This window comes from Hyperolius riggenbachi, chromosome 6, assembly GCF_040937935.1.
Source record: "Hyperolius riggenbachi isolate aHypRig1 chromosome 6, aHypRig1.pri, whole genome shotgun sequence".
Taxonomy (NCBI): domain Eukaryota; kingdom Metazoa; phylum Chordata; class Amphibia; order Anura; family Hyperoliidae; genus Hyperolius; species Hyperolius riggenbachi.
In genome coordinates, this window is record NC_090651.1 from 78683816 (window position 1) to 78972173 (window position 288358).

A 288358-nucleotide genomic window follows, 5' to 3' on the forward strand; every position below is an offset into this window, starting at 1 on the left:
ACACAGATCAGGTTGTGACGGAGGCACTGACTTAGAAAGCATACACAGATCAGGCTGTGACTGAGGCACTGGCATATGCAGATCATGTTGTGACTGAGGTACTGACTTAGAAGGCCTACGCAGATCAGGTTGTGACTGAGACACTGACTTAGTGTCTCAGTCACAACCTGATCTGCGTAGGCCTTCTAAGTCAGTGTCTCAGTCACAACCTGATCTGTGTATGCCAGTGCTTCAATCAGAACCTGATCTATGTAGGCCTTCTAAGTCAGTGTCTCAGTCACATGATCTGCGTAGGCCTTCTGACTTAGAAGGCCTACGTAGATCAGGTTCTGATTGAAGCACTGGCATACACAGATCAGGTTGTGACTGAGGTACTGACTTATATCAGGTTGTGACTGAGGAACTGACTTAGAAAGCTTATGCAGAGCGAGTTGTGACTGAGGTACTGACTTAGGCCTACGCAGATCAGGTTGTGATGGAGGTACTGACTTAGAAGGCCTACGCAGATCAGGTTGTGATGGAGGTACGGACTTAGAAGGCCTACGCAGATCAGGTTGTGATGGAGGTACTGACTTAGAAGGCCTACGCAGATCAGGTTGTGACTGAGGCACTGGCATACACAGTCACAACCTGATACAATACAATAACATTTCTATAGCGCTTTTCTGTGTATGCCAGTGCCTCAGTCACAACCTGATCTGCGTAGGCCTTCTAAGTCAGTACCTCCATCACAACCTGATCTGCGTAGGCCTAAGTCAGTACCTCAGTCAAAACTCGCTCTGCATAAGCTTTCTAAGTCTGTTCCTCAGTCACAACCTGATATAAGTCAATACCTCAGTCACAACCTGATCTGTGTATGCCAGTGCTTCAATCAGAACCTGATCTACGTAGGCCTTCTAAGTCAGAAGGCCTACGCAGATCATGTGACTGAGACACTGACTTAGAAGGCCTACATAGATCAGGTTTTGATTGAAGCACTGGCATACACAGATCAGGTTGTGACTGAGACACTGACTTAGAAGGCCTACGCAGATCAGGTTGTGATGGAGGTACTGACTTAGAAGGCCTACGCAGATCAGGTTGTGACTGAGGCACTGGCATACACAGAAAAGCGCTATAGAAATGTTATTGTATTGTATCAGGTTGTGACTGAGGTACTGACTTAGAAGGCCTATGCAGATCAGGTTGTGATGGAGGGTACTTAGAAGGCCTACGTAGATCAGGTTCTGATTGAGGCACTGGCATACACCGATCAGGTTGTGATGGAGGTAGTGACTTAGAAGGCCTACGCAGATCAGGTTCTGACTGCATTAGCTTTGTCCAAGTGTGCCAGAAACTGTTTGAACTTTATTCCTTTCACTGTAGGTTTTCTCTATTTCTACCAAACAAAGTTGTGTTTTATTCTAGGCCTGAGTAATTTATGACACTCTCAGAACTACAAGTCTCAGCATGCTAAGGTATGGGAATCTTTTCCATGAAGATAATCTGGGCATAGTCATAAACAGAGAGATTTATTGATGAGTGATTCATTCAAATGATTTATTGGCTATAATTAGATTTGGAATGCAGAACATTTGATGATTTTGGTTAGCTGGGGTGTCTGGAAAGCTCTTATTTATGTCTGTTTACTTGACATATGATCCTTGCTGGCCATTTTCATTTTAGGACAGATTAGACTTTTCTTTAAGAATTAAAATTAAGGTTTTTTTTTTCATTTTGAAGTGTGCCTAGTTGCCAGGTAGTCCTGTTGATCTTTCATGCATCCGTAGAATCTGAATCACACTCCTGAAACTTGAATGCAGTCACACTTAAAGAGAACCTAAACTGAGAAGGATTTGGATTTTTCCTTTTAAAATAATACCATTTGCCTGACTCTCCTGCTGACCCTCTGTCTCTAATGCTTTTAGCCACAGCCCCTGAACCATCATGCAGATCAGGGGCTCTGACTGAAGTCAGACTGGATTATCTGCTTGCTTGTTTCAGGTGTGTGATTCAGCCACTACTGCAGCCAAAGAGATCAGCAGGACTGACAAGCAACTGGTATTGTTTTAAAAGGAAACATCCATATCCCTCTCAGTTTCGATTTCCTTTAAAGGAAACCTTAACCACTTCCCGACCGCCTAACGCACAGAGGCGGCCGGGAAGTGGAGCCCTGAAGGACCGGCTCACCCACAGAGGCGGCGGTCCTTCTAAGGGCATGGGCGGAGCGATCGCGTCATCCGTGACGCGATCCTCCGCCCGGGATCGTTACTCGGGCATTTTGTCTCCGCTCGCCGGCCACTTAGCAGAGCCGGCGAGCGGAGGAATCCGCACAATAGCCCAATCAGAGGAGTATAAGGCACTTTGTTAGGTAAACAAAGTGCCTTATACGTGCTTCCTCCTCGCCTCGTGGTCTCATTGTTGCAGAGACCACTAGCGAGGAGGAAGCACATTGTAAGTAGCCAGCACACGTGATTTTTTTTGCCCACAGAGTCCCTGATCTCCCACCCCAGGCCTCATACCCCCCCTGATCACCCCAGCAGACCCCTTGCCCAGCACCCTTGCACCCCTGCAAAACCCCCATCCCCCCCCCCCCACCCGCCACTAACTAGCGACGCTGCCCTTTAGTTTAGGTCCCTAACTGCCTCCTATCACCCCTGATCCCCCCCACCCTACCTTTAGATCACCCCCAGACCCCATCCCAGACTACCCCCCTGTATACTGTATACATCTGTATACAGCTACCTTATCCCCTGATCCCCCTCTGATCCCCTCTGATCACCTGTCCATCACCCCTTAGCACCCCCACCCATCAGAGCAGCCTCTAACTGCCCCGCGGGGGGTAACCGATCACCTGCCCAGGCCCCTTCGATTGCCCTCATACCCCCCTCCTGATTACATCCCCTGCTCTTTGTTTACATCTGTCCTCCCAGCGATCACTAACTGATCTGCGATCAGTAACCCCCTGTGTCTGCCTCTCATCAGATCAGGACTCAGTCTGCCCCGTGCAGGCTCCTGATCAACCCCCCACCCCCCTCAAATCGCCCTCAGACCCCCCCCCCTAATCACCGTCCAAGTGCATTGTATTTGACTGTGCTGCGCTTGTATTCGATTGTGCTGCGCTTGTATTCGATTGTGCTGTAATTGTATTTGATTGTCCCGTGATCGGCTTCGATTGCCCCGTGATTGTTTTATTGCCTGAGACCCCACTTCCCACCACACCCAACCCCACCCTCCCCCCCCCCCCCACCACACCCAACCCCACCCTCCCCCCCCCACCACCTTCCGAGTGCATCAGATTTGCTTGTGCTGTGATTGGAGTCGATTGTGCTGTAATTGTATTTGATTGTCCCGTGATCGACTTCGATTGCCCCGTGATTGTTTGATTGCCTGAGACCCCACTTCCCGCCACACCCAATCCCACCCTCCCCCCATCACCTTCCGAGTGCATCAGATTTGCTTGTGCTGTGATTGGAGTCGATTGTGCTGTAATTGTATTTGATTGTCCCGTGATCGACTTCGATTGCCCCGTGATTGTTTGATTGCCTGAGACCCCACTTCCCACCACACCCAACCCCACCCTCCCCCCCCCACCACACCCAACCCCACCCTCCCCCCCCCCCCCCCCCCCCCCCACCACCTTCCGAGTGCATCAGATTTGCTTGTGCTGTGATTGGAGTCGATTGTGCTGTAATTGTATTTGATTGTCCCGTGATCGACTTCGATTGCCCCGTGATTGTTTGATTGCCTGAGACCCCACTTCCCGCCACACCCAATCCCACCCTCCCCCCATCACCTTCCGAGTGCATCAGATTTGCTTGTGCTGTGATTGGAGTCGATTGTGCTGTAATTGTACTTGATTGTCCCGTGATCAACTTCGATTGCCCCGTGATTGTTTGATTGCCTGAGACCCCACTTCCCGCCACACCCAATCCCACCCTCCCCCCATCACCTTCCGAGTGCATCAGATTTGATTGTGCTGTAATTGTATTTGATTGTCCCGTGATTGTTTGATTGCCTCTGAGACCCCACTTCCCACCAACCCCAATACCTCTCAAATACTCCCTTTTTGCTAGGTAGGTGCTCTTTTTTTCTGGGTAGTCTCGGAGGAAAACCCCATAAATTTAGTAATCCACAATGGCAAGAAGGGGGCTTTCCGATGACGAGGTATACAGGTACATGGACCAGTCGGATGAGTTCTTTTGGGAAGAATCATCCGTCGAATCTTCCGGGTCCGAATTTGAACCTGTAGAAAGCAGTGGTTCCTTGACCGAAAGTGATGACGAGGCTATGGTCCCGGCTAGAGCCAGGCGTACCAGACCCCAAGTCGTTAGACCGCAGGTGGCGCAGGATCCGCCTCAAGGGCAGCAGGGTGGTGCTAGCGCTGATGATAGTTTTCTTGGTGAGGCAGGCACCAGCAGCGCAGCATCTCCTGGACTTAGTGCCAGTGCTTCCGTAGACCCTGGCGAAGTGGTGAGCGTCAGCATGGAAGTTGAAACTGGTACGGTGGCAAGTGCAGTAGTACCCCCATCGCAGCCACCAATAAGAAGACGGGCCCGTAGTACCCATAGACTCCCAGAGGTGCTGGCACAACCAGATTGGCAATCCCCTGATTCCGCCGCACCCATAGTGCCCCCTTTCACCACCCAGTCTGGAGTCCAGGTGGCGACAGCTCATCTAGGAACGGCCCTAGACTTTTTGCAGCTGTTCATCACCCAGGTTCTCCTGGACTTAATTGTGGTTGAGACCAACCGTAAAGCCACACAATTCATCACCGAGCACCCGGAGAGCATGTATGCCCAGCCTTTCGGGTGGAAACCAGTCCAAGTTTCCGACATTAAAATCTTTTTGGCCCTTATCCTTCACTTGGGACTAATGAAACAGAATGTACTGCGGTCGTATTGGTCTACGAACCCAGTAAATCATGTTCCCTTGTACCCTGCTGCCATGTCCAGGACACGATTTGAGTCCATCCTGCGCTTCCTGCACTTCAACGACGACAAAACCTGTCATGAAAAGGGCCACCCTGCTTATGACCGGCTCCACAAAATTCGGCCCCTCATAGACCACCTGTCATCAACATTTGCAGATGCTTATATCCCTGAACAGAACATCTGCGTAGACGAGTCCCTCTTACGCTTTACCGGGCGCCTTGGCATCAAACAGTACATCCCAAGCAAGCGCGCCCGGTATGGGGTGAAACTGTATAAGCTCTGTGAAAGGGCCACAGGCTATACATGTCGTTTTAGGGTCTATGAGGGAAAAGACTCAAAATTGGAGCCGGTCGGATGCCCTGACTACCTGGGGAGCAGTGGAAAGGTTGTGTGGGACTTGGTGTCACCCTTGTTCCAGAAGGGGTACCATCTTTTTGTGGACAATTATTACAATTATTACACAAGTGTGGCCCTCTTTCAGCACTTAAAGTTAGAAGGAATCCGATGCTGTGGCACTGCGCGGCCTAGTCGCCAGGGCTTCCCCCAACGGCTCGTTACCACCAGACTTCAACGGGGGCAGAGGGCCGCCTTGCGTACTGAAGACCTGCTCGCGGTGAAATGGAGGGACAAGAGGGACGTTTACTTTCTGTCCACCATTCACACAGACACGACAGTCCAAATTCAACGGGCAACTAAGGTCATTGAAAAGCCCCTTGTCGTCCACGAATATAATGTCAACATGGGAGGGGTGGACTTCAATGACCAGAGGTTAGCGCCCTATTTAATTTCCCGGAAAACAAGACGCTGGTATAAGAAAGTGTCTTTTTATCTGTTTCAATTGGCAGTTTACAACAGCTTTGTTCTCTACAGTAAGGCTGGGAGAACTGGATATTTCCTTCAATTTCAGGAACAGATCGTTCTGGACATCCTGTATCCAGGAGGTGCCAGGCCCCCCCCCCCCCCCCCAGATGCAACTAGCCGACTGCATGGAAGGCATTACGCCTATCAGCTTCCGTGTGCCCCAGGTCAACGCATCCGAAGAAAACGTTGCCGTGTCTGCAGCAGGGCTGGAACAAGGACTGACACCGTTTATTATTGTCCCCGCTGTCCTGACCAGCCTGGCCTATGTGTAGGGCCGTGTTTTGAGAGGTACCACGAGCAGGTACACTATTAGAACCTAGGGAACTCCAGACACAGGAGTAGGCACACACTCAGTGGTCTTTCGCACATTGTCGCAGGGAGAGGAGAGGTAAGCTTGAAAACCAAACGGGTAAGCATAAAAGTGGCAAGAAGGATCGGTTTCCATGCTTGATATTGCTGATCTGTCCTGGGTTGGCGATATAAGACGGCATGTTTGAATTTCCCTTGAGTGTGGAAACCCCCGGTTTATATGTGATTTGGGCCTATGATGATGCTTTAATGCCACACAGCGTCATCTCTATTGGCAGGCATATTGCTGTATCCTACAGGCATAATGCTGTATACTAAAGTTCTGAGGCCCAGTCACATAAGTTGGTGGCTCACCCTGAGTGCAGGGTGGCACGGGGTGTGTCTCTCTCCTGAGGTTATCACTGCCATTGATGTGGAGGAAGATCTGCCATTGATGTGGAGCAAGGTATGTTTGCCGTTCATTTTTCCTTTCAGCCCAGAGTGCATTACCCGTATACTCAATATAAGGAGTATAGCAGAAACTCCTAATACTGGCCATACATGTAATGATTGCAGAGACCCTAAAATGCCAGGACAGACTTCACAAATGACCCCATTTTGGAAAGAGGACACCCTAAAGTATTATGTGAGGTGCACGGTAAGTTTATAAAAGATTTTAGTTTTTGTCACAAGTTAGCAGAATTTTTTTTTAATTTTTTTTTCTAACAAAGTGTCATTTTCCGTTTACTTGTGACAAAAAATAAGATTTTCAATGACCTCACCATTACCCTCATGGAATACCTTGTTGTGTATTCTTTCCAAAATGGGGTCATTTGTGGGGTTTGTTAACTGTCCTGGCAAGTGGGCGGGGTGCTAAATTGTGAGGAACCCCACAAATGACCCCATTTTAGAAAGAAGACACCCCAAGGTATTCCGTTAGGAGTATGGTGAGTTCATAGCAGATTTTATTTTTTGTCACAAGTTAGTGGAAAATGACACTTTGTGAAAAAAACAATAAAAATCAATTTTCCGCTAACTTGTGACAAAAAATAAAATCTTCTATGAACTCACCATACTCCTAACGGAATACCTTGGGGTGTCTTCTTTCTAAAATGGGGTCATTTGTGGGGTTCCTATACTGCCCTGGCATTTTAGGGGCCCTAAACCGTGAGGAGTAGTCTGGAAATCAAATTCCGCAAAATGACCTGTGAAATCCTAAAGGTACTCATTGGACTTTGGGCCCTTTAGCGCAGTTAGGGTGCAAAAAAGTGCCACACATGTGGTATCGCTGTACTCGGGAGAAGTAGTACAATGTGTTTTGGGGTGTATTTTTACACATACCCATGCTGGGTGGGAGAAATACCTCTGTAAATGGACAATTATGTGTAAAAAAAATTAAAAAATTGTCATTTACAGAGATATTTCTCCCACCCAGCATGGGTATGTGTAAAAATGCACCCCAAAACACATTATACTACTTCTCCTGAGTACAGCAATACCACATGTGTGGCACTTTTTTGCAGCCTAACTGCGCTAAGGGGTCCAAAGTCCAATGAGCACCTTTAGGCTTTACAGGGGTGCTTACAATTTAGCACCCCCCAAAATGTCAGGACAGTAAACACACCCCACAAATGACCCCATTTTGGAAAGTAGACCCTTCAAGGTATTCAGAGAGGGGCATGGTGAGTCTGTGGCAGATTTCATTTTTTTTTGGTGCAAGTTAGAAGAAATGGAAACTTTTTTTTTTTTTTTCTCACAAAGTGTCATTTTCCGCTTACTTGTGACAAAAAATAATATCTTCTATGAACTCACTATGCCTCTCAGTGAATACTTTGGGATGTCTTCTTTCCAAAATGGGGTCATTTGGGGGGTATTTATACTATCCTGGAATTCTAGCCCCTCATGAAACATGACAGGGGGTCAGAAAAAGTCATAGATGCTTGAAAATGGGAAAATTCACTTTTTGCACCATAGTTTGTAAACGCCATAACTTTTACCCAAACCAATAAATATACGCTGAATGGGTTTTTTTTTATCCAAAACATGTTTGTCCACATTTTTCGCGCTGCATGTATACAGAAATTTTACTTTATTTGAAAACTGTCAGCACAGAAAGTTAAAAAAATCATTTTTTTGCCAAAATTCATGTCTTTTTTGCTGAATATAATAAAAAGTAAAAATCGCAGGAGCAATCAAATAGCACCAAAAGAAAGCTTTATTCGTGACAAGAAAAGGAGCCAAAATTCATTTAGGTGGTAGGTTGTATGAGCGAGCAATAAACCGTGAAAGCTGCAGTGGTCTGAATGGAAAAAAAGTGGCCGGTCCTTAAGGGGTAGAAAGCCCTAGGTCCTCAAGTGGTGAAGTCTGCAAAAAAAAAAAAGACTTTTACTCACCTGGGGCTCCCCTCAGCTCCCTGCAGCTCCCTGCAGCTGAACGCTGCCCTCGCCGTGTCCCTCCGATGCGCCTGGACTCGCCGGCGGCCACTTCCGGTTTGGCCGTCACCGGCCGACAGGCTGGGAACGCGGCTGATTATCCGCGTTCCCGGCCGCAATCGCATTATAGAGGGCGCTATTGCGGCCGGGAACGCGGTGACGACCAAACCAGAAGTGGCCGCCGGCGAGTCCTGGTGCATCGGAGGGACACGGCGAGGGCACCGTTCAGCTGCAGGGGGCTGAGGGGAGCCCCAGGTGAGTAAAAGCCATTTTTCTTAGCAGACTTAAGTATCCCTTTAAGTCAAACTTGATCTGCATATGCTTGTTCAGGGTCTATGCAAAGGTACTTGAGGCAGATGATCAGCAGTGTAGCCAGGCAATGTGCATTGCTGAAAAGGAAATGCATAAGGCAGCCTCCATATCCCTCTCAGGTCAGTTGTCCTTTAAATACCAGGAAGATCCACATGGACTTCTAGTACTTGCACTTTTTGATATGTAAAAAAAAAATATACATATATTTTTACTTTCTTGTTCAGAGTTCATTTTATTAGTGCTATTTATGAAGTTCATTCAGCATGTGGCACTTTTTGAATTGGTATTATACACTGGATATTACTATCACCATTTATGAAAGGTGTTTCTTCCTGTATTTAAGCCTCCACACATTATACCCGTACAGTATATATGCAGCAGTTGATTTTTCAGTATTTTTGTTACAGCATTCATTTGGAGCACTATTAATAACGTGTAATTATATATTTAATCAGTGATGCCTCCAGTGTCTCCGTCCATCACTCCAGTATTCCCTTCAGTCTCTAGTGCAGGGGTCCCCAAACGTTTTGGGTCGAGGGCCGGGTCAATATACTTCAGATTGCTGGGGGGCCATAATATATTTAAAATGATGTAGAAGTCTTTGCGGGCCAGACAGTAAAGCATACCTAGGTGACAATTTGCAGTCCAATTGGACAGCAGTATCACCTGATGTGGAATGTGATTGGAAACTAGCGAATTACTGCTTTCTGGCTTCCATGTGGATGGGTGGAGCCAGTACTGCTATTCTATGTACAGACCACCAATATTTATTAAAGATGTAGCTGACCGCATCTATAAGTAATACATGTTGTCTGTGGGGGGCTGGTAAAAAAGCCTCAGGGGGCCGGATTCGGCCCGCGGGCCTTAGTTTGAGGACCACTGCTCTAGTGCCTCTACTGTGGCATGGGTGACGCCAAAAGACTGCTTACCCTGCTTCTGCTGAATCTCCTGTCTGCGACAAATACTATTCCCCCTCAGAGTTCTAGCAACTCGGGAGGACAAGTAATTCAGGCACAGGCTATTGCCAGTGGACGAATTTTCTCATTTTTTGCTAATTTAACTCTGGCTAATGCCACTAAAGCCATAATTCTCATTACGGTCTATGGCGGCACCCAAATGATCGGCGCAGCGCTGCACAAAATTAGCTGATTCGCTACTGTGCCTCCTGTGCATCACCACTGTCCTGCTCTCTGCCTTCTCCTCCAACCCCAACTGACCACGCTCTGTGCTGCCACTGTTACCGGCCATAATAGGGGATGTAAAATATGTGGGCGGGTTGGAGCAGCTCTTTGGGTACAAGTGAACATTTCAGGTAGATGTAAACTCTTCTTACTCAAAGGTTTGCTTTAAAAGTTAGATCATTATTCAACTGTTAAAAAAAAAAAAAGTTAGATACTTAAAGGACAGGTGCAAGAAATAAAAAAAAAATCCTTTTACCTGGGGTTTCCTCCAGCCCTTGGCAACCTATCTGTCCCTCGGCGCAGCTCTGGTGTCCCGGGATCCCCTCCTTTGCAGATACCGACCTCACGAGGTAAGCATCTTCTGCGGCAATGCTCCAGGCTACGCCATTGCGAGCAGCATAGTGGCGCGCTCATGCAGGCACAGAAGTTGTCGACCTGGCGAGGTCGGTATCTGCAACGGAGGGGATCCCTGAGCTGCGGCGAGGGAGATAGTCTGCCGGGGGCTGGAGGAAGCACCAGGTAAGTATATCTCATTTTGTTTTTCTCCTCGCACCTGTCCTCTAAGTAGTGGGAAGCCTCTGGTTGGTCCAGAGGCATGTGAAATCCACCTCTAGCTCACCACTGCTGCCCAAGGCCCTCTTCTGTTGTTGGCTGCACTCCTGTCCAAGTATGAACTGCTTTGTATTGGGCATGACATGCCTCGTTGTACTGAGCGTGCGTAGACCAAGTTACTTATGCATGCCCAGTACGGAGAAGCTTGTACTGACAGGTGCGGTCATGAGAAGCACATTGTTAAATATGCTTAAAGAGACCCTGTGCTGGATTAGTGGGATCACATAGGATTAGGGAAGCTTCTGGACTATCTAGAGATTTCCTACTACTGAGGTAATTTTTATTTCAATATTTGCAGTAGCTGATAACTCCTTTCTCATGACAAAGCTTTACCTTTTCTCGAAGGTGTAGTGTATCAGGGACATCTGTGTGGCTGATATTCTACTGATACTCCTCCCAAAATCTATGACCTTCATTGCATTGTGGGAAATTACGGCTGTTGCCAATTGCCAAGCAAGCACCTGTTATTGTTAGTGGGTATTTCTATAGATAAGAGCAGTTGTTGGAAGTGTTTTCATACCTAGCAGCAGTAAAGATGCTGATCTGCAGGCTCAAGGTGGATCAAACAACATGAACAAATTACACAACGAATATCTTTATCTTCTATTTATTAACTTCTCACTTTGCAATTTTTTTTTTTTTTTTTACCTCTACTACTATGTTAAGAAACTCAGCAATAATGACCGTCTCTGCTGAGAGAATTGATGGTGTGTATGGCAGCCCCCCAACCCTCTAAACCAGTGTTTACCAACCTTTTCCAGCCCGGGGAACACTTTCTGACCAAATTTTTCTCCGGGGACCGGTGGCGGGGGGCTTTGTTTGTGCGACCTAGTGGACAGTGCCGTGCGCAGCTTGCTATGGGGGGGGGGGGGGGGGGGGGGGGGCTGGGGTGTGGCTGCATAGCTAGCATAGTTGCCCCAGTATAGGGAGTTTAGTTGCCCCAGTATAGCTAGTATAGTGCCCAGTATGGGTAGGTAGTGCCCAGTATGGGTAGGTAGTGCCCCAGTATAGCCAGTAAAGTGCCCAGTATAGCTAGTATAGTGCCCAGTATAGGTAGGTAGTGCCCAGTATAGGTAGGTAGTGCTCCAGTATAGCTAGTATAGTGCCCCGTATAGCTAGCATGGTGCCCAGTATAGGTAGGTAGTGCCCCAGTATAGCTAGGATAGTGCCCAGATAGCTAGTATAGTGCTCCGTATAGCTAGCATGGTGCCCAGTATAGGTAGGTAGTGCCCAGTATAGGTAGGTAGTGCCCCAGTATAGTGCCCAATATAGCTTACTAATATGGGTAGGTGTTCCCCTCCCCCCTCCGCGGCCACCGCTCCTGTTACCTTATCATAAGCGGGCGGCCGCTTCTCCGATTAGATTCCCCCGTAGCTGCTCTCCTCTGTGGCATCTCCTATTACAGCAGCGCGCTCGGCGGCTGCTGTAATGAGCAGGAAGCGGTACAGCGGTTTCATGTAGCGGCGATATGCATCGCCGTTACCATGGGAACCGCTGTACCGGTTAAGGTGACAGGAGCGGCGGCCGCGGGGAGGGGAGAAGCGCGAGGCCAGACCTGTACGGCACACCAGGCAACATCCCAAGCGGTTGAAAAACGCTGCTCTAAATCAGCAATCAGTCCTTGCAGATTACTTTGACCGAGAGCATTTTTCTCTCCACTTACCCTGCCCACTGTGTGACGTCACTCCTGCGCTGCTCCAGCCCCCTCATAGAACTACTCAATTGCAAATGAGCATTGTGTTCTGTGTCTGCACAGCCTAAGCCCTGCACTGTCGCCTAAAGGGGATCAGGTCTAGATCCACGTTGCATGAGACATTGATTGACCACTTATCTTTATGGGCCTTTTATGGCACTCCCAAATGACCGCAGGAGATTCTGGGAGTTAGATATTCTGGCTCATAATGGCAAGCAGAACATTCTGAGGCAGCTGTCTCTGGTCTGTATCAGTGATGGTCAGTGGCTGTAACTCTTCATATGACTGTCAATGTGTTAATGGTTTGGCTTGCCTGGTGCAGGAATGGAGGAGCCATTAGCCTTTGTTTAGCATTGCAAGTCTGGCTGTCCAGGTGTTTCTGGCTGCCACCTCTTGGCCGCTCTCCATCCTCCTCTTTCGTTGCTGACGGGATTGAAAAGCATCTGCAACAAAAGAGTGGAGACAGGAAACGCTGACACAGCACAACTGGTCTCCTGTGTGCAAGGCCAACTGCAGGGACAAATCACAAGCCATGCTGACTAATTCCATTGTCCCTTTCAGTTGCTCCAAACTCCCCTAACTCCAGGGTCACTTCTACTAAACACCTCCCCCTCATCAGCTCATCAGCTGGGAAGATTAGCCAAGTGCAATGGCAAAAACAGTCACACAAGTTTTATATGTAGAACTTTCTGCATTTAGCTTTTACCCAAAGTTTCATGTGAACTTTCATACAGAACTCCAGCTCAGCCCCGTTGCTAGGGGCATGCAGGCTGTGCGGCCACCCTGAGTGCTGAGGGAAAGGGGGGGGGGGGGGAGAGCCACAGCTGGGGGGAGGACACCCTAACTTCACCATCTCTCCATCTCTGTGGGGCCACCTTCCATGCACCTAAACCAACACCCCCCCCCCCCCCTTGCAGTTAGCACAGGGAAGCCTTGTATAGAGCAACTCGCCTCCTTGCCGTTCCAATCGCCGATTAATTGCCGCTGGCGCTGATACATGTCTACTTCCTGCTAATCAGGAAGTAGAGTGTGTATAAGCAGCTATGCAGAGACCAGCGAAAAGTGATTGGAACGGCAGGGAGGTGAGTTGCTCTATACAAGGCTTCCCTGTGCTAACTGCAACGCAGGGGGGAGCATGGAAGGTGGTCCCAGGGAGAAGTCAAGCTGTCTTCCCCACAGCTGACTCTGTCCACTATTATGGGGGGGAGGGGGCAGTAGCAGCACCTACCTATCTAACCTATATTGGCGGCACCCACCTAGCTAACTTATATTGGGGGCAATTATACTTGCTACCTATACTGGGGCACCTATGCCGTGCTACCTATACTGGGTGTAACTAGACCTGGCTAACTTATATCAAACCTCCCAACATTTTGAGATGAAAAAGAGGGACACTTAAGCCATGCCCCTGGCACACCCCTGATCACTCCCACAGCACACCCCTAGTCACACATACTATAAAGATTTCATAAGAAAGATATGTTTTTATAACTCAAACCACACTGGTCCTTTCTATCCTGGTTCATTTTCCTTCATAGTAACATTTTCACATTTGTATTATATCAATTTAACCTCCTTGCCGGTTAGCCCGAGCTCAGCAGCTTGGGGTAACCTGTGCAGGAGGATTTCTCAGGACCCGCTGGGCCGATTTGCATAATTTTTTTTATTGCACGCAGCTAGCACTTTGCTAGCTGCGTGCATAATACGATCGCCGCCTATTTGCCGCTACCTGCCGCGCTGCCCCCCCCCCCCCCTCCAGACCCCTTGCGCAGCCTGGCCAATCAGTGCATAGCAGTGCTGAGGGGTGGATCGGGATTCCCTCTGACGTCCATGACGTCATCCTGCCCCGTCGCTATGTCGACCGGTGAAGCCCAGCAGGAAATCCCGTTCTGAACGGGATTTCCTGCTTACTCTGATCACTGGAGGCGATTGGAGTGGGTGGGGGGATGCTGCTTGTCAGCGGCTATCATGTAGCGAGCCCTGGGCTCGCTACATGATTAAAAAAAAAAGTGCTGCCCTGCCCCCTTGCCACGGGAATTGGACCGGCAAGGGGGTTAAAGGATGGGAATAAAGTTTAGAGTCAAACACATTTTTAGAATAGAGAAATATATATATTTACATATAAAGAGGGACAAAGTCCTGAAAGAGGGACAAACGAGGAGGAAAGAGGGACAGGGCTCCCAAAGAGGGACTGTCCCTTCGAAAGAGGGACAGTTGGGAGCTTTGCTTATACTGTGGGCACCTATACCTGGCTCCATGGGGGAAGATGCAATTTTGACACCCTCGCCCTGTGTGCAATAGAATGGGCTCAAATATCTTGCTCCAGTGGAAATGAGGCCTAACTTTGTGATTTCAGCAATGCACAGTGATGCGATCCGCAGAGACACCAGAAAGTGCACAGACTGCATTTTCTGATGTTTCCATTCATGTGTTGTTCTGCAGATTCACTGCATAATATTAATGCATGGTTGCTTGCATTTCTGCGCATTCACAATGCAATTCCATTTATTATAAATGAATAGGATTACAATGGCATCAAGGAGAATCGCATAGCAATGCAGTGAGTGCTGCATGTTGTGACAGTCACTTACATTGAATGCAGCGTGATCATGGGATGCAGGTTTGGAAGGGCACCAGTTCAGTGCAGACTACATCCAGATGGTGGTAAAGTAGAAGATTTTGGGTGAGTTTAGAAAGCTAAGCAGTGTGTATAATGCAATCCTACTGCTGAGTGTACTGTTCTATGGGGAGGACAAGTGGGCAGAACCCTCTGCAGTAACTACTATAGTGGTCAGATGAGTGGGATCTAGCATAGCAGATAACTGAAGGGGACATGAACAACAGTGCCTTGCACTGAATTTTTTTTATTTTCCAGCCCCCTTGAGGCAGCTCTTGGGGCCATGCCAGTCCCCCTTCTGTGCGGGATGGTACACTGGCCAAGTTGTGCAGGTCGATTCAGCCATCCAGTGGAGGACTGGAACAGCCTGGGGAGATAGCTAAGGACTGAGCTGCCTCAAGAGGGGTGGCGATAACCTCAGGTAAGTATAAATTCTGAGACTTGTTTTGTCTCAGGTATACTTTAAAATGGCCATACACTTACCAAATGTTTGTAATCAATATCCAGCTGATTTGATCAAATCTGCTAGAAATCGATTGCTGCAAACAATTCCTGATCAATTGCATAAAATTTAGGTTGAAAAATAGTGTTGGTAGCAGTGGTCAATTCACAATGTGATAAAGACCCTCTCCTGTCAGCAATGTGGTTCTGGTCTCTTCTCTCCCTGCTCCTTCCTCTCTTTAGCATTTGTTCCATCACACAGGAGTAACAAAACACAAAGGCCTCGATTCATCATTCTCTTTGAGATAACTTTTTCCAGTTTGTTAAATTACCGAATTCGAAGTTTAGCGATTTCTAGTTGTATTCATCAAGGTTTTTCCTCATTCGGTGTGAATTCGATAACAATTCGGTAACGTGTCGATATTTCCATTTTACAGTGGTACTTTAACACAAGGCCATAAGATTCCCATGGAATTGTGGGTAAAAGGCAGTCCTTTGAGCACTACGTAGGAACATTCTGAATAGGGCTTTACACCTGGACCAGGATTCTGAAAGTGGTTGGGACAATCCCACAATTTGATAGGAGCCTTTTCTAAAAAATTATAGTGCAGCTAGCAAATTAGTTAACCCTGACACTGCCTGTGTTCTCTTACAAGATGATTCAAGAGAAATGCAGATGTTGTGTTATAGCAAATAAATCTATTCTCTTACAAATGTATATGGTTGCAGACCTTATTCTTGCCCTTCTGCGCCTTTGAATCACTCTCAGCTGATACATAACCACTTCAAATGGCTCCATCTTCTCTGTCAGCAATGATCTGACAGGAATAACGATAGAGCAGTGAAGGAGATAACTAATCCTAAATGTAACGCTAAACCACGCCCACTTTCTTTTTCATGAATTGCACTTTATTCCGTTTTAGCGAATCGTTACCGAATCGTTACCGAATGTTCGCTAACAGCTGTAGATAACTTTGATGAATCCTGAAATGAAGTTAACAAATTCGGTATTTTACCAAACTGTTGTTAACAAATTTGCTAAGTGTTGATGAATCGAGGCCACTGGCTCCTAGGGGTTATGTTATGCCACCCCTAGTCTTTGCCCTCTTCAGCATACATCGCACCAGTGCCCGGGACTCAGGAGTGAAGATAAAAAGAGCAGCCAGCTGGGAGATATGAGACTGAAATCTGTGCTGTAGCCAGGTGAGAGCAGGTTGCCCTTACACCGCATACGGATACATTTTCTTTGTTGCCACACATAGCAACAAATTGCTGACTAAAGGCTCATTCACACTTATATGCAGTGACGCACCACACATAGCCTGGTAACCTGAAAATCTACCATTCACACTAGTGTGCTTTTCCACGCGCTGGGTTGTAAGGTCAGGAACATCCTAGTGCACAACACACGCATTTTTTTTCCTCAATGGAAAGGAAGCTGCTAACGTATGCGATCATGTTGTGATGTGCACTTCCATGCATTGCAACTTATGCACAAAAATCACGTTTGTGCATGCATTGCCCGGGGTGAATGAGCCATAAGTTGCCTGTGGAAGTAGCAGGAGATGCAAAAGAAAAAAAAAGTGAGGCAGGGGACACACTTGTCTTTCCGTTTTCTGCACACCAAGTGTGTTTCTATGCAGGAAAACAAGCGCGGTTTTTCACGGCAGCTAATGTAATTAATACAAATAAACTGACAAAATGTGCAGAATGTCAGTTTTTTTTTTTTCTGCGCGTGAAAACCACAATAAGTGTGAACTAGCCCATTGATTAACATGTTCTGTGCAGAAACTGCATACGAAAGCAGTCAAGTATGTTCCCTGCCTGTATCTCGCATTTCATTCTGCTGTCACCTAACCACCACGGATGTGCATAGCTGCCTATGCCCTGTAAAGACCACACTCACCGCCCAACCTGTCCAGCAACCTCTCCATGATGACTTTTGGCAAGTGACGCTTCTTCCTGACTGCAGATATGCACTTCATGCAGTGCTACACGTCAGGAATGAACGAGACTTTAAGAGATTGCAGTACTAGTTAGTGTGGTGCGATGCTAAGCAACATTCACATGATTGTGCACCTGTACCCACCTCACGATATTGTGGAAACGACCACTCTGCGCTCAAAAAAAGGCAGTCGTTGGGAAAATCGCGACGTGGCTACATAGCTTAATGTTGCTCAAGGTATTGGGATCTGATGCCCACCAGATGATTTGCTTCCTAGGAATGTACAAGGCTTAAGTGCTGGTTCACACTACAAGAGCCTTTGTAAGTGCTTTGTGATTTTAAAAGCTCCTGCTAAATGTTATGCAATGTGTGATATTATAACAATTCCCTTTACAGCATTGCATTAGCAAGAAGTTTTCAAATCACTAGTGCTTAACCTCCCTGGCGGTAACCCCGTGTGTGACACGGGGTAAGCCGCCGGAGGGTGCCGCTCAGGCCCTGCTGGGCCGATTTTCATAATTTTTTTTTTGCTGGACGCAGCTAGCACTTTGCTAGCTGCGCCAGCACTCTGATCGCCGCCGGCCCCCGCCCGCCGCTATTTGCTGCGGCGCGCGCCCCCCCCCCCCCAGACCCCAGCGCTGCCTGGCCAATCAGTGCCAGGCAGCGCCGAGGGGTGGCCCGGGACTCCCAATGACGTCCCGACGTCAGTGACGTCATCCCGCCCCGTCGCCATGGCGACGGGGGAAGCCCTCCAGGAAATCCCGTTCTATGAACGGGATTTCCTGATCGGAGATCGCCGAAGGCGATCGAAGCGGGCGGGGGGATGCCGCTCAGCAGCGGCTATCATGTAGCGAGCCCTCGGCTCGCTACATGATTAAAAAATTTTTTTTTTTAAAAAAAACTGCTGCGCTCCCTCCTCGCGGTATTTTTCATACCGCCAAGGAGGTTAAAATGGAACTGAATACAAAAAATAAATATATGTTTAGCTTACCTGGGGCTTCTGCCAGCCCCTTGCAGCCTTCCCGTCCTGCACTGGTCCGCCATTCTCCCAAGGTCAGCTAGTTTTGTTACAGTCGACTTGTAAGTTGACTGCAACTGCGCCCAAGTAGCTTTTCTCTGCATTCCCGTCCGCAATAGAGTCCGGCGCTACTAGCAGAGGATGCTATTGCAGGCAGGAACGCGAAGAAAGATACACATGGCCCAGGGTGCGCAGGCACAGTTGTGATGTCAACGTAAACAAAACTAGCTGGTTGCAGGAGAACAGAGGATTGTGGAGGCCCGATGCAGGACAGGAAGGCTGCAAGGGGCTGGCAGAAGCCCCAGGTAAGCAAAACACTTTAGTATTCAGTTCTTCTTTAAAAAAAAAAAAAAAAACTCTTGTAGGCCCAATGCACACAAAAAAACCTCTAGCACGGTGATGGCTAACCTTGGCACGTCAGCTGTGGTGGAACTACAAGTCCCATGAGGCATTGCAATACTCTGACAGCTCTAAGCATAACTCGGGGAGGCAGAGGCATGATGGGATTTGTAGTTTTTTCACATCTGGAGTGCCGAGGTTAGCCATCACTAGCAGATCTGCAAAACGCTAGAGGTTTTTTGAAGCAGATTTCAGTGATTCTAGGCATGTTTAGAGATCTTTTCTAACCATGCCTAGCGGTTGCTGGTAAAGTACTGCACCAACTGGCCGAATTTCCAGGCTAGATTGCGGTGGATCTAGGCAAGGGACAGAGATCAGCTTAAAAGGTGTTATGCTGGATACACCCGATGCGTTTCCGCGTTCGATGCGTCCATCGATACGATTATTTCAGACTTGTCCGATTCACGTTTCGATGGAACGTTAAGTCGATTTGCCATACTTTACATGGCAATCGACCTAAAAAATCATCGAAATGCACTCGGAAATAATCAAATCGACGCGTATCAACGGACGCATTAGATGCGGAAACGCATGGTGTGTATTCAGCATTAGAGGAAGCCAAGTTTATACAAACCTTTTATCATCTCAGGTACACTTTAAAGATAATACATTGATGTTGCAGAGATCGGAGCAGTGCTTTTCAGCGCTGCTAGATTTGGGCGCTGCCGGCGCCACCATAGACTATAATGGGAATCGCATCTACAGCGGCGCTCAGTGAGTAACGTCGGCGCTGTAGTTGCTTAAAAAAAACAAATAATTCGGCCTCTAGCAATTGCTGAAAGCTGAATTATATCATTATTCCCCCCACTATCCATGGCGGCCTGGAGGGGGAATAGTAATTAACACGGCCCGGACTTGTGCAGAAGCAGGATCAGCCATATACCGGCTGTATCCTGCGCCCAAGTCTACCGGTGCCTATTTCAAATGTATGCTCAGAGATAGAACCCTCTAGCAGTTGTACAGGGCTTAAAATTCAGTGAGAGGCATAGCCCTTTCTTGTTAGTGTGAGTTATTTTCTTTTTTTTTTGGGGGGGGGGGGGTAGTTAGGGAAGAGCACAAGTAGGACAGTGCCTCATTATTATCATCTGGCCACATGATGGGTTTACGTGACTTAAAGGGATACTGTAGGGGGGTCAGGGGAAAAGGAGTTGAACCTACCCGGGGCTTCTAATGGTCCCTCCGGTTCACTTCTGGAATTTCAGACTTTAAAGTCTGAAAACCACTGCGCCTGCATTGCTGTGTCCTCGCTCCAGCTGATGTCACCAGGAGTGTACTACGCAGGCCCAGTATGGTCTGTGCCTGCGCAGTACGCTCCTGGTGACAACAGCGGGAGCAAGGACACGGCAACGCAGGCGCAGTGGTTTTCAGACTTTAAAGTCTGAAATTCCAGAAGTGAATCGGAGGCGGGGCCCGAGCATCGGTGACTGGCTGTGCAGGCACAGGACTTCTGCGGGGGACCATTAGAAGACCCGGGTAAGTTCAACTTATTTTCCCCCGACCCCCCTACAGTATCCCTTTAACCACTTGAGGACCCACCCTTTACCCCCCCTTAAGGACCAGCGCTGTTTTAGGTGATCTGTGCTGGGTGGGCTCTGCAGCCCCCAGCACAGATCAAAGGGCACTCAGAGCGATCAGATCGCCCCCCCCTTTTTTCCCCACTAGGGGGATGATGTGCAGGGGGGGGGTCTGATCGCTCCTCCTGGCTGGCATTTTGCGGGGGGGGCACCTCAAAGCCCCCCTCTGCGGCGAAATCCTCCCCCTCCCTCTCCTACCTGCCACCCCCGGGAGATCTGGGCTGCACAGGACGCTATCCGTCCTGTGCAGCCAGTGACAGGACGTCCCCTGTCACATGGAGGCGATCCCCGGCCGCTGATTGGCCGGGGATCGCCGATCTGCCTTACGGCGCTGCTGCGCAGCAGCGCCGTACAAATGTAAACAAAGCGGATTATTTCCGCTTGTGTTTACATTTAGCCTGCGAGCCGCCATCGGCGGCCCGCAGGCTATTCACGGAGCCCCCCGCCGTGAATTGACAGGAAGCGGCTGCTTCCTGATTAATTAGGCTGCAGCTGGCGACGCAATACTGCGTCGCTGGTCCTGCAGCTGCCACTTTGCCGACGCACGGTATAAGCGTGCGGTCGGCAAGTGGTTAACCTCCTTAGCGGTATGGACAAGCTAAGCTCGTCCATTACCGCCGGAGAGTGCCGCTCAGGCCCTGCTGGGCCGATTTTCTTCAAATAAAAAGCAGCACACGCAGCCGGCACTTTGCCAGCCGCGTGTGCTACCTGATCGCCGCAAGCAGCGGCGAAAGAGGGTCCCCCCAGCCGCCCAAGCCCTGCGCATCCGGACCAATCAGTTCCGGCCAGCGCTAAGGGCTGGATCGGAGGCGGCTGACGTCCATGACGTCACTCCGCTCGTCGCCATGGCGACGAGAAAAGCAAAACAAGGAGGGCCACTCATCGCGGCAGTAGTGCCCTCTAGTGGGCTTTCATGCAGCCAACTTTCAGTTGGCTGCATGAAATAGATTTTTTTTTTTTATAAAAAAAACAAAAACTCCAGCAGCCGCCCTGGCGATCTTAATAGAACGCCAGGTTGGTTAAAGCAAACCTGAAATGAGAAAACTTGCTTCAGGTTACTCACCAATAGGGATGAGCAATGATATGCAAATACTGAGTTTATGCAAATTTATACAGCTTGAAAATAGACCAATCAATTTAAACCTGGGTGGGACTCAAGTGGTCCATTTTCAAGCTGAATATATTTGCATAAAAATTTGGCATATCATTGATCATCCCCACTCACCAATCTAGAAAGAAAGCTCTGGATCACAAAAAGAACCTTCCCAGTCCTTTCTCCATGCCCTCATTCCACCTCTGTCCCAGCAGAGTAGATCCAGAACCTTCCCTTTTATTAGCTACCCATTTTTATTTTTATTTAATTTCCTGGCCCGCCTCATGTTTAACATTAAAAGGAAGGTCAATGAGATGCAAATAATTCTGCAAGCTTTGTATGGAAATGTATGCAGCTTAACGTTCCAAAGCAATCCTGCAAACAAGGAATTTCAATTGGTACCTTTTTAAACTACATAAATTTGCTTGATTGTACATCAACTCCCAATTATTTGCAACTCACTATCCCTACTGCAGATAAACCATCCACTAGGAGAGGGGGTGTTTGGCGGGTAGCAAAGTTCAATTATTTGCTGCACAGAAGAAAAAAAATGGATGTGTGCTCAGACCAGTCAACTCCTGACTAAATACTGGCTGCCTCAAGTCATCTGACTAATTAAAATGGCAAAGCGTATGCAAATTGCATTCACCCACCAGAATATGCAGGATCTACCTATCCACCTAACTTCCTGCAGGAGTTGGCCCACGCAAAATTCTGCATCTCAACAGGGGTGCCGCGTGTAGGCCTCCTTGTACCCCCAAGAAATGAAGGGCAGCGCAGACACCCCCACAAGGCATCCACTGCCCGGGAGCGCTGCAACTGCCCCCCATGGGAGGGGGGAGCGAGAGAGCATGGCCAGCACCCCCCAGACATGGCCTGTGTCCAGGTCCAAGTTCAATTATTAGGATTCACAGTACTTCTGAAGTTTCAGAATCCAGTAGTTATCCCTATAAATCACCAGCCTCTGCCAACATCAAAATATTAAGTGTGGATGGTGTCAACATGAACACATTCTTCCCTAGCGCAGTGCTAAGGCATTTGCATGTATTTTTTGCTCTGGTGTACTTTTATTAACCACTTAAGGACTGCAGTCTTAAAACCCCTTAAGGACCAGAGCCTTTTTCCCCATTCAGACCACTGCAGCTTTCACGGTTTATTGCTCGGTCATACAACCTACCACCTAAATGTATTTTACCTCCTTTTCTTGTCACTAACAGCTTTCTTTTGGTGCTATTTGATTGGTGCTGAGATTTTTAGTTTTTATTATACTCATCAAAAAAAAAAAGACATACATTTTTTTTTTAAAAAAATGATTGTTTTCTTTCTGTGCTGACATTTTTCAAATAAAGTAAATTTTCTATATACATTTTTGTCCACATTTATTGTGCTACATGTCTGATTAGGAAAAATCCAATAAGTATATATGTATTGGTTTGGGTAAAAGTTATAGCATTTACAAACTATGGTGCAAAAAATGAATTTTCCCATTTTGGAGCATCTCTGACTTTTCTGAGCACCGGTCATGCTTCATAAGGTGCTAGAATTCCAGGATAGTATAAAGATCCCCCAAATGACCCCATTTTGGAAAGAAGAGATCCCAAAGTATTCACTGAGAGGAGTTCATAGACTATTTTATTTTTTTTTCACAAGTTAGCGGAAAATGACACTGAAAAAAAAAAAAAAAAAAAAAAAAAGTGGTTTTCTGCTAACTTGACAAAGAAAAAAAAAAAAAAAAAAAAAAAAAAAAAAAAAATCTGCCACGGACTCACCATGCCCCTCTCTGAATACCTTGAAGTGTCTACTTTCCAAAATGGGGTCATTTGTGGGGTGTGTTTACTGTCCTGGCATTTTGAGGGTGCTAAATTGTAAGCACCCCTGTAAAGCCTAAAGGTACGCATTGGACTTTAGGCCCCTTAGCGCACCTGGGCTGCAAAAAAAGTGTCACATGTGGTATTGCTGTACTCCGTAGTATAATGTGTGTTTGGGTGTATTTTTACACACACCCATGCTGGGTGGGAGAAATCTCTGTAAATGAGAATTTTTTTTTCTTATACACACACACACACGGTATGTGTAAAAATACACCCCAAAACACATTATACTACTAAGTACAGCGATACCACGTGACACTTGTTTGCAGCCTAGGTGCGCTAGGGTGCCCAATGTCCAATGAATACCTTTAGTAGGATTTTACAGGTCATTTTGAGGCATTTGGTTTCTAGACTACTCCTCACGGTTTAGGGCCCCTAAAATGCCAGGGCACCCAAGGTATTCTGTTAGGAGTATGGCGAGTTAATAGAATTTATTTTTTGTCACAAGTTAGCGGAAATTGATTATTGTTTTTTCACAAAGTGTCATTTTCCACTAACTTGTGACAAAAAAAATAAAATCTATGAACTCATCAAACAACTAACGAAATACCTTGGGGTGTCTTCTTTCTAAAATGGGGTCAGTTTGTGGGGTTCCTATACTGCCCTAGCATTTTAGGGGCCCAAAACCGTGAGTAGTCTGGAAACCAAATGCCTCAAAATGACTGTTCAGGGGTATAAGCATCTGCAAATTTCGATGACAGCTAGTCTATGAGGGGCCGAATTGTGTGGAGCTGGTCATAAGCAGGGTGGCCTCTTAGATGAAATGTCGTGTTGGCACTGAAGTGCAGGATGTTCTCAAATCGTGACCTTGACATGGCAGCAGAAAACATGGGCATGTGATGTATTGGGTGCATAGACCAATAAGACCGCAATACATTCTTTTTGACTACACCCATGTTAAGGAGAAGGCCCTAAAAAAGTTACGTTCGGAAACGTAGAGTGGTTTCCACCGTGAAGGCTGGGCATGGTAGCTTCTTGGATTGGCGGTTGCGTATTGTGTGGCATAATGGTTGGTCTCAGCCATAATTAAGTCGTAGAGACCAGCAGTGATCAGAAGAAAAAAAATAAATAAATAAAATTCTGTAACTGCGGTGGAGCGGTCCGAGCGGGTGAGGGTTTGGCCGGGTGATCAGAAGCCTGCAGGGGGCAGATTAGGGCTTGATCTGATGGATAGGAGTGCTAGGGGGTGACAGGTGGTGATTGATGGGTGTCTCCGGGGGTGATTAGAGGGGAGAATAGATGCAATCAATGCACTGGGGAGGTGATCGGAATGGGGTTTGAGGGGGATCTGAGGGTTTGGCCGAGTGATCAGGAGCCCACATGGGGCAAATTAGGGCCTGATCTGATGGGTAGGTGTGCTAGGGGGTGACAGGAGGAGATTGATGGGTGTCTCAGGGTGTGATTAGAGAGGAAAACAGATTTAAATAATGCACTGGGGAGGTGATCTGAGGGTGTGGCGGGTGATTTGGTGCCCGCAAGGGGCAGATTAGGGTCTGATCGGATGGGTAGCAGTGACGGGGTGATTAGTCACACCTTGATCACCTATCAGAGGGGAGAATAGATACAAGCAATCCACTGGTGAGGTGATCGGCGGGGGGCTGAGGATGTGGGCAGGTGATTGAGTGCCCGCAAGGGGCAGATTAGGATCTAATGGGTAATCAGGGTGTGATTAGAGGGGAGAATGGATGCAAGCAATGCACTGGCGAGGTGATGGGGGGGGGGCGTGGGCGGGTAATTGGGTGCCCGCAAGGGGCAGATGAGGGTCTGATCTGATGGGTAGCGGTGACAGGGGGCGGTTGACGGGTGAGCAGAGGAGAAAACAGATGTAAACCATGCACTTGGGAGGTGATCTGAGGGTGTGGGCGGGTGATCAGGTGCCTGAAAGGGGCATGTTAGAATCTGATGAGTGGCAGTGACAGGTGGTGCGATTGATAAGTGATCAGTGGGCGATTACAGGGGAGAATAGATTTATACAGTACACGGGGGGGGGGTCTGGGGAAGATCTGTGTGTGTGTGTGTGTGGGTGGGTGTGGTATGTGTGTGTGTGTAGGCGATCAGGAGCCCCCAGGGGGCAGTTTAGAAACTAATCTACAATATAGCGTTGACAGATAGTGACAGGGGGTGATTAGGGGAGTGATTGGGTGTAAACAGTCGCCTGAGGGGGTGCTGTGGGCGATCAGAGGGGGGAGGCAGGATCAGTGTGCTTGTGTGTTTACTAGGGGAGCTGCCTCCTGCCCTGGTGGTCCCTCGATCACTGGGACCACCGGGGCAGGTGGCAGCCTGTATAATACACTTTGTATACATTAAAAAGTGTATTATACGCTTTGTATGCGGCGATCGCAAGGTTAACAACCCGTCGGCGCTTCTAAATATCCGGCGGGTGGGCGGAGCCTAATGCCGGCGGATGCGAACGCATCCCTGTGCGCAATCCTCAGCTAATTAGTCCCACAGGTGCCGCCGCTCGGCGTTACGTGGTCCTGGGGGTGCCACTTTGCCACCGCCAATTGGTAGTGGGTGGTTGTCAAGTGGTTAAAGGGAACCTAAACTAAGGATATGGATTTTTTCCTTTTAAAATAAGACAAGTTGGATGACTCTCCTGCTGATCCTGTGTCTAATACTTTTAGCCACAGCCCCTCAACAAGCATGCAGATCAGGTGCTCTGACTGAAGTCAGACTGGATTAGCTGCGTGCTTGTTTCAGGTGTGTTTTTCAGCCACTACCCCAACTAAAGAGATCAGGACATCCAGGCAACTGGTATTGTTTAAAAGGAAACATCCATATCCCTCTCAGTTAAGGTTCCCTTTAAAGTAGGAGATTTTGTCAATCTATTTGTGGTAAAAACCATCCATGTGTTAGCAGATCCGTGTCTAGCTGCAGGAAGGCATGTGTGCTTTGTGTCCTTTTAACAAAAAAAAAAAAAACTCTTTAGTGCTGGTCCACACTGCTCACAATCTTTAGGGCTGTTTCCATGGCCAGAGTCTATGTTAAGCAATAGGATATGTTCAGCCCGTTCCGCAAGTTGTCCCCCCCCCCCCCCCCGATTGACTTGTGTTGCCTTCACCGCCCACTAACGGAATGGATGCTCGCAGTTTCAAAATTTGGAGCCCAATAAAAAAAAAAAAAATCTGATCCATTTAATGGATCAGTTTTTGATCTGTGCAGTGTGAACCAGCCCTTAAGGCCCATTCACACTAGAAGCGCTTTTCTGAGCATTTTTGCTATTGATTAGTGGTTTTTAAAATCGCTCCCATTCACAGTAAAAAGCGCTGTGATTTTCGTGTACATGATATCGTGGCGATTTTTCTGCGATTTTAATGAAAGTGAATGGGAGCAATTTTAAAACTAATCGCAAAACACTTAGTGTGAATGGGCCCTTAGAACTCAAATCCCTTACAGAGTTTTTGAAAAGACACTCCCCATTCACTTGAATGAGAACTGCGGCAAAATTGGTACAAATTTTACAGCAATTTTACTAATTTTCTCATTTAAGTGAATGGGAGAGTTTTCAAAACACTGGCAAAAACTGCTGCTCGTGGGTTTTGTGCCCTTACTGTGATCATTTTCAGGTAAACTTCTCTTGGAATAAAAGATGCATATAATAAACCACAACAGGATCAGGAAAATATTTTCTTTTTAATTCTGCAAGACAGGTAAGTATCATGGAACCATGTAAATGCTGTACACAGATCTGCCCATACAGAGTATTGAACAATTAGATACAAGTTCACTTGTAACAACAGCTCACCATGGTACCGAACCAAAAGCAAATACTGAGGGAATGCCAGTCACCAGAGGCAGCAGACAGAGGAGGTGGGAGGCGGCAGAGATCAGGAGGTATGGGGCAGATAGTGTGACCCTCTCTCCCTAGAAGGGGGAGGGGCTTACCTGTAATCTAGAGTCAGTATAATGAACAGGTTATTGCGTGCGTTTACATATTGCGTTCAGCTGCTGTCTGATCTGAGTCACATCTGGTGACGGGCATCCGATGATGAGAAATCAGCCTACAGATGTGCGGAGTAACACGAAACATACAAGTTGCCTCTTATGAAGCCCATTGAATCTAGCTACGTGACGTCCTCATGACACCATAGAAAGACAGAACATGTTTTACACTAACAACAGTCAGAGAACAAAGTACCAGAGTAACATGCTGCAATTCCCCAAAACAGGAAGAAAAGTCATTGGAGACTCGAAGTGAGGTGGCGGCAGGCCGGAAACAAACCGGCAGAAATGTGGACGAAACGTGGCTGAACGTTTCCGTCACATCCGAGCTAAATCCCGTGCGCTCCTTCCACTCCAGGAAGGTGCACTTACTGCATCATAATAGCTTATTGGGTTCTCTTTAGTGAAACCTGTTTGCATAATCCTCCCAAGCTTAATATTAAACTGAATCGCTTTCTGTCCCGCAGAATACAAACAATGGTATAAAAAAAAAAATTAAACCCTATTCAGGTCAAACATAGCATTATCTTAATACATAAAATGAGTGCAGCTGAAATGTCATGGATTCTCCTCATTAACTGATGGGGAGTTCAGAAACAACACATAGAGCCGAGTTGAGCTGGGATAAAATTACATTTTAGTTTAGCATCTGGAAATTGTAAAAATAAAACAAAAAAGCCCTTTAAAATGTTCTTACTGCCTCTAAAGTGACTGCTGGGTGTTTACCTACACAAGACAGGGCCACTTCCTACAGGGAACATGAACCTGTTCACATCAAATAGCCCATCTTATCTGGAGGTACACACACACACACACACACACACACACACACACACACACACACACACACACACACACACACACGGTTCAGAGCTCTATTCCCATTTGTTGAAACACTAAAATGTGATGTTACTAAACAGAACTACACCACATAACCCCATGAGCTAAACCTCCAGCAGACAGTCTCTTTACATTCCTAGAGAGATACATACATCCAATCTTAATTACCCAATTTTACCATTTTCTTGAGGGTCAACTTGGCGAGTCAAGATTGGATGTGTGTACAAGCCTTCAAAAGCCTGTCAGTCACTACACCATAAACTTGTTAGCTGAAAGCATAAATCCCATTCCAGGACTACAGCAGGGGAGCACGTTCTATAATCTGGGGCTGCACACAAATCCACCTTGTGTCGTTCAGGTGCTTACCGCTGTCTATAGTAATGGTAGTTCCTGGGGCAGCAGGGAAGTCTTAATACGGCCGGTAGGTTTAATTTATTGCTATGTGTCCTTGAGGAGATCCTATTTTAGGTTTTTGCTCCAGACCATGAAGTGAGGGGAAATATTGCTAATCGGGACCATCAGCAATATTTCCCCTCACTTCATGGTCCGGAGCAAAAACATAAAATAGGATCTCCTCAAGGACACAGCAATAAATTAAACCTACCGGCCATATTAACACTTCCCTGCTGTCCCAGGAACTACCATTACGATAGTCCCATGTGTCATGCTGCTACAGCACAATATGGTCTCCCAGCTGCAATGCTTCCCATTAATGCAAACTAAGCTCCAGCATAAAAAATGCCAGTCCCTCAACAACTCCAACTATGTGAAAACTAGAGAAAGTAAAGTGAAGGCTACAGACAGCCAGGCAGTTTACATAGACAGGAAGGATCCTCCACACATTAACACAAAGTGTGTTATCCTATCCATGAGGCATCATCATTGCATCTCTGCTTCTTCTGAAAAGTTAGTAGTAGATTCATGAATAATAAAGGGTATTCCACCAACAAGTCAGGTAAATGTAACAGACTAGTTAAGATTAAGTAAGGCAAGTCTAGACAAATTCCAGAAGCCAAGGAACCAATTTAAGGTGCGTACACACGCACAACAGCAGCCAACGACGGGTCCATCTGCACCTCCCGCTGGTCGGGTTTTCAGCAGACTGTAGTCGGCGGACTGATGAGGCTGTTCCTGAACGATCCGCCGTGCCGACAGACCCATCGTTGGCTGCTGTCGTGCATGTGTACGCACCTTTACAGCTGGAGCCTATGATCAAAGTTTCTCCATTTATCATCAATTGAATTTGCTCCTGGACTGGACAGCGCAGCTCCTAAATGCCATATTAGAAATGCATCCACCCCACTATAAGGAATCTCATCTATTGTCATCACCAGTCAGTCAGGAAGAAGAAGTGTTTTTTTTATTATTACTTTAAACTGGGCAAGGTCAGTGGAGGTTCCCTTTATTGCATATAGCTGGACTGAAGATTGTTACCCACAATTGTTCTTTTAAAGGACAAGAAATGAGGGTCTATTAAAGTCAACTGACTACGGTAGTCTGACAACTTAATTCACAAGGAAAAAAAAAAAAAAAAAAAAAAAAAAAAAAAAAAGGTACAGATGCCCCATGGAGAGATACATGCCAGTTTCAGAGATGTTATCTGACGCAGCTGGCATCAGTAATTCAAAAAAGGAGAGACAGCGGGAAAACAAAAAAAAAAAAAAAACACCGAATCGCATTTCAAGACCATTACCTCCACTGTTCAATAAAAAGCTAAATTCCCCTGAAACAGTTCTGCCAATAAATGCAGAAATACAGCAAAATGTAGAAAAAGTCATTAAATTGCATGTCCCAACATCCTACAAAAAAAAAAAAAAAAATTTCACACAGAGTATTCAAGTACCAATTTTTTTCAGTCTTCATAAAGGAGACAACGCGTTTTCACCCTGCACCGTTATGTCTAACCAACCATCACATAACAGAACTTGTTCCCTTAACGTCTGCATTGTCAAAATAACTGGATACCTGGGTCACAAGGGCCAAAGCCACCCTCCAGTAACACCTGGCATAGCCCCTCCCACCGAGCTACATCAGTAGTTACATAAAAAGACATAGATTTCAGCTTGGGCTTAAAGTGAGCACAAGGCACGTGTAAAATAAAAATTTGAAACTTACCGTAACTGAGAAAAGGGAAGCCACTGAGTCTTCCCGCATCCTCCTCCAGGCTACCGCCACTGCCTGGGACTCTGTCAGCTCATGGCCACGCTCCTCTTTGCGCACAGCCATACTGAACAGTAGGTTGACCGTGCAGTAGCACAGAGCGGCTTTGGCTTACTGCGCAGGGGCAGCCGCATTTGCGCATGCTCTTGTAGGATATGTTCACGAGGTCTATGCATGGCAACAGTGGGGGCAAGGAGGGCATGGGAATCCTCTGGATTATCCAGATGCTTCCCTCCACTAAGGTAAGTTTGTTACTTTTTTTTATTTTAAAATTCGCCTCTGGTACACTTTAAGTTGTCGTCTTTTAATGAGAATAGGGCTGGTAATATGGGACAGCTGAGGACCCCGCCTCCTGTTATCTTACACAGTATCCATCATTTGGGTATTTCCAGGTGACTGCTCAGCCTTACAAGGACTTGAGTGTCTGCATATGGATGGACCAACTAGTGGGAGGCTCTGGGCCAGTATATGCCCATTCGATTGGTAGAAGGCTTGGCTCCAGAATTGCCACATGGTAACCTCTGTACATGCCCATTACAGGAGTTTGCTCTGGATACACATGGATACTGTGGAAGACAAACCCAAGTGTTTTTTTTTTTAGCATCAGAGGGGAGCTTTGTTGGACAAGCTAAGAGACAGAAAATAAGCCACCAATATAGGTAATACTGACTCAAATCTCCCCCACTGGAAGAATCTGTGCCCACCCTGCCTGGAGGAAACATCAGCAGCTGCCCATCTGGGAACAAAGAGAACCGCATTTATATTGCACAGTTACGCCCACTTTTATTCATAAACCTGGAATGAGAACAAATGCTCCCGCCATGGCAAGTGCACGGCCTGCGAGCTACAGTACATCTGGCTAAGTCACCCGCACACGGGAAGGACAACGCACAGGATTTCAAACTGATGGCGTCGCCCCCAAAGCCGTCGTCAGAATAACTTAGTGAGAATAGATTTTGTTCTTTCAAAATAAATGGAATTTTAATAAAGCCAAGTCTGTTACTAAAAATAAAAACCAGAAGCCCATGTTCCCCCATTCACACAGCTTTCGCCTGGCACCACTCTAGTGCATCACGCTTGGTTCAAGAACATATCACTCGCTGCAAACCCATTTTTCTATCAAGAGCCGAATGAGTGCAAAGAACTGGAAAGTCAATGTGCAACGGCCAGCATGAGTATAAAATGGGCGGAGACTCCAGAAAAGGTGGGGTCACCAAGACACTCGCGTGCAACGGCCAGCTCGACTATAAAATGGGTGGGGACCCAGAACGGCAGAGTCACCCAGACACTAGCACAGACAACACTGCAGGAGATGCACAATGCTTCTAGATGGCTTCCTTCAATGCACAAGTGGCCCAGATCATCATAAAAGGAGAATGTTATGGGCAAATCCCCACCGTTTTTATATATATGTCTCATTAACAAAGTAAAAATAAATATAACACACCCTACAATGTAGCTGCCATAATAAGATAAAAGATCTGGACCCCTTATGTGTAATTGTCATGGTTCCTGGCCAGCCAGTGCCTAAAGGAAAAGTCTCCGCCTGTCAGGAGTAGGTGAAGGCAATTTGGAAGATTTGTCACTTCATTATTACAAGCCCCTCATTGACCAAGCTTAAAAAAGACATTTTGTGTTACTTGTTCTCAGCCCAGTAAAGCCAGAGAAGCACTTTTAGTCAAGTAATAAAAGGCCACAGTGACCAAGGAGCTGCACGTTCTCTCTCGGGGTATAAAGAACAGCACTCAAGCTACAGCCAAATGATGCAACAAGAGAAGTCTTGTCCTTATGGAGAGCGTGCAAAAACAATCACACGGCACTGGACTGGTTCTGGTGGGATGGTGTAAAGCAGTTGTGGTACTTCACCCACACCTAGTATCTGCAAAAACCTAATTGCCATGGACATCCCAGCACATATCCACAGTCCGTTTTACAATCATAGGCCTGCTTTATCTGAATCCATCATCCCACTAACAGCTAGAACTAGTAAACTATGAGCTCACATACCAACTATATAACTGTTACACATTTAGTGCAGTGCCTCAGTTACACAAGCAGCACACAGCTTCAAGTGCAAGTTACTACTAGGAGAAGTATAGTACCACCCCATGCCATGGCCTTGAAATTTAAAAAAGAAAAAAAAAAAAGCCCCTTGCAATGGTGCTCAGAGTTCCAAAAACATACACCTCACAGGCATAAAACCTAACCAGTCTTGCACTGAGGCATTCTGGGTTTGCCTTTATAAAGGATGTCGCTTAATGTCGACATTAAGCTAAAAAGCAAAGCAGCGACTGCACCAGACCCTGGGGTATCTGGATGAGGGCTACAAATGTTACCCCAGATCTTCAGACAGGCCCACAACTTTTTTTTGGTACAATGAGCCATCTAGAAACACTGTCATCTGACACAATACAAAGGGACAACTGATTTTTTTTTTTTTAACCCTCCCCTGAACAGATTACACAATGGAGCACCAGCTCATTGTCAGATTACATTCCAAAGCAAAGAGTCCATTTGGATCAACTTTGGAAAAAAACAACTTCTTACCCCCTCTGGGTGGCAGGTGGTGATCACTACACTGCTATGTGATGTGCCAGGCGGCTGCCACCCACAGGATGAACAACATATATAGAAGCTTACATAATATCAAGAGAATAGTGTTTCAAACCACCTATTTTTTTTTCTTTTTCAAGTTTTGGCATGTATGTATGTGCAGATGCCAATGCAGTTCCACATTAAGTGCCTAGTCCAGCAACAAACAAAGTTTTGGTGGTTACATTTGGTTAGAACTAGACGGTTCCTCACATGAAAAGTTAGTGCTGTGGAAGCCAAAACTTTGTTTAATGTTGCATAATAAAGCAACTTTTAGTAGTAGTTCTTTTCCTTCCAGGAAATAAAAGTGAATTGAGAATCCTTTGGTCTTCTTTCCCAATTATTTTGCTACCTGTTGGCGGGAGCCAGCGCTGCAGTGGACCCTCAGTCGGACACGCCTCCCTTCCATTGGAATACCAGCAGCACCTCAAGCCAGTCTCAGGTCCACTGTCAGAGCCCAGCAAGCTCTCCTCTCCCAGCGGGAAGCACCAGAAGACAAGTCGTGACGTGGCCATCCTGCGCTGGCCACACCTTCACATTCACAAATTCACTTCTTGTGCAAAACAAGCAGTCTAAGTAGAAAGAATGCCCTCGTAGTACTAGTAAAAACTGTAGAAAAGATCCAAAATAGCCACCGTAGTCCTCCGCCACTGCAGGGGCTTATCTGCACAGGGAGGACGTGTGTGCGTAGACGGGGTAGGCCAGCCTAACGTTCAGAGAATCGTTGTGTTGGACAAGGGATGTATGCTGGTAATGGAGGACCAAATCCTTTAGTGTGCTGTACAGATTGTATGGCTCTGCAAACCCGTAACCTCGTGACGTGCTGTAGATGACGCAGTGTTTTACATCACCTTCCGTTCTAAAACCAGAGGAGAGAAGAAAAATACAGACATGAGTATATTGCACGCCTGAAAGTATCAAAGCTTTACTAGAAACAGAAATGCTAGTATTGTGCAACTTTGGTATTTAATCAGTCAAAGTTAGCCTTCCTGAGAGGATATCCTGAAGCGCCCCCTCCCCCCCATGCTCTTGGCAATAGCAAATAGGGGAATGAGAGAAAATGGAATGGGGAAGAGCCAGTGACACTCCCCGGGAAACAATTGTACGCTGGAATTACATAACTTGCTAGCTACAGGCACCTTTGGAGACTGGAGGAGATAGAACAACAACTATGGGCAGGCCCTGAAGCCAGAAACAGCAGAAAAGCCTAATGACAGTGTGCGAACAGACACTAGCACTGCAGAGATACACCACAGAACAGCCCAATACGACAGTATGCACACAGACACAAGCACTGCAGATACTCACACCACAGAACAGGCGTAGCAGCCCTTCTTGCTGCTTTCCCGGATCAGAAAAGCACCATCAGGTTTCCCCTGAAGCAACTCTTCTGCTTGGTCGCGGTTTAAATCCCCCACAAACCAGGTCTTCTCATCATAGTGTGGCAGGAGATCTTCATCCTCACTCAGGAAATAGAGGCTGTTGACAGCAAAATAATATTTGTTAATGAAACTCCAAACGTATTAAATTATAAACGAGTTAAAGATAACCCAAGGTGGGATTTACAAATCCTAATTGCATACAGAGGCCGGGTCTGCATATAATGCCCAGCCTCTGTTGCTATATTATATCCCCCCCAGGTTCCCCCCCTGCACTCTGCTGTGCCCCCCCCCCAGTATACCGCTGTGCTAGCGACACACAGCGTGTCGCCAACAGGCTGTTTACATGTACACCGTCACTCTCCGCCGCCTTGTCTGTTTCACCACTCCCCGCTCGCGTCCCTTCCCTCCAATCAGCGGAAAGGGAGGGGACGCGAGCGGGGAGCGGTGACAGAGGCGGTGGGGGAGCGGCAGAGTGTGACAGTGTACATGTAAACAGCCTGCTGGCGACACGCCGTGTTACTCTGGGGGGCACAGCAGAGAGCAAGGGGGTCCTGGGGGGGACATAATATAGCAACAGAGGCTGGGCATTATATGCAGACCCAAATTAGGATTTGTAAAACACACCTCGGGTTCTCTTTAAAAAAAAAACAACAAAAACCTAACAAAAAAAAAAAAAAAAAAAAAAACACTCAACTGAACATAGATACTCACTCATCTATACTTTCATTCTTGATTCCCAGCCACTCATTGATCCTCTTCTGCCGCACACCTTTTTGATTGAGCCATCTGTTGAGGAAAAGAAAATTATGGTAAAGAAAGAACTGCCACATCACTGTAACTGTACAGAGTCCTATTACTGGAGAAACAGTCTTGCTACAAGTGGGAAGGGTCCTCCAACACCTACATTCTTGCAGGAACATGCAATTTTTTTTTTTTTAACTGCCTTTATAAAAACGGACGTAGACGTTCTTTTACTAGAGAAACTATTGGCTGCCTAAATTCACGTTTGAACATGCCCCGTTTTGCCAGGCATGGTGTAGTTGCACCGGCAGAACATGAACCGTGCACATAAAATACCACTGCAATCATAACTGAAATACATACAAATGCATCTAATGTGCATAGGTGGGAATAGGCCAGAACACTTGCTAGGAGAGGAAACCGTACAAAAAGTATATAATACTGCAAAGACTCCATGCTACGTGATATTTGTAGCATTCATGTTTGCAAGTTCAAAAGCTTCGTAAGAAGCTTTTATATTGCAGACGGCCCATGCCAACTACTTATATTAATCCATTTCACAAAATAAAGCAGCTACACAATATACTCTGGAGCCACTCTAGTCTCCATTGTAGATGGAACCAAACAGATGAAAGCACAGCAAATGAGGAGACAAGCCTCTATACGCTTCATATGCACAGGTCAGCAATGTCTGCCTCAGCTGACTGACTTGTAATGCCAACCTCAGAGCCTAAATGCATAATGTACAAGAACTGGTAAAAGAGCAGAAAAAGTGCCTTTACATTTGTTGGACTGCCTGTTGACCGGGGAGACATCGCTGTGACTGCTTTGTAAGACTGTAGACCAGGCTTTAACTTCATAGATAAAGATACTCACACAAGGTACTGATCTCTGATTTTCCTCAGCTGGATGAGGTCTGGTTTGATGCTATTCATCTTCTTGTCTATTTCTCGGTTGTCCAAAGCCTGTTTCTTCAAGTCTTGCTCAAGACGCAATTTACTGTCATGAATTTCTCCCAAACGAGACTTCAGCTTTTCGTAATTGATCATTATTCTGCAGAAAGATGGACAGTCAGGATATAAAATGCATACAGGGGATGAGTTGGGCAAAAACAGCACTAGAAATTTGGTGACGCACCAGGTGCCGCCATGTGAATTACAACTAGTGGCAGTCAGTAGTTTGAATGCCATCAAGAGATGGAGCCCAAATTACGATAAAAAAACAAAAACAAAACAATTCGGCCACAATAGCTGGCAGGCGAAATAGGTTTTATCCCCGAGTCCGTGGAGGCCCAGAGGGGGAATAGTAATCAACGCAGAAGGGACGCTTGCAGGAGCAGGGTGAGCATTTTTCAGCTTTACCCTGCGCCCAAATTTTCCAACGCCTTTATGACATGTTCACACGGGGGGGGGGGGGGGGGGGGGGGGGGGGGGGGGGGGTTACGCACAATATACAGTGTTGACCACTCATGTTGAATTACCTCTCCATCTCCTTGTCACCACCCTCTCGCTGAGACCTCTCCAGATACTCTTTGCTAAATCTCTCCTGAGAATGACACTGCTCTTCAAATATTTTAATGGTTTCATTAAAAGCTTCGATGGCGGTCCTCTTCATCTGAATTTCCTGCAATCGAAGAGAACATTATAGCACACACGCACCACACTGAATTGGTCACATACAGGAGGTTTCATAGTCATCTTTATTGCAGGACAACATAAGAGGAATTGTGGGAGATGTTCTAACAGACCGGTTACGGAAAATTAAAAAACCAGCAATGAAGTCCATAACCAGTGAGAATATAAGGATCACACCAAACTCCGGCCTAGTTTTAGGATGGGTTGGAGAAGATAAACTCTTGCGGGGAGTTATTGTTAGTAGTTGATAGATTTGTGAGCGTGAAACACCTTTAATTTTACCACCTCCGTGTAGTATGAAGGCCAACAGATACTGAATACTGTGGGCTTACCTGTGTAGGTAAGATCTCATACTACATGGAGGTGGCGAGATTGGTAAATCAAAATTGGATATTTGTAACAGGTTTTTCCCAGCTTATCCAGAGAATATACTAATCTCTTGCAAAAACGCTGGCTCCTATGGCTACTTCTAGAGCTGAATACCTCATAATGCCAATTACTAAGTAAAATAAAAAAATAAAAAAAATAAAAATCAGTGAGATGCTAATTATTTCAAGTACATGCATACTGTATGTTAAGTGTATGCATAGCCTGAACTAGCTAATGTATGCAGCTAGGAACTGGTCCAATAAAAATCAACTCAAAATAGTTAGCATCTCAATAATTCCATGCACTTTTCCGTTTAGGGCCGTTTCCACTAGCCGCCGTGCATCCTGCAAAGCGCGCAACGACACGTCTTTCCTGTGGGAGTACACAACCTAATACCGGAAGCTGTGGATTCGCTGCCCCCTGCACGACAAAATGCTGCAATGTCGGCCAAATCACTAAGGCAAGCAATTCAGACAGCTGCAGCATTATCCCTATGGCAGAGTTTCCCACCGCGCCATTTGCTTGCGGGGAAACTGCGGATTCGGCCCAATTTCCACAGCAGTGGAAATGGGGCCTAACAGTTCTGCTGCTCCCCATTCTCCTGGCAGTTTCTATAGTAAGAGGAATAAAATATATTCTGTTATAGTAGTTGTATAAAGAAAATAAATAAAAAAAAAAAAAACACCCTCAGGTTCTAAACTAGTTGTGTTTAACTGCTGTGGTGACAATTTCTACTTAAAAAAGAGAGAGAGGAAAAAAAAACAAACAAACAAAAAAAAACAAAAACAGACAAATACAATCCTGAAAAAGGCTTAAACACTTCCCTAGGCTATTCTAAATAATAAAAAAAATAAAAAATAAAAAAAAAAATACAACACAACAACTCTGACGTTAGATGATAATTCTGAAATTGATGGGGAGTGTCTGGTTGCTATGCATACTGCACACTAAGGGCTCAGACCCACTATAAGCATTTTTCTGAGGGCTTTTTGGCCATCAGCTTTCTGAGAGCTAAAAAAAAAAAAAAAGTGCTCCTATTCAATTACATTAAAATCGTGATCGCAGTAAAATCCTGCGATTTTAATGCAAGTCAATGGAAGCGTTTTTTTTAACAAAAAAAAAAAAAAAAGCTCAGAAAGCTTTGATGCCCAAAAAGCACTCAGAAAAGTGCTTATAGTTTGTCTGAGCCCTTACTCAATTTACAAAGAAAACTGCCCCACGGCAACCAAATATCTGTCCATCACTAGTCACTGTGGGATGTTGTTACACCTCTGCACGGATATGAACTGCTGTCAGAGCTCACAAAGAAGTATGTAATCAGCTCAGATTTGTCAGGCTCGGATTTTTGATTAAGTCCATCAAATCTGACCCCAACAAATACCATCACCTGATCTAATGGACTACATGCTTCTCCAGGAGTTATGGTACAACAAACACACACACACACACTTGTTACTAATAGACTGCAGGTCCCCCTGAAGCCTGTGAGGACTTTATACCCTAGAGGCTTACCTGGGAGGTTTTGGTGTACTCCTCATACAAGCGGTCATACTCTCTGCTCTTGTCTTGAAACTGGCCATGATATTCCTGAAGCTTCTTCCCCACAGCATCAATGTTATCCTCTTTTACCAGCTGGTCCTGCACAGAGGAAGAGGAGAGACATTATTACAACCTGCACTCACCATCACCGCACATAGTGCTCTGCACATGGAGAGCCAGCTCACCTGCTGATACCGGGATACTGGATACAATAGCTTGACATCCAACTTAGGGTTATACTGGGCCAGAGATTCGTGCCGGTAGTGGTTAATCAACTCCACAACAGACTTGAAGGTCAGAGGGTCGGAGAAGCCGTATTTCCCATCTCGATGATAAATCTTTATTAGCTTGTTATTTCCGCCCTTTCTGGAATAGAGGGGAAAAAAAGCAACTGCAGTCAATCACTATCCAATTAGAATGTGTTCAGATTGTAATTGATGCACAATAGTAAAGATTGGCTATATACAAGTCAAATTTTCACTGGCCTATCACTGGACAGTTTCACCACTTCTGTGTAGAATGAGGGTTACCACAGTGCGAATACTTTGAACAGATATTAGGCAATCACTGGCTAACCAAAATTGGATGTGTGTACCAGGCTTAACGCAAGAGATAAGTGCCATCTGTAAGTTCTGACTGCCAAGGAACTGACCAGCCCTAGGTTATCCAGCTGTAACTTCAGGTAGCCATACACAGCTCGACTGTGTAACGATGAGACTATCCAGTCTATCGCTCTCTGATTAAAATATGATCAGATAGTAACTGCTTCCTTACACACAGCACATAGGTTAACAGATTCCAGCAGGAAATATCCCCCCCCCCCCCCCCCCAACTACAGCATGGCTCTGTTTGCTGCAGTGCTAGGCTTTGGGCCATCAATTGCCACTCCTGCCCTGCACCTAAACATACATTTTCCATCACCACCAATCGATTTACAGTCAAGCTGCTGGTAGTTGAGAGTAGGTGTGTAAATTCACCGGCAGCTGTAGCCAATTGTTCAACAGCACCTCCCACTTCCATGACTATGGTCACATGATCAAATCCTAGGAGATACTCACCTTAGAGTCAGTGTATAATCCCCTTGCATCTTTGTTGAGGCATCTCGGACCAGAAACGTCCCATCAGGCATATCCCGTAGTTTGTCATTTACCTCTTCCCTGCAAGAGTGAAGCAGAGTTAAACGAGCTGCCACCATACAAGACTCACAGAATAGGTGCATATAAGGTGTTCATAGCTGCTACCTTGAGATGTCCCCCCAGTACCACTCTGCGTCCTGGAGTGCGGTGCAGGAGCCATCTTTACTGTTGCTGTTACACAATGGACTCATCGGTTTTGCTGGCTTTGGTGGAAGTGCTGCCATAAAAAAAAAAAAAAATTACATTTAGATTTGCGATAAAAAATATAAAATAAAAATTCAGCAGTAAATATTAGAGATAAGAAACATAGCAAAAACATCCTACTTCTGGTTTAAATTAAGCAAACATGCAGCATATAACCATTGATTTGTACATTCAAAAGGAAAACCCACAGTACGACGGTTATGGCCTAAAGATGTATAAGCTGGTACCAAAAACTTGTTTCAGTCCATTTCAGACCTGCAAACTACAGCTATTTCCCACTAACCGGGTTAGGATGTGAGATATAGATATATATTCTTTACGTAACGAGTTTAATGGACACATTCTTGCACGTTTCGTAGAAGACTGCTTCCTCAGATGGGTAACGCTGGCTTTTATTTGTGGACAAGTATAACACACACACACACAGTCTCAATGCTTGCAAAATTTCAATTTAAGTTCAGTGCTCTCCCCAGGCTCTTTTAGCTGGGTGCTCAACCCGGCTAGTTTTGGTGAGCACCTGGCTGTCATCAGCTCACCTGCTCCTCTGCTGCCAGCCCTGCATTCTGTCATCTCGCCCCACCCGGCTACTTTTCCATGTCACCCGGCTGGAAAAAAATTCTGGGTAGAACACTGAAGTACGTTTAAATAAACGTAAAGCACAGCAGTCCGACAAAGTTCACAATAGGGCCGCCCTTATTAAAGGGTTCAGTACTGGACCTTTCTTCTGTAGTCTTTGGTTATTCCTTTATTTCTGGGTGACTCGCGTCTGTCCTGTAAAGGGAGTCTGTCCACAAAGCTGAAATCACCACCTACAGCTGATTTTTAAGAACACATCCCAACTCTTGTTAGTGGAGATTTGGCCCAGTTACGTGTCAACTAAGGATAAATACAGGTTTTTTTGTACCAGCTTTACGTCTAACACAATTTCCATGGACAGGGTTTTTTTTTTAAATTGCTGTCAGATTGAATGGACTAGATGTAGGTTCGTTTAAAACCTTTTTTTTTTTCTTTCCCTTCCCCCAGTAGCTCTATTGCCATATCATACCTTGTATCACTGACTATCTATAAAAGGTAGTCACTAATTTAGGTGACAGTCAAGTTTGCTGCACTGTGCATACATTGAAGAGTTGTATAATAAAGATATTTCATAGAATACTACTATAATTGCCTCACAGACTCGCAGTACTGAGGCCTGATTACAGTACTGGAGAAAAGTTATAGAAATCATCCACACAAAGCTTGAAAATTCTAACTAGTCAAATTGTGATCGTTCAAATATGGAAACATTTATCAAACTAGGTAGTAGCCAGAGCCATTATACAGCCACCCAGCTGGAAGCACTTTTAATGGCACATTTAAATCCTAAAAATAAAAGACGTGTACAACTGTTCAAACAAAGCTTCAGATTTATAGCAGATGCACAATACATAAAAAAAATAAATAAAATACCAACTGTAAATCTAGACCTGCTGGTCAGTACACACACAGCCTAAATCACAAATCCTTTACCAACTGTAAACCTAGAGACACTGGTGTACACCACAAAGCCTAGATATGGAGCCTTAAGGGGCCCATACACTCAGCCGATTTTTGGCCGATCGATCGCAAAGCGATTGATAATCGATTAATTTGCGGCCGATTTCATACTGACATCTATTGGAAATCTGTTCAGAGTAAAAAAATGTTTTAAACATCAGATAGATCAGAAAATCTGCTGATCTATCTGCTGCTAATCTAACAAGTGTATGGCCACCTTACTGTGCATCTAGATAAGCTGCTTTATTGAGAAGGCACAGCCATTTATCCATTCATACAGCTAAAACCACTGGATCGTATATAGAGCACATACACAAACTAAAATTATAGACATTAACTCCAACTAGCAGAGTGCGCCGAGTTCTCATCTGTGCTTGGGAGAAACGTAGTCACAAGTCTGCATAAGGAGTAGGCGAGTGGGAAAAAGAAACCAAAAGTCTTCCTCTAAGTAAAACGTTTAATTCGGAAGATCAGGGCTAAAATTATATAGATAGATTTTTATAATTTGACTAAGGGGCATTCAGGTTGCAATCCCACACAATTTGCATATATACCTGCACAATCACAATGCGGACATGTTTCAAATACATAAACCTGAACTACACACAGGCACATTCATTTATGGCATTATTCCATGGTCACACACTTATTATATGACTTTTCTTTTTCTCCCCTCACATGATTGTTATTAGGCTTTATATTGTTGCTCTGCATGTTTATATAAAAAAAAAAAAAAAAAAAAAAAAAAAAAAAAAAGGAGCTCTATATTTTTAGTATCTGTTCATATGATTTTATTTCTAAGGAGCTGGAAAGCTAAACTTTTGTCACCCTTTTCTCTTTGCAATCATGTTAAGATTCCCCATCTATGAATGTGCCAGCTAAATTAACATGTATTCCACATGGACCTAATGCATGCCATGTCAGACACTGCCCAGATGTACAGACCAACCATACACAGTACATTTCCTCCAACAGAAAGAAACACCCTTCTTAAACAACAATTCTGAAATCCATGAAGTAACTATATTCAACAATGGCATGAGGCGGAAGCCTCACCGACTACAGCCACAGTTTATAAAAAGGTAACATACTTACAAAGAGAACACAACGTCAGACACAAGCAGACATCTGCCAGGAGCTGCAGGCCAGACGCTCTCTCCTATACATGGTCAGTGAAGTGGTTATTCTATAGCTTGCTCGATAGTAACCCTAATCCTCCCCCCTCCTCTTCCTCCCTCCGCACAGCTCCCCAACCAACCTGATTTCTCTTCTAAATCCCAAATCAGACGCTGTTGGCAAAAACTAATCTCTGAATGGAGACAGAGCTCCAGCCAATCACAGCGCACTAAAGGCATCGTATGTTAGTGACGTTGAGCTGCAGAAAGAAGTGCGGGGAACAGCAGGTACTTTTAGTAAAGCTGCTCTGCATTTTTGTACTCAGTTCCTGGAGAGACTGGGACGTGCAGAACTGGACGTTTACGGTGGTGGATAAAGTGCAGAACAGGATGGGGAAGGGGGTTTAGAGGTGCAACTAGGACATTAGTAGAGTGTAAAACACACTCTGGGCACAGGAAGGGTTTAAGGTGCTGAGAAAACACACTGAGGATAAAGAACACTGTCCTATAGAACTTTTGTAACAGTGAGGTTGGGACATTTCGGCCCCATTTACATGAAATATGTGGTGGGTGACAAGGGACAACAAGAAAGCAGGATGTGTACAGGAGGGGGAAAAAAAAATAAAAAAAAATAAATTGCTTTTTCACATGCAGAATCGCAATTCAAACTTTAACCATTGATGAAGATTTAATGCAATTTTTCGGCTCATATTCACCAAATTCTCACAAACCTTGACCTCATTTCAGGAAAATCTATGCTGCTTTTCATAATAACTCTAAACACCTTTTAGAGTAAAACAAAACAAAAAAAAACCCACAGACCTGCAATAAAAACTTTGGCACACTGCACTTCACTGTCGCACGTCATTTATTAATCAGAGAATAGGCAAGCAATTTAGTAGGGTAGTTCAATTGGCCGACCATCTTTCTCCAAAAGCCCCCAAAGTAACCCAGTACTGCAACTGACTCCCCAGGTATGACAATGCTGTCAGCTCAAATGTTGTGTGATAGACCAGCTCAGACTACCGACAGCCATCCTTTTGTCAACTTTAACTGGTCTTCTGTATATGAGGGGGGGGGGGGGGGGAAACAACACTGTTTCAGAGGTACACACAAGGCACACCACAGCAAGTACACACAAGTAGCACTCAGGATTGCACAGGATTTTTTCTATAGAACACAGGTGTCGTGCTAGAATCCTTCCCTGACAAAATATGTGCCGCAACAGGTACATTCAAGTATTTAAACAGTATCCCCTAAACTGACACGGGGGCGAAAGCCCAAACTGATGCCACACAGATACTGCCTGGAGATCCTTATACTCCGACTGCACAGAGGCCAGTATCACACAGGAACCCTTCAACCCTGACATGGGCACGCGCACAGTGCACTCCTCCACCACGACATGGGCACGCGCACAGTGCACTCCTCTACCACGACATGGGCATAAGCACAAAGCCCACTATAGCTGGGATTCAAATCCCACACAGGAACCTTTCTATCTTGCCATGGTTGTGAGCATAGTACACTCTTGTATGACAGAAGACTATGGCACAGGCAATATCCTGATGTGGGTACCAGCTGTGGGGTGCGTTGTGCTTGTGCCAATTATACCACAGGAATCCTATCTCCACACTAGTAGAAGATAAATCAGCTGTCACTGCACAAATCTAATATCTGGCAGAACAAGTAAAAAAGACATCTATACTACCATACAGAGACTAAAAAAAAAAAAAAAAAAAAAAAAAAAAAAAAAGCCCTATATTTTAAGGATGTTAGGGTTAAATCACTTGGCACTTGAAAGGAATGTAATTGCAGTCTGACAGGAACAATGACTGCCCAGAATATACACCCTGGCGCACTATACATGAGAAGGGGGTGTGACCACCTAGCCAAATAGCGTGCAAACTCCAAAATGCCACAGAACACTGCTGCACACAACTCCGCCAGCATCAGGCGCTGCAATGCATCACATTACTTCAGCATAGGCAGGGTTAATTAGAGGAACAATGAACATATGCAACAAAAGATATGAACACCACAGTAATAACCTATCCCACAAGATATCAGACACGGCCACAATCGCCTATATAGAACAATTCCCAACTTGTAGAGACATGAAGAGAATGTCTGCTGACAGAACAAAGAAAGGAGTTGAAGCAGCAGCTTGTGCAAGTCCGATGCACTGTCAAACCCCCATCCTGCACAGGAAATGGTGGAAGGGGGATTATTTTGCATCCAGAGGGTTCGCAGCAACAAAGTTACACCATAAATGGCTAAATAATGCACAATGCTATGAAATAAAGAGGCAGCAAATAAAAGAAATCATAAAAAAGGACCCCAAACTGATAATTACATAAAAGATTACCTGCTCAAGCAAATCAATAAGTGATAATTTTTTTTTTTTGGGGGGGGGGGGTGTTTGCAAGGTACTGTGCCTGCACGACAATACCAATCCAGCGAGCGACGCACAATAGAGACGCTTTCCTGGCTCAGCAGAACCATTACGTAATGCATTGAGTGACCTTTCAGCCACCATCAGGTAAAGGAACTAGCTACATCTGCCAGACAGGAGGAGAATGTGGGGTGCAGCCATCAAGCAGTCAGCGATATGCAGATTTTGGGGACAGTTATATATTGCATAGACCGTTGCACACAATTCGGGGTACAAGGGAGAAAAGTCTTCCACAATCTGGGATTCTGGCTGCGAATGCAATTCTGCAACTACAGCAATACGAATTGTGGTGCATAAAATCATACGGAGGATTGAGGGGTTCTTAGCAAATATGCAGCAAGGGGAAAACAAAACATTATATACTGCAAGGTGAAGGGGGGAGTAGGTGATGGAAGCAAAAAATGTGTAGGGGGTGCAGGAAGAAACTTTGTGGGGTTCAAAGCCCGTCCATCACAGGCAGAGGGCAAATGATAAAAGAATGCACATACAATGCTGTGGAGGGATGGAACAGGGGCACATAAGTAAAGGGGTACAGCAGAGCACAGAGTAAGGCAGTAAAAAAGTAGGTTAACAAAAAGGGGGTGCCAAGTCTGAAATAAAGTAGTTGCAGGGATAAAAACTGGGGATGCAGTGTAGAAATAATAGGGCACACAAAAAGCTTTTATTTGGGAATTTTTACTGCACATAAGCTTGTATTTCACTCAGGTATGGGAGCACAGAGAAGGGCAGTTCTGCAGAGAAGGGTGCCAGGAACAGTAACTCTGCTCAGTCATGATTCACTACAAAGGGCACCTGCAAAGGATCTGTCCCTCTCCTGGGTCACTTCTGCATGGAAGAGTCTATCTGCCATCCAGGAGAGGCACCTGAGGGATTATCCCCCCCCCCCCCAAAGGACAGTAAGGTAGAAGGGTGCAGGTTCCTCCAGGAGGGGCACCTGTGTAGGGAGAGATTATGCCCCCCAGAGGGACAGTAAGGGAGAGGGGTGCAGGTTCCTGCTGTAGGGAGGGATTATGCCCGCCAGAGGGACAGTAAGGTAGAGGGGTGCAGGTTCCTGCTGTAGGGAGGGATTATGTCCCCCAGAGGGACAGTGAGGTAGAGGGGTGCAGGCTCCTCCAGGAAGGTCAGTAGTGCAGTAAGAGATTTAGTTGCCTCCCCCAGAGGGGCACTTCTGCAGGGAAGGGTAACATGCACCCAAGAGGGTCCTTTATGCATTAGGAGGTGCAGGTGGGTTAGTTGCCCCCTGAGGGGCAGTTATGCGGGGTGCATTGGCTGGTGAGTACCTGGCGGGGGCGGCGGGTCCATCTCGATGTAGAAGATGAGCTCGGCGCTGTACGGCTCGGTGTTGTACATGGCACTGCGCTCTGTGCACTCCTCACATTTCATTATAAGAGCCGCGTGCGCCAACCGGCAACCTGCTGGACGGTACCACCTGCATGGGCGGGGGGTTGAAGGGGGCGGGACCGGGCTCTTTCATTTCCTCACACAGTCTACAGCCCAGCAGTCTCGTCGGGAGCACAGTATACCAATTCTACCTCCTTCGTGTAAAGCAAACTGCTCTTTCACCGGTTTTTTTGCGGCCCCCTTGCTTCACCAGCACGGGCCGGTTCCCCCTCCAACAGACAGGGTGAAGAGCTCGGATGGTAGGTCCCGAAGCCTGGCTGCAAGCCAGATCCGTTACAGGCAGCCGGGGGCGGGGCCTGGCGCTGGACAACCCGGTGTTAAGAGGAGATTGGCTGAAGGGGTGGTGCGAGAAATGAGGGACAGCGAGTTTGTATTGGCTGGAGGCAGCCCAAGGGTGGGGCTTCGCCACGGCTCACTGTCTTTGTCTGGAGAAGGTAAGAGCTGAAGCCGTTCCGCCCCTATTCATTAGCAGCCAATCGTGGGGCTGTATGGTCGGGCACAGCTTGGGATTGGTGGATGCAGTTACTAAGAGGGACAAAGGGAGAGAAAAAGCTTTCAGATGAGGATTTCAAGTGACAGACACAGAGAATCTCCCCAGAACTGACTAATCACCCCCATAAACAGTATAATGTTCTGAACGAGCTGGATAGTCTACTTCATATACGTTACAAACCATCTATTTCAGAGATATAATAGCAAGCTTTGCACCCCCATCCAAAAGACTGGCAAAAGAACAGCAATTCTTGATCAATATCACATTGCTATAAAATCAATCAGGAGTGCCTTAGTTCTTAATAGACTTTCATTAGATTTTTAGTAGTTTCCATCAAACCTAAAGTATAATCTATTAAAAAGCAGTCCTCTATACCCTATTAAACATTCTTAACAGATAAGACCTAATTAGATATAAATATATATATAAAAAAAGGACAGATTGCTCATTTTATTGATCAATCATTGATTGGGAAAGGATGTTCTTATCTGTATCAAGCAATTGTGACCCTATGGGCAATGGCGTAGCTAAGGAGCTATGGGACCCGGTGCAAGCTTTACATGGGGCCACCCCCAAGCACTCTATACAAAACAATACGGCGCACCAAAACCTGCCAAGGACAACCAGTGTCAGAAGTGCAAGAAGGGGATGGGGAAGAGCTTGTTAATGATTATTATCATTCAGGGAAGGAACACACTAGGCAGAATCGCATGAGTTTTCCCATAGCACACAGTGGAAAGCACATATGTGATTCTGCCTAGTGTGTTCCTGCCCTCAAAGCAATTATAGAAGTGATCATTGCAAGCACAGGAGCAATAAAGAGCTAATACTGCAGTTGATCAAGGGCCCTGATGCAACCCCTATTGCTACGCCACTGATTATGGGGCGCTGGTCTGTGACTGACATCTGCATAGATTACTTCTGAGAGTGTTGCGATAAATATTGAATCTGTAATGTTAAATGGTGCACATTGAAGAGCATGTAAACAATCAGCATTAGGGAGATAATAGACTACCTATGACAGCATAAGACAAGTCATATTGCTGATAGGAAACTTTCTTTATGGGCATTTATGTAATAATCAGGGAAAGGAGAAGAAGGGCAGTACCGTAGTGGCACAGCACACAGTGTAGGAACAGTATCTGCCATGTGCTTCACCCCTGGTCAGAAAGACTATACTGTACAGATCTAGTTTTGGTCTTGTTATCCTGCTGATCCTACAGATCTCTGTCTGTAGAAGAGTGAAGCCATGTACACACCTTGGACAGGACTCAGCCAAGGCAGCCGGCTCGGAATGGACACCGGAGGTGATGCAGAGGGGGGGTTGGCCCTTATTATTTAGAGAAACCAGGATTTAATAGTAGTGTAAGAATGCATTGGAATTGCTACCTGGAGCACATTCCTAGAGAGAGCATTTATAAAAGCCTTCTGGCTGGAAGCACACTTGTCTGAGCTGAAAAGCATGCGGTTTAGGCAGGGAGCACTCTTGAGGAAGTCCCATGCGTTTTTGATTACCCATAGGAAAGCATTGCATGGAAATTGTATGTGACTTGCATACAGTATGTAGGAAGAAGCATTGGAAAATGCCAATGTGATTTTGCACAGCCCATTAATGTATGCAATTTCACATGCATTTTTCCACTATGCACTGAGACGCATTAAATAAGCATGCTCCCAGCCTCTATCTTCTAGCATCATAGTACTTTGGAATAGTTACTGTGTAGACTCCCTGGGTGAGGTTTGAACCCATAACTTAAAGGACAACTGAAGTGAGAAGAATATGGAGGCTGCCATATTACAAGGAAATAAATATGGCAGCCTCCATATCCCTCTCGCTTCACTTGTCCTTTAACCACTTGAGGACTGCAGGGCTAAACCCCCCTAGTGACCAGGCCATTTTTAGCAAAATTGGCCACTGCAGCTTTATGGCCAAGCTGCAGGGCCGCACAACTTAGCACAGAAGTGATTCCCCCCCCCCTTTTTCTCCCCACCAACAGAGCTCTCTGTTGGTGGGGTCTGATCGCTCCCCCCATGTTTATTTTTTTTAAAATAAATATTATTGTTTTTTTTTCTTTAAAAACCCGTTTATTTAAATGTCTTCCCTCCCTCCCCACAGCCAGCCAATTATGGCGATCGGCTGTCATAGGCTTCTGCCTATGAGAGCTGATCGCTCTCTTGTCCCCCATGGGGACAGCCGTGTCACACGGCTGTCCCCAGTGCAGCGCTGCTGCTCATCGCAGTGCTGCACCTAGTAAATAGACGGCGTGATCGCCGTCTAACAGTCTCCCAAGCGGCAATAGCCGCTCGGAGACTGAAGGCGGGGCGGAGCTCCGCCCTCCGAGAATGAGATGCGCGCGCACCATGCGCGCGATCTCATGAAAAACAGAGCCCGAGGACTTTACGCCAATTGGCGTTAGGCGGCAGAAGGTTAAAGAGAAACTCCAACCAAGAATTTAACTTTATCCCAATCAGTAGTTGATACCCCCTTTTACATGAGAAATATTTTGCTTTTCACAAACAGACCATCAGGTGGCGCTGTATGACTGATTTTGTGCTGAAACCCCTCCCACAAGAAGCTCTGGGACCGTGGTACTTTTGGCAGTTTGTTACAATGTAACAAGGTTCACAGACAGGAATTAGCTGTTTACAGCTGTCTCTAACAGCCAAAACAGCTAGCAGCAGCTACATAACCTGCCCACAGTAAAATGTCATCATGTAATAAATGTCAGAATGTAAATCGGGGAGAGGAAAGATTTTACAATGAGTAAACACTGACTAAATCATTTATACATAAAATATTACATTATTTTCACTGGAGTTCCTCTTTAAGCTCCACAAGGCAAGAATGCAGCTCGTGGTGCCCACAGAATTTACATAGTCTGGTACCATGAGAACCACAATAAAAATGAAGCAGTTATCCAGAGCAGGAAATTAGGTTGCAGACAGTGGTGTAGCAATAGAGGGTGCAGAGGATGTGATGGCACTGGGCCCTCCCTTAACTGCAGTTACTATACTGCTACAGTATTAGCTCTCTATTAGTCCTGTGCTGGTAATAATGACAGATGCCCAATGTAAAACTTTACCAGAGCTCATAGCTCCTTAGCTACGCCACTGGTTGCAGAAGTTAAATTAAACCAGGGTTCTAAATGGCTGCTTGGGGCAGTGGCATGCATATCCTTCTAGATTTCATTGCCCCTCTGCATGTAAAGGAAATGTTGTCTGGCTTTGTTCACATCTAAAATTGAAATCGCTGTCACCAGCGATTTTCGATTTTTTTCACGCTTTTCTTTTTCCTCCTGGCGCTTACCTGCAAGCTTTGATTTTATGTAAAGCACTTTTCAAAGCGCTTTCGCAGAGCGATTTGTTTTTTTCACTTCCTGACACAAGTTAGGAAGTGAACTATTTGACCCAGAAATAAACCGCTATACAAAGCGCTTTTTCAAGTGCTTTGCAATTTCTCTATACCTTCCATTGGGCAAACATGTTTAGAAAATGGTACAGGCAGCACTTTGCTGAGCGGATCGGAAACAAACTGCTCAGATGTGAACTCTCTCTTAGGGAATCACTGCACAAGCATTTAGGGCGATTTTCAAAATCGCCAGCACTTGAAATAAGGGCAAAAATGCCCTAGGTGTGAACGAGCCCTCAGAGGATTATGGAAGCGGTCACATTTCTCTCTTTTTGGAGAATGCAATCTGACGTATGATTCAAAGTTTTATTAGAGATAAAGGATCAGAAAACCCACAAGGCAAATAGTATTTTTAAGGGAATAAAGATGGTGGCTGTTATATCCATTGTACTACAGGTGTCCTTTAATTTCCATTAGATTTGCCTGAATACAACATACAGTAACTAGGTGAGTTTAGCACAAGTTAAACCCTGATGTGTGCTTACAACAGAGATCATCTCTTGTGACCCGCAGCGAGTGCACTGAGACACAGCACTGACTCGATGCTGGCACTGCTGTGGGCATCATCTACAACCCAACACAGGTGGCACATTATGCTGTACATTGCATACAGTAATCTGTAACCAGAAACTGGGAATATCTGTGTTGTATTCACATGGCAGGGAGCTGTAACAAGAAGTTTAAGTGGAAACAGCAGTTTTCCAACGATGGCTATTGAGTGATCTTCTTGCAGAGTATAGGTTACCTACAACATGGAAGCACAGCTTTCCAACAGATGCGTGGAAAACCATAGAATTGCTTGTTTTAGGAAAGCCATGACCACACTGCAACTCTAGCATGTGTTTGAACCAGCCCTAAAACATTGGCATTTTACTGTATCACAAAATGTCTATGAAACAAAAATAGTATTCATTTCTATGCACCTGAAGGGTTTTTTTTTTTGCAAACATTGTTTTTTGTTTTGTTTTTTACAAACATTGTTGGTACTTAGTATTTTTATAGCGGCTACATCTTCCACAGTGCTTTACAGATTAGTCTTGTCACTAACTGTCCCTCAAAGGAGTTCCTAATCTAATTCCTACCATAGTCATTTGTTAGTAATGTAGCTTATGAGATCTCGGCCCCGATGCGCGTTTTCCATCGGACCCCTCAACCTTGCCAAGGACAGCTGCAGCGTCAGAGAGGTATAAGCTGGGGAGGAGAATAGTCTATCAATGGTTACAACTAATCAAAGCACATATAGAGGTGTTCATTACTAGCTTAGCACTAAATAAAGAACTAATAAAGTGGTTGAAGGAGGGCCCCAACTGGGCCCCTCTATTCCAGGGGCCATGGTGCGGTCACTATCTCTGTTTCCCCTATTGCTACGCCACTGTCATTTATCAATTACAGTCTAGGGACAATTTAGGGGTAAACGAAAAAACTCATCTTTATGTTTTTTTGCGGTGTGGGAGGAAACCAGAGTGCCCGGAGAAAACCCACATAGACACAAGCTCTCTGCAGATAGTCCACTGCCCAACATTTGAGTGTAGTAACATAACCCAGGAATTAATAACATGCGTAAAAATAAGTGGTTTGTCTTTTTTTTTGTTGGTTTTTCTCTGGTCCAGTAGTTATTCCACGATTGTGAACATATATGTTGGGTATATAACCAGTTTCCCTTAAAATAAGGCCTGACCCGAAAATAAGCACTAGCATGATTTTTCAGGATGTTCAAACTGTAAGCTCTACTCGAAAAATAAGCACTAGTTACAGTTCATAAAATAGTCAATGTAAATTACGTCCAGGTAACTACAGAATACGTGTAAAAAAGTAAAATCAATTGGCAATAGACTGCAGCAGGACAGATCAACCTTTCATCAAGGAAAAGCAGAATAACTCCAAAAATTGCTATCGAAAGACCCCACAAGACCCAAAACAATAAGGGTGAGCAAGTCCTGGACCCTCAGGAAAATTGTAGTAATTGTAGTTACTACAATTACACGCGGTTTGATCCGGAGGCACAGCACTTAACCCCTGCTACCCCCTTGGGTCTGCCTACCAGGGCATTTAGTGCCACCCTACGTGTCTACCTTTTCCACCCTCAGGAAAATGTAGATTGTTGTACATGTTAGAAGGAAATATGAAAAATTAATGATGGAATTCAGGGTTTGGAGAGATAGGAGGACGTTCCAGAATGCGATGACATGACTTTATTTGAATAAATGTAGATTTTTGTTTTGTTTTTGTTCAGTTTTAAATGTAGATTGTCTATCATGGAAAAATAAGACATCTCCTGAACATAAGCCCTAACAAATCTTAAGAATTAATTTTAAACAAAAATGAATACAAGTCCCGGTCTTATTTTCAGGGAAACCCATTAGCACATAAAGATATGCATGAATGCACTTCTAAGGGAGGTATCACATTTGCACCTGTGGGAATCGCACATTATTCCCTGCGTGAATTCCCTGCGCTTCGTAATATGTTGGCGCTTTATAAATACAATAAATAAATAAGCGTTTTGCCGCTCAATTGTGCAATTTGCAGAATTTCCCTAGCTTTTTTTTTTCTTTTACACTAGCCATTGATTTCTATTAAAAACTGCATACACTGTGTGGGAAAAAAGAGAGGGGGGGGGGGGGGGGTGGAGGCTTCGAAATGTGAAAAATCTGTTAAAATCAAATAAAATATAGAAACAAAGGTGAGCTGGCTTACTTCAAATTCTTGTATTAAATGCATTTTTATTAATATGCACTGGCAGCGCATTTCGTGGGTACTAGGCGCCTAACTTGTGGCTAGTAGCATAGTTTTGCACTTTTATTTGGCCTGAGGAAGTGGGCACATACCCACAAAACGCATTGCGAGTGCATATTAATACAAATGCATCTAATACATGAATTTGTCTTCATTGAGGTAAGCCACTTCACCTTTTATCTATATTATTTGGATTTAACATATTTTATTCCATTTGGGCGCCTCTTCCCCCCCACCTTGTGCCTTTACCCTCCTTCTGGAGGGGTATCATCCCCTTTTTGATCCCTGGTGGTTTCAATCACCCTCCAGGTCAACCGGGCTGTGTCTTTGTTACAAAAGTGTGACCATCTCCAGCTGCCTACAGTGGTCGATTGCCCACCTTTGTGAGTATCGTTCACCTACCACCTCTTTTTTCCCAAACTAATGCGGCACACTGCACCATTTGGGCTCCTGTTGTCTCTGTGTTTTTGCCTTGCAGGATATTTTCTATCACCCCCGTCAGTCGTATATATGTGTGGGAAAGAAGTGCTGATTTTTCAAACACTATGCGGAATTGCATATGCCTCCAGAAAACTCAGCAGCTCCATAGACTATCATTATATGCAATTCCGCATGCATTTTTTGTCTATGGCAAAACGCTTTGGATTTGCTCACGTGACCCCTGCCTAAGAGGTGCATTTAACCCTTGTACACATGCTAGGAGAAACACCGCGAGTTGATTGTTCTGAGGTCTTGGGCAAGAATAAAGCATATGTACCGCTTTCCCATGATGTGCTTTAGTGACAGGCACCAGCGCTGTAGATTTAAGAGTTGCCAAAAAATTAGAGACACCCTCTAACAAGGAGTTGGTCCACCTTTAGCTCTGATCACAGCCAATATTCTTCTTGGCATGTACTCAACTCTGCATTGTTACATCACTGTATGTCACTGTTGAACTAGTTTACTTTAAATAAGGGGTGTGTCTAATTTTTGGCCACTTACTGTATATATCAGCCAATAAAGGTAGCTAGAGCTCAGTACCCCCCATTGTTTTTAGAATCAACTCATTTTCTCGAGTGCAGCTCACAGATTGGCTGGTGATGGCGAGTTTCCACCATTTGCGTGAACATTCCTCCTCAAGCCTAATGATCACGGCTGGATTTGACATTGGTCACACTAGCAGTCGTGTTATGCATTCCCCAAGTGCAGCAAAACTTGAGTAAATATAATATTCTAAAACTATAGGAGTGGAAAAACAAAATGCACTGATCCACCACACTGCTCTCCAATGTATTCCGCTTATTGGGTCACGTTTCAAAAGAATACAGAGCACCAATAAAAAAAAAAGTTACATTAACCTGCCCATAAGGGAGGTTCTAAACTAAAACTGCCATTGGGGGGAGCATCATTAGTATTTACTAATCACCCCCGTCACTATCTTCGCTTCACATCGGCTGCAGTTTGTACCTCCTGGTAGTGTTGTGAGCATGCATGCTCGCTGCAATGCAATCCAGGAGATGAGAGTACATTCTCATGCCCTTGGCTAAGACGATCCGCCAGGCTGATTGCTTCCCACCACATTGAGCCAAGTCGTGCGCCACTCTACACACACTAGATTCTCTGCAGAGAGCCATCTAATGTGTATGCAAGTGCATGTGTGGGACATAAATTGTAACACAAAAAAATGGGTGCAACAGTGCATAGCCACATTGCACCATGCACCATGCATTAGTGGGAATGTCAGACATTGCTTTCTATGCAATGTATAATGTTCCTGCATGTGGTGTACAAAGTGCATACAAACCTTAAATCATCAGACCTTAGCAGCCTTTGTTAGGGTCCAACATGACTTAATTGAGGGTTGGGGATGAGTTTTAATTTAAGTCGTACTCCTAGAACAATTGTTTTACTAGTTCCATACTGGTCGTTTTAGTCTATCTCTAAGCTCCCTGATAAGTTGTATTACCTGCTCAAGAGCCGAGACACTGGCCACTTCCTTTTCTACAGACTGCCACAGCTACAGGCTGCAGTGTCCTCAAAGAGACTCAGCCTGTGCCTTCCCCATGCAGTCTGAATAGTGGAGGTGATGTAATCTGAGCAGCAGCCACACCCACAGACACAAACTCAGCGCATGCACTATCTTGCTTCTGGTCATGTTATCAAAATGTGAAGGCATACATTTTTAGTTGCAGAAGCTTCATTTCACATGAAAAGCTAACATTTCAGAACTATCATTACTAAACTAATAGACAATAATTTTTAGATCTGTGCCTGAAGATGGGATTTTATACATCCAGGTCAGGCTTGTAGGATTACTTCTGTTCATCAATGGTCTCCAGCCTGGAATAACATTAGCAATTGAGGCCTTACTGTGCATAATGAGGAGTGATTCCTGCCCTTGGAAGCAATTACTATCACATTATAATGGCCTGATCTGCATGTCCAGCCACTATAGGGTGCACACAGTTCCTAAGCCAAGCATGTCAATGTGAGGAGGACATTAGATGATGCTAGTTTCATCTCACAGTCTGTAGGAACACAGGCCCAGTTTCTGGAGATGATCCAATGAAGAAATGATATCCTTACATGTAGGGATGAACCCACCAAACCCCCTGAACTTGACACAGTGACTCTCATAATATAATAAAAGCCATTCTCATGCATGCACCTCAACATGTACACGATGACTGTCCTCTGACCAGGTGATCGGTGCTCCGATGGCTACAAAACGGTTAAACTTAACATTGTGCTTCCTCCCCCTCACCCAGGAGAGGAAGTAGGAAACTTATACATGATTGGCAGATTGCTAGGTTAACCACTGTGATGCTGGAGGGAGACAGACATGAAGAAATATGCAGCAGACAAGCTGTAATGTGACACTGAGCTGAGAACACTGAAAGAAACCCTCAGACTGAAATATCAGCAGTTTTGCCTTCTCTACGCCGTAGATGCACCAGCAAAGTTCACGCATCCTCCATTTGTGACCTGTAGCCGTACTGCCTGCTAATACTTTTTCCCAAAATGCTCCTGTGATATGGATGATGTCATTCCTGAGAAACCTGCTCCCCCCCCCCCCTCCCCCTCCTTCTAAGCAGCACAGTCACACAGCGCATGGCTCGTTGCTGTGCCTAATGCCTATAGACAGGTGGACTTACTGCAGCTATTGTAGCAGATTATCATTCTGCAGGGCACAGGCAGCGCTGCACGGCAACCGATAGAGAAACAGAAGCAGTGATCAGTGACTGGACTCTCTCCATGTGCCACCAGCAGCACAGACACCCTAAATCTACAGCACAGGCACTCCAAATCTACTGCAATCTCTCCTCTCCAGAAAGGGATCCACTTTTCACTGCCCAGTCACAATACACATCCATTGCTTTCCACTTATTGCTAATCATAAATTAGGATTACCCAGCAGAGTAGCATCATTATTTCTGGGCCTGTACATGGGTGTTGTGAGTTGTTCGAGCTAAGTGGAGCTGTAGGAAACCACAGGAATAGAGGATACTTTAAAAAAGAAAAAGAAAAATAAGAGTTTTTTTTTCGGGGGGGGGGGGGGGGGGGTTGTAGCAAGGGTTAAAGTGTACTCAAGACGATATGTGACATGATGGGATAGACATGTGTATGTACAGTGCAAAACATTAATAACCAGGCTGTTTTACTTGTTTTATTTTGCTGCCTAAAATAGTTAAATTTTAGGCATAGAAGTGACAGCTTCTGTCTTGGAGGTACCATGTCAGGAATATAGTAAATATCACTGATGAGCAAATTACAGCCTTAAAAGTTTTTGTGGCAGAATGACTTAGGAGGGCAGGGAGAGATAATATACACAAACCACTGACCTTTTTCTAACTCTGGGACACTTAATAGGCTGCCACTGATTAGAGACAGTAAAACATTCATCCTACTTTGTAAATGTTTAAATATGATATAAAACCACGATATACTGTAGCTAAAAGAGTAATTTTTAGTAGTTGGAGGATAAATATAATTGTTTATCTCATCAGTTTATTTTCACCTCAGGTTCACGTTAACGATTCTAGATGTGTATAGATCCTTCTCAATTCACATGTACAGGGCTGTTGCTGAGCACTTTCGTGCCCCAGGCAAAGCACCTTGTGCCTCCCTAATATTGTGAATGGGATGATCGTAGCCTACATTAGTTTTGCAGGCACCAATAACAAATTCATACAGCAAAGTCCCCGTTATTCGGCACCCACGGGGATTGACTGATGCCGGATAAAAGTGCTTTCTGGTTGCTTGAGACTGAATGTTAAAAATAGTGCTAGTTAATATAGAACTCTGTATTAAATATTAAAATACAGTAATTGAAAGTATAGTAACCTTGTGAGGTCCATGGAATGTGGATCCAAAATAAACTTTCACTCATTGCATAATTGTGTTCCTTTCATATAGTTTATAGGGCATTCCTCAAGCCAAATACTTCTTTGTTTTTGTTTTAATACTCTAATTCCCTATAAACTAAACAAGCCTCGCCCACAGCTTTTCATAGTGCCTTGGCATTTTCAGACAGTAGCTAGGGCTTATGGGAGCTCAGTCTGGGCAGGAGGAGGGGGAGGTGTTACTAGACAGAGATTTCAGAGGCAGAGGGGAGGAGAGAGGAGGGAGAATTAGGTTTTCACAGGCTGAGGGATGGAGATGCAGATCAGCTTGCCTGTTTGTATGGCTGCTGTCATTGTATCACAGGAAGAAATAATCATATCCCATTGAAGCTGTTTGCAGCTAGATTTGCTGTGTAAACTATCTAAACTTTAGATAAGATATACAGGTAGTCCCCGACTTACGAACGACCCGCCAATACGAACGGCATGGATTCTCAGTTTCCATGGGAACAAGTCAGAATTTTCTTTTTTTAAATTAAACTTAATTTTTTTTTAAATCGATTTTCTCAAAAAATACAAGAAAAAATGGCTTTTAAATTTGTATAAGCAGGTACAGAGGGCAGAGGTGACACAGATGGGGACACTGGAGGCACAGGGGGGCACAGAGGAGGTACAGGGGACAAAGATGGCACAATGTTTCGATTAAGAACAGATGCAGGTTAAGAACGAACCTACAGTCCCTATCTCGTTCGTTAACCGGGGACTACCTGTATAGACAAGTTACTTGTTATAGTTAGTTTTTCATCTCGGATCCGCTTTAAGCACAGCAGAACCTTCAAAACAACAACAACAACAAATAACATTTGTAAAGCGCTTTTCTCCCGTGGGACTCAAAGCGCATAAGCATGGCTCCGACCATCATGGTACAGAGGAAGAATTTTATACATCTGGAAATGCCAGGCTAAACAGGTGGCTTTTCAGTCTGGATTTGAATAGCTCCAGGGATGGTGCTGTCTTTACTGGGTGTGGTAGGGAGTTCCAAAGAGTAGGGGCAGCATGACAGAAGGCTCTGTCTCCAGATTTTTTGAGGTGCACTCTGGGAGTGACCAAGTTTATAGAACTTGCTGATCTGAGGTTGTGAGAGGTGTGGTGCAGCTTCAGCAAGTCCTTCGTGTATCCAGGGCCCAGATTGTGCAGGGATTTGAATGTCAGCAGTCCAATCTTGAAGAGTATTCTCCATTCTACTGGTAGCCAGTGCAGTGAGCGAAGGATCGGTGTAATGTGACAGTGGCGAGGCTGGTTTGTTAGCAATCTGGCAGCAGCATTCTGCACTAATTGCAGGCGACGCAGGTCCTTTTTGGGGAGGCCAGCATAAAGGGCATTGCAGTAGTCCAGCCGTGATGTGATGAAGGCGTGGACTAGGGTTGAAAGATCCTCTGGGGGAATTAGATGATTAATCTTTGCAATGTTCTTCAGATGAAAGAAGGAAGATTTAACTACAGATGAAATTTGGTTTCTGAAACTCAATTCCCCATCGATTAGTACGCCAAGGCTGCGCACAAGGTTGGAGCTGTTTATGTCTGAATTCCCAATCCTGATTGGTGTTGCTTTAGGATAGAGCTGTTTTGATGGCGAGCACTGGCTTTGGACAAACAGGACCTCAGTTTTGTCAGCATTCAGTTTCAACCAGTTATCATTCATCCATGCCTGAAGCTCAGCTAAGCAAGAGTTTATTTTTGGGGTAGGGTCTGTTCCACCAGGTTTGAAGGACAGGTATAGCTGTGTGTCATCGGCGTAGCAGTGGTACGTCAGGCCATGTCGTTGGATAAGTGTACCGAGTGGCAACATGTAGATTGCAAACAGCAGAGAGGATAGGATTGATCCTTGTGGCACTCCGAATTGTAGAGGTGCAGGTTTGGACATTATAGGTCCTAGGGATACTCTCTGTGTTCTGTCAGTCAGGAATGATCTGAACCACTGGAGGACTGATCCACTGATGCCACAGTACTCCTGCAGTCTTAAGCAGGATTTCATGGTCAACTGTATCAAAAGCCGCTGACAGATCCAACAGGATTAGGATGGAGCATTCCCCTCTGTCCCTTGCCATGAGCAGATCGTTGCAGACTTGGATGAGGGCTGTTTCACAGCTGTGGTGTTTCTTAAAGCCAGATTGTAGAGGGTCCAGGATGTTGTTTACTGACAGCCTGGTTTTAAGTTGCAGATAGACAGCCTTTTCAATAACTTTACCTAAGAAGGGGAGGTTGGAGACAGGTCTGTAGCTGCTCATAGCATCTGGATCCATGGAAGGTTTTTTAAGAAGGGGCTTGATGATTCCTTCTTTTAGAGAGGTAGGAAACCTCCCTGCTTGCAGAGAGCAATTTACTATTTTGTGAAATGCTGGACCAAGCAGGTCAGGGCATTTCAGCATATGTTTAGTTGCTCCAGGGTCCAGGTCGCAGGTTGTCTGGCGGAGACGACAGAGGATGTCTGAGATCTCTTCCTCACTAATACTTTTGAAGTCAGTCCAGGGTGTTAGGTTGTTTTTGCAGCTATTTCCATTAGTTGCATGAGTCTTGGGTGCTGTGGACTGAATGAGAGACCGAATAGAAGATACTTTGTCAGCAAAGTAGCAAGCAAATTTCTCACATAGCTCCTTTGAGGGAGTTATAGTGGGTTTTAGACAGGATAGATTACATAGTCTATCAACTGTGCGGAATAGTTGGGCTGGTCTGTTGGCGGCCTTTGCGATCTCCTGTGATAGGTAGGAGGATAGGTCAAAAAGCCTAAGAAGCATGCCTTCACCACTGAGTACTGCCGAAAAATTTTTCTGGTTGGTTGAGATTTCTGGTTAGTTGAGTTCTGGATAACTGAGACTCTGCTGTAGCTTATATACAGAAATTATGTGATTTCTCAGATTAAAATTATAAAATATATAGACATTCAGATACAGAAAGTCAGATACACGCCACTGTCCCAGACTTATGGAAACCCCATAACAATCCCTTTCTAAAGTTATGAGGGGTGTGTAGCCACTTCATAAAAACATACTGTTTATTTATAACCAGGGGCTTTATTGAATTTTGTATTGTAAATCTAGAATAGTTACAACACGATCCTAATAGTGGTACAAGGGAATATAATTTAGAACACTGGGTCCAAAGGACTAGGCCCATAAATACCTAAATGCCTGTTATACAGACTAAAATATGTACAGTATACATAAAGGACTTTGCCAGAGGGTAATGGCTCAGGAACAGAGTTAGTGAAAAAGGGTTTCTTTGCTCATCCCCCACAACTACATTAGTCTATTAGCCAAGGTGAGGTGTAGCTCGCCCTCCACCTGGTCTGTGTATGTCAGAGTGCCTGTATAATAACAGCACCTGACCTCCGCACTTAGTAGATCCAACTGTAAGTAAGGGGGTTTGTGTGCAGATGTCTGAGAGACGCAAAGTTGGCTAAAAGTCAAAAGAGATGGGATGTACTAAGAGGCAACATGCATAAGGTGAATGCAAGTGCAGTGGTATATCTAATTCGCATCTCCTGGTGTGCAGACAGACACAAAACTGCTGTACATATAACACAGTGGAACAAACACAGGTGGTGCACGGTTTACAATAATGTGTTTAACTCAAAATGTTTCACCCAAGATAGGCTTTCGTCAGGAGTACAACAGCCAACAGTATTAACGTATCATCAGAGACATCAGAATAAGTAGTACTTAAGTACCCTCCCCCTCCAACCATCAAACCAATCTACAATCTCCTCTTTTGCGAGGGGTGTCATCCGGGTGTATGGAGTACAGGTAGGGCGTTATGGACAACCACATGGAGTTCTAACATGACTGCAGTGAGCACTACCACCTTTCACTACCCAATAGAAGATTTTTAAAAGTAGCTGTCCTGGTTTGCTGGACATCTATGGTATCTCCACTGAATATGTCTGGACATGCCTTACTGATTCAGGCCATTAGCCTTCTTAAACTAATTTGGCAATCAGGCTTCAGAGAATTTTCATGCAGAACTTCTGTAAAAACAAGTTTTTTCTTTCTTTAGGCAAAGGTCACAATTGCCAAAAATCTCACGCGTTTTCAGCAACGCAAAAATGCACATAATGCTCCCCAATGTACAATCCAATACAATTTTCCTGCAGCGTAAATAAAAGTACTGGCACTGCTGCTTTTTTCTGCACATCATGTGCAATTCCCTACAGTCAGCTGCTCTCAATGCAATAGTGCATATTCGTATAGCAGGGGACACACGTAAGCAGTGGCGAGCGCTACGAACCCGCAGGGGCTCAGGGCAGGACGAGTGCCATTGCTAATTAGCAGGCATAAGTTCGTAGCGCTCGCTATGCTACTCTGATAAGGTGTGATATATTTGATAAGGTGTCATATTTGAGTTATCACTGTTTAGTGAATCAAGCCCATAGTGTGAACAAGCCCTTAGTGGATCCGAGATAAACTTTTACTCATTGCATAATTGTGTTCCTTTCATATAGTTTATAGGGCATTTCTCAAGCCAAATACTTTTTTTGTTTTGTTTCAATACTCTAATTCCCTATATACTAAACAAGCCTCGCCCACAGCTCCTTTTGTGCCTTGGCACTGTAGCAAGAACTTATGGGAGCTCAGTCTGGGCAGGAGGAGGAGGAGGAGGTTACTAGCCATTGATTTCAGAGGCAGAGGGGAGGAGGGAGGAGGAGAGAGGACAATTTACACACAGGCAAGCTGATAACATCTCCAGCCCTCAGCCTGTGACAATGTGACAAACAGAACATGGCTGCCCTCATTGTATCACAGGAAGAAAAAAAATCAAACTTTTGAAGCTGTTTACAGCTATCGTCTCAGATCCGCTTTAACAGAAACCGCCATAGCTGTTGTGTCACCATCTGGCCTGATAAAACTCTTCAGAGATGAAGGAATAATTTTCACAAGAAGAAGATACTTGTGATATTAATGATGCTGTCAGGGGGTGCACAAGAAAAAATATAAGACAGAGGATGTGACAAAGTAAATTGTGGCCCAATAACTGAAGTGAGAACAAGAGGCTACTCACGGTAATCAGCTGAGAATGCTGGGAGTTGTAGTCTGCTCCAGTATACATTCATGGCTTCTACAGTTTTTGTAGTAAACTTGTCACCCAGGTGCAAGCCATAAAACGCTCAGCGATTTCCATCCTCTGCTTTATAATTAGCTGAGCTCTGGTATTTGCCCCCAGGGAAGAGGAGACTGGGCTGAGATATCACACATTAACATTTAACCCTGTAGGCACTGCTTTATACTGAAATATGCCTAACTTTGTACATGAAAGTGAGAATCCCCCATGTACAAACAACTGCTGTAAAGAGAGCCAAGTGTATACTGGCTACAAAACATTCCAAATTAATCCAGCGTGATATATAATGATAACACAAACACACACACAGAGTTTAACACTGAATGTGCCTTAACATTATCTACCATTGTTGAATTATGTTATTGCGATTTATTACTACAGTAATGAATAAATGCGATAAAACACTAAGAGTGGGTCCACACTAGACCCGGTTGCAGGACGGACACTGCAGTCCGGATCAGGGGAAGTACCCACCGTACTGCAAACTGATGAAAGTGCATCAGTTTTGCATCAGTTTTGCATCAGTTTCCGTTCAGGTTTTTCCCTGACAGAAAACGTCTCCATCATTAGGAAGGAGTGGGAGGATTTTTTTGGGCCAATCATAAAGCTCAGGCTATCCGTTTTAACATTAGTTTTTTGCCTGTGGAGCTGGAGATGCGTTTTCTCATTACTTTCACTACCCCTGCGTGTATCCGTGGTCCTGATCCGTTGCGTGAAAATGCAGCAGATCCGGACCTTCCGTTTAGGTTTTGAAAACGGATCCCCGCAAACGCAGACGGATCCGTTTTTTACTTGGGTGAGGCTGGCTGCTATTTTCAACATTAGTATCCGGGACTCCGTTTTTCATCAGGTTTGAAAAACGAGGCCACGGATACGTTTCCGGACCTAGTGTGAACTGGCTCTAACACAATGCAGGATTTTAATGGCTAGATTGACCAAGAGACAGATCTCCATCTGATCAGAGAGAAATCTGTTGGCTCCCCATACACCGCAGGCCGTTTCCTGATTAAGGTTTCAGCATGAAATCTCTCGGGAATGGGCCTGGTGATGCTGCCTCCGCCGCCTGGCCGCTGTCCCCCCAAATGTTAATATGCCCCACCAGTGCCTGTGCATTCAAATCCCACCTGTTCCAGGTACCGTGAGAGTACAGCCACCTCTGCTTCCACATTCACGCCCCACGTGGCTGCCACATATAGCATGTGGCATGTGTGATGTCACACCCCCACGGCAGCTGGAACTGCTGAGATTTCAATGCACAGGCAATGGTGGGGGCACGTTAACCTTTGGGGGGACAGCGGCCAGGGGTTCCGACATGGTCACCAGCTGTCGCGATATAGCACACCATTATCAACCATGTCAGCCCAAGATTTTCAAGCACGCTCGATCAATATATTTGATTTTAGCTCGAAATCATTTGAATTAATCAGACATGCTTATTGAATTGGATAGTTGATCGGACCGCAAAATCAATAGATGTATGGCCACCCTTTATAATGTTCCTGATATCTCAGTCTCAGCCCCGAGTACTCCTCCAAGTACATAGTACACACACACATACATATATATATATATATGTGTGTGGCTGTAGCCTGCAGGCTAGCAACGTGTACTGTTGCTCTGCGGAGGTGGGGAGAGGGCGGAAAGCCATGGAACCGGCGCGGGAGTGACATCATGTGAGAGCCAGGGAAAAAACCGTGCTCTCAGCCAAACTGATCCGCCAGAACGGATCGCTGTTAGCCGACAGGGTTTATCCCATATGCTGTTTGACAAACAAATAAGAGTAAAGCGCCCTTAAAGTGTACCAGAGCTGATGAAACACAAAAGTTTTATGCATACCTGGGGCTTCCTACAGCCCCATAAGCTCAGATCGCTCGCACGCCGCCGTACTGTGCTGCCCGCAGCTCCAGTACCGGCCCCTGTCACTTCAGCCAGTCGGGGCCAGTCTACCCAGGAGAAGTGCATCCTCTATGTATCTCTCCAGCGACTGCTGAAGAGGTATGCAAAGAGTGCACTTCTCTTACATCAGACTGGCCGCTACTAGCTTACAGAGAATCTGTATGGTTAAAATCGCACAAAAGTAAACATACCAGTGCGTTAGGGGACATCTCCTATTCCCCTCTGTCACAATTTCGCCGCTCCCCGCCGCATTAAAAGTGGTTAAAAACAGTTTTAAAAAGTTTGTTTATAAACAAACAAAATGGCCACCAAAACAGGAAGTAGGTTGATGTACAGTATGTCCACACATAGAAAATACATCCATACACAAGCAGGCTGTATACAGCCTTCCTTTTGAATCTCAAGAGATCATTTGTGTGTTTCTTTCCCCCCTGAGGGGGGAGTGCATAGCAGAACCACAACACTGAAGAACTTGGCAGCCTTCCAGACACAGGCTGACAAGTCTGACAAGGGAAAGATACATTGATTTATTACAGAGACTGTGATAGTACAAAGTGCTGCAGTAAGCCAGAACACATTAGAATAGCTTTTGGAACTTGTAGGATGATAAAAAACAGGATGCAATTTTTGTTACGGAGTCTCTTTAAAGAGACTCCGTAACAAAAATTGCATCCTGTTTTTTATCATCCTATAAATTCCAAAAGCTATTCTAATGTGTTCTGGCTAACTGCAGCACTTTATGCGATCACTGTCTCTGTAATAAATCAATGTATCTTTCCCCTGTCAGACTTGTCGGCCTGTGTCTGGAAGGCTGCCAAGTTCTTCAGTGTTGTGGTTCTGGTATGAACTCCCCCCTCTCTGCACACTGCCTGTGTATTATTTAGATTAGAGCAGCTTCTCTCTTCTCTCTTATCTTTTACAAGCTGGATAAATCGTCCTCTGAGCTGGCTGGGCTTTCACATACTGAAGAATTACAGACAAGGGAAAAGCTGTTTGCAGGAAGAAAAGAGCAGCCTGAAACTTCAGTGCATGAGAACAGGGGGAAGAAACACACAAATGATCTCTTGAGATTCAAAAGGAATGCTGTATACAGCCTGCTTGTGTATGGATGTATTTTTCTATGTGTGGACATACTGTACATCAACCTACTTCCTGTTTTGGTGGCCATTTTGTTTGTTTACAAACAAACTTTTTAAAACTGTTTTTAACCACTTTTAATGCGGTGAGGAGCGGCGAAATTGTGACAGAGTGTAATAGGAGATATCCCCTAACGCACTGGTATGTTTACTTTTGAGCGATTTTAACAATACAGATTCTCTTTAAGTGACGGGACCTGGTAACAGAGCTGCGGGCAGCACAGGACGGCGGCGTGGGAGCGATATGAGCTTATGGGGCTGGAGGAAACCCCAGGTATGTATAAAACTTTTGTGTTTCAACAGCTCTGGTTTCCTTTAAGCAGGGCAGTTGCCATTGAGGTTGGCCCTCGACTAAGTCCCAAGGTACAAATTCGACCCACTTTGTATTTGAGTCTGATACCCCTGCTCTAAAGGAAGTGGAGAGTCTCTTTACACTTAAAGGATACCCGAAGTGACATGTGACATGATGAGATAGACATGGGTATGTACAGTGCCTAGTACACAAATAACTAGGCTGTGTTCCTTTTTTTCTTTCTCTGCCTGAAAGAGTTAAATATCAGGTATGTAAGTGGCTGACTCAGTCCTGACTCAGACAGGAAGTGACTACAGTGTGACCCTCACTGATAAGCAATTCAAACTATAAAACACTTTCCTAGCAGAAAATGGCCTCTGAGAGCAAGAAAGAGGTAAAAAAAGGGGGATTTCTTATCAGTGAGGGTCACACTGTAGTCACTTGCTGTCTAAGTCAGGACTGAGTCGGCCACTTGCCTACCTGATATTTATCTCTTTCAAGCAGAGAAAGAAAAAAGTTACACAGCATCGTTATTTGTATGCTAGGCACTGTACATACACATGTCTATCTCATCATATCACATGTCAGTTCAGGTATCCTTTGATTAGTGCAGGTATACAACATGAATAGCAAAGTTTCCTGCTCTGTGCAGCGAGTTAATCATGCAACAAGATGGGATTTCAACTCCAGAGAAAATAATTCTAATCTTGCAAACATAAGCTTTCAGTCAGTTTTGGCAATTCACACAGCTGGCTAGGAACTGAAATAGAGCAATATATTTAATGTCATGCGATTACACCACTAATATATATTGACAGCAATTCCTTTTTTAAATGAAAGCTCTGCTAGCCACCGTGTATTATTTGGGGGAACTGTAAATGGATTTGGATGTTACAGTGTGCAGCCCCTGGTTGCCGAAAATTAGAACTGTATTCACTCTCAGGACACGAGGAGCTGGTGAGAGCTACTCACTGACCGAAAAGACTCACTCTTTACCACCACAGCACATCACAGTCAGATGCTAAGTACTCTGGTAAACCAGAAGGGACCGAACATCTGATGCAAGAAGAGACAAGTATAAAGTGTCTGTTCTCTCTGGATCAGCTGTTCTCAGCCACTCACGCACATCCTACACTCAGCGCACAGGGGAAGGGGGGGGTCGGCCAAAAGTCAGGATTTATGAAGGAATGAGGGGCTGAACTGGGCTATAAAACTGAGAATAGAGCAGAGCCAATCCAAGGGAGGACAGAATCCTCCTCAGTAGTCAACAGCAGCCAGCATAAGTAGTACCATCCTTATCCAGAGCAGTCAGCTTCTCCTGATGGCCAACACTGTATAATACTTTACTTCTGTCACACACCTCATCATTATTCTAAATTACAGCAGTTTCTTCCCAGTACAGAACAAATTAATCTCCATTATGGAGAAGCTCTTTTTTTTTGCACTCTTTTAAGGTCCAGTCCATGCAGTCCTGTGTCTGAATAGATAATGAGTGGGTGCCCCCTAGGGAAAAGTTTTGAGGCCCAGCAATACTCCTACCCCTTCCCTTGCCTACTCCTTGTGACCTTCACAGCCTGGGTGTCATCTTACACAGCTCATAAAACAAGTGTGGACATCATAATGTTCCCACTCATAACAATTGTGGCCACAAACACACCTGATCTGCAGGATGGACCCCAGTATCCCAGGGAAGGTTAGTAGTTGGGGCCCTCTTACAGCTCTGGACCCCCCTGTGGTTGCAGGGGCTGCTCCGCTGTAGTTACACCCCTGAGTAGAGGGTCTTCCTCCTGCCACTTGCGTTACTGCTGTACTGGTAGTATAGGCCATTACACTACCCTCACAGAGCTGCTGTCCTTGAAAAGCAGTGCAGATCACCTGACTGCTATATACAGTATATGGAGCTAGAGGAGGGCAGTGTAAAATTCACTATGGGGCTCATGGTTTTGGCAGTAATGCCACTAAGCACTAGGGATGATCAATGAGTTGCAAATTTTTCCAAAATTATGCAAATTTTTATGCAAATGTATGCAGTTTGAAAACGGACCAATCTTAATTTAAAACCCAGGTTTAAAATGATTGGTCCATTTTCAAGTTGCATATATTTGCTTAAGAATTTGCATAAAGCTGTTATCAAATAAATTACTTTGTCAGTATTCCTCTTTCCTGCAGCATAGCCCTTGAGAGCTGCAAGATGTGATCTTCCCACACAGCTCTGTACCCCAATCCTTTGCAGTCTGACTGCTGTGATGAGTGTGAGGCAAACAGTAGGAGCTGCACCTAAAGGGGATGTGTTACCTTCACTTTAACTGTCAATAGGAACACAATTTTAAAACAGGATTTTTAGCAACAGAAGTCTTATTTAACACTAAGTCAACATTTCGGTAATCTAATATAGACCAGTCATTAAACACATGACAGCATGTTTAACTCTTCCCTAGTCTACCCAAATCTACATTTCAAAAATATTTCGGGTGGCATTTCTAGGTTAATGCTGTGATCACTGTGACTGGATCACATGGTCAGGAGCCAATGAAATTGGTTCCTGACCGACACACAGAACTCAGCAGTCATTGGACAGCTGAGTGCAGTAGTGGCGATAGAAACGCAATCACGGAGCGATGGAAGGAATAGGTTCCAAGCAGGGTGTACATTTCAAAAGTGTGTATCCGCAAGAGGTTACCATGTGAGGAGCCAGGATCTGGAGAGCTGTACAGGATGTGCACAAATGTCTGCCCCTTCATATGACTGAACAATCTCGCCATGCTGCACATCCATTAAATTCCTGGACTTCACAAACATTAATTACACACTTTGACTGGTTCTCACCTGAAGGGATCAGAACTCCCCTGGGCGAGAGTTCGGGGACCGAGTCCTACAGAGGCAATGCTCTATTATAAAAGAGTGATACGTCTGTTGCTATGGGGGGCATGTGTGGAGCCTGACAAAGCAGATTCCAAAGGGAGTGGTAAAGAGGAGAATAAGGTCCTCGGGGATCTTTATAATTTAAAGATCCAGCATTCTGCATCTTTAAAGCTTGGGGAGGGGGGAAGGCACCTATAGCAGATATAGGATTTCAGATATATCCAACAATATATCAGCTCAATAATACTTTTACGGCGCCATGGAATGTGGGCATTTTATTAATAATAATTATCTCCAGTAAGCTTTAAAAAAAACTGAACAATGGTAGGCATGCCCGTATCTAGGAGCAGTCAAGGCATCACCCGGGGCAGAATGGTGGTGGTGCGAGCACAGGCAGAGCGCATAGCAGATATATATATATAGGTATATATAAGATATATATATATATATATATATATATATACATACATACATACACACACACACACTGTACAGCGCTGCGTAATATGTCGGCGCTATATAAATACTAAATAATAATAATAGCAGAAGCGGTTAAGATACTGGTAACTCACCTTGCTGGAATCCACATGCACCGCATCTCCTTCCTGGTCCTAGATGTCCAGGCTAACTAATACTGGGAGCTATATTGGGGGCTACCTAATACCTCTGGCTACCGCGTCACAATAATACACCCTTGCTCTGGGAACTCTGTATCCGAGAAACTGCCCTGATGGTAGGTCACAGCAAAGTCTTCCAGCATCTTCTCCTTGCATCTTCTGCTTTTGATACTGCTGACCAGAGATGGGTTAAAAATGTGTCAACTATGCCAGTTCCAGTTTAACAGTATTCATAGCTTTGCAGCAATGGTGCGAATAATTTGCAAAGGGACAGGTACTAAGTATCTGGGTACCACCAATAATTAGCTGGTGATTTCTGAACCTAAGTAGCCTGTGCAAATATCCCTGTTTGTCCCTGCAAAGTTATGTTTACAGTTAAATTGGAATTTGTACCATACCTACTCCACCCAAAAATATTCTAGCATTTGAAAGTGTAAAAATAAGTTAGCACCTCTTAAGTTTTTGTTGCGGTTTATGTCCCCTTGTGCCAGGATTTGCCTCACTTCATCTCCTCACTGAGCACATCTCTCCAACTAACGTAGAAGCAGTGATAAAGTGCAGATTAGGAAGAGTTTTCACTGATGTCCCTTGTTTCCTGTCCCCATGTTCAGATGAAGAACATCTACATCACATATTACACTTTATGTAAGAGTGCTAGTATTACCAAATCAGATTATTATTAAGATATGTGATGAATTATATACCCGTATACAGCTTATCCACTGATCAAGAGTCATGTGACAATGGCCTCAATTCACGGAGCATTATCAAACACTTTGTGACTGGATAGTGTACTGGTTAAGGGCTCTGCCTTTGATATGGGAGACCAGGGTTCGAATCCTGGCTAGGTCAAGTACCTATTCAGTAAGGAGTTCAAGGCAAGACTCCCTAACACTGCAGGGTGGCCTCTTGAGCGCATCCCAGTGGCTGCAGCTCTTGAGCGCTTTGAGTCCGACAGGAGAAAAGCGCTATATAAATGTTCAGATTATTATTATTATTATCAAACGTTTGATAATTTACCTCATGGGTAAAATCTCATTTTGAATTCACTAAGGTGTTATATATTTGTTGAACGTTTTATCGGTAAAACATTAGATAAATATATAACACCTTAGTGAATTTAAAATGAGATTTTACCCATGAGGTAAATTATCAAACGTTTGATAAAGTGTTTGATAAACGTTTGATAATGCTCCGTGAATTGACTGTTGTCTGTTTGTTAACCAGGAAGTGTTAAATAATAAAGTTTACTCAGAGAGCAGAGAAAAAAATAAAAGAAAAAAGAACAGTGTGTGTTCCTGAGACAAACCAAAAGCATGGTGTGTGCAGTTTATCCTCCGTCAGAGATCTGCTGTAACTCACAAGATAAGACTACAAAGCAGCATCAGGCCGGTTTTCCCACCTCTTAAATCAGAATAGCAACAATTATTCTGAATAAAAATGTCCATCTTTATATTAATAAAAACATGGCTCCCTCTTCTCTACTTCCCATGGCTCCCTCATCTCTACGACTACACCATTCCTGTGGAAGTGAGAAGAGGACAACAGCCTAATGTATTTGTTATGGTTGGACACACAAAGTGTTTTGTCTTTAATTAGATCAACTTTTTGGAAAGCCAAAAGAATCAGCACCAGGGCACAGCTGTCATGCAGAATCTTTCATTACATGAGCAAACATCGCTGCCACCAACCTGACTGTACCCTTCTGAATTTCTACATAATAGGTAATGTGTAGGTAATAAGTTAACTACACAATTTGCTCATAGTATTCAATATCTTTTGACCCACATACTACATGGAGGGGGTAAAATTGGTCAAGTGATCAGATCGATATTCATAACTGACCAGTGGCAAAGCGAGACATGATGGGGGCCCCATAGCAAATTTTTTGTGAGGCCCTCATGTCTAGGCACTCTTGAGCAATGCAACCTGCCCCTACCCTATGAATATGAATGACTGAGCAATTTACATTCTCATGCAATGCACACTGTGTATAGTCCAGGAGCACTGAGACAAAGTCAGAGGGTGGAGCAACAAAGCAAAGTTAATAGTAAACATATCAAGTACCATCTGGACCCCCTCTTCTCCAGGGCTCCATAGCAGTTTCTATGGCTGCTATGGCTATTGCTATGCTCGGATGCTCCTGTAACTGACATAGATCGCATACAGATCAGATTTCTGATAATTTTCGGATTGGATATTGATATCGAAAATGGATTGAATGCACGTACACGTGGGACGATAGCCAGTATTTTAACTGAGAATTTCAAGCATGGCCAATCTGCTTCAGAACGAGAAAGAGATCGATTTTTAGCTTGGGATCCATCGATGGCAATCAGTAGGATGCATTTTATATATTTTTTTTTCCTAATCCGATCTTTTTTTTCTCAATCGGAAATAGAAACTGAAGTAAAAATTGCACTAGCAGCACTTGGAGGGGTCTAATAAAAGCTATGGATTCTATTTGAGCGCCAGCGCTGCACGAATGCCATATGCTGACTGCTGCGGAGGATACAATACAGAAAGCTTTTGGACTCTGTATAAGTGGATTGAGGAGGGAACTGAGCAGAAGTCAATCCTCCAATAACCTGCACTCACTTATCGTTATTTAACTCCTGCCAATAAGAGGCCCTGTCTTCAGAGGTGCTAACATATGGCCACGATATAAAGCGAGATAGCAGCAGCTTTGTTCACACCAAGTCCTCATGTATCTGTAATTCTATACAGGAATACAATAATATTTTTCACAATCCAAGTGGCTCTGCGGATGGCCAGGCTTCAGACTCTGAGCGCGGACAGACGAGCCACATCTGGTCTAGTTTAAGTTTGGTCAACAATCTTCAGAGACGTTTTATCGAGTTCCCAGTGCAAGCAATTAGCCGAATTAGTTTTGCTTGTGAACCCAGAATGAATGCTTTTCAGGGGCTCTGAAGCCAGGATGGCCGCTCTGCAGCTTAGATAAGAAATGAGAATCTGAGCCAGTGGACGCAGTTTTAGAAAGGCAGCCTCCAGGTGCACGGCGGATAAGACAAGCGAACAAGGCGAGCGGAAAGCAATCCGCTCAGTTAATCCGTGGGGAAGATTAAGAGAGATGCAGCGTCATGGCTCTGATCTCTAACAGGGATTCTTGATTCTGGGCCAGCAAACAATGAGATGATTACAATAGGGAACTTTAATTGGAATACAAGAGTCCAGGAGGGGGGGGGGGGGGGGGTTCATCGTTCTTCTCGCTCTGCTACTGTGGGAATAGCAGAGCTTGTAATAAGATCTTCTATACGTCTCTATATGCAGCCTCCTCGCTGGCTCCATGACACAGTTTCCAGGCCATGGTTTAAGTCAGCAGTTTTTGCATTGTCACGGCTGAATCCAGATCCGTGTTCAGGATCCACTCCTGGTTTTGCGGTATCGGTGTACAGTTATTCCATTTGAGCATTCACTGCAAGCCGGATCGCAGCTAGCATCAAGCCTTGTGCCATATTTTTTCTGCATTGGAGACACAGACATCCATAAAAACCTGACATTAGCCTCTGACTACAGCTACCTCTTACTGGCCTTCAAAGCGGACCTGAACTCTTGCACAGGGCACAAGGAAAACAGAGAGAAATGCATCCTGTGTGTTTTTAGACAGAAGAGCTTGTGTAATTCCAACTCATCTGTGACTAATCACAAGTGTAAGTTGAGCTCTCAGCTGCGTCAGCTCAGAGATTTGGCACAGTCCTCCGCAGTTACAGCTAATATGTAAACACAGGATGTTAACCCTTTCTCTGCTTTGATGAAACCAGGAAGTAGACCTGTAAGTTGTAACAAAGTAATGTTTTTTTTCTTTAAAGGTTATTATGCTGTTGCTCTTCTTTTAGAGCAGAGAGGAAGTTCTGAGTTCAGGTTTGCTTTGAAAGTGAAAGTGAAAGGTCACTTCCAGCATGTGTCAATAAAAGCATTGGATTCATGCAAAACTCAGGAGAGTATGGAGTATAGAGTCAGGGAAATCATTCCTTTAGGGCTTATTCACATATAATCACACTGCTCAGCACTGCTGTTACAATGTGCAGTAAAGGGAACCTGAAATGAGGGATATGGAGGCTGCCAAATGTATTTCCTTTTAAACAATACCAGTTGCCTGGCAGTCTTGTTGATCTCTCTGGCTGCAGTAGTGTCTGAATCACACACCTCAAACAAGCATGCAGGTACTTGTCAGATTTTTGTTAGTCTCTGATCTTTATGCTTAATCAGTGGCTAAAAGTATTCGAGGCAGAGGAGCAGCAGGACAGCTGGCAATCTGCACAGTTTAATATTAAAAATGTCAGCCTTCATAACCCTCTCATTTCAGATTCCCTTTTTAAACAATACCAGTTGCTTGGCTATCCTGCTGTTCTTTCTGGCAACAGTAGTGTCCGATTCCCCCACCTGAAACAGCATGCGGCTAATCTGCTCAGAACTCCTGATCTCCATGCTCCTTCAGGGTCTATGGCACAGGATTAGCAGGACTGCCAGGCAATATGCATTGTTAAAAGGAAATAAATAAAAGTCAGCCTCCCTATCCCTCTCACTTCAGATTCCCTTTAAACGAGAACTGAAGGGAGAGGTATATGGAGGCTGCCACATTTATTTCCTTTTAAACAATACCAGTTGCCTGGCAGCCCTGCTGATCTATTTGGCTGCAGTAGTGTCTGAATAACACCAGAAATAAGCTAATCTTGTCAGATCTGACAATAATCTCAGAAACACCAGATCTGCTGCATGCTTGTTCAGGGTCTATGGTTGAAAGTATTATGCTAGGTACACACCATACAATTTTCTGGCAGATTTACCTGCCAGATCAATTATTTCCAACATGTCCGATCTGAATTTTGATCGATTTTTCTATTTTCTGATCGTTTTTCTGATCGATTTCCGTTCCATTCTAATGAAATTAATCAGAAAATCAATCAGAAAAACGATCGAAAATTCAAAAGAAAATTTCGAAATTCAGATCGGACATGTTGGAAATAATCGATCTGGCAGGTAAATCTGCCAGAAAATTGTATGGTGTGTACTTAGCATTAGAGGCAGTAGGAAGCCCTCAGGTTCCCTTTGAAGCACAAACCCTACAAAGCAGGCGAGGGGGCCACCTGACTCCACCGCTTCAAAATGTATCCAGCTGGAATGTTTCTGTGTCGGGCCACGCCATTTCCAATGTGAATGAGCGCGTTATGTTTATAATTTGCAGCTTGGTTTCAGCCACGGGACCTGAAGGCTTTCATTTTCTGATTGATTGTAACATTTGAAAAATCTGACCAATGCAACACACATTCTCAATTTTTTCCCAATTGTGAAAAAATGATTGAAAACTCTACAAATCAAGAATTTGACAATCCATCCTACACCATTCAATTTCCATAAAAAAATGATCAGAAAAATCAGTCTCTCATAGTCTACATGTATCAAAAAAGTGAAGGTCTGATCTCATTTCTTGCTCGCTTACAGAAAAAAACGTGTACTGCTGAATGGGTTTTTTTTCGAATTGCAGTAAAATCAAATCTTTTTATTGTATTATGTGTGGCGACACTTAGCCAACCCGATATTCAAATATATTTATTGCAAAAAGTACAGACAGACAAGGCACAAAAGTTTGATGAGGTGATTTAAAGGTAAATTTACTATGACATTAGCTCAATCAGGGCCCTTTTGCTCTGCAAGTCACCAAAGTGCTGCTCTATAATTGTGATTTTTTTTTTTTACGTTTTTCCATGTGTTTCTGTGTAATTTTTGTGCTATATTTAAATCTCATACCGCCTAACTTTTTGAGATGGAAAAGAGGGTCACTTAAGCCATGCCCGTCACACCCCTGATCACGCCCCCATCACACCCCTAGTCATGCGTACCATAAAGATTTCATAAGAAAAAAAGATGTTTTTATAATTCAAACCACACTGGTCCTTTCTATCCTGGTTCATTTTCCTTCATATTAACATTTTAAAATTACAGTAGTAATATATCAATTTAAAGGATGGGAATAAAGTTTAGAGTCAAACTTTTTTTTTAGTAGAGAAATACATATATTTACATAGAAAGAGGGACAAAGTCCTGAAAGAGGGACAAATGAGGAGGATAAAGGGACAGGGCTCCAAAGAGGGACTGTACCTCAAAAAGAGGGACAGTTGGGAGCTATGAAATCTGATGATGCACTTGAAACAAAAAAGAAAAACCGAGAGCCCAATATGGTGCAGTAAGTCTAGCAATTGTTGGCAAAATAATTAACAGGTGTGGATATACTCACAAACACGGGTTACCACATAGGCAACCACTCGAAATGCAGGTGGGGAGCATTAGAACCTGACCCCACTCAGAAGTCACTCTCTGTAGATAGAAAGAAGGGGAGAGTCCCCTCCACCCAAGGTGGACTATATACTGTGCAAATTTGGACAGAGGCGCCTGGCAGGTTATAATGATCTAAAAACAACTAAAAAGGAGGAGTACAGGTGGACTTGCCTCCTGAAATGATGGACAATCGAGATTGTTCAAATCGCAAATAAGATCGCAATGCGCCTCTGTGACGCAGAGGCGCATTGCCACTATTGGACCTTTTTGAGCTTGCACTACTTGCCTGATGAAGCGGGTTATACCTGCGAAACGCGTTGCGGAGTGCCAAAATAAATTTTTATTTGCAATTTGAACAATCTCGATTGTCCATCATTTCAGGAGGTAAGTCCACCTGTACTCCTCCCTTTTAGTTGTTTTTAGATCATTTTAACCTGCCTGGCGCCTCTGTCCAAATTTGCACATGAAATCTAACGAGTTAACTTTCTTTTTTTTTTATAAGAATCAGCCAAACACATGCGTTCCGAAAATCAGATCTGAGCACATGCAGTAAAAAATAAAAAATGCCCTAAGGCAACATTGTTAAAGTCAATCAAAAGGTTTGGGTGAGTTTAAAGTGGGAGGTTATGTTGCATTCCCTGTACAACAGGAACTCAACGCAGCGAGAAAGGAATGCTGCAAATTATGGCCACGTTGCGTCGCATAAAGTTAAGCATAAGTCAATGAAAACCATGCTTCACTGTACCTGCAGTGTGTTACCAGATCGCAAGCTGTTACACCGCTGCAGTGCGGCTGTCATACCGCACCACAACATCCCACTGTGAACGTAGCCTTATACTTGCCTGGGACTTCCTCCAGCCCCCCTTGTAGGCTGTAGGCTCCCTCTTTGTCACCCTCACTTGTGTGCGGAGTTGTACGGCCCTGCAGTGAGGCCTTAACCAGCTGAGCGGTCTGGACGAGCTCAGCTCGTCCAACACCGCCAGCGGCTGCCGCTCAGGCCCTGCTGGGCCGATTTTAATGAAATAAAAAGCAGCACACGCAGCCGGCACTTTGCCAGCCGCGTGTGCTGCCCGATCGCCGCCGCTCTGCGGCGATTCGCCGCGAGCAGCGGCGAAAGAGGGTCCCCCCAGCCGCCTGAGCCCAGCGTAGCCGGAACAAAAAGTTCCGGCCAGCGCTAAGGGCTGGATCGGAGGCGGCTGACGTCAGGACGTCGGCTGACGTCGATGACGTCACTCCGCTCGTCGCTATGGCGACGATATAAGCAAAACAAGGAAGGCCGCTCATTGCGGCCTTCCTTGTTTATTCTGGGCGCCGGAGGCGACCGGAAGATCGCCTCCGGAGCGCCCTCTAGTGGGCTTTCATGCAGCCAACTTTCAGTTGGCTGCATGAAATAATTTTTTTTTAATTTAAAAAAAACCCTCCCGCAGCCACCCTGGCGATTTAATCAGAACGCCAGGGTGGAACCTGAACTGAAAATAAAAAGTCCAAATAACCATACACAGGTCATACTTACATCCTGTGTAGTCTACTACTTAATCTCTTTCTCCTCTCCTGTATCCCCTTTTGTCAACTGTGATCGATGGAATTCTCCGTCCTCCATTTTAAAAATGGGCATTACCCCATAACAGCTTCCTGGTCAGCACACTGTTAAACTGTTATATCGCCCATTGAGCCATAGGGAAACATGGACATTACCTTGCACATTCAGTTGTAACTGACAGCTGCTTATATATAACTGACAGCAACTGGTATATTTCAGTTCTGACAAAATATTGTCAGAACTGGAAGGGATCACTGTAAGAAGAAAATTGTGTGCTTCTGAAAAGAACTGATGGAGAGGTAAGTATGTAATATTCATTTGCAGCTAAATCATGTGTTTATTTAAAATAATTTTACTCAGTTCAGGTTCCCTTTAAAGCTGCAGTGGCCTAAATAGCAAAAAATAGCCTGGTCACTAGGGGGTGTAAGCCTAGGGTCCTCAAGTGGTTAAGGATCAGAGCCTTTTTTTTCTATTCAGTACTTCCTGATTACTGTGAAAACTACAGTATGTCACACCAGGCTTAGGCAGTCACAAGTGCAGCGTGGTGTTAACCTGCAGCAGTCCTGAACCAGTTAATAATGAAAAACACAAACCTGAACTCAAGCTTTGTGGCCATGACTGCAACACTACAGCTCTGCAAAATCTCATCATCAGTTCCAGCATAGTTCCTCTCTGCTTATTGTGTAGTAAAGCATTACTATATCTTAGGAAGCAACCTGCGGCAGTAACAGGGGGAATATAGCTGCAATCGGCAGACCAGCACATAGTTGTGGTTTGTGAGATGTTACGGGGGAAAAAATCATGTGATCATTAATGCCAGATTAAACTGGAGGCATTTAAATCAAAACTGAAAAGCCACCTGAGTTGGATGATACATTTGTTTAGACAAAATGTCTATTCGGTCATAAATTGAAGTGGATTTAAACATCTGCAATCTAAAGATTAATCTCTACGTAATGTTGGTCTTAAGTCAGCTGTAACATAATCAATGGTTATAGTGATCATAATATTGATCGAAAACAAAATCGAGTGATGACTGAATATTGTATGGCTGGATTAAGTAGTGTGGCCAGGACATCTCATCACTGAATTACCAAAAACATGTAAAGATCCAGCCAGTGCCAGGAACAGCCATTGCCATATGCCCATTGCTCTGAGGGGCTGTATACTGGAGGGACAGTATGCTCTGACTCAGACCAGCATCTTTCTAGTGCCAGGAGCAGCCACTGCCTTATGCCCATTGTCCTGAGTGGCCGAATACTGACTCACACCAACATCTTTCCCATGTGAGGGACAGCCATTGCCATATGCCCATTGTCCTGAGGGGCTGTATACTGGAGGGACAGTATGCTATGACTCAGACCAGCATCTTATCCATGTGAGGGACAGCCATTGCCATATGCCCATTGTCCTGAGGGGCTGTATACTGGAGGGACAGTATGCTCTGACTCAGACCAACATCTTTCCCAAGTGAGGGACAGCCATTGCCATATGCCCATTGTCCTGAGGGGCTGTATACTGGAGGGGCAGTATGCTCTGACTCAGACCAGCATCTTTCCCATGTCAGGGACAGCCATTGCCATATGCCCATTGTCCTGAGGGGCTGTATACTGGAGGGACAGTATGCTCTGACTCAGACCAGCATCTTTCCCAAGTGAGGGACAGCCATTGCCATATGCCCATTGTCCTAAGGGGCTGTATACTGGAGGGGCAGTATGCTCTGACTCAGACCAGCATCTTTCCCATGTCAGGGACAGCCATTGCCATATGCCCATTGTCCTGAGGGGCTGTATACTGGAGGGACAGTATGCTCTGACTCAGACCAGCATCTTTCCCATGTGAGGGACAGCCATTGCCATATGCCCATTGTCCTGAGGGGCTGTATACTGGAGGGACAGTATGCTCTGACTCAGACCAGCATCTTTCTAGTGCCAGGAGCAGTCATTGCCATATGCCCATTGTCCTGAGGGGCTGTATACTGGAGGGGCAGTATGCTCTGACTCAGACCAGCATCTTTCCCATGTGAAGGACAGCCATTGCCATATGCCCATTGTCCTGAGTGGCCGTATACTGCAGGGACAGTATGCTCTGACTCACACCAACATCTTTCCCAAGTGAGGGACAGTCATTGCCATATGCCCATTGTCCTGAGGGGCTGTATACTGGAGGGGCAGTATGCTCTGACTCAGACCAGCATCTTTCCCAAGTGAGGGACAGCCATTGCCATATGCCCATTGTCCTGAGTGGCCGTATACTGCAGGGACAGTATGCTCTGACTCAGACCAGCATCTTTCCCATGTGAGGGACAGTCATTGTCATATGCCCATTGTCCTGAGTGGCCGTATACTGGAGGGACAGTATGCTCTGACTCAGACCAACATCTTTCCCATGTGAGGGACAGCCATTGCCATATGCACATTGTTCTGAGGGGCTGTATACTGGAGGGACAGTATGCTCTGACTCAGACCAGCATCTTTCCCATGTGAGGGACAGCCATTGCCATATGCCCATTGTCCTGAGGGGCTGTATACTGGAGGGACAGTATGCTCTGACTCAGACCAGCATCTTTCCCATGTGAGGGACAGCCATTGCCATATGCCCATTGTCCTGAGGGGCTGTATACTGGAGGGACAGTATGCTCTGACTCAGACCAGCATCTTATCCATGTGAGGGACAGCCATTGCCATATGCCCATTGTCCTGAGGGGCTGTATACTGGAGGGACAGTATGCTCTGACTCAGACCAACATCTTTCCCAAGTGAGGGACAGCCATTGCCATATGCCCATTGTCCTGAGGGGCTGTATACTGGAGGGGCAGTATGCTCTGACTCAGACCAGCATCTTTCCCATGTCAGGGACAGCCATTGCCATATGCCCATTGTCCTGAGGGGCTGTATACTGGAGGGACAGTATGCTCTGACTCAGACCAGCATCTTTCCCAAGTGAGGGACAGCCATTGCCATATGCCCATTGTCCTAAGGGGCTGTATACTGGAGGGGCAGTATGCTCTGACTCAGACCAGCATCTTTCCCATGTCAGGGACAGCCATTGCCATATGCCCATTGTCCTGAGGGGCTGTATACTGGAGGGACAGTATGCTCTGACTCAGACCAGCATCTTTCCCATGTGAGGGACAGCCATTGCCATATGCCCATTGTCCTGAGGGGCTGTATACTGGAGGGACAGTATGCTCTGACTCAGACCAGCATCTTTCTAGTGCCAGGAGCAGTCATTGCCATATGCCCATTGTCCTGAGGGGCTGTATACTGGAGGGGCAGTATGCTCTGACTCAGACCAGCATCTTTCCCATGTGAAGGACAGCCATTGCCATATGCCCATTGTCCTGAGTGGCCGTATACTGCAGGGACAGTATGCTCTGACTCACACCAACATCTTTCCCAAGTGAGGGACAGTCATTGCCATATGCCCATTGTCCTGAGGGGCTGTATACTGGAGGGGCAGTATGCTCTGACTCAGACCAGCATCTTTCCCAAGTGAGGGACAGCCATTGCCATATGCCCATTGTCCTGAGTGGCCGTATACTGCAGGGACAGTATGCTCTGACTCAGACCAGCATCTTTCCCATGTGAGGGACAGTCATTGTCATATGCCCATTGTCCTGAGTGGCCGTATACTGGAGGGACAGTATGCTCTGACTCAGACCAACATCTTTCCCATGTGAGGGACAGCCATTGCCATATGCACATTGTTCTGAGGGGCTGTATACTGGAGGGACAGTATGCTCTGACTCAGACCAGCATCTTTCCCATGTGAGGGACAGCCATTGCCATATGCCCATTGTCCTGAGGGGCTGTATACTGGAGGGACAGTATGCTCTGACTCAGACCAGCATCTTTCCCATGTGAGGGACAGCCATTGCCATATGCCCATTGTACTGCATGGCTGTATACTGGAGGGACAGTATGCTCTGACTCAGACCAGCATCTTTCCCATGTGAGGGACAGCCATTGCCATGTGCTCATTGCTCTGAGGGGCTGTATACTGGAGGGACAGTATGCTCTGACTCAGACCAACATCTTTCTAGTGCCAGGAGCAGCCATTGCCATATGCCCATTGTCCTGAGTGGCCGTATACTGGAGGGACAGTATGCTCTGACTCAGACCAGCATCTTTCCCATGTGAGGGACAGCCATTGCCATATGCACATTGTTCTGAGCATATGAAATAACACATTTTTATGGCTCATTCACACCATGTATGTTGAACAGCGAGGAGCCGCTCCCAAGGTTTTAAATTTAGGTTAGGTCACTTGCCCGGAGGTTTGCCTCACCGTGGCGCAAGTGTCTGGTATAATATACTTTGCATGCAAACTATGTTGGAAGCTAAAGTTCCTCCTAGTTTAATAAATGTTAGCACTTGTCTTGGATGCAGGGCATGCATTTTTCAGTCTAGCAGAGGCGGTGTATGCCTGTGCGATTAACCATTCAATTGCAGCATGTGTTTAGGGACGTGCAGCCTTTCCCCCACCTTTTCTTAACTTACACCATGTATGTTGCTGCCAGATATTACACATCGCACATAGTGTGCACTCCACATGGTAACATGAAAGTCCATAGAGGTTCAGGCCACCGTTCACAGCACAGCAGTGCACTCCAACCCATTGCAATGTTATGCGAGAAGGAACACGATGCACGCATTTTCCCGAAGGGGTCTTTTGTGTTGCGGCCACCAGCATTTGCGCTTTAACGCACCAAAATGTGGATGCTGTGCGTTGGGAAAGCATGCGAAAAATTGCATTCATGAATGCGTTGTGTAGTGTGATTAAGCCCTTAAAGTTACAAGTCAACAGTGCAGCTCATTGCAGAAAGAGGGTCGGTCCACACTTGTCAGGTTGCAGATCGGAATGCATTTTAAACAGATCCGTTTTTCTAAATGTTGTGCTTTGCAGCACACGTTTCCAGTCCGTTTAAACATATGTCAAAAACGTGTCCTTCCTTCCTGTGTGTTTCTATTGGATAAAGAAGCCAGCAAAGATGACGCTGAGGGGAGGAGCAGGCAGTAGGCAATCCGCTTTGGCATCCATTTTGTGTCCAAATTTCTCTGTGTAGAGGGAGATCTGTTTTTGTGTTGCCTTTCATTGCCTCTACGGATATCCGAGCTATGTGAAAATCTGCAAAATCCAGCCTCTCTATTCAGTTTTCGAATCCGGAGCCCACGGATCCGTTTTTTGAAGTGTGTGAAGACGGCCGCTACTTCTTAACATAGGTATCCGTGGCTCCGTTTTTGTCCAGGGCAAAAAAACTGAGCCACGGATACGGTTTTGAAACAAGTGTGCACCGACCCTGACACAAATCTGTTTCTGCGTAAGGTTTTCTCGCAGCTTTATTTTTCATTTCACGTCTTTAGTTCAGTTTTAATATGACTAATGCAGGTTCTGTGGCTGATTGATTGCAGTGCCTGAATATAGCTGTCACTAGAATTTACAGAACATATAGAACCTAAGTCAGTAATTAGAGGAGAGCATTGTGGGTCGTGGTCAGAGATGGCGTTATACGGGAGGGCTCCATTGTTTCTGGCAAGAGACACAGTTTATCCATGTGACACCGCAATGACATACATGGACAAGACACACAGCGGCTTCCAGTAAAGGGTGGCTGTGACATTTCTCATCCTGTCATTAGCATAGGAATATCTCTGCGCTCGCTCCATACAGCGGCGCACGCATGATTCATATTGGCTTGGCGCCTGCACTCTGGCTACGGTTATGAGACGGAGTACAGGAACGGCAGAAGCCCCCTCCCCTCCAACCCCTGGAGGCAGGAGCTAAAGAACAAAGTACTTTACATTTCTCATTAATTGGGATTTGGTAAATTGCTTCTTTTAGAAACGCTGGCAAGAAATCAGAGGCTCTGAGCTGCGTTTCAAAGAATGGAAAAAGATTGAGACAGAGATGAAGGCGTCTTTAGGATCGTAGGGCAGAATGAAAAGGACATTTCTGCCAGTACTGTCACCGCTCCAGAGCGTGTTAAGGGTATAATGTCCTCCTTATATGAGACCTGAAAACCGGGTGAGCCCAGAGCAAGGCACAGAACACATTAGGTTGGCAAGGAATATCGGGCCTAATGATCTAAGGGGACAAGTAATCTCTATTATAGAGGTTTCCTGTCCTCAGCACTGAGCTTTCCAGACTGTTACTGAAAGATTTAAAGCTCTGTGATGGAATGACAAGTACCCTTTACAAACATGATAATTAGAGGATGGAGGGTAACTATTTAGGAAGGGCATCAAGAATGGTGCTGCTGTCTCACAGCTGGCTGACACTGGGTGTTTTCCACATACAGTGCTTAAAGCAAATTGCAGCACATGCACAGCTGCGTCTATCAGTGATTACCCACAACTGCAGCACATGCACAGCAGCAGTCCATGAGTGATTAGCACAAGTCACAACTGCAGCACATGCACAGCGGCAATCCATCAGTGATTACCACAAGCCACAACTGCAGCACATGCACAGCAGCAGTCCATCAGTGATTACCACAAGCCACAACTGCAGCACATGCACAGCGGCAGTCCATCAGTGATTACCACAAGCCACAACTGCAGCACATGCACAGCGGCAGTCCATCAGTGATTACCACAAGCCACAACTGCAGTACATGCACAGCGGCAGTCCATCAGTGATTACCACAAGCCACAACTGCAGCACATGCACAGCGGCAGTCCATCAGTGATTACCACAACTGCAGCACATGCACAGCGGCAGTCCATCATCAGTGATTACTACAAGCCACAACTGCAGCACATGCACAGCGGCAGTCCATCAGTGATTACCACAAGCCACAACTGCAGCACATGCACAGCGGCAGTCCATCAGTGATTACCACAACTGCAGCACATGCACAGCGGCAGTCCATCAGTGATTACCACAACTGCAGCACATGCACAGCGGCAGTCCATCAGTGATTACCACAAGCCACAACTGCAGCACATGCACAGCGGCAGTCCATCAGTGATTACCACAACTGCAGCACATGCACAGCGGCAGTCCATCAGTGATTACCACAACTGCAGCACATGCACAGCGGCAGTCCATCAGTGATTACCACAACTGCAGCACATGCACAGCGGCAGTCCATCAGTGATTACCACAAGCTACAACTGCAGCACATGCACAGCGGCAGTCCATCAGTGATTACCACAACTGCAGCACATGCACAGCGGCAATCCATCAGTGATTACCACAACTGCAGCACATGACCAGCGGCAATCCATCAGTGATTACCACAAGCCACAACTGCAGCACATGCACAGCGGCAGTCCATCAGTGATTATCACCTGTCTATTGTAGCCTAGGACCAATTTAGAGGGAAGCCAATTAGCGTATTTGTATGTTTTTGGGGCATGGGAGGAATCATGAATGCCCGGGGGAAACCCACACAGACACAGGGAGAACATACAAACTCCTTGTAGAAAGCATATCGCACTAAGCTGATCCAAGTCACAGAGACAGAGTGTGACATGTACACCACTCAGGGGGGAGGTGTGGGTTCTACCAAGAAGTCCTTTACAATCTACAAGTAACATCGCAATCTACACAATAAGTACTCCCAGACGATGGGGAAGCCTCAGGACTATCTAGAGATTTCCCTCTTCTAAGGTATCTAACTATCTAACTTTCAAATACATTTTTGCTTCTGGTTCACTTTAATTTGACTGTCCTCTGTATAGCTAGCAGCCAAAACCTGTATGTAGGGCACAATGCCTTTGTTTCATCTTAAAGTGAACCTCCAGACTAAAAATCTACTCAGCAGCACTGAAAAGGCCTGGGGTTTCTTTAACAGTTTCACAGCATCAGAACTTTGTTTTTCTTACCCAAGCCTCATTTTTAGCTGCACAGAAGAAAACTGCCTGGGCATTTTTCCCCTGATGCTGTGCAAAGCATGATGGGATTTCTGATGTTGTGGTTCTCCTTCTGCCGTTTTGCTGCAAATTTTGAATTTGAGATTTAAAAACCTAGCGTGCGCAGCTGGGAGGGGTGATCAGGACACAGGACAGTTGGAACTGTGTCTCATGCTCCCCATCTCCTCCTTTCAACCCAAAAAAAATGGCTGCCCCCATGAAATCACAAATCTTTGCCCGTTCTTTTAAAACAGGGTGGGTAAGAGATTATATTACCTATTTTAATGAACATAACTAATGTAACTTAATGACAATATTTTTGTTTAGGCTGAAGTTCCCCTTTAAATGTAAATGCCTATTTTGTTATACATTTGCTGTAAATACACATTGTTCCTACCATCTTTTTGTAATTTAATGTTATTAAAAATATTTCCATTTCTACTTGCAGCCAGCTATGGATTTCCAAAACGGACTGTCCGCTTACAGTACATTCGTACGTCTTTGCAACTATGGCAACAGTAGTCTGGAGTACACAATATTTTTCTCATTACTGTGTGTTTATACAGCGCTGACATCTTCTGCAGCACTTTACATAGTGTATATTGTCATGGCGCTAACTGTCCTTCATTGCCTATAAACGTGCTTTGCTGCAGGAGGTAAGGTACTCAGAACTGGGGACAAGGTGTGCTAAGACCCACAGTCTATGCACCTTAGGCTACCACTAAAATAACAAAGGAGGTTTGGGTCAGCACCAACCTTGCTGCAGGAGCAAGAGCCACTGTTGCTAATTTTCAACAACTGCCCTAGCCCATCGACAGGCAGTAAACCTGAGCACTGCTTTCTTTCAGTTTCTGTTCAAAATACAGTGGAATGGATGTGTGTTATATGCACAGAAAATCTATTTAAGCAAGCTGAAATAATGTTTGTCACTATTCCTTGTAATATTTAGAGCTTAACCTCCTTGCCGGTTATCCCGAGCTGAGCTCGGGGTAACCCGCGCAGGAGGATTGCTCAGGCCCCGCTGGGCCGATTTTCCCAATTCTTTTTTTTATTGCACGCAGCTAGCACGCAGCTAGCTGCGTGCATAACTCGATTCGCCTGCTGCCATCCCCCCCCCCCCCCCCAGACCCCTTGCGCAGCCTGGCCAAGGCAGCGCTGAGGGGTGGATCAGGACTCCCTCTGACTTCACGACGTCAGTGACGCCATCGCCATCGTCGCCATGGCGACGGGGGAAGCCATGCAGGAAATCCCGTTCTGAACGGGATTTCCTGCTTGCGCAGATCGCCGGAGGCGTTCGGAGTGGGTGGGGGGATGCCGCTGCTCAGTGGCTATCATGTAGCTAGCGCTAGGCTAGCTACACGATTTAAAAAAATAAAAATAAGTGCTGCGCTGCCCCCTTGCCGTAATAATTGGAACGGCAAGGGGGTTAAAGGACTACTGTGTCGAAAATCTTAAAATTTAAAACGTAAACATATACAGATTAGAAGTACGTTTCTTCCAGAGTAAAATGAGCCATAAATTACTTTTCTACAATGTTGCTGTCACTTACAGCAAGTAGTAGAAATCTGAGAGAACATACAGGTTTGGACTAGCCCATCTCCTCATGGGGAATTCTCAAGGTTTTCTTTATTTTCAAAAGCATGGCAGTTGCTCCGTCCAACTGCCAAAAAGTGTGCAGCGAGCAGGGAGGCTGGCCAGCATCTTTTTATAAATCTTTTTCAAGGAGTGTCTTTATAAAGAATAAAAGCCTTGCTGAGAACCCCCCTATGAAGAGAGGGACTAGTCCAAAACTTGTCACTTCTGTCAGATTTCTACTACCTACTGTAAGTGACAGCTCATTTTGCTCTGGAAGAAACGTACTTCTAATCTTATTTATATATGTTTGCACATATTTTACATTTTACAGTTTTTTGCTGTAGTGCCCCTTTAAGGGGTTTTAAGACTGCAGTCCTTAAAGGGATACTGTAGGGGGTCGGGTCAGACATCCTGTGCCCGCGCAGCCACTTACCAATGCTCCGGCCCCGCCTCCGGGTTCACTTCTGGAATTTCAGACTTTAACCTTCTTGCCGGATATCCCGAGCTCAGCTCGGGGTAACCTGCGTAGGAGGATTTCTCAGGCCCCGCTGGGCCGATTTTCAAATTTTTTTCCCTACACGCAGCTAGCGCTTTGCTAGCTGCATGTGGTACGCGATCACCGCTGCTCACTGCCGATTCGCCTCTACCCGCCGGCGCCGCGCCGCCCCCCCCCCCCCCCCTCCAGACCCCTTGCGCAGCCTGGCCAATCAGTGCCAGGCAGAGCTGAGGGGTGGATCGGGATTCCCTCTGACGTCCCGACGTCCATGACGTCGGTGACGTCATCCCGCCCACTCGCCATGGCGACCGGGGAAGCCCAGCAGGAAATCCCGTTCTGAACAGGATTTCCTGCTTACTCTGATCGCCGAAGGAGTGGATAGGGGGATGCCGCTTGTCAGCGGCTATCATGTAGCGAGCCCCTGATATAAAAAATAGAAAGGAGTTCTGGTGCTCCATGGGCTTGCTGGGCAATCTGTAACTCTGGGTGTTTCAAGTCCAGGGGCGTAGGAATAGACCCTGCAGCCCCTGCAGTTGCAGGGGGGCCCCTAGCAAGTCAGGGGCCCGGAGGAGGAAAGGCTGTCACCACTGGCGTACCTACCGGGGATGCGACTCTCTCAGCCGCAGGGGGGCCCGGCCGCCCGGGGCTGCTCTGGGGCCCGCTCACTGTGCGTGGGGGGAGCGCTGCTCTGGACCCCCCAGCAAGGTGCTCAACTGGCCGCAGTGTCTAATAGACGCTGCGCCAGTTCATTCCCCGCAGCCCCGCTCCACCAGCAGCCTGCATAGTCTCCGGCAGGCAGAGCAGGGCTACGGCAAGATGGCCGCCGAAGAAGCCCTACACTGGAGACTATTTGTGTCTCTAGTACAGGGCTTCGGCAGCCATCTTGCCGTAGCCCTGCACTCTGCCTGTCAGCGCGGGAGATGTGCTGCAGGAGAACTCGGGGAGCTGCGAGCCAGATGCCGGGAGAGGAGAAGACTTCTGTCAGGTAAGTGAATTGTTTTTTTTTCACAGGTGCATTTTTTTTTCTAGTGTCTGCTGCCTACATTGTGATTTTCTGGTCACTGCTGCCCACATTGTGATTTTCAGGTGTCTGCTGCCCACATTATGATTTTCTGGTCACTGCTGCCCACATTGTGATTTTCAGGTGTCTGCTGCCCACATTATGATTTTCTGGTCACTGCTGCCCACATTGTGATTTTCAGGTGTCTGCTGCCCACATTGCGATTTTCTGGTGTCTGCTGCCCACATTAGGATTTTCTGGTGTCTGCTGCCCACATTACGATTTTCTGGTCACTGCTGCCCACATTGCGATTTTCTGGTGTCTGCTGCCCACATTGCGATTTTCTGGTGTCTGCTGCCCACATTACGATTTTCTGGTCACTGCTGCCCACATTGCGATTTTCTGGTCACTGCTGCCCACATTGCGATTTTCTGGTGTCTGCTGCCCACATTGCGATTTTCTGGTGTCTGTTGCCCACATTACGATTTTCTGGTCACTGCTGCCCACATTGCGATTTTCTGGTCACTGCTGCCCACATTGCGATTTTCTGGTGTCTGCTGCCCACATTATGATTTTCTGGTGTCTGCTGCCCACATTACGATTTTCAGGTGTCTGCTGCCCACATTACGATTTTCAGGTGTCTGCTGCCCACATTACGATTTTCAGGTGTCTGCTGCCCACATTGGGATTTTCTGGTGTCTGCTGCCCACATTGCGATTTTCTGGTGTCTGCTGCCCACATTGCGATTTTCTGGTGTCTGCTGCCCACATTGTGATTTTCAGGTGTCTGCTGCCCACATTACGATTTTCTGGTCACTGCTGCCCACATTGCGATTTTCTGGTCACTGCTGCCCACATTGCGATTTTCAGGTGTCTGCTGCCCACATTACGATTTTCAGGGGTCTGCTGCCCACATTACGATTTTCAGGTGTCTGCTGCCCACATTGCGATTTTCAGGTGTCTGCTGCCCACATTGCGATTTTCTGGTGTCTGCTGCCCACATTACGATTTTCTGGTGTATGCTGCCCACATTAGGATTTTCTGGTGACTGCTGCCCACATTGCGATTTTCTGGTGACTGCTGCCCACATTGCGATTTTTCTGGTGACTGCTGCCCACATAAGGATTTTCTGGTGACTGCTGCCCACATTAGGATTTTCTGGTGTCTGCTGCCCACATTACGACATTCTGGTGACTGACTGCTGCCCACATTAGGATTTTCTGGTGACTGCTGCCCACATTACGATATTCTGGTGACTGCTGCCCACATTAGGATTTTCTGGTGACTGATGCCCACATTGCAATTTTCTGGTGACTGCTGCCCACATGGCGATTTTCTGGTGACTGCTGCCCACATTGCGATTTTCTGGTGAACTCTGCCCACATTACGATTTTCTGGCCCACATTACGATTTTCTGGTGAACACTGCCCACGTTACGATTGTCTGGTGAATGCTGTCCACGTTACGATTTTCTGGTGAACGCTGCCCACATTACGATTTTCTGGCCCACATTACGATTTTCTGGTGAACACTACCCAAGTTACGATTGTCTGGTGAATGCTGTCTTTGTTACAATTTTCTGGTGAACTCTGCCCACATTACGATTTTCTGTCCCACATTACGATATTCTGGTGAACGCTGCCCACATTACGATTGTCTGGTGAATGCTGCCCACGTTACAATTTTCTGGTGACTGCTGCTCACGTTACTATTTTCTGGTGACTGGTGCCCACATTACGATTTTCTGGTGAACTCTGCCCACATTATGATTTTCTAAAGGCCCACATTACGATTTTCTGGTGAACTCTGCCCACATTACGATTTTCTGGCCCACATTACGATTGTCTGGTAAAATGCTGCCCACTTTACAATTAATTTACAGTGAAACGCTGCCCCATTACGATTATTTGGCACCTATGGGGGGGGGGGCCCATCCAAATATTCGCAGGGGGGCCCAGTGATTTCTAGTTACGCCCCTGTTCAAGTCCTACCCCATAGAGCAACATTAGTCCATGCCATGCACTCATAAAGATCAACCAATCTGAAATAGGCTGTATGCATGTTGGGTTAGTTTGGCTCTGTAATATTATTAACAAGCTGACTCATCATTGCATTCCAGCGGTTCTGGAGGTGTGGTTAGCTTTCAGGGACATCAAAGAGATGATTTGCATATTCAGCAGTGATGCACTGCGAAACATCTCAGAGCTCACTCCAACCTGAATAACTGTCAACACCTTTTGTTTTAAGACGACAAACTTCTGTTTTTCACTATATACTGTAAGTGATTCTGCAAACCTGGCCTGGGTCATATTAGAATGTACTGGGCCAGGTGTGCAATATCACATGCACTCCAGCCCTGAAGAGACTTGCTAAATCAGCCTTATGTCCTAAAACTCAGTACTCGCTGCCTAACGGGTACTGCGACGTCACCTTAACGACGGTTGTCTAGCGACACTTCTTCCTGCCGGCGGGTATGCACGACGTCAGGAGCAAACAAGACTCCAAGCGATCGCGGTACTTTGCGCGGGAGTCGTCGGGGATCTTAGCGATCCGCCGTGACGGTCATTATTGCGCCGCGGCGCTAAGTGACATTCACGTGGTCATGTGACTGTACCCACGATACTGCGGAAATGACCGATTGGTGGATACATAGCTTTAGCCTGCATACTAAATGGAGACTACTTTACAGAGTCAGGATCCAGTAACATAATGCCTCTTCTAGGTTTCTGGCTGCTCACAAATACAACATTTGTCTCTCAGACTCCAGCTGTGACAATAAGCAGTGGTCACGGTCACTTATTTACAACTATCTCCAGGTTAGATGAACTATGGGCTGAATCTTCTGTAGATATTTCCCTACAGAGAACCTCAAACTCATATGCTGCTCATCTAGGGCCTTCCAACTGCAGCTGCATTAGTTCTTCATTAGTGCTGTAGAGGTAATGGTCATATCAAACTATGATAGTGATAATCATGGACATACTGTCCCCCCTGCCTTTGTTCACACCTGTCCTGTGGCTCTGTACAATTAACAAGCTGACACATCATTGCATTCCAGCGGTTCTGGATGTGTGGCTAGCTTACAGGGACAACAAAAGATGATTTGCATATCCAGCAGTGATGCCTTGTGGGAGGCATCATATGCTCACTCCAACATGAATTGTTGCAAATACCTTCTGTTTTAAGAAGGCAAACTTATGTTTCTTTTTAACACATGTCCCTTACACTTGGTTTTGCTGGTCCATGTCATGTGATTGATATACATACATTGCTAGAAGGGGGGGGGGGTATAAAATTCATATGGAGGCCACTGATTGCAGGTACATAGTAAGAATCAATAGGCAAGGGAATTCTCATATGAAAGGCCAAAGGTCAGGACATGATGGCAGATAGCAAGTAACCAGCAGACAACAATCAGCAGATGAATAGTGGACAAGCTGGTAGACATCAATCTGCAGTTAAGCAGTAGACAAACTGAGGTCAGTGCAAGTAGCTCACAGTGGATAACCAATAGACAAGCTGGGGGTCAAGGCTGGTAGATGACACTGGATAATCAGTTGACAAGCTGAAGTCGATTACAGGAAGCAAGCACTAGAGTCGGCAGCAAGCTGGAGCCATGACAAGAGCTGTGGTATTGCTCTAGCATTGTGAAAGGGACCTGAGCATCTTTACATACATATACAGCTCTGTAGCTACAGAGCCGTGGACCCCAGTGTAAATACAACACTGGCTTTTGCAATAAACTGCCTAAAGAGAATCTGCACTCTAAAATTCTTACAATAAAAAGCATACCATTCTAATAATTATGTTCTCCTGGGCCCCTCTTTGCTGTTTCTGCCACTCCCTGCTGCAATCCTGGCTTTTAATTGCCAGTTTTAGGCAGTGTTTACAAACAAAAAACATGGCTGCTAACCAGAATGTGATAGGCTCAGAGAAGCTCTGTCTGTGACTCATTCAGCAACAACACACAGCACACAGAGCCTGCAGGGGGCGTGGAGGGTGTGTGCATAGCTTCTCCCTATCACAGCAGAGCAGCACATTCCTGCCGGAAGCCGACAAAGGAAGGAAGATCAGATTATATAACAGAGATATTACAGTGACTGTGCAACTAGAAAAGGCTGCAGTAAGACAGACCACATTAGAACAGGTATAGGAACTTAAAGGATAGAAGAAATAAGGATGAACATTTTGTTACAGAGTCTCTTTAAGTCAGCGCTATTGACTTAAATGTAAAATAGCAGAATTTGGAATTACTAGGGAGAATACGGGATTCTGGCGGTGCCTGATCTACAGCCTCCCCTTACAGTAAATTCCTGATCTGTCCTAGGTCAATGTGGACTCACCGGCTCTCATGTTTTCAGTGGTACGACCTGGTGGCCACGGATACCAAATAATTTGTTGCCCACTATGAATAGCGGTTGTGCTCTCGTGAGGACCACATGGCCACATAGTTCTGCATCTTGGGAGAACAATGGTCATGGCACCGGTGAGTGGCCACTTAGTTCAGCATCTTGGGAGAGCACTGGTTATGGCACCAGTGGGTGGCCACTTAGTTCTGCATCTTGGGAAAGCACTGGTTATGGCACCGGTGGGTGGCAACATAGTCCTGCATCTTGGGAGAGCACTGGTCATGGCACCGGCGGGTGGCCACTTAGTTCTGCATCTTGGTAGAACACTGGTCATGGCACCGGTGAGTGGCCACTTAGTTCTGCATCTTGGGAGAACACTGGTCATGGCACTGGTGGGTGGCCACTTAGTTCAGCATCTTGGGAGAACACTGGTCATGGCACCGGTGGGTGGCAACTTAGTTCTGCATCTTGGAGAAGCACTGGTCATGGCACCGGTGAGTGGCCACTTAGTTCAGCATCTTGGGAGAGCACTGGTCATGGCACCGGTGGGTGGCCACATAGTTCAGCATCTTGGACAAGCACTGGTCATGGCACCGGTGGGTGGCCACTTAGTTCTGCATCTTGGAGAAGCACTGGTCATGGCACCGGTGAGTGGCCACTTAGTTCAGCATCTTGGGAGAGCACTGGTTATGGCACCGGTGGGTGGCCACATAGTTCTGCATCTTGGAGAAGCACTGGTCATGGCACCGGTAAGTGGCCACTTAGTTCAGCATCTTGGGAGAGCACTGGTTATGGCACCGGTGGGTGGCCACATAGTTCTGCATCTTGGAGAAGCACTGGTCATGGCACCGGTAAGTGGCCACTTAGTTCAGCATCTTGGGAGAGCACTGGTTATGGCACCGGTGGGTGGCCACATAGTTCAGCATCTTGGACAAGCACTGGTCATGGCACCGGTGGGTGGCCACTTAGTTCTGCATCTTGGAGAAGCACTGGTCATGGCACCGATGAGTGGCCACATAGTTCAGCATCTTGGGAGAGCACTGGTTATGGCACCGGTGGGTGGCCACTTAGTTCTGCATCTTGGAGAAGCACTGGTCATGGCACCGGTGAGTGGCCACTTAGTTCAGCATCTTGGGAGAGCACTGGTTATGGCACCGGTGGGTGGCCACATAGTTCAGCATCTTGGACAAGCACTGGTCATGGCCCCGGTGGGTGGCCACTTAGTTCAGCATCTTGGGAGAGCACTGGTCATGGCACCGGTGGGTGGCCACTTAGTTCTGCATCTTGAAAAAGCACTGGTTATTGCACCGGCGGGTGGCCACTTAATTCAGCATCTTGGAGAAGCACTGGTCATGGCACCGGTGAGTGGCCACTTAGTTCAGCATCTTGGGAGAGCACTGGTCATGGCACTGGTGGGTGGCCACTTAGTTCAGCATCTTGGGAGAGCACTGGTTATGGCACCGGTGGGTGGCCACATAGTTCAGCATCTTGGACAAGCACTGGTCATGGCACCGGTGGGTGGCCACTTAGTTCTGCATCTTGAAGAAGCACTGGTCATGGCACCGGTGGATGGCCACTTAGTTCTGCATCTTGGGAGAACACTGGTCATGGCACCGGTGGGTGGCCACTTAGTTCTGCATCTTGAAGAAGCACTGGTTATTGCACCGGAGGGTTGCCATTTAGTTCTGCATCTTGGAGAAGCACTGGTTTCCTAACACCAGGTTATTAGGGTGGGATAAAGTATGGATCCCCAATATCATAAAACTTACATCCTTTCAATCCATCAATCCTGAGCCCTCCAACCTACCCAATGCTGACCTTATCATATGTCCCTTCTCTAAGGGCTGGTGCACACCGAGCGGCTTTTTCCGCGTTTTCAGATCCGCTTGCGGCTGCGGATCTGCTTGGTCAATGTATCTCAATGGGGTGGTGCACACCAGAGCGGCAGGCGTTTTGCAGAAACGAAAAATGCCTGGGTGAGGCATTTTTTGGATTTCGGATGCGTTTCTGCCTCAATGTTAAGTATAGGAAAAACGCAAACCGCTCTGAAAAACGGCACTTCAGAGCGGTTTTGCAGGCGTTTTTGTTACAGAAGCTGTTCAGTAACAGCTTTACTGTAACAATATATGAAATCTACTATACTGAAAACCGCAGCAGCAATCCGCAAAACGCTAGCAAAACGCCTCATAAAAATAAAAAAAAGCGTTTAAAAATCTGCTAGCATTTTGCGGATCTGCTAGCGGGTTTTGGTGTGCACCAGCCCTGATTCAACATTACCATTTCTGCTGTGCAAACCCTAAAGCAAACCTGAAGCGAAAATGAACTTATGAAATAATGAATCGTATGTTTAGTACAGCTAAGAAATAGGGCATTAGTAGCAAAGAAAAAAGTCTCATATTGTTTTCCAGTACAGGAAGAGTAAAAAAAAAAAAAAAAAAAAAAAAAAAAAAATTCAGTTATCTATGCAAAAGAGCTTCTCTGAGCTTATTGACCCAACTTGGGTCGAAGACGGTCCTGTTTTCTGGAGCACTTAAACAGCAAAGAAACAGTGAGAGACCGCTTGAGATAAAGTTTTACTGCAGGAATGTTCAAAGGCTCTGCTCTGTTGTATAGCTTAAAATACAGAGTGTGGTCTGTAAACTGCAAATAATGACTAAATGATGCAATGTTATAAGAAAAAAAAAAAAAAAAAGTTTTAGAACTGAAAATAAAAACAAGACTCTTTTCTTTGCTACTAATATTCTATTCATTATCCGTACTACACATACAATTCATATCATACTTTTTTTGTTTTTGGTTCAGGTTTTCTTCAACACTTTAAACAGTAACCTTAACAGCTTACTAACAGTGAGTAATCAGTAACCCTAAGCCGGAGGATTTAACCCCCTTCCCTAGCAAATAACTATCATTTTGTCTCTGAAAAAAGCCGTGCCCTGATGGCCAGAGTTTAACAGCTTTGCGCCTGAGTACAGTGTTTATTGCAATATAGTCACTCATGTAGAACAATCACAAACTCAGAGGAAAGCCAGAATAAGCACCCCTGTTCCAAGCCCAGCCTGTGTTATAGCCTCAGGATCAACCTGGCAGCTTGGAAGCTAGAATTCTGAAACAAGCTGAGCAATGGCAGCCATATTTCTCTCATGACAAATGTACTTTAAATAATGTTTTGTATGACCTTATTGCAGAGTAATGCGTTCCCCTGTCACAGAGATAATGATATATTTCCTCCTGGTTATCGGACACCATGGCCAGGGAGACCCGGGGCAGAACAGGTACAGGGCGGTGGTGTGCACACTCACTCCATTAGCAATACGACAATAAACACAGCAGTTTGGTATTACAGCTGCAGTGCAAGGCTGATCCGGAACTGGCAGGAAAAGTGGGTCTCTTTAATATTGGAACAAGGGACAGATTCTTCAGAGAGAGACACCAAGTCTACTGATTACAGATATCAGTATGATTCTGACACCTATTGCACAAGGAAGCCTAAAATATTTAACTCTTTTACAGAGAGGCATCAGAACCCAGGAGGCCCTACTACGGGGAGAAACCAGGAGACCAGCCAGAGCTTTACAGAAGCAACCTATTAAACACCTTTGTAAAGAACCAAAACAGCCTGGGCCGGCAAAAATTAGTTAAGACACTTGCCTATGGTGAGGGGAGACTGGATCCCCATAGAGCCCATAGTATGGACAAGGCCTTTGGGGAGGTGAGGAAAAGGCTTTGCCACTACTCTCTCCAAGAAGACTTCTATATGTACCATGTGGGCTGGTATAGTTTAGGGTGTGGAGACCAACATGGTCCGGGCTCCGCATTCTGCTTATACCAGCCTGCATGGGGAAAAGGAGTTAAAGAGGCTCTGGAGGAGGGAACCCCGCACTGTTCATTTTCTTTAAATGTAAACAAGACTCAATACTTGGAATACATTAAAATGTATCACAGAAAAATGTAATTTTACAGAATTTAAAAAACATTTTTCCTTCTTCAGAGGAGTGGATCAGGGTCGCAGAGCAGGGTGGCAGAGGAGTGGATCAGGGTCGCAGAGCAGGGTGGCAGTGGAGTGGAGTGGATCAGGGTCACAGAGCAGGGTGGCAGAGGAGTGGATCAGGGTCGCAGAGCAGGGTGGCAGTGGAGTGTATCAGGGTCGCAGAGCAGGGTGGCAGTGGAGTGGAGTGGATCAGGGTCACAGAGCAGGGTGGCAGAGGAGTGGATCAGGGTCGCAGAGCAGGGTGGCAGTGGAGTGGATCAGGGTCACAGAGCAGGGTGGCAGAGGAGTGGATCAGGGTCGCAGAGCAGGGTGGCAGTGGAGTGTATCAGGGTCGCAGAGCAGGGTGGCAGTGGAGTGGATCAGTGTCACAGAGCAGGGTGGCAGTGCAGAGGATCAGTGTCACAGAGCAGGGTGGCAGTGGAGTGGATCAGGGTCACAGAGCAGGGTGGCAGTGGAGTGGATCAGGGTCGCAGAGCAGGGTGGCAGTGCAGAGGATCAGTGTCACAGAGCAGGGTGGCAGTGCAGAGAATCAGTGTCACAGAGCAGGGTGGCAGTGCAGAGGATCAGTGTCACAGAGCAGGGTGGCAGTGGAGTGGATCAGTGTCACAGAGCAGGGTGGCAGTGCAGAGGATCAGTGTCACAGAGCAGGGTGGCAGTGCAGAGGATCAGTGTCACAGAGCAGGGTGGCAGTGGAGTGGATCAGGGTCGCAGTGCAGGGTGGCAGTGCAGAGGATCAGTGTCACAGAGCAGGGTGGCAGTGGAGTGGATCAGGGTCACAGAGCAGGGTGGCAGTGCAGAGGATCAGTGTCACAGAGCAGGGTGGCAGAGGAGTGGATCAGGGTCACAGAGCAGGGTGGCAGTGGAGTGGATTAGGGTCGCAGAGCTGGGTGGCAGTGCAGAGGATCAGTGTCACAGAGCAGGGTGGCAGAGGAGTGGATCAGGGTCACAGAGCAGGGTGGCAGTGGAGTGGATTAGGGTCGCAGAGCAGGGTGGCAGTGCAGAGGATCAGTGTCACAGAGCAGGGTGGCAGAGGAGTGGATCAGGGTCACAGAGCAGAGTGGCAGTGGAGTGGATTAGGGTCGCAGAGCTGGGTGGCAGTGGAGTGGATCAGAGTGGCAGAGAACTGGGTCAGGATGGCAGAGCAGAATGGCAGAGGAACAGACCAGAGTGTGCACACAGTAACCAGTTGTGCCTGTTAATCCAGCTGTACCATGCTTCACCTGTACACAAGATAAAAATTCACTAACACATTGTCATGTAAAACTAACAGACCAGTGTCTATCATTTGGAGCCATGACCCGCCTAGCCATGATGCACAATGCAGTGCATTTATCATTGTTCCTCCTTATTCCTTAATTCAGACTCCAGGGCACAAGCACTCAGCTTTGAGGAATATTCTGCTTATAAATAATATAGCTCATAATAATGTAAATAATGTACTGGTCACTTCATTAAGACACAAGCTATGTAATTTGCTGTCCTTCCTCCTGGTCATTGAGTTACTAAATAGAAACAAAGCCAGGATCAGGGGAGAGAAATCAAGCTTGTGCCTAAACAAGTCAGCAATAGTAGCTCTCATCTAGTATGTGTATTCTAACAGGGGCCTTTGAAAGAAGAATAAAGATCAATTGCGAGTCACAATTATAAATCTACTTTCTGACACCTTAAAGGGCACCCAAGGTGAGAGGGATATGGAAGCTGACAATTATTTCCTATTAAATAATGCACATTGCCTGGCAGTCCGGCTGATCCTCTGCCTCTAATACTTTAAAGGAATACTGTATGGGGCAAAGTGGAAAAAAAATAATTGAACTTACCTGGGGCTTCTAAAGGTTCCCCGCAGACGTCGTGTGCCCGCGCAGCCACTCGCCAATGCTCCGGTCCCTGTCGCCGGTTACTTCCAGAATTTGTGACTTTTAAATCGCAAAACCGCTAAGCCTTACTGTGCCGGTGCGACCTTCTCTTCACTCCCGCTGGCATCCTCTGGAGTGTACTGTGCAGGCGCATGCCGTACTGTGCCTGTGCAGTATGCTCCCATGACATCAGCAGGAGCGAGGAGAAGGCTGCGCAGGTGCAGTGGCGAATTTTGGAATTTTGGAACCGGTGGCGGAGACCGGAGCATTGGCGAGTGGCTGCACGGGCACAGGACAACTGCGGGGGACCATTAGAAGCCCCAGGTAAGTTCAACTCTTCAACTCTTTTTCCCCTTTGCCCCATACAGTATTCCTTTAAGTTATAGACCCTGAACTAGCATGCAGATCAGATGTCTATGACAAATCTGAGATAAGCTGCATGCTTGTTTCAGGTGTTTGATTTAGACCCTACTGATGAGAAATATCAGCAGGACTGCCAGCCAACTGGTATTGTTTAAAAGGAAATAAATATGGCAACTTCCATATGTCTCACACCTCGGGTTCTTTTTAAAGAATGTCCGAGGTGTGCGGGAAGAGATTAGATTTCCTTACCTGGGGCTCCTTCCAGCCCCTAACAGTATGTCAGGTCCCTAGCTATTGTTCCGTTGCCCACCAGGGTAACAATAACAATAATATTTATATAGCGCTTTTCTCCCTGGGGACTCAAAGCGCTGTGACCCTGCATTATGCAGTCTCAAAGGCTAGGGAAAAGAGGTGAGTTTTTAGCCTTTTTTTAAAGCTGTCCAGAGAAGGAGCCTCTCGTACTGATTGTGGAAGTGAGTTCCATAGAGTAGGGGCTGCATAGGAAAAGGCCCGAGCACCAAATGTTAAGTGTATCCTGGGAATAACCAGCTTCATCTTGTTGGCAGAGCGGAGGGTGCGTGGAGGGGCATAAAGTTCCAATAGATCCGCTATGTATTTGGGTCCCATGTGGTGTAGAGCCTTGAATGTCAGCAGGCAGATCTTAAAATTGATTCTCCATTTTACTGGCAACCAGTGAAGAGTTTGCAGTACTGGGGTGATGTGTGAGCTGCGGGGGGCATTGGCTAGGAGTCTGGCTGCAGCATTCTGTACTAGCTGTAAGGGGCGCAGAACTTTATCTGTAGATCCGATTAACAGGGCGTTGCAGTAGTCTAGGCGGGAGGATACAAATGCGTGAACCAGGGCAGGTAGGTCTTCAGCTGGGATAAGGTGTTTGATTTTCGCTATATTTCTTAGATGGAAGAAGGAAGACTTGACGACAGCTGATACCTGCTGTCTGAGTTTTAGATTTCCATCCAGGATCACCCCAAGGTTTCGCACAGAGTCTTTATACTGTACAGTATCTCCCCCAATTGCTAGTTTGAGGTTGTGTGCGTTTTGAACTTTATCCATCATGTGTGGACCACCTACCACCAACACCTCTGTTTTGTCAGAGTTCAGCCTCAGCCAGCTGGTGTTCATCCAATTTTGTAAATCCACTAGACACGCATTTATGGATGCTGATGGGTCTTGGGTTCCAGGCTTGAAGGACAGATACAGTTGTGTGTCATCTGCATAACAATGGTATCCTAAACCATAGTTCTGGATTATTTTGCCCAGTGGGAGCATGTAGACTGCAAAGAGTAATGGTGATAGTACAGAACCCTGTGGAACTCCATAGGCAAGTGGCACTGGATTAGAGTAGTGTGTGCCCAGACATACTTGCTGTGTCCTGCCAGATAGGAAGGTCTGAAACCAGCTAAGAACAGTACCCCTTAGGCCACAGTAATTCTTCAGTCGCTGGATTAGTATTTCATGATCCACAGTATCAAATGCTGCTGACAAGTCAAGAAGAATCAGAATTGAGCAATCACCCTTGTCCCTTGCAGTAAGTAGATCATTCATTACTCGGACTAATGCTGTTTCAGTGCTGTGCCTTTTCCTGAATCCTGACTGAAAAGTATCAAAGATGTTATCTGTAAGCCTGGCTTCTAGCTGGTTGGCGACTGCTTTCTCGATAACTTTTGATAGGAATGGTAAGTTCGCCACAGGTCTGTAGTTTGTTACAGAATCAGGATCTAGTGATGGTTTCTTCAGGAGGGGTTTTATGATTGCTTTCTTTAGTTCTTCTGGGAAAAGTCCACTTTGCAAGGAGCACTGAGTGATTTTGTGAAGTGCTGGCCTGAACAGCGCTGGGCACTGCATTAAGGATCCAGTTGGGCCAGGATCCAGGTCGCAGGTAGTGGGGCGGAGACTTTGAATGAGAATTCCAAAATCTTCTACACTCAGAGTGTCAAAGACTTGCCATGGTGGTACGGTAGTAGGCATATGCAACGTCCAGTGGTCAATTGATGTTGTTGGTGTAATGCTGGCACGGATGGTAGACACCTTGTTTGTGAAGAAGGCAGAGAATTCCTCACACCTTTCCCTGGAGTATGTGGTTGGGGCTTTTAGGCAGGAAGGATTGCAGAGTGATTTCACTGTGTGGAAGAGTTGAGCAGCTCTGTTGTTGGCTGTAGATATTTTGTGCGAGATAAAGTCTGATTTTTTCTTGGTTATTGCTTGTTGGTATTGTCTGAGGTGTTGAATTAGGCTAGATTTGTGCTCCCCAGTCCCTGATTTACGCCACTGTCTTTCTAGTCTGCGCCCTTTCTTTTTTAGATCCATGATGGTTTTGTCAAACCAATTAGCTTTCTGCTTTTTGGTTGCTGATTTGGTGCGCCATGGGGCAATACTGTCAAGTGTTTCATATATCGTGTTGTTGTACTGGGTTACTAGAGAGTTTGGGTCCATTTGACTGTGGAGCAGATTTGTAAAATCCAGGTTGGCAGTTATCCTCTCCGGTGTTAATTTACTCAGGGGACGGGTTTTGATTGTTTCTTTAGGGAGCTGCTTGATAGGGTGATGTTCAATAGTAAACTGTATTATGTGATGGTCTGACCACACCACTGGGGTTACTGTTATGTTACTAATGTCCATTCCGAGGTGGAACAGTAAGTCTAGCGTATGCCCTCCTCTGTGGGTAGCTGATTTTACAACTTGTGTGAAGCCTAGTCCACCCATGAGATTTATTAGTTCATTTGCATCTTGTGATTGAGTGTTATCAGCCCGGATGTTGAAGTCACCAAGGATGATCCATCTCGGATAAGACAGAGCCAGCATGGCCAGAAGTTCTGGGAATTCCTGTAGGAAAGGGTCAGCATCTCCGGGGGGACGATAAACCACTAAAATTTTGAAGCCTTTACCAGCTGAGATCTGGCCACCTATACATTCAAAGGACTTTGTTGAGCCAACATTCAGGGCCCTGAGCTGCAGAGTTGTTTTGCCACAAATTGCTACACCCCCTCCTCTGCGGTCTCGTCTTCCCTCACTTAGGACTGAGTAATTGTATGGGATGGTTGCTTCCAATGTGGGGCCCGCATTGGCATCAATCCAGGTTTCAGTGATGCATGAAAAATCGCATGTCTGAATAAGGTCCGCAATAATGGCTGTCTTATTGTTTATAGAGCGGGCATTGCAGAGCAATGCAGTGACTGCATGGGGCTTAGCAATGGCGACTGGGTTCACTGCCGGGGTGTTACTGCATCTCTGACTAGGGACATGGTAACTTCTGCTACTTTCAGCCTCTGATTTCCAGTAAACATCACTAGAGATCGCTGGAAAGTTCTTTTCTTTGAATGGACCTGGGTCCCTGAAGTTGGACTGAGACTGAGTGTGGCACTTTTTATGGGCCTGGCCGCCTTTTTCACCTCTGTGCGTTTTATTTAAAATCCCTAGAGATTCCAGCAAATTAGCTTGTTTTTTTCCAATGTGAGATGCAGCTCTCAATGGCCTGAGAGATAGTAAGAAGCTGGCTGTATAGATTAACATTGCTCTTTGGGAAGGAATGGGTTAAGTAAGCTCTTCCTTTGATTGTTGTTGTTTATCAGTGGGGGGTAGACAAAAGCAAATGCTGGCCTTCAGAATCTGCTAGAAGAGGTGTGAAAAGGGGTACCACTGTCCCCTCCGAAAGATCATCGACCACAGCTGTGGTCACTAGATACTGCACAGGTGGGCGGCTCTGCGCGCCTCTCTGTATCACCCTCCAATGGCTGGGGGCATTCTGCTCTTGTGCAGTTTAAGTCTTTGTGAACTGTACAAAAAACACAAAGATCTGATAGACTGTTAGGGTCTGGAAGATGCCCCAGGCAAATCTTCACAGCGGCACAACGGAGAGGACGGAAGGTCATCGAGGGAGCAGATGAATTACAGGAGGCTAGAGGAAGCCCCATGTAGGGGGCTTCCAAATCATCTGAGATTTACGTTAAAAGACATTTATTTGACATCAGCCCCGTTTCTAGGGGGAGGCGAGGCAGGTGTCCGCCCAGAGCACAGTGATGAAGGTAGGAGCAGCAAGCACACTTGGACTCAGCCATGGGGAGGGAGGCCGACTCCTCCCTCCCTCTCCCCAGGCTCCGCCCTCCATTACAGAAATGTATGTGCAGCGTCAGAGGTCTTTTACTTACCTTCTGGGCTCCATGAAATGATCACGTGCCGCCGGGCTGCTCTGTCTGCAGCGCCGCTCACTACTTCCTGATTTGACATCAGCTCTGCAAATAAATTATCAGAGTAAAGAAAAAAAAAGTTCTGCCACTGAGCAGCTCGACCACCAAGCCCCGAGCTTGGCCTTAATCCTCCTACTCAGTCAGCGATGAGAGAGAATCCATACCATTCGTTACCCTGCTGTATAAAATGCCCTCAAGCAAATATCAGAGCTAATATTTTCCTGCATATTTCTGATCAAAAAGCTCAAACGACATAGCGCTGATCAAAAAGCCCAAACAACAAAAGCTCTGCGTGTCCGTTATCTCTCATCAAAAAGTACAATGTCATTATTGTTAGCTGTGGCATCACACAGCCCGGGTGGAAATAGGACTGAGAGAAGCTATGAGCAGGAACCTGCCCCAGCCAGACAGCACACACATGAATTCACATATTCTGGGCTGAGGGTTCACATGGAAAGCTCCTGTATAGTCTGGAAAAGAAAAGTAAAGTTTACTTGACTTTAACGAAACATTCCGGAGCTTGACTGGACTAGACAATGAATAAGAACTGTACGGCTTTAAAAAAATCTTTTTGTCCTTTAATATCTGCTTCAAAAGTGTGTAATATTACGTGAGCTGTCTGTCTAACCAGCTTTCTCACCAGGAGTGTGGGAATTAGATTCACCTGTCCTGAAGTTTGACTGACAGCTCTCTACAGTAGCCACAGGTCTAAAAACAATAAAGTAGATTATTTCTGCTTCCAAAAAAACCTGCTCATCATTGTTGTACTAGTTGGGGAGGTTGGGGCTCGGTTTCAAACTTGTACAACAATTCTTGTTTGCCACAGGTCATTAAAAGCAGATTATAAGCCAAGTAAAACAAGCTGTTATTTCCTCAATTTACATGTTATACAACAGTAATCCTGGGAGATCCTTATGGGAAAATATAGATATTTGCCTTGGGAGAGGGAAGCTTCTTGAGTCTTCAAAGGCTGCCCTGCAGGGGTGTAACTATAAATCATGTGGCCCCCTAGCAAAACTTTGATTGGGGACCCCAATGTTTACACCCTTTCACTTGCCAACCCCTTGTGACGCGCACAGCATGTGGGCCCATCTTGCAAGGATCATAAAACAAGTGTGGGCATCATGATTTTCACACCCAAAACAAGTGTAGCCACAAAACCAACTGATCTGAAGGATGGACCCTTTAATCAGAAGGGGTAAAGTAGTAGTTGGGACTCCCTGCAGTTGCACAGACTGCTACTGTCTAGTTACGCCCCTGCTGCCCCATCCCTCCGGTTCAGCGATGACCCCATGAAGTCCCACAGAGCTCAGTCGCCCTGCATAGGCACAGACTGCTTTCTCCTGTAGCACACGCTTGGGCTCAGCAGGAAGCAGAAGCTTTGTGCTACTGCGAGCTGTCTGCGCCTGCACAGTGTGGGTGAGCTCCATCTACGGATTTGCAGGGATCTCAGCGCTGGTATGGCAAGGAAGAGGGTGACAAAGGGAGCCTATGGAGGATCCAGAAGCTTCCCTCTTCCAAGCCAAGTACCCAAATTGGGGCCTTTTTTCCAGGTTTTAGGATGACAAAGTTTACCAATTACCCATGGCATAGACCATCAGATCCCTTGACCTGAACCCAATACCCCTGACTAGCCTAACCCTAACCTCATACCCTGTCCTGTACTTGGCCCAAGTCTCTCCACTCTCCTGTTTTTATTGTATACCACATTCCCAAGGAATAGAGCAGTACTTAGCTAGTCATCTCTGTATAGTTCAAGTATTTTTACCAACTGGATGTTGTGATATAATTACTTACATATGAAGGATGTACAACAGCAATGTCCTCTACACAGGCCTTCTAAACAAGCACCAACATTGGTGACAAACTGTTCATAAACCAACCCTGCCCCTGTCACAATATATAACTTTTCTTTTTCCACTGGTCACCCATAAAATGGAGAATCCACTTCAAGATTGGCCGGCTAACATTCAAACCTCAGATTAGATTAATAGGATTCCAATACTGTAATCTGGTTCACCTCCCCAGAGTACACCTCAAAAAATCTGCGACCACAGCTTTCTGTCATACTGCTTCAGGCTTTGGAATTCCTTACTTTTCCCAATATTAACAAATATGAAAATATGTCGGTGTATTCTAAGGCACTGCCAGGAGTGTAACTTCAATCCATGTCTCCTACCCAATCCAACCTCCCCCCCCCCATCCAGTATTTAACATCTCCTTCCCCATAATGATCACCAGGATAAAGGGTGCCAGGAAACCACAAGAGGAGCAACACTACCTATAACAAGTGTGACCCACCACCTACTTTGAATGGACCGTTATTGTATTAGCGATGTATAAGCGCTGTGTATGACACCAGCAATCAAAATGCCGAACAATAGTTAACCTTATAATAACAGAAATTTAAGCACCAATGGGTATATGTCAGGGTGGGAATGTAAGACATTTTCACATTTTTCACAAAAGGATCCGAACCGTCTAAAAGCAATACTTTATTTTATTCCACCTTCATAAAAGTATAAAATAGCATGAAAAGTGCCGGGTCTATGACGATGCTCAGCGTTTCGAATCTCCTGATTCTTTTTCAAGTCATCTGAAGAAGTGCACTTTGTCAGATGACTTGAAAAAGAATCAGGAGATTCGAAATGCAGTGCGTCATCATAGACCTGCCAATTGTCATGCTATTTTATACTTTTATGAAGATGGAATAAAATAAAGTATTGCTTTTAGATGGTGCAGATCCTTTTGTGTAGAAACGATTCTTAACCAACAGGATCATTAAATGATGCAGGTCAGGATATAGGGGTGCCGTAGACTTCGCAGACGCATCGTCTAAAAATCGTTCTTAACTTTGTACACACTGCTGAGAATGCCATAGGGGCTCCCAATGTATTCTATGACAGCGTTTTCTTGTAGGAAGAAGAAAGGGAGGTAGTGCTTACTAGAGTACTTTTGGGTTGTGACAGGAAATAAGAACACCCTAAGGAAATGTATGCAGACTTGGGGGGAGCATGCAAACTCCATAAAGAGTTTAAAGTCTTTTATCGGCTGTGTGCTCGTTTCAGGTATCTGACACACCACTGAAAAATGTTTTTTTTTTTCATTTGAATGATGGGTGAAAGAATTAAGCAGGTTACAGGGTGCTGAGTGACAAATAGGCCATTAGAGTACTGCCGTGTGTCCAGACTTCACATTACAGAGGGTGAGGCTATAGGAGTATTACAGTAAAAAGGCCAAGGCTGGATGAAACACATGCTCCATTGTACAGCATGATGAATCAGCCATCAGATAATCCGGGTCACTAACAATACACAGATTGCCTGTCTGCTGTCTGTACCGGCTTAATCTCTTCATAGGAACAATAGACACAAATTATAACATAAATGAATGTACATTGCTTTCAGCATATATGGCAGATGATTGCCAACATGGCTGACTACAGGCAATGGGGGGGGGGGGGGGGGGGGGGGAGGAACAGACTGTACATTGTATTATGTGTGCCATAGTGATGCTTCATACGAAGATCCAGAATCTGATTCCAAGAATTACTGGAGCCTTTTCACACATCATGCAACGAAATGGTGAAACAACAGAGCGGCTCTGGTGCACAGAAGCTCCGGAACATAGAACTCCATGGAATGAGGGCTTCCAGCCTCACGCTGCATGTTCTGGTATCTATCCTCTGCGGACGGTGGCAAGTTGGCGCATTTCACAGATGTCTTGTGACGTCTCCATGTGACAGAAATAGTAAGTGTGTCACTGGTGTCCTCAGAAACACTCTGAATGAGTCAGTAGAGTCTGGGGAACAAGGAGGAAGAGGAGGAGGGCAGAAATGAGACCTTCACCCATCATACTCCTCTAACAATGGAAAATAATTGCTGACTCCAAGCTCTCTGCATTCATTATGATCTCCATGTGGACATGTAAGGGTTATATGAAGAGATGGAAGGCAGGGCTCTACCATTAGGACTCTTGGAGAGTAAGGCAGATACTGGGGCCAACGGCAGGAATGTGGGAAGCGTACAAAATGTGTGTATTCCAAAATAACCAGCTTTATGCTGTAACACCATCAATGTGCGCATGCTGGACAGACTTTCACTCATTTGAAGTCTTGTACAAACAGTAGAGCCGGTCTGCCGATCAGGTACACCTCTGCCAGGAATTAGGCACATGTACAGTGGTCCCCGACCTTCTTCAGTCTACGCTTAACTCAGCTACGGTCATTGTTCTCCATACTCACTCTGTCTGCTCTCTGCCGCTCCATCAGCCCTCTTCTACCCTCCATTAATAACAGAAGGCTTCGCTAGCTTGGAAGCTAGCAACGTGTCCATACAGCCTCAGCCCCATATTTGTCCAAAAGAATCTGTCACAGCTCTTTTACTATAAATTCACTTTATTAAGGCTTCAGTAGAACAAACATATACCACTATACAGCTTTTATGTTTGTTCTACTGAAGCAATAATAAAGCTAATTTATAGTAAAAAGAGCTGTGCTGGATTCTTCTGGACAAGATTGGCTGTTACCCCGCCGCTACACCACGGGTTGAATCCAAAGGATGGTGAAAGACCCCCGGTCGTTTGAGTGCTGTCCTACTTTCCTTTTGGTCAGCCCCACACTGACATCCAAGGGAACAACTCCCGATCTGTGGTGGATGACAATGACATTAGGGCCATGTCACTCAACCAATCACTGCGACTTGCTGGAATTTACTGTCTGTGGTTGCTTAGAAATTGAACACAGTCACCATTTTTGGGGGGCATCAATTGCTGCTAATGGAAATCTAATTCTAATGGGTAGTCACTATGTCTAGATACTCTTTGCTGAAACTAGAAAAAACATTCAGCAACTATTGACAACAACTAATTTCCATGACCAAGTCTCCTACGTGGCGTGGCATGTGCTCATCGTTACTGCAGAAGAGAACTAGAACTTTTCGCTTTCATTTAGTCCATAAACATCCTCTACTAGAACTCATTCTGTATGTTGGCTTCTTTCTTCTTTTTTTTCTTCTTTATACTGGCTCCCTTCTATGTGGCCAAGGGCCTTGATGCAAATTTTACACTTTCCCAACTCCCTTCCCTACCCTAGGGCTGTATACAGCACCTGCATTTTGTCACTGATTTCAAGAAGTACTGGTAAAATTGCTGTGGTATTCCTGCGCAGGGTAGTTTTACTGTAGGTTAGGGACTACACCCAAATGCCACAAAATAGATTTTCTTTGGCTGGAAAAATTGTAGTGTAAGTACAGATGTCCTTTGACACCACCGACGATGTCTTTAGTGATCGCCAACACTTCTCCTGTAGTCACTGCAGTAGGCTTGTCCTCTCCACTCCTCTCTAAAGACCACAACATACTGTTAAAGAGAATCTATTCTGTCCGATTTGTACAATAAAAAAAACATACCAATTGAGTCACTGTGAACTCCTGGATCCCTCTTTTCCGTTTCTGCCGATCCCCACCGCAATCCTGGCTTTTAATCGCGAGTTTTAGGCAGGGTTTACAAACAAAAAACATGGCCGCTAACCAGGAAGTGATGTTTGTGTATATATATATATATTTATCATGTTACAGTATACTACAAGTTTTTATTACATAGTGAATTATCTGCACTCCAGTCAGGGATTCTCACAGTTTCTCATCATGGGAAGCTCCCCCCCCCCTCAGACAAGCTGAAACTGCAAGCAAAGACCTGTGAGGGATAAACAAAGCACATACACAGAGCCTGGAGGGGGCGTGCATAACTTCTCCCTATCACAGCAGAGGCAGTGCATTCCTCTCTGGGTCAACAAAGCTTGACAAAGAAAAGAAGATTAGATATATTACAGAGACAGTGCAACTAGAAAAGGCTGCAGTAATCCAGAGCATATTAGAACAGGTATAGGAACTTATAGGATAGAAGAAATAAGGCTGAAAATGTTGTTGCAGAGTCTCTTTAAGTATAGTGTCTGTGCATAGATAATTCCCAGGATGTTCTCAATTTAATATTTCCAGGTGAAAGTGTGGTACACACTATTTCGAGCCTTCATGCTTCCTGAAAATGTGTGTTTATTAGTACAGTGGCTGTGCGTTGCTGGTGAATATTTTTGTGTATGTTTCCCAAATATTGTTTAATCATGGCGTGCTTTTTTATACAGGTACAGGGCTTACCCTATGATAGATGTAGGTTTCCTCTTTACTGCACAGATCGGTTACTCTGTCAGGGAAATACTGAAGGACTCTGGGCGTTGCTGAAATTCCACAGGAACAAAAAAATATCCAAAACGCAATACATTCCTCTGACCACAAATGGCTGCAAATATTCAATGTCATTAAGAGAACATTTGTTGAAATGTATAAAATGTGCTTGTACTTGACTCACTACTAAACTGGCAATGCACTGCGGCACGGAGAGGCAGTTAACTGTTTAACTATTCCATAGACGATACTAAAGTTCTGTGAGTATAGACATTAGTTAATAGTTGGATAAAGCACTTCTTTACTTCTCTGCCCAGTGATCAGTGTACAGACATGCGTCAGTGTACATGATGCTCAGAGCTTGGCTTGAATTAAAGAACTGAATTAAGAGGGGTATAGAGGCTACCATATTTATTTCCTTTTAAAGGGACTCCGAGCAGTGCAGAAACTATGGAAAGATGCATATCATTTTAAAGCTCTCTTTCTCCTCTTTCCGATGATATATAAACCGCTGCCCTACGCCTTTTAGTTTTCGCTATTTTTGCGATTGAAATTGCCGCGGCCGCGATTTCAATCGCGAAAATAAAGAAAACTAAAAGGCGTAGGGCAACGATTTAGGTGTCGCCAGAAAGAGGAGAAAGAGAGCTTTAAAATGATATCCATCTTGCCATAGTTACATTGTATTACACAGGCCGACTTTTTCTGCTGAATGGAGCTGCTGACACTGGGGAAAGTGTCGTCCTGTGTAATACAAGTAACTATGGAAAGATGGATATCATTTTAAAGCTCTCTTTCTCCTCTTTCTGGCGACACCTAAATCGTCGCTCTACGCCTTTTAGTTTTCTTTATTTTCGTGATTGAAATCATGGCCGCGGCAATTTCAATCGCGAAAATAGCGAAAACTAAAAGGCGTAGGGCGGCGGTTTATATATCACTGGAAAGAGGAGAAAGAGAGCTTTAAAATGATATGCATCTTTCCATAGTTTCTTCACTGCTCGGAGTCCCTTTAAATGTCAGAAACACCTGATTTGCATATGCTTGTTCAGGGTCTATGGCACACAGTGTTTATTTATTTATTGTATTTATAAAGCGCCAACATATTACGCAGCGCTGGACATTAGTTTAGGTTACAGACAATATTTAAGGGTGACATACAGCAATATGGCAATACAGGAATACAACAAAAACCAGATCACGCTGCACAGTAAGAGTACAAGGTAATGCTTAGTCAGTCACTGGATGGGAGTATGGAGATTAGGCGATTTGAGTTCACTCAAATGCATAGCATGGGTACACAGTAATGGAGGTGCATGATCAGGTAGGACACAAAAGGAGGAGGACCCTGCCCAAAGGCTTATAATCTAGAGGGAGAGGTAGGGACACGAAAGGTAGGGGACCAGAGTTCAGCTGTGGGTTTAAAACACTTGTGAGGGGTGGTAGGCCAGAGTGAAAAGGTGAGTTTTGAGGGCCTTCTTGAAGATGTTGAAGGAAGGGGCTGCCCTAATGGGTGGAGGTAGGGAGTTCCATAGTGTTGGAGCAGCTCTTGAGAAGTCCTGGAGGCGTGCATGGGACTGGGTGATGCGGGGAGCGGTCAGGCGAAGTTTATTGGAGGAACGGAGTGAGCGGCTAGGTGTGTACCTCTGAGTAAGATCGGAAATGTAGGTTGGACAGGTTTTGTGGACAGCTTTGTAGGTCAGACACAATATCTTGAATCTGATACTGGACTGGATAGGAAGCCAGTGGAGGGATTCATGGAGGGGAGTTGCCGTAGTGGAGCAATGGAGGCAGATGATCAGCAGGATAGCCAGGCAACTGGTATTGCTTAAAGACATACCTAGGCATATGGTAATCCTAATAGGACCAGAGGCATGTCGTGTGAACAATGACATGCCTATGGGTCATTGTACCGCCGCTGCCAGCCCCCTGCGCCGCACCCCCATAAAAGATCGTCAGTCTAGCGACAATCTGCTTGTCGCTAGCTGGCTTTATGTGAGGCTCGGTGGTGGCTGGCAGAGGCGGTGCAATGAGCCAGAGGCATGTCATTGTTCACACGACATGCCTCTGGTCCTATTCGGATTACCATATGACACCTCGGGTTCTTTTTAAAAGGAAATAAATATAGCAGCCTCCATAAACCTCTCACCTCGGGTCCACTATAAGCAATACCAGTTGCCTGGCTGTCCTGCTGATCCTCTGCCTCTAATACTTTTAGCCATAGACCCTGAACAAGCATATGCAGATCAGGGGTTTTTGACATGGTCAAGATTAGCTGCATGCTGGTTTCTGGTGTTATTCAGACACCACTGCAGCCAAATAGATCAGCAGGGCTGCCAGGCAACTGGTATTGTTTAAAAGGAAATAAATATGGCAGCCTCCTTATTCTTTTCATTTTAGTTGTCCTTTATGGACATGTACAGTACTATGGAGAGAAAGGGGGAGAAGAGCAAGAGACTTGATCATAGTGCAAATCAGCAAAACAAATAAAATAGAATGTAGGGGATTCCTATCTTCTAAGTAAGGTCACCTGTACCTGTACATTTGCACCTTTACAGACATCACTCTCTGTCACCCCGTCATAAATAATTAGTTTGGCTGACACAAGATACATCCTTGTACAAGCCTTAGAGCCCACGTATCCCCTCTCGTCATCTAACATTCAAGAGGACTTCAAAACCCCCACATTACACTCATACAGACCCTTGCAGCACTGATGTCCTACCAGAGCCGGGACTAGGTCCTCCAGCACCCAAGGCTGAGACACCAAAGTGCGCCCCCCATCCCTCCCACCCCAGCCGTCACACACTGATTGCTATTAGACTAAGAGGCGCCACAGGGCCCACAACCTCCCCAAAACCTTAATCTCTAGTTATCTGGCTTGCAGTCACTGCTATGTATCCCCTTTTCTTATTTCTTTATGCTTCAAACACAATTAGGAATGAAAGATGAATGAATTGTGCGCCCCCTCCCACACTGCGCCCTGAGGCTGGAGCCTCTCCAGCCTATGCCTCGGCCCGGCCCTGTGTCCTACACAACAAAGACAGTTCAAAGCTGGTAGCAGCTCTCGCTTCTCCTGCTTACCACCTGGCCTTTTTGATAAGACAAGTTGGGGGGGGGGGGGGGGGGCTCAGAGGACTTGCCAGAAAGGTTCTAGAAACCCACAAAGCCCTAAGCACCCATCTAGGTTGCCTTGTGTTGGGGGTGATCTGGTTCTGGCCAGGGGCTTCCATCTGGGTCGGTTTTTATTTTACCTTATTCAGTACTCTCTGGTCTTGCTGATTTATGTATTGGCTGATGGGTGACACGTCCCGGGAACACCTGTACCAACTTTTTTTGATTCAAAGAACAGACAGTTTCCTCTCCAGCTCAGCTAGGCCAACACACGTTATATGCAATTCACAACAGGTTAAATGAAGCAGCTTGACATTACTGAGCAATGACAGAGGACCCGATGGGCACCTGACCCGTCTTTTAGAAAGAAAGTTTATTTTAGAAAGAAGTCGGGCACCAGTGGATTTGCAGGTTAATAAAAAATGGAACTGATTTGTGAGGCGTTTGCTTTCAGCTTTACCCTGTGCAGAGATTTTCCAGCATGCAGGACTAGCAGAAGAGTTAACCGAGCTTTTTAACACACATGGTTGACTGTCAGCACTGGTTGAAAATCTGACCCTGAAGCGATGTCTGTCTCATCCACTCTCATGCTCAGACAGGAATGGCACACAGCCACATGTGGGAAAAGGGGGGAGGGGATGATTTCCTAATTCCTTAGTCCTAATTATAGCACTCCATATTGTTTTAATATAGAAAAAGTGCATAAATATGTACAAATAAATGAAAGCAGGCTTTTTAATTTATTTTTTATTAATGAAGATAAAAATACAATAATACCCAAGTCTGCTTTTGCCTTGTGCTCAGTGCAGTTGGAGTCCAGGCTACTTGGTATTACGTAATCTCTGCCAAATCTCCTCCATCATTGCAGAATCCCCTTCCTCCCTGATCACCTTGCCTGCATCTAATAAAATTGCACAGCTAGAGAAGAGTAGGCCTGGAGATACTACATGACAGAGAGATCTGTGGTCAAGGGAGTGCAGTGTTGCCCCCCCCCCCCATCAGGACATGAGTGGCAGTGTGGCCACCCCATCAGGACATGAGTGGCACTGTGGCCACCCAATCAGGACATGAGTAGCAGTGTGGCCACCCCATCAGGACATGAGTGGCAGTGTGGCCACCCCATCAGGACATGAGTGGCAGTGCGGCCACCCCATCAGGACATGAGTGGCAGTGTGGCCACCCCATCAGGACATGAGTGGCAGTGCGGCCACCCCATCAGGACATGAGTGGCAGTGCGGCCACCCCATCAGGACATGAGTGGCAGTGTGGCCACCCCATCAGGACATGAGTGGCAGTGTGGCCCCTCCATCAGGACATGAGTGGCACTGTGGCCACCCAATCAGGACATGAGTGGCACTGTGGCCACCCAATCAGGACATGAGTGGCACTGTGGCCACCCAATCAGGACATGAGTGGCAGTGTGGCCACCCCATCAGGACATGAGTGGCAGTGCGGCCACCCCATCAGGACATGAGTGGCAGTGTGGCCACCCCATTAGGACATGAGTGGCAGTGTGGCCCCTCCATCAGGACATGAGTGGCAGTGTGGCCACCCCATTAGGACATGAGTGGCAGTGTGGCCATCCCATCAGGACATGAGTGGCAGTGTGGCCCCTCCATCAGGACATGAGTGGCACTGTGGCCCCTCCATCAGGACATGAGTGGCACTGTGGCCACCCAATCAGGACATGAGTGGCACTGTGGCCACCCAATCAGGACATGAGTAGCAGTGTGGCCACCCCATCAGGACATGAGTGGCAGTGTGGCCACCCCATTAGGACATGAGTGGCAGTGTGGTCACCCAATCAGGACATGAGTGGCAGTGTGGCCACCCAATCAGGACATGAGTGGCACTGTGGCCACCCAATCAGGACATGAGTGGCACTGTGGCCACCCAATCAGGACATGAGTGGCAGTGTGGCCACCCCATCAGGACATGAGTGGCAGTGTGGCCACCCCATTAGGACATGAGTGGCAGTGTGGCCACCCAATCAGGACATGAGTGGCAGTGTGGCCACCCAATCAGGACATGAGTGGCAGTGTGGTCACCCCATCAGGACATGAGTGGCAGTGTGGCCACCCAATCAGGACATGAGTGGCAGTGTGGCCACCCAATCAGGACATGAGTGGCAGTGTGGCCACCCCATCAGGACATGAGTGGCAGTGTGGTCACCCCATCAGGACATGAGTGGCAGTGTGGCCACCCCATTAGGACATGAGTGGCAGTGTGGCCACCCAATCAGGACATGAGTGGCAGTGTGGCCACCCCATTAGGACATGAGTGGCAGTGTGGCCACCCAATCAGGACATGAGTGGCAGTGTGGCCACCCCATTAGGACATGAGTGGCAGTGTGGCCACCCAATCAGGACATGAGTGGCAGTGTGGCCACCCAATCAGGACATGAGTGGCAGTACGGCCACCCCATCAGGACATGAGTGGCAGTACGGCCACCCCATCAGGACATGAGTGGCAGTGCAGCCACCCCATCAGTACATGAGTGGCAGTGCGGCCACCCCATCAGGACATGAGTGGCAGTGCAACCATCCCATCAGGACATGAGTGGCAGTGCAGCCACCCCATCAGGACATGAGTGGCAGTGCAACCATCCCATTAGGACATGAGTGGCAGTGCAGCCACCCCATCAGGACATGAGTGGCAGTGCAGCCACCCCATCAGGACATAAGTGGCAGTGTGGCCACCCCATCAGGACATGAGTGGCAGTGTGGCCACCCCATCAGGACATGAGTGGCAGTGTGGCCACCCCATCAGGACATGAGTGGCAGTGTGGCCACCCCATCAGGACATGAGTGACAGTGTGGCCAGCCCATCAGGACATAAGTGGCAGTGTGGCCATCCACCTCAGTTTTCCAGCAAATGAAGCATAACTAGCCAGCTCCAAATTATCTGGAGAACATCCAGCATAAACCGGTTATTTGGGGGAAATGCTGTTTTGTTACTTACGAGACATGCTGCCTAATTATGTCAAAAAAATGTGAAATTGTTGTGGCGCTGAAGCTGATTTCATTAGTAGTAGAGGACATTAGATATAGATGGTCAGATGGGCAGGACATTAGATGTAGATGGTCAGGTGTGGAAGACATAAGATGTAGATGGCCAGGTGTGGAAGACGTTAGATATAGATAGTTAGATGTGGAGGACATAGGATATAGATGGTCAGATGTGGAGGACATCATAGATGTAGAGGGTCAGATGTGGAGGACATTAGATGTAGAGGGTCAGGTGTATAAATAAATTAGATGTAGAGGGTTAGCAGCTAGCATTTATTTATAACAAGATGGCAGCCTCAATAGCATTAGCAATAGCAGTTGGCTGATGGTGTAATGGTTAAGGGCTCTGCCTCTGACACAGGAGACCAGGGTTCAAATCTCGGCTCTGCCTGTTCAGTAAGCCAGCACTAATTCAGTAGGAGACCTTTGGCAAGTCTCCCTTACACTGCTACTGCCAATAGAGCGCGCCCTAGTGGCTGCTGCTCTGGCGCTTTGAGTCCGCAAGGAGAAAAGCGCAATATAAATGTTATTTGTCTTGTCTTGTCTTGTCTAGCATTAATGCAAGGAGTACTTTAAGAAAGGTGTTGCACACGTGTGCCCCTTTGTCAGACAGACAGAAAATAGAACACAACGGTCAACTTGCTGCAGTACATACATCCAAAAACATGATCTATTTATTAAATCAAGTTCATGCAACTAAGAGCCAGAACTCTAGTGCGTTTCACAAGAGTACCCCATTAGTAAGCATTTGTTGTGAAACTCGCTAGGTATGGGCTATTAATCACATGCACTTGCTTTAATAAAACCCTAAACAGCAAGCCTACTGGTGTGAGGATCGAGTGTTCTGGAAATGCAATGCAGCACTAATCCATTCACTGTCAGGAAACGGAATCGGTTTAGCATTGTGAGCAACACAGGTGTTATATATTATTATAGATTGATAAAGCACCAACATATCACATGGCGCTGTACAAAGTAAGAAATTAACATGGTGTACAAAATAATACAGACAATGGCATACACCAATATACAGAGTTGGTACAAAACACGGAATCAGTACAAAGTACAGATGTGGTAATAACAGTGACAAAATGAATATGAATAAATGTGTAGCAAAATCCAAGACATAAAGGGCTGAGAGAGCTCTGTCCTTGCATGGTCACCTAGGTTGCATAGTAAGAACAAGCCCTTATTGTAAAACTAAAATAAAAATATTTAAAAATTGAACACGCAGATTTAACACTGATGAGAAACACAGAAAAAGATTTCTATTTGTACTTCAGAAAAGACCACACAGCTGAATTATAATATCACTCATCAGAATAAAGAAACTGTCCACCTCTAATGAATGGGGAAAACATCCCGATTAAGCACAAGAATAGGATGGACATGATTAAGGCCAGGATCTAGGCCATGGGTGCATATTGCTGGGGGTCATCCAGAGAGACTACCATAAACTATCTCCGTGTCTGACCATGGGAATCCCCCACTGATCAATAGACAATGATGTCAGGTCCATTACTGGGCAGTGATCTTCTTGTTCACAGATGAATTGATGGACTGAGCGCTGTGATAATGACAGACTCACAGCGACCTGCAAGAGACAGCCACAGAATTAGAGTGTCACACACAATTAGTGCAGTTTGGGCAGTCAAGAGGTCAGGAGTTCAGGACACAAGCCTCTCCATGACCTCTTCTAATCCCTTTATGGTAAGACCTTTAAGATGGAGATTTAATATTTTCTGGGAAGACGTTGTATAACTGGGAATTAGTTACAAACCTGGGAATTCATTGAGCCTGGCTTCAGAACTTGGAAAGAGAACCTGTCTCTACATCCTGCCGGCCGTCATACCTTCAGAGCCTGGTGTGTCAATAAATTCCTGAAAAAGTTATTGGAGACAGCGGCCTACAAGACTATATTGATCTGAGTGCCGCCAGTGAGGACAGACGAGATCATTTTACATCCAACATATGAGATCATCATCTCATTAACCCCATCACTAGCACAAGGCAGCCAAGAAGCACTCCGGGAATACAGCAATTAATGGGAAACACAACTTTTTTTTCTACAGTTAATGTATCGGTTACGCAAGTCATTTGATAATTTAATAGGGATATTATCATCACACATTTATATAGCGGTGACATCTTCTGCAGTGCTTTGCAAAGTATATAGGGGCATATCCACAAAAGTGTGGTAGAGTTTCTAAACCCAGGGAGCACACAGCAATTTTACTATTACTTACAGTGACAGAGTAGCGCACGTTGTACTATTAGGGCTATTCACGTTACCTAGGTAAGGCCAGTTAGAGTAAGGTTTGCTACCCAAGTATTGTTATGCACACTACACTACTAAAGCTTGCGTTACCTAGGTAACACTATACCATACTTTAGTCCATATGCCTCTTAAGGTGGCCACACACCATACAATTTTTAAAATATCTGTTCAATTTACGAATTGCAATCAATTTTTCTGACTGATTGTAACATTTCAAAAAATATGACCAATGTACCACACACCCATGTTCAATTTTTCCCCAATTATGATAAAAATGATTGGAAACTGAGAAAATTGCTTGGGTGTGTATATTCATAAACTGACAATCTAAAACACACCATACAATCTTTAGAGAAATTGAATAAAAATATCTGGCATTCTGGATAGATACAAATCGAAAAAAAGGGAAAAGGGAAATCCGATCGGATTTTTCAGTCGAATGAAAAAAAAAGCTTTAGATTTTTTTCGGAGATCCGATCGTTTTTAGCGAATTGCCGTAAAATCAGATCATTTTATTGTATCGTGTGTGGCCACCTTTAGGGTGCATGCACACATCCAATTTTCATTGGCCAATCAAAGACCAATTTGACCACCTCCATGTAGTATGATAGCCAACAAATTTTGAATATATGAACAGATTGTGTAGGTAAGATGTCATACTACAGCAAAGTCCCCAATATCTGGCACCGACAGGGATTGCCTGGTGGCAGATGCACATGCTTGCCGATTGCTTGAGCAACCAAATGAAAAAAGCACTAATACACCTCCCCCCCCCCCTTCTATTTTAAACAGAAGATGAAAAATTATCTTCTAGGAAAAAGAATGTTATGAATAAGGGCCAATGTGCAGTTTTTAAATGTATTTTATAGGGTTATCCCACAGTATCGACAGGAGACATTCGGAATAGGAGGAAACAGACGGCACCATCCATGTATTGTATTTATAGTTTTACTATTCAGATCTGTCACATAGATATACAATGTTTCCGGGCATCTGCTCCTTTATCAAGCTAGTGACAGACCAGTCGGCAATAGCTGCAGCCCAAATTGTAAAAAACACATGGGTAACTTGGCTGCCTGCAATAGCCAGATCCCGGATTACCCGGCCACATCAATTTTTACCTAGTCAGTAGAGGTACAATTTTTACAGTAAGGTCAAGAATAGTTAGAGCAGGGTGAGGCGTCTTTTGACTTTACCCTGTGCCCCAATTTAGCTGTGCGGTTTTAGAATACCTTCACACAAGCTCTCAAGACTCACCCTTTCATGCTCGCATACCCCCCTACACCAGCACCATAATATGTTCTTTTAGACACCCTCTCAACAGATACACCTATTGTCTCCACCCCCACCCTTTAGATTGTAAGCCTCTGGCAGGGCCCTCTCCCTTATGCTGGATACACACGGTGCGTTCGCGCACTCGATTTTCCTGTCGATTCGTTTATTTCCAACATGTCCGATTTGGATTTCGATGGATCGTTAGGTCGATTCGCATGCAAAGTATGCCGAATCGACCTAACGATCCATCGAAATCCAAATCGGACATGTCGGAAATAAACGAATCGACGGGAATTGACGGGAAAATCGAGTGCGCGAACGCACCGTGTGTATCCAGCATTAGTGTTTCCAGCTTGATTATGCAATCTTACTGACAATCACCCCTTTTGTGGACTAGAACAATCTCTATTTTGACCTATGACACTGTATTATCAAATCATTTGCATGATCTTGTTTTGTTGTGAGTTTCCTGTATGTCCTACCTTGTATGTTAACCCTTTTATCTATTGTGCAGCGCTGCGTAATATGTTGGCGCTTTATAAATACAATAAATAATAATAATAATAATACGCAGCTGGGAGCAAGCAACACCTTGGATGCCTAGAGAGGAGAAAATCTGGAGAAGCACAGGGTGATCCTTTGTTTCAAGGCAGAAATGAACAACAACATGAACATAACAGGAACCTTTATATTTAGCAGTGAATTAGTCAGTGGTCACTTTGACAAGGGCAATTTAGGTTGGGTTACTTGGGTAGAAACCAGATTATAAGCAATGAAATAGTGTTCAAGGCGTACCAGGTACCAGTGAACCTGTCCCAGTGAAAAAGAGGTGAAGAAGAGATTGGTGTTGGTTAGGGAAGGTAGTACGATCCATCAGAAGTTTTTTGAATATTGCTGTAATGACAGCATGGATGGAAAAAACCTGAGAGGAAAGAAAGCTTGAAGAAAGAGGGTAAAGCAGGTGCATTGGGAGGGGAAAGGTGTTAAATGAGGTGGCCGGGAAAAGGGTCAAGGGGAAATGTAGAAGGATGGGATTTAGAGATAAGAAAGGGAAGGGAGCTGCAATATTAAGTCAAGGGACAGGCTGCAAGGTTACACCATTTGTGAGGTTAGTTATATCTTTAAAAATGTGGCAAAGTCCTCAAATGAAATGTTGGGAGTAGGCTGCGGTGTTGTTGGAATACAGAGTGATTGCAGTAATGGGAGGACTAGTGTATCTGTTGTATGTCTGGCCTACAAATCTATACACAAGTCTTGCGCGACCTACATCTCTGACTTGGTCAGCAGATACACACCTGGCCGCCCACTTCGCTCCTCCAATGACCTCCTCCTAATCACCCCATGCATCTGTCTGAGTTGAGGTAGGTTGTATATATTTATGACAATGGTCAATGGACAACGTGTGTGGTTTTTGCACAAACATTGTTCGGCCATCCAGGAGTAGCAAACTCCTGATAGACTAATAAAAACTGTAAGCCCATTAAGGTATGTTAGTGACACACAACATGACTTTGGCATCTACCTCAGTTCAACTGCAACAGTGGCATGTTACAGAGAGCATCTCACATCTCACAATGGTGTCCCAGCTGTCCTCGTCACTATCCCTGCAGCCCTTGTCTGCTGGGTCCTAAAAGAGAGAGAACTAAGGAGATCCCAAAGGAGCAATTACACTGCAATCCAATAATTACACAGCACACATATTATGTCATTACATTGCCACAGAACATCTACAACCACAAGTACTCTCCCACCCTAATTGTAATTAATGGTCATACTCTCTCCTCTCTGATATAATTGGTGGTCATACTTTCTGCTCTCTGATAAAATCACATTGTACTCTCTCTCCTCTCTGATATTATCTCTCTCTGATATTATATTATTATTATATGATATATTATCGCAAATTATTTCTGTTTTAAGAAAGCAAACTTGTTTTCCTCTCTGATATGATCACTTAGTTACCATACTCTATACTCTCTCCTCACTGATGTAATCACTTTCTTCTTTCTCTAATGTAATTAATCACTTGTCATGATCTCTTTTCTCTAACAAAAATTGCTGTACTGTCTTCTCTCGGGACATGGTGTACCCTCTTCTCTCCAATAAAGTTACATTGTACTTTCTCTTCTCTGATAAAGTCACATTGTACTACTCTCCTTCCTCAGCTAAAGTCACACTGTACTCTCTTACTGATAAAGTCACGTACAGTAAGTACTCTCTCCTCTCCTATAAATAAAAAGTGAGCTTTTGGCTAATAATAAGCATTATGCAGGAATCAAGTTCGATGAAGGCTCATTATTAGCCGAAAGTTCACTTCTTATTTACCTCTAAGTTATCCAATAAATGGTATCATCCTTCTTCAAAACTTCTTGTTTTTACTGATGGCTAACACAGTACAACACTCTACTGCTCTCTGATAAAGTCATGCTGTGCTTGCTTCTCACTGATAAAGTCGTGTTGTACCCTCTTTTCACTGAAAAAGTCACGTCTCTTCTCACTGATAAAGTCGTGTTGTGCTTTCTCCTCTCTGATAAAGTCATGCTGTTTTTTTCTTCTTTCTGATACAGTCACAAATTATAACCAGGTAGAGACAGCACAAACGTTAAACAAATAGATTATGGTCCGATTCACGAATAGTGGCTGGATGGTGTAATGGTTAAGGGCTCTGCCTCTGACACAGGAGACCAGGGTTCGAATCTCGGCTCTGCCTGTTCAGTAAGCCAGCACCTATTCAGTAGGAGACCTTAGGCAAGTCTCCCTAACACTGCTACTGCCTATAGAGCGCGCCCTAGTGGCTGCAGCTCTGGCGCTTTGAGTCCGCCAGGAGAAAAGCGCGATATAAGTGTTATTTGTCTTGTCTTATTTGTCTAAACTTAAACTGAGACTGGCTGAGCCCTGATCCTGCACTGCTTCATGCTGCCTTAGCCTGGGGATTTGAGCGGTGCTCTAGTCCATATTAGGTCCAGAAACATGCTGGACCTCTGCAATGAAAATGCTGCAGTCTGCTCCAGAACTTTTGATAAGGCTGTAAATTCCATATGCTTCCTGAAAGGTATCATAGCCCCCGTCAGCTGTTCTTGCTGAATATGAACTGGATAAAGTACTCTGCTGCAAGCTTTGGTACACACATTTGATTGCATCAGTACATACAGTATATTATACCCATATGCATTTGCTGCTGCCACACCCCTGGTTCTTTCCAAGGCTGAAACTCCAGTCTGCTGATTTACAGAAGAGATCAATGGCCAACACAGCCCTATGTTGCCAAGTCATTTCTTTAATCACTGACACACTTGTGTTTGATTTACACAGGTCTTGCTAGTTCATTTAGGCACAGATTACCGTATATGTAAGCAGCCCCAAACCTGCACAGCTAAAGCGGCATAAACATGCGAGATGGAACCTGCTAGGAGGGATGTTCAAGGCCATGTCAGCAGAGAATCTATCATGTATACAGCTGTCTCTAGACACAGTTTAAAGATCCAGCATTCATTGTTCCCCTCCTTAGGCCTCGTTCACATCTGCTGCGCTGAAAAACGTGTTAAAGCGCATGATAAAAAACGCATGCGCTTGTGCGCGCTTTAGTCCGCATTTCTGTGCGTTGTGCTGCGCTTCTTTAAAGCACGTTTTGCTTACTGTAGCAGCAGCAGTTGTCAATAAAACTTTGTTTTTGTATGTAAATGTATTTTTTTCTCCAATTAGGGGTAAAAAACGCATGCGCTTCTATGCGCTTGTACGCGCTTCTATGCGCTAAAAAAGCGGACCCATTCACTTGCATTGCTGTGCGCTTTACAGCTCAACGCACAGAAATGCCTGCAACACTACGTTTCTGTAACGCTGCTCAGCGCAGCGCATAGATGTGAACCAGCTACATTTAGTTACATGGAAAAATCAATACCTTGCTGAACGCAGAGGGCAGTGCGCTGTGGAAAGCGCACAGAAACGGCCCTGATGTGAACGAGGCCTTACACAGCCTTCCAAAAGCTGTTCATCCTCCCCTCTCGAAAGCTTGTTGCTTGGCTGTAGCTAAGGAACAACTCTGTATGAGAGTGTACCCAGAACCCCTACCTAGGGTTCAAGGCCAATTCCTAAGGCTGACAGTTATGGGGCATGTGTATGCACCTTTAGACTTGTCAGTAATTAAAGTGGACCCAAATTAAAAATACAAGAAATGAAATCTATTTTCTAAATTATAATAATAAATAGCAGCCTTTTTTCAGCTGCATGATGACAAATATAAAATATTTTACATTTATTGGAGGAACCCCTCCCTTCCTTTCAAATTGCCGGGATTTTTCCGGAAAACTGGTGGAGTAGATGGTGTCTGGCAATGGAGGAATTGCTAATGGCTGCCCCCAGTATAACCCTAGCTATGAAAAGAGAAGGGTGAAAAGCATGCACTGAAATGCTCATAGGTTTGAAGGAGTGTTTATTTACCTTTGTATGTGTCAGAGTGGTGCAACTAAATATTTTTAATAAAACAAATGTTTGGTTTGGGTCCGCTTTAACCACTTCCCAACTAAAGGTTTTTTCAGGAATCAGGAATAGTTTATCAGGAATCAGGAATAGTTTATTTCGCCAAGCATGACTGGGTCATGCCCGGAATTGGGTTTGGCACAGTACATTTGGCTCAGAAGAGACATCAATCGATAGCATAGAGCAACAGGAGCAGAAATTTACAATTACACATGTCAGTAGCAGACGGTTACATTTGCATTTCAATTTCATTTACATTGTACATTACATTTCATTTGCATTTCCAGTTTACATACTAGAGCAGCCGTTGGCTCTGTCCGTGACAGTTCTATATGGGGGGTGTCCTGATGGGAGTATGTGGAGGGAGTTCAGGAGGCTGACAGCTGAGGGGAAGAAGGAATTACTGTGCCTAGCCGTCTTGGTGTAGATGGCCCGAAGCCTCCGTCCCAATGGTATCGGACTGAAGTAGCAGTGGCCCGGGTGAGAGGGGTCGTTAGCGATCTTCAGGGCCCTCGATCTCAGTCTTTTGTTGTGTAGGAAGGCAATGACCAATGACCCTCTCCACCGCCCTGATGACCCTCTGAAGTAGGTGCCTGTCGCTGGCGGTTGCACCAGCATACCAGACCAGAATGGATGAGCAGAGGATCGACTCAATGGTAGCGGAGTAGAAATTGGTCAGAATCTCTTGGGCAATGCCAAATTTCCTCAGCTGGTGGAGGAAGTACAGTCTCTGCTGGGCTTTCCTCTGTATCGCCGTGATATTGGGCCTCCAGGTGAGGTCACTGGAGATTGTGGTGCCCAGGAAGCGAGCGCAGGGTACTCTTGCCACCTCCGTACCATCGATGTGAATTTGGGGTGGGGTGGAAGCAGACCTTCTGAATTCAACAATTAGTTCAACAGTTTTTGCGGTGTTAAGCACCAGCCCATTCCCCTTGCACCAGAGGGAGATTCTCTCCACCTGCTGACAGTACTCCTGGATATTGTCCTTGGTGATGAGACCAATGATAGTAGTATTGTCGGCGAACTTGATGACCTTAACTGAGTCTGCCTTGGATCTGCATTTGTTTGTGTTTTTTCCCCTTCTTTACCAGAGCAGTTTTTGAATGTCAGTGTTCCTCCCATTCATTCGCCAATAACTTTACAGCTACTTATCACAACAAAATGATCTAATGATTTTTTGATCCATATGATCTATATATTTTTTTTCACCACCAATTAGGCTTTCTTTGAGGGTACCTTTTGCTAATAATTCTTATATTGATGCTGGTGGTCATTGATCACAGGTACTTAGATTGGTGAATGGGGCCGCGACAAGAACGGGAGCGAGCGACCGCAAGCGGTGGGCGGGTTCCCAGGAATGGATAAATACCTACGCCCCTAGGCAGAAACTGAAGTACTGCAGAGCATAGATTTACTGCCGCAAAACGGCATAAGTAGTTAAAAGGATGATTTGGAATGCCAACATTCTCAGACTGAAGAACCTCACATTGGCTTAAACAGTGAATAGTGTAAACTGCTTGTAAATGAAAAAACGAGTGCTAAAACTGATACAATTATTATTCTATTTATAGAGCACCAATATATTCAGTAGTGCTGTACAACGTGCAAAACATACAACAATGGGGATAATAGATACATGAGCAGTTCAACATACAATACAATGAGGAGAAATAGTGATACAAATAGCTGATGTGAAGTTTGAATAACATCACCAGTACTGATGCTTCTTTGGGGGTTGACCTCCACACACTCTGTATCCTGACCACCAGGAGAATCTGCATTCATTGTTTATGAAGGTGTTATCAAATCCTGACAATGCATTTAAACAAGCCTTCAAATGCACCTCTTTCAAGATGGCCTGCCAACCCCCTACCACACCTTCACTCCCTCAAGTGAACACCTGTTCTGCAGCCCTACCTAGTGTGTCCTTCCCCTGCCCCTTAGATTGAAAGCCTCTGGTAAGGTCCTCCCTTCTCTAGTGTATCCTACTTGCTCATGTGACCTCATCTCTGGCACTGTTCCCATTGACCGCCTCTGACTTGAATTGCTGGATCTCTGTAACCAGATTCAAGGCGACTCGAATCCGGTACCAGAATTTAGTGGCACTTTATTTAGCCTGAGGAAGAGGGTGAGTTCCCACGAAACCCGTTGCCTGTGCTTTTTTTAACTAATAAATATCCATTCCTATATGGGTGTGTCATCATTGAGGTAAGCCACCTCATTTATTTATATTTTTAGTTGCTTTTAATGTATTTTATTCACCTTGGGCGCCTCTTTACCCCTTTTTACTGTGTCTCACCCCATCCGTGGGGTGCTCCTACACCTGACCACTGGTGGTCTCTGACACTACCTAGTTTGCCAGTGTGTAAGAGTTTTTTTCAAAAGCGACTTTCGCCAGGTCTCCTGGTACCCCAGAGTGAGTCGGGTTTGTGCATCTCCACCTGCCTGCAGGGGTCGGTTGCCCTTCTGCAACCCGCCTTTGTGAGTATTATTTCAACACCATTTAATTTATTCATCAATCTCTGTGACGTACTGCACCATTTGGGCTCCCGTTGTCTCTGTTTCTTTCCATAGGGTGCATATACACACCCTCAACCTTCTTTTCTTTGTGCACCAGACAGTGAAGCATACCCAGGTCACAACCTGCGCAGTGTCACCCGATTTGGAATTGGAATGGAAGCCAGCGAATGACTCACTGGAAGCCAGCGAATGCCAGCACTGCTACTCTATATGCGGGCCGCTGATATTAAAAGGTGCAGTGTGCTGCATCTATAAGTTATACATTTCGTGTTTGGGGCCAGTGAAAGCCTGGGGGGGGGATATTCGACCTGCTGGCCGTACTTTGAGGACCACTGTGATAGAGAGTATAGAGGTTTGCGACCGCACAGGGGCCCTGAGGGTTCCTCCTTCAACTGCAGTATTAGCTCTCTATTGGTCCTGTGCTGGAAATAATCACTGCTATAGATGCTTTGAATAGTAGTAATCATTAGCAAGCTGTTCCCCATCCCCTTCTTGCACCTCTGACACTGTGGTTGGCCTTGGGAGGATTTGGTGCGCTGGATCAATTGTTATGCATAGAGTGATGGGGAAGGGGGGGGGGGGGGGCAATGTAAAACTTGCTCTGGAGCCCATAGCTCCTTAGCTACACCACTGTTTCCTTGTCTGGTGTTATGCAGAGCAGGATCATCCAAAAGGCAACATAGGCAGGTGTCTGGGGCCTAGTGAGTGTAAAGGGGCCCAGCTGCAACTTTATTTGACCCCCTTCTCACCTCAGTTTACCAGAAATACTATAATAGGGAGACAAAGCTAATACGCGTCCTTGGGCCCCAATTCATTTGAATCCTTCTCTGGTGTTATGGTGTGAATAGAGTATGATAAGTAAGGTGGAAAGCAGGTGGTCTCTTGTTGAATATGTAGCACTCCGGGGTTGTTCCATAATTTCTCAGATCTAGTGACTCTGTGCAGTTATTCCATCCTTTATTAGCCCACATGCCCTCTGCACTGCTTTATCTCCTCTGCGCATAGTGACAGGTCACAGTGTTATCACCCATGATCAGCGGAGAGTGAAATCTCAGCCTTCAGTTCCCCTTACAAAGAGCGTGTGTGGAAACTTTGTCATTTTCTTTTAACATTTCCACTTGTGACCCAGGCATTTTCCTGCTGAGTTCATGGAAATGTGAAAAACCAAATTGCTGCTATAAATACACAGAGGAGCTATTTATAGGGAAATAAGCCGCCAGTGTATAAACCTATTTGTGGCACACGTAGCTGGAGGGCGAGAGGTGATGCCACCAGCTTGTCAGCTGAGTACGCAGGAAAATACCCCAGTACTCTACCCTGATACTACCCCCAGCACTCTGCCCTGATACTCCCCCCAGCACTCTGCCCTGATACTCCCCCCAGCACTCTGCCCTGATACCCCCCAGCACTCTGCCCTGATACTCCCCCCAGCACTCTGCCCTGATACTCCCCCCAGCACTCTGCCCTGATACCCCCCAGCACTCTGCCCTGATACTCTCCCCGGCACTCTGCCCTGATACCCCCCCCGGCACTCTGCCCTGATACCCCCCCAGCACTCTGCCCTGATACCCCCCCGGCACTCTGCCCTGCCACCCCCCCCGGCACTTTGCCCTGATACCTCCCCCCCCCGGCACTCTGCTCTAATACCCCCAGCACTCTGTCCTGATACCCCCCAGCACTCTGCCCTGATACCCCCCCAGCACTCTGCCCTGATACCCCCCAGCACTCTGCCCTGATACCCCCCCCCCGCACTCTGCCCTGATACCCCCCCCCCCCCGCACTCTGCCCTGATACCCCCCCCCGGCACTCTGCCCTGATACCCCCCCCCCCCCCCGGCACTCTGCCCTGATACCCCCCCCAGCACTCTGCCCTGATACCCCCCCCAGCACTCTGCCCTGATACCCCCCCCAGCACTCTGCCCTGATACCCCCCAGCACTTGGCCCGATACCCCCCAGCACAGCAGGTCTAAGTAACCAGATTTCTAGCATGTTCATAAAGTCAGTGTATAGGCTCCTGAGCTGTCCTCATCCTTATTTATTGCTAAGTAATTCACACATCTTATCCAGAACAAGCATGCAGCCAGGGAGAGTCAGAAATCGTGCATACTGCATGCAAGCAATTTACTATGAAGTGAAGATTGAAAGGCCTCAAACAAGACTCTTTAAAGAGGAACTTCAAATCAAAACATCAAATTGAACTTCATCCCAGTCAGTAGATGATACCCCCTTTGTCAAGAGAAATTTTTTCCTTTTCTTGAATAAATCAGTAGGGGGTCTGTATGGCTGATGTTGTGGTTAACCCCCCCCCCCCCCCGCCCGAGGCTGCCAAGCATCTAGTATCGGACATTCCACAGAGATCACCTGGCAGAACTAAAGATGTCACCATCTCACCACCTGTGATAAATCTCACAATATAACTCAGAGAGAAAAGATTTTACAATGGGCAAACACTGATTAAGTAATCTATAAATGAAGAGTATAAAAATAAGCAATTTTATTCATTAGGCTATTTACACTACAGCTCCTCTTTAAAATAAAGTGAACAAAACAGTGCCAGTTCCTACGGTATATGTATGTTTTGCTAGGTTCCCTTTGAAAGGATAGCAGCAGGATTTCTAGATTTCTGTTCATGTACAATTAGATTTAGGTAGCAGGGACTTGTAAAGAATTATTTTTTGTAGTGAACTGACCTTCTCATATAAACTTATAGTGCAGGGCTGTATTGTGGAGTCTTGCTGCTGAGTGTGCACATCTAAGAGATGACCTCTAGGCACTTTTACATTGACCTGAGGAAGTGGGCCAGTACCCGTGAAACGCGTTGTCTTATGTGCATCAATAAATACTATATCTACCTCATGCGGTTTGTTCTTTGATTTAAAGGAATACTATCGATACCCAAGTGTTCTAAAATGACAATGTACAAATAATGTCTAAGTAGCTCTGTAAACATTTTCCTACTTTTCATGTTAAATATCAGAGGCAAAAGCTGTAATTTATTGAGGGTAGGATTTAGCTATATTGGGACAAATCAATTGCAGAAGGGGTGTCTGCTTCAATGCACAGCCAGAGTTGCATATCAGACTACAGAAAGCAAATATCAAACATATCAAACTCTGAAAGCAAAAAACAATATGAAAAAGCTGTGACAATTAGTTACATTTCCTCTGCTCTTTTCAGACACTTCAGTCAGAAACAGAGCTCAATACAATACAATACAATACAATAACATTTCTATAGCGCTTTTCTCCCATAGGACTCAAAGCGCTTAGGCTCCCAACAGTTGCAGCTCCTGTGTCCTGTCTCTCTCTGTCACACACAGAGCTAACTGATCAAGTGTGAGGGGAATTTTCCCTCTCCTCATGGCTCAGTCAGCCGTCAGTTTTGGCATCAGTAAACTTTGAATGTATTTTGCTAAACAGTAAACAAAGAAGTTGCTACTAAAATGTATACACCAGTACTTAGCAGCACTTTCCAAACAATTCCTGTGTCAATTGAAAAAAAAAATGTGAATCGATAGTATTCCTTTAAGTAAAATCAAACTACTCCTAACTTATACTGTATACTAGTATATTTAGACCCATAGTATTTTTTTAGCCGCCTCCCACAGTTCTTGTTTAGACCTCTAGGGAAATCAATTAGATGCAGCAAAAAAAAATGCAGCAAAAAAATCAGAGCTGATGCAACATTATGCACATTTTACTTGAACATTTATGCAGCTTTAAATTACGCAATAGACTACCACCAGGATGAGATTCGATTGGTCAATTTTTGAGCTGCATGCAGGATTTGCATAATCTGGCATCAGACATGGCATCAGAGCAGATAAATTATTTGCATCTTATTGACCATCCCTAAGAAGGTACAGAGAACAGGCACTACCTCTCCAATCCCCCAACACACAGCACAAATACAGTGAGATAAAGAAATGCTGTTTGGTCTGCAGGTTAGTATCTGAGCTGCCACTGGGGAAGGTTGAGTCAGGACTGAGTCAGTTAGCCACTTGCATAACTGATATTTAACTCTTTCAGACAGAGAAAGAAAAAAAGGAACACAGCATAGTTATTTGTGTGCTAGGCACTGTACAAACACCTCTATCTCATCATGTGACATGTCACTTTGAGTATCCTTTAAGCCTAATACACACTTTCAATTATTATTGGCCAACCACTGACCAATTTTACCACCTCCATGCAGTATGGCCTACACAATCTGCTCATAGTAGCAGTTGGCCCTCATTCTATATGGAGGTAGTAAAAATTGGTCAGTGATTGGCCAAACCTAATTGAAAGTGTGTACCAGACCATATACAAGGCCACGTGCACAGTGATGCATTGCAGTGTGGCATAATGGCCTCTGTAACCATTGCAATGTACCACCAATGCATCGTTAACAGTGTGCCGGGTTTGTTGCAGTATAACGCAGAGCGCATGGTAATACATTGCATGCAGGTGTAAAGGTGCAGGTGTGTAAAGTGAAAAAAAAAGTTGACAAATTAGACTTGATGTGCCATCTTTAGGGCTATTTTACATAGCAAATTGAAAAGCACAATTACAAACGAAATGCGATTTTGCCGCGATTTTCACTGGATGCTAGGAGTAAAGGAGAAAACAAAACAAAAAAAAGCTTGCATGACTTTTGTGGTCGCATTAGGGCGCTTTTACACAGTTGGCATGCGTTAGTGTGCGTTTTTCCATAGCAGTGCATTGTGAAAAAGCTTTCAGTTAAAACATGTATAGTGGGAACTGTGCCATAGGAAAACATGGGCATTTCCTTCAGTTATAACTGAGAGCAAATAAAAGGGGTCTTAGGCGCTGTCCCTACAATGTGCCACCCATTAGATTGGCCTTCATGTGCCTATTGGTAAACACAGCCCTGCTCCAATACTAGTAAATCAAATACTGTAATGGCTTAGTTTCTTGCCAGAACATTACACATTGTTAAGATTTCTCTATTGTATTTCTTATAGTGATTTAGTCTCTTTTTATTATTCCTAGTAGTGTGCAGAAGAAAAATTGATGAATCTGCAAAATTGTAACAAGAAAGGATAGTGATGATTGTCAAATCAAAGCCTCGTTTGCGGATCAGTACCTGTAGCCACAGCAATTTATCCACCGCCAGTTAATTACTCTGTAGCTCCTACTCTGGTTTGCCCTGTGGTACGTATATTCCCTGCCGGCTAGAAATGTGCAAGGGAAAGAGGGTGTGTCAAAGTTTTACATCATTTTTATCAGAATTCCTTTTATGTCGTAACCATTACATGATGCAAACCTCCAAATTTTGGTAGCCCTTAATTACAGCTGCTACTTTGCGGTACATATGCTGCTGTTACACTGCAAGGCCTCATTTCCGCATGGGGTGATTTGGAACAATTCCCCGCACGCAAATTTACCACATCCTAATTTCCGCCAGGGGAAAAGAATGGATGGTCAGCAGCATTTGTATGCATCACGCATGTAATTTCCCATACCCATTCATGTGCCATGCTGGGTACAGGGATTCAGAAACGTCTTGGAGACTCGCATCGGCACAAATCGAAAAAGGGACCTAAGGAAAGATGTAAGTGGAGAACCTAAAAAGCAGTGGGTGGTTCTTAATTAGCCACAGCTCTCAAACTCCACCCAGAGACCAGCACAGTTACTGACATTGGCCTCAATTCACTAAGATCATGCTGGAGATAATAAGGCAAGAGAGAACTTACCACCACACAGTGAGAGAGTTATCTTCCCTCTTCATTCCTTAAAGAGAAACTCCAACCTAGAATTTAACTTTATCCCAATCAGTAGCTGATACCCCCTTTTACATGAGAAATAATGCTTTTCACAAACAGCCCATCATGGGGAGCTGTATGGCTGATATTGTGCTGAAATCCCTCCCACAAGAAGCTCTGAGGACCGCGGTACTTTGGGCAGTTTGTTACAATGTAACAAGGTTCACAGACAGGAAATAGCTGTTTATAGCTGTCTCTAGCTAGCAGCAGCTACATAACCTGCCCACAGTAAAAATGTCACCATGTAATAAATGTCAGAATGTAAATCGGGGAGAGGAAAGATTTTACAATGAGCAAACACTGACTAAATTATTTATACATAATTATGATAAAAATGAAGCACTTTTTTTTACTACATTATTTTCACTGGAGTTCCTCTTTAAGTTACCTCCTCTGTAGTTATTTTCACACGCAGTTAATTAACAGCCTGTCTTTAACTTTAGAATTCTGGAGTTATTTTGAAGATTGAAGAGTTAACTTAAAGACAGAAGAGTTAACTTTAGGTTTGCCGGAGGTAAAACTTTTCCTGAATACTACATGCCGCGTCACCATGGTGATAACTCTAGAAATGTTATTAAAGACAGGAGATAAGCTTAGTGAATTGAGGCCAATGTGCAGAAGCCTGAAAACTCCACCTTATCCCCGGACTGTAGCAGATTGGGGTGCTGCATGTTGGCTGTGCATAATGTCCATCAATGGTGGATATTCAGTGGGAACCTACTCTAAAATATTTATTTATTCTTTTTAACTTTCCTGGACTTCCAGCTTAGATGATTTGATAACAGCATGGCTACTTTTGGAGATCAGTAGATAGTTCAGAAACGGCCAGCACACCAAATTTTAAAGTGAAATCAATAACACAAGTATTTTTCACACAGCAGATTACAAAAAGTTCAGTGCTTCATGAACTTGTAGGGTCTCTTTATCAATGAATGAATCATCACATAATGCTTTCTTTTTGGTGGTTCATGCTTTGACACATGTGACTGCATATTCCTGAAACATTTCACAATCAGAAGTGTAAATAATAAACCTCTGTCAACGATTTTGGTTTGAATTTGCATGGTTGCCATTTCTGAACATTCCTTCTGGATTTTGGTGCTGCTATTCACTACTTGACTGTAGCACCAGGATTCCAACAGAAAGGTCTTCTTACTTGATATATAGGATGGGCTTTCTCTGCCTTCTGTAGACCTCAAATAACCTTATCGGTGAACTCTGTATAACCCAATGTCCTCTCATTACCTTATGTGACTTGTGTTCATAGAAATACTGCTCTGCTCTGCTCACCCCCTTCCCTAGACTTCTCTGACCTTACCCATGACCCCCATATACAGAGCATTAGTTCTGAACGAGGTCTCCTCTATATGGATTCTTATTTGTGCCTTATAAATGTTCATTGGATAACAAGGTCATATCAAGAGCCAACCACCTCCCCCCAACCCCCTGTTATTTGGAAGGCGAGTTATACATATAACAAAAATATATTAATAAAAAAAAAATTCTGAGAATACTTTATTTAGACTTGGTTTACGACAATCTAGTTTATCTAGCTTGTATACAAGGAGTGCAGAGAAAATGCTACACAAATTGTCCAAAATTAAATTATAGGTTTGTAGAACTGTGTTATGACTACAAGGCGATTATCAAAAAAGGGTTTGTTAATATTTTTTCTGCAAAGGCTTCCGTCACATCTGCCCCGCATGACAATTAAGCCTCGCACCCACGAGGCAATATTTGCACGGTTTCCCGACAACAGCGAACATCGTTTAACATAATCATGTTAAACGATGTTGCAGACCCCCCCCCCCCTCCACTGCGATCGTGTGCCGTTATGCGACGGACATGGCAGATTGGATCTTTAAGATCCCGGACAACTCTGCATAAGTACCGCGATCGCTCACTTCCCGTCGTGTAGTTGTATGAGGTCATGAGCAGGAAGAGGCGTCGCTTGACGACCGTCGTCAAGGGGGCGTCGCTAGACCCGTCGGGCGGTGAGTACGTAGCCTTATAGTGGGACTGATCTGTTAAGCAGTAGAGCATTGTATTGTATTAGTCATCAGTAAAAGCAGGAACTTTTGAATCAGGATGATATGATTGGCTAACTTCAAAGAAAAAGAGTAAAGCTTTCGGCTAATAAGCCTCCTTCATACAGGAATAGTGTCTGAAGAAGGCTCATTAGCTGAAAGGAACTCTTTCTCCTAAGTTAGCACAGTGTGCTCCCCAGAAATATTTTCCAGCCGGGTGGCATGAAAAAGTAGCTGGGTGGGGCACGACAGGGGTATACAAGGCCAGTGCAACTGTGCATACAGCATAGCAGGAGGATGAGAAGGCAAGCCAATGTAAGCCAGTTGCTCACCAAAATTAGCCGGGTGGAGCACCTGGCTAAAAAATCCTGGGTTAACACTGTCCAATCATCTGGATTCAAAACCTTCTACTGATTTCTACTGAAAATGTGGCCATACACATAGATTTCCACCCAATGTTCCAAAACAATCGATTCCTTTCTGAAAAGGATCGATTCAGAACACACACTTCAATTTCCAACAGATTCCAGCACTGAATCTATTGAAAATCAATCGAACCATAGCGTTGCACTGATCGATGCAGTGCAATGCTATGAACCATTGATCTACCAATGCTCTCGCTCTGTCCCCAAACATAAATTTTCCATCCTGTCTGATGAATACTTTTGATGAATTGTTGGTCAAAGTCGATCTAAAATGAATTCCTCTAACATTTTGGGGAATCACTTCCCAGCAGATGAATAGAATCTGCAATGAACTGAATGGGAAAATCAATGAATGTACGGGGACCTAATGCAATTTTCCATCAGAGTGACAAATAATTTATTTCTGACAGGTCGGATCTAATTTACAATAGTTCCTTATGATCGATTTTGCATAGAAGTGATCGGAAAATCGATCAGAAAAACAATCGGCAATCAGATCGGACCTGTCGGAAATAATCGTTTCGACCATCATTCTGATGAAAAATTGCATTGTGTGTACCAGGCATTAGGTTTTGTGCTGCTGCAAACTGAAAACAGTTTAATTTGATTAAAAGTTAAACAGTATGCTGGCCTCACACACACTTTAATGCAATTATCTACCATAACTGGTTTTCAGAGGCCAAAGAATAATTTGATTGCTGGCTAATAATTGAAAATAAAAGCAATCTGATTATTTAGGTTCGGCCATACGAGATAAGATTATTATGCTTGATAATAAAATAATTGTTTAATTTTTTTAATTCCATTTTGCATAAGTGCACGAATGAGGGCAATTCTGGAGGAAAGAAAAGGAATTCAAAGCAACTGTTTGATGATATTCCAAGGATTTGTGGCGTAGTGAATAGCACTCTTGCCTTGCAGCGCTTGGTCACCGGTTCAGGGCACTATCTGTTCTGCTTGTGTCTGTGTGGGTTTCCTCTGGGCACTCTGGTTTCCTCCAACGTCCCCAAAACATAGATAAGTTAGTTGTCTTCCCGCTAAATTGGCCCTAGACTACGATACATACACTACACAATACATACATAGACATAGGACTATGACAGGGATAACATTGTGAGCCCCTCTGAGGGCCAGTTAAGTTACAAGACTGTATACTCTGTACAGCGCTGCAGAAGATGTTGGCGACAGGGGCGTAACAATAGACCCTGCAAGGCATGCAGATGCAGGTGGGCCCAGAAGCTGCAGGGGGCCCCATGGAGGAAGAAGTTTCTTTCCCATGTCCTTAGAGACTGACAACTAAGGGCATGGAGAGAAAAAAAACTTTGTTCTCTGAACAATTGTTCTAATGACTGCATCTGCTCAGCCAGTGATAAGGAATCATACAAAGTTTTGAGACAAAGTTTTGGAGACAGTCCCTATTCAGTGTTCAGCAGGGTCAAAGGGGGCCCCATCCAAAGTTTCGCAGGGGGGGCCCAGTGAGTTCTAGTTACGCCATTGGTTAGCAATATATAAATACTAAATAATAATAATAATAATTGTTTGCTATTGGGATTTTGTGACTCTTCTGTCCAAAACAGTTTGATCACACTAATATTTCCCATTCTTAGGATTACAGTTCATTTTTGATCGCAAGTTTGCCAATCACTGATTTTTTTGCAGTCTACAATGTGAAAAGTAAAAACTCTTCTCATTGATTTCACATTGAATTTTGGGATTTCCTGCTTTATTTTGGAAGCACTATCTTTTTATTTGTCCACAACAACCAGGTTTGATCAGAAAGGTTCTAAGGCTGTGAGGAGGAATATCGAGCACATTTTTCTACATTCCTTGGTAAAATAGTTTGCACATGTATTGGATGGTCTTTTCTGCCTTTGTAGACCTCAAATAACCTTATATGTGAACTCTGTATAACCCACTGGCCTCTTATGACCTCATTGTGACTTGTGTTGATAGAAATGAGGCTCTTTGCCTGGTATGAAGACCCTTGCCCCTCCCTTTCAATCCTCCCATAATCCTGCACATGAACCTGTAGGCAGACCCTCCATAACTCATTTGATTCCACATGTGGCCTCTGCCCTTCCCAGCTCATCCCTCACACCCCCCATGTACCATTGCAGGCCTTGCCCCTCGTTTTCAGAGTCATATGACTCATGTCGCTGGATTATAAGCAGATCAGGTGGCATGGATTCTTGGGCAGTGTAATCGAACATGGCACTTCACACCCTTCTAATTGCATCTTTCCTGAATCCCATTGCAGCTATTTATACCTCAGACCGTGGTAGATATTTGTCCTCTCAGCAGATTCTATTAAAAGACGGTGCTGATCTTAGAAAGTGACTTGGCAGCGGCACATGAAGGGGGAGACACACCGTGACTCAGGAAAAGGTCCCTATTTTTGACATTTCGTATTCATCCAGGATATAAATAGACTTCACATCATTCCCCCAGATCAGTCCACCCAAAAATGGTATTTCAGCTTCTGGTTTTATCTGGTGGGCTACCCTCTGGCTTCTCATCTCTGTCAGGCTCTCCACCATAGCTCCTAGCTCCGAGTTTTGTGTGTTCTTGTCCACCTTGAGCCTATAGGAGTGATCATTACTACAATACATAAGGGAGAGCGAGAGTTTCTGGCAATGGCCGCAGCTCAATTACATTGTGAATTCACAGAAATCATTCTCAGATCAATACGTAAAACATTTGACTAGTACATGCTATTATTTTTACATTGCATGTGCATTGTTAGTGTAGTCTGCCCTCTAATTGAGGTGGGGTCATAATATAAAGCAGTGGTGCATCTGGTACTTTATTTATAGTATGTCCATTCTATAACCACACACAAAAATGTCTGAGAAAGCATAGGATCACATACACATTTATTTTATTTAAGTATTTATATGGCGCCGACATATTACACAACGATGTACATAGTCTTGTCACTGTCCCTCAGAGGGGCTCACAATCTAGTCCCTACCATAGTCATATGTCTATGTATGGATCGTGTAGTGTAGTGTAGCATAGTCTAGGGCCAATTTAGAGATAAGCCAATTAATTTATCTGTATGTTTTTGGGATGTGGGAGGAGACAGGAGTGCCCTGAGAGAGGAAACCCACACAGACATGGGGAGAACATACAAACTCCTTGCAGATGTTGTCCTGGCTGGGATTCAAACCTGAAACCAGCACTGCAAGACGAGAGCGCTGACCACTACACCACCGCGCTGCCCCACATGCACTTGTGCTCTGACTGATTTAATTCAATCACTAAAGCAGGAAAAATGCAGGCAGTGTAAACATACAGCCTAAAGGACTGTATAGCAGAAAGGTCTACATACAGTGGCTTGCAAAAGTATTCGGCCCCCTTGAAGTTTTCCACATTTTGTCACATTACTGCCACAAACATGAATCAATTTTATTGCAATTCCACATGAAAGACCAATGCAAAGTGGTGTGCACGTGAGCAGTGGAATGAAAATCATACAGGATTCCAAACATTTTTTTTACAAATAAATAACTGCAAAGTGAGGTGTGCATAATTATTCAGCCCCCTTCGGTCTGAGTGCAGTCAGTTGCCCATAGACATTGCCTGATGAGTGCTAATGACTAAATAGAGTGCACCTGTGTGTAATCTAATGTCAGTACAAATACAGCTGCTCTGTGACGACCTCAGAGGTTGTCCAAGAGAATATTGGGAGCAACAACACCATGAAGTCCAAAGAAGACACCGACAGGTCAGGGATAAACAAATTATGCTCACAAGTTCTCAATCTTGCTTATCAACATTTATTTATATCAAAATTGTACACAACCCCATAACATACTACCCCGTTCCCCTCCTAAAACCAACCTGGCTAAATTAGGAGCGCTCCTCGCACACAGATCACAGTCCTTGGCCAGAATTTGCTGTCAGCTATTTACTGCACAACTCCGAAATTCCACTTATAAGTAGTTCCAGTATAAGCACATAGCCTTCATCATACTGTAGCATCCCTTGGATTGCCTCTGCTAATGAGCCACTACGATCTTATATTTCCACCGATCTCAAGATTAAAGTCCACTTCGATCACCTTGCCTCATACAATCCCTCCTGGGGTATTATCCCATCAACAGGTAACATATAGAAATTACCGCTTAGTTTGGACCAAACGATCAGGCATAAATCATATGTTCCAGCTCCTTCCTACATAGTAAAGCGCTCCTTAGAGATACCCCAGGAGGGATTGTATGAGGCAAGGTATAAGATCGTAGTGGCTCATTAGCAGAGGCAATCCAAGGGATGCTACAGTATGATGAAGGCTATGTGCTTATACTGGAACTACTTATAAGTGGAATTTCGGAGTTGTGCAGTAAATAGCTGACAGCAAATTCTGGCCAAGGACTGTGATCTGTGTGCTTGGGGTGTGTGTGCGAGGAGCGCTCCTAATTTAGCCATGTTGGTTTTAGGGGGGGGGAGGGAACGCGGGGAGTATGTTATGGGGTTGTGTACAATTTTGATATAAATAAATGATAAGCAAGATTGAGAACTTGTGAGCATAATTTGTGTACAGTTTTGAGCAATCAAAGTTCTCCTCCATTGTGGAGTTTTTTGCTAAGATATTAAGGACTTGTTCTCCAGGTTTTTATAATTCAAGAGGTCAGGGATAAACTTATTGAGAAATTTAAAGCAGGCTTAGGCTACAAAAAGATTTCCAAAGCCTTGAACATCCCACGGAGCACTATTCAAGCGATCATTCAGAATTTGAAGGAGTATGGCACAAGTGTAAACCTACCAAGACAAGGCCGTCCACCTAAACTCACAGGCCGAACAAGGAGAGCGCTGATCAGAAATGCAGCCAAGAGGCCCATGCTGACTCTGGATGAGCTGCAGAGATCTACAGCTCAGGTGGGGGGGATCTGTCCATAGGACAACTATTAGTCGTGCACTGCATAAAAGTTGTCCTTTATGGAAAAGTAGCAAGAAGAAAGCCATTGTTAACAGAAAAGCATAAGAAGTCCCGTTTGCTGGTGGTGAATGAGGCCTTGCGCTCCTGTACCTTCCTTTTGATGAATTCCTCACAGATGCTCAATAGAGTTTAGGTCTGGAGACATGCTTGGCCATTCCAGGCAGTGGTCCTCTTTGAGGTGTGGTAATAGTAGGGGTAGTTCAGCACCTCTATGGGAAAAGGTACAGGAGACAAAAAACGGGAGCCCAGTAGTGCAATACGTCAAAAACACAATGGATGTAGGTAAATAAAAAGCACTACTCACAAGGGGAGGTTGCTGGGGGCAACCAACCACAGGAAGCAGGTGGAGATAATGAACCCGACTCCACTCGGGGCGGTCCTAGCCAGAACCAGGGTGATGGTCGCTCTCTTAGTAAAAAAGGAATTGGGACTCCACCAGTGGTGGCTCCACTAGTGGTGTGTCACCACCCCCTGGACAGGGTCTGTACAGGGATAAACTTAGCACAAAGAAGGAAAGAGGCGCCCTGGTATCATAAAAGCATCTAAAATCAGCTTAAAAACGATAAATAATATGAGGTATCTTACCTCATTGACGAAATCTCTGTAATTTATACAAAAGATTTGTATTTAGCACAGGCCTGTGCTAAATAAAAATATTTTGTATAAATTACAGAGATTTTGTCAATGAGGTAAGATACCTCATATTATTTATCGTTTTTACGCTTATTTTAGATGCTTTTATGATACCAGGGTGCCTCTTTCCTTCTTTGTGCTATCTTTGAGGTGTGTTTGAGGTCATTGGGCTCTATTCACAAAACTTCTCATAAATGACTTACCGTATTTATCAACTAAATGATAAAAAAACAACCTGTTCCTGATGAACTTCGTTTCAATATCACTTTTCTTACCTTAATTACATTTTTTCTCTTTGGAAGCTTAAAAATGCAACTAAGGGCACACCAAAAACCGCTAGCGTAAAGCAAATGCTTAGCACTTTTTGAAGTGATTTTTTTTAAGGTGACTCTAGGCATGTGCCTAGCGATTTTCTAAGTATGCCTAGTGTTTTTTGGAGTGTTTTGGTGTAGTGTTTTTTATATTTTGCTACAGTAGAGCTGTAACTGTAACAAAACCGCTTAAAAAAATCACTCTGATCTATCGCTTTTCAGAGCGATTTTCCACTTTCCTTTACTTAACATTGAGGCTGAATCGCCTCAGAAATCAGCAGAAATGCTGCAGGACCAGAGTATGCGTTTGGGGGAAAAAACGAATCGTCCTGGTGTGCACCATCCCATTGAAATACATTAGCCAATCGCTTTTCAAAGCGCAAATGTTTTTAAAAATGCTCAGAACCGCTCTTGGTGTGCACCAGCTCATATATAAGGTGAAAACAGGTGAAAACGCTTTGTGAATCATGCCCATTATATTGGAATAATTCCTGTGGCCCAGCTTCCGTAGAAAGGGGATTGTGCTCTGCTTGAGTATGTCACAGTGCATGTTGGCATTCATGGCTCCCTCATTGAACTGAACCAGTGCCGGCAGCACTCATGCAGCACCGAATCATGAAACTTCCACCACCATGCTTGACCATATGCAAGACACACTGGTCTTTGTACGCATCTGGTTTTCCCCACACATGCTTGACACCATCTAAACCAAATAAGTTTATATTGGTCTCATCAGACCACAGGGCATACATATTTCCAGTAATTAATGGCCTTTTGTCTGTTTGTCTTCAGCAATCTGTGGGATTTCTTTGCGCATCATCTTTAGAAGAGACTTCCTTCTGGGACAACAGCAATGCAGACTAATTTGATCAAGGGTGCAGCCCCCCCCCCCCCCCCCAATCAACCTCAGCAGCAATGCTGACAGCACTTATACACCTATTTGCAAAATACATCTCTGGATATGATGCCAAGCATGTGCACTCAATTTCTTTGGTCGACCATGGCAAGGCATGGTCTGAGTGGAACTTTGCCCTGTTATGCCAATGTATGGTCTTGGCCACCATGCTGCAGCTCAGTTTCAGGGTGTTGGCAATCTTCTTATAGCCTAGGCCATATTTTTTATCAGTAAAAATGGTTATTGAATTTTTACAAAAATATAAATATACTGTATTTACAAAAATAAGACATTAACAACCCTAACCCCCCCCCCCCCCCCCCCCAGCCAGTCAAAAGGCATTCAGTGGTAAACCTTTACATGCAAAACATAGGTACAGTGATCAGTACAAAAGGATAACAGTATGCATAATTAGATACCTGCGGTCATTCCAGTGTGCAGAGAGAGAAAGAGGAAAAAAAGGAAAAAGACTATATTAAATATTAAATTATCTTGTCACCTTAAGCAAATTATGCATCAGTACATTTCTGCGAGGCGTTGGGGAGTTATGGGATACATTTCCTACTGCGAGGCGTTGGGGAGTTATGGGATAAATTTCCTACTGCCATACTTTTCTTTATTTTTCATACTAATAAGCGATTGTGGTACTTTGCATAAGAGTTATCGGGGATCTTAAAGATCAGATCCGCCGTGACGGTCATTATCTCCGTGACGCTAAACGATGCTCATGGCGCCCCTGTACACACATCGCGAGATTGCATAAACGACCGCTCATCAATAAAATAGTCGGAAAAATCGTGATGTGGGTTCAGCCTTTTGACCATCAGTTATACCTAGCAGTAACAGATCCAAGGAAGGAGTTATAGGCTGGTCTGGGACAATACATCTGGGACAATACATGTGTCAAACCTTTCCAGTATGAGCTCAATCTGCTGCACATCTATCCAACTTGGCCGTATTAGAGCTAAGAAGTTCAGTATAGGTGGTTGATCGGAGCTTAGGAAGGTCTTGTGTAAAGACAATATTATTATGGGACAACTGTGAACTTGCCGCATGACATAATTGAAGGTAGCAAAGGTGTGATTAGAGAGGTCAAATTCCAACCTGAGCTCATTGAAAGCTTTAAAGAGAAACTCCAACCTAGAATTGAACTTTATCCCAATCAGTAGCTGATACCCCCTTTTACATGAGAAATATAATGCTTTTCACAAACAGATCATCAGGGGGCGCTGTATGACTGATTTTGTGCTGAAACCCCTCCCACAAGAAGCTCTGGGACCGCGGTACTTTTGACAGTTTGTTACAATGTAACAAGGTTCACAGACAGGAATTAGCTGTTTACAGCTGTCTCTAACAGCCAAAACAGCTAGGAGCAGCTACATAACCTGCCCACAGTAAAAATGTCACCATGTAATAAATGTCAGAATGTAAATCGGGGAGAGGAGAGATTTTACAATGAGCAAACACTGACTAAATCATTTATACATAATTATGGTAAAAAATTAAGCACTTTTTTTACTACATTATTTTCACTGGAGTTCCTCTTTAAGCCTATCTGCAGCCCTTATGTGTTAAGTGTTTTATGCCTTTGGAAGCCCATAAGAGAGGGTCTGGGATATGAGAGTGTGGCCATTTCGGCTTGCACTAAAGAGGCATATAAGGCGACCAGTAGTTAATCTAGGCTATCTTTATGTAGAGCTTAAACTGTGAATGGCCACAGGGTCACACAAGTTCCCTTACACACTCAAACAACATACTGCTAAGATAACCAGTTCCCTCCCAAAATGGACCTAAATCCTCCTACATATGTACAAGGCACGTAACAAAGCAGGGAATGGGATTCAATCCCTCAGGCTACAGCAGGGCCAAGGCTGTAGCGCTTCTTTCCATAGGTCTCAAAGTGCTCAGGCTCTCGTCAGATTCAGTAATTGGTAGTAGGATAAAGTATCAGAGACTCTGAAGCGAGATTATATCAATGATTTTAACTTGTATTAATGTTAAGCACTATAGCTAGTGCTACATCGCCGCTTTCCCGCGGCAAAACGAGGGGTTTATACCCCCAAATCCCCTCTGCAAAATCCACAACTTTCTTGGTCGTGGAGTTTGCTGCTCATGGAGGCAGAGCTATGAGCTGCAGCTCTGCCTCTATGCGCGTCAATCTGCCGGCGGATCTCCGCCTCTCCCCCGCCCCTCTCAGTGAAGGAAGACAGAGGGGCGGGGATTGACGCGAAGAGGCAGAGCTACAGCCATTAGCTCTGCCTCAATCAGAAAGCGCTCCCCGGACTTAGCAGAGGGGATTTGGGGGTTATAAACCCCTCGTTTTGCCGCGGGATAGCGGCGTTTTAGCACTAGCTATAGTGCTTAACATTAATACAAGTTAAAATCATTGATTTAATCTCGCTTGAAACTCTCCACGTGGTCCAGAATGTACTGTGCAGGTGCAGAACTACTGCGCAGTACACACCGGACAGCATGGAGGTGACTGACAGCGGCGCTCGTGTAGGTGCAGTAGAGGACGACCTTGAGGCCCGGGGGCCAGCGTCTGAGAGCGGAGCTGCGGTGAGGGACATAGTGGCTGCCAGGGGCTGGAAGAAGCACCGGGTAAGTAGTGCTCTGGGTAGCATTACTTGCTTGATGACTAATTTTAAGTTTTGTATTTTATAATGACTGTTGTCTTTGTTTAGAGATGGCAGTGGTGGTTTCTAGGAGACAGGCCCGGAGTTATTACTTAAGGACATTTACACCCTCTCTGCAAAGTCCCATAAGCTTGGGTGTTTTGTTTGCACAATTTAGGGATTAGTAGAGGCCTTAAAGTCTTATGTTTTAAAACGATACTATATATTTTGTAAACATTTGCAGAATCATTGAGCAACTTGTGATTTTTCATGTCTCTCATTTAACTGCAGAAGCATACGAGGGAGGGACATCAATCAGTCACAGGTACACGGAGAAGAATGAGTGCCAGAGGAATGACCTCATTTGTAGACTAAGTCAGCAGAATAAATATAGGTCATTTAACGAAACAGTTCCAATAAAATAGGTATGGTTCAAAATACACGGACTTATAATATCTTTCGTGTGGAATGTGCCATGTTACCTAGGGAGCGACCGCAGTTTGAAGCTTCTGCCAGCGTTGCATGCTCTAGGCCACTGCAATGCATGCTGGCAGATGTAGTCCATAGATGTGAGTACAGGTCAGCTTGTCCTGGCAAATTTACTATTTTTTGCCATTTGGAACTGATGGTTCTTATGGAGGTTGAGTGGACTGGGATGCTTATTAGACCCTTTAGGCAACTTTACTTTGCTGGAAAGGTTCTATTTAAAGTGAACCTGAGGTGAGTGATATGGAGGCTGCCATATTTGTTTCCTTTTAAGCAATACCAGTTGCCTGCCTGTCCTGCTGATTCTTTGCCTCTAATACTTTTAGCCATAAACCCTGAACAAGCATGCAGCAGATCAGAAGTTTCTGACAATACTGTAACTGACAAGATTAGATTGCATGCTTGTATCTGGTGTGATTTAGACTCTACTGCAGCCAAATAGATCAACAGGGCTGCCAGACAACTTGTATTGCTAAAAATGAAAAATATGGTAGCCTCCATATCACTCTCACCTTGGGTTCACTTAAAGTGAGGTTTTGATTTTGTAAGACTGACAGCAATCAAGATGGAGAACTTAAGCAGAATTGTATCTGTTATTAAAATTTCCTAAAGTTCTTAAAACAAAAGGTATTTGCAAAAATTTAGATTTAAAGTGGACCTGAACTCAGAACGCCTCTCTGCTCTAAAAGATACACAACAGCATAATAACCTTTAAACAAAAACATTTCTTTGTTACAGCTGATACAAATCCTAAAATGAATCTGCACAGTTTCTACTTCCCGATTCATGGAAGTAGACATATTGTTTACAGCGTGTACTTTGAAATGGGCTTATCGGCTTATCTGCCATAGGCAGGCATGTTACACAGGGGGGGGGGGGGGGGGGAGATCAAATTACAACTAGGGATTAGACACAAATGAGGGGGAATTACACAGGCTAAACTCTTTAAAAGATACCCCAACTGAAATGTGACATAATGAGATAGACATGTGTATGTACAGTGCCTAGCACACAGATAACTATGCTGTGTTCCTTTTTTATTTTTCTGCCTGAAAGGGTTAAATATAAGGTATGCAAGTGGCTGACTCAGTCCTGACTCAGATAGGAAGTGACCACAGTGTGACCCTCACTGATAAGAAATTCCAACTATAAAACACTTTCCTAGCAGAAAAGAGAGCAAGAAAGAGGTAAAAAAGGGGAATTTCTTATCAGTGAGGGTCACACTGTAGTCACTTCCTGTCTGAGTCAGGACTGAGTCAGCCACTCACATACCTGATATTTAACTCTTTTAGGCAGAGAAAGAAAAAAAAGGAACACAGCATAGTTATCTGTGTGCTAGGCACTGTACTTACACATGTCTATCTCATTATGCCACATTTCAGTTGGGGTATCCGTTAAATACATACAGGGTGAATTTCTGTTTTCCTTGTGTCCTGTGAAAGAGTTCAGGTCCACTTTAAGTGTGTAACTGACTGTGGTTACCCACAATGCACCACTGCTGAATATGCAAATTATCTCTTTGTGCCCCTGATCAGAGCCAGGACAAGGTCCTCCAGCACCCAAGGCTGAGACACCAAAGTGCGCCCCTCCATCCCTCCCAGACGTTACACTGATTGCTATTACACTAAGAGGCACCCCAGGGCCCCCAACCCCCCTAACACCTTAATCTCTAGTTATCTGGCTTGAAGTCACTGCCATGTATCCATTTTTCAGTAATCCAGCACCTATTCAGTAGGAGACCTTGGGCAAGACTCCCTAACACTGTTACTGCCTATAGAGCGTGTCCTTGTGGCTGCAGCTCTGGCGCTTTGAGTCTGCCTGGAGAAAAGCGCGATATAAATGTTCTGTGTTTGTTTGTCTGTTTGTTTTTCTTATTTCTAGCTGCTTTAAACACAACAGAGGAATGATAGCTGAGAGTTGTGCGCCCTCTCTTACACTGCGCCCTGAGGCTGGAGCCTCTCTTGCCTCTGCCTCGGCCCCTGAAGCCAGGCTTACATCCAGAACTGATGGTGTATAACAAGCCTATAGGTTGACTGAGTGACCACGGGGAAAATACTTTTTTTCACATAAGTGATATGGATATTTTTCTTTTAAAGAAATTGATGTTTAAAAACTGTGTATTGCGTGCATTACTCAGTCAGGATGTAACGGGAAAGAAAAAAAACTTTTCACATCTCTGTAAATATAAAAATGATCCACATTACATCAATAAATCCACTTCAGAATGCATTTTAAACCATATGTGAAATTACTCCTGGAGAAAACTCCACCCAAGTTTGGTCCACAAAAGAAAACTACAGGTTATGCCTAAGAGTCAACCCCGTGATTGCAGCATTGTCTGGTGAAGGTCAAGGTTGTGTTCAGGCCGGAGGAGCAGATACAGCGTGTGACGGAGATTTGTGTGAGGTTGCTCCTTAACAAGTGAGATGGTACAGAGACATGAGGAGTGACAGCTGCCAGCAGGACCAGACAGCCCATTAAAGCCAAAGAAAGATTAAAAAGATACACGATTCGTAATCCAATCATGGGGGGCGATGAGGGAGCATGCAGTCAGACAGAAGAAGCGCTGCACCCAATGACATAATCATGATGCATTTTCTGGGCGATTAATCTGGCCTCCGATTGGCCGCATACAGATATTTCCTTCATTCTGCTCCATCACACCTGTGGATTCCTTCTGCCAAATAGGATTTCTGCGTCGTGGTCACCAGAGCGGAATAAGAGGGGCTGGCCAGACAGGATTTCACAGACTTAGGGGCCCAATTTCCATTCCGTGGTCCTCCTGCTGTGTGCAGCCTCCCGTGTGGAAGTAGTTGCAGGTGAAGGCCATGTTCTTACATTATAGGGAAATGTACAGACTAGACCCCCAGGATCAGGCTATCCCACAATCATAGAAGGTCTTTCCATAAACAGTAAGGTCTTTTGCAAACACATGCAGCAGTCCTGAAACTATGGAAGCAATTCTTAGTGGAGAAAATGGGCACACCCGTTGAGTACAACTTTTTTAGAATCGATAGATACAAAATAAAAAATTGTAAAAAGAAACAACTTTTGCACATATGCTCATTTTTTCAGGGAATGTTTATCTTTTGCAAGACTGGCTTTACTGATACGTGAACAACTGTTTTTACATCGAATTTCAACCTAAACTCCAATGATCCTCCTTGCCACGCTCTTATGTCTAGGGATACCCTAAGGGTCAATTTCTACTGCCTCGCATGCAATTTGCTACAGTTGCAGACATGAGTTTTTGATGCAAATTTGTAAAAACACCTTCGTTTTTATGCATGATTTGAATGCAAATTCTTGCATCTGATTTACAATCATCCTATCCTAGGTGAAATCATCCTATTTTCACCTGAAGAACATCGCAAAAATCAAGCACCTCATCCCCCCAGAAGATCTGCCAACCTTAGTCCAAGCCTTCATCACATCCCGACTGGACTACTGCAATGCTCTCTACACTGGTCTTCCAAAAAAGGACTTGTACCGCCTACAGCTGATACAGAATACTGCTGCCAGACTGCTAACCAACCAACCCCGTCACTGCCACATAACGCCAGTCCTGCACTCCCTTCACTGGCTACCTATAGAATGGAGGGTCCTATTCAAGATCGACCTACTGACATTTAAATCCCTGAAAAATCTAGGCCCTGGATACATGAAAGATATGTTGCAGCTACGTAGCAATCCCCGCATTCTCAGATCAACAGGTTCTAATAATCTAGTCATACCCAGAGTCCACCTGGAAACGTTTGGTCCCAGAGCCTTCTGTCATGCTGCCCCTACGTTTTGGAACTCCTTACCTCAACAGATCAGGACAGCTCCATCCCTGGACGTGTTTAAATCCAGACTGAAAACCCACCTGTTCAGTTTGGCATTTGCAGAAATATAACTTTTGTTGTGTGAATACTTCATCCTACTAATTACTGAATCTGAGAGAGCCTAAGCGCTTTGAGTCCTATGGGAGAAAAGCGCTATAGAAATGTTATTGTATTGTATTGTACAATCCCCATATGAACATGACATCACACAGGAAACAGGAAGAAGCATGTTAGATGTTAAAACTTGCATCGAACGCATGAAAATTCGCATTGACCATTGAGTTTCATGACGTTTCATTTGCATGTGGAACATGGTGAAAAAATCTGCAGCAAGCAGTCATTTTTTTTTGGGGGGGGGGGGGGGGGGAGGGGGACACGGGGTGGGGCGGGTCCGCGTCTGCACAGATTACAAAAAATACATTCCATGGAAATTACTCCATTGCAATTGCATTGGTGTACAGTAAGTGGTAATGTGAATTCACACTCAGTGTATATAGGCCCTTAGTACATTGCTTAGCAAGACTATGTTGATACATCGAGTTATTTTACATGTTAACCCGGCATTGTTAGGTAAAATGTGGTAACCCATAGTAACTATTTGCATTTAACTTGCATAGAGCAGAAATATAAATCTAATAAACTTCTGCTCTGTTTTAGAAATAAGTGTAAATAAGAAGTGGGTCTCAATCCCCTCAAATTCCAGGCAGCTTGCCGACATCTCTTCTTTACTTTCTTTTACAGTTTTCTATTTCGGTGACAGCAGGATATGGCAGTGAAGCACACCAGGGACACTGGTAGGTGTGTAAGCTTTAAAACAACTGATATCAGTTATTGTGTCCTCCAGCGATAGGTGATGCTTCATAGTATTGTGTTCTTACAGAGCAGAGGCAAACTTCTTTTCAGTTGAAGAGCAGGCTAACATCTTCTCACTCGCAAATTAACTTACTGCTCTCAGCAGGTCAGGGTCAGCATTGATGCCCTCAGCACAGTCGAGTAGGGATCACCATAATAGCCTTAGCGCCAGCTATGGGTCCCCTAGCCAAGGGGGCCCAGTAGACTTTGTCAGCATTAAGGCAGTCCACTGTGGGCCTCATGAAAAATCGCAGTGCTACCTCTGAATTATAGAATATCGCCAGCAAAGCCTCTCCAGGCTCTACCCATGATCTATGTTCCTCCTAACATTCTTCAGTATCCATGACTACAGCACCCTCTCTCATAATGTGGGTTACATTACAAGAGTGGGCACTGTAATCATAAAGACTCAGATGCATGAAAAGATACAGTAGATTGTCGGTAACACAGCTACTTCTCTGTCTGTCACCCCTTGTTCACATTGTATGTATCCCTATTTATTGCCAAGACAAATTCCTTGTAGGTGCAAACTTACTTGGCGAAATAAAATGGATTCTGAAGCCTGGACAGGTATGTTTCCCTCCAGCGCACTGTTTGCTACTCTGCATATGGGAAGAGGGGCTACCTATAGTTTAATGTGGGCTAATCTGGCTACCTATAATTTGGGGGGGCTAATGTGGAAACCTATACTGGGGTGTCCCAATCAAATTTTGCTATGAGCCCCCATGATTTCTAGCTACCCCCTGCCTCAGAATAGTAAAAATTGGCTTGGTGTCCTTACTTAATAGGTCTAATACTAACTTGCCACACTCAGCAAAACAAGGAGAGGAAACTGTTTTAGTGTCCTATGAAAAGAGTATGAGTTGAGGCCTTTAGCATGATAGCAACTTATTTGGTGCCCTAAGGAAAGCATGGCGTACAAATCTGTGCACAGGATCTGCCCAACCTACCTCTCTGGGCTCATTCACAGGTATACACCTGCCTGCTCCCTCTGGTCCGCCAATGATCTCCGCCTGACCACCCCATGCATGCCTACATGACTTCTCAAGAGCTGCCCCCACCCCATGGAACTCCTTCTCACCCACCCCCTCAGACTCGCTTCTTCCTTCAAGTAAGCCCTCAAAACACATTTCTTTAAAATGGCCTAGCCCACCCATCTACCACACTAACTCAGCTGAGAACCTTTTCCACAGCGCTACCTTATGTGTCCCTCCCCACCCTTTAGATTGTAAGCCTTTGGCAGGGTCCCCCCTCTTAGTGTGTCCTTCTTGATCTTGAAACCCCAGCTACTACACCCTTCCCATGGACTTATTCGGACTTGAATTGCTGGGTCTTTGTAAAATCCCATGATCATGCATCTTATACCGTTTGCATGGATAATCTCGTGCTTGCTGTGTAACCGTTTGCTACTTCTCTGTCTGTCACCCTTTGTTCACATTGTATGTATCCCTATTTATTGTCCAGCGCTGCGTAATATGTTAGTGCTTTATAAATACAATAAGTAATAATAATAATGGACTACTTTAGCACCTTCTTCTTGACAGATACTGATTTGACTTGTACTGGAGATGTGAACAGTTTATACTTTTCAGTAAAACTTTTTTCCTGCCCCACATACGTTCTCTGCTTTGTAGCTCAGTCTCCTGGAACTGCCCATTGTACGTATGTCCTTAATATTTTAATAACTCATATTATGCTTTTTACTCTGTTAAGGTCACATGGTTTGTCTCTCCCATAAGACGTGATCTTCTCTGGTCTGGAAGCTTTCTGAAGGGGTGTGAGTCGAGATATGTGCACTTTCCTTGCTTGAAGAGAGGGAGTGTTTTACCTTCTGGTTAATTTTGAATGCTCGGGGCGATAAACTGCTGATTGGTGAATTTCACGTCTGAGGGCATCATTAGATTAATTAGCTCTGTCTGTCACATTTCAGCTGCTGCGAAGGGGCACTCGGGATTCACTTAGCAAGTGAAATAAACACTTTTTGGACGCGGGTAAACCAGAAATACTGTAATTATTCAGTGGAGCTCATCAATAAAGAAAACTTGTTGGAGGCCAGACATTCTTGGCTGGAATTAAGAAGGTTTAATGTTTTGTTCTGAGATTTTACTCATTAATTGATTACTCTGTGTCCATCAGTCCAGGGCAGAAAAGTGGATATTTTAATAAGGGTCTGAGTTTTGTCTCAAACGAAATCTCTGCGGTGTTCATTTATTGATATGCCTGTAATGAGATCATTCCGTAAGATCCCACAGCTGTCACTTAAAATCAACACGGACAATTGACAGCGGGTGAAATGGGGCAATATGGGGCATTCTTTCTAAAGACACTGATAAATGGACGACTCAAACATGAAGTGCACAGTGTCATAATGGCCAAAAATGTCAGAATACAAAATACAATGAGAGTGAAAAGCAAAAACAACAACGCAACATTTGTAAAGAGCTTTTCTCCCATAGGACCCAAAGTGCACAAGCTTGTCTCAGATCAGTATGTAGTGATGTGTACAGGGGAAAAAGTTATGTGATCATAAATGCCAGACTAAACAGGTGGCTTTACAGTTTTGATTTAAACTTGTCCAGGGTTAGAGCTGTCTTAAGTTTGGCAAGGCATTCCACAGGGTAGGGGCAGCATGCCAGAAAGCTATGGCTCCAAAGGTTTTTAGTTGGACTCTGGGGGGAGGTCAACTAAATTGGATTCATTTGATTTGAGATTGTGGGTCTAGGACTAGGTCAAGTAGGGAATTGAATGTTAGCATGCCATATACTGAACATAAAACAATTCCCCTTAAATGCATACCAAATTCTTAATTCCTGCAATAGGAAGGAAAAAGGTCATATTTCACTGTTTGTAAATTTATGAACACTTTAAAAAGGTTTTTTGGGGGAAGGAGTTAACAGGTCTTCTTCTCCTTATATAGATGGTGATTTATAGCCTTCAAACCTGGGAGACATGAGATGCTAAAGATTGGAGCCCTTAACTAGAACCAACTATTCTAAGCTGGTATGGTTTTAGTGGTGAAGCTACCATAGAATCTATTTGTTACCAGCAATATCTATGGCAACCCCTCCCCAAACAGTTCGTACATCTCAGCATGGTCACTTCCAAAAAGGAATGAGAGTATCGGAATTCATGGGCCAGATGTGCTTGGAAGGATAGTGCAATTGGCTTTCTCTCACCTATTGCTGCAGCTGCTGGGTGGGTCAGTCAGAAGCGACTACGGATAGCAATGCTTAGGAGAACTCATGGAGAAGCATGTGATCAGTTTGATCAGCTGATAGATTTGTAGGTTTCTGATTTCCTAGTCATCAAATCAGAACCTTACAAATCTATCAGTATGTAGTTCATAAGAAGTAGGTGTGAGCAGTTGTAAACCCTGCTAACAATTATTGACCCCAATGACTCCACCCTGGTCCTGCTGTGAGAATCAGAGTTTGGTTATGAGCTGGTGCTGACATCACACTGTGGGAGGGGTTTCACCACAGTATCAGCCATACAGAGCCCCCTGATGATCCGTTTGAAAAAAGGAAAATATTTCTCATTGGAAAGGGGGTATCAGCTGCTTATTGGGATGAAGTTCAATCCTTGGTTACGGTTTACCTTTAAAAGGAACCTTAAGAGATATGTGACATGAGGTAGACATATGTATGTATATGTATGTACAGTGGCAAGCATACAAAGAAGTATGCCGTGCTATTTTTCTTCTTTTTCTGTCTGAAAATGTTAACATTCAGCTATGTAAGTGACAGGGTTTCTCTCCAGTCAGAACCCAGTCACTGATAAGGGTTACAGCCATAAAACACTTTTGTGGCAGAGAATGGTTTCTGAGAGCAGGAGGGTCAATAGTTCACTTATTATAGCTTTTTAGCACACAAAAACAGTGTGTCATTGAGCAGAGACAAAACAATAAATTACTTATAAGTTTTTAAAGGGGTTCTGTGGCCTTTTTTCAAAATGTAGTTTAAACGAGTAGTTATTTTCCTTTATCATGTACTATTTTTTTTCCCCTCATCTTGTATTTTAAAAGCATTCCTGTCTCTCTCCTGCTCCTTTCACATTATTCGTCTGGTAAACTAGACGAATATTTGGCTGCACGAAGAGACAGACAAAGCAGCAGCAGCTCTTCCTCCCTGTTCTGCCTCTCCCTCCCCCTTCACACGTCATCTAGTGAGTCATCCCTGACCTTAGCAGCGTTCCTGAGAGCTGGGGGAAGGAGGCTGAATGCCGGGAGGAGAGCTGCCTCCTGTATTTTTCAGCTCTGCTTTCCCTGTAAAGGATAATCAGGGACAGAGCTTATCTCTTATCTCACGGAGGATGCGACTGTTTTATGTCAGTGAGCCGTGCACAAGAGCTGACACATGCACAGTTAGAAAAGGCTCTCCTCCACGGCAAGGCAATGAGTGCATGCAAATAGCAATGACTCGGAAGTAGTTCTGGAGTCATGTGAAATTGTGGCCATCTTGCCGATTGTTATTAAAGGTATGATTTATTGATTTTGTAATTTATAGGCAGCGGGGAGCGGCAAAAATATAAGTCATTAAGAGGGGGAAAAATGGGGGAGACGTTCATATGTTTATTTTATTAGGGAAAACACCAACACAGTTCTTCTTTAAAGCAGGAGGATTAGCCATACTATGCCAGGAAAAACACATATATAAGTAGATAAATACTTGATCTACTTACAAAACACATGTACTCTACTGTCCACGTTTTGATTTCAGTGAATCTTATATAGTAAATGAAGAGAATTCTGTTCCTGATGGGAGCCATGTCTTGTGTCCACAGTTTGAGGTTAAGTTCTGATGTAATTTCTTCCCTTAACTTTTTTTTCTTTTCTTCTCCAATCACGGAGTTACCTCAGCCTTGCTTGTAAACACGAGTGAGAAGAGGATAATGTTTCAGCAAGGCAGCAGTCTGCTCAGCCAATCAGTAAGAAGCAGGAAGGTGGGAGGGTCATTGGCATTGGCACAGAAAAGAGCCTGGGGACTGAGAAAATATAATAACAGCAGAGAGATTCCTGAATAGATTGGAGAGCTTGTACTTGCAGAGAGAGATTTCTGTCAGCATTTTAAACACACTGCAGTGTTTAAATAGAATTTTGTTTGTTGGCTGACAATAGCACTTTAAACAAAACAAAACTGGGATATGAGAAAAAAAGAAGTCTTTTTCTGGGAGTAGGCATATAGATACAATAGTTTCTCAGTTGTATATTTTCACTTCTATTTCCCTTTAGCGCTGCATTTTGAATAGAAGATTCCACATGAGACCAGTATACTGGTGTAAAGCTGCATACCCACCTGCCGATTTTCGCGACAATTGACGATTTTTAAACCACATTGCGAGGTGGGTACAGGTGCATGATTGCGAACGTCGCCTAGCACTGCACCAATGACGATGGACTGACATAGTGGATCGGATCTTTGAGATCCCAGAGGACACCGCACAAAGTACCGCGATCACGGAAGTCTCGCTCACACTGCCGTGTAAGTCGCGTGATTCGCGCTTTAACCCGCCGACAGGAATAGGCGACGCTAGCGACCGTCGTCAAAGGGAAGCCGCTGGACCCAATGAGCGGTGATTATGAAGCTTTATATAGTTTACAGCAGAGCTCTGGCAAATGAGAATAGAATATGGCTGAAAGGGAATCTGTTGATAAGGGCCATAAGTAGCAAGGAGTCGTCTACCAGGACATCTAATACCTACGTGGAGTCTCCTTATGCCTGCTGCAATATTTGCAGTGCAAAAGTTACTAATAAAGTAGTTATCAAATGATCTTGGCTGAGTGGGCTTGCAGAGATCTTGTCACCAGAGTCTAAAGCCAAGTTCCCAAGTGAAGACTGAATTGCTGTAAACTGCAGATGAACAAATTTTCCACAATCTTTGCACAAAAGATCTTTGCCGATGGGACGTGGACAACAGCAAAAGGCCACAAGTAGATTGCCAATGATAGTATCATTAACCACTAGCCGACCGCTCCACGCCAATTGGCGTGAACGCAGTGGCAGCCCCAGGACCGCTCCACGCGTGAACGGCCTTCTATGGGGCTAGCAGGAGATCGCGCGCGCCGATGCTAGCAGGTGATCGCCGCTCAGAGACTGTTAGACGGCGAAACCGCCATCTAATTAGGCTGTACAGCGCTGCGATCTAAGGCAGCACTGTACTGGGGACAGCCGTGTGAAACAGCTGTCCCCTTGGGGGACACAAGAGCGATCCGCTGTGATAGGCCATGCACGCCACGGTCCCAGGGGCCCACGGTCAGCATCCGGGCCACTAAGCCGCCCGCACTAGCTCTCACTACTGTGCACGCACTGCTCCTCCGCCACCACTTAGCGAAGGGGAATACCACTCTATGGCAACCCGGTACTTTGCCCCTCTGTCCAGGGAGGAGTTACTGGTGTGGGAACCCCTATCCCAGAGCAATCCATCACCAGGACCTGCCCTGCAGGATGTAATCTGGGCTCACATTGATCACCAGACTGGCAGCGCCAACGCTCCCCCAAGGAAAATTCGCCACAGGGGGAGAAGAGCAGGTGCACTGGTGAGACTAAAAAGGAAAGGACTTCGCTCTCCAGTCCCGGCCATCCTTTTGGCAAATGTATGCTCCCTCCCCAACAAGGTGGATGAGCTACTCCTACTGCTTGACAGCAAATCCTCCATCACCAAGAACACTCCAGTCCTCTGCTTCACAGAGACCTGGTTGAATGACAATGTACAGGACAACTCACTACACGTGCCGGGCTACAACCTCCTCCGTGCAGATCGTGATCAGGCCCTTTCGGGAAAAAAGAGGGGAGGAGGCATATGCTTTTACATAAACACCGCTTGGTGCACTAGCTCAGAAACCCTAAGCAAGGTCTGCACACCAGACGTTGAGCTCCTAGCCTTGAACTGCAGGCCACAGTATGCAACCAGAGAGTTCTCCTCATTTGTCCTCATCGGGGTCTACATCCCCCTGGACGCTAACACCACAAACGCCATTCGAACACTTAGTGACACCATCTCCCAGTGGGAAACTGCACTTCCGGAAGCCCTCTTTATCATTCTGGGAGACTTCAACAATGCAAATCTGCGGCAGGAGCTGCCTCGGTACAAGCAGCACATCACGTGCCCCACCAGAAATCACAACACCCTAGACCATTGCTACACAGTTCTAAAGAACGCGTACAAAGCTGTTCAGGGAGCTGCCCTGGGGAACTCTGACCATGATTCACAGTTAGTGCAATAATGTCTCTGCTCTTCATGATTAGCCTGCTTTCCCCTGCTATTCTCAAATCTGTACACTCACTGCATCCTCCTGCTGTCAGCAACACTCTACATTTCTCCCTCTCTTTTATCATCTCCACAGGTTGCTTCTCACGAAACTTTCTTATCCATACAACCACGCTATACATTTCATACTCCAACTACCCATAAATATAAATCCCACCCTATCATCCGCTCTCTCTGCCTCCTATTACTCCTTGCTGCAGGTGACATTTCACCAAACCCCGGACCCTCTGTGCCGGCTCGCTCCTCACTCTTGCACACTAATTGCACTGCAAACAGCCAACCACATGCACACCGAAACTGCCACAACCTTATTAATGTTCCTCTTCTCCCCCCTCGTCCCCCACCTATCTCTGCTGCTCTCTGGAATGCCCGCTCAGTCTGCAACAAACTTCCATTCATCCATGACCTTTTCAATTCCAACGCCTTCACCTTCTTTGGGGTCACAGAAACATGGCTGACGCCTTCTGACACGGTCTCACCTGCCACCCTTTCTTATGGGGGATTCCACTTTAGTCACACGCCTAGAAGTGGGAATAAACATGGCGGTGGTGTGGGCATTCTTTTCTCTGATAGATGCTCCTTTAAGCCACTCACCCCCATTCCTTCTCTTTCTCTACCTTCCTTTGAAGTCCATGCAGTCCGTCTATACTCTCCCTCTAACCTCCTGATCGCAATAATCTACCGCCCTCCTGGCCCTGCTTCCTTCTTCCTAGATCACTTCTCTGCATGGCTCCTCCAGTTCCTGTCCTCCGATATCCCTACCATCATTATGGGCGACTTTAACATTCATGTTGACACCAACAATTCTGCCGCCACTAAACTTCTGTCACTTCCTCCTACGGCCTGCCTCAATGGTCCACTGCTCCAACTCACTCTAATGGTCATAAACTTGACCTCATATTCACTTGTCTCTGTTCTATCACTGATTTCACTAATACTCCTCTCCCGCTCTCTGATCATAACTTACTAAACTTCTCTCTCTCCTCCTCTCTTCCTACCACCCTGTCTCAAGCACGCTCATATACACGCAGGAACTACCGCAACATAGACATGCAATCTGTCTCTGATGCCTTGGCACCTCTCCTCAAACAACCATTCACTGACCCTGACTCAGCAGCTGCACACTATCACTGCTCAATCACGCAAGTCATGGATGAAATCGCACCCCTCACCAATGTTCGCCCACACCGTGCCAGTCGCCAACCCTGGCTGACCAAAGCTACTAAACAGCTAAAGGGGTGCTCTAGGGTAGCTGAACGCCGTTAGAGAAAAACTAATACTAATGAGGATTTCATTACTTACAAAAAAGAGTTGAACAAGTTTAAAACCGCTCTCTCTTCTGCAAAACAATCATACTTCTCCTCCCTCATATCCTCCCACTTGCACAATCCAAAGCGCCTGTTCAGTACTTTCAACTCCCTTCTCCGTTCACCCCCTCCTCCTCCTTCTTCATGCTTATCAGCTGAAGAATTTGCAACATACTTTACAGATAAAATTGCAAAAATCTGTAGTGTGTTTTCCACGCAGACATCAAACTCCACCTCCACTCCTCTTGTTGACTGCTCTCTTTCCAGTTTCTCTCCACTCTCCGAACATTCACTCTCTTCCCTTATCTCCAAATCCTATCTAACCACCTGTTCGTTGGATCCTATCCCATCACATCTCATTCCACAGTTATCCACATCCCTCATCCCTGCCCTAACATCGCTGTTTAACCTATCCCTCTCCACAGGAATTTTTCCATCCTCACTCAAGAGGGCTGTTGTAACACCACTACTTAAAAAACCATCTCTAGACCCCACCGAACTTGCTAACTACCGCCCAGTGTCACTTCTTCCATTTGCATCTAAATTACTTGAACGCCACATTCATGCTGAACTAAGTCAGTATTTATCTGCAAATTCCTTGCTTGATCAGTTCCAATCTGGCTTCCGGCCAAACCACTCCACAGAAACAGCCCTCACCAAAGTAGCTAATGATCTCCTCACAGCTAAATCCAAAGGCTATTCTTCCATACTCATCCTTCTGGATCTGTCATCAGCATTCGACACTGTCGACCACACTCCACTCCTACAGATCCTTTCATCTATAGGAATAAAGGACCTCTCTCTCTCCTGGATATCTTTCTACCTCTCTGGAAGGTCTTTCACGGTTTCTTATTCAGATCAGGCCTCCTCTTCACATCCTCTGTCTGTAGGGGTACCTCAAGGCTCTGTCCTCGGTCCCCTCCTCTTCTCCATCTACATGCACGGTCTTGGTAACTTAATCAGCTCATTTGGTTTCCAATACCACCTATATGCAGATGATACACAACTGTACCTATTGGCCCCAGACCTTAACTCCCTCCTCACACGGGTTCCCGACTGCCTGGCCGCTATTTCCTCTTCTTAAAACTTAATATGAATAAAACTGAACTAATAGTCTTTCCACCATCCCTGTCCACCCCTTTGCCTGATATTACAATAAATGTTAACAACACGTCTATAACATCAGTTCCCAAAGCACGGTGCTTGGGGGTAATATTTGATTATTCTCTCTCATTTACTCCTCACATTAACTCCCAAACCAGCTCCTGCCATTTCCAACTGAAAAACATAGCACGTATCCGACCTTTTCTCTCCCATGACACAACCAAAATGTTAGTACATGCTCTTATCATATCTCGATTGGACTATTGCAATATATTGCTTGGTGGACTTCCAACTAACCGACTAACTCCGCTCAATTCTGTACTGAACTCTGCTGCTCGACTCATTCATCTCTCCTCTCGCTCTTCCTCTGCTGACCCTCTCTGCCAAGCTCTTCACTGGCTACCAATTAATGAGAGGATTCAGTTCAAACTCTTAACCCTAACCTACAAAGCTCTCCACAATCTCTCTCCCCTGTACATCTCCTCACTAGTCTCCAGATACCAACCCAACCGCAATCTCAGATCTGCACACGAGCTTCTTCTATCCTCTTCTACAATTACCTCCTCACATTCACGTGTACAAGACTTCTCACGTGCCTCACCCCTCCTCTGGAATGCCCTTCCACAACACATTCGCCACTCTCCCACCTTTGAAATTTTTAAACGCTCCCTCAAAACCCACCTTTTCTGACAAGCATATTCTCTAGCTTAGGCCATGCACCCACTAAATAACCTAATTGCGCACTGCCTGTACATATACTGTATACATCCCCACCTCTTGTTTCCACCCCATTCCTTTAGATTGTAAGCTCGCAAGGGCAGGGCTCCCATCCTTTTGTGTCATGGACTGTTATTAATTTAATTGCTTGCACACTGTTAGACATTTATACATTTTAGTCATCATGGTAAATCAAATTGTAATCAGCAGTGCTGTATTTTGTATCAGTGCTCATATTTGATGTATATCATTGTCTGTATCATTATGTATCCCTTGTTTGTTTTCTTACATTGTACAGCGCCACGGAATATGTTGGCGCTTTATAAATAAATAAATAATAATAATAACCTTATCCACCTGATCCCCACCTACAGAAGGCTCCTTCAGTCCTCAAAGCCCATCACCAGGACTGTCAGGAAATGGACGGAGGAGGCAAAGCTTGAGCTACAGGCATGTTTCGACTGCACCGATTGGACAACCCTAGAGGCACCCTCCCTGGAGGAGTGGACAGAGAATGTCACTTCCTATATCAGCTTCTGCGAAGAGTCATGTGTCCCATCCAAGACCTTCAAGGTCTTCCCAAACAACAAGCCTTGGTTCAACAGCAAGCTGCGCCGGCTGCGAAAACTCAAGGGAGAGGCACACAAGTCTGGCTCCCCTGAGGAGTTCAGGGCAGCTAGGAACTCCCTAAACCGAGAACTGAGAGCTGCAAAAAGAGCCTACTCTGACAAACTGGGTCTTAGTCTCCAGTCCAACAACCCACGGGAGGTATGGAAAGGCTTTAGGACAGTGACGAACTTCAAAGCCCCCGCACCTCATGCGGCCCCAAGCACCCAACTGGCTGCAGAGCTCAACGAGTTCTACTGCAGATTCGAGCACCAATATGTGCAGCTTGGGGTCCCTGCACCCGTGCCAGGAGAAGCTCCTCCCCTCCCATCCTCACTGCTGGGCATGACCCCCCTGTGCCAGTTGTGGTTCAGGAAGCGGAAGTACTGAGACTCCTACGCAGAATCAACCCCAGGAAAGCCGCTGGTCCAGACGGTGTGTCATCAACCTGCCTGAGAACCTGTGCAGATCAACTTGCTCCCGCCCTGACCCCCATCTTCAACAGGTCCCTAGCGGAAGGCAAAGTACCCTCCTGCCTCAAAAGATCTCTAATTATCCCAGTTCCCAAAAAGCCAGGGAACACAGAACTTAACAACTTCAGGCCTGTAGCCCTTACCCCTGTCATCGCAAAGATCCTCGAACGTGTTGTTCTTGCCCTCCTGAAGTGCTCCACTGATGCCCTCCTCAACCCACACCAGTTTGCGTACAGAGCCAACAGGTCCGTGGAGGATGCAATAAACGTCAGCCTGGCACACATCACAGAACACTTAGACAAACCAGACTCCTATGCCAGGATCCTGTTCTTGGATTTTAGCTCTGCGTTCAACACCATCTGCCCGGTCATCCTGCTCGACAACCTTAGGCAGCTTGGAGTCAATCCCACCCTGTGTGCATGGGTCAATGACTTTCTCTCCAACAGAACGCAGCGGGTTATGCTCGGAAACTGCTCCTCCCACGAAAAAACCACCAACGTAGGGGCTCCGCAAGGGTGTGTGCTGTCCCCGCTACTCTTTTCTCTGTACACCAACAACTGTACCTCATCTGCAGACCCCGTCAAAGTCATCAAATTCGCAGACGACACCACTATCATCGGCGTTATCGACAACAGAGTTGAGCACACTTACCGGAGCGAGATTGAGAGGATCAGCAATTGGTGCAAGGGTAACAAGCTCGTTCTCAATGCGACAAAAACTGTTGAGCTCATTGTAGACTTTAGGAAGCACCCCTCCACGCTCCCCCCAGTCTTCATTGATGGAACTGCAGTCTCCAGGGTGTCTGACGTATGGTTCCTCGGTACAACCATAACTAACGACCTTAGGTGGGAGCAAAACACTTCCAGGATACAAAAGAAGGCCCAGCAGAGGCTATTCTTTTTGCGTCAACTGAAGAAATTCGGTATGCCACGCGAACTGCTGACCAGCTTTTACACCGCTACCACGGAATCAATACTCTGTTCCTCCGTCATTGTATGGTATGCTGGGGCATCCTCTAAGGACAAGTACAAACTCCAAAGGGTAATTAACACCGCAGTGAAGATCATAGGATCGCCCCTACCACCTCTGGACCTTCTCCACACAGCGAGACTGGGGTTGAGGGCTTCCAAGATTTCACAGGACCCCTCTCTCCCGGGTAACTGCCACTTCAAATTTATGCAAACAGGCCGACGTTACAGGACCATCTATTCCAGAACTACCAGGCGCAGGAACACATTCTTCCCTCAAGCTGTCCTCCACCTGAACTCCACATCCTCCCTCCATAACTGTCCGCAGCGCCTAGTCCCTAGCCAATGCTCTGATCCCTGATCTCTCACCCCTCTGGGCAGTACTGCCCCACACTCTAGCTACTAGTGCCCTCAAATGAACTGTTCCCCAGTTTCTAAAATGCATGCTGCTATACCCATCTCATTGTATATACCTGTCTGTTCTTGTTCTGTCTGTCATGTAAAGAAATGCCTATGCCATGGGTACCAAAACCAATTCCGGGCACGACAACTGTCGTACTTGGCGAATAAAGTCAATTCTGATTCTGATCAGGCATGACAGTCTTGCAAAATGTACGAGCATCGTTGTACATCGGCTATCTGTAACTATTGTATACTTTTCTTCTGGCATCTTGACAGATGAAATCTTGCCGTTGGTATAAAACTTAACACAAAAGGCTAAAGGGATGTATCAACCTTCTAGCAGCAACCCATGACAGCAATATCTACTAAGGCTGGATGGTCACTTTAAGCTCTGTATGATGTGAAGTATTTTTATAAGGTAGGCTGCTGTTGGTTTTGTTTAATATCCTCCGGCAGCCGGTTCCAGCCCTGTCACCATTCCAGGAACCACCGGCCTGGCTCCGACTTTTCTTGTTTTATAGTTAGAGGAAAATAAACTTGACTGAGGTATTTAACCCTCCCTGATCAGTAACTCTAGCTCTGCTGAGTTAAATGTTGGTATTTTGGTGTCTGTGTCGGGGTCACAGTGTGAGATCACAGCCAGCCAAGCCATGCATTAAATCTCTTCCAGTAAAACAGAACTGTGCCATGGAATGCTGAAGATAATGTTTTTAGTCGTGTGTCAAGCTGGACATAGTAGATTCCATGGACTGGATATTCTGTGGCTGTTGGATCAGAGCACAACCTGGGTTTCCAGAACTGCATATAAAAATATATATTGCTTTTCCAAAAATGCCTCCAAGAGCATTTTTGGCACTAACTGTCGTGCCTAGCCACATGACACAAATCAAAGTAGTTTTATGATTGCCCAGGATAAGACTGTAGTGCCAGTAACGCCAATTGCACATACCCAATGAGAAGATTGTAGTATCACTAATGTCCAGCTGTAACTTCCATTGATGAGGTGGCAGTGTGATTACCAATCACTTATAATGCTCAGTGATTACATAACTGTGCTCAGGGCCGGATTTAGGCCAAGGTCACCTAGGCCATGGCCTAGGGCACCACAGGAGCAAGTGCACCAAAACAGCAGTATAAACTGGTGCAGCATTTGCAAGCTTGCGAACCCCTGACTGCGGTACTCTGCTGCTGGTCGCCTGTGCAGCAGACACCCTGCTCTCTGTGCGCATTTGCATTGTGATGGGCGGCTATGGACTTGGGCAGCATTGGAGAGAGAAAGGAAAAGGAATCTTCTGCACTAGAGACAAGTAGAGAAATTAATGACACTGATGGCTGCTGCGGTGTGAAGGCGAGCTGGCTACCTATACTGAAAGGGGGGTTAGGAAAAGGAGGGATTAAGGGAGTCATCTGGCTACCTATACTGGAGGGAAAGGGGTCATCTGGCTACCTATACTGGGTAAGGGGGGAGGAGGTCATCAGGCTAACTATACTACAGGGGAGGGGTCATCTGGCTACCTATACTGGAGGGAAAGGGGGGAAGAGTAATCTGGCTACCTATACTGGAGGGAAGGGGGAGGGGTCATCTCGCTACCTATACTGAAGGGGGGCAGCTGGTGACAGTGACCTAGGGCGGTAAAGAGTACAAATCCGGCCCTGACTGTGCTACACTGATGCCCAGTATTAATGCCCAATCCAGGACAGTAGTCTGGTGCATAACTTTTCTTAAAATGAGAACATTTCCAAATGTGCTTTCTCCACCTTTCCTGGGCTCCATGCTGGAGTACCATGTAGGAGAGCTCATCAGTCCAGAAAACAGCAGTTGGACACTCCTTACTTGCTTAGTGGTCAATATTGAAATATGCAAAAGAAAACACACACACAAAAGACAAAAAAAACAAAACACACACACATAAAAAACCCAAAACAAAACCTGAATTTGTCTCTTTATGGCAGATAAGTTCCAAGAATCAACTTTTAGAATTGTCAGGCTTTTTTTTTTCTTTTTTTGCTGGTTTATAAAAAACACCCATGATGGATACAATATCAGAAAAGGATGTGGGCAGTAGTGCCAGGCAGTGCCAAGATGAAGGGCAGCATAAGCAGCTGGAGTCAGACCAGGAAGACCTAACTATAGGCTTCTTTCCTTCCTCTCACCTAGGAAAGAAGCCTATAGTTAGGTATTCCTGGTCTGACTCCAGCTGCTTATGCTGCCCTGTGGAGTAGGAGTAATTTTGGGGTACCTGGAGTCGAAGTCTGTGATTTCACAAACTGAAGAGTCGGAGTTGGATGATTTTTGTACCCACCCCATAGCCCTGCAAGGGCTGTGGAATAGAAGTCTGAGTCGAGGAGTTGGAGCAATTTAGGGTACCTGGAGTTGTAGTAGGAGTTGGTGGTTTCATAAACTGAGGAGTCACCTACCCCCTCCCATATTTTTTACCTGAGAGGCCAGAAAATAAATGGACCACTTGAATTACAGGTGTTTTTGACCAGTCACTATTGCTCTGCTGACACGCCATTTCCCTGTCAGTGCCGCCACCTGTGTTACCTGCATTACAGGTATGGTGATCCCCCAGTAAAACAGAGTCAGAGAATGCAACAGAGTAATATTACCCCCCCCCCCCAGTCACCCCCTCCTCATAGTGAGGCATGTAGAGTACAGTGGAACACCTTCTACCTTTCCAAACCCCTTATATAAACTGAAATTTTAAATAAGAGGCCTGCATTTTATACTTTGGTAGATACGCTTTGTTTAATGAACTACCAGCTGAAGTTGAAACAGTCGAACTTTTATTTGCTTTTCAATACCCAGAGACATTAAATCATTATAGCTCCACCCAGCTGTTTCTCATTTTGCTCATGTGTTACAAGCCAGTGCTGCTTCTGGAGATCAGATGAATGAAGTAAAAGCCTTATACACAGTCTTAACGAGGGTTCTTGGCTTAGCTGGTAGGAGCAGTATCTGCTGACAGTATGGCTGCCCCAATGCATTAGCTAGAGGTCCATAGTACTGGATCTTGACAGAGTATAGGCTGAAGGTATTGTTCTGCTCCTTCTCCCGCCCACTCAGTCATCCCTCCTCCTCCCTCCATAGCAACAGAACCCATCGCAAGTCCTGATACCTTTGGGTGACAGTTTGGGCCTGATTCACAATGGGGTGCTAACAGTTAGCACGCTAGTGAAAAGCCCTTTATCACGCCTAAACTCAGTTTAGGCATGATAAGTTTAGCTGTGATAAGTTTAGGCATGATAAGTTTAGGTGTGATAAGTTTAGGCATGATAAGTTTAAGCACCAACTGCGTTAGCACCGCAGTGCACAGCTGATCAAAAGTTTTGCGCTAGGAAAGTCTGGTGCACTTCGCATAGAGTTTAATGGCGCTGCTTTGCGTGCGGGACTTTGCACGCTATCTACACTTATCTAAACTTAGCATGCCTAAACTTATCACGCCTAAACTGGCTTTTCACCAGCATGGTGCAATGGTTATCACGCCTAAAGTCTCTAACTGGGTTAGCACTGCTTTGTGAATCGAGCCCCTTATGTGCTTGTACGCAGCTTTACTCTCATAAGCCAATCCTACAAAAATGTTTGTAAGTGCAAACAGAGTATCACTTAAATTCCTATTGAGATGTCAAAATGTTGAGAATATGCCATGCCATATGGTCATTCTGTCACTGCAGTTTTTGTGGATGCCTCCTGGCTGCTCCATCTGAATGGAATTCCTTAATCAGTGGTCTTTGTTCCTGGAGTCGTTGTGTGTTCACTGTATGGACACGTATGCTGGGCTGATAAGGTAGGTTTATGCTACACTTACAGAACTGTTATACTGCAGTCAGATACTATACATCCAGGTCTCAGGTCTAGGATTAGATTTACGCTCATCACTTTGTTGCAGCACCCGAGAGAGAGCAGTTTTATTGCTGAAAGACAATGCCGTTCCCATCAGTGCTGTGGAGAACAGAGGGCAACCTTGTGACCCGGACATGACACCTGTAAATTTGAAGGGGGAGACAGAGCATGCAGGAGCCAGATAAGGAACATTATTGACCAAGCATTCTCACTGAATGGTACCTCAGTGTGGAGATGAATCTGTGTGTTTTCAAGTGACCTGTGGTTGGAGGTTGTAGTAGATATGTCATTTTGCTGAGGAATCTGGGAGTCATTGCTCAGATACAGAAGTCTTCAATCAGATGGCCTATTCTTGTGCTGACCACACGGTTTAATTACTATTTGATTTCCTTGACATGTTAGATTGATTGTACATTCTTCCCTTGCAGTACTGCCACACACCTGCCTCCCATTTTTCTTTAATGTGACAATTTAGTTTTTAAATATTTAAGGCAAAAACAATTACCTGACACATTATGAAATAGTGGTCATTACTTAACCCTTTTTATTTCCAGGTTCGTCACAGACTGAAGGTCTGTACACACCTTAGACTTTTGCCATCCAAAATGATGGAAACTGATGCCCAAGGGAGATGTACACGAAAGAGAGAGGGCCACAGTACTTGCATGATGCACATGGAAGAGGGGGCAGCACAAGGAATGGGCGGAGCACTGCTGCGCATGAAAAAGGCAGCACAACATACCTGACCTAGGGGCACAAAACCTGTACATTCAGCCTTGGTGGCTTAACCAGTGTCAAGCATGAGAATTCCAGGTTAAGTAAAATAGTACTATCCCCCTAAACAGCATTTCTGCTATGAAACACAGCATGCGATAAGGTAGACTTTCAAGCCAGTAATCGATTAACAATGGTAAGCAGCAAGCATTTGGCTGGATTTAAAGGTGCCACTATTGTCCTTGAAGCGGCAATGCAAGTCATCAGCACTGAGTAATATATTGGCACTTTATAAATACAATAAATAAATAAATCTGTTTCAATGTTTCAAAGAGGCCAGCCGGCTAGACAGATTGTTTAAACATTCAGCAGCTCATAACTTCTGAAGGCCAAAATGTTTTCAAAAGCATACATTAGAAATGTTATTGCACTGAATGCTAAACCCAGTAAGAATCCACAGAGTTTTCGATTAACAGTTTCACATAAGTCATTTCTTATCACCTATTTGATGCCCAATTCAATAGCAAATATCCCTGGCATTTAGGAATAGTGATAGGTTTGCAAATCACTCTAGTCCATGTTAAGCAGGGATTCAACCCCACATCAAGGAACAGGAAGAGGTGGATTCAGGGGTAGTTCCTGGAGGCACCAGCAATATGAATGGTTAAAGAGACACTGAAGCGAAAAAAAAAATGATGATATTATGATTTGTATGTGTAGCACAGCTAAGAAATAAAACATTAAGATCAGATACATCAGTCTAATTGTTTCCAGTACAGGAAGAGTTGAGAAACTCCAGTTGTTATCTCTATGCAAACAAGCCATTAAGCTCTCCGACTAAGTTAGTCGTGGAGAGGGCTGTTATCTGACTTTTATTATCTCAACTGTTCCTGGACTATTTACTTTTTCTCTGCCAGAGGAGAGGTCATTACTTCACAGACTGCTCTGAAAGACTCATTTTGAATGCTGAGTGTTGTGTAATCTGCACATATTATAGAATGATGCAATGTTAGAAAAAACATTATATACCTGAAAATAAAAGTATGAGAATATTTTCTTTGCTGCTAATCTTCTAGTAATTATTCATAGTACACAACCAATTCACTATATCAAATTTTTTTTTCGCTTCAGTGTCTCTTTAAAGAGATAGTAATGCACCCCTTACTTACCACCAGAATCTCCTTAATGAAAGGGTGTTACCAGATCCCACCAAAATACCTACACTCGCCTCCTTCTGGGCAGGGCATTGATGTGGGGGTGACCCACTTGGTCTTGACCTGGAAAAGTAGCTGGGGATGAAAACTGTGCCCCCCCCACCCCTCATATGTCAAGGGCCAAGTGGGCTGGTGTTGTTCGGACTGTGACGACCCACACTCCCCCTCCCCCCAGTAGCAGTCTACATGGCGGAAGAGGTGGTAAAAGAGGTTTGAGGAGAAGATTTGTATTAATAAAAGGATTAATAAAAATGTGAGGAAAAATAGCAATTAAGGTAACTAATGGAAAGACAGTAGATCACTGGGTAACAAGTGATGTGTGGTGGTGAAAAAAAGCTTGGTAAAAGCAATAGAAATAACCCATCAATATGCTTACAAACCTGCTGCTGATGCCCAGACCGAAAGCGTTAATGCGCGCCGCTGGGGCAATGATTTAACATTCAGGCGAATGTATTCACGTCCGTATCTCAAGCATTAGCTTATCAATTGAAATAACTGCTAAAGTGTGTACAATACATGCCGATAATTCTGCTCAAACCAGTCAAATTGTTTCTGTAGTTTATTTGGGCCCTCAGTGTTGGTTGCTCCTAATGAGTTTCATTATTTAATTTTGAAAAGGAACTTGACTAACACTGACAGACACAGAACATTTATATTGCACTTTTCTCCTGGCGGACTCAAAGTGCTTTATGGCTGCAGCCACTTAGGGTGCGTACGAGAGGAATCGGCGTGGGAGACTTGGGCGCAGGATACAGCCAGTTTATGGCTGATCCTGCTGCTGCACAAGTTTCGGCCGTGTTAAATACTATTCCCCCTCCAGGCCGCCATGCATGGTGGGGAATGAAATAATTTGGCTTCCAGCAATTGCTGGAAGCCGAATTATTGTGTTTTAAAAGTAACTTCAGCTCCATCTTCTGACGGCGCCAAAGATAATCCCTGTGCGCCCAAGTCTCCTGCGCTAGATTCACTGTTTTCGCTTAGGGTGCGCTCCTCAGACGGCCAGGATCATTAGGGGGCCTTGCCCAAAGACTGCTTACTGTTTTACATACTGACTTGAGCCAGGGTTTTAACCCTGGTCCAAGGCTCAAATTCGACTGTATTTGACTGCTAATCTTAAAGTGGATCCGAGATGAACTTTTACTCCTTGCATAATTGTGTTCCTTACATATAGTTTATAGGGCATTCCTCAAGCCAAATACTTGTTTTGTTTTGTTTTAATACTCTAATTTCCTATAAACTAATCAAGCCACACCCACAGCTTCTCCAGAGTGCCTTGGCGCTTGCAAGGGATTATGGGATTTCAGTCTGGGCAGGTGAAAAAGGTGTTACTAGCTATAGATTTCAGAGGCAGAGTTTTCACAATCTGAGAGCTGCAGTGCAGATACAGATCAGTTGCCTGTGTAATGGAGGAGATAAGAGTGGAGTTTTCACAGAATATGCAGATTAGCATGCCTAGATACAGATAAGCTTGCCTGTGTGTGTAATTGTGTAATAGTGACAAGCAGAAAACATGTCTGCTCCCATTGTATAACAGGAAAAAATATTAATATACTGTTGAAGCGGTTTGAAGATAGATTTGCTGTGTAAACTATCTAAACTTTAGATAACATATATAGACAAGTCACTTGTTATATTTAGTTTTTCATCTCGGATCCGCTTTAAGCAGTACGCTATCCAGCTGACCCCAATTAGGACTTCTGAATTTTTTTTTTACTTTAACTTCAATCCAGGCCATGTTTTCAGGAATACTTATTTTTTTACAATACTTTTCAACCCCGAACCTTAGGATGTTTTACTTTATCAACTTCCTCCAATTCACCTCTTTGCTTTACAGTCTTCCTCTTTCTTTGCTTCTGTCCATCTCCCCAAGGTAAAAACAGTGGGTGAGCACAGTTAAGGGGGCACACAAAGGTTATTACACTGCCTAAGGCCCTCTTTGGTCTTATTCCTGCTCTGGTTAGTGGAATGCAATGCAACAGGACTTCCTGTGCCCCAGCATAGTTTTTAGAGGTGCCCAGGAACACCCTGTGCCAGCTCACACTGTCCATTTTCTTTCCCTAGCTTCATCATGAGGAAGGGTGTTTGCAGAAAACTTTGTGAATAATCTGATGAATTCAGCCCACTCACAGCTTATTTACTACTTCTCTTGCTTCTCAATTACAGGTTTAAAAGTTTGCTCTGATCCAGTACTTGCCAGATCCCAAGTATTGTATTAGTACCTTGTGCTGGCCCGTTTCAACTCACAACAAAAGTACAATCTATGTGTAATGTGAGTTGTGATTCTGAGAAACTGATGAACACTCTGCAGAACAGCACATTCTCTGCCTTGTGACTTCTGAGCCTTGCAAAACCATAGTACAGTTTGCCAGTGTCAGTGATGGACTAACATCACAGCTTCTGCATCGTGCGAGCAGCATAGATTAGAACTGTCTTCAGGAGGAACTTAAGAGAAAAGGGGAAAAATAAATCAATAGACTGCAAAGTGAGAAGTCACAAAATACAAAAATAGAGATCAAGAAATGATTGATATTTTCCATTTAATTTGTTTATATTGTTTCATCCACAATCAACCTGCACATATTCATCTTTACTACTGGTAGACATGAAAAAAAATAAGACAGCACCAACTGCTATAATCACACCCCCTAATACTGAGGTAGCCTAAAAGCTGTTTTATGATTTTTGTTTATTTTAATAGATATACATATGCATAGAGGGAGATACTGATTACTTGGCAGTTGAAAACAGCAGTCATTTCCCACAATGCAACAAGGTTCACATGCAGGATACTGTCAGAACCTAGGTCCTGACATCACACTGTGGGAGGGGATTCACCACAATATCAGCCATCTACTTGAAAAAAGGTAAAGATTTCTTATGGGAATCTACTGATTAGGCTAAAGTTCAACCCTTGGTTACAGATCTTCTTTCATGTCTTCTAAGGGAGAAGAACAATTTACTAATGTTATTGTATATACTGGAGCCTATTTATAAAAAGAAGTGCTCATCTGTTATCACCAGTAAATGTCATTTAATGGGGTGTTTTATTCAAGAGATAAGAGGCTATGCTTACAGCACAAAGTTAGGGAGCTTCCAATATTCATGGTATCATTTATATATAGTCTTACTAGAAATCACATATAAGGAAAAGCAATACTAATTCTAGGTACACACTGAGATTTTCTGGCTGATTAACTGTTAGATCGATTATCTCCAACATGTTCGATCTGATTTCTGATCGTTTTCCAAACAATTTCCAATGGAATTGGAAATCATATAAGACATGTTGGAAATAATAGATCTGAAAGTAAATCTGCCAGAAAATCTCATTGTGTGTACCTAGCATAAGGTTAGGAGCGAGACCTAATGTGGGATCCATAGGAGACCAGAAACTCATGTGTAGAGACAGGTAAATCTGACATTGAGGACAACCCATTGTTGTTCTTCTAAGGGCAACAATGGTTAATTTGAATATATTCAGCAGTGATGCACTGGGAGACATCTCAAGCTCACTCCAACCTGAATTATCGCAAATTCTTTCTGTTTTGTGAGTTTCTTGTGAGTTTAATTACATCTTTATAAAGTGTTTTGGAACCCTGTATTAACATACTTCACTCAGTGGTTCCTATGTCCTCTCCCTCTTTTGAGGTTCCCAGAATATTGATCTGTTATGAGCTCACAATATTTCCCCATTCTTCGCAATTTAACAAAATTGGCAATCTGCATCTCCGTTAAGCGTACAGAGAAACAACTATACATTAATTATTTTCCTGTGTCCCCCGTTGTATTTACTGAGTCTTTGGCACTCCTCTGCAGACTTCGAAAGCACTTGTGAGCCCAGACCGGAGCAAGTGCAGTACATGTGCGCTAGTCTTTGGAAGTACTTGCAGACACTAGTAGTACTGAAGGCTGCCCGAGGAGGTCTGAAGAGATGTTCGACCTAGCAGATCAAAGAACTTCACCAGGGCATGGCGCTGGAACAACGAGATGGTCTGAGAACCAGGGAGGCTGTATGCCATTCAGAGCCTTTCCTCTAAATAATTATCTAACTTTTTTTTTGCCCTGCTTCAGGCTCACTTTAAGACTAGCTCCTGTCTTATTGACATAAGGCTGCTCTCTGTGTTGCCTGCAGTCTTCAGTTCACTCAAAATATTTTTGAATAAGGTTCATCCTCCTTGAGCTCTTCCTCTCAACTAACTTCATGTCACCGTCTTCTGCTCTATTTATAGATATGGCCAAGGTCTGGGGCAGGTTGACACAGCTGACTCTATAAATAGAGGTGGTGCATGAGAGATGGGTGAAATGTTTGGCTGAATCACTTTGTAATGAAGGCAAATAACGCAAATGTTGCCATTTATACACAAAATTAGGTGCTAAATTAATGCAAAACTTTGCTCATTGAAGTTAAATCTTTTAGATCTTTCTAAATGTGGAGGTACAGTGAAGGGAGCAAAAGCCTTTAAATGGGACTCTAAGGAGTACAGATAGAGTAGAACTTTGGATGTGTAGAGAAGGAACTTGTTACTCATTTTCCACACCTGGAACAATCCACTGACTGACTAGCACCAAGCTTGAACACTCCCAATTCACAGTTTGTTAAACATCCAGTACAATAATGTATTTTTACATGCAAATGTTTACATTGAAGCTGAAATAATTGAAATAATATATACCTTTAATCTGCATAAATAAAATGTGTGCAAGACGCAGTAACTCATAGCAATCAATCAAAACTTTGTTATGAGTAACTACACTTTCTGAACTACTGTTTGAGTATGACATAAGCCTGCAGTGGAAGCTAAAGACAATTTTGGCCGGATTTGGTGCACTTAGCTCAAGTCTGAAGGTGGCCATATACTGCATTACAATTTTCATAATTTAGAGGTCAATAAAAAACTAAATGTAAGAGAAATATATTAATTTTATCAACTAAACATGATCAGCAAAGGCCAATCATATCCATGCAATAAAACTGATATTCTTGATCAGCGTGCTTCCGTGGTAACTAGCATGGTAACGGTTCATGCTAGTTATGACGGCTGTGGAACCAGGTGATACTTTTCAATAAGAGAGGTCAAATTGGGAAACCTATTTTTCTGATGCCGGGATGGTCTCTGTGCAGATTGTACTTAGCGAGGGTGATGTACTGTATACTTTTGTGAAGTTCTGCTGACACGTCAATTAAACAAATCTCTTTGCATTCACTGGTGCCCACATTTTCTATTGGACCACTGTGACAATGGCCATGAACACCTGTGGGGCATTACATAGGCTATACTCTCCTTACAATCAGTACAAATCAGACAACACTTCTGAAAGGTCTTAGTTTCCTGCACAAATTCAAGGCACTCCATACAAGATGCAGCTAAACAGCCCCTGAAATGAAACAAACCTGCTCCATGTTTCACACTAGGTGTAGTTTGGGGGGGAGTTTTAGTTTATCATTTGCGGACACAAGGCTGATGTTACTTGCCAAAAAAATCCAGTTTACTCTTCTCTATCCAAATACCCTTTTCTAGGGGATGTGGTTTATGCATTTTGTGCATTTCAGCAAATTCCAGTCTGCCTTTTTATAATTTCCTTCCAACAGTGAAGCTCTCCTGGGCCTTCCTCCATTGACCCACTGTTACTGAAAAAGCATCTAATGATGGGGTCATTCACTTATGGACTTTGACCTTGGAGTTCCGCTTGTATTTCTTTGGAAGTTGTTCTTGCTTCCCAGCCTCACTATCCTTCTAGGACTGACTTTCCATTTGCAGCTGCATCCAGGGAGGCTGGCTACAATCCCTTGGTCCTTAGACTTCTTACTATTTGCTACCGTTGTCCCCGTAACGTCACGCTGCTTGGAGTTGGTCTTATAACCTTTGCCTTGCTTCTGCCGGTCTATAATTTTCTTTTCTGATCTCTGCAGATAAATCTCTTCTTTGGCAATAAATGCGTCCAAGCCATTTCAGAATATATCTGCAGAATAAGCTCTCTCACTTCACACTTGCTTTGCTTTACTCAATGATATATTGGCAGCATATAGGTATACATGAGATGACTGCTTTTCATTCAATCACTCTTCAGTAGGCATGAAGCACTTTTTCAATGAGCTGTGAGAGTACCAAGAAAGTCATCTAAAACGTTATATTTCCCATCAGTCACAGATCTTCCCTTTACTACTACACCAACCTATTTTCACACTCATTTCACATGTTCCACTAATTTATACTAGTCACCTTCCAAACCCCCTTTTAAAATGTTTTACATGTTAGAATAATGAAAACTTCATCTTGAGCAGTATTTTTTCAGTTATGCAGATTTTAGCATGTCATTCAATTTTCTATTCTTCTCCTGTTCTCCCTCTAAAGCTGAATATTCACCTCACGACGCAGAAACACAGAAACCAGCGACATGACGACGATCGTTCACTGATCCATCCTCCTGCCGGTGGGTTTACGTCATGGTGCACGACAGGCACAAATGAGGGTTCAAGCAATTGCGGTACTTAGCACAGGAGTCGTTGGAGATCTTAAAGATCCGATCCGCTGTGACGGTCTTTGACACCACACCTTGCCAAACATCATTTGTGCAATCGCACACCTGTACCCACGTTGCAAAATCGCGAAAACGATCGCTCATAAAGAATAATTGCCGGTCGTCTGGAAAGTTTGCGTAGTGGGTACAGGCCTTAACATGCCATTGTGCATCCAGCTTTATAATTATCATTCTGTATGGACTCTAATGAAAGCAGAAGACAGGCGTAGGACTAAGGTCTAAAGCATAACCAGTTCAGAGCTGGGACCACTTGAAGCATACCTATCGAATCTCGCCACGTAGCTCCGCCCCGATGTGTACATGCACGTGTATGAGGCTTTATTCATATATCTGTTATCTGATCTTTGTTCACTCGGTATCCCCTTCCATTCTGTGCCCAGGATGCAGAAGAGGCATTCTCAGGAACTGCGAGCAGTGAACAGATCTGACCTGACAGATCACAGCTTTATGAGTAAAGATTTCACACAGAACGGAGCAGCACTGAGGAAAAGGGGAGGGGCAAGTAGTAGAGGGCAAGCCAAAAGAATTAAGTACGGCAGTGCTACTTTCCTCATTTATTTTTGCCAATATTTATATTACGAGAGCCATTAACAAGACAACAGCCAGTAATAAACCAGGCCAAGTCCTGATCACAGGAGCTTACCATCTGATATTAAATACAAGGAGAGTCATGGATGATTATAATTTAACAACTCCTCAGCAGTAAATTCACAAACACTACAAACCCTCCCTGCTGCCTGATTAATTTTAGTTTCATCTCTCTAGTCGGAAATCCCCGGAGCTCCCTGTAGAGAAATTATTCTAAAAGAGAAGGTTCTGCACATGAAAGAGCCACCAATAGATTTATACTGGGCAAAGCAGGCAGCAATATCCACAGTCCCTACACATATCAGCATGCCAATTAACATTAATGAAAAGAGGGGAGAGAATGAGAGAGTGTGAGAGAGAGTGTGTGTGTGTGTGTGTGTGTGTGTGTGTGTGAGAGAGAGAGACAGTGAGTGTGTGTAAGATTGTGTGTGAAAGTGTGTGTGTAGGAGTGTGTGTGTGTGAGAGAGATAGTGTGTGTGTTTGTGTGTGTGTATTAGAGTGTGTGGGAGAGAGAGAAAGAGTGTTTGTGTGTGTTTGTGTTTGTGTGTGTGTGTGTGTATGTGTGTGTATTAGAGTGTGTGGGAGAGAAAGTGTAAGTGTGTGTGTGAGAGAGGGTGTGTGAGTGTGTGTATGTGTGCGTGTGTGTGTGAGAGAGAGAGAGAAAGAGGGTGTGTGTGTGAGAGAGAGAGAAAGAGGGTGTGTGTGTGAGTGGGAGAGAGAGAAAGAGTGTGTGTGCGCGAGAGAGAGAGAGTGCGAGAGAGAGAAATACATTGGCCTCAATTCACTAAGCTTATCCTGTCTTTAATAACTCTTCTAGAGTTATCACCATGGTGATAAGGCATGTAGTATTCTGGAAACATTTTACCTCAGGCAAACCTAAAGTTAACTCTTCTGTCTTTAAGTTAACTCTTCAATCCTTAAAATAACTCCAGAGTTAAAGACAGGCTGTTTATTAACTGCGTGTGAAAATAAGTACAGAGGAGGTAAATTAACTACAGAGGAGGTAAATTAACTACAGAGGAGGTAACTTAAGGAATGAAGAGATAAAATAACTCTCTCACTGTGTGGAGGTAAGTTATCTCTTGCCTTATTATCTCCAGCATGATCTTAGTAAATAGAGGCCATTGGCCTCAATTCACTAAACTTATCTCCTGTCTTTAATAACTCTTCTAGAGTTGTTACCATGGTGATAAGGCATGTAGTATTCAGGAAACATTTTACCTCAGGCAAGCCTAAAGTTAACTCTTCTGTCTTTAAATTAACTCCAATCCTTAAAATAACTCCAGAGTTAAAGACAGGCTGTTAATTAGCTGCATGTGAAAATAACTACAGAGGAGGTAAATTAACTACAGGAGAGGTAACTTAAGGAATGAAGAGGTAAGATAACTCTCTCACGTGTGGAGGTAAGTTTTCTCTTGCCTTATTATCTCTAGCATGATCTTAGTGAATTGAGGCCATTGTCTGTTGAGTTCTACATGAACCAAATACTGCAAGAAATATATGACGCTGCCAAATCTTTCTCACTTATGAAATGAAAGGAGGTTTGAACTGAACCCGTGAGACCTATAATACCTCTTTACTCTTTTTTCTGGATTTCATGGTCATCCTATTGCTTTGCTATATTTCTGCCATGTCTGGATTACTTCAAAGCCTTAGTTCATCCTTGCGGATTATGCTTTGTTAATAGAGGTGAATAGGAGACTATGCCATTACGCTCTTCAATTTTCAGCTTTTATTCAGCTGTTCCAATGCTATTCCCTATGGGAAAGTCACTCACATGATCCAGAAATCCTCTCTTAAAATTCCTCACCTTACCTTTCTTACCTACAAAACAGCACTCACTCCCCAGAATGGAGCCATCAAATGAAGCCACCCCCCTCTGCTGTTTAGAGATTAACTCATTGTGGCCAGCACTACAGCAACAGATCAGAAAGGTCTTTGTAATGTTTCCCTGCTTAATATGCAATAAAAAATTTATAGGTGAGAGGGATACGGAGGCTGTCATATTTATTTATTTGTAAACAATTCCAGTTGCCTGCCAGCCCTGTTGATCTTCTGGCATAACTAGTGTCGGAGTCAAAATCCTGAAACTAGAATATGGCTAGTCCAGTAAAACCAGTCAGAGAACCTGCTGCATGCTTGGTCAGGGTCTATGGTTAAACGTATTAGAGACACAGGATTAGGACGACTGCCAGGCAACTGGTATTGTTCATAATCAATATGACAGCCTCCATATCCCTCTCACTTTGGGTTCCCTTTAAACCTTCTCACACCTTTCTCAGTGCGTTACCTCTTAATTCTCAGGCCTGCAATCAATAAGGAACTTTTTGGTCTTTCGTTTAAACATTTTATAAAGACACTGGGAGGAATGTGGGAAAAGTAAATACTTTATTACACACTGAGAAGATATGGACTAGATAGGAAGATAATTATACAATGCTGAACTACAGCTGCAGTGCTGTCTACAAAGGGTTAGGGGAGGAGATGGACATGTTCAGGTGATGTGCTTTGTACTAACAGGGGAATACTGCCTATACTTAATCAGGTCAAAAACAGCACCAAAGAGAACAGATCATGTGCATAATCTTAAAAAATATTATCACAGTGTATTTATAGTACATCTTCTGCAGTGCTAGTCATGTCACAATGTAATCCCTGCCAAAATCATTGTCTGATGTCTCTGACATGGTCTGATGCGAATTTTTACTTATCAGTTAACTTGTCGGTATGTTTTTGGGGTGTAGGGAAATCTTGGAGTTCCCAGAAGAAACTCAAACAGTAGAACATGCAAACTCCACACAGACAGTGTCCAGGCCATGCATTGAAACCAGGACTCTTGTCTAATGAGGAGAGAGTTCTGCCCAACATGCTGCTTAAATACAATGAATAATGAATATAATAAATGCTAAATAATAACCTAACAAGTAAATAAACTATAACAACAAGACAGTCCACAATGCATAATAATAATAATGCTATGCTGGATACAAATCTGTTCACTCTCCCACTCTCAGACTAAGGTCGGGTCACAGGCAAAAGACAAGGCAGGCAGATACGATCCTCAAGCAATGTAACCGGCTGAGATGGTCATGGTAATGATAGTCATATACCTGGGCCCAATCTACATATAGATTCCAGCTACTTAGCTCAGTGGACACGGCATCTGTTGTGACACTTCTGGTTTTCAGCATGTGAAGGGAGGGAGTACTGTATATTGTCAGTAAACAGTTCAGCAATGCTGAGTGCATGCATGACTAGGTCCATAGGGAATAATGGTTATTTTATGCAGGGGCACAGCATCACCAAGTTCCATACTAGCTCTGCACACTCCCTTGCCCCCATGCCACAAATAGGAAGTCTGAGAATAGAACCCTGGCATCTGCCATACTAACCATCTAGAATATTTTCTTACCCTGGGCACAGGTAACTGATTTTGTAAACGAGAAACCGAACCATAGCTCAATACCATTTTTATAATGGTGAACATCTGTAACTTTCTTTAATACCATCTGAGTCCCTGACCGGGAATGAGTATGCAGATTAAGTATACTGATTACACACACTAAACACCGGTTGCAACAGGATAACTTTGTTGTTGGTGGGAGTGCGTTCATGTTAGACCTTTTTGGAGGACTGATTTGCTCTGATCTCTGAGGTCTCAGAAGTAGAGATCTCCCCTTGTACAGCTCTGTTGCATAAAATGGTAGATAGGATTACTAAATAAAAGAACGCATGTGTCTCCCAAGTTTACAATGCGGCGCCTTCCCTATTAGCCAAAACTTGGAAACAACTTCCACCTACAAGGCAGATGTTATTAAAATTCATAGCATTTATAAGTTGGAGGAGCTAACTTATTCAATTTTAAGGGGACTGCTATGGCTCTACACATCTGAGGAGTATGGTCAGATTCTTATCTATCCCCCTGGCCATGTTTGAGGTCCTTGGTATGGTAGCTTGGGCTCAATTTCTGAGAAGGCCACAAAAGCCCAAGCCTTGGGTGGCTGCAGCCCAAGGAGGAGGCTGGACATGGAAGAGAGGCAGCTGGACATGGAAGAGGGGTTGCTGCATATGGAGGAGGAGGCTGCAAACAGGGAACACCACATGGAAGAGGGGTGCTGCTGCCCAAAAGAGCTGTCTGTACATGAAGTAGAGGAGCTGCTGTTCATGGCCATTACATATGGAAGAGAGGGCTGCACATGGAATGGGGGACACTGCTGCACATGGAAGGGGATCAGCAAGAAAGTTGGCCAAGGGGTGCTAAAAGTATTAATCTGGCCTTGATGGTAGCCTGCACCCTCATATATCCAGCTGTGTTCTTAGCAGTTGGGGTTAGCCTTTACTATCCGTTTGAGTTCTGTCATATTGCCTAACAATTGATACTCCGTTAATTTAATGAATATTGCTAATCTTGTAAAGTTATGATGTTTTCTGTGCAATGTACGTACATTTTACATGTAGCTTCTTTTAATAAAATATTCAAGTTTAAAAAAAAGAAGAAGAACTGACTGACTGTGTGTTGGTGAATAATCACACAGTATTGCTGTAATGTTGCAAAGCGTTTCCCTATTAGAGGTCTAAACAGAGAAGCTGATGACACTTTCATGTGGCCAACTATCCTCCTGGACTCTCCACAAACACTTTCAAAGTTTTAATCTAAAAATAACTTCGTGAAAAAAAGCTAGAATTAGCTGTCTAAAAACTTTCCAAGTTACCCTTTCCATACTTAGCACCCAGATTGGGCTAGTGTGGTGTTTGTGGTCAGGAGGTGATGAAGGGGGGGACAAGCACACTGAGTGAGGTGAAGAGGGGAAATGAGTCACTTTGACACACCCAGGAAGGGAGGGGCGGGGGGTTACTGTGCCAAGATCAGGTGATCTGGGGACAAACAGGGGGCACAGGAAAAATACTGACACTTTCTGACCTGAATATTACTACAGCTGTACAGCAGCTTCATCGCAACAACGTCTATGGAAAAATGATGAGAAGAGTATCTAGCCACCTCTATTTAGCTACTCAGTACTTGGCAGGAATATCATAAAGCCACATATCCTGTGGAGAAGCTGATCTGCAGTGACACACCAGGCCTTATTTACCAAAGCTGCAAACATTTTGGATTAGTGCTGCCCAAAATTGTTTGGACCATCCTTTACAGACAGGCTGCTCAGTTCCCTGCCAGGGAAGCTTATTTTATCCTATAAAGGGGGGAGTAAAAGGAGGAGCCAGAAATACATCCCTGCAGGTATAGATGTTCCAGCAAGAACCATAGAAATTATTTGTGGTCCAACATGTTGGATCACTAACAACCTCTTCAGGCCCTTCAGGGGCACCTATACTTTGTCTAAACCTCTTCTTGGGAAAAATGTACCTGTTCAAGCCTCAAAATCAAAACATCTTTTTACAGTTTCAGCACACAGGAAACGGCGACTGGGCACTGTCAGGTAGCAAATGTATTTGGTCTTCACACTGCGATTACACACACTGCAAAGAAATGGAGATGTAACAGGTGACATGGGGTGGAGCAGGATGGGCACAACAGCAGTTTCGCACTCTGTCGAGTGCTTGGTCACATGCTTGTCCAAGCATGACATCTTTTTTACAGTTTTCTTAGGCTGGTGATCATTTGATAACATAAGAGCCCCAATAAGCTTGGCCTGGGGTTTTGGATGCTTATGGCCCATACTCACGAGTGACATTTGTCGCCGCAACACGCGGCGCGCGCGTGTTGCGGCGACAGGTCGCCCGTGAGTATGGGCCGCCGCACGCGCGCGCACCCCGAACTGTCGCCCGTCGCTCATGTCGCCAGGCGATTGAAACTTTCAATCGCATGGCGACAGTCGCCGCTGCCCCCCCGCCGCAACTGTCGCTAGTCCGCGTGAGTACGCGGACTAGCGACAGCAACCTCCATGTAGGTACATGGAGCTTCCGGCGGGGGGAGGAGGAACGTCAGCGACAGCTTCCGCCTTGCCGCTGGTCCCTCTTCCGCGTGTGTACGCGGAGGGACCTGGCGAGAAGCTGTCGCCGGCCTGTCGCCCACACGCTCACGTGTGCTGGCGACAGGCCACATTTCTCGCCCGTGAGTATGGGCCATTAGAGAAAAGCATGTGATCTGTCTGATTACGAGACAGAGTTGTAAAGCACTGATTTTCAAAGTGACAGCCACATATGCTGGTCCACGCCAGTGCTTACAGGGAACCTAAACTGACCTACAAAAAATGAGTTTCACTTACCTGGGGCTACTACCAGACCCCTGCAGTCGCCCTGTGCCCGCACCGTCTCTGAATGATCCTTCAGCTCTCGGACGTGCCTCAGCCCAGAGCTGTTTTGGGGCCCCAACTATTAACCTTCCCTTCCTCTGATACAGAGGACTATACTTCAGATCAGGTATTTTTGTGGCTACACTTATGTGTGTGAAGTTCATGATGGACACAATTGTTTTAGGACCCTTGTGAGATGGGCCCCAAAGCCATGAAGGGCACGATGGAGAGGCAAGGGATCGGGTGTGAACATTGGGGGCCCCCAATTAAAGTTATGACATGGGGCCCCATGAATTAGTATTTACGCCACTCCTTTCTGTCATTAGGCATAATCCAATTCACTTTTTCTCCTAAGTTTTCTGCTAGGAGATAATTTTTCGTTTTCTGTTTAAAATCTCTGCAATTTAAAAAGTACTAAAAAGTAGGTGAAAAGTACTGTAAACTTGATCTGAGTATTTTCTTGCTTGCTGGTTGCTTAAAAGGCATTTTATTTATAATGTGAAAATAGGAGAAAACCTAGGAGAAAAAGTTAATTTGATTGGGCCCATTGTAGCGATAGGATTCCAATGTGCCCCATGCAAGAAAAGTAAAAAAAGCTTACATGTCTGAGCCGCGGGGTCACAAAACCTTCCTGCCACTCCTCCACATCACATCTGACCACATTAAACCACAAGAGTACTCCTATAACACTACTAGAAGCAATAGGTCATCATTCCCAACACATAGAATCACCATTTCCCATCAGGAGGACCCATGACAGAGTAAGCATTGTTCCTCTGTAATCCATAGAAAGTGACCTGCCACTAAGCTTTCAGGAGTTCATAAAGTTTGAGGAGCGTTCCTTGCTCCTCGGCGCCCCCTCTAGGTCTGTTTCAAGTTGGTATGTGGAATGTAACAAAATTAGACTCTGCAACATCCCATTCGTCATTCCATTGTCTAGCGTGAGCCGGGATAATCGTATTTCTTCGCTGTGTCTGCTGGAGCAGATTGAAAAGTGGCTGCATGCCAGAGCTCACAGTGAGTACTCAGGGCAAAAACAAAGGGCACCACCTGCCACAACTGGCATCCAATGTCTTCTGTTCAGTCCCAATAAAGGTTCTCACAACTACAACTTTCACACTTTCATTTGTAGAGCACAAGTAGACATGAAGAGAATGTGATGTGATGAAAATAGTAAAGAGACTCTCTCCATCTGCGGGGAAACAGCCTTCCAGTGGTCTACATAACAACCATGACAAAATTAAATAAAAACAAGAGGCGAGTACATATAGAACCTGCTTCACTATAGGGTCTCCTAGGCTGGAAAACACTGGAGAACAGACGATTAAGGAAAAATGACCTGAATATATAGAAAAATCATCTCCAATTAGGTCGCAACTCATCTGGATCATGTTAGGAAGCAGCAAGAATTATTATTTTTTTATTTGTTTATATAGCGCCAACATCTTCCGTAGTACTTCACAAAACAAATATGGGGAGCATAGATACACGAGGCGTTCATAACACTGAACAATCAGGACATCCAAGAATACAAATGCATTGAAAGTTGGATGTGTAGTTGGAGATATAACTAATACTTGTATATGTTCATATAAGTAACAACGGAATAAGAAACCCTAGAAGGAGGTATCTGCCTTGCAAGGGTTGCGATCTAAAGTGTAGTGGGTTGGCGACAATAGGGAAGGAGACATGGGGGTTAGCGAATGTCTACCTATAGCAATTTATAGGCTTGTTTGTACATTTTGAGAGTACATTCGAAGCTTTCAAGGCTCGGAGCATGATGGACAGGATGTGCGAGAGCGCGCCACAGTAGAGGTGATGCTTGTGAGAAGTCCTCGATGTGGGAGTGAAAGGATGTGAGTAAAGCTAGAGGACAAGAGGGTCTCCTGGGAGGAGCAAAGCATCTGGGTGGGAGGGTATCTGGGGATTAATGAGGAAATGTATGCAGGTGAAAATGTATGTAGAGCTTTGTATGATAGGATGAGGACTGCGTGCCAGCAGTCTCTGCCCCCTTAAGAACCAGAGACTGCTGGTACCAAAAACCGCCATATACTGACGAATCACCACACATACCCGCCCGTTCCAGGCTGTCACACCACTCTCCCACCGCCGCAGGCTCCTCTCTCTATGCTGTTGCTGATGGCAGAGCTCTGTGGGCCGGTCAGGAGCCACTTTCATTGGCTCCTGTCCCTGCCAATCAATATAAGCCAATGGGATTGGCTTACAGTGGTCACACAGTCAGGAGCCAATGAAATCGGCTCCTGACCTGCTCACACAACTCTGCCGTCATACAGATGGCAAGGTGAGTGAACTGCGGCGGGAGAAAGTGACGCGATCGTTGTAGCGGCAGGTATGTGCATTTTCCGAAGCAGTAAAATCTAGGTCCTGTCAGGGCCGCTGCACCACCTGCAGTACATAGATTCATACTGCTTCGGTTCAGAAGCAGATAAGACTGGAACCTTTGTGTAACACGTAACCAAAGGAAAGATTGTGAAGGATAAACTTGATAAACTCTGAATCCTCTCTGAAACAATTAACACCCTGTACAAATTGTTTAAAGGGACTTCGAGCAGTGTAGAAACTATGGAAAGATGCATATCATTTTGAAGCTCTCTTTCTCCTCTTTCCAACAATATATAAACCGCTACCCTCCGCATTTTAGTTTTCGCTATTTTCGCGATCGAAGTTGTGGAAAATGTGATTTCGATCGCGAAAATAACGAAAACTAAAAGGCGTAGGGCGATGGTTTAGATCGTTGGAAAGAGGAGAAAGAGAGCTTCAAAATGGTATGCATCTTTCCATAGTTACTTGTATGACACAGGACGACACTTTCCCAAGTGTCAGCAGCTCCATTCAGCTGCCGACTTTGGGGAAAAGTCGTCCTGTATAATACAAGTAACTATGGAAAGATGCATACCATTTTGAAGCTCTCTTTCTCCTCTTTCCAACTACACCTATACCGCCGCCCTATGCCTTTTAGTATTCGTTATTTTCGCAATCGAAATCTCGTTTGCGGCGACTTAAATCTCGAAAATAGCGAAAACTAAAAGGCGTAGGGCGGTGGGTTTTATATCGTTGGAAAGAGGAGAAAGAAAGCTTCAAAATGGTATGCAGCTTTCCATAGTTTCTGCACTGCTCGGAGTCCCTTTAAATATTTGCAATACCTGGCATAATTTCTTCTATTCCTACCTTTGTTACTATCACTATGTTCCCTATATGCACCGTGGGGTTGTCATGAAAAGTAATTTCTTGTGTCTTGAAATAGGGCATGCATCAGAAGAGCTGGAGGAGAAGTGGATGAGGTGGGCAGCAGAGTTCAGTAAGGACTTGAGAGGTGCCAGTATGGTTTTTGGCAGACGGCAGAGTATGGTGTTACAGTAGTCAAGACGGGATATAGGATTCCAAAAAGGTTCGTCAATCAGTGGTTATGCAGCTGCAGTAACACTCACATACCTACAGCTATAACTCTGTTTTCAAATAAACTCAGGATGTCCTTGGTGCTTTTTTTGAAAACAAAATAAAAAGTAACTTCAGAATGTGATATACTTCAAGATTGTGATGGCTTATTTAGTGGCGTATGGGGGCGGCAGATCTACTTTTGAGTTTACTCGGGACCAGTAGGGGTCACCCTGGCAAATGTCCCAGCGACACAGCCTCTTCACATCTTACTCTGCAAACATAAATTTCAGCCACTTGTTTGAGAACTGGCCACCTTGTCCCAGCTTCACCTCTCGCTCCATACGCCGCTCTGAGCATCGGATTATCCTGGGAAATCGAGTTAAGGGGATAGTTACTAATTCTGGTGCAATGACAATTTAGCTAAGTGATGACCACAGGCCCAAAATAGTCACGAGGCAGAGCCAAAATTACAGGGAGGGCGGCAGGACATGCGCTGACACTGCGCAAACTGACACCTGGAGGATTACTTGTTTAGCTGCACTTTGCTCTGTTTTGCTACTAAACTTCTCAAATGTATATGTTAGATTTATAAAGTTTGTGATAGTTAATAAAGGCAATGGAAAACCTGGGAATTTGTATAAAGCCATGGCCAATGCAAGGCTCAGTTTAAACAAAGGTTTATAAGTGCTTGAAAATTACATACAGCTCCCATCTGTGCTCATGCTAATGTTTTTATGTTACAGACTACACTACACTAACCCCTGCTGCATCTGTCAACTAAGCTACACTATAGACTATGCTACACTAATACCTGCTACCTTACCAGCTAAGCTACACTAGACTATACTACACTTCACTATATTGCACTGCCACTTCTCACTTGTTCCAGTTGCCGCGCTTTTCTCCCCCTCGCTCCGGCCACTGTACACGCAATCCTCTTCTCTTCTGTAGCTGCCGATCTACACTGCAGCCACCTGCCACTGATATACAGCTCTGGGTCCTCAGTTCCTTGTGGCCTTCGTACTCCCTGTTGTGGTTCCCTGGCACATGCACCAAACGTAATGTGTGACTGCAGCGCATGCGTACTGCTGGGGTCACACATGGCGCGAGGCGCACGTGCCAGGTAACCACAGCAGGGAGTACGAAGGCAAGAAGGACCGAGAGCTGTATAGCGGCGGAGGAAGGCAGCTGTCTCGTACGTAGGAGAATGGCGTGTACAGCAGCTGCTTTCTTGTGCTTTCTTGCTCACTCCGCACCTATTTTTACCATGTCCACATGTTTTACCAAGTGACGCACCCACTTTTTCCCCCAGTTTTAGGGAAGAAAAAGTGCACCTTATTTTCAAAAAAATACAGTAATAAATCAAAGACAAGAACACATACATGCAAAGAAAGGCTTAAAGCGTACCTGAAGTGACACGTGACATGAGGAGATAAACCTAGGCACATATAGTACAATCCCTACTAAGAAGTTCTATGAAGTCCCCTTTCTGTTTTATAGTACAGCAACAAGAGTTAAAAAAAAAAAAAAAAACTTACCCATATATTCTCGCATATAAGCGACTCAGTATAGCCCCCTCCACAGTAGCTTGGTGTGCCCCTAGTGCAAGTCAGCACCTCTACCCATATCCAGATGTGTCCCAAGAATGATAAAGCTGTGTCCCTGTTCAATGCACCGCTGACACGTTGCTGGCATGCTGTGCTCCACAAGCCAGGGGACGCAGGTAGTCTTGAACAGCACACCATGTTGCAGGGGATGGGGAGCACAGAAACAGCAGGGGAGCCAGCTGGCAAGAGCAGGATCACTAGTACATGATCCTTACGCTCCTCTGCCACTAACAAAACCTGCTCACCCATCCATCTGCTCCACTGTCTTGCATTTTTTGTGCTGAAAAATTAGGCTTATATGCGAGTATATACAATAAGTTATTATCATTACAAAAGAGCTTGTCTAATTCAGTCGGTTTCCTGAAAAATAGAGGCTCAAACAGCTAAAAACAGCTTATGAGGTTTAAAGTGTACCCGAGGTGGACCTAATGTAAAAAAAAACAGATACAATACTTATCTAAGAAGAGGGAAGCATCTGGACCCAGCAGAAGCTTCCCACGTCCTCCTGGCCTCCACTAATGCTTCACTCCGACCCTGAAAAAATCCAACAAGAGCTTTGTGATCTCGACCCCACTGTTCATACATGAGGAGGCCGTATTGCACCTGTGTGAGCATGGCCATGACTGCACAATAAAAGTGCAAGGAAGTTCAATGGGTCATTATTTCCCTTTCTCTTTCAGCTTAATAAAGCAAGCTGTGGATTCCAAACAGCAACTATGTCAGTCTGATGCAATCTTAAAAATGAAGCCATTAAACTGAAAATGAAAATATGAGACTCGTTTCCATGCTACTACTGTCCTATTTATCATCCATACTATCATCCATAAATAGAATTATCTCATAACTTTATTTTCACTTCAGGTACACGTGAAAACACATTCTTGTAAGTTGCCACAGTTGCATGAATGTGTTTTTTGCACATTCGTGTTTTAAGGCTTTTTAAATGTAGGTGTTTACCATGGGTTAAAGGATACATCCAGGGTGTTTAAAAAAGGCAGATCTACTTACCTAAGGCTTCCTCCAGCCCCTGACAGCTTATGTGTCCTAGCCGGTGGCCCGGGGTCCCCTCCATTGCAGCACCCAACCTGGCGAGGTTGGCAGCTACTGTACTGCTTGTGATTGTGCTCATGTAGCTGGGAGCTTTCTACGCAAGCGCAGAAGCACTATGCCTGCGCAGAATGTTCCTTGCTGCGGGAGCGCGACCACAAGCAGCGCCAGATTGGCTGCTGCAACGGAAAGATGGCTGGGAGCGGAGCTGCGGCGAGGGAGACAAACGGCAAGGGGCGGGAGGAAGCCTTAGGTAAGTAGATCTGCTTTTTTTAAACACCCTGGATGTAATCTTTAAGCATTCAAATGAACCAAGCCAAAGCATAGTGCGTGAACTGGAATCCAAGAGAGCTGGTGCTGAGAGCAGTGGAGTGACTCAGAGAAGCCTATCTCCGTGTGCTGGAGGCAACTCAGTAGAAGATGATTTGGGACTGGTGATTGCGCTGTGTACACTTCTGCTATTCTCACAGAACAAGCCAGATGGAAAGTTTGGAAGGCAGAAGCATCTTGACTCACTTGTAACTCTTAGAAAGGCACTGATGAAATCTTCTGAAACTTGTACACAATCCTGCAGTGGTGGCGTAAGTGTCAGGTCATATCACGAGTCACAATGTAGCACATGTAATATGGATGAAATTTGTGAGCTGGAAATAGCTTCTAGTAGAACAATTACTGACATTCTACTAGTGGACAGTGGTAACTCCTATAGTAAAATATCAGTAAATTGTACCAATATTTTACAATAAAACATTTTGAAGCGCTTTTCTCCTGTAGGGCCCAAAGCGCATAGGCTTGCCTCAGATCATGGCAAGGAAATGAACAGCGCTACTTAAAAACAGACAAGTGCCTACCTGCAAAAGAGTGCAAGCCCCACTTGTGGGATAAAATACACACCTAGCATACACATGACCTGTCTACCACTGGAGGATGTTGGTTTCCTGTAACAGCTTGCATGCAACCTATTAAGTACTCGTCCCTCCCACTGCGAAGAAGTCAATCCTCCATGGGAGGGGACCTTCGAGGCCATTCGGAGGCGGCCTGGTGATGCGCTGATCCACCTTTTGCGCAATTGCCTCAGATCAGTACATAGTGATGTGTACAGGGGAAAAGTTATGTGATCATAAATGCCACACTAAACAGGTGGCTTTTCATTTTTGATTTAAACGTGTCCAGGGTTGGAGCTGTCTTGATTACGTTTGGCAAGGAATTCCACAGGGTAGGGGCAGCATGACAGAAAGCTCTGGCTTGACAGTGCTCAGAATATCTTGCAATTACTAAAAGGTTCAGTAATAAATGTACTGTGGTAGCCATCGGTTAAAGCAGAACGTTTAGCATCAGGATAGTACCGATTGTTGGCTAAACATTTATTAAGACAGACGAGAATTGGTATGATGTTAATGTTCAGGAATTCACTAAAAAAAACAAAACCAAAATTAAAACAAACCTGATGATGTTGGTCCCTGGTATGGTCAAAATAAAGGTGGCCACACACATACAATAAATTGTTCCAATTTTACAGAAATTTGATAAAAACAATAATTTATACATAAAAATAAAAACTATTTCTGGTTGTAGAGCAGCACCCATCTACTGGAAGACTCAGCGACGTGCCTCAGCTCACAGCTCTCCACACCACTGGGGCTGAAAATTGTAGAAATCCACTTGAGCAGGCACCGTCAATGACAGACCGCTGTTTCGGGCTCCATGCCCTTTGTCAAGTTGTCAGGCAGTTTCTTGACAACTTGACAAAGGGCATGGAGCCCGAAACAGCGGTCTGTCGTTGTTTGACTGCTTTTAATCCATGTGACCAATAAAGAGCTTATTTACACATTGACGGTGCCTGCTCAAGTGGATTTATACATAAAAATAAAAACTTTTTTTTTAAATTTGTTCAAGAAATCTGAACGAATTTCTCACCGTTTGCAATAAAAATTGATTGGGAGTGATGGATTTTTCTGATCAATCTTTATGGAAATTGAATAGCGTAGGGTAGATTGCCAAATTCATTTTAAGACCCAAGCAATTTGTTCACAGTTTTCAATAATTTATTTTCATAATTGGGGAAAAAATTGAACACGTGTGTATGTGGCACATTAGTCAGATTTTTTAAATGTTACAATCAATCAGAAAAAATTGATTATAATTCATGAATTGAAAGATATAAAAATTGTGCGGTGTGTGTCCTTTTTAAAGGGAACCTAAACTGAGAAGGATATGGAATTTTTCCATTTAAAACAATAGCAGTTGCCTGACTCTCCTGCTGATCCTGTGCCTCTAATACTTTCAACTACAGCCCCTGAACATGCATGCAGATCAGGTGCTCTGACTGAAGTCAGACTGGATTAGCTGCATGCTTGTTTCAGGTGTGTGATTCAGCCACTACTGTAGCTAAAGAGATCAGCAGGACTGCCAGGTAACTGGTATTGTTTAAAAGGAAAAGGAAGCATCCATTTCCCTCTCAGTTTAGGTTCCCTTTAAACATTGTTACCGGCTTTTATCATCATTCAAAAACTGCACTTGATCCGATTGTCTCCCATTGTCTAGTTTTGTCTGGATCTGCTAAGCATGGTGCTTCCGTGTTCCTCTGCGGGGGTCAAAACGCGACATTTAACCAACTAAGGAAACAGATGCTTAACACTTCTCAGCTCATTTGCAGTGAAGAATTTAGCATCTGCTAAACACGACACTGCCGAAAGTCCAGGTGAACTGGGCCCAAGTTTCATTGCACTATAGAGGCATAATATCTTACAGTAAACAGGACATTGTGCATATGTCCTTCATCACACATACAGCAAGTGACCCCCTCCCTGGTCTAGAATCACTGAAAATATCTAATTTGGCCCTGCACTCGGCAGCTGAAATGAGGACAGACATGATGAATAGACGTCATGTATAAAAATGTGACTTGGAATGAGCGATGTGGCAGGCGGCTCCCATCACGCTGCGTTCAGCAGGGAAACAATAACTTCTCCAGTAAGAAAGCAGACGCTCTGTAGGACGGTTCTGGATGCAGTCCAATTCCCACAGCTGTCCCAACTCTGCTGTACATTCTGCTGAGTGAGCTCTGCACGAGAGCTGGTCTATCCCAAGCTTACATGTGTACAATGCACAAGAGAATAACTGCTTCGCCGTTCTATCTCCACCTGTTTCACAATATCTCATCAGGCTTCCAAAGACATAAAGAAAAACGAGAGAAAGATTAGTCCGATGCATGACCATTCTGTAGAACAATCCTGACATAAGGGAGTAAGAAAGTTCAAACACCTATGGACCTGGCCTACTCTCAGAGGAATCACAATGGAATACTGTGAAAATCCATAACGCAGCTGATGTCCCCTAACAGAAGTTGTCTACACAATTGTTTGCCAATAAACTATGAATAGTGATGGCACAAACTGTTCATGGGCGAACATTACATGAAGTTTGCACCATACTTTAACATGGTGCCGAATGCAAACTTTGCAAATGTTTGCCGCGAACTGTTCGTGCCATCACTAACTATGAATAACCAGTTAGAATGTTGTATCTGCAGCAGTGGTGTATCTAGGGAAACCAGTGCCTATAGCAAACATTGAGACGCACCCGGGTGGATGGGCACACCTTACAAAAATGTAAGTTGCAGTCTTAGGCCTCGATCACATCAGGTGCATTTGGAATCGCACATGTACGTGCTTTAAAAACGGGAACACGTTTCAACACATCTATGCGCGTTTTTGTACGTTTTCTATGCATTTTTTCTCCTGAATTAATGGGAGGGCTGGGAGAGGACAATCAATTATGCATATAAAAATACGTATTGCCCTACGTTTTTAAACAGCACAGCCGTTGACTTTAATTACAAGTGTTGTTGATCAGCAACGCTCAGAAATGCTGATAACCCTCCGTTTCAGCAGTGCTGGCAATCACAGCACACTGATCTGTAAGGGGTCAATGGATTTAAATGCATGTTATAAACACCATGCATTGCACATGGTGTCAGCGTTGCGCTACAGCGCATAAAAACACCCAAGATGTGAATGAGCCCTTAACTTGATTTGGTTGAAATGTAGCACCGCCTGTAAAAGAATGAATACTGCCCACCTTGCTTATTGATCCTGTAGTCTTCCCCTGAAGTACTATCAAATGAGTTATTGCAAGGCAGGCTGGTCCCTGGGGGATGCAGAGGTGAGTGTGGGCACTGGGGGTGGGGTGGGGGGGCTTAGTGCCCCAGCACTTGGGGGGGGGGGGAGGGGGTGCTTAGTGCCCCAGCACTTGTGGCGGATAATACAGATGATGGGAGGTTTATAGCTGCACTCACACAAGGTGCAGTTGTAGAAATACCGTGTGGACAGATACACACTATATATTTATACTTTTCCCCCTGGGTATTGTACTATGCAGATGGAGGGCTGTTGAACTAAGGACTGAGCTCTAATGGGTGTTCAGGTATAAGCTCAGATTGACATCAACTAAATATACTGGTGGACAGTAGACTCTGAGCGCGGTCTGTGTACACTTCTATACCAACAATTGATTGATATCACTCAGCAGATGAGCATACTACCTGGATAGACTGTTTGAGTCCTGCAGCACAGAGGTACTTTTGGAAGAATGACCTACAGCAATAGGTCAGAGACCATGTCCTCCAAATAACAATTAGGCAGCTTGTCCCTCCAAAACATTTAACCTAGGCAGCATGATGTCCCCCTAAAAATAACAAAAAGGAAGCACTATGCTCCCCCCCAAAAAAACAAAAACAAAAACAAAAGACAATACAAAAACTTGGTAGAATAATAAAAAAAAAGAAAAGGAGGCTTATTCCTCCAAATAGCATAATTAGACAACATATTGTACATGTACCAGTTTAAGAAAAAAAAAAACAGATTCTATTCTATTGTAGACTCCCGGAAATAGATAGCCCCAAATGTCTGCCATGAACACTGAGCGGGCAACATTTTCCAACTGAATTTTGCCGTGATTTGGGCCCATTTCCACTGAGTAATATACACGTGAAATAGGCACCTCAAAGCAAGCCCACAGTTACATACCGCTCACAATGACAGACCCAAATGACAAACGGCATCCTCAGTGATTAACAACTCAATTGTTATAAATAGGGATGGTCAATGAGATGCAAAACATTCACAGTTGATGCAGAATTATGCAAGTTTTGTATGCAAATTGATGTGGCTCGAAAACGAACCAATCAAATTCCTTCCAGGTGGAGTTCCTTCGGTCCATTTTTTTTTTCAAGCTGCATAAATGCACGCATTTATTTTAAGTTTTACAGTTTTTGGAATAACAGACTTTTAAAGTCAGCTTTCCAACGTGAGTGTTTTTGAACAAATAGGCACTTGACTTGCTGTATAAACACGGGCTGTTCACACGGCCGGAAAAAATGCTGCATTTCTTACAACACAGAAAAATGCAAAATCAGACAGTGCCTCATCCTGTGTTATTAATGGGATTCATTCACACTGTCAATCGGCACATAAACGCAAGGTGCACAGACCGGACTGCAAATGCACAATTACAACCTGCTGCATTTTTCTACAACTGTATCGTGATCGCATTGCAAACCGTGTGCCATGGAAGGCTATTGCCCCCTGCAGCCGCCCTGTGCCCATGCTGGTCCTCTACCATCCACCGTTCCCCCGCTGCGGGTAAGTTTGTTTTTTAGCCGACTAAGAGTCGGCCCCTGTCCACGCGCCTCTTTGTACGCATTACCGTCGTCAAGCATGTCCTGCGCAGGTGCAGTACAAGGTTTCTCTTACTGAGTCTGCGCAGGACGCGCTTGACGATGGTAACGTGTACAGGGAGACGCTTGGAAAACAGTTAAGGTTCCCTTTAAGGAATTCAGGTGTAATAATATCACTTAGGAGAAGGGCTGTGGAGTCGGAGTCGTGGTTTCATAAACTGAGGAGTCGGAGTTGGAAGATTTTTGTCCCGACTCCACAGCCCTGCTTAGGAGAAAACTTAGGATCTTTGATAAATGAGAGATCATTCATGAGAAGTAGTTGCTGCACATTTACACACCATGAAAAGTACCCACATAAATAGAAACACTGGAAAAAGTGGCCACCAGTTCCACATACTTTGCAGCAGCTGTAGAAACTGCAGAGTTCCTCCACTGTCCAGAAGGTATGGAAAGTGGCCACCGTCCTGGAAGCACAAGGGGACAGTAAAACAGACAAATAGAAGGCTTGTCTTCCAAAGAATTTGGTTTCTGTCACTGCATACTTTTCAACCCAACGTTCTACAGTTATAAAGTAGTTAACAGCGTACGGAAAATGTTGGGTATGACGACAGTCCCTCTTTCCCAACACACTACAGAGACATTCATTATAAGAAAAGAGGGAAGGAGGATTCCTTTTCCGGGTTTAAAGTTTGATCTGAGCCAGCTTGTCCCTCTTCATTAAAATATGAACAACTTTTCCTGAAAGTGAAGCGCCTGCAGGTAATGCCACAAGCGATGATGACAGAATGACTTCAGCTTCCCAGAACGCAACTCTCTACAAACTTATTTGTAAAGCAGGTTGGCTGCCAGAAAGTTCAGAGGAAATTGCCCAGCAAATTCGCTTTGGATCCCAAAACTGGAATCACACCTTGTCTAGGTCATTCCACATTTGCTTACCCAATTATTACCCAGAGGTCTCTGAGGCTTCACTCACCATTAATAAATAAGTCACCATTATTAAATAAGTCAAAAAGTAGTCACCGAGCGCACCCAGTCAGGAGCCATATTTCTCAGGGCTAGATCTGGAACCCCCTCTTCAAGGGACAATGCCAGCTTCTAACAATCAAACCCCTCGTTACCAAAAATAACCAAATGTTATAAGCAGGGCCAGAATATTATCTGGTATTTTAAGAGCAGACATCTTCTGCAGTGCTTTACAGAGTATATAGTATCGTCACTTACCATGGTCTGATTTAACAGACACTGTAGGCACGAGCCTACAGGTGCCGGATGATGGAAAGGTGGCTCACTCCTCTCCCCCAATGCCTCCCTCCTCTATGCAGAGTTCTGAGCAGAGCATAAATGAGAGGTTATTCACCAAGCTCTCGGCATTCCACCGACTAGATCTCCCTTCAGTCAGAGGCATCTCTAGCTACTTAATACTGAGGGTACCTCTGGCTACCTAATACTAAGGGGCACCTGTAGCTACTTATGACGGGCAAGGAAAGTAGGTCTGAAATCCGGGCTTGTTCAAGGCAAGACTAACACTGCAAGGAGGCCTCTTGAGTGCGTCCCAGTGGCTGCAGCTCTTCAGTGCTTTGAGTCTGACAGGAGAAAAGTGCTAAACAAATGTTCGGATCATTATTAAAGGAGTTCAGCCTTCATCTGATGTGAGTGAATGATTGCAACTCTGCTCCGGAAAGGAGCACATAGATACCATATTTAATAATAATTAGTCATAGAGCAACAAAGCTATTCTGTGCTGCATCAGGTGTCCTGGGCTACATGAGGAAAACATGGTGCAAGCTGGGCTCATTCTGCACACAAGGCTGCCAGGTCGGAGGAGACGAGGCCAGCACAGGTCAGGAATCAGCGCTGAACACAGATACTAGGATAAGCAGGCAGGATTGGCAGCTCAGGGATAATGTGGGTCAGACATACTGCAATTAGACAAGCTGATCTCATGCCACCTATACCTGCTGGACGAGGCGTACGTGGTTGCTGGAGTCTGGAAAAAGGATAAGAGATTATTTGAGCAACATGTGGACACCGAAGGACCTGCAGACACTCTGACCTGTTACTGGTCAAAAGATACAAACCGAAGCACATAACTTAAAAGCAAATACCGCTTTTGTTATAAAATTCCCATACGGGCAGATAGGTGCTATTTTTGTGAAGTACTGTTTTATTTATAAAAACGAATATCTGCAATAATATTTATTTTATTTTATTTTATTTATTTATTGTATTTATAAAGAGCCAACATATTACGCAGCGCTTATATAAATATATATAACACACAGTTGCCATTTTATTACGTGTTTATTATTCAGTATTACGTATTCATCATCGTGTTGATCCCTAGTTTTACTACTAATTATTAGTAAAGTGACTGTTGCCATCAAGGCAGTTTCTAGGCTCAAATGTTTCCAGGGCAAGGGTGTAAACATTGCACATCCCAGTAGCCTTGAGAATGCAATTTGTGATGCAGTATTCTGCAGCTCCCAGTATGAGTAAGCCAGAGGTGGTCCCCAGTATTAGGTAGCCAGATGTAGCCTCCCCCTCCCCCTCATGTAGGTAGACAGGTGTCCCCTTTGTCTTTAATTTCTTCTCTCTCCAAAAACTTGAATTCTACCTCACTATTAGATTTTCTAAATTTCAAAAATCTTGGCACTCCAGCTGTGACAAAACTACAAATTCCTCCATGCCTTTGCCTCCCCGAGTTATGCTTAGAGCTGTCAGAGTATTGCAATGCCTCATGGGACTTGTAGTTCCACTTCCACCACAGCTGGAGTGCCAAGGTTAGTCATCACTGCTCTATAAGATCAAGAGGCTTCCCTTTTCTTAGATAAGAATTTCTTTTTTGACCCATTTTCACTTTCAAAATGCATTTTTTATGTAGTCCACAATTTGGGGTGTAGTAAAATAAGTGTGCTCAGGGAGCGCAGAGCAATTTTACCAGTACTTCAGACAGTTAACACAACCTGCGTTACCTAGGTAACATGTTGCCATGGTACTGTGACACTGGTACTGCTACACTGGCAAAGCCTGCGTTGCCTAGATAACGCGAGTCACGCTAATTGTGCAATGTGTGCTGCCTGTTGGAAATACCAGTGGAATTGCCATACACTCCCTGCGCACGGCTATTTTACTGACATTTGGTCAATAACATATTCATACTTTACAATCAAATAATATTTACCATGGTTTCTAGCAGAGCTGAATACTTTTATACAATTATGGTAGCCCCATGTAAACTGTTCCCCTGTTTTGATAGCTTTTCCACTCTTTGAGCAATACTTATGAAATGTTTGAATGGGAAAAACATTGTGTATTTCTGAGACCTTCGAGCCTCACTCAAGGCTGGAATGTTGGATACATACCTGCTTCACACAACAGATTCCATTACTGTGGTGATCGTTTTATAGATTCCTTCAATTGTTCACAACCAAATTCAGCCATGCCCTGCAATGTTGTTACAAATTATCTTTCCGATTCACATTTCAGCCTGTGTTACAGTAAATACTTCTTAGCAACTCTGGCACCAGTACTCTCTTTTGAGTACTGCTGCTAAGAGACTGTCCAGAAATTCCTATCCTTGCCGCAGCAGTGATTAGCCACACAGGGCAGGGCCCGGGACTTGCCTTAATCCAGACTGAGATCACTGAGGGTTTTTTTTTTTAACATAAGTGGAATGTCCCTTTAACTTTCAGCTTTCTGTTTCTCCCTTTAGAGGAATTCTCTTTCTGACTAACGCAATGGTGGAATTTAGTAAAGTGAAAGGGGGTTGTATTCATTTACTGTTTCTTTATATCCTAGACAGCATGTGACTGGATGCTAGAAGCGAACACAGATTTTCTTCATCTTTAGAAGAAAGTCAGCTCCTTTATATTGATACATGCACAGCGGCAGGTTGAAGAGTAGAGATGGTGAATGAGAGGTTAATCATTCCAGCTGGGACTGCTGTGCTTGTGAGAAGGTATTACTGTACATGGGGCTCTGAACTCAGAAAAGGGGAAATTCAATGCATGGATGTTATGGCATAGCTAAAGAGCTTTGGGCCCCATCAAGTGCTATATACTGTATATACTCACGTATAAGCCTAATTTTTCAGCATAAAAAAATGTGCTGAAAAGTTACCCTCTCGGCTTATATGCGAGTCAGTGGAGCAGAATGGATGGTGGAGCAGGTTTTGATACTGGCAGAGGAGTGCAAGGATTGTGCACTAGAGATCCTGCTCTTACCAGCTTGCGCCCTGCTGTGTCCGTGCCCTCCATCCCCTGCAGAGTGTGCTGCTCAAGGCTATCTGCGTCCCCGGGCTTGTGGAGCAAAATGTGCAAGCAACGTGTCAGCTATGCAATGATGTGTGACAATTGCTGTGTCTCATATCTATGATGCCATCTAGTGGTTTCTTGAGACACAGCTGTATGCTCCTGGGGCACATCTGTCTATGGGGAGGGGGACTAACTTGTACTGGGGAACATCTGGTTACTGTGAAGGGGGCTATATTGGGGAGGGGATTTATATGCGGGTCAATCACTTTTTTCTGGTTTCTGAGGGAAAGTGGGTATGTTGGCTTATACACGGGTCGGCTTATATGCGTGTATATACAGTATATACTGATAAGGAGCATCAAAATCAGCCACAGTGTCAGATAGATTTAAAGGATACCTTAGCTGTAATTATTTTTTAAAAAGGATGCCCAATTGTGTGGGGAGTTGTGCAGATGCTTACCACACCTCCTGTGCCCCGGCATCTCCCTCCATTCTGCGGTAATGACCCAAGTTCTTTCCTTCCTGGTCAGTGTGGTCGGTGCCCTCCGACACGGACATACTATGCTAAGCGTGCGCGGTATGTCTGCTTGGGCACCTTGCTACCGATCTCCCCAGTGACCCAATATGACGTGAGGTCGCAAGGCGTTCAAGCGGACATACTGCACATGTGCAGCGTAGTGTGTCTGGGTTGGAGGGCACCGACTGCACCGACCAGGAAGGAATGAACTTGAAACATTACCAGAGAATGGATTTGCTGCTTCATAAATGGATAAGGTGGGTTCACAAGTCAACGAGGAGCTTTCAGAATCAGAATTGTTTATTTCGCCATGCATGATTGGGTCATGCCTGGAATTATTTTTGGCACATACATATAGCTCAGGAAGGAGACAGAAGAAGACATATATAGAGACATAGATAGATTACAATTACGTTTTACATTATACATCGCCATCCATTTAGTGACCCAGAGATGTCCAACAGTTAGTCTTGTGGGGTGGTTGCTTCGGTTGACTGATTGGCCGTGGCACCGCCCACCCCACCGCTTGTTGGGGCTTGCACTGATGGAAGTATGTGGAGGGAATTTAAGTGGCTGACCGACGATGGGAGAAAGAGTTTCTGTGTCTAGCAGTCTTTGTGGGGATGGCTCGAAATCTCCGTCCCAGTGGGAGCAGCCTGAAGTATCGGTGGCCTGGGTGTGAGGGATCATTGGCAATCTTCAGTGCCCTGGATTTCAGTCTTTTGTTGTGTAGTAGTGCAAGTGAGGGGAGGGGGCACCCAATGATCCTCTCCACTGACTTAATGACACTCTGTAATTTGAAATTGTAACTGGCGGTGGTGCCAGCATATCAGACCAAGATGGAAGAGCAGAGGATCGACTCAATGGTGGCAGAGTAAAAGCTGGACAGAATTTCTTGGGTCATGCTGACCTTCCTTAGCTGTCGGAGGAAGTAGAGTCTTTGCTGTGCTTTCCTTTGGATGAAAGTGATATTGGGCTTCCAGCTGAGATCGCTGGAGATAGTAGTGCCCAGAAGACGGGCACAGGGCATTCTAGCTACCTCGGTGCCGTCACTATAGATTGGCGGTGGGGTGGGAGCAGACCTCCTAAAGTGCCCAAAACTGGAGAGCAGCGCAAAACCCACCTTCTACTGTCTTCTATCAGTGCTTCACACCAAGAGAAAATGGAAAAACTTTGAAAATCGCAAAAAAAAGCAAAAACAAAACAAAACCCCAAAAAAATCTAAGGAGGAAAAAAAGCTAAACATGGTCTTCAAAGCTTTATTGCCGATGTGTCCCTAAATGAATATATAATTAGAAATAACCCCAAATCTCAATTACAGAAGCACACGATAAGTATCTGATCTTCTCTCGGGTTTGACTATAAAGATCGGTAGAATCCAGATAGAATTGGTCTTCATAATGTTGCTGACAGATATTGCACAAGATGGACATGGGTGAAGCAAGTACAGGAAACGGGGTGAAGGTGCAGCAAGCCTACCGGAACTTTGAAAAAAATCAACAAAACACTTTATAGGAAATCATTAGAAAGAAAGGAGGTTTATTAAGTCAGTGCAGTGAGATTTTGTCATAATGACATGAAATTTGCTGCGTTATAAATTCAGAAAATATTACTGAAAGTCAGCAGACTTCTCCAATTCCAAGCCAAAAATTAAAGGCCAACTGAAATGAGTGGGATATGGAGGTTACCCTATTTATTTCCCTTTAAACAATGCAAATTCCCTAGCGGTCTTGCTGATCATCTGCCTCTAATACATTTAGTTATATAGGCTGAACAAGCATGCACATCCGATGATTGACTGAAGTTTGACTGGATTGGCTTGTTTCAGGTGTGATTCAGACACTACTGGAGCCAAAGAGATCAGCAGGGCTGCCAGGCAACATGTATTGTTTAAAAGGAAATAAATAACCCTCTAATATTTCTCTCAGTTCAATTGTCCTTTAAACAAGAAAAACTGAAAAAATAAATAAATAAAAATCAAGGTCATTCATCTGACAAGAGCGTCTGTAAGGGGCCTTAGTGGGTCAGACTTTAGTCAGATCATCTGATCGGCATCCTCATTCTAGATCAACATCACAGGCGTAACACAGCGCACATTCTACACGTCATTGCGTGCATGACATTTTCCATAGCATACAGAAGTACTATGTAACGTGATCACAAACGTTACCCAGAAGCGCTTTGTGTAAAGTGCATTTGCATAACAGGGTCTATTACAACACAGATATATGAGCATTCCCATATGATTGTATGGGCAGTTCTATTCACATATAAAACCTCCTAAATAAGTGCTCTAGGTTTCAAAGCAATCTTTTAAAGACCACAAAAGGGTCCACACAAACGCGGCCTTGTTAAGGTGGTCACACACCATACAATTTTTAAAATATCTGTTCAATTTAAGAATTGCAATACATTTTTCTGACTAATTGTAACATTTCAAAAATCTGGCCAATGTACCACACACATATCAATCAATTTTTCCCCAATTATGCTAAAAATTATTGGAAACTGACAAAATTGCTAGGGTGTGTATATTAATAAATTGATAATATAACACACAGCATACAATCTTTCGGAAGATTGAAGAAAAATATATGGCATTCCGGATCGATAAAAATCGAAGAAAACAGGAAATCCGATCAGATTTTTCAGTCGAATGAAAAAAAAGCTTTCGATTTTTTCGGGAGATCCGATCGTTTTTATCGAATTGCTGTAAAAATTGGATCATTTTATTGTATCGTGTGTAGCCACCTTTAGAGTGATAGGGGCGCTGAAGCAGGAAACGTGGCCACAAGCGGAATAGACTGAGGGACAGAAGCGCAATGAAGCCTACCGTGGTCTACACGCAGGGTAGAGACCGTACAAATTCTGCGTGAACCTGTCAGCTTCATGTTTGGAAGTGTGCATTCTTTTCAGAAATAAATGTGTTGCACAGTTTTACGCTATGGTGACCCCAGAATGCTTTTATTTTAGGTGATATGGTTCAAGGAAACCTGACATTAAAGGACAACTGAAGTAAGAGGGGTATGGATGCTGCCATATTTATTTCCTTTTAAACAATACCAGTTGCTTGGCAGTCCTGCTGGTCTATTTCAAGCATTACTTTTGGTCCCTGTTCAAGAGCGTATTGGAAGCCAGAAGGTGCTAATCTGGACTTTTATCCATATAAGTGATGATTGATGTTAAAATAACCAGCTCTTGCATGTGACCAGGTGCTTTGATATACTGAACTTTGGCTGACTTGGCTATTGGTGCTACCCCATTTATTTTGCTTTGCGGCTGCTTTGCAAATAATGCTGACTGGAATTTGCTACCATCTAGCTTGCTTGGCCGTTAATATCAACTGATGCTGCTTCATCAACCTGGCTATACTACTCGTCTCATTGGACTGCAAAATACTGCAAGCATTGTCTGACCTATTGGAAATCAGAATCGCTTTTATTTCGCCAAGCACGACTGGGTCGTGACCGGAATTGGGCTTGGCACAACAGATGCAGGGCGTATACATAGAACATAAGAGACATCGAACATAGGACATAGAACATAGTAGACAACATTCCATTGCACAAACATAGCCATAAACCACATAACATACCATAAACCACAAGCTTCCCTCACTTCATCACCTAAAACATAACCATAAACCACTGTTTACCCAAAACCGGGTGAATTACATGCCTAAAGTCAGCATGGAGGAGCAGGGGCAGTCTAAGGGGGGAGAGCATGAGCAGAGTTTATCGCGTTCAGCAAATTTACCGCTGAGGGGAAGAAGCTGTTTTTGTGTCTCGTGGTCTTTGTAGCGATGGACCGATATCTCCGATACCTCCGCCCCACGGGGAGCTGGCTGAAAAACTGGTGGCCAGGGTGGGAGGGATCGTTTGCAATCTTCAGTGCTCTGGAGCGTAGTCTGGCCTTATAGAGGGAGTCCAGGGCAGGGAGTTGGTTCCCCATGATCTTTTCCGCTGACCTGATGACCCTCTGTAGTTTGCGTCTGTCGCTATCGGTGGAGCCAGCATACCAGACAAGGATGGAGGAGCAGAGGACAGATTCAATGGTTGCGGTATAGAAGTTCCTCAGGAGTTTTTGGGACATGCCGAACTTCCTCAGTTGGCGGAGGAAGTAGAGCCTCTGCTGGGCTTTTCTCTGGGTGGAGACAGTGTTTGCCTTCCACTTCAGGTTATTTGAGATGGTGGTGCCCAGAAGGCGTACACAAGGCACTCTTTCCACCACCATCCCTTCAGTGTGCAGTGGAGGCGGGGGGGGGGGGGGGCGTGCTTCCTGAAGTCAATGATAGCCTCAACGGTTTTTGCATTGTTGAGGACCAGCTTGTTCTCCTTGCACCAGTGGCAAATCCTGTCCACCTGCTGGCGGTATTCCTGCTCGTCATTGTTGGAGATCAGGCCGACTATGGTGGTGTCATCAGCAAATTTTATTACCTTGACAGAGTTTGCCGAGGATCTGCAATTGTTCGTGTACAGGGAGAACAGGTATGGTGACAAGACGCAGCCTTGTGGGGCCCCTGTGTTGGTGATTTTTGGCTGCGACGTGATGGAGCCCAGCTTGACAACCTGAGATCTGTTTGTAAGAAAGTCTTTGATCCACAGTTGAAGGGTGGGGTGGACCCCGAGCTCAGCCAGATTCTCTTGTATTATATGGGGGCTAATGGTGTTAAACGCCGAGCTGAAGTCGAGGAGGAGGACCCTGGCATATGAATTTGATTTGTCAAGGTGATTGTTGACAAGTTCCAGACAGATGTTAATGGCATCGTCGGTTGACCTATTTGCCCTATAAGCAAATTGATACGGGTCTAGCTGAGCTTCAGTTTTGTGTTTCAGGAGGGGCAGGACTGCGTTCTCAAAGGTTTTCATTATGACCGATGTGAGTGCGACAGGCCAGAAGTTGTTAAGGTCTGAGGCACCCTGTTTTTTGGGGACAGGAATGATGGTGGACCTCTTGAAGCATGTTGGTACTTTGCCACTCTGAAGAGACTTGTTGAGGATGGAGGAGAGGATGGGGGCAAGCTGCCGTGCGCAAGCTTTCAGGCAGGCTGGCGACACCCCATCCGGGCCTGAGGCTTTCCTGGCATTTAGTTTAGATAGTTGGTATGCCACATCTGTCTCACTTACAGCCAGGGTGGTCGAGTTTTGGCATGGTGGGGCTGAGACATGGGGTGGGGTGAAGGGGACCTGTAGTTTTGGAAGCCCCGCCGGAGCCACCTGTTCCTCGAACCTACAGTAGAAGCCGCTGAGCTTTTCCGCCAGTTCGGCGCTGGGGGCTGCATTTTGGGGGGGGGGGCTTGTAGTTGGTGGCTGCTTTGAGCCCCCGCCAAACGGCTTGTGCGTCATTTGAGGAGAGGTCCTGCTCCAGCTTGTCTGCATAGCCTTTTTTTGCGATTCTCAATTCCTTGTCTAGGATGTTCCTTGCCTTCCTGTATTCCTCATGGTTCCCAGCCTTGTGTGCGTCTTCCTTGCTTCTGCGCAGTTGCCGGAGTTTCTTGGAGAACCAAGGTTTGTCGTTCGGATAGACTTTGTGCGTTTTCTTTGGTATGCAGGAGTCCTCGCAGAAACTGATGTACGAGCTCACGTTGTCAGCCCACTCATCTAGGTTTGGGGTTTCCAGAGCCTTCCAGTCCGTGCAGTCAAAGCAGGCTTGAAGTTGCAGCTTGGCCTCGTTTGACCACACCTTGGTTGTTTTAAGGACTGGTTTAGCAGTTTCTAGGCGCCTCCTGTAGGTAGGTATCAGGTGGATGAGACAGTGATCGGATGAGCCTAGAGCTGCCCATGGGGTGGCTTTGTAAGCGTCTCTCAAGACCGTGTAGCAGTGGTCGAGAGTGTTTGCGTTCCTGGTGGGGCAGGCGATGTGCTGATGAAAGCGTGGGAGCTCATGGCGGAGGTTGGCCCTGTTAAAGTCTCCCAGGATGATGAACAATGCATCTGGGAGGGTTGTCTCCCAGTGCGTGACCGTGTCGCTAAGGACGTGCAGGGCAGCTTTGACATCGGCATCGGGTGGGATGTACACTCCGACAAGGACGTAGGATGAGAACTCTCTGGGAGAGTAGAAAGGCCTGCAGTTAATCAGGAGAAGTTCAAGCTCTGGTGAGCATTTCTTGGCGAGTACAGAGGTGTTGGAGCACCAAGCGGGGCTGATGTAGAAGCAGATGCCGCCCCCTTTCTTTTTCCCAGAGAGGGTGCTATCGCGATCTGCCCGGATGAGGTTGTAGCCTGGGAGGTGAAGAGCATTGTCAGGGATGTTGTCGTGTAGCCACGTTTCTGTAAAACAGAAGATTGGGGTGTTGCTGCCGAGGTCCCTCCTTGCCCCGAGGAGCCGCAGTTCGTCTAGCTTGTTGGGGAGGGAGCGAACGTTTGCCAGGAGGACTGCTGGTATGGCCGACTTCAGGCCTTTTCTCTGCAGCCTCGCGCGTGCACCTGCCCGGCAGCCCCTCCGTCGCTTGCATGTTATTTTCTGAACGTGTCTCCGGACAGAATCGGACAGGAGCCTGTCCTCTGGGTGCAGGGCTGTAGTGTATTCCCACCTGAGAAGTTGTGATCTGGTGTAGGTGGTACGTGGGGAGAGGGGAAGTGGCACGGAAGACATGGTCCGGCAGCAGAGCGGGACAGAGCTTGGAGCACTGCACCCACAGTGGCCCAGATAACAAGATAACAGTGTGCCGCAGCAGATCACTCCTGGTACTGTGCATCACAGTGCCTGGCAGCAGGGCAGTCTATGATACTGTGCATACAGTGCTAAGCAGCAGAACAGTCCGTGATACTGTGCGAAGCGGTGCCTAGCAGCAGAAACAGTCCATACTACTGTACGTAGCAGTGCCTGGCAGCAGAAACAGTCCATAATGCAGTACACAGCAGAAACAGTCCATATACAGTACATAGCAGTGCCTAGCAGCAGAAACATACCATGATAGTGGGCATAACAGTGCCTAGCAGCAGGACCGTGCATAGCATATTCACTACCAGTATGTATGGCCTCGTGAGGGCAGAGTACAGTCTAGAAAACAGTCCATACTACAGTGCATAACAGTGGGGTCCGGTGTCAGAGCGGTGGGGCCCGTAGTACTAGTAGTGCCTAGCCTCAGTACAGACCATAAGCAATGTACCCCAGTGCACTGATAGGGTAACAGCTGTGCCTAGCATCATTGCAGTCCCTACAGTACAGCAGCAGTGCAGTCCATAAACAATGCATCAGTGCAGTCCAAAAACACAATGCTTCCCAGTGCACTCCCAGTGATCCTCTTACCCTATCGTGGCTGGCGATGTAAGCCGAGTCCCCAGGTATGGTCCCCTGTGTAGTGGTGAAGGAGCAGGTGCGTTGTGCAGTCCGTCCGCTGGGCTGTGTTCAAGCTGGCTGCGGATGGGGGGCCTCTTGCCTTGCTTGACTGTGGGGTCCTCAGCGGGGGCTCCAGCCTCTGTCCTGTGTCCTGGCGTTGCTGGCGGAGGAGGGACAGAGCGGCTGTGCAGGCTGCCGGTACGTTGGTTGTGGGTCCCGGTGTTGCTGACGGAGGAGGGACAGAGCGGTTCCCCTGGCTGTGGGTCCCGGGGTTGCTGGCTGCTGCGGACTCCAGGCCGGCTGCGGACTCCAGGCAGGTCAGTCTGTGATGCTGGAGGGGCTCTCAGTGAGATGCAATAGTGGGCCCTGCAATAGGAGCACGTGGAGAGCACGTGGGGGGCACGTGGGCAGCAGCTGCTCTGGATCCCTGTAGCCGCAGCTGAACCGAGCTACCCCGAGTGGAGTGTGTTGGCCGGTAACCGGGGGGGATGTCCAGGAGGCCGTGGCCGAACAGTGGCTGCTGGTGTCAGACCTGCGGGGGGGGGGGGGGGGGGGGACGCCGCCGCGTGGTAGGAGGGTTCCCCAGTCCTACTGCGGGGAAAGGCTCGTCGTCGGTGGAGAGAGTCCGTTGGCAGGCTGGGAGTGCGGATCAGCCGGCGGGGCTTGGCGGAGGGTCTGCGTCTGCTGATGGCGGGCCTGGAGGCGGTGTGCCGCTGCTGAGAAGGACGGCTGTGCCGGTGTGCAGCGGTGTGCCGCTGCTGAGAAGGACGGCTGTGCGGCTGGTACCTGGAGGGCCAGACTAATATCAGTGGAATACTGGCTGCAATACTTTGAACCCTTTATATCGGACTGGACATGCTTTTGCCTGTTGGATCTGCCTGCATGTTATATTAATACCAGTTACTGCTGAGCAAAGTTGTCCTACAAAGGAGATTTTGATCCTATAGCTGTTGACTGCAGTAGGGTCTGAAACATGAACATCATTGAAGTCATTGATTGGTGTAGCCTATTTGCATCGATTAAATTGATACTAATTTTTGGGCATGGATGGGGAGTTGGGGAGGTTTTGGGAGAGAGTGTGGGGATTGGGTTTCTAACCAGGATGGTCCAGGGGAGGGGGGGGGTTATTTCATATATTTTGATCATGAATAAATAAAGTTTATATTCCTTTTATGTTTAATTGTTGGTGTGTACTCTCCTCCAGTATGTCTGCACCTTCCTACAATTTCCACACCTGCTGGTCTATTTGTCTGAATCACACCGGAAACAAGCATGGAGCTTATCTGGTCAGATCTGACAATAATGTCAGATACACCTGATATGATACATGCTTGTTCAGGGTCTGTGGCTAAAAGTATTGGAGGCAGAGGATCAGTAGGATAGCCAGGCAACTGGTATTGCTTAAAAGGAAATAAATATGGCAGCCTCCATATCACTCTCACTTCAGTTGTCCTTTAATGTCAGGCTTTCTTAAACAAAATCACCTAAAATAAAAGCATACTGGGGCCACCATAGTGTAAAACTGTTTAAAAAAATTATTTCTGAAAAGAATGCACACTTGCAAACATAACACTTTCAGGTTGGCACTGAGTTTTTACGGTCTCTACCCCGCTGAGCATAGAGAAGCCAGGGGGCAACCAGATGACGACCCCCCCCCCAGAACAGATGCTGTGTAGACCCATCTAGCTGAGGGTTATATATCAAAGGTGAGTTCCTACTGCTTGGGGTGTGGTGGTTGGGTGTCTCATTGAAGTGTCATAGATTTGCACAGGCTAGGAAACCTGTGCTGAAGAACTGCGGAGGTGTGTAGACCTTTTTGTACACTTTTATGGTCTTCTTTGAAACATCGTGCGCTTATTCAGGATGTTTTATATGCGTTTGAAAATTGATGGAGAGCACCACCACTAATTTTTTTTCACCCTGTATAGATATCAGCAGAGTTTATTTTAATTGATCCAATAGTTCTGTTCACATGTTGCAATGCACATAACGTACACTACACCTAAAAGCATTGGAAGCAGAGGAGCAGCCAGGTAAAAAAGGAAATAAAAGCGGCAGCCTCACTTTATATGTTGTCAGATCTTTAAAAAAATGCAGAATGTTGGTAACTTTTCAGAGAATCAAGGGTGCGAGTCTGTCCGTTCTTTTTTTGTAATTAGCAGACCACTAAACTTATTTTGTACTTTTTATAAAGCAATAACAGCTGTCATGCGATATTAGTATATAACAGAACAGCCAAAAAGCCTTATAGCTGTGTAGTGGCAGCATTCGTTACAGGCGGATTCCCACGGAAGAGGTGCACAGTGTACACAGGATGTGTGGATATTACAATGCAGCAAACCAACAGATTAGAGAGTCACAGGAACAGGTCTGGTTGGGTTCTTGGAAGTCACCTGTTCTGTCACTCCAGCACTGGAATGTACACTGCAGCATATATCTCCATGCATCTGTCACACTGGGAAAGCCCCTGCCTCCTCCCCCCCCCCCCCCCCCCCAAGGGACATGCTGCTATTAGTGGGAGACCCCTGCTTTGCTCTCCAGGACAGTAACTCAATAAGTCAACAGACTTCTCCAATTCCAGACTCCAGTCTAGGGTGAGGTAAATGTGCCAGGAGGGCGTCCAGGGCGAGGCACCGGGAACTGACCACATATGTCATCTGTTCCGGTGTCACTGTGAATGCCTGTCACTCCCTTATATAAATTATAAAATACTTGTGCATACCTCTCAGATATGAATGTGTAATGCTGATGTATTCAAGCCCTCATTAAGCCTCCCGTTTTCTTTTTTTTATTCATTGGATAGTAAATTTACATCATTTAGCAATATCTAGACAGCTCAAGGTGACCCAGAATCACTAAAAAAAGTATAAAGGGTTAAAAGACACTAAAAGCCCCTATTAAAATGCAATGCTAAATGTAATTTTGCCTTTTTAAAACAGAAGGTATTTGTGATAATTCAGCTTTAAAGTGAACCTGAGGTGAGAGTGATATGGAGGCTACCATATCTATTTCCTTTTAAGCAATACTAGTTGCCTGCTGATCCTCTGCCTCTAATACTTTCAGCCAGAGACCCTGAACAAGCATATGCAGATCAGGGATTTCTGATATAATTGTCAGAACTGACAAGATTAGCTGCATGCTTGTTTCTGGTGTGATTCAGACCAGAGCTGGATTTCTGGAAACGCCACAAAAGCCCAGGCCTTGGGCGGCTGCAGCCCAAGGGAGCGCCTGAACATGAAAGCAGAGTTGCTGCATATGAAAGAGGTGGTAAAAATTGGCAGCAACATATGAAAAAGGCAAACTAATGACCAAGAGAGCGGTTTATGAATTAGAGGGTCTGCATATTTGAATGTTAAACATGAAGAGGGGGCTGCGCATGGAATGGGAGGGGCGCTGTTGCACTAAAAAGGGGCACCACAACATACTTTGCCTAGGGGCACAAAGTATAAATCCAGCCTTGATTCAGATACTGCTTAAGCCAAATAGACCATTTGGGCTGCCAGGCAACTGGTATTATTTAAAAGGAAACAAATATGGCAGCCTCCATATCACACACCACAGGTTCACTTTAAAGGGTACTCGTGCCGAAGTTCGGGTACAAAATGAGACTTACTTAAAGGGAGGGAAGCCTTGGGATCCTATTGAGGCTTTCCTCAATGCTCTGATGTCTCCCCTCACTGAGCACGGCCCACCAGAAGATTGGCAACAAGGAATTGTCACAGAAGAAGCCCCAGGTATCGGAGCAGTCCTTCTCAGTGCATTAATGAAGTTTATATTCCTTTTTAGGTCACACTGACATACATGCTGGTCTTCCTAATAACCTAGAGGTTACTAGCTGAGCGCCGCTATAGCTGTAATTCCTATTACAGTCTATGATGGGTGCAGCCGGCGCCATCATAGACTGTAATAGGAATTACAGCTATAGCGGCGCTCAGCAAGTAACCTCAGCGCTGTTAGAAGACGAGCCTAAAGTTAGTTTTAAATACAATAATTTGGCCTCCAGCAATAGCAATTAACGCAGCCGGGACTTGTGCAGAAGCAGGATCAGCCATATATCGGCAGAATCCTGCGCCCAAGTCTACCGGCGCCAATTTCAAATGTATGCCCAGGTATGGTCACCTCATTTTTTTTGTGTAATTTCAGGTGTGCTTTAATGCAAACCTGAGCTGAAAATACATTCAAGAGATAATTATATAATATAGAACTTTTCTGGTGTTTCATGTTCATATTTTTATTTTCAATATAAACTCCAAAGTATGCCCAGCAGGTATGTCAGTGTGACCTAAAAATCTGGTTCATTCCACTCCCAACAAAAAGAATTATCTTCAGAGCCCTTCAGAACTCTGGTGTTATCAGGGTTGTTTGCTAATCCAGACAGATATCTTGGCTTCCATTTACTTTTCAAGAGAGCCGTCCTCCACCATGAGGTCTTCCCCTCCATGCCTCCATGCTGCCTAAACCGGGTGCTGCATCCTCCTCTCCATACCTCCAGCACTAGAGACTCGGCTAGTCTTTCCAGGCTCCGTCATAGCAGGTCAACACCAAGGCCCCAGACTGGTGGACACAGTAAGAGCCCTCAGGGCACCTCAACTGCACATGCTGCCTGCATAGAGACATTGTCAATATTGCTATGCACCTTGTCGGCTTGTTTGCTTTATGAACTGGCTAGCACTGGATGTGCCTTGCTGCTGTTTCAACTTGATATATGCTATCTGCCACTTGATGTGCTTGTTTGCCAAAGTTCCTCAGGAATCATATTGCATGTGCTATGCTATAATACGGGACTGTACTTTGCCATATCAACATACTACACTGAGGTGACCTGCTAGCCTGATGGGACGCTGAGTACTCCATTTTGTTCTATTGGATGATTATGTGCACGGAGGGTATATGATATGAAGAAATCATTGTGCACTGGATGAATGTTCTGGAATCCATTTTCCAAATAAACTGCTTATGATATCTATAAATCTCCGTTTGTGAGAGATTCAGCAACATTTTTTCATAACAAGTTTTTGATCTATTTTTGCAGGGCTGCGCAGCCATTAATACGTGTGCACACGATCCAGAAATACATTTATGCTTAGGAGGGGGAGAGGATTGGGGACGCCTGGGTGGGTATGTGCATGGATGGGGTGGGGGATGGGCTATATGGTGGGATTTTATCTTGCAGTTTTTAACAATGAGCATATGTTTGAATAAAGTTTTGTACTTTTGAATAAGACCAATCAGGTCTCACTCCTTCTTCACTCTATCTCATAGTTTGTACTAAATTTTACTGAAGTTAATTTGCCTCCTCTGCATGCACAAAACAATGGGTTTAATAATCATTTCAATAAAACGTGAAAACAAGTACGTTTTAATTAGACTTGGTACTATATGCACTTATTTTGGCAAGATCTGTAGGTGGAGCTTCTGCTGCTTAGACAGCTGCAAAACAGAAAAAACAGAAGTTTTAACTTCTTTCCACAATATCCAAAATAAAAATAATATATTATATATTTATACCTTGGAGCTGGGCTTTTTTCATGATATAACCTAGGTGAATAGAGGAGGATAAGAAGCAGTCACATGGCCAGTATCGTACACACACTGCTCTGTGCTTGCAGAGAATATTTGTTTAGCGTAGTTTCATCACCCCACGCCATGTGACTAAGTGACACTACCAGTAAACCTGCAGTCACACAACGCAAACACACAGTCGCCCCAAATCCATCTGGTTCCCTTCCGGGATCTGCCTCAAAGCAGGCTGCGAGAAGCCAGGTTCCTGTAATGCAGATTGTTCTGCAGAGAAATAATTAAAGACATAAAGCTGTAGCTGAAAACCGACTGCCTGGAAAGATCATCCAGGGTGCCCCGATTACCTTATAAGACCCTGCGGAGAAGGCTGAGACTCCCCCCTCTGGATCATCCATCCTCAAATAACAGGCCACTTAAATGACACAATTTTTACACCTCAAACACGATATGCTCAGCCCAGTTATAAAGTCACAATCATGACATCCGTCTTCGCAAGTCCCTATGGAAGCAAATGCCTTACCCCTTTTTCTCTCTAAAGGCCCCTTTTTTTAGCCTGATGAACAGATGAACAGGTATAACAGCAATATAGATTCTCTTCAGGAACCAGCACCCCATACACCTCCCCTCCCCCCCCCCGCAAGGCACCATTTAACTCAGGTAACCAGAACTCTCCAACTACCGAAAAAAATCTGGATGCATAAAGCTATTTTTATATTACTGTATAAAGTAATAAGCATGTGTCACATTAACGTGGTCTAACAGCCAGCATTTCAACTTTGCTTTAACCTCCTTGGTGGTAATCCCGAGCTGAGCTCGGGGTAAGCTGCCGCGGAGGATTGCTCAGGCCCTGCCGGGCTGATTTGCAACATTTTTTTTCAAACATGCAGCTAGCACTTTGCTAGGTGCGTGTTTGTTGCGATCGCAGCCGTCCGCCGCCGATGCGCCGCTAACCGCCGCGATACAGGCCCCCCCCTGCATACCCCTTGCGCAGCCTGGCCAATTGCTGCCAGGCTGCGCTATGGGGTGGATCAGGACTCCCTGTGACATCACGACGTCGATGACGGCACTCCGCTTGTCGCCATGGCGACGGGGGATTTCCGAATGGGCTTGATCGCCGGCGGCGATCGGAGGGGTGAAGGGGACACCGCAGGGAGGGGGGAATCATGTAGCTAGCGCAAGCTAGCTACATGATTAAAAAAAAATTAGGCTAAAAAAACCTCCCGCAGTCGTGCAGCCACAAATCAATTGACCGCAAGGGAGGTTAAAAGATTGCTTACAGCTTAGAAACTATTATGCCAGATTTTTTTTTTAAGCAGAGATTCACTGAATGGGTTAAACATTACATTTTAGTGTTGCATTTAGCTAGAAATCCGCATCCGTGCTGAGGTTTAGATACAAATGTATCATGTTTGTAATGTAAATAAACAAAAGCCTCTCTGAGCCAGCAGAGGGCTTCCCAGACAGGCTTTTCAGAGGTTTATTTGCATTCTAAACATGATACATTTGTATCTAAACCTCAGCATGGGAGGCTGATTTCTAGCTAAATGCAACACTAATATGTCATGTTTAACCCATTCAGTGAATTTCTGCTTAAAAAAAAATCTGGCATAATAGTTTCTAAGTAAGCAATCTTTTAAAGCAAAGTTGAAATGCTGGGTGTTAGACCGCTTTTAGTTAAGTGTGCTTTTTGTTTTTGTTTTTAATTACTGTATTTTAACATTAATACAGAGTCTATAGTAAGTATACAGTGTGGGGTATAATAATGTACTAGGCCAAGCTAAAAGACAGTAGCTCTAGTCTCAAGCAACCAGAAATTACACTTATACGGCATCAGCCGATCCCTGTCGGTGGCGGATAATGGGGGTTTTACTGTAAAAAAAAAAAATGTATTTACCTTTCAAAAAGCAGGTGCACTTTGCTAAAAGGCATGTCAATCTCTAAAGGATTGCCTTGCTTGTCTTCAGATGTAAATATGAAAAAAAGAGATCACTGTGGAAAAGGAAAGGGGGGGGAGGAGATCCCCACCAAGGTTTTGTTGCAGGACATCTTTAAAGCACAACTGAATTGGACCAAAATAGTAGATCTTTACTTACCTGAGGCTTCTTTCAGCTACCAGTTGTCTTTCAGGCTCCTCAGTGTCCTCCGGGGCCCCTCCATTGTGCCGCTACCCCCTCAGAGATCTACAACTAAAACAGTCTTGGGGTATTGCACGATTGGTAAAATTCTATTGAGAACTGCGCATGAACAGAATACTCCCAGCAATCAAGAAGGCACACGGATAGGGCGGTACAGTAGCCCATGACTGGAGTTCTAGTTGCTGATCTTTGAAAGGGGGCAACAGCACAATAGAGAGGGCTCTGAGGAGACCAAAGGGCCTAAAAGACTGCAGGGTCAGGTGTGCTTCACCAGTGCATAATGCCTTTTTTTTTAAAGCGAACCTGAACTCAGAATTTCCTCTCTGCTCTAAAAGATAAGCAACAACATTCTAACCTTTAAAGAAAAATGTATTTGTTACAGCTGATACAAATCCTGCAATAAATCTGTAGTAGGTCTACTTCCTGCTTTCATGGAAGCAGACATTTTGTTAGCATCCTGTGTTTACCAGTTGGTAGATAAATGGTAGTAACAGGCGCCAAATAGAATAAAATAGTTAAAAACTGTTTAAAAGGAGGGGGGTAGGTGGACACCACCCTCAGGTATACAATGACCAGCCAATAAGCCGTTATAAAGTAACAGTAAAATTTATTATAAGCTCTCCAGGTAAGCAACGCGTTTCAGGGGTCAACAGCCCGCTTCATCAGGCAATCAAAGTTGGAGATACGCACTGCTGTGTCTACTGGGTGTGTTTACCAGTTAGCTGCTCTGCGGCAGCCAGCTGACTAAACAGATCAAATTACAACTTTTGATTAGTCACAGATGAGGGGGCATTAGCCTAAACTCTCCAAATGCATACAATGTTCATTTCTCTATGCTTTCCTTCTGTCCTGTGCAAGAGTTCAGGTCCACTTTAAAAAAGGTTTAACCACTTGAGGACCCACCCTTTACCCCCCCCCCTTAAAGGGATACTGTAGGGGGGGTCGGGGGAAAATGAGCTGAACTTACCCGGGGCTTCTAATGGTCCCCCGCAGACATTCTGTGTTGGCGCAGCCACTCACCGATGCTCTGGCCCCACCTCCAGTTCACTTTTGGAATTTCTGACTTTAAAGTCAGAAAACCACTGCGCCTGCACGCCCGTGTCCTCACTCCCGCTGATGTCACCAGGAGTGTACAGACCATACTGGGCCTGCGCTGTGCGCTCTTGATGACATCAGCGGGATCGAGGACACGGCAGCGCAGGCGAAGTGGTTTTCTGACTTTAAAGTCTGAAATTCCAGAAGTGAACTGGAGGCGGGGCCGGAGCATCGGTGAGTGGTTGCGCCAACACAGGATGTCTGCGGGGGACCGTTAAAAGCCCCGGGTAACTTCAACTCATTTTCCCCCGACCCCTACAGTATCCCTTTAAGGACCAGCGTTATTTTTTGTGATCTGTGCTGGGTGGGCTCTGCAGCCCCCAGCACAGATCATGTTTCATGCAGAGCGATCAGATCGCCCCCCTTTTTTCCCCCCTATGGGGATGGTGTGCAGGGGGGGTCTGATCGCTCTGGTGGGCAGGCTTGTTGCGGGGGGGGGGGGGTGCACCTCAAAGCCCCCCTCCGCGGCGAAATTCCCCCCTCCCTCTCCTACCTGCTCATCCCCGGTGATCGGGGTTGCACAGGACGCTATCCGTCCTGTGCAGCCAGTGACAGGCTGTCCCCTGTCACATGGCGGCGATCCCCGGCCGCTGATTGGCCGGGGATCGCCGATCTGCCTTACGGCGCTGCTGCGCAGCAGCGCCGTACAATGTAAGCAATGCGGATTATTTCCGCTTGTGTTTACATTTAGCCTGCGAGCCGTGATCGGCGGCCCGCAGGATATTCACGGAGCCCCCCGCCGTGAATTGACAGGAAGCAGCCCCTTGCGCGAGCGGCTGCTTCCTGATTAATCAGCCTGCAGCTGGGGACCCAATACTGCGTCGCTGGTCCTGCAGCTGCCACTTTGCCGACGCACGGTATAAGCGTGCGGTCGGCAAGTGGTTAATAGGAAGCATGTACAAGTACAGAAAAAACGAAAGAAGCAGCAACTACTTTTATTACCGTTCTGAAACTGAACTCCGTCTCTTTACGTCCTACCTGGTGATGAGTGTTCTGCCGAAGCTCCACTGGCCTCAATCAGCGCCTGTATGATCTGGACGTGGAACTCCGGATGAATCCGAGTGCTGCAGAGGAGAGCTGGGGTAAGTGAGTGTTGCCAAGGCAAGTTCTACTTACCTGAGTGGTCCACAAGGGGATGACTTATAAAGGCTTCCATCTGCAGTACTCTAGGAAAGTGCACTTATTTCTGCAGGAATTGAGATAGCCATATTTATGAAAGCCCGGCAAATCTTACACAAAGCTCTCTGGAAACGATGTTTATTTCACATAAACCTTTGGCAAATTTGATATTCACAGAATGATGACTCTAAGGAGGGACGACTTTGTTTGGATCTCACTAGACTGTGGTTGTGGGAGCATCAACTAATTTCATTGCAGCGCTGCGCTGATTGTTTTAGTGCTGCCACAGGCTGTAGTGGTGCTCAGTGAAAAACAAAAAACAAAACATGAGGTAATTTGGCCACTGGCAATAGCCGGTATATGAATTACAGGTCCTCCCAAGTTGCCACAGCTTGGAGGGGGAATAGTAGTATAGGCGTTTCAGCGGGAGCAGGGTGAGCCATCTTTCGGCTTCACCTTGCTCCCAAATTTCCAGCAGCCATTTTAATGTGGGGGGTTTGGGCTGGTGTCATCCAGCTATGTCTGAGCACCCCGGCATGCATGCTTCTAGCACAACCATACGGAATGCAGAGAAAGCCCCTGCCTTTGAAGTGTACCTGAAGCCATCAAATTCAGTAAAAATACTTACCTCTGTACAGGGAAGCCTCTGGGTAGTTTTGTTTCTCTGTGCAAAAGCAACTCTGTGCTGCTGCGCAGGCCGTCATTGGGCTGCACTCATACATGGACAGGAGCATGGCCGCAAAAAAGAGAGTCCTAGAGAATAGCGGTGGGCTCAGGAAGATGTAGATGGATCATCCAGAAGGCTTCACTCTACAGAGGTACGTATCTAACTTGTGTGTGTGTGTGTGTGGGGGGGGGGGGTTCCCACAGGTTTGCTTTAAGTTTGTAAAAGTGGTGATTGGCTTCAATGATTGCCAGTTTTATTTATTCAAGCATCTGAACCAGGCATTTTCAGGTGTGAAAAATGCTGTAGCATGTACAATGGGGGCTTCCAGACAATGGCATGCGCTCCTACAAACGGCAAGGCCGGATTTATACTTTTTCTGTCCCTGTTGTGACTCCCCTTCCTTGTGCAGTAGTGCCTCTCCCATTCCATGTGCAGCCCCCTCTTTAATGTGTATCCATATACTGCATCCCCGCTCTTTCTTGAACAGCTGGCATGGACATTAGCTTCCCTTTTTCTTGTGTTGTCTCCCATTTGCAGCATCCTCTTTCATATAGATCAACCTTTTTTTCACGACCAGGCACCCCCTTGGGTTGCAGCCGCCCAAGGCCCAGGCCTTTGTGGCCTTTCCAGAAATCCAGCCCTTTCAAATGCATAACTTTTTTTTTGGGGGGGGGGGGATCCCCCAGACTTTATATTGATTTGTGGGTGCAGTGAGCAGCCTTTAGGAAAACCCTGCTTCCCTAAGCATGCTTTATATGTACTTAAACACTTCTGTGAAAAGAAATTTCCCGCCACAATATTTTTGAAATGTAAAAACCTGGCGTTTTAGCTCAGTCAATTCACCTATGTAAACAGCCTTCTATGTACAGGTTGCATCATGAATTTCACCCAACAAACATTAGCTAACAGCTAATTGATACTTATTATGCAGATATTAACCATTGTGCGGTTTGAGTTTTATGCCTGAATGTTTGTACTGTCTTTATAGATGATAAAACACTGTAGGTATGATTGTTCCAGATGGACAGATGGCTTCTCATCAACTTGAGGACCAGTTTCCTTCTCACATCTCACTATCCTCAAAAAATTTAGATTTCTTGGCAGATTGCAAAGTCTTAACCTGCAGACTGGACAGTCCCCCATTGGGCTATACTCAGTTGTGTCTAACCAACATATATGGTACATCTTTGCAGGGCCGGCGCTACCATAGAGGCAAAGGAGGCAGCTGCCCCAGGGCCCCAGAGCTTGTAGGGGCCCCCAGTGGCTACAAGAGGAAAAAAAATTCAAATCGGCCTTATAGTTTTTGAGAAAATCGATTTTAAAGTTTCAAAGGAAAAAAAAAAATACACATTTAAAAACCTGCCGACTTTAATGGTTAATAGCAAATCCACCTTAAATGCTAGAAACTCTAAATTTGCAGGATATGTTAAGGAGATCATTAGGAATAAGAGGAAAAAACAATTTTTCAAAAAGACCTTATAGTTTGAGAAAATCGATTTTAAAGTTTCGAAGGAAAAAAGTAGACTTTTAAATGCGGTAAATGTCACTTTTAGTAGCAAACCTAACGGTAGTGTAATTTTACATGCATCAAACGAAAGCGCAATAAATTTCCTGACGGGGTTTCCAGGGTGTCCATACGCAGCCGCAGCGCTTTAGCCAGGGATCGCTATACAGCCGCAATATGGCTGTATGAAGATCCCTGGCATTTTTTTCTATTTTCCCAAATTTTTTTTTATGTTTAGAGTGGGATTTTTTTTTTTTTAAATTATGTGGGGTCTCCACTCCTGAAACTTTTTAACCCCTTGTCCCCCATGCAGGTTGGGGTAGCCAGAATGTGGAGCTCCGACCGATTGGGACTTCACACCCTGACTATACCAGCTGCAAAAAAGGTCCCCTAATGCCGATTTTTGTTCCAGGGTATATGTTGGGGGGCCCCCAGGTTTATTTTGCCCTGGGGCCCCATTGTTGCTTAAACCGGCCCTGCATCTTTGTACTCTGCAGGACACCAGACTGTGTTAAAGATCAGATTCACTGACTCACCCTGCTCCTGCACAAGTCCCAGCGGCGTTAATTACTATTCCCTCTCCAAGCCCTCATTGACAATGGGGAAAGATGTAATTTGGCTTCCTGCTATAGCTGGCGGTCTAATCAAGCTGTTTTTATCATAATTTAGGCGCCGTCTTTTGACGTCACCCAAATTACTGCCGGAGTGCCATAATTCATATTATGGCCTATGGCTGCATCTGAATTTCCAGTGCCGTTTTTGTCTGACTCATTCACTGACACCCCAGCTATATTCAAGATTGCCAAGTTGCTCTCTGGTATAGGTTTCCTTTTGACTTTGCCCAGCTCGCTGGAGTACACAATCTATACATACAAGTGTCTGGCCGTCTCCTCCACCCCATAAGAAGTGAAGAAGCTGCTCAGTAAAACATCTACTAAAACACAAAACATTGTCCAGTTGAAGTTAACTTATTTTTTCCTGGGAGATTGGCATCATGAACTGGAAAAATCGGAAGCTTTAGGCATAGTTTCCACTTGTGCGATTGGTGTCCGTTTCCACTGCATGCAACTTTGGATGAAATTTTGAAGTATATTGAAATCACTAGGCTGCATCCAAATTTGTGAGCAGGGGAAAAATGGAAGGCAGGCTGCATAAAATCAGATCATGCATGGAAATTCCTATAGCCATGCATGGCACAGCTAGATGGATTTGGATGTGATCTCGCATCAAAGCAAGTGTCGCATAGTGGAAATGGGGCCTTGCAAAAATGGTTTGGCTCCCTCTGTATGTGGATTAGAGGCGGAAGTATATAACAAGCAGCCTTCATACTGTATAAAAGTGAGAACAGGTCGGTTCTACAATATTTGCCTCCTGAAGCCAATTTTTTTCTTGTTGCCACACCCCATAGGGCTTGGAAGGGGTGACACCCTCCCCCCAGAAGTGGATAGGAGGGCTGACATCATTCCTCCCTTCCTCTCCATTGGTCCCCCTCCTGTGTCCGATTGCAGAGCTGGCGCAGCAATGCGTTTTTGTAAATCTCTCACCTGTCCATGCTTTTTGAGAGCCAGCTCTTCTCTACTTCCCATTTCCCTACATGAGGCATAGGGAAACAGGAAGTAGTGAGGAGCCGGCTGCAGGGATGCACAGAGCAGTTGATTGATAAACACACAGCTGCGCCAGTACTCTGCAAGGGGACACAGGAAGGAAGCCCATGGAGAGAGAGAGGGAGGAATGATGTCAGTCCCACTCCCCACTTCTGCCGGGCGGGTATCATCCCTTCCAAGCCTGCACACCTGCACGCGACGTCACTGCCCCCTCTGCAACATGGTAGGTCCACCCCTGAGTGAGAAGCTGGGGAGGGGAGAAGGTAGACCGTGCATGTATGTGCACAGTGTCCCTTCCTATTCAAATGGAGCGGTTGCATCAGAGGCCAGACTGGTTGGTGATACACAGAACAGCACAGTAACCGGTGCAAACCTGCGGCTTATACCATCCTGGCAATCCCTCGGTTTAGTAAATCTCCCTCTGTATGTGGATTATAAGTGGAAGTATATACCAAACAAGCAGCCTTCATATATACCAAACAAGCAGCCTCCTACTGTACAAAAGTTAGACGCTGGGAATTCAGTGAATGAGAGATTATAATCCCGCCCATGTCCACAGAGCGAGGCCACATTTGTTTTGTGTAAGTAAATTCTGGCTGCTTATCTGATATGACCCAGTTAAGGGACTGCAAATAATTGCCACTAACCGGAAACAACTTAACAACCAGGCCAGGTTTGCAGGGTTACTCATTTTCTACAATGGTAGTAAATACAAATCCGTGTAAGCTCCCATGCTCAGACCTGACTTCCCCAAATTGCAAAGAGCAATGACATTGTGCACAGCGATCACTTGTCAGTATACAGGAGGCTGATTTTTCCTGACTGATTGCCCTGATTTCTGTACTTTGCAGGCATCAACACTGCTCTTTGTACTACCATAAAAAAATAACCCCCAAAGCCTGAGCTGATAGACGTGCTATACTGACCTAGATATTGAGCTGTGGAACAAGACTCTGCCAAATGCTTCTCCAAGAATCCTCGGGGTGAGCCAGGATTGGCTGCTATGCTGGCAGCGGTGACAGGAGAGACAGCAGAGCACGGTACATTTCTGGCTTATCTCTGAAGTCTCCAGAACTCTTCCTTTGCAGCTGACTGACCTCCAACCTCAAAGACTCTGCAGAGAAAAAGCACAGTTTGGTCAGTTCTATGGCTTGTGTAGAGATCTTACATAAAATTAACATAACAGAGATGAACGAAAGAAATCGTAGACTAGTACTCTTTAATCCATTGTCCCACACAGTAGCAGTAGAATGAAGCACCGTGTTAGCCATCAGTTCCTGACTTTTTGAATTCAGAATTCAGAAGCAGCAGTAACTCCTTTCTGATGCCTAACCTAACAAACAAAGATGACCTCTCCCTACTTAAAGAGGAACTCCAGTGAAAATAATAGATTAAAAAAAGTGTTTAATTTTTGCAATAATTATGTATAAATGATTTAGTCAGCGTTTGCCCATTGTAAATTTTTTCTTCTCCCTGATTCACATTCTGACATTTATCACATAGTGACATTTTTACTGCTGGCAGGTGATGTCAGTGGAATGAGTGCTGCTTGCTTTTTTGCTATGTGCTGCTATTATTTTCCACAATGCAACAAGGCTCCCACAGTGTGATGTCTGTTTTTTGATCGATTTCCATTCACTTCTATGAGAAAATTAATCAGAAAAAAAAAACTAATCTAAATCAGATTGGACCTGTTGGAAATGATCTATCGAGCCATCTATCTGCCAAAAAAATCTCATGGTGTATTCCCAGCAGAATGTGACAAATGTCTACTACCTGTATGCAGTTTAGAGATTGTGCAAACACTGGTGTTCATTGTATGAAAGTTTGACAGGCGTTGTGCAGTATTACAACAATGTATCAGTTTCAGAAACGTCCTGTATTGTTTCACCCCTTTGGTATTATGGGGGATTTTTTTTTCTACATAATTCACATGCTTTATCGAAAGTTGGTCAAAAGTAACACGGAGTAGCAAAAGCACTCATATACTGCATTGAAACACAGATTCCAAAAGATATACAAGGTGTAAAAACAAATAAAGGTACTGGATATGAGAGGGATATAGAAGCTGACATACAGTATTTATTTACATTTTAAACAATGCACATTGCCTGGCTGTACTGCTGATCCTCTGCCTCTAATACTTTTAGCCATAGACCCTAAACAAGAATGCAGATCAGTTGGTTAACAAAAATCTGACAAGTTTCAGGAGTGTGATTCCAGATTCACAAGCATCTGGCAGGTGGTGGCGGTGAATGGACCGCCTGTGAGCTGCTCCTGTCCACTGGCTGGGCACTTACTAGCGTTTAGCACAGGCGACGGACAGACTGAGCCCTTTACACAAGAGCCTGCTGCACACTAAATAGGGACAGTCTACAAATCTTTGTCTGTAAAACTTTGTATGAATCGTTATCAGTGGCTTAGCAGATGCAGTCAGGACAATTGTGCAGAGAGCAGAAAGTTATTTCTCTCCATGCCCTTAGTTGTCAGTCTCTCAGAATCAGAATCTTTATTTCGCCAAGTGCGATCAAGTCGTACCCGGAATTGGTTGTGGTTCACATGGCAGTGGCAATAGAGCAAGACAGAAACAAGACATTAACAGATACAAGCAGGGGAAAAAAAAAAAAAAAGGACAGGGAAAAGAAATTTCTACCCCCACGGGTCCCCCTGCGGCTACATTCCTTGCAGTGTCTATTGTTACGCCCCTGATTATGGCTTACAGCTTATGAGAAGCCCAATATCAAAATCTCAGATCAATTAGAATATTGTGAAAAGGTTTAATATTCTAGGCTCAAAGTGTCAGACACTTCCCTTTAAAGAGACACTGAAGCGAAAAAAAAATTATGATATTATGATTTGTATGTGTAGTACAGCTAAGAAATAAAACATTAAGATCAGACACATCAGTCTAATTGTTTCCAGTACAGGAAGAGTTAAGAAACTCCAGTTGTTATCTCTATGCAAACAAGCCATTAACTCTCCGACTAAGTCTTAAGGCCCATACACACGTCGGATTTCCGCGGACGGGTCGTTTGCACGCCCCGTCGTTCGCCCGCTAAATCGGGCGTGTGTACAGGCCGTCGTTCGCTTGATAAGGGTGAGTTTGAGCGATCCACCCGGCGCCTAATGCAGCCCGGCTGTCGTTCGCTTGATAAGGGTGAGTTTGAGCGATCCGCCCGGCGGATCGCTCAAACTCACCCTTATCAAGCGAACGACAGCCTGTACACACGACCGATTTAGCGGGCGAACGACGGAACAACGGGGCGTGCAAACGACCCGTCGTTCACTGAAATCCGACGTGTGTATGGGCCTTTAGTCGTGGAGAGGGCTGTTATCTGACTTTTATTATCTCAACTGTAAGTGAACTGTTTACTTTTTCTCTGATAGAGGAGGTCATTACTTCACAGACTGCTCTGAAAGAATCATTTTGAATGCTGAGTGTTGTGTAATCTGCACATATTATAGAATGATGCAATGTTAGAAAAAACACTATATACCTGAAAATAAAAAGTATGAGAATATTTTCTTTGCTGCTAACCTTCTAGTAATTATTCATAGTACACAACCAATTCACTATATCATATATTTTTTTTCGCTTCAGTGTCTCTTTAAGACCTGTTGCTGTATAATTTCTAATATCATCACTGAATCACAAAAATGTAAACATTCATATCACACGTAATATATATATAAGAATGCTTACATAGCTATAAAGAATTTCTGAGGAATAAATGCGAAGAATGGGGGAATTTTTCTTATTCTTTTTCTACAGGTGCAGACATGTCAGTTATTCTGGGTATCGCTCTGTAACCTACTGACTATATGATAAAACATCAATGTATTCTGTGCCAATGACATCATCGCTGGATGCAGCTTTCTTCCTTAACAACAATTATTACTCCATACCCAGGTATCCGCTTGTCCTGTCTGATCTGGGGGCAAATCTGGACTTATTTTAGCACTGCTGACAGATTCCGCTTAGCAACATGGGGTGTTGAGAGACTGTCGCTATGTGCGGAGAGGAAGGAGAATTTCCTGACACGCAATCCAATGACCCCTCAGATGTTCCATCCTGGGAATTCCCAGGACTCCGCTACTGCTGCTGGGTGACAAACTGATTATAGAAAGATACCCAACTCAGGATGGCAACAGCACAAGACTCCCAGCATGCCATGCATCCATCCACCGGCAGGCAGCTACATCTCCAGGCAGAGATATGCAAATGAAACAGCTGATAATGGGACGATTTGCATATCTCTGCCTGGAGACCGAAGGATTGTGGGAGAATGCGGAGAGCCAGTGACCAGAGGAAGGATTTTCTACTGGTGATGTAAGCAGGGGAGATACAAGCAGCCAGCAGCCTCTGGATGGTGAATGCGAGGCCTATGTCACTCAGCAAAGAATTAATCAGCACAAAGAAAGCTCCAATCAGGACAGACTGACTGCAGACTACTGCTGGGGCTGCCAGATCTCCTAACGCCTGCTAGTTCCCTTATAGAACATCACCTCGCTGATACTGTACAGTATGTAAGGGGAGTGCAAACCATTTAATAATAAAAATATACAAATACAACTGAAAAAGCTTAATGCTGCCCTATACTGCTCTACCGAAGCAATAAGTATTCATTCTGATCTGATCAAAATATTCGGTCACACACAAATTGATGGATAACTTCCCACCACTGACAGTTTGAATATTGAAAATCACAAAAGGATAGAAAATTCTGTATTGTTCAAATTCATTTTTGTAGTTTTTTTGTTTTATTTTACGTGTAGATATTATACTGTTAATATGCTGACTGAAATGAAATCTGATCTCTCTGTGTGAGAATTCCAACTCCTAACTCGTTTATTTAATCAATCACTCACAAACTGAACACTGTACAGGATATCTTGGTACAATATGGAAAAATATATGTGCATAAAATATTAAAGAGGAACTGCAGTGACCATAACATAAAATTGCTTATTCTTTTTTACAATAAACATTTATAGATTATTTAGTCAGTGTCTGCCCATTTTCAAATCTTTCCTCTCCCCGATTTACATTCTGAGATTTCACTGGTGGTGACATCTTTAATTCTGCCAGGTGATCTGTGCGGAATGTTCGTTACTGACAGTTCTGTGCACAAAGGGACATATTGCTTGCTTAGCAGTTGGAAAATGCAGTTATTTCCCACAATGCAACAAGGTTCACATACAGCAAACTTTCAGTACCATGGTCTTGACATCACACTGTGGGATGGGTTTCGCCACAATATCAGTCATACAGACTCCCCCGATGATCCATTCCAAAAAAGGTAAAGATTTCTTGTGGGAAAGGGGGTATCAGCTGATTGGGATGAAGTTTGAACCTTGGTTAAAGTTCCTCTTATAAACCATGTAAAGAAAAGGTCAGAATCTAAAGTCATAACAGGTTGTATTCACTAACCGTTGGTAAAGTTGCCACGTGCAGGAAGCACAATTTTACTGTTGCTTACAATGAGCAGGTAGCATCCACCGCACACTTAGCACAACCTGCATTACTCTAGGAACACCAACACAAGAAATTACAATCCTTGTTTAATCCTTCATCTACAGTTTTGGACCAATGTATACATTTTGTCTCGTTAGTCTAGCTTCATGCGATTTGAAGCCACGCATTAATACTATTAATACAGTAATGAGAAGATCACTTAAAGGGATGGCGCATGCACGATTAAACAGCGCATGCGCAGTACTGTCACGCCGGCATGACGCATAGTGGCCGGCGTGGTGATGACTGACGTCGCCTTTCAGGAAGAGGAGCCCGACACTCGGGCCCAGTGTCGCCGGGAGCCGCCGGGGAGCCATTTCTGACCAGGCCCTGGGAGAAGAGCCAGATGGACTTCGAGGGACCTCCCGACCTATGGTGGGCTGGAGAAAGCCAGAGGTAAGTTCAGATTTTGATTTTAATTAGATCTCGGGGTCCCTTTAAACTATGTCCACGTAAGCAGAAATGTGTGGGCACTGGGAGATCAGTCTACTTATTATATTTTGCTGTTATTACTGAACCTGTGATGGTTTATATCTTCACGTAGAGTTTGTCATGTTTCTCCCACATAAATTTATTGGAGGCTCTCAGAGCTTTTAAGCTTTTTGTTATTCAGGCACGTTATTAACCAGAGGAAGTGGGATTTTAGCCCACAAAATGTGTTGCCTTCTCTGTGCAATAAAATATTCCTTTCGATCATAGACTTAGGTCATCATTGGGTAAGCAGCACTTACCTTATTGTTATTATCTGCATTTTATATACATTGGGCGCCTCCCCTGTACCAGTACATGTTCATACTCCTGTGGAGGGCGGAGATACTAGTCTCTACTTCTAGAGAGAGCGACCACACCACTGAGAGACCAGTCATCAACCTTAGCGCAGGACGAGCTTTTCCACATGCCTGAAAGTGGTTGCTGTTAGGCAATCCTGGTTTGGGGGTATCCTCCTTTTTTATGCCATTTATCCACTTCATATAACTGACCTAATACATCATATTGGGCTCCTACCGTTCTTGTGTGTGTTCTTTGTCAGCAGAGGCGCTTGGTGCTATTCTGACCTGCAGCTGTTCTATGTTCCTACTTTACTGCCTGATGAAGCAGGGTCACACCTGTGAAACGCGTTGCACAATTCTCTGGAGTGTGTAAATAAAATTTTCTGTGACTGTTCAAATCAACAGTACTTTGTGTCTGCTTGGAGGAGGTAAGTCCACCACTACCTCCTCTATAATATATATATATATATATATATATATATATATATATATATATATATATATATATATATATATATCATATTACAATTTTAGTCCTTTTTTATCCTTTTGGCGCCTCTGTTTGTTTTGTACAATATCTAAGTCCACCCTTGGTGGAGCGGTGCTACCCCTTTTTCCTGTCTACAGAGAGTGACTTCTTAATCCTGAGTGGGGTCAGGTCTAATCTCCCCACCTGCATTGACTGTGGTTACCATTGAGGTGACCCTGGTCTGTGAGAATTCTTTACTTACTTTACATATCCAACTAATACCAGTACTTACTACACTATATTGGGTTTTCAGTATCCCCTTCTTTTTACATTTCTTTGTCATCAAGTTCACTTGAAACACTCCCCACATTTTGCCCACATGATCAGATACACCAGATTAGAGGAATCACAGGAACGAAGGTATATGGATGACAGTGACATCCCACGATGATAAACGCTCCCCAATCCATCTTCCTGTTGGCGGGTATGCGCAACGTCACACAGCTGTGGTGCAACAGGAAGTCAAGCGATCGCAGTACTTTGCACAGAGTCGCTGGGGCTATTAAAGTATCAACCCACTGTGAGGTTGCTGCCCTCCACTAAACGTCATTCCTGTAATCTTGCGCCAGGACCCATAGTGTAAGATCGTGGAAACTACTCGTCGCTCAAAAATCGACGGTTGTCAAAAAATTGCAAGGTAGATACGGGCCTTTCCTCCTTTACTTCTAAGTTACACAATAATTCCATGTCATTAACCGCCTAGGCTAAGCCTCGAAGGGAGGGCTAAACACCAATATACAGCTGTAGGAAGTATTTCTGATGCTGAAACCAGGATATTTAACGCAAGAGTGGGAATCCTGATTAATTTACTGCATTCTACTATATGTCACTACAGGGCCTCTTTAATGCCAAAGTTAGACTAGAACCGACAATGGTCCCGGCCTTTCTACATAAATTGGTAAAATAAACTTCTGGAAAGAAGCGAGTGTGACTGCTGGTGACAATTATGTGTCATTCTGCACGCACAGATAATTGCACACGCTGGGTAATGGTGCTGTGTGCCGCTCTGGAGTAATTATCACCCCTCAGATTGGCTGCATTGATGATGGAGGTGAGCGAAGGTATTCACAAGACACAAAGGATCTATGTGGGGATCAGATCCGCCACTCCAGGGAGATCATTGCTCTCCGAGAAGAATATTAATCACCCACATGGGAAATTCACACGCCAAGCAAAGCAGAGAGAGAAATGGGATGAGAGCAACCAGACAGCGGGTAGTAGAGCTACGTCACAATCACACCTTTTATACATCAGCCCTATTTATCACAATATCCACAGTGAAAGAACTGCCTCAATTCCCCAGAGCAGCCAATCAAAAAGGCCAACATTTCCAATGCAGGACTTATTAAAAAGAGTACTTCTTTCATGATGTGTAAACCCTTAATGCAAAGCTCTACACTATATCCTCCCTGCACAAATCGGTGGGTGTCAGCGACAGTAACTCACCACTTGCCGCCTATAAATCTTTAGAGCTCTGAATCTCACAAACTTTTTTTTTTTTTTTAACTTAAAGAAACACTTACAGGGAACCAGAGACGAAGCACCCTTGTGTATTTTACCATATACTGTATATCAGTAAGAACATTAGAGAAAACACCTACCATGCTCTCTGTTTCATCCTCACTGCTAAAAGAGTCTGTTATCAACTGTGATAAGAATCCCGGACTGAGCATTCAGTCTGGCTTTGCAGGGAATAATTATAGCTGAGTCATTATAGCAGAGCCACCATGGGGCCTGCTTGGGCTTGAAAAGACACCAGAGAAGACAGACTCAGCTATAATCTTTCCGTAGCAAAGCTAGACTGAGTGCTCAGTCGGGGATTCTTATCAGAGGTGAGAACAGTCAGATTAAACAGAGAACAATGAAACAAAGAGCAGATTAGGTGTTTACTGTCATGTTCCCACTGATTTATAAGGTAAAATACAAGAGGGTGCTTCATCTCTGGATTAAAAAAATCAGTTTTACTTGCCTGGGACTTCTACCTACCCCCTCCAGCCGTCATGTGCCCTCGAAGTCACTCACGGAGCCAGGGGTGCCCCTAGCCATTTTGTCACTCCAGGCGAGAAGAACCTGTGGCGCCACCACCCTCCCTCGTGGCGCCCCCCGTAATGCAGCAGTGTTTCACCCAAAATTATCATAATGCGGCAACGTTTCACTAGAATCATGTCCTAATGCGTCAATGCTTTACCAGAAAATAATCGTAATCCATCAGCGTTTCACCAGAAATTACACGTATTGTGGCAGCATTTGACCAGAAAAATAAATGTAAATGCGGCAGCGTTTCACCAGAAAATACAGAATAAGGCAGCATTTCACCAAAAAATACACAGACAGGGCTTCACTTTCATGAGGCACAAAGTGGGACAGAAGGAGGCACAAAGGGGCACAAAAGGAGGCAGAGATGGCACAGGGGGACTAAAGGAGGCACATGGAGTCAGAAGCAGGCACAAAGGGAGACAGGAGGCATAAACGGAGACAGAAGGACAAATAGGGGGTCAGACTTGGCACAAGGGACTAAAGGAGGCACAAGGAGACAGGAGGCGGCACAAAGGGGGAAAAAGGATGCACCAGGCACAGTGGGACACAGTGGCAGCTGCCTGCAACTTACGCTAAGCAGATGCAGCAGAAGCAAGTAATAGAACATCCATGGGGAAGGAACTTAGTTCAGGGTGCGGTGCTTAGTTTAGGGCGTGGGGCTTAATCCAGCAACATGGCGCCCCCAGGACCAATGGCACTTCAGGCAAAGGCCTGTACTGCCTATGCCTAAAGGCGCCCCTGCACGGAGCCCCCGGTCCCCCGCCGCCAGTTAGTTTCGTTTTCACTGACAAGCGTGACAGGCCTGGGCACACATTTTTCCTCGCCTTCCCATCCGCAATAGCGTCCTATTGCGGATCAGGTAGCCTCAATCCCTGTCACTCCTGTGGCCAGCAATCCTTTTTTTCACTTTTACGGCGCCTGTCTGTGGGGGCAGAATGCGGCGCATAGGGACACAGACATGTCATGGACCAGGAAACATCTGCCCCTCTGCTCCACCTCAGGTACACATTACAGAGAACCCGATATGTAATAATATTGTGTATGTATACGTACCTGGGGCTTCCTCCAGCCCCTAACCCCCATGGCCTCCCTCGCTGTCCTCTGCAACCACTCCGTTCTTGCGATGTCTCCTGGTAATCCAACCGGCCACGCTCTTGTGCGCATGAGCACTCCTAGGGAGCGCCCTGTGACTGATCAGATTACTGGGAGTTATAGCACCAGAATGGAGGGGCCGAAGAGGATGGGGAGGGAAGCCACAGTCCTCATGGGGCTGGAGGAAGCCCCAGGTATGTATAAATAAGGCACAGTGTACCATCTTAGATACACCTTAAAGTGAACCTCTGGACTAAAAATCTACTCAGCAGAACTGAAAAGGTTTGGTGTTTCTTTAACAGTTTCACAGCATCAGAACTTTGTTTTTCTTACCAAAGCATCATTTTTAGTTGCATTTTTAGCTAAGCTCCACCCATCAAAGAAAACTGTCCGGGCTTTTTTTCCCTGATGTTGTGCAAAGCATGATGGGATTTCCTACGTTTTTATTCATGTTGCCTAGTAACTGGGAGGGGTGATCAGCACACAGGACAGTTGGAACTGTGTCTCATGCTCCCTGTCACCTCCTTTCAACCACAAAGATGGCTGCCCTCATGAAATCAAACATTTGCCTGGTCTTTTAAAACAGGGTGGGTAAGAGATTATATTACCTATCTATTTTAATTAACATAACTAATGTAACTTAATGGCAGTATGCTTGTTTAGGCTGACATTCCTCTAAGTGCTCTGAAGCTCTGCAGGCTAACAGCTTCTCAACACCTCAGATAAAGTTGGTTGTGGCCATCTTTTTTTTTTTTTTCATTTTAGAGCTCTGATGATTTACGGTCAGCAGGTGAGTTACTGCTGCTGATGACACCCACCAGTCAGTGCAGGGGGGGAGATAGAGTTTTGCATTAAAGGGTTAACACATTATAAACTAATGAGAACTAACAGAGACTGCTTTAGACATCTGGGCTAAGAAATTTCCATGCTGTGTCTCAAACCTGAAGGTTGATGCACGGAATGTCTTTAGGGACTTTTAGTACCTGTGTCATCTTATATTTTCACACTCCTGAAGTAATTTTGAGTGAGGAGATGGAAAACTTACAAAGACTACAGCTGCTGGTGAATCCACCGGCCAGCAGCTTACTGATCAGAAGCATCTGGCTTTCATGAGTTTGCATGCAAAGTATCAAATGTTTTGCTCATCAATGGGTAATATCATTAGTATTTATACAGCACTTTACAAACTACTTTGAGCAATTCACATCAGTCACTGTTCCTGAAAGGGATCCCAATCTACCGTATATGCCGGCGTATAAGACGACAAGCTTACAAGACGACCCCCCCAACTTTTCCAGTTAAAGTATAGAGTTTGGGATATACTCGCCGTATAAGACTACCCCTCTTCCAATGCACACAAAATAAATATTAAAAAACATCATATACTGGTGCTGTACTGTATATGGTACCCAGTATATAACCGTATATATGTGAATGACTGGTTGGATTGGTCAACTCTCCCTCTCCCACTCTCTAAGCGGATTGGTCAGCTCTCCCTCTCTCCCTGTTTATCAGAGAGGTATGGAAGAATAAATCGCTCTGTGCCCATAAAACACGCCTCTTACACCCTTCTGGCCCACCCTTGTATCCTATTTACTTCCTCTGCCTCTCAGATCGCGCACATGCGTGCCTGCGCTGAGTCACTACAGTCCTCAGCAGCATCAATGACACCCGGCGTATAAGACGACCCCCAACTTTTTAGAAGATTTTCAAAGGTTAAAAAGTAGTCTTATACGCAGGAAAATACAGTAATTACTATGCTGCATTGTAGGGCCCATTTAGGGGATAGGGGATGTGGAAGCAATTGCCCCCCTCTCCCAGGAAGAAAAAAATAAATCACCCACAAAATCATAAGCAGCATAAAAGCAAACATACAAAAAGGCACCAAGAAATTTGGGCGCAGGTTGAAGCCGAAAAATGTCTCACCCTGCTATTGCAAATTTCCTGGCACTGTAGATTACTATTCCCCCTCCAGGCTGCCATGGACTCAGACGTAAGCTATTGCTGGCTGATGAAGTGCACCATTTTTTTTTTTGTAATTTGGGCTCAGTCTTTTGCCGGTGCCCAAATTAACTTCTGAGCACATTACAGTCTATGGTGGCCCAAATGCTAGGGTAAGTTGGGCGCAGAGAAAAGTGTGTGACTGGCCATGACAAGGAAGGGAGTGGGGGGAGGCTGGGTTTGTATGAAGGAGTCTCATGACAAGTTTACTTTGGGGGCCTGGGAGGTTTGTTGCTATGCCCCTGATAGGCAGAATATATACTCACCATGCACATAGTGCACAGCCCAGGGCCGGATTTACCATAATGCATTGCAGGCACGTGCCTACAGGCGCCTGATGATGGAATGGCGTTCACTCCCCTTTCCAAGTTCCCCTCTAGCTACCTAATACTTGGGGGCACATCTAGCTACTTAATACAGAGGACACCTCTGGCTACCTAATACTAAGGGGCACCTGTAGCTATGGGCAAGAGAAGTAAGGGAGAAGTGACAGGTGGGTCAGCCAGCACACTTGCAGTGCGGTTTGGTGGGGGTTTGTAGGTTCATGGTCTAGGCTAGGGTGCCAGGACATCTGTGCCTATAGGCTCCTGTGATCTAAATACGGGCCTGGTACAGCCTGGAAATCAAACCTGTAACTCTAGAACTGAAAGGCAAAGGTGCCGAGCACTCAATCACCAAGCCGCAAGTGAAAGCTGAAAATCGGGAGTGAGCATCCAGCTTGTTTTATGATTAAAATGGACAATCTGAGCTCACAGTGGATTCGCCTCCAGAAGTCTCTAGTGGAGGAAGCCTGTATGGCAACTGTAGCACAATATGACAGGATTGGTGGGTGTTTGTCACACTGCCTGCTGCCTTTCTGTTCAAATGTGTTTGCCCCTGTTCTGTGCACCGTCATTGGTGGAGATTTACTATAATTTGGGGGTTCCTAAGTAACAAGCGACCTTCATAAAGCAGTATTCATCCATTTACCTCAGTCTGTGTGGCACATCTTATTCTTGGTGCAGCAATCGGTCGGAAGTTAAATTATTATTATTATTATTTAGTATTTATATAGTGCCGACATATTACGCAGCGCTGTACAGTATATATATATATATATATATATATATATATATATATATATATATATATATATATTTATTATTGTCACTAACTGTCCCTCAAAGGAGCTCACAATCTAATCCCTACCATTGCCATATGTCTATATTATGTAGTGTAAGTACTGTAGTCTAGGGACAATTTTTTAGGGGGAGCCAATTAACTTATCCCTATGTTTTTGGAATGTGGGAGGAAACCAGAGTGCCCGGAGGAAACCCATACAGACACGGAGAGAACATACAAACTCTTTCCAGATAGTGCCCTGGCTGGAATTCGAACCAGGGTCCCAGCGCTGCAAGGCAAGTGAGCTAACCACTACGCCACCAGTAGAGCTCGCAGTTTTAAGAAGCAATGTCACGGCATGAACAAGCTGTGATCAACTGTCTTCTGGCTGGTCTAATGGCCCATACTCACGGGCTACAATTGTCGCCGCAACACGCGGCGCGCGCGTGTTGCGGCGACAGGTCGCCCGTGAGTATGCGCTGTTGCACGGGCGCGCACCCCGAACCGTCGCCCGTCGCTGACGTCGCCAGGTGATTGGCGCGGTCAATTGGCTGGCGACAGTCGCCGCCGCAACTCCACCGCAACTGTCGCTAGTCCGCGTGAGTACGCGGACTAGCGACTGCAACCTCCATTGAGGTATACGGAGCTTCCGGCGGGGGGAGGAGGAACGTCGGCGACAACTTCCGTTGAGCCGCTGGTCCCTCTTAAGCGTGTGTACGCGGAGGGACCTGGCGAGGAGCTGTCGCTGGCCTGTCGCCCACACGCTCACGTGTGCTGGCGACAGGCACAAAAAGTTGCCCGTGAGTATGGGCCATAATGAGAAGATTACTGCTATTCCCACTCACCCATGACTCAGGAATCCTCTTATAGTGGTAAAACTTATCAATAGACACCAAAGTATTATACAGAAGAAGAGAGGGTGGGCAGCCACGAAAACCCAAATAACCCATTCCTATGTGATATGCAGTGTTGGAGTGGCGCTTTAACCACTAAGTTAGGTTGGGTTAAAGGGAACCAAGCAACACTTTTTTTTTCTGGTTTCTAATAGCTATAGGTGCTGCCATGTTCCCCCCTCCCCTTCTAGCTGCCCATTATTTATACAGGGTAAGGTATAAAGATAGCATCTGTGAATTCACACACACACCACGCTGATAAATGCTTTTATTTGCTCTCTGCTAATGTGTGCATTAAAATAATTTCATCAATCCTTATCTGCCTGACATTGTGAGAGGTATATGGAGACTGCCTTATATTTTTCCTTTTAAAGAGAACACCCCCCCCCCCCCTTCCCCGAGATTGGCAACATTACTTGTCGCCATCTCGGAGGTAAACACAGGGAGAGGGATTCCCTGCTCAAAATGCCTGCCAGGGGCGTTCTTACAGGGATTCCAGAGTGGCCATTGGGCAGCTCTCTCTCCCTGGCCACTCCCCCGCCTCCATGCACGCTGGATCATGAGAGAATTAATCTCATCTCAGGGTCGTGACCTATAGGTAACAAAAGTGAAAGTGGGCCAGTGTGGCCCACAGGAGCGGCATAGAGTGGCGTTTTTTGCGGCTACCTGATCCGCTCAGCCCCGCGGATCAGGAAGCCTACTTTTAAAAAAGAAATGTAAGCCCATTTCGGGCTTTCTTTAAAGGGACACTTAAGCCAGGAATAAAAAAATCAGTTTTACTTTCATTGGGCTTCTACCAGCCCTCTCCAGCCTCCCGTGCCCACGCAGTCACTCACGGAACCTCCGGTCCCCCACCGCCAGCTAGTTTCGGTTTCGCAGACAGGTCCGACAGGCCTGGCCACACATATATTTCTTCGCATTCCCATCCGCAATAGCGTTCTTCGCCTGTGCAGGACGCTATTGAGGACGGTAACATGAAGAAGGATACAAGTGGCCAGGCCTGCGCAGACGCAGAAAGCCCGCCAACTTTCTGTCGGCGAAAATGAAACTAGCTGGCGGTGGGGGACCGGAGGCTCCGTGATTGACTGCGAGGGCACAGGATGGCTGCAGGGGGCTGGTAGAAGCCGCAGGCAAGTAAAACTGATTTTTTTATTCCTGACTTAAAGAGAAACCGTGACCAAGAATTGAACTTCATCCCAATCAGTAGCCAATACCCCCTTTTACATGAGAAATCTATTCCTTTTCCCAAACTGATCATCAGCGCTGTATGGCTGATATTGTGGTGAAACCCCTCCCACAAGAAACTGAGGACCATGGTACTCCTGGCAGTTTCCGGTCTTTGAACCTTGTTGCATTGTGGAAAATAGCTGCTTACAGCGGTTTCCAACTGCCCAAAAAGCAAGCAGCAGCTACATCACCTGCCAACAGTAAAAATGTCATCATGTGATAAATGTCAATGTAAATCAGGGATTTAAAATATTTTACAATGGCCAAACACTGACTAAATCATTTATACATACCGGTAATTATTGTAAAAATGAAGCACTTTTTTATTACATTATTTTAACTGGAGTTCCTCTTTAAGTGTCCCTTTAAGCAATACCAGTTGCTTGGCTATCCTGCTGATCCTAATCCTCTAATACTTTCAGCCATAGACCCTGAACAAGCATGCAGCACATCAGGTATTTCTAACAATATTTTCAGATCTGACAAGATTAGCTGCATGCTTGTTTCTGGTGTACTTCAGACACTACTGCAGCTAAAATTGATCAGCAGGGCTGCCAGGCAACTAGTATTGTTTAAAAGGAAACAAATAGGGCAGCCCTCCATATCACTCTCACCTTGTGTTCTCTTCAAGTGGTATGAAAAAAAACAATTCTCCCATATTGCACATACAGTACTAGTGACAGCTACTATGTACCGACTTTTATGAGGGAGTCTCAGTGCTCACATATTGCACATACAGTACTAGTGGCAGCTACTGTGTACCATCCTTTATGAGGGAGCCTCAGTGTTCCCATATTGTACATACAGAACTATTGACAGCTACTATGTACCATCTTTTATGAGGGAATCTCAGTGCTACCATATCGTACATACAGTACTAGTGACAGCTACTGTGTACCGTCTTCTATGAGGGAGTCTCAGTGCTCCCATATTGCACATACAGTACTAGCGACAGCTACTGTGTACCATCCTTTATGAGGGAGCCTCAGTGTTCCCATATTGTACACACAGTACTATTGACAGATACTGTGTACCATCCTTTATGAGGGAGTCTCAGTGCTCCCATATTGCACATACAGTACTAGCGACAGCTACTGTGTACCATCTATTATGAGGGAGTCTCAGTGCTCCCATATTGCACATACAGTACTAGTGGCAGCTACTGTGTACCATCCTTTATGAGGGAGCCTCAGTGTTCCCATATTGTACATACAGTACTAGTGACAGCTACTGTGTACCGTCTATTATGAGGGAGTCTCAGAGATCCCGTATTGTACATACAGTACTAGTGACAGCTACTGTGTAGCATCTATGTGTTCTGTGCTTGTTCCTTGAGCATACGTCACATGGCAGGGCACAGTACTGCACCCCCTGTACACAGCATGCCCGGCTGAAAGGTGACCTTGTCCCTGCACATCACACAATTGGCGTTACATGTATCACCAGTACAATGCATCTCATATTACGCACGGAGGCCGCACAGCCTCAGTGTGGAAGTTCCCACCGATTACAGTAACCAGGAGACGCTGGCACTAGAGAATTCTCATAACATCTGCCTGGGGCCCTGAGAGAAGCCCAGGGTGAGAGACAGAAAGAGAGAGAGAGTATAGGGATGGCAGTACTGCTGGCACAGGATCACCCTGTGCAGCAAAAAGTCCCAGATCTGACCAGGTATACACAGGGAAGTCTGAGAGAGCCTAAGCGCTTTGAGTCCTACGGGAGAAAAGCGCTATAGAAATGTTATTGCTTTATTATTGTATTGTAAGTCTGCACCACTAGACAGGAAAAGATAACCATCCTTTATAAGACAAAAGAGCTATCCGCAGTTTGAATGCTATTCATTATCTTGTACTGGAGGTAATGCAAGTCAAAGAGAAAATTCATAATTCTATGGTATACAAAGTTATACAGTTTAGCTAAAGAAAACCCAACAAACAAAAGAACTTGGCTTTCAAGACTGGTGGACTTGAGAACAGGGAAATAATTATTTCCCCGACTCCAGTTTTGTCAAATAACATCCCTGTATTAACATTTAAGTTAATATTGCAAATGTTGGTAGCCTTAAAGGTAATCTGAAGTCAATCTGAATCTGAAGTGAAAATAAACTTATGATATAATGAATTGAATTGCAGCTAAGATATACAACATTAATAGCAAAGATACAAGTCTCATATTGTTTCCAGTAGAGGAAGAGTTAAGAAACGTCACTTGTTCTCTATGCAAAAGAGCTTCTCTAAACTCTCTGACTTAAAGAGAGTCTGAAGCGAGAATAAATCTCGCTTCAGACCTCATAGATAGCAGGGGCATGCGTGCCCCTGCTAAAACGCCGCTATCCCGCGGCTTAACGGGGGTCCCTGATGCCCCAAATCCCCGCCGTGCAGCGGGGGAGCGCTTCCGCACTGGGGCAGGGCTAACCGCCGTAGTCCTGCCTCCCGAGCGTCTATCAGACGCGTACCTCCGCCTCTCCCCCGCCCCTCTCAGTCTTCCTTCACTGAGAGGGGCGGGGGAGAGGCGGCGATGCGCGCTGAGAGGCAGGGCTGCTGCCGTTAGCCCTGCCTCCAGGAAGAGCAAAACTTATGACCAAGTTGGTCGTTGATTTTGCAGAGGTGGGTTTGGGGGTGAAAGGACCCCCGTTTAGCCGCGGGATAGCAGCGTTTTAGCAGGGGCACACGTGCTCCTGCTAACTATGAGCTTTGAAGCGAGATTTATTCTCGCTTCAGAGTCTCTTTAAGGGCCCCATACACTGGTCGATTTCAGCCATCCTTCGATCGATCAGAAATCGATTCTTTCAAATCAGCCAATCGATCGATTTGATCTGAGAGGATGGAAAATCTAGATCGATCTGCTGGCAGCAAATCGATGGCCCATAGAGTTGCATTGGATCTAATGGCGCAATGATGCATTTAGATTGATTTTCAATAGATTTCCAGTACATTTAATTCTGTAATCTATTGGAAATCTGTTCCTAGTGTGTGACACACATCAGATAGATTCCTATCAGATTCGACTTGAAAGGCATCTGACAAAAATCTATCTGATGGTTGAATCTGCTAAAAATCTATAAGTGTCTGAAGCAATTATACATCAAAGAAACAGTGAAAGACAACTTCAGATAAGGTTTTACTGCAGGGAAGTTAAGAGGGTCATTAGCTCTGCTCTGCCAACTAGTTTAACCACTTGCCGACCAGGGCTGTATTGGCTGATCTGTGCTGCGTGGGCGCTCCAGCCCGCAGCACAGATCAGTATTATGCCAGGGCGATCAGACTTCCCCCCTTTTTTCCCCACTAGGGGGATGTCCTGCCGGGGGGGGGGGGGTCTGATCGCCGCCGGCCATCTGCGTTTTGCGGGGGGGGGCCCCCCTCCGCAGCCATTTCCGCCCTCTGGCTCCTTACCTCCCTCCCTCCCTCTCTCCGTAATGCGCAGGACGGAGTTCCGTCCTGCGCATTGAAGGATAGGCGTCCGCCTATCAGATGCCGGCGATCCCCGGCCAATCAGAGGCCGGGGATCGCCGATCTGCCTTACGGCGCTGCTGCGCAGCAGCGCCGTATGATGTAAACAGCGGGGATTTCTTCCCCGCCTGTTTACATTTTGCCGGCGAGCCGCTATCGGCGGCTCTCCGGCTGTTCACGGAGACACCCTCCGTGAACTGACATGGAAAGGCCGTTTCCATGGTAACCCGCAGACGACCAGTTTACGCCGATCGGCGTTAGCTGGTCGTCAAGAGGTTAAAGTGTAGAGTGTAGTTTGTAAACTGCAAATATTAGAGAATGATTCAATATTATAAAAAAGGCTATATAACTAAAAATAAAAATATGAGACTTTTCTTTGCTACTAATGTTCTATTAATTATACCTACTACACATACAATTCATTGGGCCTGATTCACAAAGCGGTGCAAAGTGTTTGCACGCCTGTGAAAAGCCCTTTATCACGCCTAAACTCAGTTTAGGTGTGATAAAATGAAACTCGCGCGAAATTCCCGCGTGCAAGCTGTTGCGCGCGCGATGCGCCCATTAAACCCTATTGGCGCTGCGCGCGGAATTATGTGATTGCGCGTGTAAAACTTTGCGCGCGATAAAGAGCACAAATCGGTGCTAACTCAGCGGTGCAAAGGTTATCACGCCTAAAGTCTTTTAGGCGTGATAACTGAGTTATCACCGCTTTGTGAATCAGGCCCATTGTATCAAGTGGTTTTTTTTTCACTTCGGTGTCACTTTAAGGCAGGTTCCGGTTATGCGATTTCTACAATGATTTTTCCAATAACGAGCGATCGTTTCCGTGATATCACAACGTGGGTAGGGTACAGGCGCGATGACATAAATAACGTTTGGCTATGCGCTGCAATAAGGTCCCTCACATTGGATATTTAAGATCCCCGACATCGCTAGCGTATGCCACGCCCAATCTGAACTCTTGCTCCGCCCGTTGTGTGAGGTCGCGTCTTCCCACCGGCAGGAAGATGGAGCGGGGGAACGCTCGTCATTGAGGGAGGTGGCGGTGATCCACCGTTCTGCATCATCAGGTGTGTATTCAACTTTAATGTGATTGAGAATCTATTGGGTGTGCTAGAAACTGAGGACTTTAAAGCGGATCAGAGATGAAAAACTAACTATAACAAGTAACTTGTCTATATATCTTATCTAAAGTTTAGTTTATACAGCAAATCTGGCTGCATACAGCTTCAACAGTTGATGATGATTTATCCCTATGATACAATGAGAGCGGCCATGTTCTGTTTGTCATCATTACACAGGTAATCTGCAACTGCATCTCTACCCCTCAGCCTGTGAACAATTCTCTCCCTCCTCCCCTCCGCCTCTGAAATCTCTGGCTAGTAACCTCCTACTCCTCCTCCTGCCCAGACTGAGCTCCCATAAGCCCTTGCTACATGGGTCTGAGTGCCTTGGCATTTTGGAGAAGCTGTGGGCGTGGCTTGTTTAGTTTATAGGGAACTAGAGTATTAAAACAAAACAAAAAAAGTATTTGGCTTGAGGAATGCCCTATAAACTATATGTAAGAAACACAATTATGCAATCAATAAAAGTTCATCTCGGATCCACTTTAAGGATTAAGCTCGTTAATATTTTTATATTTTTTCCCTCACCTGAGGTTGACTTTATACCACTAATAGGATTTGCTGCTAACATCTTGGTGCCAGACACCACAAGATATGTTCAGAAGGGTAGTGGAGTTCATGCCTAAATAGGACAGAGCTGTTTTGGCAGAGCAAGAAGGATCTACGCAAGGCAGCTGGTTTCAAACGGTTTGGCTGTTCGAAGTACATGCGCATGTGTGCAGTGGTGCAGCCAAGGAGCTATGGGCCCCAATGCAAGTTTTACATGGGGCCCCTTTAGCACTCTATACATAACAATTGATGCGGCGCACCGAAACCTGCCAAGTAGGTGCAAGAAGGGGGTGAGGAACGGGTTGTTAATGATTACTACTATTCAAAGCAGCATAAGACCAATAAGGAGCTAATACTGGCGGTGAGGTAGTGGCCCTCAGCCCCCCTGGCCCAAGGGCAGCCACTGCTGCATCCCCTATTGCTCCATCACTGCATGTTTGAGGGAAACATCCAATCCTCTATTCAGGCCCGGATTTACATCACAGACGTGGATGTCCTGGCACCCTAGACTTTGTCCTCCATGAACCTACAAACCCCCACAAAACTGCACCACAAGTGTGCTGGCTGCCCTAGCTGTCACTTCTCCCTTACTTCCCTTGCCCATCATAAGCAGCTGCAGGTGCCCCTTAGTATTAGGTAGCCAGTATTAAGTAGCTAGTGGAGCCTCCCACCGCCACGACTGAAGGGAGATCTCATCAGTGGAATGCAGAGAGATGGGCAAGTACTCTCATTTACGCTCTGCTTGGGACTCTGCATAGGGAAAGGGGGTGGGAGGCCCTAGGGGAGGGGAGTGAGCCGCCTTTCCATCATCAGGGGCCTGTAGCAGGTGTCTATAGTGCTTTATGGTAAATCCGGCCCAGCATGTATTGTCAAAATATGTCATGCATCTAATGGGAGAACTAAACCTTGTTATCAGAGGCCTCACAGTGAAGATCCCTTTATGACAGTGCAGATTGAATATGTTTAACATTAACCACAAGAAGCCTATTGTAGTAATGATAAAGTGAAAATCGTTTCACAATTTTTTTTGGTATAGGCTATTTATATAATTGTGCGAAGCAATAAAACCCCCACTTCCCCTTTTTATAAGTGGAGGCATTTTACTAATTTTTATGCCTGGACATTACCACTTCTTCCCCCGGTAAATAAATTCTATTGCTCTAGATTCTAGAATGCCTGTTTGCTGCAGATCACCAGCTGAGAGTTTTATGTTTCTTTAGTTTTTATTAGTCATTATCAAAAGGGCATAAACCAACCTATACATGCAGTAAAAAGGAGCGGATTATAAAGCAATGTTTTAATATCAATTCATAAAAAGGTCCCTCTATCTATCTAGCTATCCATCTAGAAAAGCTTTTAAATAAGGTTGACAATAAATCCTTGTCATCTCCCTGTACAAAGGTGGTGGCTACACTAACATGCACCAATATACTACAGCTGGATAGCCGCAGATGAGGACTGTCTATGCATTGTCCAGGGTCTTCTGCTTCTATTTGTATGGCTAGTGCAGATCCTATGCAGAACATCCTGTCTTGTATTCACTTTACTGGGCCTCAGTACACGCATTGGCTGTGTTTGTCAGAGTTTTACGCTGGTGACTGCCCCTTCCATGGCCTGGCCCTTCTTTGGGTTTGGCAGCGGCTCTGAAACATCTCAGTAATAGAGTCACAGGTCACAAAGTGCAGAGAGGCAGGAGGGAGCCAAATTTTCACTGAGAAAGGAAGCCAGGGATGGAAGGGCTCAAAGATTCCAGTAACTGGAGACATGGCTGCGGTGCCAGGCTCCTGGGTGCCTGTAATTCTGACAAGAGAGTACGCTGAAGGGTCACACCACCCAGAACTGGCATTTCAGCATTTGGTGGATTATGGAGTGTATGACTTTTTTTTTTTTCTGCCTAAAACTCCAGCGACCTCTGCATTTTAGTTTCCAGATCTGCACAACTGCTGTGGCCATTAGGAGGGGCTCCCACTCTCCCAGTACATGACAGAAATTAATAGAAGGGTGGGGAACACAGCGTACTCTAAAGTGGGTAAGCAAAACCAATATTCCAAAGTAGATAGGAAATGAGCCAATATCCTGGGGGGAAGGAAAAGGAGAAAGGAAGGGGGTTCCTAGTTCCCAAGAAGTAGAAGACCCTAGCAGGTTGCTCAGATCACCAGATTCCACCTACTATTAAACCTGAACTTTTTTGCCATCATTTCATCTAATTAGCACTAAATCAATTCTACAATTCTAAATTTCTCAATTCAATAAACCAAAAGTCATTGCTATCGACAATACAATCAAAAGAGCCTTAGTCAGTCAAGTTGGAAGGAGTACATTACCAAAGCAGCTCATTGTGACCCAAAACCACTAGGGAAGTATAGACGACTAAAAGACCAAAAAGCCCTCCTGCTAATATACATTTAAAGTAAAGGTCCAAGATAATTAAAAAAAAAAAAAAAATCTACTTACCCGGGGTTTCCTCCAGCCCCTGGCATCTGTCCTGTGCCCTCGCAGAAGCTCCTCATCCATCCAGTGGCCTGGGGTCCCCTCCGGTGAAGATGTCGACTTGGGGCATCTACTGCACCTTCGCAAGAGCCGCTCCCGGTCGCGCTGACATGATCTTGAGTGTTCTACGCAGGCGCAGAACTACTGGAGGAAGCCCCGGGTAAGTAGATTTTTTGTTTTTAATTATACTGCATCTTTCCTGTAAATCTGAATTATTGCAAATACCTTCTGTTTTAAGAAGGCAAACCACACTAAGCATTGTTTTTCAGTAGGAGGGCTCTTCGATGTAGCAGTTAAAAAAGTCACGGCCAAAAATGGGCGCAATTGTTATTTATCGATATATAAGGGAGGGTTCTGTGTGAGAGTAGGGAGAGGTTAGCTTATAGTTAGGTTCAACTTTATATGTAAATTTACCGATAATGTAATACCGCAATTAAATCGCTATTTAACATTTCTTGTTATCAATTCCCGCGCGCCGCCGCCCGCTCGCCCGGAGATCAATGGACGGGAAAAACCCCCACAATGATCAGCAGCTTCTATGAGAAGCAGCAATCATTGTGAAAAAAAAAAAAAACAGTTTCGCAGCCCATAACACTTCCTGCAAGCGTACTTCCTGTACGCTTGCAGGTCTCATAAACAAAAAGTTACTGTGGCCATCTTGTGGCCAAATAGTAAAACTACACCCTAAAGCATTTATCATATACAGATACATTACTTTTACACTAAAAATTAACGCATTACCTCTTTGGTAATCCTCGATTTGTTACTGCTTTTAGGAACCCTCAGGTGTTTTCCTGGTGGAGAGATAAGGGCCTTTTTATGGCCAATAAATTTTGGATTAGAGATGTTCCAGTTACATTTAATATGCTTCGATTTGGTCAAGACGCCCCCTTTGAAGAGGCGTTTCGATATTGTCAAATTAAACATTATTTTTCATCGTTATTTCCTTCTTTTCCATTGTTTGAGCCTACAGCTTTTGAATCACTTTACTTCGGTTTTTCTCGACGTAAAGGTCTCATTTCATTATTGTATGCTTTATTATTGGGTCGCGAAAATGTGGACAAGATGCCATATATGAGGGCCTGGGAGCAGGAATTGGGAATTCAGCTTACAAATTATGACTGGTCCCTTATCTGGACTGCAGTCTCCAAGGTGATAAAGTCAAATATGGTGAAAGATACGGCGATTAAGCTTTTGTTTCAGTGGTATTACACCCCAGTTAAAATACATAAAATTTATCCCTCGGCCTCTCCGACTTGCTTCCGCGGTTGTGGTATGGAAGGGTCTCTGGTCCATGTCTTTTGGGATTGCCCTCGTGCACAACGTTTTTGGGATTCATGGAAAATTTTAATACGAGACGTGTTTGGTTTTTCAATCTCCTTGACTGCCTCCCAAGCCCTTTTATATATGGCTAATGATGAAGTTCCTGGAAGCTTTCGACCCTTATATAGATATATGTTATTGGCTGCCCAATGGTCAATAGCCCTTCAGTGGAAATCCACTGATTTGGAGTTAGCTTTGGTTACTCAGCGTCTTGATTTGATGATGTTAATTGATCGAGTGTATTATTATAGCGTTGAGAATATAGCAAGATTTGATCTTATTTGGGACGCATGGAAAACCTATAGGCGTCTCTAGTTCCCCTTGGACATTTGTGTGCTTGGTTTCTATTCATTTTATATACCTCTATGACATTTGGGACTCCTGTGCTTCAACAGGATGGTTTTTTTTTGTGTGTGTGTGTTTTTTGTTTTTTTGTTTTTGGGTTTAGTTTTAGTTTAAGGGTTTTTTTTCCAGTTAAGAAGAGCTAATTTTTATGTAGCCTTGTAGATTGGACTGATCCCTAGGATCTCAGCTGGAAGTACTTTTGTGCTCCATTTCCTGGGTTGAACGGTCCGGACATTAGGACTTTGCTCTTCAATGATTATATGTGTAGGATGTATATCCGCGTTTGTTGTTATTTTCGTTCTGTATATGTTTTGCTATTTCCAGCTCGTTGTATTTGTCCTTTTATACAATAAAGCGTTTTCCAAATAATAAAAAAAAAATTAACGCATTAACTCCCACACTCTCCAATTTTTTATTTTTTTTTGTAATAAAAAAAAAAAAAATAGTTACCTTAGGGACTGAACTTTTTAAATATTTATGTCAAGAGGGTATAACACTGTTACTTTATACACTATGGGCTTGTAATTAGGGATGGACGCAAAACTGAAAAAAATGCACCTTTATTTCCAAATAAAATATTGGAGCCAAACATTGTGATAGGGACATAATTTAAACGGTTTTATAGCCGGGACAAATTTCATGGGTTTTAATTACAGTAGCATGCATTATTTAAAAACTATAATGGCCGAAAACATTAAAACACATTTAGTGTAAAATAATTCTTGGCATAATATCCCACCTAAAGAAAGCCTAATTGGTGGTGAAAAAAACAAGATATAGTTTATTTCATTGTGATAAGTAATGATAAAGTTATAGACAAATGAATGGAAGGAGCGCTGAAAGGTGGAAATTGCTCTGGCGCTCTAGGAGTAAAACCCCTCAGTGGTGAAGTGGTTAATGTTGTGCTTACATTGTTATTTGCCAATATTGCTAGTAATATCGTTATTTAACATTAATTAGCTTGCGGCTTTTTCAAATGTATGCCTTTTCGGTCTCTTTTTGTCCCCTATACTCTCCTTGTGGTTTTGGGTCACCCCAAACTGCTTGGTTACTCTGTTGTACTGGTCCAAGCCCTAATAAACTCTGTCATGCACTGATCAGGGCCAAAAGTCAGAAACAGTCTGTCTGCATGTTGGGTTGATGTGGCTCTGTAAAATGTATTAGCTATAGGCTTGCTAAACACGGATGTGTGAATGTAAGTCTGGCTTCAAGGGCATAAAAAGATAATTTGCATATTCAGCAGAGGTGCATTGTGGGTACCCAGAGTAACAGCTGAATTATCACAAATACCTTCTGTTTTAAGAGGGCAAACCACACTAAGCATCAGTCAAGTTGGAAGATTTCTGTCTATCGTACAAGTATCTGACAGTTTTTTTTTTTTTTTAAAGAAAACCTGTACTGAGAAAAACCTCCCCTGGGGGGTACTCACCTGGGGTGTGGGAAGCCTCTGGATCCTATTGAGGCTTCCCCCGTCCTCCTTGGTCAAACGGCGGCGAAGATAAAGCTCCCCGAAAAGCGGGGATGTAAATATTTACCATCCTGGCTCCAGCGCAGGCGAAGTATCGGCTCTCCGCTCGGAGGTAGGCGGAAATAGCCGATCGCTGTCAGCCTGTTCTACTGCGCAGGCGCAAGTCACCTGCGCAGTAGAGCGGACCCGACGGAGATCGGCTATTTTCGCCTATCTCCTTGCGGAAAGCCGCAACAGTGCCCCCGCTGGAGCCAGGAAAGGTAAATAAATCAGCGCTTGTCAAGCTTGTTGAGGGAGGATTCCGGGACACTTCGGGAAGCCAGCGCTGGATTGCCTGCAGCTACAGAGGAGGGGGAACCTCATTGGGACCCTGAGGCTTCCCCCTCCCCAGGCAAGTACCCCCCAGGGGAACTTTTTTTTTATACAGGTTCTCTTTAAGTCCTGTGGAACAACAAAATTTTGAAGCATGCAAGTATACGCATGTCTTCACTACACTTTTCAGCTGTTTCATCACCTATCAATACCGAATCATTTATACATCATCTGCTGTGCGTGGTATTGTGACCGTATTTATTTTCTATCAATGGGCCAGATGCAGTAAGCTGTGTAAAGTTGCTGTGCACGAGGAGTGTTACCATGGAAACATTATCACAGTAACGCCTGTAGCGCTAACAGGTGGTGATCCACGGCAGTAGCAACTGTAAAATTGCCATGAGCTCCTCACACACGGCATTTTTATGCAGTTTATCGCATCTAGCACAGTGATCGAAATTTTTATCGATCAGGTCGATTGAATTGAAGTCTATCAAAACCAAGTCAAATGATATATGATTAATTTAACCTCCACTCTGGGGTGACAGGCACTTCACCTATTATGGAATCCATTAAAGATGGCCTACTTACTCACCATATTGGGTCCTTATACTCATTATTTGTAGAACATATAGCAGAACCAATAATGGAACAATCCATGAACAAATGGACACAGTTAGGTGTACAACGGAATGAGGAGGAATGGGAGGATTGCTTGCTTGCCACCTGCCAGGTCTCTCCCTGCATTAAAGGTCGCCTCGCCCAGTTATATATTGTCCACCAAAGTTACCTTACCCCTGGTCGAATCTCTAAATTTGTCCCTAACACCCCCAATCAATGCCCCAAATTCTTAGCCCCTAACCCCTTATTCTTTCACCTCCTCTGGCAATGTCCCCCCATAGCCGACTTATGGAGCCAAGGCGGGTTACATTTCTGCATGACAACATGGGCTCACCTGCCTCCCTTGACATTAAAAGCTGCATACTTAGGCTAGGTCCACACTAGGCATGGTTGCAGGACGGACACTGCAGTCCGGGATCAGGGGAAGTACCACCAGACCGCAAACTGATCCATTTTCAAAAAAAGTGCATCAGTTTTGCATCAGTTTCCATTCAGTTTTTTACCCCAAAAAACAGACAGAAGACGTCTCTATCATTAGGAAGGTAGTGGGAGGAGTTTTTTGGGCCAATAATAAAGTTCAGGCTATCCGTTTTTCATCCGTTTTTGGTGCTATTTTGCCTATGGAGATGGAGTTGCGTTTTCCCATTGCTTTTCACTACCCATCCGTGTATCCGTGGTACGTAAAAATGCAGCAATTCCAGACCTTCCGTTCAGGTTTTGAAAACGGGTCCCTGCACACGCAGACGGATCCGTTTTTTTCTTGGGTGAGGACAGCTGCTATTTTTAACATTAGTATCCGGGACTCCGTTTTTCATCAGGGCTGAAACACGCAGCCACGGATACGTTTCCGGACCTAGCGTGGACTAGCCCTTACTGTCTTCGATGAAGACTTCTCTAAATTTGACAAAACTTTTTTGCTGGAAACCCTCTTTGTACTTAAAACAGTGTATTGTGTTTAGATGGCTATCACCTACCAGTCCCACAATGTCTGAATGGAAATCTAAAATTGAACACTTGTATATCAACACCGTGGTTGCCCATCTAAGTTCAACAAAATCTGGAATCGCTGAGTCCATAATGAACATTTGCTGATCTTCCTTGTATGATATTTGACATGTTTTCTCTGTCCCTCTCATTCATAATGCTGGTTGATCTTCTACATGCCTTCTGATCTACTCTCTCTCTTCCTCCCTAATGCAGTTTTCTTCCCAACATCCATTTCTATTACAGCTCATTACATGTATTGTTATGTATATTTATCCCTGCTTGTATATTGGTATTTTTACACAAGTACCTTGTCTTTATACTGAGAGTCTATATTGGTTATATATTACTTTTTTTTCTGTACTGTTTCTTACATTATTCAATAAAACCTTTTGGTCAATGAAAAAAAAAAAAACTCCACTCTGGGGAATGGGTATCTCGTTTGTGCAACACACAAATATATTTGTGTTTAATGCGTTACAACATTTAAAGGAACACTATCGATCTACATATTTTTTTTAATTGAGATAGGAACTGTTTGGGAAGTGCTGCTACCGGTAAGTACTGGTGTATACATTTCACTGGCAACCTCTTTGTTTACTGTTATCAAAATACTTTCAAACGTTACTGACGCCAAAACTGATGGCAGAATGAGCCATGAGGGGAGGGGAAATTCCCCTCACACATGATCAGTTAACCCTGTGTGTAACTCTGTGTGAGAGAGAGAGAGAAAGCTCCCAGCAGCTTCAGCGTCTTTATCCTGTGTTTCTGACTGAAATGTGTAAAGAGAGCAGAGGAAACTTGTTATGAACATTTGTAATTGTTACAGCTTTTCATACGGTTTTTGCTTTCTGAGAAAAATACTCTGTAGTCTGATATGCAACACTGGCTGTGCATTGAAGCAGACACCCCTTCTGCAATTGATTTGTTCCGATATAGCTAAATCTTACGCTCAATAAATTAAAGCTTTTGCCTCTGATATTTAACATGAAAAGTAGGAAAATGTTTACACAGCTAATTAGACATTATTTGTACATTGTCATTTTAGAACACTTGGGCATTGATAGTATTCCTTTAAAGAGGAACTCCAGTGAAAATAATGTAATAAAAAAGTGCTTCATTTTTACAATAATTATGTATAAATCATTTAGTCAGTGTTTGCCCATTGTAAAACATTTTAAATCCCTGATTTATATTCTGACATTTATCACATGGTGACATTTTTACTGCTGGCAAGTGATGTAGCTGCTGCTTGCTGTTTTGACAGTTGGAAACAGCAGTAAACAGCTATTTCCCACAATGCAACAGGGTTCACAGACAGGAAACTTCCAGGAGGGGTTTCATCACAATATCAGCCATACAGCGCCCCCTGATGGTCTGTTTGTGAAAAGGATTAGATTTCTCATATAAAAGGGGGTATCAGCTACTGATTGGGATAAAGTTCAATTCTTGGTCGGAGTTTCTCTTTAAACATTTAAAGGGTCCTGATTGCTAATGACCCACATTGGGCTCTATTCAAAAAATTTACTACAAATGACTTATTTATCACTTAATAAAAATAACCTTTCAGCCCATTTACAAGCAAAATAATTACTCAAAGTAATTTGTTCTGGATTAACTTAATTTCAATATTACCTTTCTTACCTTAATTATATTATATTTTAGTTTTTTGGGGAGCTTACAAATGTAACATAGGTAATGTGAAAACAGAGGGAAGCAGGTGAACATGCTTTGTGAATCATGCCCAATGTGAGTGAACTTTAACTTTGTATTGTGATGTTACTTTTTTATTGTATGAAATAAGCATAGCAGTTCTGTGTACCTCCTTTGTCTTGTGTGTGATGATGGCCACTGACAGGTATATAGACTCTGGGTGACTGCTGGTCCATAGAGCAAAAAAAGGATTGAAGGATGGTGCACACCAAGAGCAGTTCTGAGCGTTTTTAAAACGCTTGGGGATAGAAAACTGCTTGGCTAATGTATTTCAATGGGATGGTGCACAACAGAGCGGCTCATTTTTTTCCCCAAATGCAAACTTGGGTCCTGCAGCATTTTTTTAAATTTCTGAGGCGTTTCTGCCTCAATGTAAAGAATAGCAAAGTGGAAAACCGCTCTGAAAAACGCTAGGATCAGATGGGTTTTCCAAGCGTTTTTGTTACAGAAGCTGTTCAGTTACAGCTTTAAGGTAACAAAATATAAAATCTGCTCCACAAAAACGCTCCAAAAATTGCTAGGCATGATTAGAAAATCTCTCTAAACATGCCTAGAATCGCTCTGAAAAACTGCTTCCAAAACTGCTAGCGTTTGCGGATCCGCTAGCGCTTTTAGGTGTGCACTGGCCCTAAAATTAAATAAGCCCTAGGCAAGATAGCAGTTTGTTTTTTTTTTTAAGATTTGGTGGAAGCTACTGGCTACCATCCACTAGGCCCCTAGACTCTCTCCAAACCCTAGGCAACTGCCTAGGGTTGCCTTGTGGATGATCTGGCTCTGCCATGGCGTTTCTTGCGCAAGGAAACTTTTTGACTATATAGGCTGCATTACCTTTGTGAGTGGATAATGGTCCACGTTTTTGGTGTCAATAGCAACAAGTCTAAACTGTGTCTTATCCTGGCCACACAGAAACAGATTCTAATCTAGTTATCCTGAACTATGAATTTTGAAATAGATTTAAAGGTTAATTCTACTTATGATATTAAACTGTCATAGATGGGTGCTGTGTAAGTCTTTTTGTAATTTGTTGATATTAAAAAATATTTTCCATTTCAATCTGTAAAAAGCTAAGAATTTCCACAACAGACACTAAGTTGAAACTCTTAACATTTGGAATGGTACTCCATGTACTTCATTTTGATTGCTGTTACCAGGAAACTCATAAGAAATTACAACCTTGCTGTAGGAGTAATTAGCTGCACAGAACTAAAGCCTTTGCTAGTCATATTCAACACCTGCACTAGTGACTGGCAGCAAACTCTGACACTCCTATCTTTGCAGTAGTGTTTGGTTTGTGACAGCAGCCAGTGCCTAGCCCTACTACCAAATAGCAACATTGTAACCTACTATAGGATATCTAGTTCAACTTTGTGTCTTTAAGCACACCAGAACGGACCCAAGAAATACAAAATTAAGCATGAAAATATATTTATGATAGGTTCCTAATCATTACATGTTTCACCGACATCCCCTTCATTGCACCACTCTGCCCTCCATTCATGGCTCCAACTGAAGACAGCTGAAGATCTCTACCTTAGGGTGAATGCTTTGTCCCACTTTAGACTTCCTAAACGCTTACACTCCCGCTTGGCTCTGTACAGCAGCTGTGGCTGGGAACATCCTGGGCATGAGCACTTTAGAAGAGCTGCTACAGAGAGCACAGAGTGGGGCAGAGCATATGTTAAAGGTAGGGAGCTCCGTTTGGCTTCTATTCGATTGGCTTCAGTTGGTGCCACAAACAGGTTGAGTACATTGAAGGAACATGGGAGGTGGCAAAACCTGGGGACCTGTAAGTATAAGAACCACATACCGTATATCCCAGTGGAGAAGCCATCTTTTTGATACTCAACCTTTGGATGTAAAGAGTGTGTGTGGAGGGGATGGTGGCGCAGTAAGAGTCTCCCTATGTGCAGATGAGGAGTTTGGCCTATGTGTACAGAGCTATCGTTGGAGCATACTGCAGCATGTGTACCTACTTGTCCTTGCTCTGGCTTGGATCCACAATTCTGCTCTGTAACTTCTGCTCTTTCCACTAGAGCTCCAGACTCATTGCGGTCACATGTGAGCTTGGAGCTCAAGCAACAGTGCAGAAGCTGCCGTGGAGCCATGGGGACTGGAGCTAGTGTGAGGACAGGTAGATCTACAAGCTAGACTTCAGAACCGGGCACTAGTGTATTAATAAACTGCAGAATCAACTTTATTTGGCAAGTTCAACAGGTGCTGCAACTGTAATGGTTTGCGGTACACACAGCATATTAAACAGAGTGCAGAAGAAAATACTAGAAGAAAAAATGCTAAAATCTTTGGCCTCTGACAAAGCTGGGACACCTGTGAAATGGCTGTCAAGCCGCTCTGTCACCCCCTTGTTGCTGTTACTATGTACCTTCTGGAATAAAGTTCTGACATTTTTTGATACACTAGTGCCCGGCTCTGAGCTCTTGTATTCAGTTGTTGGCATTCTCCTAAGCCAAGACTACAGTATAACTTCAATTTCCACTGTGAGTTAGACCAGTGTGCGTTGACTGCCAGCCACCTCTGCATCTTCTCTAAGATATACATCCTGCTGCACGCACCAATGGGTACTCTGCATACGCCATCATACTCCAATGCATACTATGCATCCGCCATCATGATCCAATGCGCACTCTGCATCCGCCATCATGCTCCAATGCGCACTCTGCATCCGCCATCATGCTCCAATGCGCACTATGCATCCGCCATCATACTCCAATGCACACTATGCATCCGCCATCATACTCCAATGCACACTATGCATCCGCCATCATGCTCCAATGCGCACTATGCATCCGCCATCATGCTCCAATGCGCACTATGCATCCGCCATCATGCTCCAATGCGCACTATGCATCCGCCATCATGCTCCAATGCGCACTATGCATCCGCCATCATGCTCCAATGCACACTATGCATCCGCCATCATGCTCCAATGCACACTATGCATCCGCCATCATGCTCCAATGCACACTATGCATCCGCCATCATGCTCCAATGCGCACTATGCATCTGCCATCATGCTCCAATGCACACTATGCATCCGCCATCATGCTCCAATGCACACTATGCATCTGCCGGCATGCTCCAATGCGCACTATGCATCCGCCATCATGCTCCAATTCGCACTATGCATCCGCCATCATGCTCCAATGCGCACTCTGCATCCGCCATCATGCTCCAATGCGCACTATGCATCCGCCATCATGCTCCAATGCGCACTATGCATCCGCCATCATGCTCCAAAGCGCACTATGCATCCGCCATCATGCTCCAATGCGCACTATGCATCCGCCATCATGCTCCAATGCGCACTCTGCATCCGCCATCATGCTCCAATGCACACTATGCATCCGCCATCATGCTCCAAAGCGCACTATGCATCCGCCATCATGCTCCAATGCGCACTCTGCATCCGCCATCTTGCTCCAATGCGCACTATGCATCCGCCATCATGCTCCAAAGCGCACTATGCATCCGCCATCATGCTCCAATGCGCACTATGCATCCGCCATCATGCTCCAATGCGCACTCTGCATCCGCCATCATGCTCCAATGCGCACTATGCATCCGCCATCATGCTCCAAAGCGCACTATGCATCCGCCATCATGCTCCAAAGCGCACTATGCATCCGCCATCATGCTCCAATGCGCACTATGCATCCGCCATCATGCTCCAATGCGCACTATGCATCTGCCGGCATGCTCCAATGCGCACTATGCATCCGCCATCTTGCTCCAATTCGCACTATGCATCCGCCATCAAGCTTCAAAGCGCACTATGCATCCGCCATCATGCTCCAATGCGCACTATGCATCCGCCATCATGCTCCAATGCGCACTATGCATCTGCCGGCATGCTCCAATGCACACTATGCATCTGCCATCATGCTCCAATGCGCACTATGCATCTGCCGGCATGCTCCAATGCGCACTCTGCATCCGCCATCATGCTCCAATGCGCACTCTGCATCAGCCATCATGCTCCAATGCGCACTCTGCATCCGCCATCATGCTCCAATGTGCACTCTGCATCCGCCATCACGCTCCAATGCGCACTATGCATCCGCCATCACGCTCCAATGGGCACTCTGCATCCGCCATCATGCTCCAATGCGCACTATGCATCCGCCATCATGCTCCAATATGCACTCTGCAACCGCCATCATGCTCCAATATGCACTCTGCATCAGCCAACACGCTCCAATATGCACTCTGCATCCGCCAACACGCTCCAATACGCACTCTGCATCCGCCATCATGCTCCAATGCGCACTCTGCATCCGTCGGCATGCTCCAATGAGCACTATGCAACCGCCATCATGCTCCAATGCGCACTCGCATCTGCCGGCATGCTCCAATGCGCACTCTGCATACACCATCATGCTCCAATTCAATTCACACTCTGCATCCGCCATCATGCTCCAATGCGCACTCTGCATCCGCCATTATGCTCCAATGCGCACTCTGCATCCGCCGGCATGCTCCAATGCGCACTCTGCATCCGCCGGCATGCTCAAATGCGCACTCTGCATCCGCCATCATGCTCCAATGCGCACTCTGCATCCGCCATCATGCTCCAATGTGCACGCTGCATCCGCCATCATGCTCCAATGCGCACTCTGCATCCGCCATCATGCTTCAATGCGCACTCTGCATCCGCCATCATGCTTCAATGCGCACTCTGCATCCGCCATCATGCTCCAATGCGCACTCTGCATCCGCAATCATGCTCCAATGCGCACTCTGCATCCGCCATCATGCTCCAATGTGCACTCTGCATCCGCCATCATGCTCCAATGTGCACTCTGCATCCGCCATCATGCTCCAATGCGCCCTCTGCATCCGCCATCATGCTCCAATGCGCACTCTGCATCCGCCATCATGCTCCAATGCGCACTCTGCATCCGCCATCATGCTCCAATGCGCACTCTGCATCCGCCATCATGCTCCAATGCGCACTCTGCATCCGCCATCATGCTCCAATGTGCACTCTGCATCCGCCATCATGCTCCAATGCGCACTCTGCATCCGCCATCATGCTCCAATGCGCACTATGCATCCGCCATCATGCTCCAATGCGCACTATGCATCCGCCATCATGCTCCAATGCGCACTCTGCATCCGCCATCATGCTCCAATGTGCACTCTGCATCCACCATCATGCTCCAATGCGCACTCTGCATCCGCCATCATGCTCCAATGTGCACTATGCATCCGCCATCATGCTCCAATACGCACTCTGCATCCGCCATCATGCTCCAATGCGCACTCTGCATCCGCCATCATGCTCCAATGCGCACTCTGCATCCGCCATCTGCTCCAATGCGCACTCTGCATCCGCCATCATGCTCCAATGAGCACTCTGCATCCGCCATCATGCTCCAATGCGCACTCTGCATCCGCAAAACTGCTCCAAATGCACTCAGCATCTGCCATCATGCTCCAAAGTGCCCTCTGCATCCGCCATCATGCTCCAATGCGCACTCTGCATCCGCCATCATGCTCCAATATGCACTCTGCAACCGCCATCATGCTTCAATATGCACTCTGCATCCGCCATCATGCTCCAATGCGCGCTCTGCATCCGCCATCATGCTCCAATGCACACTATGCATCTGCCGGCATGCTCCAATGCGCACTATGCATCCGCCATCATGCTCCAATTCGCACTATGCATCCGCCATCATGCTCCAATGCGCACTATCCATCCGCCATCATGCTCCAAAGCGCACTATGCATCCGCCATCATGCTCCAATGCGCACTATGCATCCGCCATCATGCTCCAATGCGCACTCTGCATCCGCCATCATGCTCCAATGCGCACTATGCATCCGCCATCATGCTCCAAAGCGCACTATGCATCCGCCATCATGCTCCAATGCGCACTCTGCATCCGCCATCTTGCTCCAATGCGCACTATGCATCCGCCATCATGCTCCAAAGCGCACTATGCATCCGCCATCATGCTCCAATGCGCACTATGCATCCGCCATCATGCTCCAATGCGCACTCTGCATCCGCCATCATGCTCCAATGCGCACTCTGCATCCGCCATCATGCTCCAATGCGCACTATGCATCCGCCATCATGCTCCAAAGCGCACTATGCATCCGCCATCATGCTCCAAAGCGCACTATGCATCCGCCATCATGCTCCAATGCGCACTATGCATCCGCCATCATGCTCCAATGCGCACTATGCATCCGCCATCATGCTCCAATGCGCACTATGCATCTGCCGGCATGCTCCAATGCGCACTATGCATCCGCCATCATGCTCCAATTCGCACTATGCATCCGCCATCAAGCTTCAAAGCGCACTATGCATCCGCCATCATGCTCCAATGCGCACTATGCATCCGCCATCATGCTCCAATGCGCACTATGCATCTGCCGGCATGCTCTAATGCACACTATGCATCTGCCATCATGCTCCAATGCGCACTATGCATCTGCCGGCATGCTCCAATGCGCACTCTGCATCCGCCATCATGCTCCAATGCGCACTCTGCATCAGCCATCATGCTCCAATGCGCACTCTGCATCCGCCATCATGCTCCAATGTGCACTCTGCATCCGCCATCATGCTCCAATGCGCACTATGCATCCGCCATCACGCTCCAATGGGCACTCTGCATCTGCCATCATGCTCCAATGCGCACTATGCATCCGCCATCATGCTCCAATATGCACTCTGCAACCGCCATCATGCTCCAATATGCACTCTGCATCAGCCAACACGCTCCAATATGCACTCTGCATCCGCCAACACGCTCCAATACGCACTCTGCATCCGCCATCATGCTCCAATGCGCACTCTGCATCCGTCGGCATGCTCCAATGAGCACTATGCAACCGCCATCATGCTCCAATGCGCACTCGCATCTGCCGGCATGCTCCAATGCGCACTCTGCATACACCATCATGCTCCAATTCAATTCACACTCTGCATCTGCCATTATGCTCCAATGCGCACTCTGCATCCGCCATTATGCTCCAATGCGCACTCTGCATCCGCCGGCATGCTCCAATGCGCATTATGCTCCAATGCGCACTCTGCATCCGCCGGCATGCTCAAATGCGCACTCTGCATCCGCCATCATGCTCCAATGCGCACTCTGCATCCGCCATCATGCTCCAATGCGCACTCTGCATCCGCCATCATGCTCCAATGCGCACTCTGCATCCGCCATCATGCTTCAATGCGCACTCTGCATCCGCCATCATGCTCCAATGCGCACTCTGCATCCGCCATCATGCTCCAATGCGCACTCTGCATCCGCCATCATGCTCCAATGTGCACTCTGCATCCGCCATCATGCTCCAATGTGCACTCTGCATCCGCCATCATGCTCCAATGCGCACTCTGCATCCGCCATCATGATCAAATGCGCACTATGCATCCGCCATCATGCTCCAATGCGCACTTTGCATCCGCCATCATGCTCCAATGCGCACTCTGCATCCGCCATCATGCTTCAATGCGCACTCTGCATCCGCCATCATGCTCCAATGCGCACTATGCATCCGCCATCATGCTCCAATGCGCACTATGCATCCGCCATCATGCTCCAATGCGCACTCTGCATCCGCCATCATGCTCCAATGTGCACTCTGCATCCACCATCATGCTCCAATGCGCACTCTGCATCCGCCATCATGCTCCAATGCGCACTATGCATCCGCCATCATGCTCCAATACGCACTCTGCATCCGCCATCATGCTCCAATGCGCACTCTGCATCCGCCATCATGCTCCAATGCGCACTCTGCATCCGCCATCTGCTCCAATGCGCACTCTGCATCCGCCATCATGCTCCAATGAGCACTCTGCATCCGCCATCATGCTCCAATGCGCACTCTGCATCCACCATCATGCTCCAAATGCACTCAGCATCTGCCATCATGCTCCAAAGTGCCCTCTGCATCCGCCATCATGCTCCAATGCGCACTCTGCATCCGCCATCATGCTCCAATATGCACTCTGCAACCGCCATCATGCTTCAATATGCACTCTGCATCCGCCATCATGCTCCAATGCGCGCTCTGCATCCGCCATCATGCTCCAATGCGCACTATGCATCCGCCATCACGCTCCAATGTGCACTCTGCATCCGCCATCATGCTTCAATGCGCACTATGCATCCGCCATCACGCTTCAATGCGCACTATGCATCCGCCATCATGCTCCAATATGCACTCTGCAACCGCCATCATGCTCCAATGCACACTCTGCATCCGCTGGCATGCTCCAATGCGCACTCTGTAACCCCATCACGCTCCAATGGGCACTATGCATCTGCCATCATGCTCCAATGTGCACTCTGCATCCGCCATCATGCTCCAATGCGTACTCTGCATACACCATCATGCTCCAATTCACACTCTGCATCAGCCATCATGCTCCAATGTGCACTCTGCATCTACCATCACGCTCTAATGTACACTCTGCGGCCTCCAATACACACTCTGCATCCGCCGGCATGCTCCAATGCGCACTATGCATCCACCATCATGCTCCAATGCACACTCTGCATCCGCCGGCATGCTCCAATGTGCACTCTGCATCCGCTATCTGCTCCAATGCGCACTATGCATCCGCCATCATGTTCCAATGCGCACTCTGCATCCGCCATCATGCTCCAATGCGCACTCTGCATCCGCCATCATGCTCCAATGCGCACTCTGCATCCGCCATCATGCTCCAATGCGCACTCTGCATCCGGCATCATGCTCCAATGCACAATCTGCATCCGGCATCATGCTCCAATGCACACTCCGCATCCGCCGGCATGCTCCAATGTGCACTCTGCATCTGCCATCATAATTTAATGCGCACTCTGCAAGGAGGCTAAGGCGGCACATTTCAAGGTCAGCCTTTCTGCTGGTGATAGCATTTGGCCAATTTTGAAGGCCAAAAGTGGGAGGAGGGCTTTTGGGCAGGACAACCTATCCACCCGTATATATGGTAAATAGAAATGTTTTCATTGGGAAAGGAATTTTTGGGGGTCAGTTTGCACGTCTGTGTGTCCTCCACTACGCTTATAAACTCATCCTAGCATAAAACTTTTCAAAACTGATTAAATATATTGTCTAGTCTGTACAGCACATTTCCCAAATGCAAACTCTTTCCTTCCAGCTCCCATAAGTGTCTTCTACTCAGCACTCTACAGCATTGGGTAAAGATTGATACCAATATATGCTGCATAAAGCCATAAAGCTACATTTGTACAGAATGAACAAAATGTACCAAGATCAATACAAAGAGAAGCAGAGGAAATGTGCAAAAGTAGCTCCAAGCAACATGTCAGCTGTTAAATAACATGGATTCTGATTTGCTGCTCTGGGCAATTGCTCAATTACATTTTCAGTTTCCTTTTAAGCTGAAATCTGACATTGAATTTGCATACTCTCCAGGACTTTGTTCTGGAACAAAACATGATCTTTACATGTAAATCTCACTGACATATCCCTTGATTATATACTCCAGTTTCCTTTCCATGAATCAGGAGAAGGAAAGCCCCTTTAAGTTTGTGACCAGAGGTCCAGGCTAGAGAGGAAACCGAAACAGACATAGATCTTTTGTACATATAATCATGGGAGCTGGGCAAAGCTCCACCCTGGCTGAGACATGGAAGCCCCAAAGAGAAGGAAAGTCCCCAGAGTTACCCACAAAAGATAAACCTGCCCCAGACCGCATGGCTCCAGCCAGAGACATCCTGTGCCTCTAGCAAAATTATATGTAAAACCACATAACGGTTTCTTCTATCTCTGTCACTCTGGTGGTGAGATCACTGCATTCAGATTCCCGAGTCCACACACCTGCTGCAATCAGTCCAAAAAAACGTACAATCCAAGGCAAGGATAGTGAAAAAAGGATAAAAAAAATGAAACAATAGCTGGTAATATTCTGCATGGGGAGAGGACAATATAATGCAGTGAAATCTGTCAGTGTACAACAGTGAGCACCAGCATCCATGTACTGATAACTGTACAACAGAAGTGTCATGGGGAAGAAGCAGCTGAAGATTCCACAGCAGAATGGGAGCACAAGAAGTGTACAGATTACACAGTCAGGACGGAAGCAGACAAGCTGGGCGCATGCGGCAACAGGACGATTTGAGTATAACGAGCGCATGGAAAAAATTGCAGCTACAGCAAGCGGTTTTTTAGAGGCTAAAGCAATAACTAGCGGTTTCAGTGCATTTGGTATCGGAAAAGTAAAGCTTCACCCAGTGCCCAAATTTGCAGATGCCGTTGTTTAATGTTTGTGCCAAAACATCATCCAATTTCTACTGCTGGGATATCTCCCTGGTGGGGACCAGTGGCATAGCAATAGGGGGTGCAGAAGTTGCGACCACACCAGGGCCACTGGACCAGAGGGGCCCATCCTTCATCCCTCTTATTAGCTTTTCATTGGTGCTATGCTGGTAATGAACAGAGCGGTTTCTAGGACAGTGCGGGCAGGGCGATCGCCCTGGGTGCAGACCGGCAAGTACAAAAGGGGGCCCAAGCAAAAGGACATTACTGCTAAGGAGCTGGTGACGCGTGGTGCAGACAAATGGAAGAAGAAAGAAGATTACCAGCTCGATCACCTTCCTCAACTTCTCCTGGGCTGCCTGTGTCAGATGTCAATTCATCATCACGTCACCACCCCGTGATGACACCTGATGCTCTGTAGCGGTACTGCAGGCTGTCAGTGCGCGGCGCCCATGGAGGAGTCGGCTTTCCGGGCTCTCTTCGCCTGTGTGTTCTCCTGGTCCCTGCTTCCTCCTGGATGAGCGGCTGGTCACTAGTAAGTAGGCAGATCTACTTGTGACCTGTGGCTGTGTGACTGTTCCTAAAGAGGGGGGGAGGAGGGGGCACAATTTGTACACCCTTGCCCTGGGTGCAACTTAGCCTAGAAACTGCCCTGGTAGTGAACACCTCTATATGTGCATTGAATAGCGGTAATCCTTAACATACGGTTTCCTTTGTCTAAATACACTTCTCGGATGCTGCAGCTGTCCTTGAAAGATTTGGGGGCTCCATATTAATAGAGAGCTTGGGCCCCCAGGTTAAAGTCGCACAGGGGTCCCAAGCTCCTTAGTTTCGCCAGTGGTTGGGAATGTTAAAAACGTACTGAGTTTCTATCCTGCCCTGCCTCTTCTTATGGCCCATACTCACGGGCTACAATTGTCGCCGCAACACGCGGCGCGCGCGTGTTACGGCGACAGGTCGCCCGTGAGTATGCGCCGTTGCGCGGCGCGCACCCCGAACCGTCGCCCGGCGCTGATGACGCCAGGCGATTGGCGCGGTCAATCGCCTGGCAACAGTCGCCGCCGCAACTCCGCCACAACTGTCGCTAGTCCACGTGAGTACGCGGACTAGCGACAGCAACCTCCATTGAAGCCTACGGAGCTTCCGGCGGGGGGAGGAGGAATGTCGGCGACAAGCTTCCGTCGCGCCGCTGGTCCCTCTTGCGCGTGTGTACGCGGAGAGACCTGGCGAGGAGCTGTCGCCGGCCTGTCGCCCACACGCTCACGTGTGCTGGCGACAGGCCACAAATGCTGCCCGTGAGTATGGGCCATTAGCTGGATTGAAGAGCTGAACTGGCCAACCCCCTTAACCCCCCCCCCCCCCCACACACACACACACGGCAATAAAAAGTGAGGAGGGAGATAAGGCAAACTAGTCATGTGTCCATGTCCTGATTGGAAGGTGCGGCGAATGACAAACTCAGCCACTCCTCCCCTCCAAGAAGCAGCACAGCAAAGAAAAAAGGCGACAGTAGTGGATTCATATGTCAAAATAAAGATGTTTATGAGGATTTTGTAGATGCTTAGTCATATTTCTAACGTAGTTGGAAAGGGAGGGAGAAGTTAATTTAATAAAAATGTTAGCTAAAGTGCTTTAAATATAATGGCATAAAATATTATAACCTGTAACAATTACCTCTGATTGCCCGAAGTAAAGTCTAATTGATCATTGGACTTCACATTCTCATAAAGGAGTCTATCGGAACTAAAGCTGGAAGCGCATTTTATGTTTTGTATAGATTGTCGTGTATTATTATTAGGATAAATAATGATAGTTACAGGAAAGCGTTAAACCTGGACACCCTCAGCCCTACGCCCATCCGCTGCTGCACACTTTCTTCCTGTGATAATAGATGGAACTAGAGCCAGGGAACTGAATGATCTGATGACATTATGACCTGTAATGTATCAGCAAACAATGATTACTATGAATTTTCCGCTGTTTCTGTGGGGGGTCCCGTATGCTTGCAGGGAGTCCCCACTCTGGCTGCCAGTTGGCACAGGACTGTGTCAGTATAATACTGCTTATCAGTGTGGGTCAGTGTTGGCACCCCCTGATAACAAAGGAAAGGTGCCCTGTCATGTCACATGGTATTCCTGGAAGCACAGGTCAGAGGCCCGGGCCTTTCATCTGCTGCCAGGAGAGAGATGAGACTGAAGAGGACACGCCACAAGCTGCCATCAAACAGGGTTTCCTTGCATGAAATAATAATAGCGGCTGAAGGTACTGTATGTACAGACAGTTTTGAAAGCCAACAGGACAACCATTGTTCATTATTTATTGGCCGTCAGTTTAATGTCAGTACAGGCATCCCCATCTTCTGCATCTGTCATAACACAGGCCAGAACTACAGTAATTGGTAGTGATTTTTTCAGAAGCTAAGGCTTATTCGCTAAGGGCTGCCCTCTCGCCATCATAGGTGAGTGTATGTAGCTTAGATAAGCCTCATCCGGTAATCATAACACAAAGTCCTGATCGTCATGCTTTTTCCAGACACTGCATACCCTGTGGATGCTGACAAACAATGAAAGCCTATGGAAATAGCCAGGCAGGCAAAAAAAAGGCATTTACTTACATGGGGCTTCCTCCAGCCCCTAGCTGCCGCTACGTCCCTCTCCGCAGCTGCTCCCGGTCTCTGGCTCCCGGTCCCCGATGGTGCAGAGGCCGACCTCGCCAAGTTGTCCTCTAATGGGTCTGCGCGAGCGCCGCTGTCAATCACTCGCACGTGGTGTGGAGTGTACTACGCAGGCGCAGAACTTTTTGCCTGCCTGGATATTTCAGACAGACCAATGGGAGGATTCTCATTCTTCCAGCACTCAATGGACCAATGAGGAAACTCCCTAGGAATATTGGTCTATTTCCATCCAATGGGGAACTCCAGCAGTTGATTTTAAATCTGGGCTTTTAAGTATGCCAAATATTTTACATACTTTGTATAACACCTTTATTTATAGCTTTGTCATGCTCACTTACATTCCTTAAAAATAAAAACACACTTGGAACACTGCACTCATATATGGGACTCCTCAATCCTCAGCAAGAATGTACAATGGATCACATATGACTCTGTTCAAAAGTCCATGTACAGACACCCTATACACACTCAAAGTCCCAAATGATATGGCAGATGTAGAGCTCTGCTATTCAGTTTAAGCACCACTCATTAGCATAGATAAGTAACAATAGCTGCGCCTCTATTTGTGCCTGTACTTCTGATGTAAAATAAACAGCAAGGTAAATGAGCACCCCCCGTCAGGTGGGGACTCACCGTATGGAGCGGCCTTCAGTTATCGCATCTGGGGTATCGGCCACCCCACAGCCTCTCTGGCGATTGGTTGCTGCCATCCAGCCCACTGACCTCCGACCCATTAGGCGGTGATGCGCTGGGAATTCCGTTACAGCGCATGGAGTTCGGCGTCTCATGCTTGAAGCATCCTGATCATTGGGAGAAGGCCCTGCGCGAGACGGCTGTGCTGGTGAATCTCTGGGTATATGGTGAATCGTGCACAGCGGAGGCTGACGACATGCGCTAGATGACAAAGCGCACACGTGCTGTATCGGCTCTCCAGCAGAACGAGCTGGGTCTGCAGCGGTATTAGGTATCACGCCGGATCACATCCCACAGCGGGGGGCCCCCATTGGACTACAGCATTTGCAGCCTGCCTGAGCGGCTGGTACAATATAGCCAGGTGAAGCTTCTTAGTGTACCACTCGTGACGGACATTTGGGAGGTCGTGAGTATAATCACTTGTACAGTGAATGCAAGATATGAGGCATGCCGGTTCTCTTGAATGAGACTTTATCACGTCTGTTTGGATGATACTGGACAAGCCTTCCTTTGACGCCTGCTTTCTTTGTGTTGCTTCCCCCCTGCTATTGCCATCTGCTATTTGCCTAAGCCCTCTATAGGTGGACTATTTTTTGCTGCTTATGGGGTACCCCAGTGCTTTGGTTTGTGTGTATGGAGAGGTGTGTCAGTGTGGTTTGTATGACAGCCATGGTTTTTAATGACAACAGTGCTGTTGCTTTTTTAGCTCCGTTGTGTATTGTATAATTGGTCTCGCTTTTCATGTATAGCCAATAAAGTTTTTCTATATTTGCATACACTGGTGTGTCCTTAGGAGCCCTTTGTCTAAATAATTTTTGGTGACACAAATAAGGTTCAGGACACTAATCCACACTTGGAAAGGTGATGCATAATAATAATACTCATGTTCCCATATCCCCTTTACCCTAGCCCCCTGTTAATCTCTGGCACCTCTCGTCCAGTCTTTCAGGAACTCCAGTGTATCACCAGCTGTGTTTAATAATAAAAGAGACTCATCGCGTAAAAGTCCACTCTTTGTTATATATATATATATATATATATATATATATATATATATATATATATGTGTGTGTGCGTGCATGCATGCAAAAGTTAACCAGCAAAACATAAAAACCAGTGGTAAGTGTTCCCAGCATGGAAAAATAACTCAATATGAGCAATTAGGGATTACTTGAGGCAAAACTTGCACTTAGTTAGGGTGGGCTGAGCGCCCAGGGTCCACCGAACAACCTGCCCAGGGTCCACCGTTCTCGCCCAGCTGACAGTCCAATTGCCGCTCACTGGTATAGATGAAAAAGCTCCTGCGCGGGTACAACCGGTCGCGTCCAGGGGCCCCTGATGAGTTCCCATAGCAACGAATCATTGGGCGGAGCTGCGGCGTGACATCAGCGCGAAGGTCCGGTCGGACGCGACCGGTTGTACCCGCGCAGGAGTTTTTTCTCAATGGGGAAAGTAAGACTGAGTGGGGTCATGGCAGACCATAACATTAGTGAATACAGGCAATATCATACAACACAGTGCATCAGTACATATAACAATGGCAATAAAGTGACAAGGTGCTGTGAGGCAGGTGAGTATGATCCCAGGGCCATAGACAAAGTGCATACACAAGAGGCAATACTATACCCCGATCAGGTAGCAGGCAATGATGGGTGAGGAGAGGGGGGAGGGAGCCCTGGCGGACGGCTCCACCAGTATTGCGGCGAGTCAAGACACTTTTTCAAGAAAGGCGGAAAAGCTCCTTTGGGCTATGTAGCTGTGCTCTTTTCGATATTTGTGTTCTAGGCCCTAGCAAGCACTTCATTGCTGGGTGCAGAGTAATTCTGTGGATTTGCACTACACCACCGTTCAAAGTTCTCTGCAGTTGGGTCTACTGGACTACCCACATTGAATATCTTCTCGATTGCTGATTCCCACGTAACGGGAAGGCCTCTTTCCTCCTGCTCCAAAGTACCATACATGCGAGGACTGTCACGTGAAGCAATCATGAAAGGTTGTTTCAGACAACAGAAGATTTATGGCTGCATGTAGCTTTGCTTGGAATGTTTTTTGTTTTGTTTTTTTGTCTTTATGCTACCAGCGTTCTGCTGTACAATGACTTTTATGTCTTTTTTAGAGTTCAAAGCTGCAGATTTCTTTGCAGCTCTTTGTACATGATATTTTGCCAACATTGTTCAGGCCAGACTTTGCAGAGAGAATACTCCCTCTATATCCGGTCAGGCAGCAGAGAACCACATTCCTCACCACATTCTTCACACTGGGAAATGTCTTGGTGTAAAAAAGAAAGTGGTAAATAACAGTAATAAATTGTGGTGGGGAGATCAGATCCTCTGTAGGAGGAACCGGTAGGCCTGTTATACATCACAGGCTCATTAGCCGGTCATATCAGACATTAGTAGGTGGGGATGGCAATAAAGTTGTACTGAGGAGACAGAAATATGTAAGAAAATAGCAGAATTGTCTCAACGGGGCACATCTGGGTTTACCTTTTATTATTTTTTATTTATATAGCACCAGCGTCTTCTGTAGCGCTGTACATAGTACAAAACGAATAGTGGGAGTATAGGTACAGTAGTTCAGCTCACTGTATAATCAGGATGTTGCATAACTGCACTACACTTTAACCTTTTCAACCACACGGGTGTGAGCCTCACGTCCGCGGCTGGTGCTGCTGTAGCCGCAGGGATGTGAGGATCACGCCTGTGCAGTCTGCGGGGCTGTGTGCGGGATCGTGCAGGCGGAAGCCCGCGATCGCGATGGTCCCGGCGACAGGGGGGATTGGTGGCAGGAGGCAGAAGTCCCGAGCCAATCCATACTTGTGCAGCGAGAATGATCACGGTTTATGTTTAAAAACAGTGCTCATTCTCAGTTGTAGGAGCGATTGTGCCGCCGCGCTCCCTCCCGCTTGCTCTTTCCAGCCACTCCCACCACCGATCATTAGATTAGTGAATGGGAACATTGTTCCCATTTATTCATCTACCCTCCCTGTGATCGCTGGTATCAATAAGATGCCTGCATCCCTTCGGAAGTAACACAGGCATGCATTACTTCCTATATGCGTACTTATTGCATGCAATAGAAAATAATGCCAGAGGACATCTTGTGGACAAATAGTAAAATTACACCTACAGACATTAGGAATACATTTTTTTTTATTATGTATGTCAAGAGGGTATATTACTATTAAATGATGTGTTTAAAATTAGTGATGGATGTAAAACTGAAAAAATGCACCTTTATTTCCAAATAAAATGTTGTCACCATACATTGTACTAGGGATATAACCTAAAAGTTGCAATAACCGGGACAAATGGGCAAATAAAATGTTTGGCTTTTATCCACAGTCTTATGTTTTATTTTAAAACTATAATGACCGAATACTGAGAAGTAATGAATTTTTTTCCAATTATTCCCAATAAAGTTAGAATAACATAATACTAAGCATAATGTACCACCCAAAGAAAGCCTAATTGGTGGTGAAAAAAACAAGGTATATATAATTTTGTTGTGATAAGTAGTGATAAAGTTATTGGGGAATGAAAGGGCTGAAATGTGAAAATTCCTCTCGTCCATCAGTTGAAAACAACCCGCGGGCTGAAGTGGTTAAAGAGGGCAGATTGGGGAAGGGAAATGGGGGTCCTTGGGCTTAAATACTTACCTATGTCACCTGTCACTTACCTATGTAGAGCCTCTGACACAGGAGACCTGGGTTCAAATCTCGGCTCTGCCTGTTCAGTAAGCCAGCACCTATTCGGTAGGAGACCTTAGGCAAGTCTCCCTAACACTGCTACTGCCTATAGAACGCTTCTTAGTGGCTGCATCTCTGGTGCTTTGAGTCCGACAGGAGCAAAGCGCGATATAAATGTGATTTGTCTTATTTGTCTTGACCTAATGCAATGTTATTGGGTCATGGGTGACATTCCACCTCCCTCTACAGGAATGCAGTCACGGCCATTTTTCTGAAGACTGATAAAGCTCTTTGGCAACCTCATCTTGTGTTGCCGCGGCCCGCCCCCAGCTCGGTAGCCACCAAAGACAGCAGCTGCTACGCTAAGGGCAGGCCACGGCAACGCAGATGGGGGTGGCCAGAGCTTCAGCTGCAATTTTCACAAGAAAAGTTAAATGGCCATATCTCAGAGAGGGCGAACAGTAAAGTATTTAACTAACATCCCCAGGCTCTATAATTTTTACCTGAGGTGCTCTTTAACCTTGCACAGTTGCCTCATAGAATAAGTGGGCATGTTCTGACTGCCATTCACTCTCCTTCCCCCAAGGCTCTTAGAATGGTGTGGCACGGAGCTGTAGGCTCTGGAAGAGCAAACAGGACGACTGGCAGTCCCCAGAGAGTAGCTAAAGGCTTTCTATGGTTGCTACAATGGTTTTGTGAATCGCTCTTGCACTGGGGTCCTAGGTCCTAGAACCTAGCAATGAGCTAGGACACAGCATGGAGTCTGCATGTTTAAGTGGGTCTATAACCACATTATTATTATTATTATTAATAAAGAGCTGGCATATTATGCAGCGTTGGACAATAAATAAGGATACATACAATGTATACCAGGGGTGAGGAACACAGGGGTAGTACACAATACACATAGCACAAGGTTATACATGCAAATAGGGTATAAGATGCATGATCATGCAAATTAACACAGACCCAGTAATTCAAGTCCAAGTTAGTCTATGGGAAGGGTGTCACTAGTGGGGTTGCCAGAAGGACACATTAACCTCCCTGGTATGATTAATATGAATAAATGTGTAAGAAAATCCAAGACACAAATAGGGTGTATGTATTTGCATTGTGGAAGGAATGCAAGTGAGAGTGCGATCCACTTTGCCAATGTGCTGCATAATAATAATAGTATTAAAGGTAAATAACTTACTAAGGAATTAAAAAGAAATAGAAAAGGGTATCTAGCATTTATGTAAAGGGGGGGGGGGGGCACAAAAGGTTAATAATAAAAAGGAACAACAAAAAAAAGCTGGCCTGCTTTAATAAGGTAGACATAAAATGATTAAAACTTCACAATACCGGCCTAAAGAAGAGATCAAAGGCATCTCAAAAGCACGCAGGGTCAATTCAATCAAACAAGACAGTGTTGGCCCAGCCATCCTTAGGCTAAAAGTTGTGTAGAGATTCGGAATGCCTGAATGCTGAGCTCAATGTAGCACACACGGTTATGTCTCTGGAGTGGGTAGATCGCTGCTGATGCAGGCTCAGTACAGGCAAATGTTTGGAACAGAAAACCTACAGTAATAGCAAAAAAACAGCTGCCTATAGATATGTTTAATTTTCGCACCTGGTAATTAATGCTGATGGGTAGAATATTGGTAATCTGCTGATACTCATTCTACTATTGGGTTTGCAAAAGGTACAGGAAAGCCCTGCTCATTCCTAGGCCCTTACCCTTACCTTAAACAACCCCCCCTCCCCCTCCCGGTAACCCCCTTCCTCTAATGTCTAACTCAAAAGATAGGAAACTATATAGACATTTCATTTTGCCTATCACTGTAGAGAAAGGAAGAGAGTTAAACCGGATTCTGGGAAGATAATCATTTGAAAGACGATAGGGCATATTGGGAAATCTGTTGAGCAGGTGGACATGTCATGACAGCACAACGTTGACCACTAGAGAATATGAATTCAGTTTTTGTTGAAAAACTGAGACTGAGCCAACAAAATGGTAAAATCAATTACTATTATATTGGGCCACTACCAACATATGTGTCTAGCATGAGAAGGCAGGCACACATATGGTCATGCGATATCAGAGACAGTCTATTGGCTATTGCTGGGTAATGGTTTTTATCCAAGAGATCTGCAATGTATTATTCTAAGCAGCTCTACTTCAAGGAATATTCATGTTCATGACTTCATGTTTTTACCATTGTGTGCTCAGCAAGCAATTGCCAAGCAGCAGTGAGCAGTTGTGAGAGTTTGAGAAGCATTCCACTGCCTATCAACTGCCTGTGGAAAGAGGCCTAAAGGTCAACAAATGTTACCATGAGCATGCTAACACTACAGCCTTTAGCATAGTATCACTGCCTCCAGTCATTTAGCTTTTGTCCAAGGAAACCTGTTATGAGAGAGAAATATGGAGGCTGCCATGTTTATACAAGCAAAAAAAAAAAAGCTAATTGTGTGGCTATCATACTGATTCTCTGTCTCTAGTATTTCCTGAAAGACTGACTAAGAACATGCATGCAAGTCAGGTGATCTAACTCGATTGACTGCATGGCGATCAGGGGCAAACCCTGATGCTGCAGGGGAACCTGGAGGCCTATGTATTAGTATGCCGCTAGTGAGTTGGGCGCAGGAAAGAGTCAAATGACAGCTCACCCTGCTGCTCCACAAATAACCGGCATCATGAAATACTATGGGGCTGATTCACTAAGGCCCAATTCACATTTGCATTATTTTGTGGACCGCAGCTGGACCGCAAACGGAACGGACGATTAAGGGTCCGTTGTTAATCAATGGACCCGTGCGCACTCGTCCGTTCCTCCGGATCCGGATGCGGTCTGCGGTCCGGAATTTTCCAACATGCTCGAAATTTCCGGAACGGTCCTCCGTCCACTGCCGCCGGACCGGATCCGGACAAGAAAATCCAGCACAAGAGTTCTGAGGGGGGGGGAGTGGCTTGCTGATGGCCGTGTGAAGACGCTCCTGCTAAGAGCTCCCGCAGCCCTGAACCCATAACGACTCACAGCAGCTCTTCCCCGTGACAAAACTTGCTAATGGGCAGCAATAAAAAGAGAGGAGGCAACACTAAGAGGAACAAACCGTCTCAATCAAAATCAGGCGGTTCGTTCGCCCGCTGGAGAGAAGACTCCAGGAGCATGAGGCCGACAGCATGGCGGAGACACCAGAAGTCAATACAGGCCGAGGTGCGCATATGGCCAGCAAGAGTCGCTCAACTTCCAACAGTCCGGACACTGGCCCTTATCCTTCCAAATCTCCCACTGGCAATGAGAGCCGTACGCAGAAGAATCCTAACCCGCTCGCATCGGCTCATGGCGAGGAAGACCGGACAGCGCGAGTAGACCAAGATGGCGACGAGGCCTATGAACAGCCGCAGACAGCAACTCCAGAACCTCCGAGAAGCTCGGAAACATCGACAAACAAAAGCCCTGCCTCCAAAAAAGCAGGCCCAAATCCCCACAACCGACCTCCACCTCAGGCTAAGTCATCCACCACCCGTGTGCAGAAAGCGGCAGGTACTCCTAAACAAGGTATGAGCCCAGCGTCCCCGCAATTCACACAGGAATCATGTCCATCCACTCCCCGCAATTCCCCTCGATCACCTAATCACACCATGCCTCCCACCTTCTCCCCTACCTCGGAAGGCGCCGAATCATATATAGAAGTGGACTTACACGAATATATTAGGTCCCTGCCTACTAAACAAGACCTTGAAAACTGTGTCACATGCATCATGGACTCGTATAAACAGGAGATAACGGAATTCCGTCAAGACTTTAGCCATGTGAACAAACGAGTAGAGGAGGTGGAAAAACAACAAAAAGACACAAAAAAAAACCCTACAAAGAGTTCTGAGGGGAAAACTGAAGTACACAACACACTTTCGGATGTAAGCCGGACGTCCTACCCCACTTCCTGTGGAGTTCTCTATGGTACAGGCGGCCATGTGGATGTACCCAGTGCCGGACAGCCCCCAGCCTCTCCACAGCCACCCCAGAACACAGCGGAGGACAGGGAAGGACCCGACCATCCAGACGCAGGGCCCAGCGGGACGATGATGTCCGCACAGCAGGCTCTCCCCAAGAAGGACTCCAACACTTTTCCAGACCTTCCAGGCCCCTCTTTGAAAACGTAAACGGATCCAGGACGCATGAAGAACGGAAGAAGATCCAGATGAAAACTGAACATGACCTGACCGGATCCTGATGGCCTCCTGATGGCGAACGGATGTTTTCAGAACGGACCGGAACGGACCCGTGCCACCGGTAAGTATTTCATCAAAACGCAAGTGTGAACCAGGCCTTAGACAAGTAGCATGCCTCATCAGAGTTAACCTGCCTTATCGGAGTAGCATAGCTAACGTATGCATGCTAATTGGCAATGACGAGGGCTCCACTCGTCCTGCCCTGACCCCTGCGGGTCCAATCACTTTAAAGGACATTATTCCCACGCTTTCATTGGCCAAATAGGCAGCCTGTCACTTGACAGGAAACTTGATAGGCAGCCTATTGGGCCAATCAAAGTGCAGGGATATTGTCCTTTAAAGTGATTGGACCCGCAGGGGCTCAGGGCAGTATGAGTGGAGCTCTCGTCATTGCCAGTTAGCAGGAATAAGTTTGTAGCGCTTGCTATGCTACTCTGATAAGGCGTTTTAACCCTGATAAGACATGTTAACTCTGATAAAGCATGCTATTTGCCTTTGTGAATCAAGCCCTATTACCCTTATGTGCCCTGCGCAGTGTAACATTACTGCTATGGCGGTGCCTAGTTTCGGCCCCATGCGTCAAAACCACCTGCTTCAACCTGGAGCATGAAGCGGCCCAACTCTACACCCTCTGACTCCATACACAGTACTTTTATGGGAGGTGTGGTTACAGTGGCTTTATCTATCATATGATTATAGGAACCTTGTGATATTGGCCACCATGCTGTAGGAGTTACCATGGGAAAAGGGGGTGTGTGCTCTCATGATTTACAGTATAGGTATGCCCCTGATAGTGATACTCCTGTGAATGAAGGTCAGTATGATGCACTACAAGATTTAAAAGGCACAGATATGCTGTGATTAAGCTCCTGCTTTAGCATGATCACGGCCTGCAATATTAGATCAATAATGTCAACGACCGAAGCCAAATCATCAGCATGCTAGCTTGGCAGACAGCACTTCTAAAAGGGAAAATTATGGCAGCCTCCATACCTCTTTCGCTGCAGGTCGCCTTTAAAGTTCAGGCAAATTTTCTTAAGTAAAAAGTCATAAGACATTCTAAAATTAAGCCGCCATCTGCAGGAGGTAATCACTGACTCAGAGCTGTAGCATAACAGAATACATAACCAGAGTATGTGTAATCAGGAAAATATATATTGCACTGCTTTGCAGGTCAGGTGATAAATATATCTAATGAAAGCCAATAGCTGTGCTTAGACATCATGCTGAGTCACCCACATGTGGCCTACTTACCATGGGTGTTGCTAAGGATATGCTAGATTTGGGTACCAGCAGGAGTCCCCTACATAAGTGTATTGGATAATGTATGCTGCAGCAAATGTGGCTGTAAATATATCATTGTCTTTCAATGTAAGGACTATACATGCTCTAATGGACTGGAATGAGTTGTATTTTGCTTTAGTACACCAATGCAAGGATTCAGAGATTGAACCTCCATATGGTTTCCTGCAGAATATAAAGCATAACCAGGAGAACAGCAAAAGAAACCCATAGTGTGTGTTGCAAAGGCTAGTTTTACTTCTGCCTACTACCCCTGCCACAAGTTGCCCATCTGCTACTCACAGGAAAGGTCACACTCTGGACCTTATATTCCATACTGGGCTGTCAATAGCCAATGTGGAAATTAATCCTGTTGCCTGGTCAGACCATCACACTATCCACTTCTCCCTCTCAATACCAGCCGTCAAACACCAGGTCAAGAATCAAATAAAATATCGCCGCTTAAAAGGGCTAACACCTCAACATATCCGAGATAACCTTAGCTTTGATGAATTGACTGACTCCAGCTTGGACCCTGATACTCTGGTGTTTAAATACAACAAATGTGTGTCCTCCACCTTTGAGACCATTGCTCCTCTGCGCACCAAATATCTTACTCCACACCATCATGCACAGTGGTTTGATAACGCTATAAAAGAGCTGAAAAGACAAGGCCGAAAACTTGAGAGGCTGTGGCGCAAATCTCAGTCCCCAGAAGACAAACATGCCTTAATCTTCCACTTGAAGAGCTACCAAAAAGTAATCACGGGAAAAAAATCATCCTTTCTATCACAAGAGATTGCAAATGCAGTTAACAAACCAGCCCAACTGTTCCGCACAGTGGAAAAACTCTGCAACCCAGCATGTCAAAAACTTAATATCGAGTCTTCAAAGGACCTCTGTGACCAATTTGCCCATTTCTTCACAGACAAAGTCTCCGCTATAAGGTCCGCCATCCAACTTACAGCATCTGAGCCTAATATAGCGCCGAAGACCATTAGCAGAGACAACGTAACACCTTGGTCAAACTTCAAAGAAATTGATGTAGAAGTCACATTAAGCATCCTCCTTCACGTCCGCCTAACTACCTGTGACCTGGATCCTGGCCCAACACAGTTCATGTTGAACTGCCCCGACCTGTTCGTACCGGTATTCCTCAAAATTGTTAACTGTTCCTTACAATCAGGGATATTTCCTGCTTTACTGAAGGAAGCAATCATCAGGCCTCTCCTCAAAAAACCCTCCCTGGACCCAGATGCAATGACCAGCTACAGACCTGTCTCTAACCTCCCCTTTCTGGGCAAGCTAATTGAAAAAGCTGTATACCTCCAGCTAGAAGCCAGAATCCTACAAAATAACAGTTATGACCCATTCCAGTCTGGCTTCAGGAAACACCACAGCACTGAAACTGCCCTCATCCAAATATGCAACCACCTGCTCATGGCAAGAGACAGAGGAGAGTGCTCGATCCTCATACTGCTAGACCTTTCTGCAGCCTTTGACACGGTTGACCATGACATCTTGATAAACAGGCTACAGGAATACTGCGGCATTGATGGCATAGTACTTCAGTGGTTCCAATCCTTCTTGAGTGGCAGAACCCACAAAGTGTCTATGGGGCCCTTCCTGTCCACCCCTGTAACACTTAAAGGAAAACTTAAGTCAAATAAAAAAAATGACATTTACTCACCTGGGGCATCCCTCAGCACCCCGAAGCTGGATAGTGCCCTCGCAGCCCCGCTACGATCGTCCTGTCCCCGCCGGCGGCTACTTCCGGTTCGGCGACAGCCGCCGACAGGCTGGGAACGCGGCTGATTTTCCGCGTTCCCAGCCGCTGCTATCACCCTCTATGCTGCTATAGCGTATATATAGACGCTATAGCAGCATAGAGGGTGATAGCAGCGGCTGGGAACGCGGAAAATCAGCCGCGTTCCCAGCCTGTCGGCGGCTGTCGCCGAACCGGAAGTAGCCGCCGGCGGGGACAGGACGATCGTAGCGGGGCTGCGAGGGCACTATCCAGCTTCGGGGTGCTGAGGGATGCCCCAGGTGAGTAAATGTCATTTTTTTTATTTGACTTAAGTTTTCCTTTAAGTATGGGGTGCCCCAGGGCTCAATCCTCTCTCCCCTGCTTTTCACGATTTACATGCTACCGTTGGGAAAACTAATCCAAAAACATGGTCTGACATACCACTGCTATGCAGACGACACCCAACTATATCTTTCCTTCAAGCCTGGTGTCACAGACCCAACTCTAACTATAAACGCCTGCTTACGTGAACTACAGCAATGGATGAATGACAACTGGCTGAAACTAAATGCAGACAAAACTGAAGTCCTTCTGATTGGAGGGCAGAGCATGATATCAAAACAACTTAACTTGCAGTCTTCACCACTGGGAATAGGAGGCACGGATCTACGCAGCTCTGATCATGTGCGTAGCCTGGGAGTTCTAATTGATGGGGATTTAAACTTCAGAACTCAAATCTCTGCTGTGGTGAAATCATCCTATTTTCACCTGAAGAACATTGCAAAAATCAAGCACCTCATACCCCCAGAAGATCTGCCAACCTTAGTCCACGCCTTCATCACATCCTGACTGGACTACTGCAATGCTCTCTACACTGGCCTTCCAAAAAAGGTCTTGTACCGCCTACAGCTGATACAGAATACTGCTGCCAGACTGCTAACCAACCAACCCCGTCACTGCCACATAATGCCAGTCCTGCATTCCCTTCACTGGCTACCTATAGAATGGAGGGTCCTATTCAAGATCGGCCTACTGACATTTAAATCCCTGAATAATCTAGGCCCTGAATACATGAAAGATATGTTACAGCTGCGTAGCAATCCCCGCATTCTCAGATCCACAGGTTCTAATAATCTAGTCATACCCAGAGTCCACTTGGAAACTTTTGGTCCCAGAGCCTTCTGTCATGCTGCCCCTACGTTTTGGAACTCCTTACCTCAACAGATCAGGACAGCCCCATCCCTGGACGTGTTTAAATCCAGACTGAAAACCCACCTGTTCAGTCTGGCATTTGCAGAAATATAACTTTTGTTGTGTGAATACTTCATCCTACTAATTACTGAATCTGAGAGAGCCTAAGCGCTTTGAGTCCTATGGGAGAAAAGCGCTATAGAAATGTTATTGTATTGTATTGTATTATTGTATCCTCCATATAACCTATCCGATCAGGCCGTTTTTGTTCCATCCCATTTACATGTGCTCCCCTCTCCTGCGCCCCAATATATGTTACCACACTGTGATGCTATACTTGTTTCAGTTCAGCGATTACCAAGGCAGTAAAAGAGAACTTGGGGCAGCCTGGTAAAAAAAATACTACTGATGAGAAAAGGTGGAGCTACCCCCTCTGGGCTGTGGTTCATATCCAGCAGTGGAGATTCCATGGTTCTGTCTTAAGGTGGCCACACACCATACAATTTTTAAATATCTGTTCAATTCAAAAATTGTAATCAATTTTTCTGACTGATTGTAACATTGCAAAAATATGACCAATGTACCACACACACACATTACATTTTTCCCCAATTATGATGAAAATGATTGGAAACTCAGAAAATTGCTAGAGTGTGTACCGTATATTAATAAATTGACAATATAACACACAGCGTACAATCTTTAGAAAAATGTAAGAAAAATTCCCAGCATTCCGGATGGAAAGAAAAAAAAAAAAAATCGGGAGAAAACTGAAATCCAATCGGATGTTTCAGTCGAATGAAAAAAAAGTTTTCAATTTTTGCGGGGGATCCTATCATTTTTATTGAATTGCCGTAAAATCGGATTATTTTATTGCATCGTGTGTGGCCATCTTTACTAAGATGGTTACTAGTCCCTTCTGGGATTTGGTATGGCATAGACATGTCATGATTGAAATGGTTGCTATCCCTGTAGGTACAGTATATTTTTGTTGCTTGGGTAAGAAGCTGTAAAATTCTCATTAACCCGTTCCTGATGTCTATTTCTACCTTCACCACTAACTTTAACCTTCTAACCTTAAACAACTAAAACTAAACAATAATCACCTGCCATCTTCAGTGAAGGGCACTTTGGCTATGCTTAGCCTACTGGTGTTAACCTTTTGTACCGTTTCAGCTATACAGTAGTCAGGGGCGCCGCCAGCATACAAGCAAGCCAAGCCCCAGCTTGGGGCCTCACACCGCGGGGGGCCCCGCTCTGCTGCTGGCGGTGGGCAACGGGAGTGCAGGAACCAGGCGGAGCGGCGGGGAGAGAGAAGTTTCAACTTACCTTCCTCGATCCTGACAGCTTCTATCTACTTCCTGTCCCGGCGCTTGTCGCTAAGGTAACAGCGCCCCCTGTGATGACGTACCGCAAGGGGAGCTCTTACCAATGCGACGCGCGCCAGGAGAGGCTGAAGATAAAAGCTGCATGCAGGATGAAGGCAGGTAAGTGGAAACTTCTCTTTCCCCACCGCTGCGCACACCCTCCTGGCTATAGGGGGGGGCGGGCATCTACCTATCTAACCTATACTGAGGGCATATACCTATCTAACCTATACTGGGGGACATATACCTATCTTACCTATACTGAGGGCATATACCTATCTAACCTATACTGGGGGACATATACCTATCTAACCTATACTGGGGGACATATACCTATCTAACCTATACTGGGGGCATATACCAATCTAACCTATACTGGGGGACATATACCTATCTAACCTATACTGGGGGACATATACCTATCTAACTTATACTGGGGAACATATACCCATCTAACTTATACTGGGGGACATATACCTATCTAACCTATACTGGGGGCAGATATCTATCTAACCTATACTGGGGGCATATACCTATTTAACCTATTATGGGGACAAATACCTATCTAACCTATACTGGGGGCAGATACCTATCTAACCTATACTGGGGGCAGATACCTATCTAACCTATACTGGGGGACATATACCTATCTAACCTATACTGGGGGCAGATATCTATCTAACCTATACTGGGGGCATATACCTATTTAACCTATTATGGGGACATATACCTATCTAACCTATACTGGGGGACATATACCTATCTAACTTATACTGGGGGACATATACCCATCTAACTTATACTGGGGGACATATACCTATCTAACCTATACTGGGGGCAGATATCTATCTAACCTATACTGGGGGCATATACCTATTTAACCTATTATGGGGACAAATACCTATCTAACCAATACTGGGGGCAGATACCTATCTAACCTATACTGGGGGCAGATACCTATCTAACCTATACTGGGGGACATATACCCATCTAACTTATACTGGGGGACATATACCTACCTAACCTATACTGGGGGACATATACCAATCTAATCTATACTGGGGGCATATACCTATCCAACTTATACTGAGGGCATATACCTATCTAACCTATAGTGGAGCAAATATACTGGCTACCTATATTGGAGGCACCTACCTATCTAACCTATACGGGGGCACCAACCTATCTAACCTATATGCTGGCACCTACCTATCTTACCTATACTGAGGGAAACTATATGGGCTACTTAGACAGGGGGGGGGGGGGGCACCTATTGCTGGCTACCTATACTCCACGTTGGGGGCGCATTTTACGCCCTCGCCCTGGCTGCAATTTAGCCTAGAAACTGCTAGTATTTGGCTCCACCTACATCATGTTTTGGCCACACCCATTTTTCGACGCTGCTTTGTTTTGGGGTGTGGCTATCCATTTTTTTTTTAGAAGCAGCGCACGATTGGGGCCACAAGTTATGGACTGCTTGGGGCCACCAAAACCTTAGCAGCACCCCTGACAGTAGTAGTAGTAGTATTAGTAGTAGAAACACCAGAAAACAAAAAAGCACTCTGTCGAAAACTACAGGCTTCAGCATTTTGGCTATGCCAGTGCCAAAACGAAGTACTTAACCCTAGTAACTCCGACAAAGACTACTAACATTTTGGGCTGGAATCATCCAATACCAAAAGCCTTGTTCACATTTATTACTGTGCCTGTTTTACAACGTATAACATTTGCATTCATATGCCTTTTTTCATTTATGTTCACTTGTAATGTATTACTGTACATACAAAAATGCATGTTTTACCATTATAACTACTATTGCCTGTTCTCTGAAAAAAAATGCATAGTTTTATCTCCATGAACAGAAAAACACATTAAACATGAAAAAAGCACATTGATAAACAAAGGGTGTCCTTTCTAATGCGTCTATGTGGTCTGTCTGTGCATCAGCTTTGATTGTGGGTGGAAGAGGATCCCAAGGGGTGATCGCTGCACTCCTCACTTATAAAAAAACATTTTTACCCAGACAGAAGGAAACGGAAGAAAGGTCAGTTCAAAACACAAACATTATTAACATACACCCAAAAAGGTTTTTTCATTTTCAAGGCAGTCAAATATGCTGTATTCTTGCGAATGTATATAGTACAGTGAGAATAAGTCCTAAAGTGCCACAAGAGGCAATGCTTGCAAAGAAAAGCGCTCTCCTGTACCTCAATTTTTATCTATATATCGGAATAATAAAGCATAATTGACTGCTTTAAAAGTGAGAACTTGGACCTTTTTTGGTTTATGTGTGACACGGCTGTCCCCCTGGGCGCCAGGGAAGCCATCCGTTGAAGGCTGAAGCCTATGACAGCCGATCACGCTGATGGGCTGGCATGGAGGGATGGAGGGTGGGCTAAAAAAAAAATAAAAAAAAAATATGCATATTTATTATAAAAATAAAGAAAGAAATATTTATAAAAAAAAAAAAAACATCCTGGGAGCAATCATAGCCCACCAACCGAAAGTTCTGTTTCTGGGCAGAAAGGAGGGGAGTTGTGCAGCCCTGCAGCGAGCCCTTAAAGCTGCAGTGGCCTATTTTGCAAAAAATAGCTTGGTCACTAGGGGGGGTTTAAGACTGTGGTCCTCAAGTGGTTAAAGCAAACCTGAAGCAAAGAAAAAAAAAAAAAGAAGATAATATAATGATTTGAATGTGTAGTACAAATGCTGAATAGAACATTAGTAGCAAAGATAAGAGGCACATTTTTATTTTCAGTTATATAGCTTTTTTTTTAGAACATTGCATCATCCTGTTATATTTACAGTTTACAAAACACCTTCTGTATTTTAAGCTAGAAAACAGAGCAGAGCTAGTTACCATGTGAACTTTCATGCAGTAAAAACCTTATAGGAAGCTGTCTCTCACTGTTCCTTGGCTGTTTAAGTGCTTCAGAAAACATGACTACATTCCACCCAAGTTGGGCTGAGTAGTTTAAAGAAGCTCTTTTGCATAGATAACAACTGAAGTTTTTTTTTTTCTTCCTGAACTGGAAAACAATATGAGACTTCTGACCCCACCCCCCCCCCCCCCCCCCCCCAAACACACACCTCCAATTATTGTTTTTGGCCACTGCTTTAAATGTTCTGCCACAACACTCTCCATTAGTATTTAATCTCCATTTATGTTCATGCATGAAGTATGCAGGTATTTGCTTTAACCTGCTAGGTTTCTATCTTTTAGTAACAAAAATGATCGGAGTTCTGCAATAACAAGCGGCCGAGATGTTTGTAAGTGTAAAGGTGAAGTTACGCTGTGTAAAGCAGGCTTCATTCAGGCTCCGCTCACAGCGCAGTATCCAATGCTCTGGAGACACATAACAGAAGATCAGATTCTCCAGTCTATGCTGGATCACTGCATGGAGCAGAATAGTGTGGAGGAATGTACTAGGATGGGCATCCGGCCATAATAAGCTGAATTAATCTACTCCAGCTCAGACCAGTAAAATCCTGGATACTTTCCTGCCCAAGAAAAGACATTTTTACTGAGCAAAAAAAGGTCTAAAGTTCTGGCCTGAACAGATTTAACCTGAGCAGAACTGGAGCTAATGTATTCCGACAACAGAAAGAAAACCACTCGCTCAATGGAAAGTCCTACTACAAAGTCCAGAAAAACCTATTGAGGCCTTCCAGGCCTGCTGTGAGCAATTTTCTTAACCTAGAGCTGCCACTAAGGTCATATATACATTGTAAGTCAAAGCATGCCTGCAGCCAAAATGCAAAGTCTTCTTTCATTAAATCCTTGTCACATTGCAGCACCTCTGAAGTGCAAACTTTTTTTTTTTTCTGTCAAAGAAAATTCTTGTGAACTTTTTTTATGTACAAATAGTTGTTGATTTAGATTGCTGTAGCATTGCAGGCAGGGCCGGGCCGAGGCAGAGGCGAAAGAGGCTCCAGCCTCGGGGCGCAGTGTAGGAGGGGGCGCACAACTCACTCAGCTATCATTCCCCTATTGTGTTTTAAAGAGACTGAAGCGAGAATAAATTTCGCTTCAGAGCTCATTAATAGCAGGGGCACGTGTGCCCCTGCTAAACCGCCGCTATAGCGCGGCTTAACGGGGGTCCCTTCACCCCCAAAGCGACCACTGCAACACTTGGTCGCAGATTTGGTTGTGATTTATTGCTTCCTGGAGGCAGGGCTAACGGCTGCAGCCCTGCCTCCAGTCGCGTCTGTCAGCGGCGCATCGCCGCCTCTCCCCCGCCCCTCTCAGTGAAGGAAGACAGAGGGGTGGGGGAGAGGCGGAGATACGCGTCTGACAGACGCGCATGGGGCAGGGCTGCGGCGGTTAGCCCTGCCCCAACCAGGAAGCGCTCCCCGGGTGTATCGAGGGGGATTTGGGGGTGAAGGGACCCCCGTTAAGCCGCGCTATAGCGGCGTTTTAGCAGGGGCACACGTGCCCCTGCTATTTATGAGGTCTGAAGCGAGATTTATTCTCGCTTCAGACTCTCTTTAAGCAAAGAGAAATAAGAAAAGGGGATATATGGCAGTGACTGCAAGCCATATAACCAGAGATTAAGGTGTTGGGGGCTCTGGGGCGCCTCCTAGTCTAATGGCCCATACTCACGTGCTACAATTGTCGCCGCAACACGCGGCGTGCGCGTGTTGCGGTGACAGGTCGCCCGTGAGTATGCGCCGTTGCACGGGCGCGCACCCCGAACTGTCGCTCGTCGCTGATGTCGCCAGGCGATTGAACTGCTCAATCGCCTGGCGACAGTTGCCGCCGCAATTCCGCCGCAACTGTCGCTAGTCCGCGTGAGCACGCGGACTAGCGACAGCAACCTCCATTGAGGAATACGGAGCTTCTGGCGGGGGGAGGAGGAACGTCGGCGACAGCTTCCGTCGCGCCGCTGGTCCCTCTTCCGCGTGTGTACGCGGAGGGACCTGGCGAGGAGCTGTCGCCGGCCTGTCGCCCACACGCTCACGTGTGCTGGCGACAGGCCCAAAAAGTTGCCCGTGAGTATGGGCCATAATAGCAATCAGTGTGTGATGGCTGGGGTGGAAGGGATGGGGGGCACACTTTGGTGTCTCAGCCTTGGGTGCTGGAGGACCTTGTCCCGGCTCTGATTGCAGGATTGGTCCCTCTTCTCTGTCTTATGTATAATTCTCCATATGTGAACTTTTGTGCTGCTGCACTTCTCTGCTTTATTACAAATGTTGCAGTAAAGAAATGGCATGCCAATTTTCCTGATTCTTTTTCTATTCCCAGCCTCAGTGAATTTAATTTCAAATGCTGGATCATGTGGTAATCTTGATGACTCATTCACATTCATTCTGTGCTTTAATTTTTATTTTTCATGACTTAACCTCCTGAGCGTTACGCCGCTCAGGAGGTTATGTAACTTTGTGCCCCACGCTGAATAAAAGTGCAGAAACAGCTGAAAAACCTTCTGCTAGCTAGTAAAAGTGTCTGGCACCGCCCCGATCCAGCCAGTTTATACTTTACCCAGCCTGGCTCCAGCGATCGGTCTTCACTATGGGGAGGATCGCACATGAGGTCGCCGACGTCATGCGCAAACCCGATCCTCTCCATAGAGAGACCGGAGCTGTGCAGGGAGGCTTTGCAGGGGACCCATGGGTGCCGGACACATTTACTAGCTAGCCTAGTGCTAGCAGAAGGTTTTTCAGCTATTTCTGCATATTTATTCAGCGTGGGGCACTCCTGAGGACAGACGGCGGTATGCCCGACACAGGAGGTATGCATACCGCTGAGGAGGTTAAGGGGCCCATACTCTGGTCAATTTCAGCCATCGATCGATTCCATGGAAATCAATCGATCGGAAATCGACTATGAATTCTATCGATCGATTGACTTGCGGCCGATTTCCATCTGACAGGATGGACAATCTAGGTCGATCTGCTGCCAGCCCATAGAGTTGCATTGGATCTAATGGTCCAATAATGCATGTAGATCGATTTCCATCATTCAGATTTGACTTGACAGGCATCTGACAGAAATCTATCTGATGGTCGAATCTGCTGCAAATCTATAAGTGTATGGCTACCTTTAAAGTGTACATGAACTGACATGTGACATGATCAGATAAACGTAAGACTAAAATGGTACTAGTACCACTAAGAACTTGTCTGAGGTCCTTTTTTTTACTCATGTCAATACATTATCAACGCAAATGAGGCAGTCAAATGCAGCCTCTGTTTTCCAGTAAAGTAAAAAGAAGACAAAATACTATTTGGAAAAAGAAACACTGTGGGGCTACTGTTTTTGTTTTGTTTTGCAGCTGAATGAAGCAGCATGACTGCTGTTTAGAATTGTCCTTGAAATTCTACCCTCAAACTGAAAGTAAGAATACAAGACTCCAGGGAAGGTGCATTTACGATTATTACTACACATAAAAATAATTATTGCATAAGTTTACTTTTATTTTAGGTTTGTTTTAAAGGGATACTGTAGGGGGGTCGGGGGAAAATGAGCTGAACTTACCCGGGGCTTCTAATGGTCCCCCGCAGACATCCTGTGTTGGCGCAGCCACTCACCGATGCTCTGGCCCCGCCTCCAGCTCACTTCTGGAATTTCTGACTTTAAAGTCAGAAAACCACTGCGCCTGCACGCCCGTGTCCTCGCTCCCGCTGATGACACCAGGAGTGTACTGCGCAGACACAGACCATACTGGGCCTGCGCTGTGCGCTCTTGATGACATCAGCGGGATCGAAGACACGGCAACGCAGGCGCAGTGGTTTTCAGACTTTAAAGTCTGAAATTCCAGAAGTGAACCGGAGGCGGGGCCGGAGCATCGGTGAGTGGCTGCGCCAACACAGGATGTCTGCGGGGGACCGTTAGAAGCCCCGGGTAAGTTCAGCTCATTTTCCCCCGACCCCCCTACAGTATCCCTTTAAGGTGGATCTCTGGACAAACCCCAGGGACACACGCCTGGCTGTGGACAAAAACATCCAGACTGGGAGCTGCTCATGCATGGTTTTTTACCTCTGTGCATAAAGGATTAATTCTGCCGGGTATCACACACCCATGCCTAGTCTGGATTCGCTCTTCCACTGCCAGAAGCGTGGCCAGTAATCTGCCATCATGGATTGGGGATAGTAGAATATCAGTTAAATTACCCACATTCTACTAGCAGCTTCACAAGGCACCCCAATTCCCTAATGCCCTCTTTGATGATTGCGTTCGGGGAGGGGGGTAGAAGTCGTGAAATCACCACCCATGTAAACTGAGCCTGAATTAGTGCTGTCCATAATTATTCATACACCTGGCACATTTTGACAAAGCTACTTTTATTCAACCAGCAAGTCATTTTTTGGAAGGGAAATGACATAGGTGTCTCCCAAAAGATAATTAGATGATGTACAGTAGGAATTATTGTGGAAAAAAACATTTCTCAGCTTTTATCTACATTTGAGCAAAAAGTGTTCAGTCCAAAATTATTCATACCCTTCAAACACTGTCACAGTCTGTGGGAAAATCCAAAGTTCTATACCATTCCAAATAGTCCAAGCTGTTCTAAAGCATCCGAATTACCCTAATTATTTGGGAACAGCTGTTTTAACCAACTAAACAGGTGAAAAAAACAGCAGCTCTCTGCAATTGGTTTGTGGACTGTCATGACTAAGACAAAGGAGTTTAGTGAGGACCTGCGGCTCCGCATTGTGGCTGCTCACAAGTCAGGAAAGGGCTACAAGGCCATTTCTAAATGGTTTCAAGTTCCAGTGGCTACAGTGCAAAGTATTATTAAAAAATACAAGATGTTCCGCATTGTGGAAAATCTCAGAGGATGTGGTCGGAAGCCAAAAGTGACACCTGTGTTGGCTAGGAGGATAGTGTGAGAGGTGAAAGGCCATCCTGGCGAATCTGGGCTCTGCTGGTGGCAATGTCTCAAGGCAGACAATCCAATGGATACTGCACACCGCTGGGTTCCACGGATGGAGCTTGAACTTCCTCTCTGCTCTAATATTACAGCTGATACAAATCCTGCAATAAATCTGCAGTGAATCTACGTCCTGCTTTCATGGAAGCAAACATATTAACATTCTGTGTTTTCCAATTAGGTGCTTTGCCGTGGCAGCCAGCTGACTCAGCTGAAATATCAAATTACAGTGCTGATTAGTCACAGACGAGGGAAGAATTCGATAGGCTAAACTCTCTAAATGCATACAGGGTACATTTCTCTATGCTTTACTCCTGTCCTGTGCAAAAGTTCAGGTCCACTTTAAAGGGGAACTGAAGTAAGAGGTATACGGAGGCAGCCATATGTATTTCCTTTTAATCAATACCAGTTGCCTGGCAGCCCTGCTGGTCTATTTCTCTGCAGTAGTATCTGAATAACACCAGAAACAAGCATGCAGCTAGTCTTGTCAGATCTGACTTTAAGGCTGGTTTCACACCAGGACGTTGCGTTTTAGGGGACGTTATGGTCGCATAACGTGCCCCTAACGCAACGCCTGGTGCTCCCTGCTTTGGACGTCAGAGTGAGCCGCGTTGTGCAGCTCACTCTGGCGTCTGTGATGCACACTCTTGGACGCATGCGGCATCACGTGGTCCCGCCGGCCAATCGCCGCACAGAGCGGCCGCTCCAGGAAGTAAACACTGCACGTCACTGAGTGCAGTGAATATTAATTAGCCATGTGCCTGTCCGCTCTCCGCTCCTCCCCAACGTTACTGAGCATGTGCAAACAGTCTAACGCGGCTCTGCCGCTTACAAAGTACTGCATGCAGTACGTTATATTTTGGCGCAGCGTTACACTGTAACACAACGTGGGCACTGTGAACAGCCCATTGATGTTTCATTGCTGTGCGGTGGGGTGCGTTACAGGCTGCTCTAACGTGCGCCTGTAACGTCCCACTGTGAAAGCAGCCTAAAGTCTGAAACACCTGATCTGCTGCATGCTTGTTCAGGGGCTAGGGCTAATAGTATTAGAGGCAGAGGATCATCAGGGCTGCCAGGCAACTGGTATTGCTTCAAAGGAAATAAACATGGCAGCCTACATATACCTCTCTCTTCAGTTGTCCTTTAAGAATGGGAAATCTGACTGTAACCAATGCCCATCCGTGGCAGTGTCCTCAGCTTTCAATGGGTTAAAATGAAAGTTGCAGTGAAAGCAATGCTGGATGCATTTCCCTACTTGGCTCCAGGAGTCCAGGCTGGCCAGAGCTGGGCGAGTGACATCACCCTTCTCCATCCAGGAAGTGCTGCAATGTGATCCCATATTTTATAGCCTATGTACAGCATTATTACTATTAGTCATTATGAGATGGGGTGTGTGCGCACACACACACACACACACACACACACACACACACACACACACACACACACACACACACACACACACACACACACACACACACACACACACACACACACACACACACACACACACACACACCTCACTGCTCTGCTGAGATAGCATGGCGGAGGATATGAGCACATTAATTACACAGAGAAAGCCTGCACTATACTCCGAAGACGCGTTTCCATGGCAGGGACAGTCTCATTTGTTTTAATTGCTGCTAATCTTGTTACTTCTAATTGACTAAACACACAGACATGCAAGGAAGGTGCCGTCCAGTTTACTCTGTCAAATTGCATTTTTAAAACTACCTTCACTTTTCACTTCCCATTTAGATCGGCTGCTTAATTGGTTAATTAACTGGTAATTTCAGTATTGGTGACAAGGAGACAAAAAGTCTCTTTCATGCTGCCTCCTCGCAGGTGAAGAGGATGACTTCATCCACAAGACATAATTATATTCCTGTTATGCAAGCAGGACTCCTATTACTAAAATTATTTATTACGCAGGATACTGCTGGCCTGATTCCGCTTTGCTTTTCTCTTGCTGGAGATCACGGTGAATCTAGATGATATGGTAAACCTGGCCTGCAAAACGGTCTGCTATTAGGTGGCAAAAGTTTAAAGCCTTGTCTGGGTCATAGCAGACCGCGGTGAGGACTGGTGAAATGGCACTCTCAGGTGGTTTCACACTGCTAACCAGGTAATCGAGCGTTGCAATGTGATGAACGCATCGCTAAAAGAGCCATCGGGGATTACCGCAGTAATGATCCCCCTTTCTGACTGCAAGCCAAGCAGGAAGTGAGGCTCTCTAGTGCTCACTTCCTGTGGCCGAAAATCAAATTGCGCGGAAGTGTATTGCAAAAATACGTTTATGCACATGTGCACCTCAATGCAAATACTATAGATTTTTTTTTTTAAAAGCTGTGTTGCCATAGGCTTACATGGCTTCCGGTTCGACGCACATGTTGCTCAGCAATGCGTTGTTGCTTTTGCGGCGAATCGGGCACTTCTGTCAGATTGTAATTTTATTAATATATACAAGCAATCTTCTCAGAGCTTTCAATTTTTTTTTTCATAATTGGGGGAAAATTGAACACGTGTGGGGTACGGTGGTCAGATTTTTGAAATGTTACTATAAGTCAGAAAAATTGATTGCACTTCTTGAATTGGAAAGAGATTTAAAAAAAAAATTAATGGTGTGTGGACCTACAGACTAAAAATCTACTCAGCAGCACTGAAAATGCTTGGTGTTTCTTCAACAGTTTCACAGCATCAGAACTTTGTTTTTCTCACCCAAGACTCATTTTTAGCTGCATAGAAGCTAAGCTCCGCCCCATCAAAGAAATCTGCCTGTGCATTTTCCCCCTGATGCTGTGCAAAGCATGATGGGATTTCTGACGACGTTGTTCTCGTTCTGCTGTTTTGGCACAAATTTGTTTTTTTATTGAAGCCTAGCACGCGCAGCCGGTTAGGGGTGATCAGGACACAGGACAGTTGGTACTGTGTCTCGTGCTCCCTGTCACCTCCTTTCAACCAACAAGATGGCTGCCCCCATGAAATCACAAATATTTGCCTGTTCTTTTAAAACAGGGTGGGTAAGAGATTATATTACCTATCCATTTTAATTAACATAACTAATGTAATTTAAAAGAGACTGTGTAACAAAATGTTCAGCCTTATTTTTCTATCCTATAAGTTCCTATACCTGTTCTAATATGGTCTGTCTTACTGCAGTCTTTCCTAGTTGCACAGTGGCTGTATTATCTCTGTTATATAATCTTATCTTCTTTCCTCTGACGGCTTTGTCGGGCTCAGGCACTCAGGCAGGAATGTGCTGCTCTGCTTGTGATAGGATAGAAGCTATAAACACCCTCTCCATGCCCCCTGCAGGCTCTGTGCGAGTCAGAGACTGAGCTCCTCTCAGCCTATCACACTCTGGTTAGCAGCCATGTCTTGTTTGTAAACACTGCCTAAAACTGGCAATTGCAAGCCAGGATCGCAGCAGGGAGTGGCAGCAACAGCTAAGAGGGGCCCAGGAGAACATAATGAATAAAATGGTATGCTTTTTATTATAAGAATGTTAGAGTACAGATTCTCTTTAATGACAGCATGTTTGTTTAGGCTGAAGTTTCTCTTTAAGTCCAAACTGAAAAGCCACCTGTTTAGTCTGGCATTTACAAAAACCTTTCACAATTCCTGATCATTAAATTAAACACATAATTAACCCTATGGGGATAGCTATCCAGTTAAAATATAACTTTTATTCACATTCACACATCTTATTCTGCAGATTGACTGTAATCATACCATATCAAGGGCAGGGTTCAAAGTCTAAGTTAGAATGTCGCTTCCCATAAACAGTTATTTGATTGGGGTCTAAGCCCTGTACCCTTGAAAAGAAAGAAAGCTACTATTTCCATCAGAGCAGCATGCTCTCATGCTCTAGTAGCAGCCTGGCTCTGATCGATTGTACTTGAGAAATGTAATTTTTGAATGTTCTGTTTGCACAATGTACTTGCACCCTTAGCACTGTGCACTTTTTCCTCTGATGAAGCCTCTAATTAAGGAGGTTAAACATGTTAGGTTGGTGGGGGTCTGATGTAAATAGTAACTTTCTCTCTCTTTTCAAGGTTACCTGGCTTAGATCCCAAACAAATAACTGTTCATGGGAAGAGGGCTCTAACTGACTTTGAACCCTGCCCTTGATAAGACTACAGTCAATCTGCAGAATAGGATGTAGCTTGTTTTAATAATATGTGAATAAACGTTATATTTTAACTGGATGGGTATGCTCATAGGGTGTGTTTCATTTACAAAAACTTGACAATTTCCTCTACAGTCCACCGTACACCCACAAACTCAGCCAGTCTGGATCAGCCCTTATCTAAGCACTTTAAGTCCTATGGGAGGAAAAGGCTTTATAAATGTTATTGTATTAAGTATATATTGAAAACCTTCTTGATAAATCTATTTTCTAAGGGCTGATTTACAAAATGTATCTCATAAATGATCCTTTCATCCTTTGTTTTACCTAGTCTATATCAGTAACTTTTCAGCACTTTCTAAGCTAAAAAACAAAACAAAACCTAGTTCAACATAAACTGTTCCTCCTTAACTTTACTTTGCTATCGCTTTTCTCACCTTAAAGAGAACCCGAGGTGGGTTTTACAAATCCTATTAGCACACAGAGGCTGGTTCTGCATATAATGCCCAGCTTCTGTTGCTATACTGTTTCCCCCCAGGCCCCCCATGTGCTCTGCTGTGCCCCCCAAAGTAACAGCGTGTCGCCAGCAGGCTGTTCACATTTACACTGTCACTCTCCACCAATCCCCCGCCTCATCTATGTCGCCGATCCCCGCCCCCGTCCCTTCCCTTCTCGCTTATTGGAGGGGAGGGACGCGGGCGGGGAGCGGAGAAATAGAGAATGCGGGGAAGCGCAGAGAGTAACAGTGTACATGTAAGCAGCCTGCTGGCGACACGCTGTGTGTCGCCAGCACGGGGGCACAGCAGAGCGCAGGGGGGGGGGGGGGGGGGGGAGGGATACCTGGGGGGAGAAAATATAGCAACAGAGGCTGGGCATTATATGCAGAACCAGCCTCTGTGTGCTAATAGGATTTGTAGAACCCACCCCGGGTTCTCATTAATTTGTATTCCTTTTCTTTCTTTTTTTTTTACTTGTTGGGTATTTACCGGTAAAAGGTTTCATGCAGATAAGATGAAAACTCAGATAGGAGATAGTCCTCTGAAAAAATGTTGTGAATCAACTCCTATAATGTATACCATTCAGGGTTCGATTTGTACAGAGCACAAAGACTGTGTTGCTTTTCTCAATGTATAATTGGTTTGCTTTCATGTCCCAAAAACATACAGGTTACTTCTCAAAATAAGAGTTTAATGACTTACTGCACCAGGTGCAGTATAATTACGCCCTGGGAAACTTCACTTGAAACCCAGGGACGTAAATAGTGGTCTTCAGCTGCGGGCAGCTGCCGCTCACTTCTGCGCGGGTGCTCGTCGCCCCCCGTTAGCGGGAGATGAATGAAGTAGTAACCATTTATTAAAGAACAACCGAGGTGAAAATAAACTAATGAAATAAACAATTGTATCTATCTTCTTTCTCCTAAAAATGACTTTTAAAGATATTTCACAGTTTTATTTTATATTAAAATCTACTTTCGTTTTTTCTGTTTTATTGTTTTTGTTCAATGACACATTCATGGAAGTATGTCAGAGCTAAGATCTGCGAACTATTGACCCTTTTTATCTATTTCTTGCTCTCAGAAGCCATTTTCTGCTAGGAAAGTGTTTAATAGTTGGAATTTCTTATCAGTGAGGGTCACACTGTAGTCACTTCCTGTCTGAATCAGGACTGAGTCAGCCATTTACATACCTGATATTTAACTCTTTTGGGCAGAGAAAAAAAAAAGAACACAGCATAGATATATGTGTGCTAGGCTTGTGTACATACCCATGTCTATCTCATCATGTCACAGGTCACCTCAGGTATCCTTTAATCTAAGTCCCCATGTCAATGATCGCCGGCATAAACAAGATGCCTGTCACTGTGTTTTTCAAAGTAACACATCCACGCATTACTTCCGATTCCTGTATTTATAGTACGCGAATAGGAAATAATGTGTGAGGACAACT

The 288358-nt window shown here is 45.2% G+C and overlaps 1 protein-coding gene across 5 annotated transcripts; it reads right to left on the reverse strand.

Annotated features, from left to right (window-relative positions):
* Nucleotides 1-28549: 28549 nt before the first annotated feature.
* On the reverse strand, nucleotides 28550-218822 carry PIK3R3 (phosphoinositide-3-kinase regulatory subunit 3). Of its 5 annotated transcripts, XM_068239578.1 has the most exons (11): nucleotides 218661-218822; nucleotides 213819-213904; nucleotides 39691-39802; nucleotides 39508-39606; nucleotides 38635-38815; nucleotides 38423-38548; nucleotides 36388-36530; nucleotides 35784-35960; nucleotides 34878-34952; nucleotides 34093-34263; nucleotides 28550-33643 (listed from the first exon to the last, which is right to left on the reverse strand). In XM_068239578.1, the coding sequence occupies exons 3-11, from the start codon at nucleotides 39774-39776 to the stop codon at nucleotides 33445-33447; spliced, it is 1257 nt and encodes a 418-aa protein (XP_068095679.1). In that variant the 5' UTR covers nucleotides 39777-39802; nucleotides 213819-213904; nucleotides 218661-218822; the 3' UTR covers nucleotides 28550-33444. The 5 variants fall into 5 exon arrangements, with proteins under 5 accessions (XP_068095679.1, XP_068095677.1, XP_068095678.1 ...); XM_068239576.1 differs by lacking the exons at nucleotides 213819-213904; nucleotides 218661-218822 and adding an exon at nucleotides 55582-55628; XM_068239577.1 differs by lacking the exons at nucleotides 213819-213904; nucleotides 218661-218822 and adding an exon at nucleotides 51281-51300.
* Between the last annotated feature and the right edge of the window lie 69536 nt (nucleotides 218823-288358).

Excerpts from the sequence above, each read along its gene's own strand:
- PIK3R3 (XM_068239574.1), bottom strand. The coding sequence starts at position 46,278 with ATGAAATGTGAGGAGTGCACAGAGCGCAGTGCCATGTACAACACCGAG. Across the intron at positions 38,816-39,507 it reads GATTATACACTGACTCTAAG|AAAGGGCGGAAATAACAAGC; the intron begins GTGAGTATCTCC and ends CCTCTATTCCAG. Across the intron at positions 34,953-35,783 it reads ATCAGAGATCAGTACCTTGT|ATGGCTCAATCAAAAAGGTG; the intron begins GTGAGTATCTTT and ends TTTCCTCAACAG.